Genomic DNA, 288,358 nt, shown 5'->3' with positions numbered 1-288,358 from the left:
AAAATTTAAGAAAATAGATATTGGTTTGGATGTGGTGAAGAGGGAACACTTTTACACTGCTAGTGGGAATGTAACTGGTACAACCACTATGGAAAACCATGTGGAGACTCCTTAAAGAACTAAATGTAGAACTACCATTTGATTTAGCACTCCCACTACTGAGTATCTACCCAGAGGAAAATAAGTCATTATATGAAAAAGACACTTGCACACTCATGTTTATGGTAGCACAATTTGCCACTGAAAAAAATACAGAACCAGTATAAATGCCCATTGACCAACAAATGGATAAAGAAAATGTGGCATATATACACCATTGAATACTACTCAGCCATGAAAAGGAATGAAATAATGGCACTTGCAGCAACCTGGATGGAGTTGGAGAACATTATTCTAAGTGAAGTAACTCAGGAATGGGAAACCAAATATCATGTGTTCTCACTTATAAGTGGAAGCTAAGTTATGAGGACACAAAGGCATAGGAATGATATAATGGACTTTGAGGACTTGAGAGGAAGGGTACAAAGTTGGTGAGGGGTAAAAGACTACACGTTGGGTAAAGTGTACACTGCTTGGGCGACAGGTGCACCAAAATCTTAGAAATTAACACTAAAGAACTTATCCATGTAACAAAATATCACCTGCTCTCCCAAAATGATTGAAAAAAAAAAAAATGGCCTGGCACGGTGGCTCATGCCTGTAATCCCAGCACTTTGGGAGGCCGAGGTGGGCAGATCACCTGAGGTCAGGAGTTCGAGACCAGCCTGGACAGCCTGGTGAAACCCTGTCTCCACTAAAAATACAAAAAAATTAGCCAGGCCTGGTGGCGCATGCTTGTAGTCCCAGCTACTTGGGAGGCTGAGGCAGGAGAATTGCTTGAACCTGGGAGGCGGAGGTTGCGGTAAGCTGAGATTGCGCTATTGCACTCCAGCCTGGGCGACAAGACCGAGACTCTATCTCAAAAAAAAAAAAAAAAAAAAAAAAAGGAAGGAATTAAAAATAATTTTTTTAAAGGATTGATTATACTCTATCAATGAAACATAAATCATTTTCTTTTAAATCTTGCTAAAAAGGTGCAGCAAATATATTAGCACTATGTAATAAAATTTGTAACTGAAAAAGGAAAAGCAGACAGTATAGTATTAAGAATAGATACCAACAGTTATTTGTAATGTGACAAATTGAAGATGTAAGTTTCTATGAGATCATTTCATTTGGAGACAGGAAAGGGCAGATGTGTCAGGCGTTTAATGGGAATTCCTGTGGCAATATTGTTTATGATTATCTCCTCCTGGGAAAAGGACAAGGAAAAGTTACAATTTAGTTTGGAATGTTTTGGATGGGAATGTAGAATGTATTATATAGTGAGCTAGAAAACATTTTGTACTCATCAGGACTTTATACTCATGAAAGTAATTTATTTTCTAAATATTGATGAACTTTGTCATCCTAAGCAAGATAAAACAGTTAGGTATTTGGTTCCATAAATGGGTCTTTATTATGCAAAGGCCACTGCTTCTTAGGTAGGAGACTTGGATAAGTGGGACAAGTGCCTATTTTGGATAGAAAGCAGCAGCCTAGGGTGCGTTATGTAAAATTTGAATTGTAGCTATAGACCCTACTTTAGCTCTCCAGCTCCCTTTCCAGAAAAGGCTTTATGGACAGCCTATGGACAAGCTATGGTCCTGGAGGAGCCATTAACACTGTGTCAGTAGCCAGTCATATGTGCCTTGAAGGGGAGAGACTATTTGGACGGGGAGAACAGTACACTCTGAGGCGAGGCATGAAAAACTAGGGGAATAGGAATGTGGCGCTATTTGCTTCTTATCTACTGTTATCAGTAAATTGGCCTATTTGAAAAAAAATTTAGAGAGCTGAGCACGGTGGCTCATGTCTGTAATCCCAGCACTTTCAGAGGGCAAGGTGGGCGGATCACCTGAAGTCAGGAGTTTGAGACCAGCCTGGCCAACATGGTGAAACACCGTCTCTAAAAATTAGCCAGGCATGGTGACAGGTGCCTGTAATCCCAGCTACTTGGGCGGCTGAGGCAGGAGAATAGTTTGAACCTGGGAGGTGGAGGTTGCAGTGAGCAAGATCGCACCATTGCACTCCAGCCTGGATGACAAGAGTGAAACTCCATCTCAAAAAAAAAAAAAAAAAAAGAAAAGAAAAAAAAATTTAAGCATCTGATCTGTTTTTGTTAAATCACATGGATAAATTAGGCTGCCTTTGGTCTCTTTAATAGTTTTAGACAATAGATTTTGTAATATGGAATGCAGAAGTTCCCCCATTATTAGAGATTTCACTTTCCATGGTTTCAGTTACCTGTGCTTAACTGTGCTCCGGAAATATAAAATGGAAAATTCAGAAATAAACAATTCCTAAGTTTTAAAATATGGGACACTGAATAGCACGATGAAATCTCATGACTTTTCATTTGGGAGATGAATCATCTCTTTGTCCAGTATTTTCACACTGCATATGGTACCTGCTCATTAGTCATGTAGTAGTCTTCTCAGTTATTAGATTGACGGTTGTGGTATTGCAGTGCATGTGTTCAAGTAACCCTTTTACTTAATGATGGTCTTAAAGTGTAAGAGTAATGATGTTGGTAATTCAGATATGCCAAAGAGAAACCATGAAGTACTTCCTTTGAGTGAAAAGTGAAAGTTCTCAATAAGGAAAGAAAAAATTGTATGTCAAGGTTGCTAAGATCTATGGTAAGAACAAATATATCTGTGAAATTGTGAAGAAGGAAAAAGAATTTCATGCTAGTTTTGCTGTTGTATCTCAAACTGCAAAAGTTATAGGTACAGATGGTGATAAGTGCTTAGTTAAAAGGAAAAGGCCTTACATCTGTGGGTAGTAGATATGAACAGAAACATGTTCCAATGATGGTGTTGACCAAAACTAACACTTTTGAGGTAGAAATAGTTTGATAAAGGTTTATTGGGAGCCAAATATGAGGATTGGCATGGGAAAACACACAACAAAGTTGGGAGCATTCTGGATTCTCACAAGTTGGAGGGCTTTTGTAGGAAAGTTTAGGAGAAGGAAGGGGGACTCCTCATACCATAGTTGTGCTTTTTTATTGGAGGATACAATACAGAGTTTGCAATTTTGGATACAGATTGCAACATATGGGCTAAAACATTAATATCTATGTGCAAGACAGTCAGTAAAACTTTGTGATTCAGAAATAAATCAGTGTCCTTTCAGTGTCAGTAGGTTATACATTAATCAGCACATCAACAATTTGAGGAACTTAAGATCAGATTCTTTACTCAGGGACAGGGTGTTGCCATGAATTATAAAACCTTCCCTAGGCCATTATTCTGGAAGCCTGATTGCTTATTTATTTATTTTTGAGACAGAGTCTTGTTCTGTTGCCTAGGCAGGAGTTCAATGTCATGATCTCGGCTCACTGCAACCTCCACCTCCCAGGTTCAAGTGATTCTCCTGCCTCAGTCTCTCAAGTATCTGGGATTACAGGTATCTGCCACCTAATTACGGGCATCTGTCAGGCTAATTTTTGTATTTTTATTAGAGATGGGGTTTCACCATGTTGGCCAGACTGGTCTCGATCTCCTGACCTCAAGTGATCCCCTCACCCTCTGCCTCCCAAAGTTGCTGAGCTTAGAGGCATGAGCCCCCGTGCCCGGTCACCTATTTACTTTTAAAGAAAACTGTCAAATGTGACCTGTAGGTTATCAATGGCAATCAGGTTTAGTACTATCCATGTTTCAGGCATCTTGGAATGGGGGTCTTGGAATGTATCTTCCACAGATAAGGGGAGACTATTGAAATTTTATAACAAATAATTTTCTATTAAGTTCATAGAAGAACTTTGTCTAACCCTGTATAGGTAAATATACTTATTTTCTCTACATGGTCTAAGGCAGGTCGTGTACTTTGATTGTTTTTCTAAATTAAGAATCAAATAGTTGTGACTTCTTCATGTTTGTGTCAATGTCACAGTTAGATTTTTGGTGTATTGGACACTGAGGCTGACCAACAAGGTCAATTTCCACCTTGTTCTGATATATAGTCATTATGGCTTAGGGCTGACCCCAGCTCTAACAGGCATGCCTGAATTGTCTAACTCAGGCTAACCCCACTCCCCTTGGTATAGTGATTGTTTCAAATAAACCAATCTAATCCTAAAATACACCTTGATAAAAGTGAGTTCTCTTTCATATTGAAGAATAGTATCCAAAGCCCATTAATATCATCTTGACAGTTGGCTGGCTTTATCAGTTTCCTAGTCATTATATTATCCTGTTTCAGAGGGTTAACTTTGTAGTGTGGTACAGTCCTCTTTATGACTATACATTTAGAGTATGTGTGTGGATTAAGGTTGTAGAAAACTGACACAGAAATACAAAAAAGGTTCTGGGGAAGAAAGGTTACATAATATGGTTTTAGCTCTGAGAAACTGGTAGCAGTTCTTTTCTTTTGAGAGGGGGAACTAAGGTGGAAGGGAAATTTACTTTTCACTGCACATCTTTCTCTACTTTTAAATTTTTGTGCCTTATGTATGAGTGTTACCTAATAAAGATACGTTTATATATTAATTTTTAATTTTTTTTAATTTTAGAGATAGGATCTCACTATGTTGTCCAGGCTGGACTCCAGGGCTCAAGAGATCCTCCTGTCTCAGTATTCCAAGTAGCTGAGACTACAGGCTCACATCACCACAACTGGCAAGAATAATTTTAAATTGGTACTATCACAATCTTTAAAAAGCTCTCTGGACACTTCTGTAGTTCTCACTTTTTCTAAACTGATGCACTGCATATATGACAACGATGTTACTGAGCCATTGCCCTTGGGTGTTTATTTCAGTTGTCAATTCGCAGTAATTAATTTTTTTTTTGAGAGGGAGTCTTGCACTGTTGTCCAGGCTGAAGTGCAGTGGCCTGATCTCAGCTCACTGCACCTCCACCTCCCAGGTTCAAGTGATTCTCCTGCCTCAGTCTCCCGAGTAGCTGGGATTACAGGTGCCCTCTGCCACGCCCGGCTCATTTTTGTAGTATTAGTAGACATGGGGTTTCACCATGTTTGCTAGGCTGGTCTTGAACTCCTGACCTCAGGTGATCTGCCTACCTGGGCCTGCCAAAGTGCTGAGATAACAGGCGTAAAATTATAGTCATGCTTCTGTTTTGAAAAACTCATCTCTCTCTCTTTCTCTTTCTTCTCTCTCTCTCTCTCTCTGTCTCTTTCAGACAGAGTCTCACTCTGTCACCAGGCTGGAGTGCAGTGGTGCGATCTCGGCTCGCTGCAGCTTCTGCCTCCTTGGTTCAAGCGATTATCCTGCCTCAGACTCGCGAGTAGCTGGGATTACAGTCGTATGCCACCACGTCTGGCTAATTTTTGTATTTTTTTGTAGAGACAGTTTTCACCATGTTGGGTTTCACAGCGTTGGCCAGGCTGGTCTTGAACTCCTGACTTCAAGAGATCCTCCCGCCTCAGCCTCCCATAGTGCTAGGATTACAGGCCTGAGCTACCGTGCCTGGCCATTTTCTAACTTTTTGTTGGCTACTTTTATTTCTTCATTAGAGAATTGCTGCTTGATATAATTTTCTCATTTGCAGTTTTCTTATTGATTCGTATAAACTTTCTGTAAAGTAATAACTCATTTTTTGGTCGTTTTTGCTGCTAAAGTTTTTCTCCAGTTTGTTATTTTCTTTTGTATTTCAGTTTTTTTAAGGTACATACATGTAACATTATTATATTGTCAATATTATGTTATCTATGTGTTTAGCGTGTTTCATCGGATATTTGACAAACGTTCACTTTTCTTACCTTTTCTCCTTTGGTTTTAATTTCTTAAGATTCTAATATTCAATCTATTTAGATTTTATTTGGAACTATAGGGTGAAGTGAACATTTATTTTTTTTCAAAATTTATAAATTGCCAATATTTTAAAAAATACTTTCTTCTTTCTTATGGATTTGTGATTCTTCTTTTATCTAATATTAAGCCATGAAACAGGGCATATTTCTATGCTCTACATTTTATTTCATTAATGGTCTTTTATTCCAATGTTACTACTGTACTTTAAAGATTCTTGTCATTTTATAATATATTTGAATTATTGATAGGGCTTTTTCCTGCCCATTGCTTTCTATTCTCACCTAATCATACTATATAATTTTTAGTATCATATTTTTTTCAAGTTCTAAAATAAAAATCCCTTTGAAATATCAACTGGCGTTATTAAGCCTATAAGGAAAACAGAGAGCATGAGGTTTCCAGTTAACAAAAAATTATTTTTAAGAAACTGGAGGGTGTTTTTTTGAGTCTTCTAAAAAAAATCACCAGGCTTTAAATATATTTTTCCTTTTTACTCCCCAAATGGCACCAGCTGTGTAATTTACTGCCAGCCAGAATGTTGTTTTCATCTTCCACTGGGTGTTTTTTCTTGTACTCAATTTGCAAGCTCTTTTTCTCTATTGCATTTGCCACAACATGACATATATACTGAAGTATATTTTATCACATATTGCATATATATGGAATTGTTATACATGCATTACGTAAACACTGAAACACATTTTATTTCTATTTATTTTTATATTCTTTGGATAATTTTAATGTAAATAAACTTAGCATTTGGGGTATTTTTATTTTTTATTAATTTTTGTTTTTTTACTTTCAGTTCTGGGATACATGTGCAGAACATGCAGGTTTGTTACATAGGTATACGTGTACTATGGTGGTTTGCTGCAGCTATCACCCGTGACCTAGGTTTTAAGCCCCGCATGCATTAGCTATTTATCCTGATGCTCTCCCTCACCTCGCCCCACCCCACCACCACCAATAAGCCCTGGTGTGTGTTGTTCCCCTCCTTGTGTCCATGTGTTCTCATTGATCAACTCTCACTTATAAGTGAGAACATGGGGTATTTGGTTTTCTGTTCCTGTGTTAGTTTGCTAAGAATGATGGCTTCCAGCTTCATCCATGTCCTTGCAAAGGACATGATCTCATTCCTTTTTGTGGCTGCACAGTATTCCATGGTGTATGTGTACCACATTTTCTTTATCCAGTCTATCATTGATGGGCATTTGGGTTGGTTCCATGTCTTAGATATTGTGAATAGTGCTGCAATAACATACCCGTGCATGGATCTTTATAATAGAATGATTTATATTCCTTTGTGTGTATACCAGTAATGGGATTGCTGGCTCAAATGGTATTTCTGGTTCTAGATCCTTGAGGAATTGCCACACTGTCTTCCACAATGGTTGAACTAATCTACATTCCCACCAACAATGTAAAAGCGTTCCTATTTCTCCACAGCCTCACGAGCATCTGTTGTCTCTTGACTTTCTAATAATCTCCATTCTGACTGGCATGAGATGACAGTAGTTTTAATTTGCATTGTGGTTTTAATTTGCATTTATCTAATGATCAGTGATGTTGAGCTTGTTTCTGTACATTTCTTGGCTGCATAAATGTCTTATTTTGAGGTGTCTGTTCATATCCTTTGTCCACCTTTTTTTTTTTTTGAGACAGAGTCTCACTCTGTCACCCAGGCTGGAATGCACTGGCATGATCTTGGCTCACTGCAGTCTCTACCTCCTGGGTTCAAGCAGTTTTCGTGCCTTGGCCTCCTGAGTAGCTGGGATTACAGGTGTGTGTCACCACACCTGGCTAATTTTTGTATTTTTAGTAGAGATGGGGTTTTATCATGTTGGTCAGGCTGATCTTGAACTCCTGACCTCATGTGATCTGCCCAACTGCTCAGCCTCCCAAAGTGTTGGGATTACAGGCATGAGCCACTGCACCTGGCCTCCTTTGCTCACTTATGACATTTTTTTTTCTTGTAAATTTGTTTAAATTCCTTGTAAATTCTGGATATTACATCTTTGTCAGATGGGTAGATTGCAAAAATTTTCTCCCATTCTGTAGGTTGCCTGTCTGTTCTGATGATAGTTTCTTTTGCTGTTCTGAAACTCTTTAGTTTAATCAGATCTCATTTGTCAATTTTAGCTTTCGTTGCAATTGCTTTTGGAGATTTCATCATAAAACCTTTGCCCATGTCTATGTTCTAAATGGTATTGCCTAGGTTTTCTTCTAGGGTTTTTACAGTTTTGGGTTTTACATTTAAGTCTTTAATCCATCTTGACTTAATTTTTGTTTATTATTATACTTTAAGACTTAATTTTTTTTATAAGGTATAAGGAAGGGGTCCAGTTTCAGTTTTCTGCATATGGCTAGCCAGTTTTCCCAGCACCTGTTATTAAATAGGGAATCTTTCCCCTATTGCTTTTTTTTGTCAGTTTTGTCGAAGATCTGATGGTTGTAGATGTGTGGTCTTATTTATGAGGTCTCTATTCTGTTCCATTGGTCTATATGTCTGTTTTGGTACCAGTACTATGCTGTTTTGTCTACTATAGCCTTGTAGCATAGTTTGAAGTCAGGTAGCTTGATGGCTCCAGCTAACCTTGTAGCATAGTTTGAAGTCAAGTAGCTTGATGGCTCCAGCTTTGTTCTTTTTGCTCAGGATTGTTTTGATTCCATATGAATTTTAAAATAGTTTATTCTAAATCTGTGAGGAATGTCAGTGTTAGTTTGATGGGAATAGCATTGAATCTATAAATTACCTAGGGCAGTATGGCCATTTTCACAATATCTATTCTTCCTATCCATAAGGAAGGAATGTTTTTCCATCTGTGTCCTCTCTTATTTCCTTGAGCAGTGGTTTGCAGTTCTCCTTGAAGAGGTCCTTCATGTCCCTTGTTAGCTGTATTCCTAGGTATCTTGTTCTCTTTTGTAATTGTGAATAGGGGTTCATTCATAATTTGGCTCTCTACTTATCTATTGTTGGTGTATAGAAATGCTTGTGATTTTTGCACATTAATTTTGTATCCTGAGACTTTGCTGAAGTTGGTTATCAGCTTAAGGGGTTTTGGGGCTGAGAGGATGGGGTTTTCTAAATATAGGATCATGTCATCTTCAAACAGAGACAATTTGACTTCCTCTCTTCCTATTTAAATATGCTTTATTTTTTTTCTTGCCTGACTGCCCTGGCCAGAACTTCTAATACTATGTTGAATATGAGTGGTGAGGGAGGGCATCCTTGTCTTTGCCAGTTTTCAAAGGGAATGCTTCCAGCTTTTGTCCATTCAGTATGATATTGGTTGTGGGTTTGTCATAAATAGCTCTTACTTTGAGTTATGTTCCATCAATACCTAGTTTATTGAGCGTTTTTAGCATGAAGGGATGTTGAATTTTATCGAAGGCCTTTTCTGCATCTATTAAGATAATCATGTGGTTTTTGTCATTGGTTCGGTTTATGTGATAAATTACTTTTATTGACTTGTGGCTGTTGATCCAGCCTTGCATCCCAGGGATGAAGGCAACTTGATTGTGGTGGATAAGCTTTTTGATGAGCTGCTGGATTCAGTTTGCCAGTATTTTATTTATTTATTTATTTATTTATTTATTTATTTATTTATAGAGACGGAGTCTTGCTCTGTCGCCCAGGCTGGAATACAATGGCATTATCTTGGCTCACTGCAACCTCCCACTCCTGGTTTCAAGCGATTCTCCTGCCTCAGCCTCCCAAGTAGCTGGGACCATAGGCACACGCCACCTCACCTGGCTTTTTTTTTTTTTTTTTTTTTTAAGTAGAGCCGGGGTTTTGCATGTTGGCCAGGCTGGTCTCAAACTCCTGGCCTCAAGTGATCCATCTGCCTCAGGCTCCCAAAGTTCTGGGATTGCAGGCATGAGCCACCATGCCCAGCCTGCCAGTATTTTATTGAGGATTTTTGCATTGATGTTCATCAGGGATATTGGCCTGAAGTTTTCTTTTTTTGTTGTGTCTTTGCTGGGTTTTCATATCAGGATGATGCTGGTCTCATACAATGATTTAGGGAGGAGGGCCAGGCGCAGTGGCTTATGCCTCTAATCCCAGCACTTTGGGAGGCCAAGGCAGGTGAATCACTTGAGGTTAGGAGCTTGAGACCAGCCTGGCCAACATGGTGAAACTCCGTCTCTACTAAAAATACAGAAATTAGCTGGGTGTGGCGGTATGCGCCTGTAATCCCAACTACTTGGGAGGCTGAGGCAGGAGAATCATTTGAACCTGGAAGGCAGAGATTGCAGTGAGCCAAGATTGTGCCATTGCACTGAAGCTTGGGTGACAGTGAGACTGTCAAAAAGAAAAAAAAAAGATTTGCAGAGGAGTCCCTTCCTTTCAGTTATTTGGAATAGTTTCTGAAGGAATGGTATCAACTCCTCTTTGTTCTTCTGGTAGAATTCAACTCGGAATCAGTCTGGTCCTGGGCTTTTTTGGTTGGTATGCTATTTACTATTGCATCAGTTTTAGAACTTGTCATTGGTCTATTCAGTGATTTGATTTCTTCCTGGTTTAGTCTTGGAATTTATCCATTTCTTCTAGATTTTCTAGTTTATTTGCATAGAGGTGTTTATAGTATTCTCTGTTGGTAGTTTGTGTTTCTGTGAGGTCAGTGGTGATATCCCCTTTATCGTTTTTTATTGTGTTGATTTGATTTGTCTCTCTTTTCTTCTTTACTAGTCTAGCTATTTTGTTAATTTTTTCAAAAAACTAGCTCCTGGATTCTTTGATTTTTTTAAAGGGTTTTTCATGTCTCTATCTCTTTCACTTCTGCTCTGATCTTAGTTATTTCTTGTCTTCTGCTAGCTTTTGGATTTGTTTGCTCTTTCTTCTCTAGTTCTTTTAATTGTGATGTTAGGGTGTTGAGATCGTTCTAGCTTTCCAATGTGGATATTTAGTCCTATAAATTTCCCTCTTAACACTGCTTTAGCTGTGTCCCAGAGATTCTGGTATGTTGTCTCTTTGTTATCATTGGTCTCAAAGAACTTCTTGATTCCTGCCTTAATTTCATTATTTACCCAGGAGTTATTCAGGAACAGGTTGTTCAATTTCCATGCAGTTGTGTGGTTTTGAGTGAGTTTCTTAATCTCGAGTTCTAATTTGATTGCACTGCAGTCTGAGAGATTGTTTGTTATTATTTCAGTTATTTTGCATTTGCTGAGGAGTGTTTTACTTCCAATTATGTGCTCGATTTTAGAGTAATTGCAATGTGGCACTGAGAATAATGTATAGTCTGTTGTTTTGGGGTGGAGAGTTCTGTAGATATGTATTAGGCCTGCTTGATCCAGAGTTGAATTCAAGTCCTGAATATCCTTGTTAATTTTCTATCTCATTGATCTGTCTAATATTGACAGTGGAGTGTTAAAATCTCCCATTATTATTGTGTGGGAGTCTAAGTTTCTTTGTTGGTCTCTAAGATCTTTTTTTTTTTTTTTTTTTTTTTTTTTTATGAATCTGGATGTTCCTATATTGGGTGCCTATATATTTAGGATAGCTAGCTCTTCTTGTTGAATTGGTCCCTTTACTATTATGTAATGCCCTTCTTTGTCTTTTTTTAAAAATCTTTTTTGGTTTAAAGTCTGTTTTGTCAGAGACTAGGATTGCAACCCCTGCTCTTTTCAGCTTTCCATTTGCTTGGTAAATTTTCCTCCATCCCTTTACTTTGAGCCTATGTGTATCTTTGCACGTGAGATGGATCTCTTGAATACAGCACACTGACAGGTCTTAACTCTACCCAATTTGCCGGTCTATGTCTTTTAATTGGGGCATTTAGCCCATATACGTTTAAGGTTAATATTGTTACGTGTGAATTTGATCCGGTCATCATGACGCTAGCTAGTTATTTTGCACCCTAGTTGATGCCATTTCTTCAAAATGTCATTGGTCTTTGTATTTCGTGTGTTTTGTAGTGGCTGGTACCAATTTTTCCTTTCCATATTTAGTGCTTCCTTCAGGAGTTCTTGCAAGGCAAGCCTTGTGGTGACTAATTCCCTCAGCATTTGCTTGTCTGGAAAGGACTTTATTTCTCTTTCATTTTTGAAGCTTAGTTTGGCTAGATATGAAATTCTGGGTTGAAAATTCTCTTTTTCAGCTGGGTGCAGTTGCTCATGTCTGTAATCCCAGCACTCTGGGAGGCCAAGGTGGGCGGATCACGAGGTCAGGAGATTAAGACCATCCTGGCTAACACAGTGAAACCCCATCTGTACTAAAAATACAAAAAATTAGCCGGTCATGGTGGTGGGCACCTGTAGTTCCAGCTACATTGGGAGGCTGAGGCAGGAGAATGGCGTGAACCTGGGAGGCGGAGCTTGCAGTGAGCTGAGCTCGCCACTGCACTCCAGCCTGAGCAACAGAGTGACACTCCGTCTCAAAGAAAAACGAAAATTATCTCTTTTTTTTTTTTTAAAGGAATGTTGAATATTGGCCTCCACTCTCTTCTGGCTCGTAGGGTTTCTGCAGAGAGATCCACTGTTAGTCTGATGAGCTTCCCTTTGTAGGTGACCTGGCCCATTTCTCTCTGGCTACGCTTAACTTTTTTTTCCTTCATTTCAACCTTGGAGAATCTGATGATTATGTCTTGGGGTTGATCTTCTTGTGGAGTGTCTTAGTGGGGTTCTCTGTATTTCCTGAATTTGAATGTTGGCCTTGTCTTGCTAAGTTGGGGACGTTCTTATGGATAACATCCTGAAGTGTGTTTTCCAACTTGGTTCTATTCTCTCCATCTCTTTCAGGTACTCCAATCAGTTGTAGGTTTGGTCTTTTTACATAGTCCCACATTTCTCAGAGGTTTTGCTCATTCCTTTTCATCCTTTCTTCTCTAATCTTGTCTGCCTTCCTTATTTCAGCAAGATAATCTTCCATCTCTAATATTCTTTTTTTTTTTCTTGAGACAGTCTTGCTCTGTCACTCGGGCTGGAGTGAAGTGGTGTGATCTTGGCTCACTGCAACCACCACCTCCTAGGTTCAAGCGATTCTCCTGCCTCAGCCTCCCAAGTAGCTGGGATTACAGGCACATGCCACCACGCCCAAGTGATTTTTTGTATTTTTAGTAGAGATGGGGTTTTGCCATGTTGGCCAGGCTGGTCTTGAACTCCTAACCTCAGGTGATCCACCTGCTTCAGGCTCCCAAAGTGCTGGGATTACATCTCTGATATTCTTACTGCCACTTGATTAATTCGGCTATTGGTACTTGTGTATGCTTCACGAAGTTCTCATGCTGCAGTTTTCAGCTTCATTAGGTCATTTATGTTCCTCTCTAAACTGATTGTTCTAGTTAGCAGCTCCTCTAACCTTTTATCAAAGTTCTTAGCTTCTTTGCATTGGATTAGAACATTCTCTTACCTCAGCAAAGTTTGTTATTACCCACTTTCTGAAGCCTACTTCTGTCAATTCATCCATCTCATCCTCCATCCAGTTCTGCACACTTGCTGGAGAGGTGTTGCAATCATTTGGAGAAGAGGCACTCTGGCTTTTTGGGTTTTCTGTGTTTTTTTGTTGATTCTTTCGCATCTTCATGAGTTTGTCTATTTTTGATCTTTGAGGTTGCTGACTCTTGGATGAGGTTTTTGTGGAAACTTTTGTTGTTGTTGATGCTGTTTTGTTGATGCTGTTGTTGTTGCTTTCTTTTTGTTTGTTTTTCTTTCAATAGTCAGGTCCCTCTTCTGTAAGGCTCCTGTGGTTTACTGGGGGTTCACTTCAGGCCCTATTCATGTGGTTCACTCTTGCACCTGGAGATGTCACTCAAGGAGGCTGGAGAACAGTAAATATGGGTGCCTGCTCCTTCCTTTGGGATCTCTGACCTTTAGGGGCACCAACCTGATGCCAATAGGAATGCTCCTATATAGGATGTCTGACAACCCCTATTGGTGGGGGGTGATATGGTATGGCTGCGTCCCCAGGCAAATCTCAACTTGAATTGTATCTCCCAGAATCCCCACATGTTGTGGGAGGGACCCAGGAGGAAGTAATTGAATCATGGTGGCTGTTCTTTCTCGTGCTATTTTTGTGATGGCCATCGATCATGAGATCTGATGGGTTTATCAGGGGTTTCTGCTTTTGCTTCTTCCTAATTTCCTCTTGCCACCACCATGTAAGAAGTGCCTTTTGCCTTCTGCCATGATTCTGAGGCTGCCCCAGCCATGTGGAACTGTAAGTCCAATTCAACCTCTTTTTCTTCCTAGTCTCGGGTATGTCTTTATCAGCAACATGAAAACAGACTAATACAGGAGGTCTCACCCAGTTGGGTGGCATGGCAAGCAGGACCCATTTAACAAGGCACTTTGGCTATCCCCTGGTGGAGGAGCTATGCTGAAGTCAGGGGAAACCTACTTATCTGGGCTGCCTGGATTCCTCAGAACTAGCAGGAGGAAAGACTAAGTCTGCTGGTCCACAGAGACTACTGCCACCCCTCCCCCTAGGGGCTCAGGCCCAGGGAGATTGGGGTTCTACCCCTGAGCCCATGGCTGGAGTTGGAGTTCCTGCAGGGAGGCCCTGCAGTCACAGTGTTGGCTGCCACCTCTCCCCCAAGGAGCTCAGATGGCTTAGACTGCAGGCAGCCACAGGAGTGGTGATGGCCGCCCCTCCCCCTGGGAACTTGGCAGGCTTATGCCAATTCTAGCTGAGTGGGTGTTGAGAATCTGTGTGGCTTCGTGATTGGGGCTCAAGGCCCCAGTGGCATGGGTTCCCGAGTGGGATCTTCTGATCCATGGGTTGTACAGTTCTGTGGAAAAAGCATGGTTTCCAAGGCTAGGTAGCACGCTCACTCAGCACTTCCCTTGGCTGGGGGTGGGTGCCCCCCTGCCCTGTGTGGCTTTCAGGTGGGCTGCCACACCACACTGCTATTCCTTCCTCTCCATGGGTCATGACAGCCACCTAGTCAGTCCTGATTGTTTTTTTTTAATTAAATTTTTATTTAAGGTATTTTCTTTCTTTTAGTTTTTTAAGTTTTGTTTGGTGATCTTTAAGAGAAAACAAGAAGAAAAACATATTTTAGTGCCTCTTCTACTGCAACTAGGATCTCTATAGGCATGGTCATAAGTGCCAACTGGCTTGTGGCTCACTGAGGAAGGAGCCATCTGAGGATAGCTCTATTGAAGGAAATCTCAGTGGCTCATGCTTATAATTCTTGCAGTTTGGGAGGCTGAGGCAGGAGGCAGGAGGATCACTTGAAGCCAAGAGTTCTGCAAAGTGAGGCCCCTGTCTCTACAAAAAGTTAAAAAAAAAAAGGGAAAATCTTAAAATCATGCCCTCATATGATATCTCCAATTCTAACTCAACACATCAATTTCTTTTTGATCTTCCCCCTCTCCATGTAAGTAAATGCTTTCTCCAACTGGGAAGTCTGATTCTTGTAACTTTCAACTTAATTACTTACTGTCTCAATTAATTTACTTATTTTTCTCATTCTATCTATTTCCCAAACTCATGTCTCCTTCACTCACCATCTCTGTGCAATGCCTCCTCACCTTTCAGAGCCAGTGTGCACACCACTGATTAGTCTCCTAATGGCTTCCTCCTCCCTGCTTTGCATTCTCTTCTTGTGCACTGGCAGCTGTTTTATGTCTGCACAGCATCCTATTCACCTCTTCCTTATGCTATACCAACAAGAAAAAGAAAAGAAAGGGAAGGGAAGGGAAGGGAATAGGAATGAAAGTGAATAGGAAGAAAAGGAAACAGGAAGGGAAATGAGGGGAAATAAAGAGAAATGAAGAGAAGAGTTTGTCTTCATTTGATTTTTAGGAAAACAATAGAGTAATTAGGTATATAAAATAAACAGGACTTCTGAAGACTCCAAAGGTTCTAGCAATAAGTGAAACTCCAACACTTTTGGTTTAACCTATGTAAAATTAGGTGACATATACAACTTTATTTTATCATTTGAGAGCCACATTTGGGCAAGGAACATACTTATAGTTCATCTTGGCTAGTGGTTTCTGCTTCAGTTCTAATTTATTGTGGCTTGACTGTTAAGGTAGACAAGGAGAACAATAGATAGGGGTGAGATGGCAGAGAGGCTTTCTTCTCTAATCTGTTTTGGGATGAACTGTTTTGGGAGACACTGCTTCCTGCGTCCCAGAAACTCCAGCTCCAGCTGTGGCTAAAGGGCCCCAGATATGTCCCAGGTTGCTGCTCCAGAGGGCACAAGCTGTAAGTCTTGGTGGCTTCCATGTGGTGTTAAGCCTGTAGGTGCACAGAGGGCAAGAATTGATGCTTGGGAGCCTTCACCTACATTTTAGAGGATGTATGAAAATGCCTGGAAGTCCAGGCAGAAGTTTGCTGCAGGGGTGAAGCCCTCATCGAGAACCTCTACTAGGGATGTGTGGAGGGGAAATGTGGGGTTGGAGCCCCCACATGGAGTCCCCACTGGGGCACTGCCTAGTAGAGCCATGAGAAGAAAGCCACTGCCCTCCAGACCCGAGAATGTTAGATACACTGACAACTTGCATCATGTGCCTGGAAAAGCCATAGGCACTCAACACCAGCCCTTGAGAACAGCCATGGGAGCTGAGCCCTGCAGAGCCACGGGGGCTGAGCTGTCCAAGGTCTTAGGAGCCCACCCATTGCATCAGTGTGGCCTGGATATAAGACATGGAGTCAAAGGAAATAATTTTGGAGCTTTAAGATCTTATGACTGCCCTGCTGAGTTTCAGACTTGCATGGAGCTTGTAGCTCCTTTGTTTTGGCTAGTTTTTGCCTTTTGGAATGGGTATGTTTATCCAATGTCTGTACTCCCATTGTATCTTGGAAGTAACTAACTTATTTTTGATTTTACAGTCTCATAGGCAAAGGGACTTGCTGTGTCTCAGATGAGACTTTGAACTATGGACTGTCGAGTTAATGCTGAAATGAATTAAGACTTGGGGGATTGTTGAGAAGGGTTGATTGTATTTTGCAATGTGAGAAGGACACGAGATTTGGGAGGGGCCCCTCCATTTCAGTTTTTTAGAATAGTTTCAGTAGAATTGGTACCAGCTCTTTGTATGTATGGCAGTATTCCATTGTGAATCCATCTGGTCTGGGCTTTGTTGTTGTTGTTGTTGTTGGTAGGTCTTTTATTACTTACTTAATTTTGGAACTTGATATTGGTCTGTTCAAGGTTTCAATTTCTTCCTCATTCAATCTTGGGAGGTTGTGTGTTTCCAGGAATTTATTCATTTCCTCTAAATTTTCTAGTTTGTGTCCATAGAGGTGTTCATAAGAGTCTCTGAGATCTTTTGTACTTCTGTGGGATTTGTTTTAATGTCACCTTTCTGATTGTGTTTGTTTGGATATTCTCTCTTTTTCTTTTTTAACCTAACTAGTGGTCTACAGACCTTGTTCATACTCTCAAATAACCAACTTTTGGTTTTGTTGATTCTTTGCATGGTTTTTTGGAACTCACTTTTATTCAGTTCTGTTTCGACTTTAGTTATTTCCTTTCTTCTTCTAGCTTTGGGGTTTGTTCTTGTTTTTCTAGTTTTTCTAGGTGTGTTGTTAGGTCATTGATTTAAGATCTTTCTAAGTGTTAGGACTATAAATTTTCCTTAACTGTGCTTTTGTTGTATTCTAGAGATTATGATATGTTGTGCTCTGTTTTCATTTATTTCAAATGATTTTTGGATTTCTGCCTTAGTTTTGTTGTTTATCCAAAGTCATTCAGAAGCCAGTTCTTTAATTTCCAGGTAGTGTGGTTTTGAGAGATCTTCTTGGTAGTGATTTCTGTTTTTATTCTACTGTGGTCCAAGAGTATGACTGGTATAGTTTTGGATTTTAATTACGTGTCTATTGGTCCAATTGGTCAAGTGTCAAATTTAAGTCCAGAACTTCCTCATTAGTTTTCTGCCTCAATGACCTGTCTAAGGCTGTCATTGGGGTGTTGAAGTCCCCCATTATTATTGTGTGGCTGTCTACATCTTTTCACATTTCTAGAAGTACTTGCTTTATGAATCTGGGTGCTCTAATTCTGGGTGCATATATGCTTAGGATAGTTAAGTCTTCTTTTGAATTGAATCCTTTATCATTATGTAATGCCCTTCTTTGTCCTTTTTTAACTTTTGTTGATTTGGTTTAAAGTCTGTTTTATCTGATACAAGAATAGAGACTCCTACTCATTTTTTGTGTTCCATTTGTGTGATAGATCTTTCTCCAATCCTTTACTTTGAGATTGTTGCTGTCCTTACATGTGACATGGTTCTCTTAAGATAGACGGACGGGTCTTGTTTTTTTACAGAACTTGCCACTCTGTGCCTTTTAAGTGGGGTGTTTAGACCATTTACATTCCAGGTTAATATTGATAAGTGTGGTTTTGAACCTACTGTGGAATTGTTAGCTGGTTTCTTTGTAGTCTCTGCCATGTGTTTGCTTTATAGGGTCTGGGGGCTATACTTAAGTGTGTTTTTGTGGTGGCAGGTATCGTTCTTTTGTTTCCATGTTTAGAACTCCCTTAAGGATCTCTTGTAAGATTGATCTAGTAGTAACAAATTTCTTCAGCACTTGCTTATCTGGAAAAAAATTATTTCACCTTCATTCATGAAGCTTGGTTTGGCAAGATATGAAATTCTTGGTTGGAATCTTTTTTCTCTAAGAATGCTGAAAATTGACCCCCAGTCTCTCCTTGCTTGTAAGGTTTCTGCTGAGAAGTCCACTGTTAGTCTTATGGGATTTCTTTTGTATATTATCTGACATTTTTCTCTAGCTGCCTTTAAGATATTTTCTTTAGTGTTGACCTTGGACAGTCTGGCGACTAATGCCTTGATGATGTTCATTTTGTGTAGCATGTTGCAGGTGTTCTCTAGATTTCTTGTATCTGGACATCTACTTCTCTAGCAAGATTAGAGAAATTTTCTCAAACTAGTCCCTCAAAAAATGTTTTCCAGATTGTTCTCTTTTTCTCAGGAATGCCAATATTTATAGGTTTGATTGCTTTACATAATCCCATATTTCTTGAAGACTTTGTTCATTTTTTAAAATTCTTTTTTCTTTATTTCTGTCTGACTAGGCTAGTTTCAAAGACTAGTCTTTGAGCTTCAAGCTCTGAAATTCTTTCTTCTTCTTGGTCTAGCCTATTGACAAAGCTTTCAACTGCATTTTGAAATTCCTTAAGTGAGTTTTTCAATTCCAGAAGCTCTGATTGATTTGTTTTTAAGATGTTCATCTTTTCCTTCATTTTCTGAATTGCTTTAGGAGTTTCTTTGAGTTTATTTTCAATCTTATCTTGGATATCATTGAGCTTTCTTGCAATCCATGCATTGAATTCCTTATCTGTCATTTCTGAGTTTCCATTTTGTTTAGGGACAATTGCTGGAGAGCTAGGGTGATCCTTTGGTGGTGCATTACATTCAGGTTTTTCTTGGTGCCAGAATTCTTGCCCTGTTTTTTTTTTCTTTTAATTTAGAGATGTTGACACCTCTAATAATTTTCATGTGGGTAATATTGATTATTTTTCTTTCTTTCCTTTAATATTCTTGTTTTATCTCCCACTGCACCCCCCCCCCCCAACACACACACACACACACACACACACACACAGTGTGACTACAGAGAATGCTGGGTAAGGTCGTTTGGCTCTGCTTCTATAGCCCTAAGCACTTTTGTCAGCAGGTTTTTTATTGGGCTGTGCAGTTTGACCTACAAGCCAGTAGATGGGGCACTTACGTGTAAGAGCCAGCTGTGGCCAACACTGCTCCAGAGTGGGTGCTCCAATCTCTGGCTTGAGACTAAAATGCTTGTGTGGGAATGCTGCCAGGTCGGTCAAGAAATGGCTGACTGTATGAGTCCAGATTAAAAATGGCACTCCACTTTTGGTCCCACGTCTGGGAAAATGCCTGTAGCTTTTCCCAGTGTCCTTCCATCACAGTGTCTCCAAGCCTCTCCCCAAGTTAGCTCCAGGGCTTGGGAGAAACAAAGTGTTCTCCCTTGGTCTGAGTTGCCCTGCTCCCCAGTGGAAAGTAGTCACAAAGGGAAGCCCTATGCCTTGCTCACATACTGCAGCTTCACTCACTTACTTTTATCAGCCTGATGTCATCACAGTGTCTTTTCTTGCATTCTCCTTCCCAGGATCTGAGGTTTTCTTCATGATTCTGGTGAATTCCAATTTTCCTTCTTGAATTAAAGGTCACCAAGTTAATCTTTATGCACTACCTTGCTATTTCCAAGTGTCTGAGGCATGCTAAAAGCTTTAATCTACCATCTTGGGGAAAAAAAGAAAACTCTTTATTTCTTTGAAATTTCTCTTTACTCCTTTTCTCTATTCTTTCTGGAACTCTTATTTGTATGTTGTTGAATTTTCTATGCTGATTCTTTACTTTTCTTTAACATTTTCTCTTCTATATTCCCTCTTTTTTTTCTTCTATGCTTTGAGAGATTTCCTCAACTTTATATTCCAACTCTGCTACTGAACTTTGAAACTTACTATTTACACCCACCTTAATATTTCAAAAAAGAGGAATATTATTAGGTGGATCAGAACAGGATACATTTCCAGTGGGAATATTTTTCATTGGCTGCAGGTAAGATGTTACAGCTATCTAATTCATCTATTCTATAAACATTGCTCAAATTTGGAAATGCCCACCTTCTGGGAGCACACCAAAGATTAGACCTCTGCTATTAAAAGGTGTATATAGGCTGGGCGTGGTGGCTCATGCCTGTAATCCCAGCACTTTGGGAGGTGGAAGTGGGTGGATCACCTGAGGTCAGGAGTTCAAGACCAGTCTGGCCAACATGGCAAAACCCCATCTCTACTAAAAATACAACAAATTAGCTGGGCTTGGTGATGGGCGCCTTCAATCCCAGCAACAACTTGGGAGGCTGAAGTAGGAGAATCGCTTGAACCCGGGAGGCAGAAGTTGCAGTGAGCTGAGATCACGCCATTGTACTCCAGCCTGGGCAATAAGAGCAAAACTTCATCTAAAAAAAAAAAAAAAAGAAAGGTGTATGCAGATTTCAATGTTCTACGAGAAGTCAACGATACTTCTTATCTTTCTCTCTTTGTGTATAATGTGCTTTCCCCCCTTGGGCTCCTTTAAAGATTTTCCTTAATAATCTTTGGTTTTTGACAATTTGATTATGGCTTCATGTGTTTTTCTTTACGTTTATGCTGCTCAGAGTGTATGAAACCTCTTGAATTTGTGGGTTGATAGTTTTCATCAAATTTAGAAAAAATTTGGCTGTTATTTCTTCAAAATTTTTTTTGCTTCATTGTTTCTTCCCTCTGTCTTCTTTTGTATGTCAGTTACAACATTTTAGGCCATTTGATTTTGTCCTACAAGTCACTGAAGATTTCATAATTATATTCAACATGTTTTCTTTATATGTTTCAATTTGAATAATTCCTACTGCCTCTGCTTTGTTTTCAAGTTCACTGATTCTTCTCTTCTGCAGTGTCTAATCTGCTATTAAACCTATCCAATAAAATTTTCATGTCAGATGTATTTTTCAGCTTCAGGATTGGTTCTTTTGTAAAGTTTCAGTTTTTCTGCTGGTAGAATATATTGCATCTATTCACTCATTAGGCCCTTTAAACATATATATACCCATATATACATATATACATATATACACATATATACACAAATATATATACACACATATATATACACATATATGTGTGTATATGTATATTTCTGAGTCTGTAAAGTCTGTTTATTTTTCCTGCTTATGGATAATATTTTTATACTCTTTCTATATCTAGGAATTTTAAACTTTCATACTGGACATTGGCTGGTACATTGTTGTGAGTACAGATTTTGTTTTCTTCCTTTGAAGAGGACTGTGTTTTGTCCTTGCAGGCAATTAATTTACCTGCCAAATGAGCTTGATAATTTTGAAGCTTTTAAAAAAAAATGCGGTTAGGGCAGGTCTAGTCTAGTCTTTACTTCACTGCTTAAGCAGCTCTTCTTCTTCTCCTTCTCCTTCTCCTCCTTCTCCTTCTCCTCCTTCTCCTTCTTCTTCTTCTCCTTCTTCTTCTTCTTTCTCCTCCTTCTTCTTCTTCTTGTTTTGTTCTCTAAGTTTCTTTTTCTTTTTTTTTAAATTTTACTTTAAGTTCGGGGGTACATGTGCAGAATATGCAGGTTTCTTACATAGGTATACATGTGCCATGGTGGTTTGAAGCAGCCCTTCTTCCAAAGTGTAGACTTTCTGGGGTCTCAATTGAATGCCTAGGCTAACTGAAATGTCCCTACCCTGGCATTTGAACTCCAGCATCTCTCAGGCATGTTGCCTCCAGAACCCCCTTTCTTCACAGCTCTCTAGCTAGTCTCTGCCAGGCCTTACATTGTCTCATCTTTTATTAGTATTTGGCCAAAAATTTGAAGGGTCCCTAATGCGGATTTCTGGAGCTCATTCTCCACACAACTCTCTCTTCTCTAGCACCACAGGGTTCCAACTTCTGAACTTTGATCTTTGCTTTCTTAGAGGCAATGAGACCTCTGTATTCATTGGCCTCCTTCTCTGTCTATGTCTATGTCATAGTCTGGGATATGCTCCCAAGGGAAAGTTTAGTCAATTGTGGGGCTCACTCACCTCATGTGTTTTCCCTTTCTTAGCAATCACCATCCTATGCTCTAGTTGTCTAATGCCTGAAAACAACTATTTCATATATTTTGCCCAGTTTTTTTAGTTTTGTTAGTTTGCTTTTTAATGCCGAGAAGGCTAGTCTGAGACTAGTTACTCTGTCATAGGCAGAAGAGCAAGTTGTTTTATATTTTTAATCCCATCTCCATAAGAAATTAAAAAAAAAATTAGCCAGGTATGGTGGTGTGTACCTGTAGTCCCAGCTACGCAGGAGGCTGAGGTGGGAGGATTGCTTGAGCCTGGGAAGTTGTGATTGCAGTGAGCCATGATTGCATCACTGCACTCCAGCCTGGACAACAGAACGAGATGCTTTCTCAAAAAAATTTTTTTTCTAAGAATTTTCTTTCTTTCTTTCTTTTTTTGAGACAGGGTATCAGCTCTGTCACCTAGGCAGAAAGAAGTACAGTGGCATAATTTCAGCTCACTGCAGCCTCAACCTCCCAGGTTCAAGCGATCCTCCCACCTCAGCCTCCCAAGTAGCTGGAACCACATGCGCATACCACCACACCAACTAATTTTTGTATTTTTTTGTAGAGACATGGTTTCACCATGTTGCCAAGGCTGGTCTCTATCTCCTGGGCTCAAGTGATCCACCCACCTTGGCCTCCCAAAGTGCTAGGATTACAGGCATGAGCCACCATGTCTGGCCTTTTTTCTAAGAATTTAAAAACATTCTTGAATGTTTTATTCCTTCTGCATTTTTTTTTTCCAGGATGGAGTCTCGCTTTGTCACCCAGGCTGGAGTGCAGTGGTGTAATCTGGACTCACTGCAACCTCCTCCTCCTTTGTTCAAGTGATTCTCTGCCTTAGCCTGCCAAGTAGCAGGGGTTACAGGCACATGCTACCACACTCAGCTAATTGTTATACTTTTAGTAGAAACAGGGTTTCGCCATGTTGGCCAGGCTGGTCTTGAACTTCTGACCTCAGGTGATCCGCCCACCTCGGCCTCCATAAGTGCTGGGATTACAGCTGTGAACTACTGCACTGGCCCCTTCTGCATATTTTTTATCTCAAATTCTTTCTATTTCTTTTTTCATTGCTGATTCATATTAGAGACTTCTCAAGTATCAGGCAATCCTTGGCTATCAGCTTCTATTGGATGGTGAGGCAATGTGAGGTTGATCTGAAACTCTTGATATGTATGCAGAACTAGTCACAGGTAAACTTTACTGTAGTGTCGTCTGGCATGGCCTGATACCAGACTCTTCAAGTAATTTTCCTTGAGCTAGGAGAAATCATCTATTCTCCCAGGGAATGGGGGTCAGAGAGCTTATTTTTCGGTAATGAATAATGATCACTTGATCATTCTGTTTCAGTATCTTGTCCTTGAATTAAAATCTCTATAGTTCCATTTCTTCAGAGAGCAGATATTTAGTTGTCTTCCAGGATTGGGGATGGATAGTAGCTTCAGTTTTGGGGCAGGTTTCTGAGGGAGAGGAAGCTGTCAAACTATACAGCATTTAAAAATATCAATTTTCTATTTTAGAATCCATCTGTACTAATTTTGACTTTCAAGAGTAACTGATGCTTCAATTTTCTGAGCATTTCTGGGATTCCGTTGTCTGTTTCTGGATTTCCCTTACACTGTTAGGTTTTAGTATTCTCTGGTTTGTTAAGTCAGTTACCACTCATCCATCTGCTTTTCAGCCAAAATGTTGATTGCTATGATCTTTTTTCAAATTCTCTTTCTCCTTGCGGTTAAAAAAATCTACTTACTGTCGTTTTAGTGTGGTTTTAGGAGAGAGAGGCAATACATTCTATATTTTTAATCTGCTGTGTTTAACTGGATGCCTGTGTTCAGGATTTTAAGTCTACAATTGTCACACAATTAGGGCTAAGTATTTCTGTGGTAGCCTGATCTCAATCCTTAGTTTATCTGCATTGTGGTGAAGTCTTTTTATTTTCATTTTTAAAAAACTGTGCAACAGAGCAATGACATTTTGACTTTCTATTAATCAAATATAATATTGGTTTCTTAAATATGAGAAAAATATTTAAATATTTATATTGGTTTTAAATATAAGAAAAATATTATCGATGCCAAAAAAGCCAAAGAGAGTTCATGGATTCTTTGAAGTTCATCCACAGACCCAAAGGTGCTAAGCATGAAGTGCTTAATTAAATAATGAAATGTACAATGTATATATATGTACATATATATATATAAAATACATTTTATCTCAAAAATCTTTTACTTTTTTTTTTTTTTTTTGAGACGGAGTCTCATTCTGTCACCCAGGCTAGAGTGCAGTGGCATGGTCTTGGCTCACTACAACCTCTGCCTCCCAGGTTCAAGCAATTCTTGTACCTCAGCCTCCAGAGTAGCTGGGATTACAGGTGTGCACCACCACACCCAGCTAATTTTTATATTTTTAGTAGAGATGGGGTTCTGCCATGTTGACCAGGCTGGTCTCCAACTCCTGGCCTCAAGTGATCCGCCCGCCTTGGCTTCTCAAAGTGCTGGGAGTACAGGTGTGAGCCACCATGGCCTGGCCTATCAAGCCCTTTTATAACAGCATCAGTTCATTCATGATGGTGGAGCCCTCATGACCTAAATGCCTCCCCTGCAAAAGGCAGTGGGGATTAAGTTTCTAATACGTGAAGTTTGGAGGACATATTCAGACCATAACACTTAGTAAATTATAAGGAAATATTAATATAATACTTATTTTTCAAACCAATAAAATCCTCCTTCCTTCTTCCCCTATTTACCTTCCTTCTTTCCATACTTGTTTACTAGTAAATATTTTCTTTAGGACTGGATTAGGCACTGTAAGAGATTAAAAACAAGAAATTGAAAATATAGTTCAGTGTTGGTAGAAGATTGATAAAGTCTATTTTAGGATACGATGCTTGTGTTTGTGGTTTATCTTTAGCCTATGTTGATATTTCAGATTAGCTGAATTCCTTTTAAAGGATGAGTTGCTTTGGCATATTGGCTCATTTACTTAGAGATAGATAGCCTAAGAAAACTGCACAGAAATAGTTGCATTTCAGAAGAAATACAGGGGTAATGTGATTAACATACAATCTGGGGTTTATGGTTTTAACCAGATCTAGATCATATCTTCAGTTACCAGACTGTTTATTCTCCTGGAAGCCTGGGAAAACTTGTTTTAGCATCTGCTAGTAGTTTTGGAATTTCATGTTGTTTATCTTTTGGAAACTAATTAAACTAATTTCTTTGAAACAAACAGCACTAAAAAATAATGTTAATGGCGTAGAAATCACAGAGGATTACCTGAAACAAACTTGGGGAGGGTAAGCAGTGTGTAGTTTTTCTACTCACTAGCCCAGAGCTCAGGAAACATTTCACTCTATTGTACCCATCCAGGAAAGCAAAAGTAAGTGTGTGCTTTGGTACTTAATGAAATGAAATGTACTTTTTTACGGTACACATTTCTTCATTAATGGATGTGGTTGGAAAGGGTAGGGGAGGACACTGTTGTTAGTTTGCTGAGGTTTTGTCAAAGGGCAATAAACTACTTGTGACCCAGCAAAAACTGAGATCACATTAGAAATCAAGTATAGACCAGGTTCTCTGAGTCTTAACAATGAATGAAAATGCTATATTTTTGTAATGTCTGCGTTTAAAATTGTATAATCTATTTAAGAACTTCATATGGCAGTAAGCTTATCTTGGGGATTTGTATTAGTCATCTATTCCTGCATAATGCTCTAACCCAAAATCTAAATTTAAGCTACTAACAGCTTACGCAACAATCATTTATTATCTCACAGCTTCTTTGGGTCAGGAGTCCACGTATAGCTTATCTGGGTGCCTCAGTCTCAAGATTTCTCACAGGCTGCAAACAAGGTGTCAGGTGGGACTACAGTCTCATCTGAAGACTTGCCTGGGGGATGATATGCTTCCAAGCTCCCTGTCATGGCTGTTGGCAGGCCTCAGCTTTTCACTGGTTGTTCGCTAAAGACCATGATTTGTTGTCACGTAGGCCTCTCCGCAGGATAGCTTACAACACGGCAGCTAACTTCCTTAGAATGTGTGTGTGTGTGTGTGTGTGTGTGTGTGTCAGACAGAAAGAAAGAGAGAGAGAGGGAAAGAGAGACACACAAAATAGAAGCCATAGTCTATTAAACCTAATCCTGGAAATGACATTTCATCACTGTCAGTACTCTGTTTGTTAGAAGTTGAGTCAGTAGGTCCAGCTCACACTCAACAGCAGAGGATTATACAAGGCTGTGAATACCAGGAAGTGGGGACCATTAGAGACCATCTTTTTTTCCCCATCCCCACTCATCTTAAAGGCAGTCTACCATTAAAGACCATCTTAAAACCTGCTTATCATGATTTTGTGGGACTCAATGTTAAATAACAATGCAGAGCTCTTTGTTCAAAGAATATTAATATTTTCAAGATGATGACAGCAGTGAATTAACCAAGTCTGGGACTGTTCTAAGTGTGGGTCCTGCTGACTCTACAGGTCACGTGACCATGAAGTTGGTCCTGCTGCCTACCATAGGTCTAACTTTCCATCCTGGTCACTCACTTAGTTAAGCAAGGCTGTAAACCACCTGGGGCCAAAAATTTTTTTCTGACTTATGAGGAGGAGATGAAAAAAATCTCTTTCAACAATGATCTTCCAAACTTAAAATAATTTGAATGCTGAAAAGATACAGGTGAAAATGAATACAGCTAGGATTCTGCATATATTTTAGTAAGTGCTATGAAATTTAAAAAAAGACTATCAGTTTGAGGTTAAATGAATTTTGAATTGCAACTTGGGAAAAAGAGGAGCAAAGAGTTGAGATAAAACGTGTAAATATTAGTTTAAGAACTAATAACAAGGGTTGAAATGATTTATCAGTTAGGGCCTGGAATGAAATGGCATACTCAAAGTGTATAATTTGAGAAGAATTTTAAAAAGGAACTATAGTTATCCCCTGGTATCTTTAAGGGATTGGTTCCAGGACCCTGGCAGATACCAAAATCCACAGATGCTCAAGTCCCTTATATAAAATGGCATAGTACTTGCATACAGCCTATGCACATTGTCCTCTATACTTTATTTATTATTATTATTATTATTATTTGAGACAGAGTCTTGCTCTGTTGCCCTGGCTGGAATTCAGTGGCATGATCTCAACTCACTGCAACCTCTGCCTCCCGGGTTCAAGCAATTCTCTTGAGTAGCTGGGACTACAGATGCGCACCACCACACCCAGCTAATTTTTGTATTTTTAGTAGAGATGGGGTTTCACTATGTTGGCCAGGGTGGTCTCGAACTCCTGATCTCAGGTGATCCACCCGCCTTGCCCTCCCAAAATGCTGGGATTACAGGCATGAGCCACTGGGCCCATCCTGTCCCGTATACTTTAAATCATCTCCAGATTACAATAAGTTTTATAATACCCAATACAATGTAAATACCACATAAATAGTTGTTATACTCTATTGTCTAGGGAATATGGACGAGAAAAAGAAGTCTGTTCATACCAGTACATATGCAACCGTCCACTTTTTGGAGTATTTTTGATCCATGTTTGGTTGAATTGTGGATGTAGAATACCTGGATATGGAGGGCTGACTGTATTTACAAAGGTGTGGCTGGGGTACAAGGAACCTACAAAGAATACAGCAATAATCTGGTTCTCATAATAATAGGACTGCTACCATCTCTACAACTGAATGATGTGGTGGGGGTGGGTAGAGGGGCATGAAGAAGCTGGTACTGGAATGTGGACACACAGCAGGCTGTGTGGGCAGGGCTTGCTGACAGGAGCTGTGATCCATGGTGGACAAAGGCAGCTCTTCCTGGAATGTCTTGGAAGGGTAGAATTTAGGAAAATAAATACAGATGGTGCCTGACTTACAATGGCTCAACTGAAGATTTTTTTGGCTTCATGATGGCGCAAAAGCAATACACATTGAGTAGAAATCATACTTTGTTAAATTTTGATATTTTCCTAAGCTAGCAATATACTCACTCTATCATGATATTGGAGGTGGCAGTAAGCTGCTGCTTTCAGTCAGCCGCTTGACCACCACCGTTAACAACTGATATCGTACTCTACTGTGTGCTGTGTTCCATAAATTATGTGAGATATTCAACACTTTATTATAAAATAGGCTTTGTGTTAGATGATTTTGCCCAACTGTAGGCTAATGGAAGTGTTCTGAGTACTTACAGTAGGCTAGACTAAACTATGATGTTGGATAGGTCAGGTGTATTAAGTGCATTTTTGACTTACAATATGTTCAACTTGATGATGGGTTAATGGAGGCATAACCCCATTCTAAGTGTGAGAGCATCTATACCCAGCTCTCACTGTCTTTTTTTCCTTCAAATATCCTGCTAAACACAAGGAAAGGTGGACAAGGTAAGTACCAAGCAAAAGATTTCCAGTAGTGACAGATACCAAGACCGGACTGCAGTGGAACAGTCTAATAGAGAGGACATAAATATCTCATCTGCCTATTTATAATGCTTTCGTATGGGTTTAGACTTAGGTCTAGGTGGAGGGAGTTGCTTAGTAGTTTCTTTTGCAGCTAACATATATTTATAAACAAAATCGCCTTCTAATAAATATAGATTCTATTTTTTGTATTTATTAATTATTTAAAATGTTTTCATCATATTTTTTGGTGATATACATTTCTATGGTTAAGAATTTGAAATGAAAACACTATCTCTTCAATTCCTATGCCTCAGTCCCTGAGTTTCCCAGTCACTGGTATTCATTAGTATTAGTTTTGAATATACCCTTCTTGAGATATTATATACCCAATAAAGCAAATATATTAATAAGTCATTTTCATCTTTAAATGGAATACTATACATATTTTTCTTTACCTTACTTTTTTCACTTAACAATATATCTTTGAGGTTACTTTATGTCAGTACACAGAATCCTTCCTCTCCCTTTCTTCCTTCCTCTCAGTAATTTATTCATTTAGTAGCTATATGCAAGGTATTGTCCTAGGTGATGTGGTAGATCTCATATTTTTTTCAGCTTCATAACATTATATCATATGAATGCACCATAATATATTTACTAGTCCCTATTGGTGAGCATTTAGGTTATTTCTAACCTCTTGATATTACTAATGATACTTCCTTGATTAATCTTGGTCATCCATCATTTTGAAAATAAATGAGTATATCTGGAGGATAAATTCCAAAAGTGAAGTTGCTGGGTCAGAGGGTAAGTATATTTATAATTGTGATAGATACTGTTACATTGCCTTTCATAGAGGTTGTGCCGATCTACATTCCCAGAAGTAATATATCTTGCCTGTCAAAGTGTATCAATTTTTTAATCTTTGCCAATTTGGTAGGTGAAATATTATCTCAGAGTTGTTTTGCTTTTATTTTATTATGAGAGAGAATACTTTTTCAGCAGCATAAGAACCCTTTCTAACTTTTAATAAACCAGCTGGGCATGGTGGCTCATGTCTGTAATCCCAGCACTTTGGAAGGCTGAGGTGGGTGGACTGCTTGAGCCCAGGGATTTGAGACCAGCCTGGCCAACATGGCAAAACCCTGTCTCTGCACAAAAAATACAAAAATTAGCCAAGTGTGGTGGCATGGACCTGTAGTCTTAGCAGCTCAGGAGGCTAAGGTGGGGAAGATCACCTGAGCCCAGAAATGTTGAGGCTCCAGTAAGCCCAGATTGCACCACTGCACTCAAGCCTGGATGACAGAGTGAGACCCGGTCTCAAAACCAAAAAACCAAAAACCAAAAAACACCACAACCCAAAAAACCCAAAAACAACAACAAAAAACCATCTCTTCATAAAATTTTCCTATTTTTCTAAAGGGCTTTTGAGCTTTTTCATATTAACTTATGAAAGATAGGTATAAATACAGAAATATCAGTCACTTTTCAGTGCCATGAGTTGCAATATTTTTCCCAAAGTGTTTCTGTTTATGATGGTTTTAATGTGCAGATATTTTAGCTTTTTTAAGTGGTTGAATTTATAAATCTTTTATTTGTGGTTTCTGGGTTTGTGCCATATTTAGAAAGACTTTCTGAAACACTGATTCATCTTTGTGTTCCTGGAATAAATCATATTTGATTATGGCGTGTTGTTCCTTAATTGTGCTACTGGATTTTCTTTGCTAATATAATGTTTAGCATTGCTTCCTACAAATTGGTATTATTCATCATTTAGCTCTTTCTTCTCTACTTTTTGGAACAAAAGGGATGTTTTTGTTACTAGTCTATGCATGTTATATCTCCTGTTTTTGACAAGTGGTTTCAGTTTCACATCTCAGTGTGTGTCTGTGATGGTTTATTTTATGTGTTAACTTGACTGGGCCATGACGTGTTCAGATATTTGATCAAACATTATTTTGGGTATTATTGTGAGTGTGTTTTTGGATGAGATTAACATTTAAATAGGTAGACTAAGTATAAAGTAGAATGCCCTCCCCAATGTGGGTGGGCCTCATCCAATCAGTTGAAGGCCTTAATAAAACAAAAGGGCTGATTGTTCTTGAGTAAGAGAGAAGTCTTCCTGCCTGACTGCCTTTGGACTTCAACTGAAACATTAGTTTTTCCTCGGTTTTGAGCTTGCCAGTGTTTAGACGGGAACTACACTATTAGCTCTCCTGGTTCTCAAGTCTTTGGACTCAGACTGGAACTAAACCATTCATTCTCCTGAATTCCCAGCTTGCTTGATTCACCCTGCAGATCTTGGGACTTGTCTGCCTCCATAATTGCATGAGCTAATTCCTCCTTATTATACGCCTCTTTGTGTGTGTATATATGTATATGTGTTTGTGTGTGTATATATAATCAGAAACAATAGATTATAAATAATATATTAAAATATATACTATATAAATATATATCACATTAATATATAGGAACATAAAATATGTATATTGTGTGTGTGTGTATATATATAATATATATATAATATATATAATATATATATATTATATATATATATAATATATATAATATATATATTATATATATATATAATATATATAATATATATATTATATATATATATAATATATATATACACATCACCTATTGGTTCTCTTTCTGTGGAGAACCTTGACTAATACCATGTCTTTTACCTAGGAGAAATGTACATTGCTGATTAATTCTGAGATTTTTACCAACAGACCTCCTGTCTCCGTTTTCTTTTGACTTTATTTTTTCTTCTCTGGTTTTGGCCTGTCTTCCAAATATATTGTGGCTTGGATATCAGCTGTCTCTAGTCTCATGAGATGAGCCATGCATTTTTTTCTTTCATGTTATTTTGGTTTATTTCATGTTATCTTGTTTTTAAGTGGTTGTTTTCTGCAAGGAGAAGAGGGAATTTCCTATGGTATTCTTTGTTCTGTAAACCACAAGTTTAGATCTTGTTAAACTGACCATGTCATTTTCTTAGGTTTGTTATTAGTGCTTGACAAAGAGGGAAGAAAATTTGGAACACTGAGTAATTTGGAAGGGAAGAAGAAAAAGGATGAGGATGAAAGGAGATGGCTTGAGGCCAAAGGAGCAAAACAATTGCTGGAAAATTACCAGTGCAATATTTAGAGGAGTTTTAAGTATGACAATATCCACTATGCTATTTGAATTTGTATGAAAATCCTTTCTGAGACACATCCTCTCTCTCAATCCTCAGTAAATTCTTCTGGAAGTATGATTTTTTTTTTTTTTTTTTTTTGAGACAGAATCTTGCTCTGTCGCCCAGGCTGGAGTGCAGTGGCATGATCTTGGCCCACTACAACCTCTGCCTCCCAGGTTCAAGTGATTCTCCTGCCTCAGCCTCCCGAGTAGCTGGGATTACAGGTGCTCACCACCATGCCCAGCTAATTTTTATATTTTTAGTAGAGATGGGGTTTCACCATATTGGCCAGGCTGGTCTTGAACTCCTGACTTCAGGTGATCCACCCGCCTCGGCCTCTCAAAGTGCTGGATTACAGGCGGGAGCCACTGCACCAGGCTGGAAGTATGAAAAATTTAATAAGCAAATTTTCTCTCTTTCTCTCTGAATATGCATTTTGAATTGAGGGAAAGGCTGAATATCATGCCTGGGACTTCTTGGTATAAAACAGAAATAGATTATGCAGAAACAAACTTCAAAGCAGAGCTGCCAATGAAAATACCTCCTCCTAGTAGATATTCAAAAAGATTGAGAAAGGTTAGGAGCTCTCAGAATGTGGAATAGCCATTCTAGCTAATCACATCTAGTTGTAAAGGGTTTGAGAGACTTGAAGATGATAAACCTTTTTTCTAAACTGATAATATCTATTTCTTTTACCATTTATGTATACTTTAGGATAGATGCCTTTGGGGGCATACAATCATAAATAAATCCCCTATATTAGGAGAACTCATAGAAGTAACCCAAGTTTAGAAAAGAACAATGGTTTGATATGTTCACCTCCTTTCTACTCCTATTTAGTCAGCAGACCACTCACAGAAATGTGTCCCTGCATGTTGTCCCTATGTGTGCATGATGTAGGGGAATATCTGTATGTATGTAAAGGCACCATACCTGGTCCTATGTGTCTCTAAAAGCTTTTGTATAGCATGAGAGCATTTAAAAAACAGTATTTGGGGTAGCTGAACAGGGTTTGAACAATCTTTCTCTTTCTACTCCTATCTTCCCATCTTTCAGTCATCAGAAAAGATATTTTTGGAGATGGTTTAATGGTGAAAAAAGTTCACAAATTATTTGGGAAGAAGAAAGATAAATCCTGCACATTCATTATGATCAGTGTAAAAAATGTATTTGAGTGGAAGAATAGACAAACGAAATTTCTTTCAGTACTGGGGCACTAGATGATTTCTTTCTTAAAAATTTCTGTGTATTTTTGATTTAAAGGTTACTTTCAAAATTTGATTTAATATGTATTTTTTTCTTAAAAACAGTGACTATGATGTTTCTTTCTTGAAAAGATGATTTTCTTTCTTAAAAATTTCTGTGTATTTCTAAATTTAAAGGTTACTAACAAAAGTTTATGTATATATATATATAGATGTATACATCTATATATATATATATTTTTTTTTTTTGAGACAGAGTCTTGCTCTATTGCCCAGGCTGGAGTGCAGTGGTGTGATATTGGCTCACTGCAAACTCTACCTCCTGGGTTCAAGCGATTCTCCTGCCTCAGCCTCCTGAGTAGCTGAGATTACAGGTGCGTGCCACCACCACTGGCTAATTTTTGTATTTTTAGTACAGACAGGGTTTCATCATGTTGGCCAGGCTGGTCTTGAACTCCTGACCTTAGGTGATCTGTCCGCCTTGGCTTACCAAAGTGCTGGGATTACAGGAGTGAGCCACCATGCCCAGCCATATTTTTTTTTTCTTAAAAACACTGACTATGATGTACACATGTGTAAACTGTGGAGTGCTGGCTTTCCAGAAACTTGATAGTCTTCTTTATTTGATCTCTACTGTACACTAGATGAGTTTTTATTTTTGTCATGGTTTCACCTTAATATATTTATGTGTGTGAGACATATCTTTGCATACTCCTATATGTTAATTTAATTAACTAGGAAAAATGTTCTAGTTAAATATTTGTAGAAGTTTAAATTCAAATGTACCCTTTTCTTTGTGGAGAAATCTATTTTCTTCTTAATCAAACAATCAAGATTGACAGCCTTTTATATCTGAGAAAATAAACAGCTACTCTATTGGTGAAAAACAGCATCCAATTTATAATATAAAATTATATTACATATCTGTGGTACTCAAATATTTAAAAGAATAAAATTTTAATTATTCAGGATAAATATTAGGTGGGAAGTTAATGTTTGAGCTTATCCAGTGTCTAAGCCAAGATTAGTGGCAAATAACAAATTCACGAAGGCAAGATTTAACAAGGAGAGGAAATTTATTATAAGGATGCACAGATACCTCTCAAAACTCAAGGGCAAGGATATTGTCCAGAACATTCTCAGGTCTCAAAACAAGTATTGGAAAGTCATTAGAACTGCAGAGAGCTGGTTCCTGGGAAGAAGATCCTGTGTCTCTCTGGAGACATCTGAACTCTCTCTCATCTCTGCCTCTCCTCTGTATTTCTGTTTTATTTTTCTCTGTAGACAGGTCTGTCCTAGTTCTTTTGCACATGACAGCCTTAAAGCACTTCATTTTACATCCTTGGCTCAAGTGAACATCTCAGACTGATAAATGTATCAAAATTTCAAATCTAAATTCCTAAAATAAAGGATTTGATGGACCCATACTGAGATGAGTTTCCAACCCTGGGTCAATCACACATGAGCCGTGTGTGAGGTCATATATTACTAATATAGTTGCTAAAGATCTGTATTTGAAGAAGAAAGTGCTCAGAGAGAACCGATCATTCCCTTTTTTTTTTTTTTTTTTCAGACAGAGTCTTGCTCTGTGGCCAAGGCTAGAGGGCAGTGGCACGATCTTGACTCACTGCAACCTCCACCTCCCGGATTCAAATGATTCTCCCACCTCAGCCTCCCCAGTAGCTGGGACTACAGGCACGTGCCACCATACTTTGCTAATTTTTGTATATTTAGTGGAGATGGGGTTTCACCATGTTGGCCAGGCTGGTCTCAAACTTCTGACCTCAAGTGATCCGCCTGCCTCAGCCTCCCAAAGTGCTGGCATTACAGGCATAAGCCACCGCGCCCGACCTGATCACTCCCTCTTATGTGCCTTCCATGTATCTACTAAACATGTCTATCATAGCACCTGTTAACACTTTGTTTCATTTGGTTTTTTCTTTGCATGTGGAGGACAGGGACAGCTTGCTTAGTGTCCTTATCACTAGCAGACATGAAATTAGGCAGTAATAATAATTAACATCTATTTAGCACTTAATTGTGTATCAGGCATTAAAAATTTCTTTTTCTTTTCTAATTTATTTAATTTTCTCAGCAACTCTATACAAGGAACAATGCTAATCTTCTTCTTTAGAAATGATTAGATGAAAAATAGCATTGACAATGAGTCTTAGAAGTAACATATCTGTTATAGTATGAATATTTATCCCCTCCAAAACTCACGTTAAAATTTATCTTCCATGGGGCAGGATTGAGAGGTCAGGCCTATAAGAGGTGACTGAGTTGTGAGTGATTCACGAATTAATGGGTTAATTGATTAATGGGCTATGGAGGTGGGATTGGTGGCTTTATAAGAAGAGGAAGAGAGCTGAGCTGGAACGTCATGTGATGCCTTGCACCACCTTGGGACTCTGCAGGGAGTCCCCACCAGGAAGAAATTCTTCACCAGATGTATTCTCTCAACCTTGGACTTCTCAGCTTCCATAACTGTAAGAAAGAAATTCCTCTTCTCTATAAATCATATGGTGTTTAGAATACTATTTTCAGGCATTCTGTTATAAGCAACAAAAAATGAGCTAAGACAATATCACCGACGGAAAGGCTGTAAAATTTTTGGTCTACCCATAATAATACCATCTGCAGTATTGTTTATTCAAAGACCTTATACTTTTTTTTACCACTTGGTGTCAGAGTTGTACTATTTGAATATATTAGTGCACTTGGGAAATCTTGTGGGAGTTATCTGTGAGCTTTAAGCATTTCACTCTTTGTTTAATTTCTTAGTACATAACTATATTCTGCACGAAGTCACTAAGGAGAGCAAATGTTATTTTAGTCTTCCTCTGATATTTTTAGGTTAAATTGCATTTGCTGCCACATTGGAAGGGAAAACTACCACTGCGAGAAGTGCACACAGAATTTATGAGAGAATTCTTGGAGGCTCAAACAATGTTTTCTCATTTTTGCAGAAGACAGGAATAAGTCTGTCTCTCAGATTAATCCTCTGTGTAAGAACCAATTAAATACTTCTCCCTCTAAATGACATCTAGGAGGATTTACCTCTCACAGGATGACAGCCTGATTTCTGACTGAGGGATCAGAGAACCAGGATAAATACTAGATAAATGGATCAAGTATTTCAAATACAAAAACAGTGCTAAGTGACTGTTAAGATAAGTCACTTATTAATTTATTCAACAAAGATTTATTCATCTTCTGTAATGTTCCGGGCCCTGGTTTGGGAAGATTCCTGTTCCCATGGTATTACCCAACTTTTCTATGCAGCCCACCTTTGGCGTCTGTCTATTGCAGTATTCCTTACATATCCTGAGTTTGACAAACATGAAGAGATAATGACCTGTTATAAAAAGAGAGACTAAGCCTGGATATATTGCAGGAAAAAGAATCATCTTGGTGCCTGGAATATTCAAGGTATTCTCTTTTAAAGAAGTGGTAAAACATACATAAACATAAAATTTGCCACTTTCATTCATCATCAGGGTATTATTAAGAATTTGCCTATTGGGCCCAGGCGTGGTGGCTCATGTCTGCAATCCCAGTGCTTTGGGAGGCCAAGGTGGGTGGATCATGAGGTCAGGAGTTTGAGACCAGCCTGGCCAACATGGTCAAACCCCATCTCTACTAAAAATACAAAAATTAGCTGGGCGCAGTGGCGGATGCCTGTAATCCCAGCTACTCAAAAGGCTGAGGCAGGATAATTGCTTGAACCTGGGAGGCAGAGGTTGCAGTGAGCTGAGATTGCGCCATTGCACTCCAGCCTGGGCAACTAGAGCAAAACTCTGTCTCAAAAAAAAAAAAAAAAAAAAGAATTTGCCTATTGGTATCAAGGTTTTGCAATGACTTTTTAATGAAAATTGGGTTATAAGAATATGATTAGGCCAGGCGCAGTGGCTTACTCCTGTAGCACTTTGGGAGGCTGATGTGGGCAGATCACTTGAGTCCAGGAGTTTGAGAACAGCCTGGGCAACATAGTGAGACCTCATCTCTACAAAAAATACAAAAATTAGCTGGGCATAGTGCACACACCTGTGGTCCCAGCTACTTGGGAGGCTGAGGTAGGAGGATCATTTGAGCTTGGGAGATGTAGGTTGCAGTGATCCATGATTGTGCCACTGCACTCCAGCCTGGGCGACAAAGTGAGACCCTGTCTCAAAACAAAACAAAAAAAGATTAATTAGACATATTAAATATGTACCTAAAAAAGCAACTATGAATAATTAAGGAGTCAGTTAAAAAAAAAAAGAAACTAAACAGAAGTGGGAGATTTCCATAATTACTTTGAAACTGGCAATATCCAGGCTGTATGCTATGCTATTTTTTCTTTTTAAAAATTTTAATTTGGCTGGGTGCAGTGAGTGGCTCATGCCTGTAATACCAGCACTTTGGGAGGCCAAGGCGGGCAGATCACGAAGTCAGGAGATCGAGACCATCCTGGCTAACATGGTGAAAGCCCGTCTCTACTAAAAGTACAAAAATTAGCTGGGCATGGTGGTGCATGCCTGTAATCCCAGCTACTTGGGAGGCTGAGGCAGGAGAATCGCTTGAACCAGGGAGTTGGAGGTTGCAGTGAGCCGAGATTGCACCACAGCACTGCAGCCTGGCAACAGAGCGAGACTCCATCTCAAAAAATAAATTTATTTATTCACTTAAAAATATATTCTCAAGTTTCAAAACTCAAAGACATAAAAGTTTTTTTTTCTTTTTTTTTTGAGATGGGATCTTGCTATCCTGGCCAGGTTGGTCTTGAACTTTTGGCTTCAAATGATCCTCCCACCTCAGCCTCCCCAAATGTTGGGATAACAGGTATGAGCCACCATGCTGAACACTAGAAGGTTTTATATATATACTGAGAAGCTTCTCCTTATCACTGATCCCTGGTCACCCTGTTACCCTTGCTAGAGGCAACCAATAGTGACAGCATTTAAAAAATATTTTCAGAGATATTTTATCTTCTGTATACCAAAACGCATATATTCTCTATCCCCCAACCCTTTTTTATGTCTGAATATTATTTCATTGTATTGTCAGGCAAAATTGTGAAAGATTTTGAAATGGGGAAAAAGAAACAAAAGAAAAAAAGATTACTGGGTGTCTTTTCAACGGAATACTGAATTTTTTTAGTGAACACTTCTAGGTTACCTAATACTGTAGGAGTCTGTATCTTCCACTGTCTTAATGAAGTATTTTAAACACGGTTAAGTTGGAGAAAACGGGAAGTAATGTAAGTGAATTTTGCCTGCTGGAGAGGCAATTGATTTCCCTTTCTCCCCAAGATGTCCATTTTATATCTATTAACAAATTAATTTCATTATTCCTAATGGCCTATGTATCTGTTCTTTATTTTTTTATTTTTATTTTTGAGGAGTCTGACTTTGTTGCCCAGGCTGGAGTGCAGTGGTACAACCTCAGCTCACTGCAACGTCTGCCTTCTGGGCTCAAGTGATTCTCCTGCCTCAGCCTCCCGAGTGGCTGGGATTACAGGTGGCTGCCATCAAGCCCAGCTAATTTTTGTATTTTTAGTAGAGACAGGGTTTCACCATGTTGGCCAGGCTGGTCTTGAACTCCTGGACTCCAGTAATCCCCTGCCTTGGCTTCCTAAAGTGCTGGGATTACAGGTGTGAGCCACCGTGCCCAGCCTATATCTATCTGTTCTTTAGATTGTTCTTTGAACAATTTGTTACAAAGAAAATTTTTCTTTTTCTTCTTTTAAGAAACTCACGGTCTATGTAACATCTTATTGGTTCCCTCATTAATCAATGAGTTACAACGTTGGCATATGTTAATTTTATATTTGTATGACAGCCATAATTTTACCTATAAAAATTATCCCTAATAGTTTTAGGTGGTCATCCACTGAGATGCCTGATGACAAAGCCAGGTAAACTGCCTTGCTGGAAAAGTGGATTTTGTGGGTTACTTAAACCTAGGCTTATGGTTTCTTAGATCCCAGAAAAACCCCTAGTGTCAGTAGAACTTTAACTTGGCTATTTCTCTAGTTTTTTCCCCATTTTTTTCCTTGATTTTGTGTTTTCTTTTGTTCACACATGACAAATAAGTATTCTCTACTGGTGGCAGCAGTGACTGGGGATTTGATTTTATGGTGTGATGTATTTGATGCTTTCTGTAAATGAATGATAGAGATTTATTTTCTATTGAGTGAGAAATGACAGAAAATTTGGCTTGCTAGTCTTTTTTTGTTTGTTTATTTTGAACTCAGTTAAAAATGTTATGTTCAGTGGGAAAGAGAACAGTTCTTCGATATTTGCACTGCTGAGCTTCTGTGTGTGTGTGTGTGTGTGTGTGTGTGAGACAGAGTCTCTCTCTGTTGCCCAGGCTGGAGTGCAATGGCACGATCTCCACTCACTGCAATCTCCACCTCCCAAGTTCAAGCAATTCTCCTTGTCGCCCTCCCAAGTAGCTGGGTTTACAGGTTCCCATCACCATGCTCGGATAATTTTTGTATTATTAGTAGAGATGGGGTTTCACCATGTTGGTCAGGCTGGTCTCAAACTTTTGAGCTCAGTTGATCCACCCACCTCGGCCTGCCAAAGTGCTAGGATTACAGGCATGAGCCACTGTGCCCGACTGTCGAGCTTTTGTGTTTCTATGTTTACTCTTGACCTATGGCTGAAGTTGTAGAACTGAAGCTAAAAGTTTTCTATATATCTGTGCCTATGTGTCTTTGTGTTTATGTGTCTATAATTCAGAAAGACCCTTTCCTCCCATTTTATGAGTATAAAATATTTTCTTAGCTCCAGAAAGTATTAATAAATTAGATTATAATCTCTTAAATTAAAGGGGCTCTGTTCTGATTGGCTTATTGAGTTAAATAAGTGCTTATGTAAACCAAATGTCCCTAAAAATGCCTGTAACAGAAGGACTTTTTTTTGGTCTTTTTTCCCCCCCTTTTTGTGGAGAACAGGGTCTCACTATATTGCCTAGACAGGTCTCGAACTCCTGGACTCAAGCTATCCTCTCGCCTCTGCCTCCCTAAGAGCTGCGATTACAGGCATGAGCCACCGCGCACAGCCAGGACTTTGACTTCTAACATTTTAAATGTGCTAAACTTTAAAAAATTCTTCTTATAGAAACTTAATTTAGGAATATTTTAGGAATCCCCGTTCACATAATTAAAGCAAATGAGATTAGTATGATAACTTTGATGAGAAAATAACAACTATATCTTTTCTGGATTTATCAGTGTATTAAATCATAAAATACAATTATACAATTTATTTTACTGGGGCTTATTTTTTCTAAACTTATACAGGACATACAGATTTTCTAGTCAAGTAAGCTAACATTACTCCTCCATAATGTTTAAGATGATAAAAAACATAAATTTGTGTGAAATAAAATAGAATAATTATTTTGACAAACTTTTATATAAAGAATAATTAAGTTTTTAAAGTCTTCCAGTTTAAACAATTTTTGAGATCTTTGGGTAGCTTACAATCTTGAATTAATATTACATTATGCAAATGTATCAGTAATTATTGGATACGTAAATAATTTCTAAGATGCAATTCTGAGATTTTGATTATTAAATATCATATTTCTATGCTTTTGCTTATTTTTAAATATTCTGTAAATAATCTAAATCTTTGGATCATTTAATGAATGTGCTCATTTTGCCACTCTATGATGTAAAAGCGATGTGTATGTTTGTAGAAAGTTGTGTTATGTGTGTTCGTGAACTTTGCTAGTCTACTAAAATACTCCTTTATATTAAACAGTTTTCAGTTACCTACCTTCATCCAATTTTCTGTGTAAAGTAGAGGTTAACTACTTTGATTAAAAGTTATAACTACAGCTTGGGCAACATAACAAGACCCCATCTCTAAGAAAAAGAAAAAAATTAGCTGGGTGTGGTGCCTGTAGTTTGTTCTAGCTGCTCAGGAGGCTGAGGAGAGAGGATCGCTTGAGCCCAGGAGTTCAAGGCTATGGTGAGCTATGATTGCACTAGTGCACTCCAGCTTAGGTGACAGAGTGAGACCTTGTCTAAAAAAAATTATAATTAATATGGCTCATTGAGACTATACTGTGAACATTGGTGCTAGAGAAATATAATTATTTATGTGCCTTGTTTGTCAAGGAAAAAGAGAGTAGTTTTATCCTAATGGAGGTATTCTCAAACCCTTTGATCTCAGGATCCCTTCACATTTTTAAAACTTTTAAAGACAACTAAAGAGCTTTTGTTTAAGTAGGTTATATTTATCAGCATTTGCCATATTGGAAATGAAAATTAAGAAAGCTTTAAAGTATTTGATCCTTTTGAAAAACAGAGATGATGAACTGATTGCATGCTAACCTAAATAACACATTTAATAAAAACAAATTATATTTTAAAAAATTAGTGAGGAGACTTGCATTGTTTTAAATTTTTGCAAATCTCTTTGAGACCTGGCTAATAGAACACAGCCAGAGTCTCATATCTCCTGCATTCAATCTGTGATATCATATATCATATGGGTTATAAAAAAACTTCATTGTACACTGGTGAGAAGACAAGTGAAAAAGGCAATTCTAAGGTGTCAATTTATTCTAGAATATGAAACATTTAAAATGAATTTGCCTTGGTTTATAATACCTGAGTCTGAAAAGAATATATGCAATGGGCTAAAATTTTGGCATAGTTTGCCTAGTTTTGATGGTCTTGCTTTCTTGGTTTACTGATTAATGCCTTTGTCTACAATAGGTGAGATTAAAAAAAAAGTTCTGTGTATAGCAAAGTGTCTGTGTTTTACCAGAGTAATTTTCTGTGCTTTATATTAACTTATACGTCCTTTTTTTTTTTTTTTTTGAGATGGCATCTTGCTCTGTCACACAGGCTGGAGTACAATGGTGTGATCTCAGCTCACTGCAACCTCTGCCTCCCAGGTTCAAGCGATTCTCATGCCTCAGCCTCCCGAGTAGCTGGGATTACAGGCGCACACCACCACACCCAGCTAATTTCAGTATTTTTAGTAGAGATGGGGTTTCACCACGTTGGCCAGGCTGCTCTTGAACTCCTGACCTCAGGTGATGTGCCTGCCTCAGCCTCCCAAAGTGCTGGGATTACAGGCGGGGGCCACCACGCCTGGCCTTATATGTCCTTATTTAGGAAAAATAAGAACAAAGAGTCTGCATTTATGAAAGAGGAGGCTGCTTACAAGGCAGCCAGGTGAGGAGGATGGATGATATTTCTCAAACCACATCCCTGAAAATTTGGAGATGAGGGTTTTTAAGAATTGTCTGGTGGTCAGGGGGCTAGGGAATGGGTTCTACTGATTGGTTGGGTCAGGGATGAAATCACAGAGGTGTCAAAACTGTCTTCATGTGTTAAGTCAGCTCCTTGGTGGGGGTAACCAGTCCAGGTGGTGTCAGTTGGTCTACCAGAATGCCAAGTCTGAAAAATATCTCAAAGATCAGTCTTAGGTTTCACAATAGGGGTATTACCTATAAGAGCAATTGGAGAAGTTACCAATATTGTAACCACTGGTTATGTGACTCCTCCAGCAGTAAGCAATTATAAAAAGTGAGCTAAGAGACAATTATTGATTACTGTTTATGCATATATTTTAACAGAATTCAGGGTCCTACAGTAATCTTAACTTTGTAGGCTTTTATTAGTTTTATAAATGTGGTTTCAGACCCTAAACAGAGGGGTGAGTTTTGGGAAGGGACTGTTATCATCCTCACTTTAAAGTTAAATTATAAACTAAATTTCTCCCACAGTTAGCTTGGGCTATGCACAGAAATCAGCAAAGGCACTTAGCTTGTGAAGTTAGAAACAAGATGAAATCAGTTATGTCAGTTTTTCTAACTGCTATAATTTTGCCAAGCCAGTTTCAGATTGTTTACGTTTTTCTGGTTAACTCTTTCCCCTTTTGCCCTGCGAATACTTGCCCAGCAGCACTTGCAGCTGCAGTGTTTACCCCGAGATAACTTTGCCATTAAACATCTCACTTTTATTATTATTTTTGCATTGCTCTAGTATATCAACTTTAGAAACAAAAAACATCATCATTCTACTTACAGCATTCTGGTTTTTGTAGTGGCATTTCCATTTACAAAATATAGTAATTCTCCATTGCTGAAAATGTCAAATCCTAGAAAATGTAGCATTCCTATGCACGATGTTAACATCGTTCTTGAACAGTTATTGACCAAAGATTCATTTGATGAATTCAATTTTTCTGAAATAGACAATTCTGATGATTCAGATGATTCTGATGTTAGTTCTGTTTAGAAATAACTCCAAGATCAGTTTTTATATTTTATTTTCACATTAAAAATCAGACAGATTTGCTTCAGCCTCAGAGCATGTTTATATAAAATTAAATGAGCATTGGCAACAAGCTGCCCCCCACTTTTTAAAAAATGGCAAAAGGGTTAAAGGGGGAGATTAGCATTTTTCAAGGGGAAGTGTTTCCTTACAGAGGGGTTTTAACTAAACAAAAGGAGTATAGAACTTTTTTTGGTAGGGGGTAGTAGGGGGTTCCTGAATGGATGAAATTGTCTACTAGTTAAGAAAACATTTACCAATTCCCATAGTGTTTGTGCTCATGGTCATTCTTAGGATAATATACAACATCTAGGTCTAAGATTGGAAAGGGAAATATCATGTATTATTTTGAGTCTTTTGGTTGGGGGTATTAATAAAAATGTGATAAAATCAAGGTAAACTGAACAAAATCTTTACTCCCAAAGCTGATTCTTCCAGACAAGATACGAACAGAAATATTGGGATCCAGCAAAGAGTATACAGGTAGCCAAAGGAAACAGTAACTGAAAAGATTAATATAATTTACAGAAATGATCCTCAGAAGAATAAAGAGTTGATGGATTTGAACTTGTATTACCTTTTATAAAGAAAAAAAGGGAAAAGAAGAGCTAAAATAGGATCCAAGTTTGTTACCTTTGACACTCTAGCTAGAGAGTGTATAGGACTCTTGGGAATCTCTCCAGAGTAGATGGGAAGTCTTGGTGTGTCCCGACATAGATAGGAGAAATTTGGGTAACTGATGGTTTGTAATAGACATTTGTTGTTTTGTGCTGTCATCCTTCTGTTAACAGTGTCCTAACTTTTTTCAGAAAAAGCATCTTTTATCTCACTTCCAGTTCATATAGTTTGTTAGTTTGGATTCCTTTAAGCAGAGCCTGAGATTAGAAGTTGGATGTAGGGATTTAGTTGGGAGATGATATCAAGAAGCAGAAGTGAGGAAGTAGGGAGAGTATGAAACACATGAAACATGGAAAAGCCAATAGCCAATAGAGTGATTTATCAAGTTCATTATCACTGCGGCAAGTGGGGCTCAATTCTGTCAAAGATCCTATAGGAACTCATTAGAATGTTCCTGGATATAACCTCTCTGAAGGTTGGGAGGCTACAGAATTATCTGCTATCTCCATCCCTACTTGGTTGAATATTGCCACTAGGGACATTAAATCCCCTGCACTTTGGGCCTGTGCCCATGTAGAAGTTGAGGAAATTCCCATTGCTTTGGAAAGCCTTGAAGCAGAAAAGTGGAGAAACACAGGGCAGGTGCTTGAGTGTGGTGGGTTCAGTATGCACAGAAAATTCTATCACAGCTGATGCTGAAATCAGAGGTGGCACAAGGGGAAGTGACACAGGGTACCAAAGAGTCTGTTACAGTAGCTTAAGTGGTATTGAGTCCATTTCATGTTCAGGAGCGGGAATATGACTTAACTGGGAAATCAGAATGGTGCATTCCCTGGGGTGTTTGGTTTAAAAATGGGCATGCTACCCTATTTGGACTGATTAGAGTCAGGCCTAAGACTTTTGTTTGTCTACAATAAAAGAGATACTTTCTTATTTTCTGGGGCAGAAGCAATAATGACTAAGTCTGGAGATACAGACTGCCATCTTGCTACCATGTGGATTAGATCTCCGTGAAGAAAGTCAGCACGGAGGAAAGAAGAGTTGAGAAATGGAGGGAGAACAAGTCATATTGACATTATCTGAGTGTTGAATCCAGCAAAGCTTAATTCTCATTTACATAAGCCAAGAATTCCTCCTTCTTCAAACTTATCCTCCCTCACCCTAAGCCAGTTTTTTATAGCTTACAACAGAAAGAAACATGACAGACACAGAATCTCTTTCTAATTGGGTAAGGTCTTGGAGCTTAGATGGTCTCTCTTGGTAGAAGGAAGCCATCTTGCAGAGGGGCAGTTTTGGTACCTGAACTCCTTTGTTAATCAATGAGAGAGACAAGAATCTGCTGAATTATGAAATCTACTTCTGTCCATCTGCAAACATCACGACTTTCCCCTGCAGCTGTAACATCAGATCACTTGATTGTCATTTGCGTTTTTAGTTTCTGGTAACTTTATTGGGAATTGCCTATGCATGTAAAAAGTATTTTTGTTACATTTGCCTAGTGTTTTTAAGTGCTTATAGAAGAAGAGTTTTCTGTTTATCTACTTTGCTGGGACCACTCTTTATTAATTTATGTATTAACTCACTCTATAGCAGATGCCAATGATGGCTGCACTATATTCCCCTGGCTCCATAAATTCACCTACATCAGCAGACAGTTGTTGGCACTTGGTCTGTCGCTGTTTTGCTGCCTGAGGGCTTTCTCTGCCCTGTAGGCACTTGCTCCACTAAAAGCAGGGGCAACTCTACTTTCTCTGTACTGAGGTGGAATGATTTTTGAAGTTTATTTTATCTGATACTAACATAACTACTTCAGCCTTCTTATGGTTACTATTTGCATGGTATATCTTTCCCATCCATTTCCTTTCAACTTGTGCCTTTATATTGAAAGTGCATCTCTTGTAGATAGCATGTTGTTGCGTCTTGCTTTTTTTATTAATTTTACGATCTCTGACTTTCAATAGGAGTATTTAGTTCATTAAAATTTAATGTAGTTACTGATGTGGTTGGATTTAGAGCTATTATTTTATTACTTGTTTTCTGTTTGTTTCTGTTTTTATTCTTTCTTGTCTGCTTTCTTTTTGATTGTTTGATTGATTGATTGATTTATTATTGTTTAGCTAGACCACTTCATGTTATTATTATTATTATTGTTATTATTATTTTTGGTGGCTGCTTCATGTAAAATGTAGAACCCATGCAACTTTTTTTTTTTTAACGGAGTCTGGCTCTGTAGCCCAGAATGGAGTGCAGTGTGGCGCAATCTCGGCTCACTGCAAGCTCCGCCTCCCGGGTTCACGCCATTCTCCTGCCTCAGCCTCCTGAGTAGCTGGGACTACAGGCGCCTGCCACCACGCCCGGCTAATTTTTTTGTATTTTTAGTAGAGACGGGGTTTCACCGTGTTAGCCAGGATGATCTCGATCTCCTGACCTCGTGATCCATCCGCCTCGGCCTCCCAAAGTGCTGGGATTACAGGCGTCCATGCAACTTTATATATCAATTAACCGCCCCCTTTGGCCCTTTACGATATACAGTAGTCTCCCCCGTAACTTGCTGTTTCACTTGCTGCAGTTTCAGTTACCCACAGTCAATTGTAATCCACAAATATTAAATGGAAAATTCCAGAAATAAATAATTCATAAGCTCTAAATTATACACTGTTCTGAGTAGTGTGATGAAAGCCTTGTGCCATCCTACTCCATCCCACCCAGAACATGAATCATCCCTTTGTCCAGTGTATCTATGCTGTATGCTCTACTCACCTGTTATGGTTTTGCTGTGTCCACACCCAAATTTCATTTTGAATTCCCACGTGTTGTGGGAGGGACCCCGTGGGAGGTAATTGAGTCATGGGGGCAGGTCTTTCCTGTGCTGTTCTCGTGATAGTGAATAAGTCTCATGAGATCTGATGGTTTTATAAAGGGGAGCTTCCCTGAATAAGCTCTCTTCTCCTGTCTGCCGCCATGTGAAACATGTCTTTCACCTTCCGCCATGATTGCCAGGCCTCCGCAGCCACGTGGAACTGTAAGTCCATTAAACTTCTTTCCTTTGTAAATTGCCCAGTTTGGGGTATGTCTTTATCAGCAGTGTGAAAAGGGACTAATACATCACTTATTAGTCACCTAGTAGCCATCTTGGTTATCAGATTGACTGTCATGGTATCATAGTGCTTGCTTCAGGTAACCCTTATTTTACTTAGTAATGGCCCCAAAGTGCAAGAGTAGTGATACTCGCAATTTGGATATGCCAAAGAGAAGCTATAAACTGCTTCCTTTAAGTGGAAAGGTGAAAGTTCCCAACTTACTAAGGAGAGAAAAAAAAAATCACATGCTGAGCTTGCTAAGATCTGTGGTAGGAACAAATCTTCTGTCTGTGAAATCGTGAATAAGGAAAAAGAAATTTATGCTAGTTTTGCTGTTGCACCTCACACTGCAGAAGTTATGGCCACAGTGCATGATGAGTGCTTGGTTAGGATGGAAAAGGCATTAAGTCTGTGAGTGAAAGACATGAATAGATATGTGTTTTGCTTGATGGCAATAGGGTTTGATACTATCTTGTTTTAGGCATCCACTGGAGGTCTTAGAACATATCCCCTGAGGATAAGCGGATACTACTGTAGATGTTATATTTTACAACTACATATATTAAAAACTTCACAAGACAATGTCATAATATTTGCTTTAAATAATGATATTTATCTTTTAAAGAGGAAAAAATGGTCTCTCATATTTACCTATATTAACCACTTCAAAAGCTCTTTATTTCTTTCTGAAGATCTCGGTTTCCATTTGGTTTCATTTTTCTTCCAGTCCAAAAAAAAAGGTTCTTTGACATTTCATATAGTGCAGTTCTCCTTATAGTATTCTACTGCATGGAAATGTCTTTATTTTGCCTTTGTACTTGAAAAGACATTTTCATTGGATATAGAATTCTGAGTTGACAGATTTTTTTTTTTCTTTCAGCACTTTAGAGATGTTTCACTGTCTTCTGATCACCATAGTTTCTGAGGAGGAAATCAGTATATATTAGAATAGTTGTCCCCATATAAGCGATATGCCATTTTTCTTTGGCTACTTTCAAGAAGATTTTTTCTTTATTGTTGCTTTTTGGCAGTTTGACTATGATGTGTCTAAGTGTGGTTTTCTTCAAATTTATCCTTCTGGGCAGCTTTTTTTTTTTTTTTCTGAGACAGGGTCTCACTCCATCACCCAGACTGGAGTGTAGGATGCAATCTTGCCTCACTGCAACCTCCGCCTCCCAGGCTCAAGCAATTCTCCTGCTTCAGCCTCCCAAGTAGCTGGGATTACAGGCGCACGCCACTACCGCCCGGCTAATTTTTGTATTTTTAGTAGAGATGGGGTTTCACCATGTTTGCCAGGCTGGTTTCAAACTCCTGACCACAAATGATCCACCTGCCTCGGCCTCCCAAAGTGCTGGGATTACAGGCATGAGCCACTGCGCCCGGCCTTTATGGGCAGCTTGACTCTAAATAATGTCTTTCACCAAATTTCAAAATTTTGGGCCATTAAATTTCAAACATCCCCCTCCCCCCAGCTCCATTCTGTCTGTGTTTTCCTTCTAGGAATCTGATTACGTATGTGTTAGATCTTCTGTCATTGTCCCATAGATCTCCAAGACACTGATAGTTTTAAAAATTGTAAAAAACCTTTGTCCTTCAGACTGGATAATATCTGTTAATCTAAGTTTACAGATTCTTTCTTCTGTCATGTCCAGTTTGCTGTTAAGTCCATCTAGTTAGATTTTTATTTTCAAAATTCCGTCTTTTATTTCAAGAATTTTGATTCTTTTTTAAAGTTTCTATTTTTTGCTGATATTCTTTGCATTTTCACTAATATAAGCATATTTTGTTTCATTTCAGTGAACAGAATTATAAAATCTGCTTTAAAATTCATGTCTGCTAATTTTATCATCTAGATCACTTTGAAATTGATCTTTTTCCTTTTTTTTCTTGAGAGATAGGATCTCACTCTGCCACCCAAGGCTGGAGTACAGTGGTCTGATCATGGCTCCTTGTGGCCTCAACTTCTTGGGCTCAAGTGATCCTCCGTGTGCCTATTATCCGAGTAGCTGGGACAATAAACACATGACACCATACCTGGCTAATTTTAAAATTTTTTGTAGAGATGGGGTCCCACTATGTTACCTAGGCTTGTCTCAAATTCCTGGGCTCAAGTGATCCTCTCATCTTGGCCTCTCAAAGTTCTGGGATTATAGGCATGGGCCATTATGCTCACCTGAATTGATCTTGGCTCATTGTCTTTTCTCTTGAAAATGAACATTTTCCTTGTTCTTAATATGTTGGGCAATTTTGCATTGTGTTGTGGACTCTGTAGAATGTTTTGTAGTTAAGACTCTAGTTTCTACTGTATATCTCCAAAGAGTGTTAATATTTTAAGTGGAAAATTAACTTTGTCAAACTCATACTGTACATGCTTTCTCTTGGCCAGCAGCTGAAATCTCAGCTCATTCTTCTTGTCCTTAGCTGAGGTACTTAGAGTCTCTGCCTCATTCATGTATAGTTCAGGGACTTGGGTAGAGTTCATAAACAGAATTCAGGCCTCTCCCTTTCTGGCTCTCTTTTTTCTCAGTTTCCTTCCACACTTTCCAGGTTCTGTGGTCACTCTGAATTCCATTCTCTAATTCTTCAGGCCAGAAAGACTGCTTTCTATTAGAATTTTAGCCACCCTGTGCAGTGCTGACTTTAGCCTGCCCTCAGGCTAAAATCTGTAACAATGGGAAACTCATCCTCTTCTAGTCCTTCTTCCAAGTTTTAATTCTTACAGAATCTTCTAGCTTTTGTTCACTTTCCAGTGACTTCGGGTCATTTTTTTTTTTGTTTATTTTACTTTATTTATTTTGTCCAGAGATTATAAGTAAATATGAGTTCTTATTTTTGAAAAGATTTGTCCTGATAGGTTCTTACTTGGCCATCTGAGACATATCTCGTATAGTATCTTAGTGGGCTTGAGCCCATTTCCCCACATTGTAACCTGATCATTTTGTTGACTTTTCTTATTCTCAGTCTCTCTTCCTCACATATGCTTCCTAAACTGCCTACATTTAAGAGTTTATCATGGTCCAATTTAATGGTGACATAAATTAAGATATACATTTATTAAATCATTTGTACAGTCAAATACATTATTTAGTTTAATCCTCCCAACAGGTCTAAAAAGTGTGCTTTGTGAGAAGAATTTAAATATTATCTCTATTTTACTGGGTTTCATTGTGATTGTATCTTGCATATGATACTAAGTTTAGTAAGTGGCAGAATCCAACTTTAAAACCAGATGTGTCTGATTCTAAAATCTTATAGTACTGTGTGTTTTGGGCTAGTTACTTTACGTTTTTTATCCTTGTTTTCACATATGTAAAATGGGGATGATATAGCAATGAAATATAGAATTATATGTCAGTTAAATGAGATATTGTGAATACATGATATAGTGCAAGCAAAATAGTGGGTATTTATGTTAGCTTTCATTGTATAACAACCTCGAATTCTCAATGGTTTACAAGAATAAATATTTATTTCTTGTCTCCGGTTCATGTTGTCAACTACTGGTTGGATGCTATGAATCTATGCAGACTGCAGGCTGAGTCTGCTCCATATATCTCTTTATTTTGGAACATGAACTAAAGGAGAGCCTCATGTGCAACATGCCTTTCTTATGGCAGAGGGCACAGGAACTAGAGTACTTTTGGAGTCTTGTAATCTCTCTAAAAGGCTGTGTTCAGAAATGATATACAGCAAATATTCCATTGGTCAAAGCAATTCACGTGTCCAAGCCCCAAATCAGTGGGCTGGGGAGATATATTTTATTCGCAAAGGAGAGAATGAATAATTGCAAACAATAACATAATCTACCACAGATATAATCATGATGTTTTGCTTCTACAATACCACAGTTACTATTTTCCAATAACTGGAGTAGAAGGTGGATCATATAAAGGATATGGCTACTTGAAATGGCAAAAGTACAAAGGAGTATTTTATTACATGCCAAGATAAGAGTTCAGATAAGAGCTGCTATGGGCATTTAGAAAAAGTTAGTGTGAGACACAAGGACTAGGAAAAGTCTCATGAATGAGAGATGGCTTGATCTGGGTCTTGAGAGATGATTCGAATTTAAATAAAAGTCATTTGAAGCAGCTATAGCAAAATGAGCAAAGGTACAGAGTTGGATTAATTTGATCCTGTTACTGGGGTGATTTTGCAGGGAGGATCATTGGAAGCAGGCTGGAGAGACTGAGTATCAGGCAGGAGATAAAAAGGAGACCTTAACAAATTTTAAACAAGATTCAGAATTGAAAAGTTATGTTTTAGGAAGATTGTCCTGGCAATTCTGTAGGAGGGAAGATGGGCGGCAGGGAGTATTTCTCCAGTGTTATACACAACAACCATTCTTCTTTTATGTAAGTTGTACACTGGCTCTGTGAGACGAGCATATCACAAAAATGTGGTGAGCATGACAAATATTTCCTCAATGCATACTTGACTCCCACTGGTAAGAAAACTTAAATTGTCTTACTTGTTTTTCTCAAAATCTCCTGTGTGACTAAATAAAGAGCATGCTTTGGTAGGAGACAATACTTCCCACACAGAAACATAATTAAAGCAACATATCAGATAGGCTGGATGGTCAATAAAACATTGCAAACTGGAGGAAAATATTTTTGCACTATCATTTTTTATTTTGCTTTTGAACTAATCAAGGAAAGACAATTTGAACACAATTTTCTTTTGTGCACTTAAAAGTAGAGAAAAGATTTCTAAAATTTTCCATCTTTGAATTTTTTTAGCAAAATACAATGCCCAGAAGCTTTTGGAAGGCAGTGACAGTGGCTGTGGTAAGAATTTCCATCCATTATTTTATCCCATTATTTCTCTGATTTTTTATTGTTACTGGTTTTGGTTCATTAATGACCTGTGATAAATATTTATTATGCAGTGCTGCTCTATTTTGGATTTGAAAATTAGTAACATAAGTTTGAATGAGATTATTTGATTTTCAGAATTGTATTTATGACTTAGCTAAGTGGAAAAACGCTCAACAGTAATGTATGCGTTTATCAACCCTTAAATCCATCACCTAAAAAATTAAGATTTTTTTTCAGATCTATTGGGCCATCGTTATTTATGTCATGAAGACTATATTGCTTCATAATTAATATGATATTGAAACTAGATATCAAAGGATGAAAAGCACTTAAAAATATATGTAGATTAACATCTGGAATCTTGGAGAGTGAAACTGAGGAAGAGAGAAGGGACTGAATATTTATTTACCTTTTCTTGCATGCCAGACACTGTAAAGTGCTATACTCACTTGTTAGAATAACCATTCAATGCAGTTGTTGCTGTTATTATCCTCATCTCGCATATGAGGAAACTTAGGCTCTCCAAGGTGAAGAAAGCTACTCAAGGCCTCATAGTTAATAGTGGGTAAAGCTGGTGTTCAACCTAGATGGGTTTGACTCTAATATCCAATCCCCTTCCATTACATAATGTTGTCTCTCCACATTGCTTTGTTCTCATATTTCCTAATCCTTTGTCAAAGGGAGCTGGATTCCATGTTGAACCTAGAATTTCTGTTTTAGTTAATGGATGGTCTATTTATTAGTGGTCCATGATTTTCAGAAGTTCAAATTTTAAAAAAATTAGTACTATAAACAAGGAAATTAAATTTATAATTTGGTGCTTAAAATATATACTTATATAAAAACAATTATATTACAATAATAATAAAAACAAAAAATATTCAAATATCACCATAAATCATCTCTTAGTTTTCCATGTTGTCTTTTAGTTTTTGACCATGTGCACACACAATTTGGTAAGAGTTATGTTCCTTAATTAAACATTTTAGTAACTATACACTATTTCACTAGGTAGACATAACATCATTGATTAAGTTATTCCTGTAATGTTTGAAACTTAAGTTGTTTTCAATTTTCTGCTACACTGTAATAAACATTTAAATTCATGTAGTGCTTTTCTTATTTTATATAATTTCTGTGGAATAAATTTCTGGTAGATATTGGGTCAAAGAGCAGCAAAATAAAAAATTAATACAAAATGTTCTACTTACAATTTTTAAGCTTAATGAAATAGAAAGTATTATCATATTGAAATGCTGTTGTGTCAGGGGTTCCCAGTACAACTCTCAGGCTTGATGATTCTCTAGAAGGACTCATGGAACTCAGAAAAGCTATTACAGTCATGATTATGTTTTATTACAGTGAAAGAGTGTAGATTAAAATGAGCAGTGGGAAAAGGTGCATAGCTGAAACCTAGGAGAAACCAGGAACAAGCTTCCCGATGTTGTCTAGCAGTGAAGTTGCAGGGGGGATGCGCTTAATTCGCTCAGTAATGACCTGTGACAATATGTGTGGAGTATTGTGAACCAGAGAAGTTCCCTTGAGGCTTAGTATCCAGGCCTTTTTGGGGGGGTCAGTCACATAGGTATGTAGTGCCCATGTCATTGACCTTAGCTACTCAATCTCCAGCCCCCTAAAGGCTGGAGGCATGCAATGGCTCCAGTACAGAATGGTTCAAGGTATGAGGCATGCAAAAGCATTCTTATCAGACAGGATATTGCAAGGACTCAGAAGTTCTCTCCCAGGACCATGTCAAGAGCCATTCCTTTTTTTGGATTGTGCAGTTTCATCAGCCAAAGCCTGTTGAGCTAACTCCTTATTACACATTGGTGTAGAAATAGTTCAAGATAGATTGAAAAATCATGATGTCACAATGTTTAAAAAGGCTTGGAAGATTAATTAGTTCAAACTTTACTTTTTTATAGCCTGAGTAACTGTGGCTCAGAGCAGCTAAATTATTACCCAATCACACAGCTAGTTAGTGATAGACAAAATGCATGAGGATTAAGTGGAAGGTTTTCAATGACTTTCCACTTAAAGTCATTGTGTAGGTTTACTGTTAAAATCTTTTTTCCTATTAAAATGCTACCTTATTTGTTCTCAGCTTTTTAGAATGTAGAAATACCACCTATAATGCATGCTTAAAATGCAGATACCCGTGGCTCAACTTCAGAGATTCTTATTTGGTAAATTTAGGTGTGATGTAGGAATTTGCAGTTTTTAACAAAGTTACCCATGTGATTTCTGATACTGGTCAGCTGAGGACCACACTTTGAAAAACATTGTTACGCACTGATGACTGATAAATCTTCCTACAACCCAGATTAAATTATGCCATTGTGTTTTTAAAAGAAAAGTCATTGGCTCTTCACTTTCTGCCTAATTAAGTACCACTTTCTTCGGCCCATCATTTCACTAACTTCCACATTCTAGCCCCAAGTACCTTTCCTCTCGCTATTCCCTAAAGCCCCCAGCAGAATTGACTTTGTGCACTTCCCTGAATGGTTTGTGTGTATTTTTACTCTTATAATTTGTTCCTATTGTAACTTTAATGGTTGCTTCTTGTTTTTGTCTGCCTAGCTTTTTTTCCCCACTCCTTTCTTCTCTGGGAATCTGCCTCTGTCTCACTCCATGTGGTTCTGGGCTGAGTGGGTATGTAGGAGATGGAAAGATTCTCTCAGGCTAGTAATATTTGGACTCATGGAACATGCATGGTTTAAATTAGCATTTGGAGGATGAATACGACTTTGAGAGGAGGAAGACATAGTGAGTTGTGGCTGATGGATGGGAAGGAGTATGTGGTGCAAAATGAAGAAATGTACTTTCAGGCCAGTTGTGGTGTAGGTACTTAGAAATTTTGGTCAGATGAGATGGGTCAGGAGAAAGATTGGAGCTTCAGAAATAGAAAGCATTAATGTGAAAAGATGGTGTGTCCTATATTTTCTATTAAAATTTCTGATTTGCAAATGAGAAAGATGAAAACCTGTTATTCAACAGAAGGAATTCTGCAAACTATGATTTTGAGCACTGGAGTGCTCGTCACCTCTGGATCCTGACTTTGCTTGCCACCTCCTTTATAGTCCTGATGATCCTCATTTTCTTTTTCATGGGCAGAGATAAGAGTTTATTGGTGCCTTCTATTATTCTTCCAATGAATTGATACGGTGTAAACTTTATATACTGTTCCCCTAGGGACCTTTTTAAAATGTCATTTAAAAAATCACATTGAATATTGACTGTTTCTTTCTTGTTCTCTTGACTTAACAATTTTCTTGCTGATTTGGGGGAGGATACAAGAAAGTATGGAGAACAAAGAAAGTGAATATTTAAAAAATGTTTTCTTCCACTCAGAATGGGACAATTTTCTCCAATGGCTCAAAGAAGACATTAAACATCTAATACCTGGTTTTCTAATTCCAAATCTCATGCTTCTTCCAAGAGGGGAGAGTGATTAATGGTACTCAATTGGGAGGTTAAAACATGGTATGTTGTTAAAAATAACCAATACTACTATTTTTTTGCCTTTCAATTTTTGCATTATGAGAATATTTGACCATAATAAAACAGAGCTATTTGTGTTTCAAAAAATGGATGTTTTGTGTTGCGAGGTTTGGGATTCTACAGTCTTTGAGTAGGTGATCTATTTGTCTGGCAAATAATGTCTTCTTTTAATTTGGCATTTGGAGTGCCAGGCTGGTGCAAGGATATTCTCATGTCAGACTATCAGACTAAAATTATGCTGTGTGGAGAAAGAGAGCCACCAGGTAGCGCTCAAGTACTATTCATCAATGTTAGAACATGCCTATGCGGTCAGGTTAGTGTATGATGAAGCAACCAATTTTGCTGAAAAAATAAAAGTACTTAATTTTAAGAACTTTTTCTCATATATGGATGAATTCTAATATAGAACCACAAACTCTGTTATTAAAATCCATTGAAACTAAGATAAAATTTTATTGCTTATCTGCTATGAATACATAGTTTTCTCTTGCACACTGCAAAACAAGATAGGAATTCATAATTATCTTATTGACCAGGTGCTTGAAAATGTATATCAGTAAATAGTGCCTAAAAATCTGTCAGAAAAATGGCCAGAACCCCCATGCAAAGAGGAAAAAGTTTGCATACAGGGTTACTGCGCTGTGAGATGCACTTCTCCCTGGGATTTCTCTGGAGGGGCCTCCTCTTCACCCCAGAGGATGTCTGACTTTGCAAATCCCTTCCAAAAATATGGAAAATGATAAACATTCATACCACTTTTCTAAAAAGATTATATTCTTATTACTAAAGTTAATTTTTCTGAGTACTTTAATATAGCATTTGAATATACTGAAGAAAAATGTATAGTTTCTGTGTGTAATTAAAACTTCTTAGATCTATGCTGAATTAATTCTATTACAGAAAATACCTAACATGGTGATTTGAAAGCATAAAATCAAAATATGTTTGTTATTTTAATGTTAGTTTTATGCTTTTATTATGTGAAATTCTAAACATATGCAAAAGAAAAGAGAATAATACAGCTGATCCTTTGACAACGGGGGTTTGAACTGCATGGGTCCACTTATACAGGAATTGTTTCGATTAAACACATATCTCAATGGATGGAAAATGTGCCTATGTGGGGTGACTTTTTGCTTACAGGGGGTCCACAGGGCTGACTGTGGGTCTTGAGTATATGTGGATTTTGGTATACTCAACAGTCCTAGAGCCAATCCCCTGCATATACATGTACTCATCACTCAACTTCAGTAATTACCAATATTCTGCATCACTGTTTCATCTGTACTGTTCAAGCTTATTTTTTCTTAAGTATTTGAAGTACTTTTAAGTAACAAGAGATCATATCATTTTACCTGTAAATATTTAAGTTTGTATTGCCAATAGATGAGAACTTCAAAAAAACAAACCCACATAATCACAATACTGCTATTCCATTACCCAAGCACTTGATATGTAACTTTGTTTTAAAGCTCAATCAGGCAGTATGCCATCCTCAGTGAGAAAATATTTGTCTTGAGAGTTTGAAATAAGAATATGCTGTAGAATGTTGAATAAATATTGTTTTTAAAAAATAGGTGTCCAGGCGTGGTGGTTCATGCCTGTAATCCCAGCACTTTGGGAGGCTAAGGCAGGCAGATCACCTGAGGTCAGGAGTTTGAGACCAGCCTGGACAACATGGTGAAACCTTGTCTCTACTAAAAATATAAAAATTAGCCAGGCATGGTTGCGCACACCTATAGTTCCAGCTACTTGGGAGGCTGAAGCAGGAGAATCGCTTGAACCTGGGAGGCGGAGTTTGCAGTGAGCCAAGATCATGCCACTGCACTTTAGCCTGGGCGACAGAGTGAGACTCTGTCTCAAAAAAAAAAAAAAAAAAGTAAAAGATTTTTAAGATAGAATGTATTATATATATTCTACATTTCATTATTTAATTAAGCCTTCTGTATCTCATGTGTGGATCATTGGACAAATGAAAAGCCAAATACATTTCTTGAGATAGGTGAGGTCTTAAGTTAGATAAGTGCATATTTCCAATGTGCATACTTCTGTTTATAAGTTAGATAAGTGCATAGCCCTAATGTGCATGTTTCTGTTTTATTGCCGTTGTCTGAATAAAAATCATGAATATGGCTACATTAGCTAAACTCTGCCTGCTGTGAGACTTAAGACTTTTTGATGTGCAGCTCTGTTTATTTTGGCTTGCTTTCTTTTTCAGACTTTATGGGATGTAACGTTCCCTATAAAAGTCTGACATCAATAAGGATAGGAACTGACTCATTACATTTTCTGAAGATAATCAGAGTTTTTAGGCTTTTAGTATTCTCCTCCATGCCCATCCATATTGACAGATTGCTTCAGCCAAGGCAGGCGTGACCACAGAGTTCGTTTGCGTCAAATAGCCAAAGCTTAAGATCATGCCGCAGAGTTCAGCTAAGACCAAGAGAGGAATGCAATTGCCTAGCCTGAATGCGAGTGATATTGCATATCCTTTTAGGAATGTAATGTTTAGATTATATCTAGTGGCAGTGAAGAGTAAACAGACAGCTTTTTTCCTGTAAGACCTTGTAATACTTCCATATTATTTACAACATCATTATTTTAACCCAGTGTATTGCTTGTGTGTGACAACTTTGAAGGATTTTTCCTACCAGACTATTAACTTAAAATATAAAAGAATGCATGGAAAAAATTGCTTATTGGATTAAATTGCTAATCCAATAAGGATAAAGATTTTGACTATCCTGTCTGTATGCCTGCTTTTCTTTATAAAGAATTAAAAAGCATAGGACAAGTAACTTTGTTGCATCAAATATCTCTGAATTTTATCTATTAACTAATTTATGAAATACTTAAACCAAACTTCTATTAGGTAGATAGATTGAATTCTTTGTTCAAATTCAGAAATTCCCCAGCACTTTAAACCTTATGAATTATTTATACTTTGATAAGTATTCACCTATTTTTTTTTCTCCATGCAAGTCTTGATATGGAAGTGAGTAGAGCTGGGTTCTCATCTGAAATTATATAAATATAAAATGTACATATATACACATACAGGCCATCTTAAAAAGCAGATTTATTCAACAGAGTTAGTTCCAGTTAGGTTTTGACTAACGAATCTAAATAATACTAATCAAATTTGTATTAGCAGATGGCCTTAATGTGTCTTTTTTTGCCTGTTCAGGCATAAAAAATGTTCTGCTTAACAAAAAGTATTATCAGAGGTATTTTATTTTGTATAAAACATTATAGGCTAATGTAGAGTTGATTGATTTTATCCAATTTCCCTGAAATGTATCTTCGAATCAAAAAACTTCCAACATAACCATCTACTGAAAATTCCAACGGTAGAAAATGGAAAACTTCCACCTCTGTTAAAAGGATCTACTTTTCTCAAAGATGCAGAAACTTCAGAGTGAGATAGTACTGGGTATGCATTCTAGTTCTGACACTGACCTTGGTTAAGCTACTTACTTTCTCAGAAATCCAATTTCCTCATCCATTAAAAGAGCTTAATACTACCTAATAATAATGGCTATACTGTTTTTTTTGTTTGTTTGTTTGTTTTTTGAGACAGGGTTTCACTGTTACCCAGGCTGGAGTGCAGTGGCATGATCTTGGCTCACTGTCATCTCGACCTCCTGGGCTCAGGTAATCCTCCCACCTCAGCCTCCTGAGTAGCTGGGACCACAGGTGTGCACAACCACACCTGGCTAATCTTATTTTATTTTATTTTTTTGAGAGGGAGTCTCGCTGTCTCACCTGGCTGGAGTGCAGTGGTATGATCTTGGCTCACTGCAACCTCTGCCTCCACCCGGCTAATTTTTGTATTTTTTTGTAGAGATGGGGTCTTGCCATATTGCCCAGGCTGGTCTTGAAATAACAATACCTTTTAATAACAAGTAATTTAATTTTTTATTTTAATAGCTATATTTTATTGAACCCTGCTCAAACATTGTGCTACTGCAGAAGACATGTTAGTGACCATTCCACTTTCTTTGGGCCTTTCATGGTGCTCCAGTGAAACCCTAACTGCCAGTATGTGCGTCTCTGTGCCTCAGTGTTTTCCTTCCAGCTCTGAGTAGATATGGACTAAAGTGCTAAGTAATTCATATCCCCAGGAGCAGCCCTCAACTAATGACCTCACCCCTTTGTTGGTGCATAAATATCACAGGTACCTCAACCCTTGGGTGGAATAATTTCTAAGGTGTATTCTTTGCACCACTTTCCCAAAGTTTTCTTACAAAATTAAGCTCCAATTGCCCCTTGTGGTAGCTGCTTTACCCATGTCCTCTTTATTGGTTCTGTTGCTCAATTAGTTCTTCTGCTTCTTTAACATATTCTCTGAAATACCCAAATTTACTAACTTCAAATTTTTGCATTGTGGTCTGCTTCTGGGAAAACTCAAATTAAGACAGCCAGCTACTTTATATTTCACCATATCAGTTTAAAACCATTCTCCCGGCCAGGCACAGTGGGTCATGCCTGCAATCCCAGCACTTTGGGAGGACAAGGAAGGCAGATCACTTAATCCCAGAACTTTGGGAGGCTGAGGAAGGCGGATCACTTGAGTTCAAGACCAGCCTGGGCAACAAGGCCATATCTAATTGCAAGGGACTTTAGGAAATGCCTGCTACCTGGGTAATCAGGTACCTAACAATAATTCTATTATTATAGGAAAAGGGAAGATGGGTTTTTGTAGACACCAGCACTCTCTACCACATCTTTGTAGTAGAGTATGTATTTTTGGCTCCTTGTGAACCTCACTAACTGCAGACAAGGGGACAGAATATGAAACTATCAATCTGTCTGGCATCTTTTATGCAAATCAAGTCACAGAGCTTTTACATACTAATGATAATATCTTGGATTTCATCTCATCTCTTTTTTTTACCCAACCATATACTTACCTAGAAAAATATACCTTCTCCCCTCATAGTTTTATACATTTGTATACAACATCTTGATTTATATATTGATTTATCAGTAATGAATATTTAGATAGAGCCTTGCCTAATCTCTTGTGTATGTCTATTCCACTTTTTACTGAATAACTTCTATTGCTTCATTGGTTGGAAAAAGAGAAGTGAAATGGGAATGAATGAAAGTCATTGCAGGGAGTCTCACACTTCCATACATAAAAACTTCCTAAAAAACAATTTTAGAAAGTAAAATGTTAGAAAGTTGCTGGTGTGCTGATATCTGTTCTCAGGCATGTAAGAAATAGTGTATCATCTCTAAGTATATTTCAAGCAAATACTATACTTATTTATGTATTTATTTTTGTGTTTAGGCAAAGCAGATGGTAATTAATGACTTTCAAAAGTAGGAGGCCTAGGGCCAGGGGCCTCTGTTGCCTGTTCCTTGCCTTAAGGATGGTCCACATTCCTGGGGGTCTGTTACTCCTCTGTACCTACCTGGGAAGATTGTTGTGCAGTCAGTACTATTTTACTCAAGTATCAGGTCTCAATAAGTTTCCAGAGCAGGAATGAGGGAAGAGGTCTTTTGTCATCCAACTATTATACCACTATTTGGTGCACGTGCAACTCGTGGTAAGGCTCCCCATATACTATCTGCTTGAGGCTTATTTGGAAATAAAGAAAGGAGAGGATGTTGGGGTAGGAGGGTAAGTTGTGTTAGGGGCACCATGGGAAAAAGCAGGTTTTTACCCATAGTTTCTGGGTGGGGGTATGGGGAGCTCAAGAGAGGATCAGAGAGGTAGGGCCTAGGTTTGCTACAGTGGACTTGTGATGGTTAATTTTGTCACTTGACTGGGCTGAAGAATGCCCAGATAGCTGGTAAAACATTATTTTTGGGTGTGTCTGTGAGACTGTTTCTGGAAGAGATTAGCATTTGAATTGGTAGACTGAACATAAGAAGGTCGTCCTCACCAATTAGATGATGGGTGGGCATCATTTAATTCGTTGAGGGCCCAAACAGAACAATAAGGCCAAGGAAGGATGAATTTACTCTCTCTCTGTTTGAGCTGGAACATCTGTCCTCTCCTGCTCTTGGTCATTTGCAGTCTTGGTTCCTGGGCCTTCAGACTTCAACTGGGACTTGAGATACCACCCTTTCACTCCACAGTACCCTTCTGCCCCCATTCTTAGGCCTTCAGAGTCAGACTGAATTACAACACTGGCTTTTCTGGTTCTCCACCTTGCAGGTGGCAGACTGTGGAACTTCTTGGCCTCCATAATTGCATGAGTCCTTTTCTATTTTATATATATCCTATTGGTTCCATTTCTTTAGAGAACTCTGACTAATACAGATTTTGGTACCAAAAGTGGTTCCAGAGGAAGAGAATTTTAAGAATAAATTTTCTGGGTAGGTCGAGGACTTCTAGAATTGGCTTTCTAACCTGATTAAAATTGCTAATACTTGATTTCCAGTCGTAAAGAGAACACTTATGGTTCCATGGCATGAACTGTTAATAGAGCTTTGCAAAATATCTGCATTGCTTATTCTTAATCAACCAATTATAAGAAGCAGGGTGATAAGTGACTATATAGTACTTTAAAACATTTTTTTGTAAATTAAAAAATATAGTGACATTAATTGGTTGCTCCTAATGTCTCTGGACAAAGTGGTGAAAGAACAGGGTGAGCTCAGAGATTTGAATTCCCAGCTGATGCACAGCATAAATGACCTAAAAGCTAAGTATGCCCTGAAAGAGAGCCTTATTTCCTGTAGCTGCAGGGCTGGAATTGCTGAAAATCAATGATAGAACGTCATCCTTCCATTGGCTGAATTACAATGCAAGTGGAATTCCCACCTTCACAGGGTGTCTAATGTTGAAGTGAGGGCATTAATTGGGAAAGAATAGGATTCCATAAGTGGAGATGGGCATGTGTGGGAAGATCTTGATGAAGCTGGGGACACTGAGTCTCTAAATTCTGATGAGTCTAGTTTGCCAGTGGAAGAGGTTGCCCCATCCCCGGTGGAAGTAGCTTCTCCACCCATAGTAGTGTCAGCCTTTCCACTGCCATCTGAGGGGATTAACCCTGTCTTGCCTGAGGAAATGGTAATGGCTTCCCTAAAGCAGTTGCCACACAAAACAATGTTGATTCTCCTCAGTACCACTCCCCACCGCCAACCACTCTTTGCTTCTAGATTTATTACCAAGAAGTGAAGTGACCTGCACAAGATATTTCTATGTAAGTTTATTAAACTCAAGCCCTAGAAGGCCCTTGAAGGTGAGGTACAAAGTGTGACCCATGAGGAAGTACACTACACTCCAATAAAACTACTTGACTTTTCTAATTTATATAAGCAGAAATCCAGGGAAAATCTGTGGGAATTGATATTAAAGGTGTGAAATAATGGTGGAAAAAACATAAAGTTGGATCAGGCCAAATTTATTTATATTGGCCCTCTAAGCAGAGATTCTACATTTATGTTGCAGCTTGGTGAGTTAGAAAGATCTCTAACCGTTTGTTTGTTTGTTTGGCTGAAACATGGACCAAAAGGTAACTCACTGTGAGGAAATTGATATGCCTGACCACCCTTGGTTTAATGTAAAGGAAGGGATTCAAAGACTTAGGGAGATGGGAATGTTAGAGTGGATTTGTCATTTGAGACCTATTCACCCACACTAGGAGGTCCAGAAGACATATTTTTCACCAATACTTTGAAAAAATAAATTTGGCAAGGGACCACCAGCATCCTGGAAGAGCTCAGTGAAATCTGGCCTCTTCTCTGTAGGCCAGATTTTACAGAGGAAACCATAGTCGCTCAATTGGAAATGCCAAATGCAATTGGCGTAGTTGGATCCTGGAGTGAGAGGGGCCAAGTGATGGCGCTCAATTGCCAAAGACAAGGTGGATATAGTTAGTGTAATGAACAGAAGAGTCAAAGCAACAATCAAAACCCTCTGACTTGTTTAGACATAGGGTGTCGGCTAGTTAATCATGGTGTTTCTAGAAGTGAAATAGATAGGAAGCTTACTAAATTCTTACTTTATCCATATAAGCAGAAAAGTTCCAGGTCAAGTGAACAAAGTCTAATCATAAAAACAGAGAATCATGACTCCCTAATCAATTCCCAGATGATGGGGTTCAGGACTCACTACCCCAAAATGTAGCTGTAGGAAATCAGAGTATGCCACCCCAAATGTGCCTCTTTGGCATAAGGACTATTTTAAGCTGTCTCTTGAGAAACTGCAGATATAGAAGAAGCCTTGAAAACAGAGTAGAAGTTATCATTTTCTAAGATAAATTTATATCCACAAAGAGAATCTCCATATATAAAAGTGTTTCCTCTGCACCAGAAGGAGAGGCATGACTAAATAAAAACTCTTAATGGAGAAGGCATTGACTTAAATCTGGAAAACAAATCTTAACCTTGTTTACTATACTTGTTGTAACCTTGTTGTAACCAGCCTTTCCCCACACTCTTATTTTTTTGTTTCAGCAAATGATGATATTTACGTCTGAAGTTTAAACTACTTCTTTGAGATCTACTCTGAGGATTTACTCATGCAGCTGGGTTATCTCCCATGTATACAGAAGGTATACATGTTATTAAACTTCTTTTTGTTTTGTTTTTCACTTGTTAATCTGTTTTTTTTGTTGTTGTTGTTATGGAGAGACCCAGCTAACAACTCATGAAAGGTGAGAGAAAATTATTTTTCCTTTCCTGCACAGACTTGAGCCAGTTTACAGATCCAAAACCTTTTGAATGAAAGGCAGGCTGGATCCCTTGAGGAAGGATCCTGGCACACCACTAAAAATTTATAGCCTTAATGTTTCTCTCAGCCTTCCCCAAAGAGACCTATGGCCTTTTACCAGGGTAACTGTGCATTGGGGAAAGGAAATAATCAGACATTTTGGGGATTATTGGTCACTGTCTCTAAATTGACACTGATTACAGGCGATCCAAAACATCTCCGTGGCCCTCCAGTCAGAGTAGAGGCTTTTGGAAGTCAGATGATCAATGGAATTGTAGCTCAGGTCCATCTCACAGTGGGTCCTTCAACTCTTTCTGTGGTTATTTCCCCAGTTCCTAGCCTCTGGCAGAATCCCCACATCCATTCCCTGATCTGTGGAGTAAGGGCCATTATGATGGGAAAGACCATGTGAAAACCATTAGAACTGCCTCTACCTAGGAAAATAGTAAATCAAAGCAATACTGCATTCCTGGAGGGACTGCAGAGATTAGTGCCACCATGGACTTGAAAGATGCAGGGGTGATGATTCCCACCACATCCCCATTCAACACTTGTATTTGGCCTGTGCAGAAGACAGATGGATATTGGAGAATGACAGTAGACTATTGTAAGCTTAACCAGGTAGTGACTTTGATTACATCTGCTGTACCAGATGTGGTTTTATTGCTTAAGCAAATTAACACATCTCCTGGTATCTGGTATGCAGCTATTGATATGGTGAATGACTTTTTCTCCCTACCTGTCTACAAGACCCATTAGAAGAAGTTTGCTTTCAGCTGGCAAGGCCAACAATATACCTTGTATATCAGGGGTATATCAACTCTCCATGTCTATGGCATAATTTAGTTTTTTGGGATCTTGATGACCTTCCATAAGATATCACACTGGTTCATTACATTGATGACAGTATGCTAAATGGACTTAGTGAGTGAGAGATACTAACTACTCCAGATATATTTTTAAGACATTTGCATGTCAGAGGGTGGGAAATAAGTCTGACTAAAATTCAGGGCCTTTTACTTCAGTAAAATTTCTAGGGATCCAGTGGTGTGGGGTATATCAAGATATCCCTTTTAAGTTAAGGATAAGTTATTGCATCTGGCCCCTCCTACAATCAAGAAAGAGGCACAATACTTACTAGGCCTATTTGGACTTTAGAGGCAATATATTCCTCGTTTAGGTGTGTCACTCCAGCTCATTTACTAAATGGCTCTAACAGTTGCTAGTTTTGAGTGGACCTATAACAAGACAAGGCTCTGCAACAGGTCCAGGCTACTGTACAAGCTGTTCTGCTACTTGGGCCATATGATCCAGAAGATCCAATGGTGCTTGAAGTGTCAGTGGCAGATAAGAATGCTTTTTGGAGTCTTTGACAGGCTCCTATAGGTGAATCACAGTACAGGCCTTTAGGATTAGTTACCATCATCTGCAGGTAACTGCTCTTTTTGTGAGGGACAGTTTTTGCTGCTACTGGGCCTAGTAGAAACTGAATGCTTTCCCTTGGTCCACCAAGTTACCATGTGACCTGAGCTACCCATTATAAACTGGGTATTATCTGACACACCAAGCAATAAAGTTGGGCATGCACGGCAGCACTCCATCATAAAATGGAAGCAGGCCTTGGAGGTATAAGAAAGTTACATGAAGAAGTAGCCCAAATACCCATGGTCCCTACCCCTGCTACATTGCGTTCTCTCTGTGCACCTATGGCCACATGAGGAATTCTCTATGATGAATCAGTTGACCAAGAAAGAGAAGACTTGGGTCTGGTTTATAGATGGCTCTGCATGATGTGCAGGCACGGCCTGAAAGTGGAGAGCTGCAGCACTGCAGCCCCTCACTGCATATCCCTGAAGGAGAGTGGTGAAGGGAAATCCTGTCAGTGCAAAACTTTGGGCAATGCTCCTGGTTGTTTAGTTTGCTTGGAAGAAGAAATGGCCAGACCTGAGATTATATACCGATTTATGGGCTATACCCCGTGGTTTGGCTGAATGGTCAGGGAATTGGAAGGAACATGACTGGAAAATTGGCGACAAAAATATTTGGGGAAAAAGTATGTGGATAGACCTCTCTGAATGGGCCAAAAAAAAGTGAAAATATTGGTGTTTCATGTGAATGCTCACCAAAGGGTGATTTCAGTAGAGGATGATTTTGAAATCAAGTGGATAGGATGACCCATTCTGTGTAGATAACAGTCAACCTCTTTCCCCAGCCACCACTGTCATAATCCAATAGGCTCATGAACAGAGTGTTAAGAGTGGCAGGGTTGGAGGATAAGCATGGGCTCAGCAACATGGATTTCTATTCACCAATGCTAACATGCCTAAAGTCACTGTTCAGTGCCCAGTCTGCAAGCAGCAGAGACCAATACTGAGACCATTGATATGGCACCATTCATTGGGATGATCAGCCAGATATCTGGTGGCAGGTTGATTACACTGAACTGCTTCTTTATTCAGCCTACCAATTCAAATGCTAATCTTTGGAATAGATACTCTGAATACAGATTTGCCTTCCCTGCATGAAATGCTTCTGCCAAAACTACTATCCACAGACTTACAGAATGCTTTATCCACTGTCATGGTATTCTATACTGCATTGCTTCTGATTAAGGTACACTTCTCGCAAAAGAAATGTGGCAATGGGCCTGTGGTAGAAGAATTCACTGATCTTACCATGTTCACCACCATCCTGAAGCTGCTGGCTTGATAGGACAATGGAATAGCTTTCTGAAGACCGAGTTACAGCACCAGCTAGAGGGCAAGATTCTCCAGGTTTTTATTATTATTATTATTATTATTAAGTATTTATTGATCATTCTTGGGTGTTTCTCGGAGAGGGGGATATGGCAGGGTCATAGGATAATAGTGGAGAGAAGGTCAGCAGATAAACACATGAACAAAGGTCTCTGGTTTTCCTAGGCAGAGGTCCCTGCGGCCTTCTGCAGTGTTTGTGTCCCTGGGTACTTGAGATTAGGGAGTGGTGATGACTCTTAAAGAGCATGCTGCCTTCAAGCATCTGTTTAACAAAGCACATCTTGCACCACCCTTAATCCATTTAACCCTGAGTTGACACAGCACATGTTTCAGAGAGCAGGGGGCTGGGGGAAAGGCCATAGATCAACAGCATCCCAAGGCAGAAGAATTTCTCCTAGTAGAGAACAAAATGGAGTCTCCTATGCCTACTTCTTTCTACACAGACACAGTAACAATCTGGTCTCTCTTTCTTTTCCCCACATTTCCCCCTTTTCTTTTCAACAAAACCGCCATCGTCCTCATGGCCCGTTCTCGATGGTCGCTGCCTCTTCGGAGCTGTTGGGTACACCTCCCAGACAGGGCGGCCGGGCAGAGGCGCTCCTCACCTCCCAGACGGGGGTGGCCGGGCAGAGGCGCTCCTCACTTCCTCCCAGAGGGGGTGGCGGCCGGGCAGAGGCGCTCCTCACCTCCCAGACTGGGCTGCTGGGCAGAGGCGCTCCTCACTTCCTCCCAGACGGGGTGGCGACTGGGCAGAGGCGCTCCTCACTTCCCAGACGGGGCGGCCAGGTAGAGGCAGGCGCTCATCACTTCCCAGATGGGGCGGCCGGGCAGAGGTGCTTCTCACTTCCTCCCAGACGGGGTGGCGGCCAGGCAGAGGCGCTCCTCACCTCCCAGACGGGGCGGCCAGGCAGAGGTGCTCCTCATCTCCCAGATGGGGTGGCTGGGCAGAGGTGCTCCTCACTTCCTCCCAGACGGGGTGGCAGCAGGGCAGAGGTGCTCCTCACTTCCCAGACGTTGGGCGGCCGGGCAGACGCGCTCCTCACCTCCCAGATGGGGTGGCGGGGCAGAGGCGCTCCTCACTTCCCAGACGGGGCGGCCGGGCAGAGGCGCTCCTCACTTCGCAGACGGGGCGGCCGGGCAGAGGCGCTCCGCACTTCCTCCCAGACGGGGTGGCGGCCGGGCAGAGGCGCTCCTCACCTCCCAGACGGGGCGGGGGGGCAGAGGCGCTCCTCACTTCCCAGACGGGGCGGCTGGGCAGAGGCGCTCCTCACTTCCTATACAGGATGGCGGCCGGGCAGAGGCGCTCCTCACTTCCTATAGGGGATGGCGGCCGGGCAGAGGCGCTCCTCACTTCCCAGACAGGGCGGCCGGGCAGAGGGGCTCCTCACATCCCAGACGATGGGCGTCCAGGCAGAGACACTCCTCACTTCCTAGACAGGGTGGCCGCGGGGCAGAGGCTGTAATCTTAGCACTTTGGGAGGCCAAGGCAGGCGGCTGGGAGGTGGAGGTTGTAGCGAGCCGAGATCAGGCCACTGCACTCCAGCCTGAGCAACATTGAGCATTGAGTGAGCGAGACTCCGTCTGCAATCCCAGCACCTTGGGAGGCCCAGGCGGGCAGATCACTCGGGGCCAGGAGCTGGAGACCAGCCCGGGTCAACACGGCAAAACCCCATCTCAACCAAAAATACAAAAACCAGTCAGGCGTGGCAGCGCGCGCTTGCAATCCCAGGCACTCGGCAGGCTGAGGCAGGAGAATCACAGGAGCCTGAGGCAGGGAGGTTGCAGCGAGCTGAGATCACGGCAGTACAGTCCAGCTTCGGCAACAGAGGGAGACCAAAGAAAGGAGAAGAAAGGAGAGGGAGACCGAAGAAAGAGGAGGGGGAGGGGGAGGGGGAGGGGGAGGGAATTCTCCAGGTTTCTACGCTCTGAATCAGTGTTTAATATGTGGTGCTATTTCTCTGACAGCCATCATTCACAGGTTCAGAAATCAAGGGGTGGAAAAGGCCTGGCACCACTCATTATTATCTCTAGTGACCCACTGGCAAAATTTTTGTGTCCTCTTCCTAGGACTTTGTATTCTGCTGGCCTAGAGGTCATAGTTCCACAGGGTCTACCAGGTGATACAACAAAAATTTCATTGAACTAGAAGTTAAAACTGCCACCTGGCCATTTTGGGCTCCTCATGCTTCTGAGTCAACAGGCAAATAAGAGAGTTATGGTGTTGGCTGGGTAATTGATCTTGGACTATTAAGGTGCAATTGGGTTACTACTCTAAAATGGAGGTAAGGAAGAGTATATCTGGGATACAAGAGGTCCTTTAGAGTATCTCTTAGTATTTCCATGCCCTGTGATTAAGATCAATGGAAGGCTACAACACCACAATCAAGGCAGGCCTACAAATGGCCCAAACTCTCCAGAAATGAAGGTTTGGGTCATCCTGCCATGTTAAGAACTACAACCAGCTGAGGTGCTTGCTGAAAGCAAAAGGAATATAGAAGGGCACTAGAAGAAGACAGTCATAAACATCGGCTACAATAATATGACCAGTTACAGAAATGAGGACTAAAATTGTCATTAATATTTCCTCTGTATTTTGTTATGAATATATTTGTGTGTATATATACATATATTAAGTAAATATCTTATTTCCTCTCTTATTCCCTTATCATGTAACATAATATGTATTTACTTTATAGCAGTGTTTAAACAGTGTTTATTTTACATCATTGTATTTAAGTTATGGGATATCAGGAAAAAAGTAAAGACTAATCAAAGACTTTACCTCCTCTTCTGGGGAGTAAGTTAGTGTATTTTCAGTTGTGCCCAGAATAGTTGTGTCATGTTAGGTAGAATTATGACCTTGTTTTAGTCGTTATCTGGAAATTAAGTATGGTTTAGGGAAATGTGTTTGGGTGTCAGATTAACATGGGATGAACTTGTGAGGACCAATTTTATGTGTCAGCATGACTGGGCTAAGGGATGCCCAGATAGCTCATAAAACATTATTTCTAGGTGTGTCTGTGAGAGTGTTTCCAGAAGATATTAGCATTTGAGTCAGTAGACTAAGGAAGATGACCCTTAACCAATGTGAGTGGGCATCATTCAATCCATTGAGAACTCAAAACAAAAACATGGAGAAAGGGTGAATTCATCATCTCTCTGTTTGAGCTGGGACAAGTCAACTGTCTTCTGCCCTTGGACATCTACCCATTGGCACTCCTGGTTCTTGGGCTTTTGGACTCGGACTGGGATTCACACCATTGCTGCCCCATTCCTCTGGTTCTCAGAACTTTGGACTCAATACTGAATTACACCACCAGCTTTCCTGGTCCTACCCCTCACAGACAGCAGATTGTGGGATGTCTCAGCTTCCATAATTGTGTGAGCCAATTTCTATAATAAATCTTTCTCTCTCTTCCCCTTATCGATTCTGTTTCTCTAAAGAATCCTAACCTGGGACATATGTGACTTTTATCAGGCATGGGATGTAGGGAACTGCTGGAAGTGCTTCTAAATGCACAGGCAGTTCCCACAAACATGGCCAGTGTATGATACTCTACTTGCCATTCTGGTGGATAACAGGTCTTCTCTCCCAATGGCAATAGCTTCACATAGTACCACCTTGTGACAGCTTGAAATAACTTTTAGTTAAGTGAATTATAAACCTCTGATTTGGTCTCTGTGGTTTAAGGGAATTGACACATGATGTATCAAAGCATGAGATTTTTGGAATTTGAATGTATGAAACTTGAGGATTTCATAGATGTATTTATTTCATTTACCTACATAATTTCTGTCCCTGTAATCATGAATATTTGAGAATTAGCTAATCTATTCTTTAGGTATGTGGTGTACTCTTTGTCTAATATTTATCTATCTGCATTTCTGATTTACCTAGGCCCTTTCAAAAAGGGTATTTCTTCCTCACAGACTCCTGCATTAGAGAAGAATATTTATGATTCATTTTCCTAATACTGTTTTATGTTGTCTTAATTATAATTGTGTGTATTCTAATTGTTAGAATATACATGTCTATTCATTATAATTGTGTGCATTTATATCTATTTTATTAACTGATGAAATTGTTGAAGGGATGGACAAACTTATAATTCTTTTTATTCCTAAGAACAAGCTTAGTTTACTGTCGGTACTCAATGAATGTGTATTGCTAATTATATAATTTATAAAGCAGAGTATCTTCTTTATTTGGTTTCTTAAGCACCTTTTCATTCAGATGAAGTGCCTAGAGGTATTTTGGAGAACTATCCAGATTTCCATACAGTTTCTTTTTGCTAAGTCCCATCTAATCTGGATATGCAATAGGAAACTGCATTTCCTGGAATATTCAGTTGTATAACACAAACTCCAAAGAAATTGTCTTGGAAGTTCAGGGATTTAGGGTTTGGAGGGAGTAGCTTGACTTGATGAGTTAATAGAAATTCTTCCAAACTTGTAGACTTCAATGTTCTACTCCTTTCTAAATAATTTATTGGAGGTATAGAATTCTTCCCCTGGCCCCTCCAATGAGATACTGCCTTGCATATTTTGCTACTCTTTGAAGAACAGTTGTTCTCCAATGGTTCATTCTTAACATTTCAAAGAAACTTCAGATGTTTTCCTTAGGTTTATTAATCATGAAAGCACTGTAAAACTTTTCCAGGCAAACTCCATCTGGCCACTTCTTGTTTGGTCCTTCCATGATTCCAATTACTCAACATTTTTGTGTTTCTGTTTCTGTTTGGAAATTGCACATTAGTAAACAGAACTTTTTTTGGTTAGGATTATTCCAAATCAACCGAAATAACAATATACATTGAAACACTTTGTTGCCATTACCTGGCACTAAATAGAATAAATAGAACAACTAACCCGTTAGAATGCCCTTGTGAAACATCACAAGCTTTGGGGACCTCTCAATAATCCCTGCTCAATATTGGAAAGCCATTTAGTGCCACTCTAAAACATTAAGACTTGCAGTTTAGGTTTGAGACACTTGAGTAAGCAAGGCCCTAAGTGGAAACTTGATATATAATACTTTTTGGCCTTTCAAAGATAAAATCACAGAACCATAGAATATTTAGAACAAGATCTTAGATCTAAAAACAGCTGACCCTTGACCTCTGAAGATCTAATCATTCTGACAGGATATTTCATAAAGAGCATAAGTTTAATTGCCTTATCAAGTCTGGGTTAAGAAGTTTAATTTTGAATGACATTAAATACTTTTCTCACTGTAGACAACATGAGTAAGAATGAATAGCCTTCTATATGTTACAGTTACTTTAATTTGCAAGTATTAAACCAATGCACTTTATTTCTACCTTTTCCCTTAAATCATTTTTCCTTTGTAATCTTCTCCTTCTAAAGCTGGGCCTTGAGGGTTGCAGGTCCAGGATAAGAAGATAGGTACTAGACTTTAAGAAGACAGTAGGGTTCAAAGCAAGCCTAGTGGAATTGAGAGGGTTTTTGTTGTTGTTGTTGTTGTTGTTGTTTTTTCCAGTCTCCTTTAGCTTTGATTTTACCCGCCAAAGGGAAAGTCTGGAGAACTTGGGTCACAGAGTTTTCCCATAGTGAAGAGAAGATATCCCTTCCCCTATGGCATCTGATTGAGCCATTTCCCTTTGTGGGCATTGGCCTAAAGAGGAGGAGGTATGTTAAATAGTTGTGTGGGAGGCTATTTCCATTTTGGATCAAAAAGAGATTGATTTTTGGGCTAACCTAGACCAACCTGGGACTTAGCCAGAACAAACTGAATTTGGCTATATAATGTGACTAGGTGGAGTCTGCAAAGTTTAATTTTCCTGGGCCTCTCCTCCATCCCTTGTAGCAAGAACTCAAGAGTTCTTGAAACTTCTGGAAGGGGAACTTGCAAGGCAGCTAAGTTCAGAGCAAGTGGGCCTGCCCTATGTCCTAATTTGAGATTGTTCTAGTTTATCTCTATTGTTTCATTATAATTATAATAGACCTTTTTATCACTCTCACAAGATCTCACTTTGAATGATAAGTTATATTTTAGCCTAGCTAGTGGCCCTGATTAGGTGGGGGTCATCCTGAAGCAGAGGCAGGAGGTGGATTGTTGAGGCAGATGGTTGGTTGTAGGAAATGTCACAGATGTGGGGAGTTCTACAGCACTGCTGAGAACTGAGCTAATGCTCCATTAACCTGGTAACACTACCAGGTTTTTAACAAGCTAGGAACCAGATCAAGGACAATTCCAGAACAGGAGTTTAGTTATGAATGCCAGCAGGGCAAGCAACAACAAAGTGGGCCTGAACATCAAGCTTAGATTGGGGAACTTTAGTGGTTCTCAGTTCACACATAAACCATAGCCCCCTGCCCGTATGCTCAGGTACCATCTTGGGGAGCTGAAATATGTATGGACGTGCATATGTACTGCACACATAGATGTGGTGAAAGGCTGAGAAATCTCTATTTCTTTCCTAGACACGTCAGAACATGGGCCTGTATTCTTATGTGATAACAGTGGATTATTTCAATTATCGAACAGGTCTAAATTTTAAGCAAGATTGAGGAAAGTTAATTCCTCCCCTCTAACCATCTGATGGAGGTTTGTGAAGATCAGAGCAATTTCAGTCAAATAAAGGAGTTCATTTTTCTTTGAATATCTAAGTTTCAGTATGCTGGTAAATTTGTGACCCTACTACATGTTTATAAAAGCAGTCTAGTGTACTGATTAAGAAAATGTGCCATGGAGTTGGTCTGCTTGGTCCCAAATGCCAGTTCTGCCAGTTACAAGCTATATGATCTTGGACTAATTAACTAACTTTCCTAACTTCTTATTTTTCCATGTGTAAAATGAGAAGAACAATGCCCAACTCTATGTATCATAAGAATTAAATGAGATGTATTTGCCGGATACCTATATATCCTCAATGAATATTAGCTGTTGCCATTATTATTCTCCACAATTACGGTTATATATCTTTTTATTTTTGGCTACTTGTAAGTACATATATTTGCATCAATCTTACATCTACTTATAGGATTCAAGCTCCTTTAGGGAATCAGATTTCCTTTATTTTTAACTCACACATGTTAAATTCACCAGGTACTAATGATTATCAATAAATATCCCTTCAACTGTTGACCACAGAAAGCTCAAGTTGTTAATAATAGAATACAAATTATTTTTATTCTTTCTCTAACTTTCAATATAAAATTGATCAGCAAATACTGTATTTTTTGCTTCCAAAATACACTTAGAATTCACTTACTTCTCTTCATTTCCATTGCTACCACTCTATTTTAAGCCACGATAATCTTTCACCTGGATTCCTGCAATACTCTCCTCATTCATATCCTTATTTGCATTCTTGGTCCTCTCCATTGTATATTTGCACAGCGAATGGTGTAAAGATGAAGCAGATCACATCATTCCCTTGCTTAAAATACGTCAAGGGCTATCCTTTATTTTATAATAAAATTCCACTTTTAAAAAGCCATAACCAATAAGGTCCTAAATTAGGAACTAGAAATTCAAATGCACATAGAGGCCAAATAGGCAAAATGAATGAATGAAAAGACGGTTGGTGCAGTGGTGAACATGAGGTCACAGGTCTTGTCTCAAGTGGGTGGATCCAGCTGATTGTTGTCCCATTAAGAATACAGGCCCATTGCTGACAGATATTTTAAATTTTTTCAAAATCCAGACTTTTTATATGATATCTTTTACTTTTCAACTTTTGGCAACTAAATTAAGAAAACACATACATAGCTTTAACCAAGATCCAGGCCTGAGACCTCTCTTCTGCATGGCAAGGTGCTTATGTAGCTTTCCAAACTTCTCTCTCCCATACTCTGCCATTGTCTTTACATTTCTTGAAGGTTCTGTGTTCTGTTCCACATCGATGATTTCTGATGTGCTATTCCTTCTGTCAGGATTACTCTTCCTTTTCCCCTCTATAGTTTGCATGGTCTTCTTCTCCTACAGGTCTCAGTTTAGATGGCATCTCTGTAAACAGGCCATTTCTTCTTATGGGAATCCCTAACTTAGCTCAGGTATCCTGTAACGCAGAAGCTGAAATAAGGATTATGCACTAAGCTTTATTTGGGAAGTATAATTCCAGAATGGTAAAACTAAGAGAAAAGAGAAATGAAGGAGGGAAGGATGGGAAGCAATGCAAGGTGAAGCATGACAACGCTGCCCACGGCTTCACAAGCCATGAAGAAGCACAGCTGGTCACCAGGTACTGACTGTATAAATAAACATTTTCTTCTGTTAGGTATTCTGTGAGGACTGCCAATCTGGAGCTTCTTATTTTAACATCTTTGATTGGAGACTCAAAAAGATTGTTGTATATTCGCTCATCAAACCTACTGAAACCTGGTTTGTAGTAATGAATTCTCAGCATAGGCTATTTTTTTTCTCATCCAAAGCCAGGCCAAGATGGATGTTTTCTTATTTTCCTGTGCCTATAATTTAGTATTTTTGTTCTTTGTTTTTATTACAAGTGTCCTAACTTTATCCAGGGGTTTTAGTTCCAGATCTTAATCTCTATGGGCCTGAGGCTTCGTATCCTATCCTATCCCTATCTGGCTATTAAAATCTATTGGTTTCTGAGACTAATACAGCCCCCATACCTGAGAAACCTCATATTCATGGCTCTGATTTTTCAGTCCCCTCTTTGGTTTTGGTCATTAGGGGTTTCCCGTAGTGTCTTTCATGTCAGCTAAGTTTCTAAAAGAATATTTGTATTATTTTAGCTGGAATTTCTAGGTGTTTTTTGGTGAGGAGATTTTCAGGATTATTAGACCATGGTCCAACATTTTTGGAAACAGAAGTCACACATTGAAATCATGCACTTGTTGGTTTGAGTTTTATCTCTCTCTTCCAAGAAACATTGTGCTCCATAAGAACAGGAACCTTGCCTGTTGAAGTCTTGTGTCTCACAAAGCGCCTGGCACATAATTGGCACTTGTAACACATTGACAGAATGAATCTCAATAATGTCAGTGTGGAATTACAGATGTAACCATTCTGAGTTCCAGAGAGTAGTGACTCTGTTTTACTCAGCTTTTTCTTCTCAGACAATTTAATACAGTTTCAAGAATAGAGCGAATCTTTCCAAAGATATTTGGTGGTTAATTTATTTTTATTTATATTAAAAAGGAATGATAAAAATCACTAGCACCTTTAAATTTAGTTTTTAAAGGAATGTTAAGATGGATATTTACAGTGTTATTTTCCTTTTTTCTTCTTCAACTTTTATTTTAAGTTCAGGGGTACGTGTGCATGATGTGCAGGTTTGTTACATAGGTAAACGTGTGCCATGGTGATTTGTTGCACAGATCATTCCATCACCTAAGTATTAAGCCCAGCATCCATTAGCTATTCTTCCTGGTACTCATCCTCCCCTGACACCCTCACCCTTTGACGGGCCCCAGTGTGTGTTGTTCACTCCTGCCATGTGTCCATATGTTCTCATCATTCAGCTCCCACTTATAAGTGAGAACGTGGTGTTTGGTTTCCTGTTCCTGCATTAGTTTACTGAAGATAATGGCTTCCAACTCCATCCATGTCCCAGCATGGATTTTTATGGCTGCATAGTATTCCATGGTGTATATGTACCATGTTTTCCTTATTCAGTCTATCACTGATGGGCAGTTAGGTTGATTCTGTGTCTTTGCTATTGTGGATAGGGCTGCAATGAACATATGTGTATATGTATCTTTATAATAGTGTGGTTTATATTCCTTTGGATATATACCCAGTAATGGGATTGCTGGTCAAACGGTATTTCTGGTTCTGCGTCTTTGAGGAATTGCCACACTGTCTTCCACAGTGGTTGAACTAATTTACATTCCCACCAACAGTGTAAAAGCATTCCTATTTCTCCAAAGCCTCACCAGCAGCTATTATTTCTTGACTTTTTAATAATCACCATTCTGACTGGTATGAGATGGTATCAAATTGTGATTTTGATTTGCATTTCTCTAATGATCAGTAATGTTGAACTTTTTTTCATATGTTTTTTGGCCACACGTATGTTTTCTTTTGAGAAGTGTCTGTTCATGTCTTTTGCCCACTTTTTAATTTTTTTTTTTCTTGTAAATTTGCTTAAGTTCCTTGTAGACTCTGGATTTTAGGCCTTTGTCAGATGGATAGATTGCAATAAATTTCTCCCATTTTGTAGGTTGTCTGTTCACTCTGATGATAGTTTATGATAGTTTCTTTTCCTGTGTAGAAGCTCTTTAGTTTAATTAGATTCCATTTGTCTATTATTGCTTTTGTTGCAATTTCTTTTAGAGATTTCATCATAAAATATTTGCCCATGCCTATATCCTGAATGGTATTGACTAGATTTTCTTCTAAGGTTTTTATAGTTTTGGGTTTTACATTTAAGTCTTAAATCCATCTTGAGTGAATTTTTGTTTATGGTGTAAGGAAGTGGTCCAGTTTCAATTTTCTGCATATGGCTAGACAGTTCTCCCAGCACCATTTATTAAATAGGGAATCCTTTTTCCATTGCTTATTTTTATCAGGTTTGTTGAAGATCAGATGGCTGTAGGTGTGCAGTCTTATTTCTGAGTTCTCTATTCTGTTCCATTTGTCTATGTGTCTGTTCTTGTACCAGTACCATGCTCTTTTGGTTACTGTGGCCTTGTAGTATAGTTTGAAGTTGGGTAGCATGATGCCTCCAGCTTTGTTCTTTTTGCTTAGGATTGTCTTGGATATTTAGGCTCTTTTTTGGTTTCAAATACATTTTAAAATAGTTTTTTTTCTAATTCTGTGAAGAATGTCAATGGTAGTTTAATGAGAATAGCATTGAATCTATCAATTACTTTGGGCAGTATGGCCATTTTCATGATATTGATTCTTCCTGTCCATGAGCATGGTGTGCTTTTCCATTTGTTTGTGTCTTCTCTGATTTCTTTGAGCAGTGTTTTGTAGTTCTCCTTGAAGAAGGCCTTCACTTCCCTTGTTAGCTATATTTCTAGGTATTTTATTCTTTTTGTAGCAGTTGTGAATGGGAGTTCATTCATGATTTGGCTCTCTGCTTGCCTATTGTTATGTAGGAATGCTAGTAATTTTTGCACATTAATTTTTAAATTAATTTTTAATTTTTATTTTTTTGAGAAAGAGTCTCACTCTGTCACCTAGGATGGAGTGCAGTGGCACGATCTCAGCTCACTGCAACCTCTGCCTCCTGGGTTCAAGTGATTCTCCTGCCTCAGCCCCTCAAATAGCTGGGACTGCAGGTGCACACCATCACACCAGCTAATTTTTGTGTGCTTTTTTTAGAGACAGGGTTTTACCACGTTGGCCAGGCTGGTCTGGAACTCCTGACCTCAGGTGATCCACCTGCCTTGAACTCCCAAAGTGGTGGGATTACAGGTGTGAGCCATCATGCCCAGCCAATTTTTGCACATTAATTTTGTGTCCTGAGTCGTTGCTGAAGTTGCTTATCATCTTAAGAAGCTTTTGGGCTGAGATGATGGGGTTTTCTAGATATAGGATCATGTCATCTGCAAACAGAAATAATTTGACTTCCTCTCCTCCTATTTGAATACCCTGCCATCTTTACTGTTTCACAGGCTTCACTGGTGATACTGAGACAGGAGAATAGGGTCTGGAGGCAGGGAACCTAAGTCCAATTCATGCTGACTTCCTAGAAATGAATCAAAAGGAAAACCCTACCTCTCCACCCCAGGTAACAAAAGGATCAGGGGCTATTCCCTTTGCACTGCATTGCAGATGAAGAATGGCAAGTACCTCTGCTAGGTCTCCTCCTGCAACCGATCAGACTGGTCGCAGGCCTAGTCTTCATTTGCATAGGGGTATAACTTTGTAACTTCACTTCAGCTTCTAATTGTTCTCCTCCTGCAACTAATCAGACTGATCATGGGTGACTACTTCATTTACATAGGGTGTGACCAAGGAAACAATGGGAAACCTCTAGAGGGTATTTAAACCCCAGAAAATTTGTAACCAGCACCCTTGAGCCTCTTACTTGATCCTACTCCCACTCTGTGGAGTGTACTTTCATTTTAATAAATCTGTGCTTTCGTTGCTTCTTTCATTACTTTGTTTGTGCATTTTGTCCAATTCTTTGTTCAAAATACCAAGAACCTGGATGACTCCTCACTGGTAACAATGCCTCAGTGTTATTTTTCAAAATTTTCACTGATCCCTAAGCTATAAATAATTTTTCCTCTGTGTATTTCTTATAGCTCTTCTTGCTTTGCCCATTTTATTATGTATTTGCCTCCTCTTCATTGCCAGACTCTAAGCTCCTGAGCGCCGTTCTTGTCTGATTATTATTATTTTTTAATCTTCCAATGCAGGGTTTCTTCACCTTAGCACTATTGACATTTTGGACTGGATAATTATTTGTTTGGGGCAGCTATCCTGTACATTTTAGGATATTTAGCAGCATCCCTGGCCTCTACCATTGGATGGCAGTCCAACCCTCAGTTATGACAACCAAAGTCATCTCCAGATATTGCCAAATGTCCCTTGGCAGACAAAATGTCTCTCACTTGAAAACCATTGCTTTAGAGGGCCTTGCACAGAGTAAATGCACCACATTCATTTATTACATAAATCCTATAGCAGATTTTGATTGAATTCCACACAGGCAAACATGGAATTCATGTTTTTTCAGGGGAACTGGTTTCATGTTGGACCAGCCATCTTGTTTGCAGGTCTGAACCGGCACTAAGATGAGCTATGCTCCTGTCACCACTCATTGTCAACTCCCCTTTCTCATTCTCATCTACTTATTTATAGTTTGAAAACATCTAGAGTTTATGGTCTTGGTGTGTAGCTTAAGGCTATTACTTCCATAATACATGTATTCATTTTCTGACAAATGGTGTTGGTCAATTTACATTCAAATGCACCTGCTTTACAGATGACGGAATTTTCAAGCACACGCAGACACAGAAGTTCAGAATACTTACTATTTGTTTACATAAATGTGCAAAATTTGGCTTTGGAACTGTAACTTTTTTTTTCTTTCAGCAAGGTTACAACTAATTAAATCAGCAGCTTTTGAAAAAAAATATTCCTGCCTCCTTACTTTACATATCTGACAATGTTTTCAACAGTTTAGAATTATGTATAAAAACCTAAGCAATAAAATAGGCCAGGCGTGGTGGCTCATGCCTATAATCTCAGCACTTTGGGAGGCCGAGGCGGGCAGATCACCTGAGGCCAGAAGTTCAAGACCAGCCTGGCTAACATGGTGAAACCCTGACTCTACTAAATATACAAAAATAAGCCTGGTGTGGTGGTGCACGCCTGTGGTCCCAGATCACCTGAGGCCAGGAGTTCAAGACCAGCCTGGCCAACATGGTGAAACCCTGACTCTACTAAATATACAAAAATGAGCCAGGCATGGTGGTGCACACCTGTGGTCCCAGATCACCTGAGGCCAGGAGTTCAAGACCAGCCTGACCAACATGGTGAAACCCCATCTCTACTAAAAATACAAAAATGAGCTGGGTGTGGTGGTGCACACGTGTGGTCCCAGCTACTCAGGAGGTTGAGGCAGGAGAATAGCTTGAACCTGGGAGGCAGAGGTTGCAATGAGATGAGATCTTGCCGCTGCATTCCAGTCTGGGTGACAGAGTGAGACTCCATCACACATACAATAAATAAGTAAATACAATAAAATATGTTTTGTAAAAAAGATATTTTATGTTAGAAATGAAGCTTATAACAAGGAAACCTTTTCAGGTAATAAAAATATTTTTAGGCAATGAAAATAATTTTAGATAGTGGAAATTGACGGGGGTGAACCCAACAACACCATTGCCTTTCCTTGCTCTGATGGAACATTCTCGCTTTTAGAGCAGTGGCTCCGCATCATCACAGTGGTGGTGCTGGTGGAGGGTGCAGAGTGGTGGTGGGGTGTGTAGATTAAACACCATTATTCCCACTTGACAATTGAGGAAATAGGCTCAGAGGGATTAAATCATTTTTAAAAATTGTCTTGCTAGTTGGGGTCAGAACAAAGTCCCCTTTTTCCCAGGGCTCTTTCTGCCATAAGACATGTTCAGATAGTGATGTCATGTTCTAGCTATTGCTAAGGAAGTGCAAAAAGTGTTTCTCTGTCCTCTATCGCTTAAGGTCAACAACAGCAAAATGACTGAAACTTTTCCTCAGGTAATCCCTAAAGGAGAAAATGTCTCCTCCTTGCATCATGCAGAATTTCCAGGCAGACCCAAACACAATTGATGGCTCAAAGGGAAAATGTCACAGGAGAAAGCTACAGAGGCAAATGCAATGATATAATGTTATGGCAAGTTAAGACATTCTTAAAGATAAAAGAGCAGAAAAACCCACATACAGTATGGAAAGCAAAGCAACTGTAATTCATTTTGAAGAATCACGAGATGACCTTTTTTCTTTTTTTCCATGAGTGAATATTAAGAGGAATTTAGTTAAGGAAATTGAATGCCAGATCCACACCAGACAAAATTCAACTATGTCATTTGCTTAATAATTACATTATCCTGAGGCAGACTCATTGAAATCCTGAGTAGTAACAGGAAAGGCAAGTCATACCAAGCACAAATCTTCAAGCCTGCACCTCAGCAACATGTTGGAAAACCACCCCAATAGGAAATAATTTTAAATTATCTTATTTTCCTATTATAAAAACAAAATATCAATATGAAAACTTTAGAGAACATACAGAAAGATAACCATTGTAATTATTACGTGTAAATATTTCAGATACACACATTTATACACATATATGTATGTGTATATGTATTTCTATAGAAATACATATGCATAATGTGGGGAGGGAATTTCTATATATGTATTTCTATTTTCATATCTGTATCTATATCATCTACATCTATCTTTAAATAGGATAATGCAACAATACATTTAATGTTGTTTTATTACCTGCTGTTTTCATTTAACTTTCAGTGAGTTTTTTCCAATTCATTAACTAAGTTTAATATTTTTCTGCAATATTGTTAATATTTTATTAGAGACGAGGTCTTGCTCTGCCACCCAGGCTGGAGTACAGTGGCACAATCATAGCTCACTGCAACCTTGAACTCCTAGCTAAGCCATCTCCCGCTTCAGCTGAGACTACAGGTGGGAGTCACTGCACTGACTATAAAGCTATTTTTAAGGGCTAAAGATTCAACAAGGAACTTGTAATTATCTTATAAAGGTCAGTTTTGTTTTTTTAAAAAATTACTGCTTTGTAGTTTTCATTGACTTTTTAATTGTCTCACTCTACCTAATGACTCTAATTTCCACATTTATTTTATATTATTTAACCTAAAGCTTTTAAAAGAACGTTCTCCATCATTTCACCATATAGTTGACTTAGCTCATAGTTCTCAAGGTAGGTGACTGAAAGGAAAACTTTGAGGCACAAAGTTTTCAGATATTTTGTCATTTCAAAAACACTTTCTTGTCCCTTCCACCTCTCCCAGGAGGTGATTTATTACTTCATTTTCAGATGAAAGAAGTGAAGAACGCAAATATTAAGGATACAAGGGCCGACTCAGCTGTAAGATGGATACCAAATTCAAGTGTTTCTGAACATTTCTCGCCCTGAATTTTTCATCCTGAATGTTCGACCTTTGTGATGACATTTCCTGTTATTTACGAACTGTTGGCCTACAGCTTTTGCTGTGTGGATGCCTTACTTTCTTGATATTTTTTACCTTTAATTATCAGATAAGGCAAGAAAAATATGCTGCTAGTTTTGTTAAAAGTTTTGTTAAAAAAGCAAGGATGAAGACTCTTTTCCAGTGGTTTTTAAACTAATTGCTTCAGGCTGGCATTTCTAGTTTCTTTACTTTTTTTTTTTCTTAAAATTGTTTTTCTTTTTTAAAAAAATAATCACCTTGAGAATAAACTTTTTTATATTCATTTTTTAAAATCTCAGTTGCTAATAGTGTATATTAATAGTATAAATTCAATCATCTTCTTTTTTTTTTTTTTTTTTGAGATACAGTGTTGCTTTGTCACCCAGACTGGAGTGCAGTGGAGCAATCTCGGCTCACTGCAACCCCCGCCTCCCAGGTTCGAGCAATTCTCTTGCCTCAGCCTCCTGAGTAGCTGGGATTACAGGCGCATGCCACCATGCCCAGCTAATTTTTGTATTTTCAGTAGAGACAAGGTTCCACCATGTTGGCCAGGCTGGTCTCAAACTCCTGACCTCAGGTGATCCTCCCCCCTCAGCCTCTCAAAGTGCTGGGATTGTAGGTATGAACCACTGCCCCTGGCCCTCAATTATCTTCTTAATTATCTTATGACACCAGTGGAATTCCATGTGACTTCTATGAAAAGACTCAGATAGTCATAATATTAATTATATAAATAATAACTAACATTTAGTGAGTGTGTATTTATATGCCAGACAGTAAGCATTAAAGACATTTAATTACAGAAAACTTAAAACCTATATGAAAATAGAAAGAGTGTGCAGTATAATGATTACCTGTTTCCCAGCTTTAACAGCAGTCAAGTGATGGTCAATTCTGTTTCATTATACCCTTACCCACTTCTCTTCCTCTCCCTACACTGGATTTCTTTCTTTTTTTTTTTTTTTTTGAGACTGAGTCTTCCTCTATTGCCCAGGCGGGAGTGATCTCGCCTCCCATGGATTCAAGCAATTCTCTCGCCTCAGCTGCTGAGTAGCTGGGACTACAGGTGTGCACCACCACACCCAGCTAATTTTTGTATTTTTAGTAGAGATGGGGTTTCACCATGTCGGCCATGTTGGCCAGGCTGAGGAGGGTGATCTGCCCACCTCGGCCTCCCAAAGTGCTGGGATTACAGACGTGAGCCACCTGTAATCCCTCCCAGCCAACACTGGATTGTTTTGAAGCAAATTCCAGACATCATATTATCTGTAAATATTTCAGAAGGTAAGGACTCATAGGCATGATATATTTTCAATTACATTTAATTGAAAAAAATTTCAGTGAATTATAACATACACAAATCATAAGTATACAGCTTGATTAATTTTCAAAATTGAACACACTAGTGTCACTAGCGAGAAACTGAACATTACCAATGCCATAGACGCTTTCCTCATGTCCACTTCAAATCATATTCCCATCTCCTAAAGGCAACTACTGTTCTGACTTCCAGCTTTGTCACTTTTTGAACTTGATATTTATGGAATCATACAGTGTACTTTTTGAGTCTGGTTTCTTGCACTTAACATTTTGTTTGAGAGATTTATTTACACTGCTGTATAGTTGTAGATTGTTCATTCTCAATGCTACTGTATGACTATACCACAATTTATTTATCTGTTCAATTGTAGAAAGCATTTAGAGTGTTGCTAGTGTTTGGATATTGTGAATAGTCATTTTTTCCATTTTGGCAGTTTTAAATGAAAGGTTTATATAAAATTACTTTATTCCTGCATCTTCTCTATTGTTTCTTCCTTATATATCCCCCTTTCCCTGCTACTTGACAAGATTTGGCTTTCCTTTCAAAGGTCTTTTTTGTGGTCTTCGTCTAGTGTTAGCCCAGTGACAAACCACCTTGCTGGAGTAAATGCCCACATGGACAGTGGTGCTGTTAGCCTTTTCCTGCTGCACCCATTCAATGTAAATGACGTATTTTTTCCTGTGAACCTGGACTACATTGCCAGTTTGCTGAACTTTATAGTGTTCTTGCACAATCTGAACTTCATCATCCTTTCACATAGGCATGGATCTAACATTGTACTTCAGATCCAGCTCTTTGGAAAGAGGTGAAGACATAATCTTCCTGCAAATGTGGGAAGGTGCATTGAAATGCTTCTTACAGTTCTGTTTCAGTCAGAAGTCCCAAAGGGATTGGACTTCATTTTGGCTGCTTCCGCTTCGGCGATGGCTGCAAAAGGGGAGAACTGAATAGTCTTAAATTCTTTTATTAATCTTATAGAAGAGGGAAAGGTGGCTTAAGAGAGATTAAGTGATTTGCTAAACTCACTCAGGTAATAAATAAGGGAGTCTGGACTTAAACTAGCTTTACCCTACTCCAGAATCAAATATCTTAATGTCTGTATTTTTAAGAAGTCCATTTTTCAGAGTTAAGTATATATATAGTGTGTGTATATATATATAGTGTGTATATATATATAGTGTGTGTATATATATATACGGTGTGTATATATATATATACAGTGTGTGTATATATATACTGTGTAAATATATATATATATATACCGTGTGTGTATATATATATATATACTGTGTGTGTGTGTGTGTGTGTGTATATATATATATATATATATATATAGTGTGTGTATATACAAACCTATATACTTTGTGGAGAAAATGCATTATTCTTTGTGGTTCTATGCCCAATCACTGGCTTTCTGATTCTGTATCTGTTTCTTAAAGAGTAAATGTCCTAACCCCTTTTAAGAAATTGTTAAAAGTCATCCATTACAACTAAGAATTGAGTGTTGAGCAAGAGTAGGTCATGACTCTGGCACAGGAAAGGAAGCAGGAAATAGTCTCAGGAGAAGGTTATCTGATCCTATTGAAAAGTAGGATGCTTGTGATCTGTAAGTGTCTGTAGAATATGGTCCTGAAATAACTTTCAGGATTAGACATGTTCTGGTAGGCTTGTCCTCCAGAGGTTGGCTTACAGGGTGTCAAAGAAACAACGACTTTTAGGCTTAAGTTCTAATAACCCACTTTCAAGCACACAAGTAGAGAAATGAGAATTTTAATGTCTAATACATGCATATAAGTGCTTAATTTATGGCAAAAGCAAAAATATTATCTTATCAGTTTATTTAAAACCTAGTCTTTCTCTTTCCTGAAGCAGCTGGAAAAATAAATAATTTAATATTTTACGAATATTTGTAGGTGTGACAGTGCTTATTGTCAGGACAAGTATCTATTTTATAATGAATATATGTATACATTATTATAACAGTGTTAGTGCTGTTTCTTTTAAGGTTTTATAAAATCTAAATAGAAGAATAGGTAGATTAATTGAAAATGCAAGTATTTTCAAATTGTGAAAGCTGATTATGTCAAGTGTAATATATTATGTTGATGCCAAAGAACTTACTAATGTATGATTTCCCCGACATTGTTTTTTATTTTTTCTTGTTGTTGGTTACAACTTTGAGAACACATAGCTCCAAAACATTTTTAAATTGCTTATCAAATCAAATCATAGACCAAAAGTATATTTTTAGAATGTAATTTTAGAATTTCATTAAGCATTAAACTCATTCATCATAAAACATCATGCATTGCTTGTTTTAGAAACAATACTGAACAGCTCATATCCTTTGCTTAAAAATAGACTTTTTCTTAAAGCAATTATCTTCTTTTCAGTCCAATTTGTTTCTTTTCTGGTATTCAACAGGACTTCAGTTCCAACGAGTTTTTATTTTACTATGCTAATCATGAAATGATCCCATCTTTTTTTCCTATCTGCCTCCAAAGCTGTTGGATTTTAAATGTATTTTTTGGTCAAAAGTATATATATTCAGGGATAGTGAAGTTCATATGCCGTAACCCTCAGTGATTGATAAGAACAGGCTACTGTGACTATTGTATGTAAGAGGCAGCTAAGTAGTTAAGAACACAAATTTTTGGAACCAGATTTACTAGTTCAAATTCTGGTCCTGCTATTTACCAACTAACATGCGACCTTGGCCAACTTATTAACATCTCTGTGCATCAATTTCTTGCCTGTAAAATGTGAGATAATAATAATACCCACCTCATAAAGTTATTGTGAGAATCAATTTGGTTAATATATGTTAAGCCCTTAGAACTCTGTGTCTGGCTAATGGTAAGTTTTGCATAGATATTTTTATTATTATCCTGAGATCTATTACTTTCCTTTGAAATTTTAACAAATTCACTTTTGGGGACCAAGGCGGTCAGATCACTTGAGGTCAGGAGTTCGAGACCAGCCTGGCCAACATGGTGAAACCCCGCCTCTGCTAAAAATACCAAAAATAAAATACAATTAGCCGGGCATGGTGGCACATGCCTGTGGTCCCAGCTACTCAGGAGGCAGAGGCAAGAGAATTGCTTGAACCTGGGAGGCGGAGTTGCAGTGAACTGAGATCATGCCATTGCACTCCAACCTGGGCGACAGAGTGAGTGAAACTGTCTCAAACAATAACAACAACAACAAAAATTTAACAAATTCAAAATAATTAATTCACAATCAAATAATTTCTTTCTACAAGTTTTTTATATGTATCTAATGATGACCAATTCTGTCCAGAGAGCCTGGAAGCATTTTCTGTATGCTCTATAGTTTTCTTTATCTTTTCTTTAATCTTTTATATGTTCATTTGCTCATTCAGTCTTTCTTATTTATTGAACACTTACTATGGTGCTTAGGTAGCCAGAAAAAAACAAACTGAAAAATTCTCTGGTACCAGTGAGCTTATATTCATCATCTCAGAGTCAGGCAATAAATGTTAACAGAGCATGTTTGATTGAAAACTTGCCTCATGCCACCCACCCACTATCCCCAAATTATTAAAGTAAATATTGTTTTGAAGCAAATGTCTATTTTTCTCTTCACTGGTATATTAAAGAACTTAATTAACCTATTAAATAACTTAATAACTTATTTTTGCTTTTAAAAATCACTATGCTTATTTAAGTGAACAAGGTGGGAAAATTTGGTTTTAGAAATGGGTGTAGAGATAATGGGTCAATGCTCTTATTTAATTTATTTGCCTTTCCCCCCACCCCCCAATAGCATTAATCTATCTTCTTATTGAAAAGTTTCCTTTGGGAGGCCAAAGTGGGCGGATCACAAGGTCAGGAGATTGAGACCATCCTGGCTAACACCGTGAAACTAAAAATACAAAAAAAATTAGCCGTGCGAGGTGGCGGGCGCCTGTAGTCCCACCTACTCGGGTGGCTGAGGCAGGAGAATGGCGTGAAGCCGGGAGGCGGAGCCTGCGGTGAGCCGAGATCACGCCTCTGCACTCCACCCTGGGGGACACAGCGAGACTCCATCTCAAAAAAAAAAAAAAGTTTCATCATGACTCATCCTTGAAGTTGGGATATTCGGTTTTACTTGTAAATTTATCAGAGGTTCTCAGAATGCTCACAGGGCTGTGGGAAAGGATGCAGCTGAACAGTAATATATTAACAGTATGTGTTGAAACAGCAGTTCCTTGTTGACTGTATACAAAACACAAATTTCTAATAGTTCTTAGCAGCACCACTTCCTCTGCAGATTATGTCGGAAATGCTTTAGTCTGAATAATCATTCCCAGGGGGAAAAGCCTTCAAAATAAATTTACTTTATTGCCTGTGTGTGTGTGAGTGTGTGTGTTAGAGAGAGACAGAGTCTGATTATTGTAGAATACTGAGTCAGTCATGCACATATGCCTAGTACAATTAAAGAACATAATTTGATGATAGCAACAATATCTAATTATATGAATTATTCTGTATGCTGTGGCTTGTCACCACATTGTTTAAAAATAAACTAATAGCAACAATAGACAGCTAATCCAAAGGTTAAGGAATACAATGGTAAGGGAATAGGTTTTCATAAAACAAAACAAAACTGAAAACTTTAATTATCTGGATAGTTGTGGAAGAAATAAATCTATCATCCTTTTTTGGCCATAAGGGCAAAGTGGGTTTTTCCCCTCAGTTATCTCGACATTTGGCTACCACTCTTCTTTGCCTCATTTTGGTCTGGAGATATCTGTAAAGTGAACTCTTAGTAGGGGTGAAATAATATATCCTCAAAGTTATTTTTAGTGGATTTTAACCTGGAGCTGTTGCATTTGGTGTGTGTGAGGGGAAGCATATATATTTTTCAAACAGTAATTTACCCACATCTCACCCCGACCCCCCATGTTTTTTTGGAGACACGGTCATGTTGCCCAGGCTGGAGTGCAGTGGCACAATCATGGCTCACGGCACCCATGACCTTCTGGCCCCAAGCCATCATCTCACTTCAGCTCCCCAAGAAGCTGGGACTACAGGCATGTGCTACCATGGTCAGCTAATTTTTTTGTAGAGACAGGGTTTTGCTGTGTTGCCCACGCAGGCCTTGAACTCCTGTCGTCGAGTGATCCTTCCACTTCAGCTTCCCAAAGTGCTGGTGTTAGCTGCTGTGCCCAGCCCCTTTGTAATTTTTTAAAAGTTCTGATGATTCTGAATTATCTCATACTTCATTTATATACTTTCTACCTCTATTAGAACCCACTTTTGGGGACTGTGAATAGATTAAGTTTCTAAAAGATCCATTAGCTCGAGAAGAGTCAGTTAATTTCACGTGAGAGCTCTTTCATCTTAATAGAAGTCTCTCTTTTTTTTTAAATCAAGGTTGGCTCAGACTCAGAAAGACTGAGTCTGAACAAATGCAATTTTACATGTGTATGGTAGTAAGTACATTAAAGGGACAGGGTGCATGCTGTCAGTGTGGTGTTTGGAATGAGAAGAACTGAGATGTTTTTGAATGGCTTGAGCAGGAGAGGGTCATTTCTTTAAAAAGAAGGACATACACACACTCCTGATTGAAGTGGCAAACTTTCTCAGAGACATAGGGTTACCCACCACATAAGCTACTTACTGCAAGTATGCAACTCTTAAAATATTACATCCACACCTTTACATATGCCCTTGGTTCATCTTCAGTTTGCATGTCAAAAAGAGGGTATCTTTAATCTGATAAATTGATCTCAGGAAGAAGGTCAACCTTTATAACGGTATTGGTGAGATTTTTATCAGGGCCATATTCTAGTTTGTTAATCAATAATGGTTCTCTCTCTCTCTCTCTCTCTCTCTCTCTCTCTCTGTGTGTGTCTGTGTGTGTGTGTGTGTGTATGTGTGTGGTGTGTGTGTCTCCCTTCCTACTTTACCTGTGGCCAAAAGGACCTCCTTCAGTTTCCCTTAGTATTAATTTCACATATGTAATTAGTAAAACAGTCCCCAAAACTAGTTAATTAAACAATTTTTAAAAAGCTTCAATTTCAGCAGATTCATACCGTTTTATTATGTAGGATGAAGCACATAAAGTATCTTGAGACATTCTTCATGTTGTAGAGACTTGAGGGTTAATGATGAGGCAAGCCTGTCAACAACCAGAGGTATCTCATGTCCTGGATTTCCTGGAGTGTTTACCGTGTGTTACTTTGAATGAATGACCTGAGTGAGGATGCTAAGATTTTCCTTCTTAATGTTACTCCTTTCAAAATCATAATGTTATAGACATTCCTTTATGGTAATATTATTTTAATAACATTCAGGTACATAGCTGGACAAAAGTTTGATATGACTAGGTAAGTGATCTAGCTATAAATGAAACATACCAGTGTCAAAAGCTGTTTGGAAGTGATCTTGTACTCATTTTCACAACCAACAGTTGTGATACACTTTTTTAAAACCTCCATTTATGCAGAAGTGATACACTTTTAAAAAGCATTTTTTATTTCAGAACATTTACCTGAGAGAGCCTAATTGAGAAGAATATTGCATTAGTAAATTGCTCTGCCTAAGACAACTGCTGCTCTGTTTCTCTTCACATTTTAAAACCTAAGTCTCAAATCTCAGTCTGTAGTTAAGAGCTTCAAACAATAATTACCTCTGTGAAATGAGCAGAAGTCCTTAAAAGGGTCTGCCAGTTTTCCCGCAGTCTTTTACAGGGTGAGCAGTGCTGTATCCACTGATAACCCAGCTGCTTAGGAACTGAGTAAAGCCAGCTCCAAACTTCTCAGCTGTTGACAGGCTTGACTTGCTGAGAACACTGGTTAAATATAGCACCCGCGAGCTCAGCTCCTCAACATAGTCATTGCTCTGACAGTGTTGTGAAGGGAGCAGAAGAGGAGAAACCTAATCTCCGAACCCAACAACACCTAGCAACAGTTGAAAAAACTTTTAAACAAAAGTCTGGGTGGGAGATATACAACAACTTCCAATTTCTGCTGATCAGGATTTCAGGGAGAAGAAGCTGCTTTTCCCCCTCTCTACTCTGTTTCCTGCATGACTTCAGCTATTGGCTAGTCCTGGGAAAGAAAGTGGGAAAAGCTTTTTCCTCTGTATTCTTTTGGGCTGGATAGTTTTTGAGAACTTGAATCTGTCTTGGGCTGTGAGACAAGCCACTGGGTTCTTCAAAGGATAAACTACCTACATAGAGGACATACCTTTGGTTAAAGGAGCTGCCGTCAGGTAAGACCAAAATAAATAACTACTTACTCTCTTAAGAAATATCTGTTTCCACAAGAAGAGAGTTCTCTCCCATTCTGTTTTGTCTGTTTCCTTTGATTCTTCCTGTTCTACGATGTGATAACACATTTAGAAATTATGATAACCATTGTGAATTATTTTTAAAAAGTCAGAAACATCATCTCTTCCTCAAAATTATACCGATTACTTTTCAAACACAGATAATTTTATGGTGTTTTAGTAGACATCAAAATATTTCTCCCAAGTTAACGCTCTTCGGCAGGTAACAGAACTATGACAAAGGACAATTTCACATCTCCTTTCACAATTGGGATGGCTAAGCAATGAAAAGGGTATCTCCCCTAGAAGTAAAATAACTTTCATTTACTGAAACTAGCTAAGCAGCTTGTGTGGTAAATGAGAGGAAAGTCCCGCATGGTGTTTGTATTGCTGTACTTTTTAAACCTGCTGTTGTATGTGTCTCCTTTTGCCTAATTCTCTGATTACACTGGTACACCTTGTGCTGGTTCTGACCTCGTTACACTAGAGTCACCCCAAATGCTTCTGACTGGGCATAAAATATGCCTGGTATTAAATCACTACTCTTGAAGTTGTTGAATATAACTACTCAAGATAATGATATTTGTGTACTTTTAAAAAATAAATCAATGCTTGTATTTAGATATAACAGATTCTATTTTTAAAAACTTAATTAGAAAACATTTTCTGTTAAGTTGCATGTGTGTGTGTATGAATGTGTTTACTACAGCGTGAAGGAAATCCTCCTTTCATCTGATGGCATCTTGTCTCCCCTTCCATGAGTTGCCATGCAATTTTATCAGAATTGCTTATAGTAACCAGTTTCATGTTGAATATGACAACTTATGTTTGTACATTGTTGATATAGTTAGTATTGACATCTGGTGGTTTGTAATTGGGGTAGATTTGCATAAAAATATTTTTCCTCTAAATGAATATGATGATTTGAATAATTTTTTAGTCTAAGGAGAATATCAAAGAAGATATAGAAGCACATTTTAATTGGAATTTTTAAAGCCTATTCTATCAATGTAAAGAAACAATTTACCCAAAACCAGTTTTGAACATATTATTTGCTGACAAATAAGAATGTATCAACCTTTTCAGAAAATGATCTTTTTTTAAGAAAAGCTAATTAAAGCCTATATAGCATATGCTCAGGAAAATGAAATAGGGCACTCATTTCAGTATGTATTATGTTTTATAATTATGATTTATGTTTTATAATTATGTTTTATATATTTATAATTATGATTATGTTTTATAATTATGATTACTTGTTTATACAGTATATAAGCAAATCACATATACAAATATGTACAAATAATAGTGCAAAATGCACTCTGGTAAGTTTACTATTAGAGACTGAAACTCCTGGTACTTTAGTAGAAATGAAATATCTTTGTCTCGAAGGAGTTTGAAAAGTCAGAACTAAATGCTTTACATTTTTCTTTTTTTTATCCTAAGAAGGGTTACATTGTTGACTTAAAAATGTATGTGTAAGGCCAAAATCTACCATTGATTCTAGGCATGTAATTTCTTTTGGAGTCAGTGGGACAGTGTGGCGATAACTAAGTGCAGCATTTGGCCCTGTGTGAAAGTCATGTTTGCTGATGAAGTGAATTTTTCAGTATCATTAATTTTCTTCATTGTTGTACATTTATTCTTGAGAATCAACAGCAACTCAGCTCAGGCTAAACCACACGGTTTCCTCCACTATATGAACAATCAGGCTGTCCACGACAACGCAGATCTGTTCTCCTATTCACTCAAGTTCATAGTTCTGTGACATTTTGGAACTGTCCCTTTCCCCTTTACCATAAAAGTTGTTAGATTCCATTGCCGTGTCTTCCACCACACTAATGCCTGTTTTCTTCACCTAGTTTGGATTATAACAATGCTGCTCCCTCCTACCCGTTGTTGCCATCCAAATCATCTTGCCCATGACCACGAGATTGGTTTTACTAAAGCATTGCTATGTTTGTCTATCTACTCTTCAGTTATCTTCTGGGACTTCTAGTTGCTGCCAAACACCTAGGCTGGGTATTTTGAAAAACTTCCATCATCTGGCACCTACTTAACTTTTCCAGTCTCACTACCATGACTCAACAACAAGGTCCCTCTGCTTCAGGTATTGCAGATTATAGGCCATTCTCCAAACACATACTCAGTGAACATTTCAATACCCCAGCTTTGCCCCAGCTTTTATTCTCCCTGCCTGGAAGACATTTACTCTCTGGTCCTGTAGAAACTTTGCCTACTCTTAAGACCCAGATCAGGGTCTTCCACTTTCACAATGATATTCTGGATCATACATTTTAGAAGTGATTCTTTCTAAGTTTAGACAGCTTGGTGCTCTGTTAGAATTAGAGTGCTTTTAAGTAGGGTTTGCCTCTTTATATTCAGAACAATTTTATGACGTCTATTAGGTGCAACGCAGTATCCTAAACATCACTTGGCTTTGGAGCTTCTCAGCTGCAGGCACATTGTGGATGTTCCATTCACATTTGTAGCTGTAGATATCTGATGATAAGTACATGAGAAAGTATGGATAAGTATAGAATCAAGAAAAGCAACTGTAAGTTAATAGTTTTTTACTTCAGAAATTTCTCAAGGAAAATCTTCATGGTTTTACCATGTACAGAAAAATTACAAACACTTTTAACTACACTCATGTACCTGATTGTGGAAATGATGTTGTATCTCTCAGGAATAAAATAGAAAGGGGAAATATGACAGGACTGTGTATGTATATATGCATGCACACATGCACACACACACACACACATACACGCACACACACACAAATCCTGTGTATCTACCTAGACCTCTAAATACTGTAACTTATATACTTTTGTTATCTTTTGGTGCCAGATTCTACTTATAGTTACTTTTGGTACAATTCATTTAAATCATGGCTCTTATTTGTGGATCGTGAATTAGAATCTGGCTTTGAACAAGAAAACATTTAAATACGTTATGATCCTTTTTCTGTTCTTTTTCTCTTGATATTTTGAAAAAGGCGTTTTTCAGTATTTAATTGCTCGTGAAAACTGTAGCCTTACTGGGTGAGATAAAGCAGGAATCATACTTTCAAAGCAATTTGTTCTGTATTCAACAAAAGAAAAACATTCTCTTAGTATTTATGTTTTAAGATGGTCAAAGTGATGAAACTTACTCTTTTAAGCGGATATTCAGTAAGAAACCCTATGGAATTTTCCAATGAAATTTGTGAAATATTTAATATGTTCATTAAGCACCGGTTTCCTTGTGGTTATAATTTTTACTTATTGTTTAGAAGTGAAACTTTGGGGTTTACACAGTCTAAATAATGCTACCTGTGTTTTCCTTTTTTGGCAGGTGAGCATTTTTTCATAAAACATATGCCTTAAGATACAAGATTTTACAGAGTTTGTTTAATTCACATTTTCATTCATTTGTCTAATCTTCCTTCTTTAAACTCGTGAGTTTTAGAAAGGTAGCACTAGGAGAAATGAGGGGGCAAGCTCGTGTTGAGATTTATTTCAACAGAAAGGTTTAAGAGAAAAAAGATTGGTAACAATTTATTAGAAAAATGACATCTAAAAGCCTGCAGTATAAATTTGTTTTTACATTATTTTTAATATATATAGCAATAAATAGAAAGAAGATAAGCTAATAAAAATACATTTTGTTTCTTTAAATCTGAGTTGAAGATATAACCAGAAGATGTTCATGGAAGAAGAGTCAGAAAAGGTTAGTAGCATGACTAAGTCAGTCAGATAGCCTGGATTCAGATTTCAGCTCAAGGTGACCTTAGGCAAATTAATCTCTGTGTCTCAGTTTCTTCATCTGTAAAATGAGGGTAATAATGCTATTTCCTTATGAAGTTTTTTTGAACATTAAATGACTTATAAAATCTATAGTTTATAATTTATTCTTCAATAAATTTGAGCTAGTATGGCTTTATTACACCTTAAATATAGTTATTTGCTTACTTTAATCTTTGTTGCATACAAAATTCTTGGATGCGGATAGTTTGTGATCTCAACTTCACAGATTATAGGAAGGGCAGGAGAATGTATTATTTAAGTCTGGAATCCTGCTTGGGACATACTTTGCTGCTGGGTGCTCTAAGCAGACACAATTTGAACAGCAGCCAATAATTTAGTATGGAATTTATGTTTCAAACTCTCCCTTATCACTCAGCAGTCTGCTGTCTTATAGAACCATTACTAAAAAGCCTAAGAAATCACCCACAGCACAGACTGTTCTATGGTTTCTATATTTGCACTCGGAGATAAAGTGTGTTTATACACAGTGCTTGGGTGTCTGTTTTACAGCCGACTACACTGGGTAATGTACAACAATGAAGACTTCCTTCTCCATGCAAGAACACATTATTAAATTTATCATTCTTTATTTCTTTCCTTAGATGATTTGTTTTGTTTTACTAACCTAGTAACAGATAAAAATGAAAAGACCAAAAAAGGTCATCTTAAGCTAACTTTAATTTTACTAAATGGAAATGAATTCTTGCGATTCATTGCCCTTAATCCTATTCATTCTTCTTAAATATGAAAAGAAAAGTACATTCCAAGACAAACAAAAAGTGTTATCTCATAAGATGTGTGTGTATGTGTATTCTGCTTAATATTCTGTATACTTAACAAAAATATATAAAGCACCCTTATAAGCAGGGAAGTTTCTTAGCAGCTTTAGTGGCAACAAACCTTATGCAGGACATAAATGGTTTAAATCTGTCAATTTTACTTTATTTTTCCCAATTGAAAGGATAAGTCTCTAAAAGATGAGGCAAAACAAATTTTAAAACTGTCATTCTCTAATGAAAACTTTGTGTGGAAAGAAAGAAACAAAGGAAGGTAGGAAGGAAAAGTAAAACAAAGAAAGAAAAGAAGGAAATAACTTTTCCTGGCTTTGCAGAATGAATACATTACAGTGATACCAGGGCAAAAATATAGAAACCTCAGGAAAGTATATTGGATTGTGTTTTTCTTTTTTCTTAAATGGTCAGTCTATGTTTTAGCTAATGAGAGAAGGGAAAAGGCTACAGGCAGAATATAGCTATCTCTGGTAGTAGCTGAGGCAGTTTAATTTCAAAGACCAGGCAGCCCGTTGTGGAAGAATTTAGAATAAGGAAAGTCATACATGAATTGAGCAGTTTTAGCTGGCTGTTAACCAGCTGATTGCAGAACTTGAGAAACTCCCAGCACAGAAGTGAAGGAATACAGCTTAAACCAGCATCCCCCTGCTGCTCTGTCTCTGAGGGCTTTGTTTAAGCCACAGCAACACTGAGACATCAAAGGAAGGTTTGGGTTTTTTCCCATTTTTGAGACGTGGTGTCAACGTGCATAATATTGGGTGATTTATGTGTTTCTGAGGCCTGTGAAAGACAAACTAAAAAGAATTTTTAAAGCTAATGCAGAAATTATCTCGAGTGATCTGATTTTAATTGAGCCCTTAAAGTTTAAGGATTTTTCTGTTTTTATTTGCTTGCCTAAATGCTGTTGCCTACCTCCTTTACCAAAACATTGAGGAGACGATGATTGTTGCTTCACTGACCAAGGACCCTATAAGTCTGCCCTTGAAAATAGTCTTTTTTGATCTTGTAAAAACTGTAATTGCAATCTTCCCAAGTTACTTTAAAGAAATGAATTATCTGCTTCTTATCTTTGTAAGGAAAAGTTGTAAGAAAGGTATGAAATGGACACATCAGAGTTGGCCAAATGCATTCTTTAAAAAATAATTTGTTGAAGATTTCAGGCCAAAAGAAGATCTGACTGAAAACAATAGACTGCTGGCACCACCAAGACAATGGAGTTACTGCCAACTTGCCCTTGTTTATCTAAAAGATTTATGCAAAAATTAGGTTTTCACACATGCACGCGCACACACACACACACACACACACAAGTCATAGATGACACAATAATGGGAATAAATGAACATTCTTTTTCTTTCATATACTTATGTCTTAAGTAACTCATTTTAGGCCTTGCCTCTTTGACCATAGTACCAAGCACAACAGGAAAGGAAGAGGCATTGCTGAGTTAATAATGCTATTTCAGTGTGGCAGCCTAAGTGCACATGAGGAAATGATGCCCTGCGCCTGTATTTGGAGCCCTGTAGTTACTGTGACGACAGCACACACTAATGGAAAACAAAGAGGGTCTGCTCATCAGGGCAAGCCAGGAAGAGTTTTGCCAGCTCAGATTTTTCCTAATTATTCTATAGGTCTTGAAATGTGACACTGGAGGTATTCAAGGCTCTTTGTGTTTCATTAACTGTTTAGTAAGGGACACATGCTCGAAGAGCAGCCTGGTATTTGGATCAGGGAGTGGCCTTACATATAAGCTTAACTTTCACATGCTGTGTTGATAGATATCATCTTCTGGTTTGAATACCACCAAACCAACTGGTTTGGCCATAGCCTGTTGTTCGTTCTGGTCTTTAAGGAAGTCAGCTGCATTGGTCGAGTTCACTTCTCAGGGCCCCTCAACTTTTGATAAGACATCCCCAACTTCTACATTCTGCTCATTCCATAAATAATAATAATAATGGCTACATATAACATATATTATCTATATAATATACAACATATACAGTACATTTACTATATAAAATGATAGGAATAACTAGCATATACTTGAGAATATTACTATGTGCCAGGAATTGTGCCAAGCATTTTACATGGATGATTTTATTTGCTTCTCATAACAACCCTATGAGGTACTATTTTTATCACTATTTTACAGATTAGGAAAATGAGGTTATAAATGTTAAATAACTTACCCAGTAGTAGATTTAAAATCCAAATCCAGGCAATTTAATCTTATCTATTCTATAGTTTCAACCACTTTTTAAAAGTCGGCAGTTGTTTATGGAACACCTCCACCTAGATGACTATGAGATGTTTTAATGAAACGTGTAGAATGTGACACTGCAAGGTAACAGCTGCCCCTATAGTATTAAAAGATTCACAAAGTGCAAAGAATAAAGAGATTTAGGGTCAGAAAGCTAACAGAGGCTCTTTTCCAGGATCCCAAAGTGGAATCAGAAGCTTCAATGGCCAGTAGAGTTGGGCCACCCTGGATGAGCTAGGCCTGGGGCACTGAGATGCAGAAGCAATTCTTCCAGTTATTGATGGGGCAATGTGGTTCTTGGTTTCTACACTGCTGGGTTGATTCCCAAGAAGAGGATGCCGTGGAGCATTTGATTTTGTACCACCTCCTTTGACACTGTTGGGGCTTTTGTCTGCTGTTGCTCGTATTGACAACTCAGAGCCCCACCTTCTATTGTAAACTTTGAATGTGCTGCCAGTCTCTGCCTTGGTCATAAACATTTAGTTTGTGAAGTGGGTTCAAGAGGGAGTTCTATGAAATACTTATCCCCGTTGTTGGTAGCAATACTTCTTCAAGAAACCTTTGGTGGAGTGTGTGTGTGTGTGTGTGTGTGTGTGTTTTGGTCAGGAGGCCGTGAGGAAGGCGGTAGAAGGTGCTCCACTTAAACGCTTGTTATTGGTTCCAAATGACTTTGTTTTGGTAGTGAGTTGCTATTCTGGCAGCATGATGTTCCTTCAAAAAAATAAAATAAAACAGAGAGCTTGCTGTAGTTGAAGAAAAATTACCTGACGCTTTTCAGCCATTTTGCTACTATGGATCAGAGGCATATTTTATTGGATATTTTATTTAATTCTTTTATCTTTATTTGCCTGCATGATGTCCAAATATCTGACTATTTGGAAATAATTGAAACTTTTGAGTTTCTATTTGCATTTCTGGCATTTAACTTTCAGATTGTCTGAAGTAAAAGGAGAGCAATTCTAATACAACTTTGATGGAGCAGATAATGCTTTGCTTTCTCTTATGCCAGTGGCCAGAAAGACTCCACTTTTCCAGGGTATCACATATCCCAGGTAGTGGGATTGAATATCCCAGGAAGGTGAATGTTTTATATTGAATGAAATATAACAGAATAAATCTCTACCTTCTAAGAAATTCTATTCTAATAATTGAAACAGTAACTTGTCACAACTATACTAGCACACCCCAACTCCCCCTCCCCAAATACACTACATTCATTATTGGTTAATAGCACAGGACTTGTACTGCTACTCACCTGACAGGCTAAACATCTTCCTGAAGCAAATATACTGTTTGTTGTGTGATACAGACCTGTTTAATCCAAGTCAATGAAAAAGAAGTAAAGGCAGAGATGTATTACATTTCACGAAGGCTGTCTGTTTTCTTGACATAACATCTCTTGATTTCTTTGCAATAAACTCAGTTTTCCTTTTTTCTTCTCCTGTCTTTATGTAAAAAGGTGTAATAGTGTCAAAGGAGAAAAAGAACTGTAATTTTTTTTTCACCCACCCAGTGAAAGAGTATTAGTGTTCTATTCTTTGGAGACAAAGAGTTTGACTGGTTGGCCTCTAGTAGTATTTTTTTTCCTCATTCAATTATTCTAAATTTCTTTTGGTACACAACAGCGATAATTTCCACATTAGTCTTTAGCTAATTTTTAAGATATTAACAGCTTATCATATTCATTCAAGAATTATCTAAGACTTCTGTAAGATTTCCTAATTCTCTTTGCACATCTGCCCCTAGTCTGATTGTGAGCAGGCACAGGACCTTGAGTACCACGATGTCAATGATTACATGGCTTTGGTCCTGGGGACAGCTATACCTTACAGGAAACCAAAAGGAGTGGAAACCTCTAGACTCTGACCTCACTTGAAACCATCAGATTATCTAGTACTGTGGCTCTCAACACTCTCTGTGTGTCAAACTCACCTGGGGTGCTTTAAAAATGCAGATGCCTGGGCTATGCCCCCACAGGTTCTGATTTAAATTGGCCTGAGAGGGTGCCCAAGTATTGGTCTATTTTGTAAGCTTTTGTGTGATTTTAATTTGCATCCAATATTGAAAACCTGTTATCACAATCATTTTAAAGACAGTACTTTAAAAGTACTTTAAAAGATAGTACTTTAAAATGATGAGTGCCACCTCATCATTTTAAAGAAGATAGTACTAGAATGAGAAGTCACTCAGCTCAAGTTACAAAACCCTCCGCAGGTAGAATTGAGTATGCAACTGTGGTTACTTAACCCTTGGTAGTGGGTACTTTCTACACCTTGCAGTGGCTGTGTTCCTGTCTCAAGAGAACTGACACTCGGGATCGTTGCCTGGCTTACTTTTAAGATCTTGACTTAAGGATTTTTGATTACTTTCTGGGTCCATTTCTATGACCGCACCTCAGTTCTGTACAAGAGTCACATAGATGGAAAAAGAAGTAAAGTAAGGACCAGAACTTAAAGTCCCCTGAGCCCCAGCCTATTGCTTTTTTCTATCACACAATCATAATAAACAATAAAGTAGCTAATATTTAATGAATGCTTTCTGTATGTTAGGCACTAACAGTTTCATAAGGCAGATACACATATACTATATATTTTACAGACAAGGAGGCTGAGGGAATTGTTCATCTCCCCCCAGCCCCCAGCAAGCAGGTGGCAAGTCTGGGATGAGTCCAGGCAATTGGACTCCCCAGCCTGTGCTTGTAAGCTCTTAATCACTTTGCTATTCTGGAGCCCACTCTGAAAATGTAAGGTGTTGAATGGCAGCTGCTCCCTCATTTCAGCATCAGGGGTCTTGTTGCAGCTGGTTATGGTGCCCTTAGTTCCTGCTAACTGGGCTTTCTGTTTGACTAGAGATTGGGTCCTTGCCTTCTCCTCTATTTTCCCAATGACTGGCCCAATTGGAGGCAACCTATTCTCCTCAAGATTTTGCTATGATGCTCTATTTCCCCTAGTGACTTTGTTTCTTATTTCCTGTCTTTCCTTTCTCTTGGGGACCAATATGATATTTTATGCCTTACTTTTGGGCACATGTACTTTACCCCAGACATTCTGAACACAAATTCTACTCTCCTGTTTGGATCCTTGACTTTTCCCCTAGTCTTGTGAGTTTGGCTGGGTTCCCCATTTTTCCTGGGATTCCTCTGTCTGGACTTTTATACCTCCCCCTATCTTCTCTCACAATACCAGCAACAACAGGAAAGGATTAATCACTTTGCTTTCCTATACAGCAGGTGCACTGGAAACAAGCTGATCTGTCCTGTGAAACTGACAGGTCAGTGTGTTAATGTACTCTGAAGAACTTTTAAAATCTACATTTTTAGGTAGCATGTATGGAATTAATTTTCTGATTGATTCTGTAGGTTTGAAATTCTACGGAACAGGCTCCTTTACACCTAGAGAAAAATGTATGTGTGTTGTCTGGTAAAATGAATCTTACTAAGATGAAAATCACCAATAGCAAATACTGTAGCACAGATTTTTTTTTCTGCAATAGAAAGCAAACAAAAAGTGAAGGATTCTTATAATTATTCTGTGACACATATTTACATGTAAATTCAAAAATTCAACCTGATAAATAAATTCTGTTATGACTTGGCATTGTTTTTAGAATCACCTTGAACCAAACAAACACTCAATAACTGTTTGTTAAATTGAATTCATTAAATGTCATGAAATTGAGAAAGTAAATATTAATGATCAGTTTCCATTGATTGAAGTGAACATAATGTTTCCTTGATAAACATGGCAGTAACAGTTGGTGACCATTGATGATTATTTCTCTGCTTCTCAGTTTTCTCTAAACCTTTATGGTCATGTATTGCTTTTCTAACAATATTAATTAAAAATAAACAAATGTTTTAAATGTTCACTAGAGTATCACAGAATAACCAATTCATAACTAAGTGGGAGCTGGACTTAGTAGCTCTAATTAGCATCATGCATACATATTTCCATTAACAGACTAGAATTCTTACTTTAAAATACAGTGGCATAGACATAACTATTGACAAAAGTCTAATTGCAGCTACTAACCCAAAACCACAACCAGGCTGTAGTTCATTAGCTGGAAACGCTCCCATCCTTGGAAATCTATTTTGGAGTTAGGATTGCTCCACTCCTCTACAAGTGGTAAAGCAACAGCTGCCATTTAATTAATGTTTCTGCTGACAGTTCCAGCTGATGAATACCATTGAATTTCCCTATTACCATCAATACTATCTACATTACTCCAAAAGGATATATTGAGTATAATTGCTTGATTTTGTCTTATTTCACCTTATTTCTTTCTCGCATCACTTCTTCCAAATTCCAATGATGACGTTATTTACATCATCATTCACATCTTCCAGGGAATAAAGTCCCAGTGGGACGCATGTGTTCCTGGTGATGTATTGTGATGGAATCTCACCAAAATGAGCACGTGAAATGCTGAGCTCAGAGAAGAGGACAAGGGGGAAAACCAGATGAAAGTGGCCTGTGGTTTTTCAGAAAGTGAAGAATTTTGTCCTTTTGAGAGAAAGATTAGGGAAAAAAACAGAGGTCTTGTTTTTCTACATAGTATTAGCGAAAGATTAAAATCATCCAATTTGAACTATATTTGGGTTATATTATTATTTCAGTTTCTCTTTCCAGACACTTTTTCATGGGAGTTGAATTTCAACAGAGCTCTCACTATTATTGTGTTAGAATTTAGAAGGATTTGGTCTGTGTGAAAGCACATGATTATACAGTGAGCTCCACTCAGTCTGCTCATCTTAAAGAATGTGTCCTGGGGCTCAATCAGGCAAGGCCCATGTTTTGTAGCTAAAAGAGGGGTTGGATTGATGCTGAACTGAGAGAACATAGGATCTAAATGGTGTGGCATCAGATGGTAGAGTGGTTCAAGCTAGCAGCTGGGATCTGAAGGTCTAACATGTGGTTATGGGGTATTCTGGCAGGTGGATAGAGGATGCCTGCATTCTGACACAGGCAGGGAGTCAGTCCACATTTGGGCAAGCTTGTCATCAGGAGCAGGAAGGAGAGCAGGGAGGTGGGAATCAGGAACAGGATAGCTGTGGAGGAGGAGCAGTCCTAGAGACTGTGAGTGAGATGCCAACATTGTCATACAATGTCAAAACAACTAAGATGATGCTAAATCCTAGTGGTGGGCTAGAGTTCTTTATGTCTCTCCCGCTTCATATTTAGTAAGAATAATTTACTCAGTCACCAAATATTTTTTGAGACTCATGTATTTCAGGCACTGAGCTAGGGATTGGGATACAATGGTGAATGTTATATTATCTCTGCTCTCTAACAGGAGTTATGGGTAAAACAATGGCAATTTCAACACCAAGTGACTAGTGGGTAAATGGTTTAGTGAGACCACAGAAGTGGGACCACTCACCTGATTTTGGATGGTCAGTGATTGATCCAGAGACAGTATAAAGTGACTCTCGCTGTGGGAAAGGGAACTGTAGAGGCCGAAAACAAGATAGGGCCTGACAAACAAGGTCTAAGGGAAAGCATCAGACATGAGTGTTATTGAAAAGCTCAAACATCTGATTTGTTACAACAAGTCTACATAGCTGTCCAAATAGTGGGGAATTAGTGAGTTGCATTCTTTCACTTACATGACAATTTTAGTTTTAAAAAATATGTAATGAAGAGGCTCTGCTATATGCATGTATGTTCATCACAGTTAAATCTTCAGTGGCCATAATGAGGCAGCCAAAGAAGCCTCTTGCAGGCTAGAAAATTCCTGACCCTCAAACCACATTGCTGAGTATTTTTTCTAAACAGTGACTACTCTCAATATGTTTAAAAACAGATGATGAATGCTTCCTATAAAAGTATTTGCTTTAGGACTTTTACAAGTTTGTGCACTTTGAAAAAATACTTATATATTCAACCCTCCACTTCAAGTGCCTAACTGCTGCTGAGGCAATAAACCTAAGTCGTAGCCAGAAAATTTTTGAAGCACATGTTGGAGAATTGCCTTACCACATATTAAAATGAATTTTGAGCCAGGAGCAGTGGAGGCTGAAGGGAGAGTATCGATTGAGCCCAGGAGTTCATGTCTAGCCTGGGCAATAGAGTGCAACTCTGTCTCTTAAAAAAAAAAAAGAATTTTGAACCCATATTAATTAAAACACTTTGGCGGTGGTATCAGAATCAGTTCACATCAGATGAGGAGATCAAGGGAAAATAGTAGAAGGTTCAGAGAAGTATATACCTATAAAAATGGTGTACATTTTTAATACTATAGAAACGTAGTATTAAATCAATAGGGTTCAAATAACTGGAAAAATATGAAATTAAATTTCTGTTACAACTTACACTAAAATATGCATTAGATGGACCAGAAATTTAAGTCTAAAAAAATGGAGGTGAAATACTAACAAAAAAAATTAAAAACATATATAGGTGGGGAAGACAAAAAGCCAGTAAAACATAAGACTAAAACATTTGATTCCATAAAAACTGAATGAAAACTTTTACACTGAAGAAAAACCCCTTATAACCATCATGAACAAAGTTAAAATTCAAACAGCACTTTGTGACCAAAATAACCAGGAACAAATGTCCTTAATATAAGACTTTTTTTTTTTTTTTTTTGAGATACAGCTTTACTCTGTGGCCCAGGCTGGAGTGTAGTGGTACGATCTTGGCTCACTGCAACCTCTGCCTCCTGGATTCAAGCAATTCTTGTGCCTCAGCCTCACGAGGAGCTGGGATTACAGGCATGTGCCACCACGCCAGGCTAATTTTTGTATTATTAGTAGAGATTGGGTTTCACCATGTTGACCTGGCTGGTCTTGAACTCCTGACCTCAGGTGATCCACTGGCTTTGGCCTCCCAAAGTGCTGGGATTACAGGCATGAGCCACCACGCCTGGCCAAGACTCTTTTAAATGAAAGTAGAAAAAGAGACACAATAGAAAAATTGACAAATGACATAAATAATTTGGAATAAATATGTGAAAAACTATTTAACCTTACTGATAATTAAAAATTTAATTAAAAGAAGATGTATTATTTCAACAGCTACATTGACAAAGACAAAAAAATTCAATACCCAGTATAGTGAGGGTATGAGGAAGTTGACACTATATGTTGCTGGTGGGAAAACCAACTGCAAAAGTTTCCAGAAAAACAACAATATGTGGCAAAAATCCTTATAATCAGAAGAAATATAAGGATATTTCCATTTTGAGAAATAAAAAAATCTAAACACATGCAGTGCTTTTGAGAGTACATTGTTTTTTCTTCCTCCTATTGTTCTCAAATCTATTGACTTGTAAAAATTTGGCAGACCTAGAGACTCTTATATGAAAAAACAGCCAATATACTTCTTTCTCAGTTGCTTGATAGGATTTCCTAGGAGGGACCTTGTTAGAATAGGGTTGTTAAAACAAGGCTGCATAGTCCTTAAGTGTCAAGTACATCTTGATAGCAACTTATTTCCTTAGTTATGTATTATTAAAACATAACCTGATAGCCAAAGCTGACACATTTATGACTAGATCATGAGGGTGAGGGACCAAGGAGCAAGTGGAAGAAATGGGGCATTGCACCAAACAACTCTTTGCCATGGATCATTACCTAGAATAAAATTGCTCAGGCTCATTAAACTGTTTTGGTCATGAAATACTCTGAAAAAAATTGGTTTACCATAGTATTTGTAGATACTGGTAGATGCTAAAAGATAATTGACTCTAACCTCTTTTTAGGAAAGATGACAAAACTGAGACCCAGAAAGTTTAACTTACTCAAGGTCATACAGCTTATTAATTCAGATGTACGAATTTATAGACAAGCCACAGCGCTGTGGCTTATATCTTCCTAGAATCCAGAACACCACCTGTCTTGCGTTATTTCCCAAGATACCTGTTGTATAAGAGCTCATGATTTCTCTGTATCATCATGCCTCTAGCACCACCAGATGTTGGGCTTTTCAGCAGCTCACTACCCATCAATCCTGCCTGTTACTCCAGGGGATGGAGAGAGGCTGATGCTAACCTAAGCTCCAGTTACAGAGTGGTGTATGGGGTGAACGTGTCCTATGAGGGGTCCAGTGAAGGTGGTAAATAATTCTCAGCTGCTTCTCACTGCACTGACAGCAGGGTCATTTTGTGAATGGGTAGGGAGCAGCAATGTGAGTGAAATCTCACTCAAGATCTTGTGTGCTAACATTTTTCTGCTTTCTCCTGGGGAAGCCCTTTTTTGAAAGAAGCCACTCCTGAAACATTACCCCAAGTAAAGCTAAGAATGAAGCATTTTAAGCCAAGCTGATCATCTAGATTATCTTTTGCTGTTTGATCCTGCAAAGAATGTGCTGAGATGAGTAGTAGTACTGTATCACATAAGTTGTCCTTTTGTTTTCATACATTGGGCGCAAGTGAATGAAATCTCTTTACTTCTCTCATACCCACAGGTAAAGAGGAGTAAGTCCAAGCATCATATTTAATTCTGTTAATTACAATGTAAGTGTAAAATAATAGCAACAACTGCGCTCTAGTTCCAACTTCTGTTTGATGATTGTCAGACCTAGAAATCTAACAAACAGTACATTATTCAATGAATTCTTCACATTGTCCATTTGCAGCCCCCTTTTCTTTAAACAGTCTAGCCAATTATATTCTCATATCCTTGTTTCCTATTATCTCTTGTAGCCTCCTTGACATAATCACACTGTGACTTGTGGGAATTGTTTCCCCCTCTTCGCCTTTTCCTCTGGGTTCAGGCCTGGATGTGTACAAATTTTGTTCCCCTGCATCACACGAGGACGCTTTCCATTAGGCCTTGTACTCAACTTCCCATGCTTTCCTGAGCTTATTCTTTATTATATCTTATTTCCCTTTTATTCAGAATTTTTTTCTTTCTCCTTATTTTTTTAGGTATTTAAAATATTTTAAATTATTAATATTATTTTTGATGGACAAATTATAATTATATACATTTATGGGGTATAATGTGATGTTTTGATATATGTATACAATGTGGCATGATTAAATCAGGCTAATTAATATTCATCACCTATCATTTTTTATAGTGAGACATTTGAAGTTTATTCTCTTATTTTGAAATATATAATGCCTTATTATTGATTGTAGTCATTCTGCTGTGGCATAGATCTCAAAACTTATTCTTCCTGTCTACCTGAAATTCTGTACCCTTTAATCAACAACTCCCCATTCCCTCCCTCTCCCCGACTCCAAGCGTCTGGTAACCATTATTTTGCTCTCTATTTCTATGACTTAAACTTTATTAGATTCCACATATAAATGAGATCATGCAAGAATGCTTTTTCTGTTATTTCTTCTGCTTCAGTCAGTCTTAGAGCATCTTTCAACATTAATATACATGAAAGCTACACAAAATCAAGGCACTTTTATTAATGTTGTAGAAAAAGTTAGTATTCACAGGGATAATTTTTTTAACCAATAATTAACCATCGAACTCAATATGTATTATCAATTTCCAATTAAAACTAATAACCCCAATCATTCTCCAGGAAATATCCACCTTGGAGGAAGGACCTAACATTTCTTCCATATTGTTGTATAACAGAACAGAGTTCCAAGAACAAATTGACATTCAGTGAGATCAAACCAAACACTAGGGAGCAGAAAGATGGTCTGTCATGACTCTAGGTTATAACATTTGTTCTTCTATTTTGGAATTTGGTGTTATAAGGAGGAATAGTGTCTACTATGCTCAGAAACAGGGAGAACATGGTGTGAGTACAAAGGTTGTAAAGGGTGCTCAATATACTAAGAAAAGGCCAGAATCTTCATTATATAAAGTCCTCAGCTAAATTCCAGGTATTTTTCATAAGTGCATTGGAGCAACAGCTTAACTTTAAAAGAAGAGTTATAAATAGGCATGTAAAATATGCATATAGAATAGGTTGAGCAACATTTTACAAAATATTCCTGAAAAGATTCTGCATAATATTGATGTTTAATTACTTTCTTTAACTCAACTTGATTTCTTTATTAATAGTGGTTGACTTGTTTGTTCAGTTTTGTTCATACCAACTGAAGTTTACAACTGATTAAACTGAGGGTATAATCTCTTATGTTTTCTGTGATCTGGACCTGACTACAGAAGCAATTTCCCAGTGTCACCTAAATCCCAGTTAAACTGAATGACAAGTTAGGAATCATGATACCAATAAGACCCAATCTCTAAGCTGTCACCTGAATATGATGATCATCAATGTCACTTTTTTTTTTTTTTTTGAGATGGAGTCTCGCTCTGTTGCCCAGGTTCGAGTGCAGTGGTGTGATCTTGGCTCACTGTAACCTTTGCCTCCCAGGTTTAAGTCATTCTCCTGCCTCTGCCTCCTGAGTAGCTGGGATTATAGGCATCTGCCACCACACCCGGCTAATTTTTGTATTTTTAGTAGAGATGGGATTTTGCCATGTTGGCCAGGCTGGTCTCGAACTCCTAACCTCAAGTGAACCGCCTGCCTCGGCCTTCCAAAGTGCTGGGATTATAGGTGTGAGCTACAGCGCCTGGCCAATGTTACTTTTAATGTAACTATTAAAGCTATTGGCTCTAGAAAGAAAGTAAATGACAGATAATAATAGTTACTTTTATTGAGTGCTTCCTACCATATTAGGAACTGTGCTAAATGCTTTATGTGCACGAGATGACTATTATCATTTTCATTTTATGGATATAATCATACTATTTTTTGAATTCTTCCCTAAGACATGATCTAACCTCTTGTCAACTAAAATTTGGGCTTGTCTAAAATGTCAGCTATGTAAGTTTTTACAAAATGAGGTGAGGCTCATAAAATAATTTTTTTCCTAATAGATTTTCTAATACTTGATAGTTTTGATTTGTATACAAAATTCACTATGAAATTTAAAAATCTACCCACAAAGATATTATCAGAGTAAAAAATGTGAGCCACATTTAGTCTTTTTAACTTTCTAAACCTCAGAAAGATTTTTTATTGTTTTAATAACATCATCATAATATAATAAGATTCTGTGCTGTCCTTTGTAGGGAATGGTGGAACAAGGGATGATGGCTACCCATCATAAATACAACCAGTACTGTGAGCTGATTTCAGGAGAGGAATTGAGCATCCGTTATTTCCTGCCAGATTGCTCTCAGGATTATTGGGAAATAAATATTTCCTTGTGGAAGGCTAACTGCTCTTAGAGCAAATCTTCAATTTTCACCTGTGTCTCTGGAACTACTTCACTGACCAGCCCAGACTATGTGTGATTTATAATTCAGATAAACATTGATTTATAGTTAAGATATGCTTTATTGAAAAATTTTAATTATACTCACTTTAAGTTAGAGATCAATTAAATCTGTATTAGTCCATTCTCTCATTGCTATAAAGACATGCCTGCAACTGAGTAATTTAAAAAGAAAAGAGATTTAATTGGCTCATGGTTCTGCAGGCTGTGCAGGAAGCATGATGCTGGCATATGCTTGGCTCTTGGGGAGGCCTCAGGAAATTTACAATCATGGCGGAAGGTGAAGGGGGAGTAGGCATGTCACATGGCCAGAGCAGGAGCAGGAGAGAAGGGGGTGGCGGGTGCCACACACTTTTAAATGACCAGATCTCATGAGAATTCCATCACTATTGCAAGGACAGTACCAAGGTGATGGTACTAAACCGTGAATGAGAAACCACCCCCATGATCCAATCACCTCCCACCAGGCCCCACCTCCAACACTGGGGATTACAATTTAATATGAGATTCGAGTCGGGACACAGCTCCAGACCGTATCCAAACTTTTGTCTGATATCTTCTTTAAATACCTAATGAGTATAACAGTTTCATGGAAAAAGGAAGCTCTGGGGAACCTAATGTACAGCTCACTCATTGCTGTCATGTCAACTGCAGACCTCCCAAGCAAGCACTGCTGGAAGAAAAAAAGAACTAGCATCTCAGTTCTTTTGGTCCCTCTGTTTGCATACACTGACTGTTCTTCAAGGCTTCGAAGAAGCAAGACCCATTGTTGGGTCTGACATATGGCTACTTACTAGTTACTTCCTCTTTCACTTCCAGTCCTCTGGTAGTAGGAGGTGGTAATACAGACAGCATGGATGTTTAACTGAATCACAGGTATATGATCATAGCATTATTGTTACAGTGAAAAGTTAGAAACAAATATATGTTTAATAATAGGGCACTATTAACCAAGAAAAGGTGGATTTGAATAGCTCTTAATACATCCACTTAATGACAATCTGCAGACAAAATGTGAGAGTAAATGATATTAATAAAATAATATATTCAGTAAAAATAAATGCATTACAGAAAGTATCTTTAAGATTCTATTGCAAAAATAAGAAGACTATATTTCTAACATTAACAGTAACCATTTCCATTTGGAGATATAAATGTGTGATTTTAAATTTCTACAGTAAGCATGAACTACATTTAATAAGGAAAAGAGTTGAAGCTATTTCAAAATAATTTAATGGATCAGTTCACATGGCCAAACAGATAAGAAATACTCCATTTAAACTCAAAATTTAATAAGATATTCTCTGGAGGTCATAGTGCCAAAGTTGTACGTGTGTATGTTTATACCCTTACCTTCGTCCATAAAAAATTTTAAAACCATGATCATGAAGGTGGTTTTCCCAGGGCGAGGCTCATCCATTGCACTCCGGATGTGCTGAGCCCTGTGGTTTCCCCAAATGTGGGAAACTGAGCTGCATAATTTGTGGTAGTGGGGGTCTGTGTTCGTGCTTTCCCCTTAAAAAACAGTTTTCGTGTAGGTTTGGTAGAGATTGTTATACGTTGTCCCAAATAAAACTGTGTCTTTATGTTTTTAAATAAAACATTTCTCAGTTAGCATATGCATGGACATTTTGCTTTCCCATGAGTGAATTTGTTTCATTTTGTTTTTTAAAAATCGAACAGTCACATATTTACAGAAAAGCTGGAAGCACAGACAAAGGCTTTTTTTTTTCTTGAAACACTGGAGAGTAATTTCTGATCTGATGTCTCACGTTTCTTTAGTTGGATCACCTACAAACAAGGATATTCATTCGTATAACTACAACACTAGCATCAAGGTTAGGAACTTAACATTGATGCATCACTATCATCTAATACTCAGAACCCATTCAAGTTTCTCAGTTGTCCCAGAAATGTCTTATATGGTGAAATAATTTATTTCAGAATCACACATTGCACTTAGTTGTGTCTCTTTAGTTTATTTCACTCTGTAACATTTCCTTAGCCCTTCCTCTTTGACTCTTTAAAGTCCTATAATATTATTGTATCATAAATAAGCACTTTGAGGTATCAAAGTAAATGATCCTTCCTCAAGATTGTCCATAAAGTTAAAAAGCAACATACGATCTTCTCAACTTTAGTCAGTTTGAAAGTAGCCAGACCTGGTTTCGTATGCACACTCTGCAACTGAAAAAGTCTTTGCTCTACCATACCCACAGTCTTCCCTCTAGAGTATAGACCTTAATTAGAAAGGTAGAAAAATATTGAAATAGGTGATGAGAAGAGAAAAATAAAAATATGGCTAAGAGAATTTGAGATTTGGAAATGTGCTGTTTCTTTCAATCTTTATGAGGCTTAAGATGGTGTTTTTGAAAGACGTAATATTTAGGACATACTTTATATTATGTCTCTGTGACCAATATATGTGTTGTGGAGATAATTTGATGCTTTTAGTTCTTTAAATATTTCTTCTTAAATAAATCCATTCAGTCCATTAACCATAGTTAATGTTTTCCCACTGGTTTGTACATGTCATAGTTAAAGACCAATGTAGACTAGCAGGGAAATAGAAAAAGAAAAATTAGTACATTCATGAATTATTCTCTGTTCTACTTTAGACAAGTTAATTTTCCTTAAATTATCAGGTTCCATCTTAATCATAGGCCATTTGTGGTTATCAAGAAATAAATGTTTGTATGTTTGACCTTCACAGTCTTACATTTCTCACTAAAAGCCAAATTCAATTAGTCCTTTAACATCTAATCACAAAACATTCAATGTGGGAATCAAAATTTTTAAAAAATGGATAATTCTTAGATTTATCAAATTGTTCTCCCAATGAATATTAACTAAGACTTGAGGAAGACTGTTCTATTAAATTAACATTCAAATGTCGTAATTATATTAAGAGGGTAACTCTTATTTCCAGAATAATCATTTTAGAAATTAAAGAGCACTTATATCATAGCACCCTGGGTGGGTAAATGAAACTTCATACAAAACATGGCCCCCAAAAATAAAGCCCCACCCAAGATTACCTTTCATTTTTTAAGACCAGAGAGTAAAGGATTATACTCCTGTGGTATGACATGCAGCATCTTTGGATTTTCCAGTAATATGAATGAAAAGAAGAAATAGCTTAGATTTTACAAAGACTGTTGTTTCACTGATTTCACTAGTTTAAAGCAAATTGCTTGCAGTACTTTATAATTTGTACATTAAAAATTTAAATTACCTTAGTAATAGAGGCTCCTTAAAAAAAATTATAACTTTACAGATCAAGCTGAAGTACCCTTTGATTATTCCCCTCTCCAATGCCCCATCTTAGTCTTCTCTCTAGAAATAGTCACTGTTAACAATATAATGTATATGCTTCCAGACTTCTCCATAGCGTTGCTCATAGAAGAGATATCTATGTATGTATTTTAGCATAAATGATATATACATTATTTCACCTAACAACATGACTTAGACATTTTTTTCAGTACACACAGGTTCACTTCATTTTAGAAAATTGCAGCATGGTCTTCCATAGAAAGGATGCACAATTATTTCTTTAGCCATTCCTGATTTTGTGAATATTTAGGTTGTTCTGAATTTTTCACTGTTACAAATAATATTATGATGAAGATCATTGTACTTGCTTCCTCAATATCTACTCCAACAGTTAGTTGACTCTGAGGTAGATACTAACAGTAGAATTTTGAGGTGACGGGATATGCAAAATTGTCCGTGAATGCACAATACTTGTATTTAAATTCCCTTCAGCAGTGTATAAATATACTTACTGAATTTAAATTTGAATTTCTTCCATCAAAGTGAGGTTGAGTGCCAGTTTATATAAATCTTGATTATTTTTATTAGTTCTTCTGTGAGTTTACAGTTTATATTATTGGTCTATTTTTCAAATAGATGATTCTTTTCTTTCTTTAAATGATTTGTTGATTCTAATCCTTTATTATTATTTAGGTTGAAATACCTTCTCCTAGTACTTGTTGAAATACCTTCTCCTAGTACTTGTCTTTTCACTTTTATACTCTTGTGGTTGATGTAGTTAAACTCATTATATTTTCTTTCTTTTTTTTTTTTTTTTGAGACAAGGTCTTGCTGTCACCCAGGCTGGAGTGCAGTGGTGTGATCTCCGTTCACTGCAACCTCCACCTCCTGGGTTCAAGAGATCCTTCCACCTTAGCCTCCCGAGTAGCTGGGACTACAGGTGCTTACCACTATGCCTGGCTAATTTTGTTATTTTTAGCAGAGATGGGTTTTGCCATGTGGCCTAGGCTGGTCTTGAACTCCTGGGCTCAAGCAATCTGCCTGCCTCTGCCTTCCAAAGTGCTGAGATTACAGATGTGAGCCACCTCGCCTGGACTCATTATATTTTCTCTTACGGCATTTGCTTTTTTTGTTTTATTTCAGAAGGTCTTCCTGACTCTAAGGCACCACATATTTTCCTACATTTTCTCCTAATAATTTCTTATCATTAAAAAATTTTAAGTCTTAACTACAATTTTGTGAACAGTGTAAGATAAAATCAAACTTTTATTTTTTAAAAAGAGATAGCTAGTTAGTCTCATTGATTTGAAATGCCATACCATTATTTTCCCATTGATTTGAAGTTCCACTTTTATCATATTTCATAAACATATGTGTTCTATAGATACAGGCATACATATATACATACATATTTATCATTTAAATAAACATTGGTTGGTTCTATGATTATTCCTCATTTTACAGACAAGGAAACTGAGGTACAGAAATATCAAATAACTTGCCCAGCAACACATAGTCAAGAAATAGTGGAGCAAAAAATAAAACCTATGGATCTAGATTTAGAGTCTGTGGCCTTAATGACTATACTTCCTATAAATTTTCTGTTTGTGAGTCTGTTTTTTGAACTCTATTCTGTTTCTTCAAACTACTTGTGTATTGTTGCATTAATTTATTAATTTCCTTCCCAATTACATTTTAAAAACAATCGATGGCAATATATAGAAAAGTCGTTGATTTTTTTATTTTGTTTTTGTTTCTTGCTATCTTGCTGAACACTCTTCTTAGTTATAGAAGTTTTTCCTTTATCTTGAGCTTTCTATCATTTTTCTCTGTAAATAATAACAGTTTGCCCCTTATTTTTCAACACTTATACAACTTACTATGGTTTTACTTAATTCCATTGGCTAGGATGTCCAATCTAATGTTGAATAGTAACAGTAGCAGTGGGCATTCTTGTTTTGTTCTTGACCTTACAGACAATATTTCTAATAAATATCATGTTTGCTGTATTTTGGGGTAGATATTCTTCATTATATTAAGGAAGTTTCTTTTTATTCTTAGTTTTTTCCCACATATACAGATGCACACACAAGTGTATCACATATACACACATAATCACAATTGTCTTTGGGCACCTGTTGAAACTGTTTCTCTCCTAAATCATATGACCAAGTTAGCCAATTATATTGGATTATATTGGTTGTTCATTATTAAAAAGCGATATTTTGTATTCCTGGGATAAACCTTACTTGATCATAGTGCATTATTCTTTTAATTGATTGCTGGATTTAAATTTCTAATATTTTATTTAGCAATTTGCATCTATGTGAGATTTGCTATGGTTTTCTTTCCTTATGCAGTCTGGCTTGAAATTTTTAGAAAGCTAATGCACATTCTTAAAAGGCTTTTTTATTTTTTAAAGGGTTGGTCAGAGTTGCCTATGAAATTTTGTGGACCTGATTAAATTAGGGGAGAGGGGAGTATATTTGAATACCATTTCAAGTTTTTTCTGCCTTTGTTGGATTGATTTTATTTTCTTCTACTTTTTTGTGATAGCGTAAAAATTATAAATTGTATTTGTGTTTTTCTACTAAATGCTATTCAATTAGCACTTAAATGAAATATATTTTCTAGTAATATTTAGAATTGGTCAGTGTCTCTCTACATTTATTAAACAAAACCAAAAATTTTTGTATGCTTTAATTTTACTTAAGTATTCCTTCCCATTTCAATTCCCTTCCATATTGACCTAATTTGGAAGTTTATTCTACATTGTTACTTTAAAAATTCCTATCATTGTTGTTTTAAAAAATCAACACTTATCTAGAATTAATAATATAATTTAATGGATTTTTTGTTCATCATTATTTTTCAGAGCTTCCTTATTATTATAATATTCATTTTTATTTTGTTTGGCAAAATTATATCAAAGAATTACTGTGAGTGGTAAAGTTTCTGGTTCCTTCATGTTTCATTTTCATTCTTGAATGATAGTTTGGTTGGATATAAAATTGCAGGTTTAACTTTTTTTTCTTGCTCCTTTGATTTTATTCATTTGTTAACAAGAAAATTGTATCGGAGATTTTGTTTTTTCTTTCCCAAAGATTTTAGTATTTGTTTCCTTTATTCTTTGTTTGGGAAATGTTAATATAATATCTAGGTATAGGTTATTATTTAAATTTATCTTACTCAGAACTTGGTTGGACCTTAAATTGTGACTAAACTAATGTATATGTTACCTTCCTTCCATTCCTGCTAATATCTTAGTAACTCCAATTGGGTGGATGATGGAGCATTTGAGTCTATTTTACATAATTCCTAACTTTTATTTTATACTTTATATCTGTTCATCACTTTTTATTGCATTCTGCAAGAAATTTTTGGATTAATATTACAGTTCAGCAATTTGTTCTTTGTGTCCATTCTCTTATTTGACCTACTTGTCGAGTATTCTATTTAAAAGATCAATATTTTAATAGGTGTACTTTCTAATTGATTATTTTCTGTGGATTTAATATCCTATCACATATCTCTGTGGATATGACTTGTAATTACTCTGAAGTCCTTTTCTGACATTATTAATTCCTGGCTGTAAGTTCTTCATGTTTTGAAAACAAAGAACTCTATTATATTTCTTTTTAATGGTATTGGCCTTACTCCAATGCTAAGTGACTCCTGAGTGTTCATCTTTTAGCTGACACTCCTTATTAGGCTCTTTGTTCTATGTGCTCCGGCAGGCTGCTTAGAGAGAGACCAGATTTGCTGCTGGAACTTGTATTTCCGTCTGTTTTCAAGAGTGTATGGGAGGGGATGAGGATGCCCCTGGCCTCAGAGACTAGCTCCTGGTAGGGGAGGGGCTGTCTTATTCCTATTGGTAGCTCCAGCTATTCAGGGCATCCAGGATGCTGCTTTGTTTCTCTGATTCAAGCTTCCATACCTTTGACTCCCAGCTGGAAGCAATAACTCCTGTTGCTACTCTTTGACTACAAATGTGGCCTAAGTTGGTAGAGGGAAGGTGCACAGTTCAACCTTGCTGTTCCTACTGCTCTCCTGTAACAAACACTGTCTGTTGTCTTAGGCCTCCCTCTTGTCCTTCGTATCCATTCCCAACATTTATTAGCAGCACTCTCCTATTCTTGTTTTGTGCTGGTTTTAAATCCTCCTTCTAATACCACCTGCTTTCTGTCTTCCAATGTCTTCTCAAAGTTTATATGGTCCTCCAAAGCTTGATACTGTTTCCCAGCTATATACATTAAAAAATTCTTTCTAAAATTTTGAGATTTCCAGTGGGAAAAGGAGACTACAATCTATTTCCATTCTACCACCTAGAAATGGAAACCAGCGTGTAATCTTCAAAACCTTGGGAGGATGTTTTGAAAATGAGTTTAGCAGACCAGTTTGCAGGACTGCCATTTATGGTTGTGTATGCTGCTCACTGTATGAAGGCATCCAGTTGAGGAGGTAGCCGAGAGCTGAGAGCAAGCACACTGTTTCTTCCCATCTGTCAGAGAGCAACTGACAGGCAGGAGGGACCTTTTCTTTCTAATTCACACAAGGATGTCCTGTGGGTCAGCAGTCGCCCTAGTCATTTGAGCTTTAAATTACGTTATGTATGATGATGATTCTGCACGTGTATACCTAGGTCAAAATGACCAAATTATTCATTAGAAATACACATAGTTCCTTGTACATCAATTATACTTCAATAAAGCTGGAAAATAAAGTAAAAAAAAGTAAAAGAAATTTTATTGTGCAAGTAGTAAAGTGTGTAAAATGTTCTGTCGGATTTAGAGGATAAATTTTTAAGGTTTCATATTTTACAAATTGGTCAAGATGATATAAAAGCTTCACCTTAGTTGACAAATAACAATAATTCTAAAAGAAGATGCATTCATGAACAGGATAGTTAAAGGAGAAGAGAGTTAAAAGGAGACAGTAACTAGCTGTTAATCATCTTTTCTGATAAACAAAGTGGTATAGTTAACAATCTGTCTTGGAGATCTTAGGGAAAGCCCTAGGTAGAGAGGCAGAGGGATGAACTAAAGCTGTGCTGCCCGATACAGTAACCACATGTGTCTATTCAAATTTAAATTAATCAACATAAAATAAAATAGAAAATGGAAATTAGGTTCTTCAATCATATTGCTGTATTTCAAGTGTTCACTAGTTCCATGTGACTAGGGGCTACTGTACTAGACAGCACAGATACAGACTAGTTCTGTCATCACAGAAAACTCTATTGGAGAGCACCGACCTAGTTGATCTCTTAATCTAGGTCCTCTACATACCAATAGTTTTACCTTTGTAGATAACTACATTAAATGTAATCCCAGATTTTAATTGCCAGGGGGTCTAACAGAAGACAGAATATGGGTCCATACTGGGTGCAGAATAGGCATTCAGGAATCAATAACGTTGACTGGTGATCAATAACGTTGATTGGAATCAATAACGTTGTTGATGAATGGATACATGAATGAAGCTAGCAGTTAATTCCCACTATTTGATAAAACACTGCATTCATTTATCCATTCATTAACTCAAGAAATATTTATCAAATGCCTACCACTTGCTGGGTACTGGTTCAGGCACTTGATCAGGAAAGTGAACAGACCAAGATTATTTCCCTTCTGGAGTTTACATGCTGGAGGATGGGGTAAATATTGTAAATAATAAGCATAATAAATCAGTAAATCATATCACAAGTGTTAAGGTGATAAATGCTATGAAAAATAAAAAGTAAATTAGGGTAAGGGGAATCAGAAGTGCTGAGCGTGAGTAGGGAAATTAAGATTATAATTTTAAATAGGATGGTCAGGGAATGCCTCATGGAGCAGGTAATGTTTGAGCAAAGACTTGAAAGAGGTGAGGAATAAGCCATGTGAATATCTGGGCAAAAAGTAAGCCAGGCAGAGAGAATAACCTGGGTGGGCCTTAAGCCGGGAACATGCTTGGCAGTTCGAGGAACAGCGCGATGGCTGGCGTGGCTGGAGCAGGTGAATGAGGGAGAGAGGAGTTGCAAAAGAGGTCTGAGAGGTAACAGATGGGGACAACAGCAGAGTCTTGTAGACCATTGTAAGAATTTTGACTTTTACTCCTTTTGAGAAGTCTTGTTTAGCAGAGAAGGAACATGATCTGATTTAAGTTTTTGGTTTTATTTTTGTTATAGCACAATTTATATATTTCAAGTGGACAAAAATTAGTGTCATTTTTGGAATCTTAAGATAAATTGTCCTTGAATGGGAGCTTCCTTTCCAGTACTTTGAAGTCTATAAGATGCGCCTGGAAAATTTACTACTGTGGAAAATGAAGACTGCTTAAATCGAATGAGGGGATGGAGAAGAGCTTGTTTTTTTTTTTATTGCTGTGAAACTGTCCTTCAGGCAGCTGAAGGAGTTTCATATTTTCTTTAGACATTATTAGGCACTGAAGCTCTTGCAGGACAACTTTGATGCTATATGAATTCTGCCATTTTGCTAGCATTGATATGGGTCAATGAAATGGGTCCACCACTTCATTGGAGCTAGTAACTCCATTCAGATTAATTTCTGTTACAAATCTTACAAAAGAGGCTGCTTCTGGTTATTTAGGTCCACATTTTATTTTAAGGCTGTATATTTGGTTTTCATAAATTGTTCTTGGAGGCCCAATTGTCAGCCCTGTGCATCTTGTGTCATGTCTTCATCATCTTCTAGACCGCAGTTAACTGTGCCATCTCCTGCTCCTTTCTGGGCTTCTTTGAGTTCTTCCAACGGTTGGAAATTGTAAGGGACTTTTACTCCAGAGCCTGCGGTAGCTGCCATTTTGTGTTGCTCTTGCTCCTTGACTTAAGTTTTGAAAGGTGAAGTTTAGCTCCTGTGTTAAGGAGACATCGTAGTAAGCCAAAGACAGAAGCAAGAAGGCTGGCTAGAGGCTGTTGCATTATCTAGGTTGAAGATGATGGTGGCTAGGTCCAGGGTGGTAGCAATAGTAATAGTGAAAAGTGGTCATATTCTGGATATATTTTCTATGTTGAACTATAAAATTTCTGGATGGGTTGGATGTGGATGTGAGAGAAAAGGAAGAGTCAGAGTTTCAGCCTAGCAACTAAAAGGATGCAGTCAGCATTAATGGGGGTGGGGAAGGCTACAGGAGGACCAGATAGAGGGTAAGACCAGAAGTTGAGTTTTGAACATGTTAAGTTTGAGATGTTTATTAAACGTAGAAGTAGAAGAGTTGAATGAGTTGCTGGATATACAGGTGCAGATTTGGGAGAATAGTATGAAGTTGAAATAGGGTTACTAACAGGTAAGCAAATATATTCTTTGTTAATGAACCAAAGTCTTTGTACATCAGAAGGTAGAATTGGCTGGCTGTGAGTTCAGGTAAAAATAACAGATTGTTCTTAGCATGAGCTAAGAGACCTGTTAACAAATTTTGCTTTGCAAACATTTACAAAATGTTCAGGCATTAAATTCAGTTTTAAGAAGGAAATATTTCCTGCATACTTTGATGTTTAGTGTGCAGAGTTTTTCTGTGATTTTCACAAAGCACTTGAGCATTTTTGTTAATATCAATGCTATGTTAGGACAAATGCTGGTATTATTTTCTCCCAGGCCCGTAATATTTTTAGCAGTTAAACCCAAATCACTGTACTTTAAATAGACTTCATTTACCACTGCAGCATAAATAATCTATTTTTAGTCATTGGAAAGAAAATCTTGATGTTAATTTAAAAGAAGGAAATAATAAAATGTAAGTACTTGAGTATTAGGCCTGAGTCTATAAAAACAAGTTAATCAAAATTGTGCAGCATTATAATCTTAAAAGGATGACGTCAAGGGTCTGATGTCTTGGATTCTTAAGGACAGACATGGAACAGTCCAACATCTGTGCCAGAATGACCTCTGTGAAGCATAATATTTCCTTCTAAATATTTAGACATCATGATAGTTTTCTATGGTTTTAATTCATAAAATATGGATTTTTTAAAAGCCACAGAAGCATAGCAATTTTTTTCAGCTGTCCCCCTACCATCTCTACCTTGCTTTTAACCCCTATTAACTCCTAATGTGAACAATTCATCTAGAACCTTCTTTCAGAAACATGACCATCTACAAACATCTCTGGATAAGGAAATAAAATGACAAGGAAAAAGTTCACTGACTCTGAGCTGGTCATGAAATCTAAAGGTATTAATATGAATAAACTAAGATAAGAAACATCTTAGATAAGCTTGTTGTGGTTTAACTTCATGGCTTTCATAATGCTTTTACTATATTTTTCTCTTGTTAAGACTCTGGTTGTTTTCTAGGTCAAATATATTCTAGTGACCCATGCTGTGCAAAGAACCCTTATTTTATGATACCCAGAAAACTGTTTTGGAAGTCTCAGAGGAATCATGTGAGTTAACATAGGAAACTCATTCAGTCTGTTTATTTTCAGCTGATTTGCTTTCTTAATTGAGTAATCCAAAACTGGATATTTATGTAAAAGAAAATATGTTTTGCTATGTTTATACTTGAGCATAATTAGCTAGTTATTTTTCTTTCTCTTTAGTTTTACCGCCACTACACACAAACACAGTAACCAATTAGGTTATAATAGAACAAGATAATTCAATGGCTTGGTTGTTTATTCTGTATCTTGAATGCTAAATAGAAAAAAAATTTATGTTGAATATATGAAATTTTTTCTTTCCATGAGATTATAAGTTAGGGAAAGGGGGTATGGGGCACAATAGTGGGCTTTACTTTGTGCACTGAGAGCAGCAATTCTGAGATCCACACATACGCCAGAACATGGAACTAAACTCAGACTCTTTGGCCTTTTGCTCACAGATATGTCCTTTCTTGCTAATCTGTTTACTCTCTACCAAGAGCCAAGTGTATCATCTTCACATTTCTTGCATATATTGCGCTCATTTTCCATTCTGTGGCCACTGTGAAGACTTCAGGTATAGATGAAGTTATGTGACTGAAAAATAAACATCTGAGTAGCTACAGTCTTTGACCCCTCTTCCCATTCCCCTACCCCAGACTTTCCCACCCCCACTTAACTGCTCTTGGGCCACTGTGGTTATGAGGGAGGTAGTGGAGAAGTGGAGATGATAGAAAAGTGATTTCTTTGGAATGAGTAAAGGGATGGGGGCAGCTTGTATAGAATGACCCATCTCTGCATCCCCAGAAAGCAATGGCTTAACAGGAGAGTAAACACAGACTGGGCAGTGGGCTTGGCTTTAGTTTGAGAGATAATTTTCTAGAGTTTAGAGAGAGGAAGGAAAGAAATTTGTTGAAGCAGCTACTGTACACAGCTATAGCAATACTTATCAATATGTATAGGTATATGTATATGTGTGTGTATATATATATATACACACACATATATGAGATTTAATTTGTAAGATTTAATAAGATTTAACCTTATTTGCAATTATTTTTGATTATCAGCAAGATTTATATTAATGTGGTACATATCAAGATGGGCAAACTAGTTCTTTAGAGCTGTTATCTGTCCTGTTTGGGTCAGTGTCTCTTCTGTTTAGCCAGTGACCCTGCCATTCCAGCTGTGCAGCCTCTCCCCTGGAATTCTCTGGGCCTCCTCACAATCCAGAAGACAAAGGGGTCAAGCTTTGTGCCTCAGAGGGCCTCCAAGTCATTTCAGCACTATAGCTGGCATCCTCAGAAACTCACTTCAGCACTATAGCTGACATCCATTCTGATTGGTTGTTAAATATTTAAAATCCCACCTCTGATTGTGATCTATCTGGAGTTGGGCCCTAAAGAGATGAGATACTTAGAAAGGGCAAGTCCATGTGGGCTTCATAGTTGGTAGGGGAAGAAAGAGAGGTGGTAAGAAGTGTGGAAATAAAAATGGGGCATGAAAAGGAGACTGAAGGGTGTGGGAAGAGAGGTGAAGACACACTGCTGAAGAAGGGCATTGTGAACAAGTGTGGCCTACATCTGGATGGCCTGGGGCAGCCATGCCTTTGCTTTTCTTGTCTCACTTTTCAAGTGAGGACCTATCCTCGCTTGAAAGTTGTGTAGGCACCTTTGAGAAAATACTTCCTATTGCCCCCTCTGAGCATGCACACCCCATCCTCTCTTCTCCTAAGTGCCTGTGTTGCATGCACACACTTTGCCCTTGTTCAAGCGGTGCTTAGTAAGAATTCTTGAATGTTTGCTTTCTAATGTGTATGTCCAGGCAACTTCATGCAGTGAATCTGGAAATAACCTAATTTATCGCCTTCATTTTGCAAATGAGAGAATAAAATGGGTCTAAAGAAATCAAATAATTGCCGTATATCCCTCAAATCCAGGGATGATTCTCCTGCTAACACTGTAAGTCTCAAACTGCAGATTTCCTGAGGGAAATTATGTTACAAATCAGGACAAACTTCTCAATTGTTTCTGTGCTTTGAGAACAATGGACTTTGTTTTTTACTTTACTTATGAAAACTTAGAAAAATATTCAAAATATTATATTGACTGAAAAAAATCCATATGACCACATTAAAAATATACACGTGAACATAATTTTAGGCAAAGGAAAAATTCTATGCCCAAGCCAATAAATTATCTTCTATGGTGTCATGAGAGGCAGTTAAAGAATAGACTCCGGATCCCAAATTACTTAGGCTCAGATTTTAGCAGAGCAATATTTAACAAGTTACTTAACTTCTCTCTTCCTTGGATTCCTTATTTGTAAAAATGAGAATAATGTACCATTTTATAGAGTGGGTCTGATGATTATGCAAGATGATTTAGCTTAGAGCAATGCCTAGCACATAGTAGGGCTGCTTGTACTGTTATTATCACAGTTTTTGTGGGCTGAGGTTTTTTACAGCCCAGATTCAGAGTAAGAGGAACTTGATTTCCTTCGAATCAGATTTGATAAGTACAAAAGTGAAAGGTCAGATAGAGAGGGAGGTCGTGTGGGTTATTACAGTAAACAATAAATCCTACTTGAGTTATGTACCCAATATGTTAGCTACAGAAAAATTTGAAAGTACTAAACGTTTTGTTACAAATCAGCTTGTTTGAGCCAGTTCTATTTTTATCAGCATGTCTTATCTCTCTTATAAGCAAATCATGTCCAATCAAAGCCAGAAAAAAAACAAAGCTAACAAGTATTCTGACTCAACACATTTTTTTGTAACACTCAGAAAGCTCAGTCTTTTATAGTCTTTTGGCCATATTGTCTTGGTTATCTTCTGAGATGAGATGCACAAAAACCTATAATGAGGACTAGAGCTCACATTGGAATCTCAGAAATAGAGGCTAAATTACCATTTCCAAAAGGGGAACTTTTCACCTCAGTATTAAATCAAGCCTCAGAAGAAAATGAAAGTTATTATTATTAATTCTGACGGTTATTTCACTCTAAGACGGCTGAAATTCCTAGATATCTACTTTGTAAAATAATTTATTGATCCCAGATTCTCAACTATGGAAATGATTCAATATCTAATATTACTCCTATAAAAATTTAGCTTTCTACTTTAGGATGTAATAGATTTTTCCCCAAATAATATTTAGATTCTTTAAAAAATATGTTAATATGCATAAAATGACTGTAAGTCATCAGAAAGATGTATTAAGAGCTGAATACCTTTAGAATGGCAGAAAGGACTTTCTCTTCAGAGTGCTACTAAATTCTAGGGAGAGTATCTTTATCCCTTTTTAGTCTTCATCTATTTACTGAGACTTAGCAAAAATACTTTGAGGGTTTTAGTTAGCTTGATCATGCCTCACACTTCCTGAAGAAGGTTGCAGTTGTGGAGACCGCACTAAATTCCTGAAGGAGTTCCAACCAAAGAATCCTTAGACATGCTCCAACTGACTGGGCTCAGGAGATTTTTTGTTGTCTTTTAGGTGAAGAGCTAATGGCAGAGGGAATTATGAGGCCTCCTAGTCATAGGGTCACCATTAACTTTATTGGCTCTGTTGGAGTCTAAGTGTTTTCCCAAATAAAATGAAAATTAGAGCAGGAGTTAGTAGCATTTCCTTTCTCAAAATAATGTTTGATTTGAATTACTTATAATTATTTAACTCACTCAAAGAGATTAATGTAAATATTTGAGAAACTGCCTCCCAGGAAACAGAGAAATGACTTCAAGATTCTGAAAATTATCTTCTAATTCTCTTGGGAATGCAAAGTGTGTGGGTAACCTAAATATCAAGAGACAGGAAATATATTTGACAATTGGAAAGACTGCTATTGAAATGCATTCCTGTTAAATCAGTGGATCAAAAAGTAACAGAAAATTATGTGTCTAAAAGCGAATGTAGATGTTAATATAAATAACAATGACAGGGTGGATGTTTCAAGAGGATATTAAAAAGGAATAGATTCAGATCTTAGTTGTACCAGGCCTGGTAAAGGCAATGTAAATGGCAAAGTCTTATTTCTTTTGAAAGTTTTGTAATGATCGGATGATAGGGCTGAAGGGACTGAGAAGGAAGGAGGAAACTCTTTTCCAATATCTTCAATAGGATATGCCCTTTTCTAAATTCATTTTTATGTTTCATGTGAAAATTCTTTTAATAGGATGAGTACTCCTTAGTTAGATAATGTGGTTAAAGCAATTACTCCTCTATAGTCCAATCCTGCCAACAATTCATACTAGTAATTAATAACATGCTGAACGAATATTTTTAAAACTGCATTTTAAAGAACTCAACTCATAATTTAAGAAAATATTTCAGTAAGCAGTGGCAGGGAATCATTGCAGACACTCACAGAAAAGAAGCAATAAAAATCGGTCTGTAAATAAAACCAAGCAGGATCAGAGACAGCGTATAGTGTCATTAGATTCTTAGGTCATTAGATTATCTTGGCTGGCTCTTTACTTAGATGAGCCATGTTGCTTGCTTTGGGGCCTCCAGGCAAACCTTATGTGGCAAGAATTGACGTATGAATACATTTTCAGTACACCACTTCGTGTTATTTCACAGGCCTCTGACATTTGGCTGTCACCCAAATAATCTCTAGTAGGTTTCATCAATGCCTTCATTTTTCTTTTGTAATACTTAATAACTTCTTTGGGTAGTTTTTTTTCTTTTGAGTAGTTTTTATTTAAGCATTTTTTCCACATCCAGGAGAAAGGAAATACCTGAATAAGGAGTTAGGCTTTCCTAAAGTCTCAAACAATTTATCTTTGTAGCTCCAAGAAAAAGTAGGAGTAGGAGAGAGTAGACATGATCAGAGCTCATTCCAAGCCAGCGTTTTCACTCTTCCCTTGCTTCCTTTCCTATAAATAAAATTTGGGGTGGGGAAAAGATTTGGAAAAATATTTGTAAAAAATTTTATCCCTATTCCTCCTCTTCCTCTGAGCCGGAGACCACCCAGGGGCTTGACTGATGTTTTCTATTGGAGAAGTCTGAAGGAATCCACTCTTGGGTAGCTTAAGTGTATCTGCTTTAGTAGGCAACATTTCTGAGCCACACAGAAATGGAACCAGTTTTCTTGGTTTGCCTCCAAGTTGACCAACTTTGAAATTAATTAGCTGTGAGGCTTATAGCAAGCCACTTTAACTCTTCTAGACCTTCTATTCTTTTCTAATAAAAAGAAGAAGAAAGAATAGATGTTCTCAAAGGTCATTCTAGATAAAGATTTCTCAATTTCAACATTATTGACATTTTGGACTGAATATTCTTTGTTGTGATGTGCTGTCGGAGGCATTGTAGAATGTTTAACAGCATCCCTGGCCTCTACCCACCTGATGCAGTAGCGTACTTCCTAGTTTTGACATCCCCAAATGTCTCTAGCTATTGCCAGATGTCCCCTGGGGAGACTGAAAGATAAAATACAAGACACCCAGTTAAATTTGTGTGTCAGATAAAGAATGAATCATTTTATTGTATTTAATTGGACATATTTATACTAAAAACTTACTTGTTTTTTTGTCTGAAATTCAGATTTAATTGAGCATTCTGATTATTAGTTTGCTAAATCTGGTAGCCTTATTGGTGGGGAGGGTGAGGTGGTGGCACAAAATTGCTCTCTCCTCCACTCCGTTGAAAACCAATGTTCTAGGCAAAAAGTTTTTTAAAAATATATGGTTTTGTTCTCCTCGGAATTTTCCACATTAGAATAATTAAAGGGATAGGCCAGACTTCCATTAGATCAGATTTTTGGAAATGTTCCTGATTGATTAATTTTGCATTCATAGATATAGCTATTCTAAAAAAGAATATTTTTCAACATTGTTAGGATAGGGATGTCAGACAATGACCATTCCTTTAAGCCACTGCTGATTTCTCTCTGAGAAGGCTAAACATGTGCTTAGGGCATTGATAAAACAGAAACTAGAGAGAGAGAGAGAGAGAGAGACATTGTTTGAAATAATTAGGTATTTTTTTAAAGCATCAGTGTAGTAGACACTATGGAAGAAGTTCTAACTTTGTGGAACTTATTTTGAATTCCATATGAAAGCGGGGTGAAGGATAATCTTTTTAGTGCCTAGGGATTTTGAGTTTCTAACCCTGGCCTGATTTCAGGACATTTTACCCAACATCAGTCATAACAGAAAGAGGGTTTGCCACAGGTAGTTCACTCCTCCTTTCTACCCTAAGCTCTTGAGCAGTTATGTATAAAGAGCAGTTCTGTAAAGAAGTGTGCATGTGGAGAAGTGGATAATCAAATGAAACAGAGCTTTAGGTACATGTCTTTGTGTGTGCCAAACTCAACACACTGCTTTTTCAATTTGAGCCAGACTCATCTGACCAATTTAGGGTCTGGCATTTTTTTATTTCCACTGGTACTTGCTGTCTTCATGATAGCATGGGGCTTGAAGACTCAACATAAGGATGAGGGAGTCATGAGGATGTTCAAACTGGTAAAATATGGCAGTGATAACTGTAAGCCTGCAGTGCTCATAGATAGTAAAGGACGTAAAAAATATTTTATCATTGTTATTGATAAAGGTTTTTTCAGTGCTTTCCATAGGTATGAATTAAATGCTGAAAGAAGGCTGAACAGCATAACATTTTTCCTCTTTTACAAACTTCCATATCATTTAGGAAAATAATACATGCAGATAAGAAAAAGTGACAAAGAAAATATTGGATAAAGAAAGAATATTTTTGGGAATACGGTGGCTCACGCCTGTAATCCCAACACTTTGGGAGACCGAGGCGGGCGGATCACGAGGTCAAGAGATCGAGACCATCCTGGCCAACATGGTGAAACCCTGTCTCTACTAAAAATACAAAAATTAGCTGGGCATGGTGGCACGTGCCTGTAATCCCAGTTACTCAGGATGCTGAGGCAGGAGAATCATTTGAGCCCAGGAGTGGGAGGTTGCAGTGAGCTGAGGTCATGCCACCGCACTGCAGCCTGGCAGCAGAGTGAGATCAGTCTCAAAAAAAAAAAAAAAAAGAAAGAAAAAAGAATACTTTTTTGTATGAGTATACGTAAAATATTTAAAATATTAAATGAAACACACTTTTATTGAAAACTTATTTGTTCTTTATCTGAGATTCCAACTTAACTGAGCATCCTGTATATTTATTGCTAAATGTGACAAATAAATATATCTTGCAATATATGCTAGATGCCAAAAGATTGTTTAAATATTTGGTGTTCTAGGAGTTGAGAGGGGATACTGCTTCTTTCTCAATCTCAGCATTATTGGCATTTTGGGCTGGATAAATCTTTGTTGTTGGGGCGGGGGGCTGTCCTATGCATGGTAAAATGTTTAGTGGAATCTCTGGCTTTTACTCATACATGCCAGTAGTACCCTCAACCCCTTTGTGACAACCAAAAATGTTTCCAGACATTGTCAAATGTTCCCTGGGGAGGAAAATCTCTGATTGAGAACCACTAGCCTCTTAGTGTGGAGGAAGACTTAGGAGAGATATCACTTGAGTACGGCCTAGGAGGATGTGTGAGATTTTGCAAGAAAGAGGTAGTTTTGATGGAGAGCATTTTAGGTGAGGGAAAAGGCATGAATAAAGATGTCAAGGTATAAAAGTTGAGAGTAAGTTTGGGGTAGAGTAAGCAGATGAGTTTAACTATATAGTTATTGTTCATATGGGAAACAGTCGGATTGTAAAGTACTTTAAGAAATAGAACATATTTTGTGACTCTGCCTATGCCCACAGCAGCCTAATAGTATCTTGACCTTAGTAGCTGTTCAGCAATTCACTGGTGATTTGATTTGGAAGGTAAATGTATCAAGATAAGAAAGCCTTGAATGGAAAGTCTAAGAGGTAAAACTTTTTCTGGTGGTCAGTGGAGAGCCCTTGAAGGTTATTTGAGCAAGGGAATGGCATGACCTTGAGGAAGTCAAGCTGTTCTGGGGTTGATTGGGTTCAGTTATCTCAATGATGAGAGAAAGGAGTTGGAATTGAGAATAGTAATAGCAATCACCTTTAAAAAATTTTCCCCCCACAATTTACAAAGCACTTTGCCTGCATTTTCTAATTTGGTTGTCCCAAAAATCCAGCATCAATTTCATCAAAAATTTTTCTTCTTTAGTTATTTTTCTTCCCAACTAGCACTGATGTTTGGACATCGCAATAAAAATGAGCTTTGGATACACTTCATGCCATGAAAAAAAACTCTCACAATTTTATTTTATTTTTTTTGTCCTTCAAATTATGATGTCATCAAAGGGTCTGGGCAACTGATTTACCTTATGGGCAAAGATGGAGTTGAGTGGCACTCTGTCCTTGGCAGGGAGGAGCTTTTAAACCTGGGCTCCTCTCTGTGTCTGGGATCCGGGTTGAAAGCATTTCCTTTTGCTTCTTCAGATGAATAAGTGGCACTGTACAAGCATTAAAAGAGATGTCTGTCATATGAATTTGGCATTGTCCCTCCACCCCCCCAATCTCTTGAAAGTCTGTTTGTGGTGCCACAGGATTAGTCCTTAACCACTCTGTTCTTTCCATCCCCAAAGAGGCCAGACAGCTTTCTTTCTAATGCTCCCACCTCCTAGGTACCCTTTCTATTTACTGTAGAATCGGATCTTATCCTGTGGAGAAGTTACATAATTTTGGGTGTTATGAGGTAATGCATGGCTCTTCTTTTTTTTCCCCTGCTCCTTCAAAACAAACATTTCTTGTTCCTTGGTTCTTCAATGTCTGACTGATGTTAGGACAAAGATGAGAATAAATTAGTTGATCCTACAAAAATGAAATGAGTAATTAGGAGAAAACTCAACTATGGCTAAAATTGGTTTCTGCTAATTAAAAACATTGACAAGCAAAAGATTGTCAATATGTTCTAGATTTAGTCATCAGGAAATCAGGCCTATTGTAGAAATGTTTCTCATCATAAGAAAAGACATGGGACTTCACGGACTCTAATTAAATTTCTTGAATCCATAATTTTGGTTAGCAGTATTCCATTTAGTTATTCTTTGTTATTACTGTTTGTAGTTGGCAGAATAGCCCCCCTGAATATGTCCACACCTTAATCTCTGACTCCTGTGAATGTTACATGGCAAAAGAGACTTTGTAGATGTGACTAGGGTTATGGACCTTAAGATTAGGAGATTATTTTGAATCGTCCAAGTGGGCCCAATCTAATCCCATGCATCTTTAAAAGCAGAGCATTTCATCCAGCTAGAGGGAAGAGAGATGCTGCAAAAGGGAAAGTCAGAGAGATTCCAAGCATGAGAAGGACTCAATGCACTATTGCTGGTGTTGAGATGTAGGGTTCTAGTGTGAGGATCAAGGGGAGAATTTTAGGAAGTAAAGGCCTCTCTGCTGACATCCATAAAAAAGCAGAGACCTCAGTCCTACAGCTGTAAGGACTATAATCCTGCTAACAACCTGAATGATCTTGGAGACAGGTTCTTCGCAGAGCCTCCAGTAAAGAACACATCCCTGAAACACCTTGATTTTATCATTGAGAGACCCTAAGCAGAAGAATCAATTAAGCCATGCTGTATCTGGACTTCTGATCTGCAGAAACTGTGAGATAATAAATGGATGTTGTTCTAAGCCTTGAAATTTATGGTAATTTGTCATGGCAGCAATAGAAAACTAATACAGTGTTCTTTGTCATTGTTTCTGTCTTCATTAGTGTCACCATCATTGTTATGACTTATTATGTATTTGCATCACATGACATGGCCCCAAGTACCAGGCTTTGCCACTAGATTTTAAGCCCTTAAGACAGAGATTTTTTTTTCTCTTTCTCTCTTTCACCCTGGCCAGAGTGCTCTGGCCTGTTCATAGTTCACAGTAACCTTGAACCCCTGGGCTCAATTGATCCACCTGCACCAGCCTACAGAGTAGCTAGGACTAGAGGTGCATAACACCAAGCTAGGCTAACTTTTTAAATTTTTTGTAGAGATGGGGTCTTGCTGTGTTGCCCAGGCTGGTTTCAAACTTCTGGTCTCAAGCAATCCTCCCACCTCAGCCTCCCAAAGTGCTGGGATTACAGGTGTGAGCCACCATTCCCAGCCTTTCTCCCTCTCTTAAAAAATTTTCACCTACATAATCTCTAGCACTTCAAACAGTTGTCTAACACATACTATGTGCACAATAAATATTTACTGAATGACTATATAGGGCTACAAAAGAATTTTCAATATTATCCCTTCCTTAGTGGAGTTTAAAAATCTAGTTGAAGCATCAAAATCTCAATTAACTTCCAAAACAGGACAATATATTTCAGTGCTAAAGGAGAGGTCTAGACAATACATATTGTAGTTTTCTAGGGGCATAGAAGTTGCAGTGGGTACAGGTGGAAATACATTTCATGGAGAAGATAGGCCTTCGGGTAAGATGACTAAAGAAGCAAAGCAAAGCAAAGGGGAGGACAGGAGAAAAAGACAACAGCCTTACAACTCTGCACGGGGTAATCCAAGATGACCAGCTTGGGGTAATCCAAGATGACCAGCTTAGGGTAATCCAAGATGTACTAACCTTGGCTTGAGCCTGATGGTGAGACTGCTGTGTCATCTGCAGTCCCTTGCCTTGCTGGAAATTACAGCGAACACTTTATAGTACAAAACACCTATCAATGGGGACTAAGGTTTCAGTTATCAACGTTCTTGATCATTCCTTTTATTCTTCCATCTGGCTTTTTGTCTCATCAAAATATGACTCCTTCATGTTAAATGGCATTATACCTTACTTTTTAAAAACAAATTTTAATGCAAAAGGAATACATGGTCACTATAGACTACTTGGGAAAAAATAAGTATAAAGAAAATAAATCATACACAATTTCACCACCCAAAATAACTGCTGAGTAGTTTGATGTATTTTTTCACATTTTGTCCTTCTGAATTACTTATATACTATAGTCACAAGATTAGTGTTGTGCACAAGATATAGTTTTATATCTAATTATTATTTTCTGTGTAATTTCCTATAATGTGAATAAACCATAACTTATTTGATAACTCCCTCATTATGGGTCATCTAAGTTGTTTCCAATGTTGTGGAATTTGGAATCCAATAATATAGCAAAGACTTGGAACCAACCCAAATGTCCAACAATGATAGACTGGATTAAGAAAATGTGGCACATATACACCATGGAATACTATGCAGCCATAAAAATTGATGAGTTCATGTCCTTTGTAGGGACATGGATGAAGCCGGAAACCATCATTCTCAGCAAACTATCGCAAGGACAAAAAACCAAACACCGCATGCTCTCACTCATAGTGGGAATTGAACAGTGAGAACACATGGACACAGGAAGGGGAACATCACACACCGGGGACTGTTGAGGGGTCGGGAGAGTGGGGAGGGATAACATTAGGAGATATACCTAATGCTAAATGATGAGTTAATGGGTACAGCACATCAACATGTCACATGTATACATATGTAACAAACCTGCACGTTGTGCACATGTACCCTAAAACTTAAAGTATAATAATAATTAAAAAAAAAAAACTTTGGTAAAAATCCTTGTCAATAAATTCCTGGTGGCATCTCTGATAATAACTTAAGGATAAAGTCGCAGAAGTTGGAATTATTCGATCCAAATATTAAACCTCTTTATACAACTGGTCAAATTATTTAACAGGAAGAAAATGTGGAATTTTTTTTACAGACTACCTCACATTAATTGATATTTCTATTAGTTGTGTATGAGAGTGCTTATCTCACCATACATTTACCAGCATTAATTTTGTCATTTTTGTCATTTCTTTTTTTTTTTTTTTTTTTTTTGAGACAGAGTCTTGCTGTGATGCCCAGGCTGGAGTGCAATGGCTCAATCTCAGCTCACTGCAATCTCCGCTTCCTGGGTTCAAGTGATTCTCCTGCCTCACCCTCCCGAGTAGCTGGGACTGCAGGTGCGCACCAGCACATCTGGCTAATTTTTGTATTTTTAGTAGAGACAGGATTTCACCATATTGGCTAGGCTGGTCTCAAACTCTTGACCTCGAGTGATCAGGGTGATCAGACTGCCTCGGCCTCCCAAAATGCTGGGATAACAGGCTGGAGCCACTGTGCCTGGCCTTTGTAAGTCTTTTTAAATGCTATTTTGTTGTCGTTTTGCCATAAATGTCACTAATTTTTCTAAATGCACTTTGATATATATATGAGCTTAAATATATTTTTATGTTAGAGTAGAAATTTGTTTATCTTCTTTGGGAATCACCTGTTGATACCTTTTGCCTATTTTTCTATATATTAGTGTTTTATATTGATTTATAAATTCTGTTTCTACTATAATTATTGATATTTTGATTATTATATTAAAGATAAATATGTATTAATCATTAATGCAAATTACATATACATATATGTATTATATATAAATATATATTTATATATAATATTTGAAAATAATATTTCTATTTTGTAATTTGCCTTTGAATTTTGTTTATACTGTTTATACAGATCAACATATCAAAGCAGTTCCTCAATCTAAACATCATGGCAAGTCAATGGCTTGCTTTTTGAAATTGTTGTGAAACGTGGTTTCCTCTCACTCCCTGACACCCAACCCTTATCCCTGCCCCAACATGAAATGAGAAGTCCACTAGCATTTGAACTTATATTTCCTCCAAAGTGTAAATTGATTACATTACTTATATAAACTAATTTTTTTGAGATGGAGTTTCGCTCTTGTTGCTCAGGCTGGAGTGCAATGGCACGATCTCGGCTCACTGCAACCTCTGCCTGGCAGGTTCAAGTGATTCTTCTGCCTCAGCTCCCTGAGTAGCTGGGATTACTGGCATGCACCACCATGCCTGGCTAATTTTGCATTTTTAGTAGAGACATGGTTTCTCCGTGTTGTTCAGGCTGGTCTCGAACTCCCAACCTCAGGTAATCTGCCTGCCTCGGCCTCCCAACGTGCTGAGATTACAGGCGTGAGCCACCGTGCCCAGCCACTCTTTTTTTTTTTTTTTTTAAGAGAGATGTTCTTATTCTGTTCCCCAGGCTGGAGTGCAGTGGCATAATTTCACTGCAGCCTGAAACTCCTGGGCTCAAGCAATCCTCTCATCCCAGCCTCCTCAGTAGCTGGGACTACAGGCACATGCCACCTCTTCCAGCTAATTTTTTAATTTTTTAAATAGAGATGTGGTCTTGCTTTATTGCCCAGGTTGGTCTCAAACTTCTGGCCTCAAGTAATCCTCTTGTCTTGGCCTCCCAAAATGTTAATTACAGGTGTGAGACACTTCACTTGGCCTCTGATTATTCTGAAAGAATTTATTGGTATTCTTATTAAACAATCACAGAATACTTGTAGAACATCACTTGAAATCAGTAATTAGTTTAGCCTGGGCATGGTGGCTCATGTCTATAATCCCAGCACTTTGAGAGGCCAAGGTGAGAGGATCCCTTCAGGCCAGGAGTTCAAGACCAGCTTGGGCAACATAGCAAGATCCCTCCACCCCGCCCCCGGCCACTTTCTTGGCCCTGCCATCTCTATCAAAAAATTTTTTTTTAAAAGTAGGCACAGTGGTGTGTGCCTGTAGTTCCACCTACTCAGGAAGCTGAGATGGGAGGATCACTTAAGCCCAGGAGTTTAAAAGCTGCCGTACAGTAAGCCATGATTGCACCACCGCACTCCAGTCTGGGTGACAGAGTGAGACGCTGTCTCTAAAAAAAGAAAATTGTTTAAATAAAATAATCAGATATATCAACATAGTATTCAGAGTTATGTGTATTTTAACCTGAAGTAATTGTTTCTAACTGGTTATCGTATTACTCTGAGTGCAATTGCAGATTCCACTGATTATTTTCAGTGAGTCATAAACACTCATACTTTAAATACTTAGACTTTAAGATAGTTAAGCTGGGAGTAAATGTCTCAGGATTTTTGCCATAGCAGTCAAATAAATATCATTAGTTTTTAAATGCACTTCCTTCAATGTCCTACTCTTGTTCGGGTTTCATCAGTTTTGTGTTTAGCCAGGCTACCTAGACTTTTAAAAAAATACAGATGGGGTCTTGCTGTTTCCCAGGCTGGTCTTGAACTCCTGGGCTCAAGGGATCCTCCTGCCTCAACCCCTGAGTAGCTGGGATTACAGGCGCATGTCCAGCTAAGGCATTTATCTTTTTTTTCTTTTTTAAACTTAAATAGGTTTTTGGGGAACAGGTGGTATTTGCTTACATGAATAAGTTCTTTAGCGGTGATTTCTGAGATTTTGGTGCACCCATCACGCGAGCAGTGTACACTGTACCCAAAATGCAGTCTTTTATCTCTCACTGCCTTCCCATCTTTTCCCGCCAAGTCCCCAAAGTCCATTGTATCATTCGTATGCCTTTGCGTCTTCATAGCTTAGCTTCCACTTATGAGAGAACATACGATGTTTGGTTTTCCATTCCTGAGTTACTTCACTTAGAATAACGGTCTCCAAATCCATCCAGGTTGCTGCAAATGCCATTATTTCATTCCTTTTTATGACCGAGTAGTATTTCATGGTGCATATGTACCACAATTTCTTTATCCGCTTGTTGATTGATGGGCATTTGGGTTGGTTCCATATCTTTTTTGCAATTGCGAATTGTGCTGCTATAAACATGCATGTGCAAGTATCTTTTTCATATAATGCCTTATTTTCCTCTGGGTAGATACCCAGTAGTGGAATTACTGAATCAAGTGGTAGTTCTACTTTTAGTTCTTTAAAGAATCTCCACATTGTTTTCCATAGTAGTTGTACTAGTTTACATTCCTACCATCAGTGTATCCCACCACATCCACGCCAACATCTATTACTTTTTTATTATGGCCATTCTTGCTAGAGTAAGGTGGTATCACACTGTGGTTTTGATTTACATTTCCCTGATCATTAGTGATGTTGAGCATTTTTTTATATGTTTGTTGGCCATTTGTGTATCTTCTTTTGAGAATTGTCTATTCATGCCCTTAGCCCACTTTTTGATGGGACTGTTTGGTGTTTTGTTTATATTCCTTGTAGATTCTGCATATTAGTTCTTTGTTGGATGCATAGATTGCAAAGATTTTCTTCCACTCTGTGGGTTGTGTGTTTACTCAGCTGATTATTTCCTTTGCTGTGCAGAAGCTTTTTAGTTCAATTAAGTCCCATTTATTTATCTTTGTTTTTGTTGCATTTGCTTTTGGGTTCCTGGACATGAAGTCTTTGTAAGGCATTTATCTTTAAAGGGATGTATTTGCTATCTTATTTATACAGTAATAGCACATAAGAATCAATCATGTTTCATTTTAAAAGAATTGAGATCAGAAATGCTGAATACATATCCTTGTAAATAGGAACTCTCACCTATTAGTAGAGGCTGTTCCAGTGATGTATTGAGAAGGCTTCTGAGAATGTATTCAGGCTCAGCAGTCAAAGAATGCCACAGCTAATTAGTGATCTAGGAGGAAGGTATGACAAAATCCATGCTGTGTGTTTACCATCCAGGTTAAAGTAAATTTAATAAATTTGAATGTTCAAATATAAACAGAAATTTCAAACTTATTTAGTGTCTGGCATGCTATCTTTGAAGCAAAATTACAAAGACTTTTTCCTCATCTATGTGGGGGGTATTATTCTATATGTAGGGAACAGCTCCCCTTAAAAATAATGTGATATTACAATTATTTTCATTTTTTTTTAATGCTTGAAAAGTGCCAATGAAGAATCCTGAAGAAATTCCCTTTCTTCTGTATTGGTATCTGGTTTGATTTCTTTGAGAGCTCAATCTTCAAAGAATGGGAAAAGAGGTCTGATTTGTATTTGTGACTACCTCTGGGTGCATTTAGGTTTTTAAATACAGTTTACTTTTAAGATGAAGATTTAATACATGTAGCCTCACCTGGATATTTAGCTAAGGGCACACTGGAAAGGTCTTGAGCCACAGTTAAGAAAATAAAGATCTTTCCAAAGTATCCTTGATCAAAATCCCATACACCTGGAATGCAAAAATAACTTCAGTACCTTTCAGTCCTTAACATTAGCTTTCAAAGTTCACTATTCTTTATTCCCTAGACAACTAGGCTCCATCTATCTTTCTGTCCTATGAATATTTTAAATCATCTCAGCTTGGTAAGGTAAAGCACAGGTCTACAAATCCACGGATGAAGAGCATTGTTCTCCTCTTCTCTTCAAATAGTCAGTGGAATCCCAGGGCTCCCTGCACATTTTCTTTAGGATACCTTGACCTCATCCAAAGGTCTTTTGAGATTTGAAAATGCAATTCTTGGCTCAAGCTAATGTATGGTGAACTAGAGTTTTCATTGAAAATGCTTCCTGCCAATTAAAAACAAAGGAAGAAGATAAATGTATATTGCACCTGATTTCCAGTGTTTCTTGCAGCAGAAAAAAAGAACACTTTAAAGAAATCTAAAATTCTACGTTTCTATGTTTATAACCATTTTCTTTCTTTTTTCCCTACTTGCACTCAAACTTTGTTATAGCTAAAAATATATAAAGGTTTTTAATGCAACAGAAGTTTGTAGAGTTGTTCATACCATCCTTATGCCTTAATCGTTTCTTTTTTGGTTTTGACTAAACGTTTCCTCTGAATAATATGCTACTTTTTTGGAGGCAAATTGTCTCCTCCCTAAGGTTCGGTGACTTCATTTGATATGACACCAATGTTAACCAAGGAAATGAACACTGACTATTTAAAAAACCAAAAACCAAAAAGGGAAGGTGTTTTAAATGATTGGGCAGACTCTTGGCATTAGCTTTTTAGAAGCAACTGGCTCAATTAGCCAGCTCAGGAAATGTGCCACATTGTGTGTAAAAAATCCAACTCCCCAAATTACAGAACTGTTGGAACGTTGTGCACCCAGTTTACATTTGCTGGAGAACGTCATCCTTGGCTCAGATGCAACGAAAGAGTCATCATTTTCCCAGGTGAACTGGGGCAAACTAAGGTTTAGTCTCCTTTTATTGCCAGGGAGAGATTGATGGTTGCGGCTAGAAACTATGCAAAAGTTGGCAGTTGTAGCTTCCTTGAGCTTTCAGGTTTGTCCAAGTGAAAGTCAAGGAGTGTGAACCCAGGTAAATGAAATGTTTACCACTAAAGAAGCTACCATGGATTTGAAACCACTGAGGTGCATAGCGCTTTCACAGGAAGCATGCCATTCTGCAGAGCTACAGTCTTCTCTGTGAATGACTGTGAAATGTAGATTAGCTCATTTAAATTTTAGGCTAAACATGCAAGAGGGAGATTTTACTGAGATGGCTAGTGGTTACATCCACAGCATTCAATTACTATAATAAGAAACAGATATGTCACTCTAGAGAATTTGGGCTTTGCCTTGTTTAGTATAGGAGTTTATAATATTTTATAATGATTGCAGCTGCAAACACTACTCCATAGTAGTTAGCATATTATCTGCCATTAGCTATGAAAAGGAAGATTCAAATGGTGAATGGAACAACTAGAGGATTTGTTTTTAAGAATAAATATATTCTAATAAATATAAATTCTTAAGGAGAATCTAACTATAGCAATAACTTCAGAAAATGAAAATTTTGTGAGTTTTGAAAACTGGGTGATTATAAGTCAAGATCTCTTAAGTTTTCTCTCTGTAAATCTGATTATATATTTTGAAATTAGTTCTCAAAGTAGTCTATGACATGGTGATGCTTTAAATTTTATAACAAATATCCTATAAATACTTAGAAAGTTTCAAATTTGTAAGATTCAGCAAAATAATGATCTTACTATATTGGCGGGATTGGATAGTTTGTTGTTGTTAATAGGTATTAAGCACAACCAGATGTACTGTCCTAAAGGAATAAATGAAGAAGGAAAAATGTGTTCAAAAACAGAGGTGCAAAAATATATATTATTAATTAATGTAGTGGTAACAAGCACAGCCTTATGACTTTGCAGAATGGAATCTACAAATATATAGACTATAGAAATTCAGCAGGTTCATTTATTCAATATTTAGCAGATATTGTGTTGGCTATGATGTGCTAGGATGTAGTAGGTGCTGGGAGTTAAAAAAAAAAATGTAAATGTGGTTCCTGCTTTCAAGAAGCTCACATGCTCAAATAAACATGGTGGCTGCCATAGTTACATGTGAACCAGTGTTCAGGGAGAGTAAGAAAAGAAGCAGCTAAGTTTTCCTAAGGAAATCAGGGAAGGGAAAGTAATGCTTGCATTGAGATTTGAGGAAGAATAAGATTAATAGTGTGGGGAGTAGGAGAGAGACAGAGTTCCAGGGGCCTTGAGAAAGGGTGGTGTGTTTAGGGAACAGAGATCAGTAGAACATAGTTCAGTATAGGGTGCTTTGAGGGGAAGGATGAGAAAAGAGTATAAAGACCTTGAAAAGCTTAGGTCTTGTAAGAGTAAGAAGTTTATTTTGGGGAATAGCTCAAAGAATCTTGGCAAATGATTCAAGAATCTTGAGCAGAGAATTGACACAAAACCACTTTTGTGTTGAAAATATTTTTCTAAGAGCTTTGAAGTGTATGAGTTGGAGGGGCTGCACTTAGGGTAGAGTGGTTATTGCAGAGATGGGAGGAGAGGGGATGGAGGTAGGAGTGGAAGTCAGAATGCATAGCCTACTACAGCTCTATTTCTATCTTGTCTCAGCCTCGAATTTATGCTGGACTGAAAGTCAGTGGAACACCCTTTATACTGGCTCAGTTCTCTTTAATCAGTCACAAGTTCTGAGGTGATATAAGCAACACTTACACAATTACAGGTAAAAATCCCAATAAAACAAACTCATGGGGATTATAAATTATTTTAATCCTCTGAAATTTTACTACCTATCCTAAGGTATTGCTGGGCTAGAACTTATGAATTTTTTTCTCTACAAATACACATATACACAGGAGCAGTATGTGTAAGTTAGTTTAATTTAAAAATGAAGCTTTTAAAGTGTGGATAAATCTGTGCCAGTCACACACTGGAACAGGTCCATTTAAGCTTCATTATTATTAAAGCAATCTAACATATAAAGGGTGTGGCTGAGGAAGTGAGCTAGGTAAGTGTCAAGTGATAGACTGACTGTAAAACAACTTACGATGGTAGGGGACACCTAAAAACTCCTGTGGGGTCCTTTTTTTGATGTTGTAAATCAAAGTACTACTTTATTAAATGAGTTATTTTACACAATATGAACATCAATATAATTACAATTGTAGAAAAAAAAATTATAACAAAGATGGGCTCATTTGTGACTCTTGTATCAATGAGAAGCCCAGCACAAACTCTGTTAAATTGGTTATTTGTGTTTAATAAGAGTAACTGACAGTAGACTATGTACGCACATCAAGTAGGATCAAAACTTACTACAAATCAAATATTGATAGCTGGTTCAACCAGAAATGGAGAGTATGAGAACCAGAGACACTCAAAGAATACTTCTTTTAATTGGCTGAATCTCTTTGAAGTATCACAACCTGTTTAGTATTAACTGAGGGAAATGTATCTGAAAATTAGAGGCAAATAACTGATTTTTTGGTGGGATCAGTGCTGCATTTGAAAGAGAAGAATCAGTATGTTAAATTGGATTGACCATCACAAAATTATATTTGAGTCATTGTGTTTACCATTATTTGCCTTTATTGTTACCTCTTCTATTTATTAAGTACTTTCTACATGCATAGCGCTGGGCTGAGTTGTCACCATTCACGACTTCATTTTGTCTCTACAAAGCTCAAATGGTAGTCAGACATTATTATTATCTCCATATTCAAATAAAGTTGAGGTTTAGAGAGGTTAAATGGCCCTTTTGCTATACAGCTCAGTCTAATATGAGAATGTTAGAACTGAAAGAAAATTTAGAGGTAATCCATTTTATCAAAAACTTAGATGCCTAAGTAGTCAGGCAGATAACATAACACCAGGAGTGCATGCCTTATCCGAGGGGACAGCTGCTATTCAGTGTATGCCTTTTGTTGCTGCATGGGAATGTAGACCCAGTGTTGCCAATCTTATAATTGTTTAAGAGAAATGAGGAATCAGAATTTGAATGTGAAATTTCCCAAATTTAAAAACATGCTGGGCAAATAGGATATGTCCACAGGCTGGTTATGGCCAATGGGTCACCAGTTTGCAACCTCCAATGAAGTACAATTCCATTATTTTACAAATAAGACACAGAAAAGTGAAGTGAGACACCCAGTGACTCACTACAAGTCAGGGATATATCCATTTTTCCCCTTAAAATCATGTTAGATTACCAAAATACTTAAGTTTTTCAGAAAAATGTTTTTAAAAATTGGTAGATTTTTGAAACGCATTTTAAAATTGTTTATTTCCTTGATAATCTATTAAAAATTGATTAATGCTTGTAATGCTAATGCTCTTGGCATAAACATTTAAAAATATGTGCTTTTCTTTCTGCCGACTGTTTTGGCTTGATTATGTTACAAACAGCATTAAATAAATAGTATAATTTGGATAATAAAATTTCTAAAGAAAAAAGAAAATCTATGGATTGACTTTATTTTTGTTTAATAGATGTTCCAGGAGCAGAACGAATTCTAACTACAAATTTTCTAATACTCTTCATTTTTCATCTGATCTAAAAATTGGACAAATAAGTTAGGGAATCATTTCCCCAAACAATTAAGAAACTTTACACTTTCACTCCAAGATTTTTCATTGTGGACCATAAATATAAAGCTATCTTAGGTTCACTTTGAACATTTTCTTCCTTCTTTGTTTCCTCTCTAATAGTAAAAAGATTGCTCTTCTGAGAACTCATTGGTCCTTCATCCTTTGCAGGGGTGTTAAGGAATCAGGGAGGGCTAACTCCACGGACGACACTGACTGGGGATCCTGCATGTGTGTGGACATGGATTTATGAAATAGAGTGGGAAGAAAGAGGAAGTTTTACTCTTCTGTCATACCTTTTTTTTTTGAGACGTCGCTCCTTGTTGCCCAGGCTGGAGTGCAATGGCATGATCTCGGCTCACTGCAACCTCCACTTCCCGGATTCAAACGATTCTCTTGCCTCAGCCTCCCAAGTAGCTGGGATTACAGGCATGTGCCACCACGCCCGGCTAATTTTATATTTTTAGTAGAGATGGGGTTTCTCCATGTTGGTCAGGGTGGTCTTGAACTCCCGAACTCAGGTGATCGCCTGCCTCAGCCTCCCAAACTGCTGGGATCACAGGCATGAGCCACCGCTCCCGGCCTATCATACCCATTTCTTAAGAGAAGTCCATGGAGTCAAAGACCAGCGTGGTAAATTGGTGGGGGCATTTCCCAGTGAGCCCTCACCTGTGGTCTCATGGAGTTATGTAATTCTTGAACACAGGAAGTCAATCTTGCCTGCCATTCCACTTTGTAGATGGGTCTCAGCATTTCCCTCTTACTGGTTGCATGACTTTTAATACTACAAATGTCGTTTAATGTCTTCAATAAGCCCTTCATAGTGAAAATTCTCTTCACCTGCAATTTCTCCTTCACTTCCTGCACAATCACAGGCTTGGCAGTAAACCTAAATGATTTGCCATGAAGGTTGGAGAAAGCAGATGGAATCCAGCATTTCCAGATTCTTAGAATTTTATTGACTTGGAGTTGAGCATTTTAAAAGATCAGCTTGTATCTCAGTGCTTTTTTGCTTTTTATTTTCATTTTGCCACAGTGTATTTTTAAAACTTTTTATTCTGAAATAATGTTAGATTCCCAAAAAGTTGCCCAAAGAGCCTGTGATGGATTTTCAAAATGAAGGTCGTAAAAAAAAATCCAGAAGTTATTTTCCTATCTTATTTATGTCATCTGCTCAATGCAATTATTACATGTTTTTACCAAGTTTAAACTCCTAAAATATTGACTTATATATTAACAAGAAAAGCAAACCATCACAGCAATAATATGTGGTCATGCAAATGCATATTTTTTTTATTGAGGTGAGATAGGATATCCATGGTGATTTGCCTTTAATAGATTCTCAAGAAATATTTGTTGACTGGTTTATTTAGTATAGTAGGAAAGATTTGCTGATTTATCTTCCCTCTTTAATTGAGAATTACTTCTTAACAATGGCCTAATTTGTACTTCAATGTTAGGAAGAACTTACCAAGCACTAGTTCAAGTGTGTGGTCTTTCTAACCTAGAGTTTATTTTGGATAGGGATACCCAGAGACCTTTATCAAATAATATGACACTTGCTCTCCAGGACATTCTCCTCAAAGGCTGGAGTGGTACATAAATATTTCTAGCTTCTTCTTAGTGTCCTATTATAAATTGATCATCTACTTATTTATCTAAATCTTTCCAAACCTGAGCTGTTTGATTCATCTCAAGGAGCGACTATACTCTGTTTTACAGCATTAAGAATAGCTTATTTTTCATTGTCCTACGCCTGCCCTCCTTCATATTTTAAGGACTTCCACGTATGTTTGCACATTGTAACTTTTGTTCTATTCTCAAAGGGACAAAGAACATGTGTTTGCATACTCCAATCATGACCATATTTTCTTACTATCCATTTAACCTTTTTTTTTTGGACGGAGTCTCGCTCTTGTCGCCCAGGCTGGAGTGCAGTGGCGTGATCTCGGCTCACTGCAACCTCCGCCTTCTGGGTTCAAGTGATTCTCCTGCCTCAGCCTCCCGAGTAGCTGGGACTACAGGCGCATGCCACCACACGTGGCTAATTTTTTGTATTTTTAGTAGAGACGGGGTTTCACCGTGTTAGCCAGGATGGTCTCCTTTTCTCAGAACTTTTAGTAGCTTAGATTTCCTTCTCTCAACAAACCCGGGAATTGCTATAATGCAGGACCTCTGTGGTAACATGCTGAAGAGTGAATTCAAAGATCTGGAGACATTTCATTAGAGGTTATCTGAGGAGAGTGTAATATTGGCCTATCACATTGGTCAGCAGCCTGTTTGTAACCCCTGTCTCTGGCAGAGCTTAGTTTTTCCTATTGGAGTCGTTCAAAATCTTTCTAGTTTCTTAACCTTTTAGTCACAGTTTGGCTTTTCTGATTTCTCTGTAATTTCTGGGAAACCCTGTCAATTCCTCATCTTAATAAAGAGTCCATGAGTAGAAGCAACATTCTAGTTGCTTCCACTAGTTGCATTCTAGTAGGGGCCTTATGATTCTGAGAACTTTTGCGATATCAGTCCACATTTTTTACATTCTTTAATTTATCTGAGCCAGAGTGGAGCTGCCTTTGGAGATTTAGTAGAATGTACTGATATCCATTGCATTTTCCCATACGCTGCCTTTTTTTTTTTTAGCCTAATCCAATTACACCAAGATTTATTGCTTGTGCATTATGTGAAAGCCCTATGCTAATTGCTGCAGGGGTTACAAGAGTGAATTTGATAGTTTTTGCCCTCAAGCAGTTTATGATCTTGTGGGATTAAAGACATGGCAGTTACACCAAAGCTATAATATGCAGACAAAAATAAGTATAATTTCTGTTTCCATTTTTATATCTTACTTGGGTTAAATTTATCTTAGGCTTTCTAATCAAAGCCCTGTGAAATAAAGGAGGATAAGAAGAGGAAAAGCAAAATCCCCAGGCTGACTGTACTCATCAGTTGCTGTGAATAAGCTGGCTCCAAAGTATGAGGTCCAGATGTTGGATTTATATCACAGCTCAGTGAATGACAAAAATCATAGTACTATGTCTTTTATTGCTTCACTATTTATATATAACCTATGATGAAGCATTAACCTTCTTTGGGTAATATTTCCTGCCCCAAAAGACCACTAGCAGGCATACAACTATGCACAGCTGGAAGAAGCATAGCCTGAAATTCATGACAGTAAAACAGGTTGTCTTTCAACTGTCACTGTGCCACATAATGGAATGTAACAGAGATAATGCAGGAGTTGTTACAATGCAGCTTGGCTGAGACAGCCGTGATACACAGGGCCTTGTCTTTAAAATCTTTCTTTTAAAATTATTTATTTTCAATAAATTAATTCATGAAATCTTATAACTTACTCCTATGAAAAATGCAACAGTTAATGATTTCCCAACTTAGATTGGAGAAACTAAGGCACAAAGCAAGCAGCTAATTTCTTTGAAATGCCTAGTTACCAGTTAATTGCTTTGGAATGCCCAGTTAGTCTCTTAGCCAATGTTACTAATGACTAATTCTCGGTTCTTGAGGACAGTTCCTCCCCAGCTCAAACATGTTCTCAGCAGATCATGAAGGACCCTGACCAATAAGTACATCTCTCCTTGTTCCATTAGAGATGCCTTAGAAGTCTTCGAGGTCACCATTTGTTTGTATATATCTTTGACATCATCTTTTTGGACTGTACTTGAGGCAGTTACCTCATAGTGAGCAAGGAGAGATTCCCGACTGTATCAACACATCAGCAACTGTTACCGAAATATCACAGACTCAGGCTCTCCCATGAGGCATCTCTGGCCAAGAGGATTGCTGAAATGAGGATTGTGAGGAAGATGAGAAAGCCAATATTCTTATGAACTAAGCTTTATTTCTAATAAAAGAAAGAAAAACAAGAACAAAACATTGACTGCAGTTCAAAATCCAGCTGTTTTCTTTACAGAGGCCACTTGTTTTAAGTTTGTCCATACAAACTCACATATTTTCTCCCTAGCTTATTGTCACATACTTTAAGAAGACAAATTATTTCCTTCTGATTTGTTCCTCCTTTTCCATGCTATTCTATCTGCTTTGAACCACCATAATACTGTGGACTGAGGCATGATCTTTATCGTTATCGGGCACAGCAAATGATGCCAGGTTTATCTGGTATATCTCTGCAAGTTTTGTGTTCATAATATTTTACTTAGGAATGCAGGGAAGTTTTTCCAATCTGATTCCGTCTGCATGGAAAAGTGAGAGCGGGGAGTTGAGGCTGCAGGAGTTATTTGGCCCTTTCTCAGTGGTGTGCTGGAGCCAGCTGGCACTGGCTTTCAGGAACTGATTGTGCTCATCTCTTCTCAACTCTGCGTTCAGTGATGTCATGCTGGTAGCTTGAAATTGACCATGATGGGGGTATTTACACCATGGGAAGTGCAAATGCTACCAATCAAGTCCTTTTTTTTTTATTTTTATTTTTTCTGGAGAGCTGGCTTACCAGCACATCATTTCCCATTGTTTGTCTTGACCTAAACACCGAGGATTTCTGCCAGTGTCCATTAAAATGTCACCACACTTCTGGCATATTGTCAGCACAAATCGGCAACCCAAAACGAGTTAGAAAGAGATGAATTCTCTCCACCTGTCTCATCATCGAAAGATAGCTTTGGGACAGGGCTTTATCTGTCTCATAATCTACATGAGCAACTCTGTAAAGCTCCACTGTATAATTATTGATTTGTGACAGAAGTGTGCTTTCTAAGTAAATGTGGCCTCAAGGTAATCTATGATTCCCTTGTACCTACTTCTAACCAGATTACTCCCACTAGATCTCCTGTTCCTAGAAGGAACTTAGAAGCCATTCTGCTTCCAACTTTGGTACATACAGCGTTACAATGGAAGCTTTTTGCAAAAGTGTCTTTTTTTTTTTTTTTTTTTTTTCTGAGACAGGGTCTCACTCTGTCGCCCAGGCTGGAGTGGCGCAATCTTGGCTCACTGCAACCTCAGCCTCCCAGGCTAAAGTGATCCTCCCACCTTGGCCTCCCAAGTAGCTGGGATTACAGGCACATGCCACTAGCCTGGCTAACTTTTGTATTTTTAGTAGAGACAGGGTTTCACCATATTGTCCAGGATGGTCTTGAACTCCTGAGTTCAAGTGATCTGCCTGCCTCGGCCTCCCAAAGTGCTGGGATTACAGGCATGAGCCACTGTACCCAGCCTTGCAGCAGTGACTTCTGCAACTCTTATGACTTCTGTGATCCTAAGGGCTTCAAGAGCATCAGGGATTCCAGCCCTGCCATTGGTCTTAAAGAGAAAATTAACAAGAAAATCCCATTATCTCAATTCAGTGTTCCAGTTAATCAAGGTTAACTGGAATCTACTGTGCTATGCTCCTTCCCTCTTCTGAGTAATTAAAGCCCTCAAGCAGATTAAATAAGCAGAGATGAGTGTGCCTTTAGTGTGTGAGAAGTTTGAGTGGTTTAAACCCTGGAGGCTGTGCACCTTCCTGAGATTCTCTTCCTTGGTGCCTTTGATAACATCTCAGTAGTATCAATGATGACGGGAAAAGTCACTCAGCAGAAATCAAGAGAGAAGGAAATGTAAGAGTGTCTCTTGGTAGCTGTCAGGACAGCATTTAAGAGCAGAGTTATTCATCCCTCCCACCCTTGCGGAATTCTAGAAATAGCTGAATAAGGGTCTTTGAGGAAAGTCTCTTGGTCCCCGGTCATGGGTGGGAGCAGAGTTTGAGAGGTCAAAATTTTACTGCCAGGTTACTGTATTCCAGGGAACCTGATTTTAAGTTCTCATTGTGTGAAACAGCAGAGGCATAAAAATGTGAAATCTGGGCCGAATCAAACATGATTTAATTGTTAATTAAGTCCCTAACAATAATTTACCCATTCATTTATATTTCAAGACTTTAAAAAGCAAAGAAATCTCCAATGATTTAAAATTGTCTTCTGAAGAAAAGTGAACAAATCTGTAGGGACCTCTGAATTGATATTGTACATATGATATAATTTTGTTCTTTGAAAAAAATCAACAGCCAAAATACAGAGTACTTTTTCGATTTTTTAAAAGACTACATTAAAAATTCACTCTCCATTTTATGAGGCCAGCGTCATCGTGATACCAAAGCCTGGCAGAGACACAACAAAAAAAGAGAATTTTAGACCAATATCCCTAATGAACAGAGATGCAAAAATCCTCAATAAAATACTGGCAAACCGAATCTAGCAGCACATCAAAAAGTTTATCCACTGTGATCAAGTGGGCTTCATCCCTGGGATGCAAGGCTGGTTCAACATACACAGATCAATAAACGTAATCCATCATATAAACAGAGTGAAAGACAAAACCCACATGATTTATCTCAATAGATGCAGAAAGGCCTTCGACAAAATTCAACGCCCTTCATGCTAAAAACTCTCAACAAACTAGGTATTGATGGGACGTATCTCAAAATAATAAGAGCTATTTATGACAAACCCACAGCCAATATCATACTGCATGGGCCAAAGCTGGAAGCATTCCCTTTGAAAACTGACACAAGACAGGGATGCCCTGTCTCACCACTCCTATTCCACATAGTGTTGGAAGTTCTGGCCAGGGCAATCAGGCAGGAGAAAGAAGTAAAGGGTATTGAATTAGGAAAAGAGGAAGTCAGATTGTCCCTGTTTGCAGATGACATGATTGTATATTTAGAAAACCCCATCGTCTCAGCCCCAAATCTTCTTAAGCTGATAAAAGCAACTTCAGCAAAGTCTCAGGATACAAAATCAGTGTGCAAAAATCACAAGCATTCCTATACACCAATAATAGACAAACAGAGCCAAATCATGAGTGAACTCCCATTCACAATTGCTACAAAGAGAATAAAATACCTAGGAAGCCAACTTACAAGGGATGTGAAGGACCTCTTTAAGGAGAACTACAAAACACTGCTCAAGGAAATAAAAGAGGATACAAACAAATGGAAGAACATTCCATGCTCATGGGTAGGAAGAATCAGTATTGTGAAAATGGCCATACTGTCCAAGGTAATTTATAGATCCTATGCCATCCCCATCAAGCTACCACTGACTTTCTTCACAGTATTGGAAAAAACTACTTTAAAGTTCATATGGAACCAAAAAAGAGCCCGCATTGCCAAGACAATCCTAAGCAAAGAGAACAAAGCTGGAGGCATCACGCTACCTGACTTCAATCTATACTGCAAGGCTACAGTAACCAAAACAGCATGGTACTGGTACCAAAACAGAGATATAGACCAATGGAACAGAACAGAGGCCTCAGAAATAATACCACACATCTACAACCATCTGATCTTTGACAAACCTGACAAAAACAAGAAATGGGGAAAGGATTCCCTATTTAATAAATGGTGCTGGGAAAACTGGCTAGCCATATGGAGAAAGCTGAAACTGGATCCCTTCCTTATACCTTATACAAAAATTAATTCAAGTTGGATTAAAGGCTTAAATGTTAGACCTAAAGCCATAAAAACCCTAGAAGAAAACCTAGGCAATACCATTCAGGACATAGGCATGGGCAAGGACTTCATGACTAAAACACCAAAAGCAATGGCAATAAAAACCAAAATTGACAAATGGGATCTAATTAAACTAAAGAGCTTCTGCACAGCAAAAGAGCTTCTGCACAGCAAAACTATCCTCAGAGTGAACAGGCAACCTATAGAATGGGAGAAAATTTTTACAATCTATCCATCTGACAAAGGGCTAATATCCAGAATCTAAAAAGAACTTAAACAAATTTACAAGAAAAAATCAACCCCATCAAAAAGTGGGTGAAGGATATGAACAGACACTTCTCAAAAGAAGACATTTATGCAGCCAAAAGACACATGAAAAAATGCATCACTGGCCATCAGAGAAATGCAAATCAAAACCACAATGAGATACCATCTCACACCAGTTAGAATGGCGATCATTGAAAAGTCAGGAAACAACAGGTGCTGGAGAGGATGTGGAGAAATAGGAACACTTTTACACTGTTGGTGGGACTGCAAACTATTCAACCATTGTGGAAAACAGTGTGGCGATTCCTCAAGGATCTAGAACTAGAAATACCATTTGACCCAGCCATCCTATTACTGGGTATATACCCAAAGGATTATAAATCATGCTGCTATAAAGACACATGCACACGTATGTTTATTGTGGCACTATTCACAATAGCAAAGACTTGGAACCAACCCAAATGTCCATCAGTGATAGACTGGATTAAGAAAATGTGGCACATATATACCGTGGAATACTATGCAGCCATAAAAAAGGATGAGCTCATATCCTTTGTAGGGACATGGATGAAGCTGGAAACCATCATTCGGAGCAAACTATCACAAGGACGGAAAACCAAACACTGCATGTTCTCACTCATAGGTGGGAATTGAACCATAACACATGGACCCAGGGCAGAGAACATCACACACCAGGGCCTGTTGGGAGGTGCGGGGAGGGGGAAGGGATAGCATTAGGAGATATACCTAATGTAAATGACGAGTTAATGGATGCTGCACACCAACATGGCACATGTATACATATGTAACAAACCTGCATGTTGTGCACATGTACCCTAGAACGTAAAGTATAATGAAAAATAAATAAATAAAAATAATAAATTAATAAATAAAAATCTTAAAAAAAATTCACTCTCTTTGAGCCACTGTGGATGAAACCTATATGGCCTTGCATAGTAATGTTTTTGCAGAATTGGCTTTGTGAAAGAAATATCAACTTATTTTTAGAATAAACTAAAATAAAAGTTGACTTGGAAATAACTCATTCACCCAATCAGCTAGCATAGGCAAAAATCTTCCTAATTTCTCCAGCTCTCTCTGTGATTTATCTTTTCAATGGGAACAATTTTGTTACTGTGAGGTCCATGCTGACACAAATCATCTACAACTCCTTCCTTTACCAAGGGCCTGGCCCTTTGAAATCACTCAGTAACAATGAAACAATAAAGTAGATCCTGAAAATAATTTGAAAACAATAAAGTAGATCCTGAAAATCATTTCATAGGTAACATTTACATCAAGTCTGTCTTCAAACTTAGTTTTGAGTAGTAAATTTTAAAGTGACAGAGATTTACTCTAAAATTACCTTTTCAATGATACATTCATATGTAGGGTATGGTATTTATAAATATGCAAGTGACAACTATTTAATAAAAACAGTGGAACTATTTTGGTAAAACTGAAACAGTGTATCAAATACAGGGTATCACTAGTTTACAATCTAAGTGAAATCTATGGAGAAATAGAAAACCTGTAAGTCTTTGGTCCTGGCTGGGACTTTTGTTCAAGCAGAATCCTGCTATTTATAATCCTTAGAAGAGAAACTTTATTTTTAGACAGTTCATGTATGTCACTATCTTTTGCACAGGGTACTATAAGAGATTTTTAAAAACACATTACTCTTATCTTCTGAGGTTTTGATTTGTTTTCTTTCATATTTCTCCTTATCCTCCCACTAGTCTTTGTGTATATTCCCTTGGAGCAGAAGTGTAGAAAGGACAGAGGGGTGTTTAGGTCTGTTACCTCAGTTGGCCCAGGAGTCCAATACTGCAGGCTCCTTCTCTGCCTAGGACAGCTGGGTGTGCCTGGTGTGGGGGAAGTCCTTTGTTCATTGGCTATGCTACACCCTCACTCTGGTTTGTCAGCTGTCTGGCAAATCTTTGTCCTTGGCCACAAGTGTCATTAGATGACAGCATATGAACAACTCAAGGCAAACATACCAGCACTCCTAGAAAAGCAATTCTCAATTTGTGTTCTGTGGATGGTGAGTCATGCTAGTATACTAAGAACAGGGGTGAACAGAAAACAAGGGAAAGAAGGGTAAAGGACACCCTCCCTGGTTCAAATTTGGAAAATACTAACTCTGGGCATTTTTGTTGGCTTAAATGGCAGCTGATGAAAATAAAGTGTCAACAAAATAAGAAGATAGTATTAAATTACTGGGAAAATATTTTTTCTCATGCCTACAAGAGAGACTTTACTATTTATGTATATCTTAAATTTTAGACGTTAAAAATTATAGGAATGTAGCCAAAATTAAAAATAACCTGTGTTTTGTACTTTCTTGACGTGTAACTATAGAACATTCCTTGACCTTCCTCTGCCCTCATGCTCAGTATTTAGTTACCATGGCTACCGCCAAGGCTCACTTTTTCTTTTTTCTGATGTGAATGGATAACAGTGCCGTGTGAAGGACAAACTGAAGGCTGAACATGCAAACTCAGAGTGTAGTCTTATTATAACATGCAACCTCAGAGTGTAGTCTTATTATAACATGCAACTTTCCTGAGTTAATCTGTTGTGTTTTGCAATATACATACTTATTATTTTGCTGCACTTGTCCTCCATTTTGAACTTTTCCTCCTAGGTTCACATCAAACCACAAGACAGCTATGTGTTTTTGTGCTTTTCCCTTGGCCTGCAAAGAGCTTACTTGCCCCTCTTAGGGACCAACAGGAGTACCATCTGCTGGGAAATGCTCAATCTTCAAAGCCTGCACCTCTGTCCTAATCCACAGCCATTTGTCTTTGCATGTTTCTAATTTCTTATGATCTTAGCAGTTATTCAGGATTAGGTCTAGTTAATCCTCAGATATGAGACTGCTACTAATTTGGGATTAGGTCTAGTTAATCCTCAGATATGAGACCACTACTAAAGCATGACTCAAGCTTTCTTTTATTTTTTAAATTTGCTTAAATGTCTGTTTTGTAGACCAGTTTTCACATGAGAAGTCACTGGAGTGTGAGCTGTTATTATATATATTTATGATATCTTTTATACTATATACATATAATATTTGTTATAATTATTTCATTTTGTTATTTTTTTCTGTTTTTGGATATGATTTATAATACACCTAAAACATAAGGAGAGTAGCATAACACTTATAATTTATGAATACATATACATGTTTTGGGATAAGTGATTAATTTTTAATTTATCAACTATCAAACAAATTTGAAAACCACTGTATTAGTCTTTTCTCACACTGCTATAAAGAAATAACTGAGACTGGGTAATTTATAAACAAAAGAGGTTTAATTGATTCACAGTTCTGCATGTCTGGGGAGGCCTCAGGAAACTTACAATCATGGCAGAAGAGGAAGCAGGCACGTCTTACATGGCAGCAGGAGAGAGAAGTGAAGGAGGAAGAGCCCCTTATAAAACCATCAGATCTCATGAGAACTCACTCACTAATGTGAGAACAGCATGGGGGAAAATGCCCCCATGATCCAATCACCTCCCACCAGGTCCCTCTCTCAGCACTTGGGGATTACAATTTAAGATGAGATTTGGGTGGGGGCACAAAGCCAAACCAAATCAACCGCTCTCTTAGACTATGACGTTCTTGAGGAAAGCAACATGTTTTATTTTTGTGTGTGTGTCTTTGCATCCAGCATGGTGCTGGTGTGCTTGTTATGCAGTATCGTGGGACACAAAAAAAGTTTGTGAAATGAAATATAACCCATAGTTTTCATGCTGAGAAAGCCTGGGGTGTAACAGTAAAAGATCAGTATCATATTTCCTTGACTTCATTTCTACCTGAACTATTGTAGAACCTTCTCTTCACTTTCTGCCAGGTTAATTTAAGAGGTGGTCCCCAGGGCATGTTCCTTAGGCCTTCCAAACACTGTTCTGCTCCTGAACTGCCTTTGAAGATTTGTTAATGCCTCTGCTACCTCTTCTGGTTCCAACAGTGACCATTCAGGAGTGCCCCAGATCCGCTTCCTGTCTCCTGCATAGCCAGTTCTTACAGAGCCTTTCCTGGTGTGCTTCTGTTTCTATTTACACCTGCTAGGGGGCCTCAGCTTTGGCTGCATGCCTGTGGAGGCATCCTGAGAAACCCATTCCCTGCTATGCACAACATTCCTTCTCCCCTTGGAAAGTAACATTGACCTTGGATCAAGCTTGTAGATGGAGCACAGCTTCTTCTTGTTGGACAATTCCTCTCCAGGAGGTTTCTTTGACCACCCTACACAACAGAGTTGGCCTCTTGCTTCCACCCATCCCCCTTGCATTTCTGTTTGCCATCCAGGGTTGTCTGGACAGGACCCAAACTCAATTGGTTTCGGAGGATAGATGGATAATAAACAGTGATGCTGGCAGAGTAGTTGTGTATTAAACCCCTGAGAACTAAAAATTCTTCCTCTTTTTTTCTAAATTGAAACATGAAACTCCCTGGGTGTAGCTTTTGTTTTTCCCCTTAGGTACAGAGAAGAATTTCTCTGCAATAACAAAAAAACATAGTGCAAACATGGTAATAAACACATGGCAATTGACTCTTAGTCTCAGTGCTAAAGAGGTAATAGTGAGTAATAAGGATTGTGGTAAACTAGCTAGTAAATGCTCCATCTAAATGGATAAACTGCTACCCAACTCCAGCTAAATGTAGCTATGCAGGACTAAAGGTCAAGTGGTGCCAAATATTCTGACTTTTTCAACAAAATCTAAACAGATTATTTGTGAAATCTGATACAAAAATGTCTCATTAAGCACACACACACTGAAACCATGTCTGCAAAGAAGGTTTGGTCAGTCAGGCATCATTTTGTAATCCACAAGTCTAAACTCTCAAGCAGGGACCCTGCTGGAAAATGAATGATAATGTGACATATAATCCTTTCATGGAAATAATTACAGCTAATATTAATTTTATCCAACCAAGGCAAGTATTTCTAGTTTAACTTTGAGAAGGCAGAGTTGCTGGTTGAAATAGGTAGATATTCTGGGGCTGGGGCTTCTTTGAAATTTTCTGGACTTAACTTAGTCCTACTTTGTCCTAGAGCATTGTTTCTCCATGTTTGGTCTTGGGACTAACAGCATCAGCATCACCTGGAAACTTGTGAGAAATGCAAATTCTCAGGCCCTGCCCCAGTCTCACAAATTCAGAAACTCTGGAGGTGGTGACCAATAATCTGTTAACAAGCTCTCCAGGGGATTCTGAGGTACACTGAAGCTTGAGCACCACTGCCCTAGGCTTTTAGAGGGAGGTTTTCCACTTGCACTATGCTCTTGGAGCCCTGCAGGCTGGTATAGTCTTGGTACTCCTGCCCCTCCACCCTCAACACCGGGTTTTAGGAGCAAAGATATGCCTGATATGTGAACCATGGTTTCAGCTTGGCTTTCCAAGAACAGAATATTGGACTGAGACTCAAACGAGGAGGTTGGCGCTTAGCAAAGAAAGGGGGATTTGAGAATTAAGTATGTTGAGAGGGAAGAGGAGGAAAAAGATAATGTCTGCTGTGTTCTTCTTCCCCTTCCTCTGCCAGGGCTTATTTCACAAAGAAGAGAAAGCTAGCGATATGATTTAAAGAAAGACCTTCCTCACTCTTCCTTCAACCCACCCTCTTTAAAAATGGCTACTTCTATTTTAATTTCAAAGATCCTCTAGTGTTAACAAACAAAGACACTGAGGAATATACAGTAGTCATGCTGCTATGTGATTTAAATTTAACCAACTTGATTTCTCAGCACCATTCTGTGATTCTGGAAGAGTGAGAGTTCAAAAGGATATGGGGGGTCATGTTTGGGCTTAGGGCACATTTCAAGGAAGTGAGGGATAGAGAGGCCTCTTCAAAAGCAGAATATCACTGGGATTTCACTTTAAAATTTTAGGGAAAGCATAGAAGAGGAGCACAGAAGGGAAAATGAGAAATGTGTCTAAAGTAAGGAGGTGAGGAGGGACAGAGAGAGATGCAATCTATAGTTTTGGGGCAGAGTACTCCTGTACCATTCCCTCTTAATGAGAGGTCCTCACCAGCCTCCTCTGAGAGGAACTGTACAGTCATTTCATTGTTGGAAAGACTGAACTCTGGCTGCCTCCAGGCCCCATATGAGTCTTACTTCTTGCTTTTCTTTTTCAAAGTTAGAAAAAGAAGAATAGTGATGAGACTTAAAGGAAAATTTCTTTGCATGCATAGCCTGAAAGTCCTATAGTACTTTATAGTTTATAAAACTGTAACCAGTATTATATTTCAAAGTTCAGACACACGTAAAACTCAGGGGGCACAAGTCTAATAATTGATTTTTTATGACTGAATTCAACTTTGCTCTTTACTTACCTATCCTATACTCCTTCCTTGTAATCCTTGCCAGAGGTAGAGAACTTAATCTATATATTTTCCAGTAAAATTTTATCTGGTGATTATTTTGTTGTTATTACATTCGTGTATAAGTCAATCCTAGACCAAATCAAAATTCCATTATCGTCTTTCCTTTGCCTTCTCCCAAGCTCTCCTCTTCTATATCTTGGGGTATCACACAAACACTGAACATCAGTGTTGGGGAGTGGGAAGGAAGTTTGCTAGCATGGTAGTCTGGTAGAAGTAATGGGGGAAGCACATGCAGTATCTAGTTTAGACTGGTTTCCCTGCTGCCATCAGGACTGGTTACATAATTTGGAGGGTCCCGTGCAAAATGAAAACGTGGGGCTGCTTGTTCAAAAATAAGAATTTCAAGATAGCTGCAGCAGAGCATTAAACTGAGTGCAGGGCCCTGTGTAACTGTAGTGGGTCACATGCCTGTGAAGCCCATCCTGCCTGTATCCTCTGTTGTTGTCTCTCAGCTTGGCCTCTGTTGAAGTAGTGCCCATGGTTCTTTCTTGTAAAATGCCCCTATCTCTACTGCTATCTTGGAATCCCACCATAATTCATACAAAGGCTGCAGAGTCCTTCGAGTGTAGCTGTGCCTTCCATTTCAGCCCCAGTTTGGGTGATCTGCTTGAAGCCGTCTGCCTTGGTGACTCTCCTGTTAGCATGTCAGCTGCCTCTCTAAGCTACCTTCCACTTTTGCTGGACACATGGCCACTTCTGTATCTCCTCTATATATTTAGTGGGCATTCATCGCTATCACCTCCTTTCTACAGTCACATATAGCTAGGACTGTATTTCCTGTCTGCATATCCCATGGCATGGCTAATGTCAGCGGAATCCTACTCTCAATTTTTACCCATGAAACAGAATGTCAGGTTCTTCCACCTTAGATTCCTCAAACTTTGTGGGAGAACCCTTTTATGTTCATGTCCTCTTTCAGTTTATCTGGAAGAGAAGAAGTGGCATTTTTTTCTTCTCTCTTATTTTCAGTCATTTTCTAATTACTGTAAACCAGAGGACAGAATGAGGAGTGGCAGAAACCATTTCTATTTCTCCCAGTTTAAATACACTCATCATTTTTGTCACATAGTCTTGATCAGGGTTGGCAAACTAAGAACTAAGAGTCAACTCCAGCGACACCCATTCATGTATGTATTGTTTGTTGCTGCTTTTGTGCTACAATAATACAGTTGAGTAGATGCAACAGAGACCATATGGTCTGCAAAGCCTAAAATATTTAATGTCTGCCTCTTAAAGAAAACGTTTGCCAACCCCTGTGCTAGATGCTCACAGTTGAAAGTAAAGTAGTTTTGTCCCCGGTGCTACCTATATGAGGATATTGAGAGGTATTTGATGACTCCAATAGTTAATCTACCATTGGTTAATGCTTCTTGCCTTAATATTTCTAGTAAATATTTTCACATACATATGGAGAGTAGAACAGGCATTGTGATTTCACATACATACACTGTAGGTAGTACATCTAATACTTTATTGTCCTCATTTTACAGATGAGGACACTGTGGGTTGGAGAGTTAAGTGACTTGTCCAGCATTACAGAATACGTGTGTGGGGTTAGGGATGCAGCTCCTTTGATTCCTTGGGGTTAATGGCAAACATCTCTAGGAGGATTCAGCATGTTAAGGAAACAAATACTAAGGATGTTGATGTATGAGGTGATGAGACACCTTAAGGCCAGTGTGGAGCTGGGTGTGTGCTGAGGTAGGGTGGCTGGAGGGTAGAGAAGATAGGAGTCTAAGGGCCATTATGTGTTTGAAAAAAATTATTCCAAAAGGTGATGACTCATTTTCTTATATACTTCCTGCCCACGCTGAGTCTGAAACTTCTGCATTGTGGCATGACATTTTAGATAAAATAAATTTCTAGTGCACCTTAATTAGTTCATCACAAAGCTCTTCAACTTTATGGCTCTTGTCAGCCTTTGCATTCACATAGCAACTAAGTTTATGCTGATTGCTTGACAGTATTCAGAGTGATAAACATCTTTAAACATCAAATAAACATCTTTGACAATCATGTGGTTTCAGTTGCATTCACAGGATGTGTTTTAATAGGAATAATTTTTACATTTCTCCTTTATTGGTTTATGTAGTAGCTATGTCTGTTTTCAATTTAGGCTCTATATGCTTTGATCTAATCTAAGACAAGGGATCTCAGGGCCAATTAGAAGAGACAGAAGTTGGGAGGAGTTCAAAAAAGACACAACTTGACTTCATACATTACAACTGATTTTGTTATTTTTTATGTTATGAAAGGCTCTAGGGATTTGAAAGTAAAGGCATTTAAAGGATACCTGAATACAGTTGATGTGTGTACAGGCGATTAGAACACATGAAGTCATAAGCAGCACACAGATGGGGTGATCTGTGCTGTATTTAATTTTTTTTCTTTGTCAGCATAAAGCAATGATATCATCCAAATCACAGCATGTCTTTCACCCCATAGAGGTTAACTTGTCTTATGAACATTGACCATCAATTGGGATTTGCCTCACATTTCTGGAAAATGCAATAAAGTTGAGAATATTTGCTATATAAAGACAAACATTTTTTTATCAGGAAATTTCGTACAGTTGGTTTAATAGAATAATTAATCCACAGACTAGAATTTTTTAAATTCAGTTACTTTAAAAAAACAGTTCTACTCATCCAGTTGTCATAAAATGTTTCTGTTTCTGGAGTCTTAATGACTTTTCCAATCCAAGAAGTTGAAAGTCAAGACTGTGAGGGTAAAGTTACACTTCAGCTCCTTTGAAAACCTCAAGTATTGAGGAGTAGAAAGGCAGTGTGAGGAAGAAGTGGGGAAAGAGAATGTGGTCTTAGAAGAAAGAGTTATTGCACAAATAAAGAAAAAATTTTATTGGAATAGTGGGATTCTTTATCATTTATTATTGTTTGAGACTTCTTGGGGAATGCTATGCCCTGTGACTAAACTTATTTCAGCCCATGACAAGGTGACTATAAATGCATTTGTATTGCAGTAGTCTTGATGTGATGGCTAAAGCTTCCATTTAGACTTCTTGCACATGGAGAATCCAAACAGACCTGTGTTCTAGCTCAGGCTTTCCCGGGTGCTGGCCATATTGTTTGGGCAAATGGCTACAACTCTCTAAGCCTCATTTTCCTTATAAGAAGTATAATTATAGTACTTGCTTTATCAGGCTGTTATCAGTGTGTCAGGAAATTATTGGTGCAAAAGTAATAGTGGTTTCAGACCATGAATTTTAAATCATTAAAACTAAGCTCGAACACGTCTTTATTAATCAAAATAGGAATTATTACAATCAATACATTTTTGCCAATGAGAAATAAGTTTGTTTAATCCTGTGGCATAAAAATCCATGCTTCAGGATTCAATGAACTCTTGGAAAGCATTTTCTGGATCCTGCTGGTTGTGGAAGTGTTTTCCCAGCAAAAAGTTGTCAAGATGCTTGAAGGAGTAGTAGTAGGTTGGCAAGAGGTCAGGTGAATATGGCGGATGAGGCAAAACTTCATAGCCCAATTTGTTCAACTTTTGAAGAGTTGGTTGTGCAATGTGTGGTCCGTCGTTGTTGTGAATAACTGGGCCCTTTCTCTTGACCAAGGCCAGCTGCAGGCATTACAGTTTTCAGTGCATCTCATCGATTTGCTGAGCATATTTCTCAGATGTAATGGTATCGCTGGGATTCAGAAAGCTGTAGTAGCTCAGCCAGGCAGCAAACCACCAAACAGTGACCGTGACCTTTTTTTGGTGCAAGTTTGGCTTTGGGAAGTGCTTTGGAGCTTCTTCTCAGTCCAACCACTGAGCTGGCCTTCACCGGTTGTCGTATAAAATCCACCTTTCATTGCGCATCACAATCAGGTCGAGAAATGGTTCAATGTTATTGTGTAGAATAGAGAAATGGTTCAAAGCTATTGTGTAGAATAAGAGAAGACAGCACTTCAAAATGACAAATTTTTAAATTTTTGCTCAGCTCAGGAGGCACCCACTTATCAAGCTTTTTCACCTTTCCAATTTGCTTCAAATGCTGTACAACATAGAATGGTAGTCGTTGAGTTCTTCAGCAACTTCTCATGTAGTTGTAAAAGAATCAGCTTTGATAATTGCTCTCAATTGGTCATTGTCAACTGATGGCCAGCCACTGTGCTCCTTTTCTTCAAGGCTCTTGTCTCCTTTGCAAAACGTACTGAACTACCACTGCACTGTATGTTTCTTAGCAATTCCTGGAACAAATGTGTTGTTGATGCTGCCAGTTGTCTCCGTTGCTTTACTACCCATTTTGAACTTGAATAAGAAAATCCCTCAAATTTGCTTTTTGTAACATCATTTCCATAGTCCAAAATAAATATAAAATAAATAACAAGTAATAATTGATTAACAAAAAAGCAAGAAATGTACATTAAAATGATGTATAACATAAAACCATTTATTCAAGAATGTATTCCAATATCAAATGGCAAATTTCAACAATGCAAAAACTGCAGTTACTTTTGCATCAGTGTCTATCAGGTGGTTAAGCCACTGCTCAGTGCATCATAAGCTCTTCAGTTAATGTCAGCTATTATTATTGCAAACAAAGGTAATATTTAAGAATAATTCAGCAAATATAGACTGCTGAGATAATGTCTAAGGTACTTGTCTTTCTGGCTACCAATAGGCTTGTTTTGTTAGTGGCAGGAAAATGGCTGATTCTTATTCAGTTCTGAGCCTGATGAAATACAGGAAGAAATTCTAGTCCTGGCTAACTAGGAGTCTGGTAATTTTCCAGATGTTTAGAAACTTTAATTAAACTAAATGGTGACATTCCCTTTTCTTCAGAGGCCAGATGGTACTACTGAAATGTCTGAAAAAAATTATAGTAATCAAGTAGAAAAAGTAAAGGTAAAATTTACCAGAAAACAAAAGAACTTTCATAATCACTTAAATGTGAGGGTCTTACTCTTTTTATTTAATCAATGATTATATATTACATGCTATGTCTGGTAGTGACAGTGACATCAGAATTATAATAATAAAGAATTATAAATATAAAAATATTTTAACATGTACTTGAGGTTCAAGGATGAATCACTGATGTTGAAAATGCCAGAAAAAATTATGTCATTATGTCATCACCACTGTATATAACAGTATATTACTAGATAGTTAAATGCTTTTCTCTTTTATATAATTGAAAGTAGCCTTTTTCTGTGATTGAAGTAAAAAAGAAAAAAGTTAAAAACCCTGTTATAGATACTGGAAGTGAGTATAAATAAGTGAAGTGTAATACCCACGCTGCAAGATCACAGATCCTGAAGTCATGGGATGTGTTTAGGAAATACTCATGAGACATAAGTCCTGGTTCCAACTATTCCATTGATCAGCTGTGTGACTCTGAGCCTCAATTTCCTCAGTTGTAGGAGTAGAGGGGCTAGCATGCTAGTTATTTTAGGAAGATAAAATAGAAACACTATTCTTATGCAAAGTTGTTTGCATTCTAGATGAGTCAACAAGACTAATACCAGGAGCCATTCAAGAACCACGCTAAACAGTATTATTAAGCCCTAAATGGGTGGTACAAACTAGATGTGCTATAGGAGTTTAGCAGAGGAAGAAGTCAGTATGAGCTGAAGTAGGGAAGAGAGATGTTGTGGAGGGACAGTGAGGAGGAGTAGCGAGGAAGGGTGCTGATGTTTCAGGCTCAGTGACAAGGATAGTACAAAAAGTTCCAGCCTCAAGTTGGAGGGATCCGGTTGAATCTTGCGGTAACCACCCAGGACTCAAGTCTCATGAGTATTTCCTAAATATATACCGTGACTTAAGGATCTGGGACCTGTGTCCTGGTTATCCTGTTGCCCTGTGGAGCTGATACATCCCTAGCTTTAGAGTAATTGGGAAAATTCAAACAATTCGCATCTCTTTTACTTTCTATAGTGCCAGCATTTAGGTGCCCAAGTACGTTCCCACTCATCTATCCACCGTCCATCCTCCAAAATTGTGTTGACATCTGTCATCCTCATCTGCTGTCATTTACACTCCTATTTTCTCTGTCATCTTTTTTTTTATTTTTATTTTAGTGTGTTTCAGGAGAGAGTGGAAATAAATGCAAGTTTTAATTCACCATGTTTATCCCAAAGTGCACGTTACTATCATGAAAATTTTATTATTTTAGTGTTAGAAATCTCTCCAAATATTGCTAATTGCTTTTGGCATCTGTTAACAACAAGTGTATCTAAATATTTCTTTCTTTCTAATTATATTTTATCCAGTTACTTTAATTGGAAGCAATGAGTTCTATAAACCTATATTCTAATATGTAAAATGTTATAAATTCAAACCATCAAATGGTGTCTATCAATTGGTATTTCAATGATTTGAAGAAGTCTTATTAAATGTCCTTAAAGAGATTATGTTTGGGGCAATAACAATAATATAAGCAAGTGTGAAAAGCACCAAGTAATTAATATAGAGAACAAGCAAGTGTACAAAATTACCCAGGAAGGAGAAATGGCACATGTTGGAATAGTCAGACGAGGCCTGAAGAGTACAAGGGAAGAATAGGCCATTTTAAGAAAGAAATTCATGAGTGAAGATATAAAAATAAAATATACCAGACATAATTTGTAATCAGTGACTAAACAAACATGATAAATGTATGGGAGGCATTGAAAGGTAAGACTGGAAATACAATTTTAGGGAAAGTGGAGGATCTTGAATAGTAGGGTCATGGCTAGTGGAATGGAAAGTAAAGGACAGCTACAGGACACATTATGATAGAAGAGTCCATCAATTTGGGGATTTTAATTAAAATGTTGGTAAGAAGGGTTACCATCTATTACCATTCAAAGTTTAAAACTCAAATTGTACATTCTTTTAGACTCCATGCTAATTTTAAAAGATTTCTTATTTCATGGCAGTTCCCTGATCTATTCTCTTGTTATTTTTTGTCTTTTTTTTTTCTGGAAATTTTTCTGGGCCTCCTGGTATTGTTCTTGAAGGATATTAAACAGAACGTCATAAAATATTTCACCATAGTTTTAAGCTGGAGTAGAATAATATTTTTCTATTTGCCACAGTATGATATTTTCCTTGGCCTTTTGATGACAACATCACTGCAGTGACTCCAAGAGAATCCTTTTCTCTGAATTCTAACATTTTGTGAAATTACTTACAGACATTTTCAATTTGTCTGAATAGATCTACCCTAATAGGATAAAAAATACTTTAAGTAAAAACCTTAGTTATTTTTTAGGATTTAATAAATGTAGGTAATGAGAAGTAAAACAAATATTTAACATGGCTTGTTGCATAAATAGGATGAAGACAAGAAAGGAAAATTTATAGGCAAACTTGAGAACATTTCTGAGCAATATATGCTATAGAATATGTGATAACCTCATGAGAAATGTTTGAACATTTCATGAGCTGGGATATTTATACGCAGATTTAACCAATAAGATAACGCACACAGGAAGTAATCTGGCATTGATAGGGAATAAACTAGTTGATTTAATTGGTCTTTTGCATTTGAAAATTCACTGATGACATAAAACTAGAACAGATGTTTTCTTTTTGAGTTTTGGGTGCTTTGGGTATTGTCATTTATGTGTAAGAGAAAGAGTCAGGACAGTTCTGTGGTAATGTTCTGGAAGCTCCACTTGTAGCAGGCCTTTTGCCAGGCCACCTTGTAAAATCTCGGCTTTTCTGTAATTATGTGCTTTCCTTTTTTACTATGATAATTTTTCCTCATAATTCTATAAAGTAATTTTAAAATAGAAATTAAATATATAAAATTATTATGGCATCTCATTCTATGCACTAGGTAGGTTCTTGAAAATATATATAGATAAAATAAAACCAGGAACAGACAGGGGTTGGATACCTGAGAAGCATAGCAAAGATGCCAAAACCTAATTTATACAGAAAAGAAGTTTTTGTTGGTGGTGGGATGGGGAGTATTTTGACCAATGTTGAATCATAACAGGAAAACACAAATCTGGAAAGGAGCAAGAGCAAAGGTGAGAGTGCTAGGGAGAAAATTCAAGGTCAAGATTTGTAAGAGCTAAGGAAGTCTGGGAACTAGAATTTCTGTAGACATTTTTTGTTTCCTTTTTTTTCTTTTCTTGTTCAAATGCTCTAGAAATACTTGTTAGTTCAGCATAAATGACTAAAAGGCTTTACATTTGCTGATTCCTGTGATATTTTTCATCTGACAGTATGCTCTGGCATTGCCCAATTAATGGGAGGCTGCAGGGGGTGGGGGGGGGGCGCAGATGAAAAGGAGAGAGGACCATAGATAAAAGAGGGAGGTTCAGAATAACATTTGATCTTTCTTTTCTTCACACTCTAGTTAGCAAATTCCATATAAATTATTGTTGACTACTATGAAAGGAAAAGTAAGTATATTTTATGAACTATGTTAAGATAATTTGCTTATCAAAAAGAAGCATCTGTGCTCCGGTTAACACTGATTTTTTAAAAAGGGTTATAAAACCTGATTTGAATCTTCAGTCTATTTATATATTTTTCTTGGGGAGAACTTTTTTTTAAAGGATATACACTGGGATAATTCGAAGGCATTCTTGGCTTCTTTCAGAAAATGTTATCTACACGCCTTAAATTTGCAGCCATGCAATCAACTATAGGAAGCCTAAGGAGTTGTGGATGCCTTTTCTGTTACCTGCCTGCTACCCTTGTAAGCACAATAGACAGGATTTGGCCAACACTGATGAAGTGTTTACTATTGTTCAGCTCCAGGGCTTTTAACACAATAAGTCTGTAATTGTCCCTGTTCAGACTTTACATCCTGTTTTCATAACTGTACCCTTAATAATTGACCAGATTGCTTCTCAGGAAGACTTTTGAATGATTCATCATCTCAGAAGTTCTGCAGAAGGTTAATTATTTCAGAAAACATATTACAAATGTTATGTGAGTGTTGCAAGGGTGTCTGTGGAGGAAGACATATATATGGATTTCTCAAATTTTGTTATGTGAAGTGAGAAAACATCTTAGCATTTATAGCTTTTTCTCTTTTTTTGAGACGGAGTCTTGCTCTGTCGCCCAGGCTGGAGTGCAGTGGCACAATCTCGGCTCACTACAACCTCTGCCTCCCAGGTTCAAGTGATTCTCCTGTGTCAGTCTCCCTAGTAGCTGAGATTACAGGCGCACGCCACCATGCCCAGCTAATTTTTGTATTTTTAGTAGAGATGGGGTTTTTCCATCTTGGCCAGGCTGGTCTTGATCTCCTGACCTTAGGTGATCCACCCGCCTTGGCCTCCTAAAGTGCTGGGATTATAGGCGTGAGACACCGCGCCTGGCCTCTGACTTTTTCTTGATCCCCTGATTTATCAGGGATAGCCCCTCTTCCAATTAGCATATGTTTAAGAACTTAGAGGAAAGCTGTAAGGAAAGCTGTATAGTGGGTTAGTATTTAGTGTCCAACCTGAGTTCAAATTCTAGTTTTTCTATCCACTAGGAGTAGCTGTGTGATACAGGAAAAGATATTTAATTTCTTTAAACCTTAGTAGCATCATCTATAAACCTGAGAGAAATAGCACTTACTTCACAGGGTTGATGTAAATATTAAACAAGGTGCTGTATGAAAAATGCTTCCTATACTGTGTAACACTTACGAAGCATAAGTGAGAGCTATTAAAAATATGAAGAGTATAAATGTCACTAAATGTGACACATGCAAGTCCATTATTGCTTGGATGTTTTCCCCCTCCAAAATAGAATAAAGCATTTTAAAGTGTACATTATTTATTACAGACTTAGTTATTCTATTGAGAAATTATGTTTATCTTCCTCATAGATGCTAACTCCTTGCTAAAACATTCTTGATTCATTTGTTATTGCTGAGTACTTTTGTATTCCTGAGATAGAACAGGTGCTGATTGCTGACTTCATTGTGAAGATAGAAGACCTCATTTATCTAACCAAGAAAGGACTAAAAATCTTTATATTCATGCCAAAGGAAAAGTAATTAATGTGAAATTTCAATATCAGAAAAGAAAAATATTTCTTAAGACAAAATTAACATCATGGGTCTACCACATGAGATTTTCCATCAGCCAAAGTGAATTAATGTGGAAAGGAATAGGAGACTAAATCTTTCAACCTGAATAATGATATAAAATAATTACATAATTCTAAAATGGGTGGAATTTTTTGTGTAAAAGCCATTAATATAATACTATAATAAACTTTATTTTAAAATATTAATTTCAGACTGAAATTTTTAGAAAGAACTAATATAAAATTGATACTAACAGATTATTTTCTGTATGTTTGCAGATATAATTGTGATTGAGTAAATGCATGTAACATAATACAATCAGATTTAAATACTGTGTAAGATTAAGCACTTCCTGTGCTTTGGGAACTATTGTCTAGGATTTCTATTAACTCATGATTTAATGATTTAAATTAAAGTTGTCAAATCAATATTTGATATGTCATCTCAAAGAGCTTTAAGATCTTATAGAGAAAATTATTTCAGATAAAAGGAATTCACACGTGGTATGAAGTCGTACAGAATCACAATTCAGTTTGGGAAGTCCATGTGTCTTAACTGTGAGCTATAACAGGTCATGAGTTAAATTTGAAACTCTTTATTCATCACTTCTTTTTTTTTTTTTTTGGATTGAGGCTTTAGTCAGCCCATTCTGCCCACAAATAAGCTGCAATAAAATACAGTAGGTTTGTTCCAAAGTGCTCTGGTTTCCATTACAAAGAAACTTCTATTCTTTGTTGACTAGGGAAACCCAAAAGATACTCTAAAATTGGGAACTAATCATTGAGTGAACCAGAAAACAGGGTGCTAGCATCAAGAAATATTCCTTTGGTTTATATTGTTAAAAGCTGGGGTGCTGTAGAAAGTTCACATACACATAAAAGGGTCCATTTGCTTACGAGTTCAATTTTTAAAAAAACAGCATTAATGTAGATTTCAAGATTCATTGGAAGAATTGGATATTCACTACCTGAAAGGAAACATCACACTGTGTTAATTTTTGTGTTACAAACCTAATGTTTTTTAAAAATCTTTCCGTAGTTAATCTTAAGTATGGTTGGGTTCATAAAGGAAATTTACTTTCATATAACAAAGTCCCTATATTTTATCTGGAATGAATGATGAAAATCTTTTTGCTTAGCTGTTCATTTTAAGGGCTATTTATACTGTGAGTTTTTAAATAAGCCCATGAGCTAATCTACTATATTTAAGGGTTTAGGCAAAATTTGAAATACACCCCCCAGGATATTAGCGTTCTCTTCACAGCACTTTGAGACCTAGCCTGTGAGTTCGGTGTGTTTGTTTGTAACATACCTGTTGGTAGAATTCTTTTGCTCAGAGACTGACAGAGAAACTGTAAAGCATTCCTCATGGAATGACTTGAATGTGCTTCTCATGGGACAATTTAATATCTTAGCTGCTGCTTTGTCTTTTTTCCTTATTTTACCTCACAATATTGTTTTAAGTTTTGATTTTGAAATTGATTCATTTTCTCCCAATTCTTTGTGCCCTTATTACTGTAAATGACATTAAAAGACCTGATTTTAAAATAGAGGCTATGGGAAAATAGAATCGCATGTCACTAAAAATGACACCACCCTCCTCTTCCCTTTGCTTTTCCCTTTTCCTCTGTCCATTTTAAGCCCCCACCCTAGGTGGGCTTTTTTTTTTTTTCCCACTGTGACATCCAACTGGTTCCTGGCAGGGTTTCAGGTTTGATTTTTCTGATAAATAAATAAACTTTTTATTTTATCTTAGAACAGTTTTTATTTATTTTTATTTTATTTTAGAACAGTTTTTATTGATTTTAATTTTATTTCAGAACAGTTTTAGTTTCATAACATTATTACAAAGCTAATGCGCATATGCCCTACACCCAGTTTCCTCTATAATTGACATCTCCGTTAGTATAAGTACATTTGTTACAATTAATGAACCAATATTGATATATTATTTTGGGGGCTGTGTAACAGCAATATGACTTAGCACTATTGATATTGACCTTGATCATTTGGCTTGAGGGGTTTGTCAGGTTAAAATCTTACTTTCATTTTTTCTGAAGACCATCAAAGGGGTTTCCTGAAAATTTTAATGACATATTAGTTTGATTTTTCTTTATTGGTGATGTGGTAAAGCTGCTATAAGTTTCTAAGTATTTAGGCAAAAATAATTTTGATGGTGGTAAAGAACATCTTATCTTTTTTTAATGTACGTGTTGTAGGTGGGAATGAGATCTCGAAACCAAGGTGGTGACAGTGCATCTGATGGGCATATCTCCTGTCCCAAGCCCTCCATCATCGGCAATGCTGGTGAAAAAAGTCTCTCAGAAGATGCAAAAAAGAAGAAGAAATCAAGTAGGAAGGAGGATGATGTCATGGCCTCAGGAACTGTCAAACGACACCTAAAAACATCTGGAGAAAGTGAACGAAAGACTAAGAAATCCCTGGAGTTATCCAAAGAAGACCTCATCCAACTACTCAGTATAATGGAAGGGGAGTTGCAGGTAGAGTCAAACTTTCCCAACTATTATTGTGTCTTTGGTTTCTAAGTTATAAAATAAGAGAATGTAAATCTGTTCTCCTCTCTGAATAATGAACTTCATGGGGAAGGAGAATGTTTCCCTTATTTCTAAATCCCTAGTGCCTGGCACAAGTTTGCACTAAATAAATATTTGTTGAATGAATGCTAAATGAAAAAGTGCTGATTTCAACTTCAAACTTCTCTAGAAGCAGAAAATTTCTTCATTATATGATTTTGGTGGTGATTTAATACAGATCCTTTCGGTCAGTAGGTAATCAATTAGGTTATCTAATTTAGACATTGACTGTGACTGAAAAATGTAGAAATGCAGCGATTATTAAAATGGGGAGTTCAGGTCACTTGCTAATTTTGCTTTTTTCTAAGAGGTAGAGTGAAAGAGAGAATGAGATAGAGGCAAATAAGGGTTTGTTGAAACCAGCCTTATTGCCCAGTCTTTTCTCTCTTTTTTTAACTTTCAGCCTCAATATTCTACAACATCATAGGAATTGAGATGCAAACAAATAAGCAGAGCATTGCATTCATTATGAAGAACCTAATAGTTTCCTAAGCATTTTCACATCTACTGTCTCTTATGATCACAATAAAAATGTGGGTATCATCTGTATTTTATAAATGAAGAATCTGAGGCCCAGAAAGATTGAAGGTTTGTCCAGATCTCATCTCAGGCTTCCTGATTCTTCGTCCTGTGCTCTTTCCTCTGCCCACCCCCACCAATCTTATTTAGTTGCCATGAGCCAGGTCCCTCCCTCCCATTAAGTCTTTGTTTCTAGGGACCCAGGAGGCAGGCAGGACGTCAGGATTCTTCTGAGTTTCTGAGCCCTGAACAATTATATTTCTGGAAGTAGAGGAGCAATACTTTTTTTTTTTTTTTTTCTTCTGGAGAAGATGACTTAAAGAGTGGAGCTACTGTTTTCATTTTTGTTTTATTAGTTTCTTGGCTTGCATGAGCCTTTGAAGGAACACTATTAGGTTGGTGCAAAAGTAATTACTTTAACAATTGCATGAAATAAAATCCTTGTTGGCTTATGGGTGCTGTTAGCTTTAGTGAGGTAATTGGCAACCTACTCTAAACTAGGGTGGGTCACTCTGTTCCTGTTATCATCTGTGTGTGCATACAGATAAGGAAATCCCTGGGGTAAAGAAAAACAAACAACATACAAAACTCAAGTTTAAACAAACAAACATGATTGAGCTTACCATTTACAGACTGAGAAAAATCACATTTTCATTTCACAGCAAAAGATAAAATTTTCTAGAGCAGCCACTGTTACTAAAAATAGCTTCACCACTCCCAGAAATGTGGTTAGTGTTTTTGTCTATTAACATTGGTTGTGTACAGAGGCAGAATTACTTTACCTTTTAAGCTGCCCCCAGCGGAAAGCTATTGACCTGAGTGAAAGGTACAATTTTTGCCTTAGAAACCTTCACAAAACAACACATTAGCTCACTTTTCTCCATCCATAAAGGCTCTTGGGAAGCCCATGGCTCTTGCAGACTCTAATTTCTGCATAATGCTGTTACATCATGGTGAACTCTGGAAAGTATTTAAGATTAATGTGGTTTTTATGTTCATAGTGGTGCTAGATAAGGTTTCAGATCCTAGATATGCAAATATAAACTCATACTTCTGAAATATTAAAGAAATTAGTCAGACGGCTCCAAAGAAATGCATTTTGCTTTCCATTAATCTTTATAAATACAATATACCTACATTACACAATAGATATATTCTTGAGCAGCTATCAATAAATAAAAAGTGCAAGACATCATTTATGTGGGAGGCAGTGAAGAGAAGGATAATGAAGGACCTGCTATTTTAAGGAATTCCCTGGTGAATTCATTTGCAAAGCAGATAATCTATTCCATATATATATGCACACACACATTTACAAGTCCATATATATAAACATACGTCCTTGTAAATGCAGATTTAGCTATGTTAGATTTGTTTAAAATGAGAAAGCTCCTATATTTAGAACTATAGATATGTATTCTTGTAGTAGTAGACACTTGTCTTCTAGTAGCATTGTCATATGGGAGGTGTTGTAGCTAAGAGTGGGAGGGAGTTAACATTAGCAAATGTGAGTGGACTGGTAAAAATGTAGAAGTTATCAGCCATCATACTGAATGGGCAAAAGCTGGAAGCATTCCCTTTGAAAACCGGCCAAGACAAGGATGCCCTCTCTCACCACTCCTATTCAAGATAGTATTGGAAATTCTGGCCAGGGCAATCAGGCAAGAGAAAGAAATAAAGGGTATCAAATAGGAAGAGAGGAAGTCAAATTATCTCTGTGTGCAGATAACATGACTGTATATTTAGAAAACCCCATTATCTCAGCCCAAAAACTCCTTAAGCTGATAAGCAACTTCAGCAAAGTCTCAGGATACAAAATCAATGTGCAAAAATCACAAGCATTTTGATACACCAATAATAGATAAACAGAGAGTCAAATCACGAGCAAACTCCCATTCACAATTGCTACAAAGAGAATAAAATACCTAGAAATACAACTTACAAGGGATGTGAAGGACCTCTTCAAGGAGAACTATAAAACACTGCTCAAGGAAGTAAGAGAGGACACAAACAAATGGAAAAACATTCCATGCTCATGAATAGAAAGAATCAATATCGTGAAAATGGCCACACTGCCCAAAGTAATTTATAGATTCAATGCTGTTCCCATCAAGCTACCACTGACTTTCTTCACAGAATTAGAAAAAACTACTTTAAATTCCATATGGAACCAAAAAAGAGCCCACATAGCCAAGACAATCCTAAGCAAAAAGAACAAAGCTGGAGGCATCATGCTACCTGACTTCACACTATACTACAAGCCTACAGGAACCAAAACATCATGGTACTGGTACCAAAACAGATACATAGACCAGTGAAACAGAACAGAGGCCTCAGAAATAGCACCACACATCTACAACTATCTGATCTTTGACAAACCTGACAAAAACAAGCAATGGGGAAAGGATTTCCTTTTTAATAAATGGTGTTGGGAAAACAGATTAGCCATATGCAAAAAACTGAAACTGGACCCCTTCCTTACACCTTATACAAAAATTAACTCAAGATGGATTAAAGATTTAAACATAAGACCTGAAACCATAAAAGCCCTAGAAGAAAACCTAGACAGTACCATTCAGGACATAGGCATGGGCAAAGACTTCATGACTAAAACACCAAAAGCAGTGGCAATAAAAGCCAAAATTGACAAATGGGATCTAATTAAACTAAAGAGCTTCTGCACAGCAAAAGAAACTATCATCAGCATGAACAGGCAACCTACAGAATGGGAGAAAATTTTTACAATCTATCCATCTCACAAAGGGCTAATATCCAGAATCTACAAGGAACTTAAACAAGTTTACAAGAAGAAAACAAACAACCCCATCAAAAAGTGGGCAAAAGATATGAACAGACATTTTTCAAAAGAAGACATTTATGTGGCCAACAAACATGATACATAGCTCATCATCACTGGTCATTTGACAAATGCAAATCAAAACCACAGTGAGATACCATCTCATGCTAGTTAGAATGGCGATCATTAAAATGCCAGGAAACAACAGATCCTGGAGAGGATGTAGAGAAATAGGAAAGCTCTTACACTGTTGGTGGGAGTATAAATTAGTTCAACCAATGTGGAAGACAGTGTGGCAATTCCTCAAGGATCTAGAACCAGAAGTACCATTTGACTCAGCAATCCCATTTCTGGGTATATTCCCAAAGGATTATAAATCATTCTACTATAAAGACACATGCACACATATGTTTATTGCAGCAGTATTCACAATAGCAAAAAATGGAACCAACAAAAATAGCAAACTTGGAACCAACCCAAATGCCATCAATGTTAGACTGGATAAAGAAAATGTGGCACATATGCACCATGGAATACTATGCAGCCATAAAAAAGAATGAGTTCACATCCTTTGCAGGGACATGGATGAACCTGGAAGCCATCATTCTCAGCAAACTAACACAGGAACAGACAACCAAACACCACATGTTCTCACTCGTAAGTGAGAGTTGAACAATGAAAACATATGGGCACAGTGAGGGGAACATCACACACTGGGGCCTGTCAGAGGTTGCAGGGCAAGGGAATGGATAGCATTAGGAGAAATACCTAATGTGGATGAAGGGTTGATGGGTGCAGGAAACCACCATGGCGCATGTATACCTATGTAACAAACCTGCATGTTCTGCAAATATATCCCAGAACTTAAAGTATAATAATAATAAAAAAAAAATCTCAAAAAAAAATGTGGAAGTTATGTGCTAGGTTTGCCAAACTGGAGATAAGAAAAAAAAAATCTTTCTGAATGGCTGGTGCTGAGAGGAGAAGCAGGTCTATGCCTTATGAGATAAGTTACTCTCAGCTTAGACCTATGTGTCATCTGGCTTGATATGTATGGAGCATTTAGTGAGTTGTCTCCCAGATCTCCAAAGACCACCTATTGCTCTCTCTTTATGAGGTGACTGTATATGAGTCAGATGCCTTTACTCTGGAGGTGGTGTACTGAGGTTATAATTGCCTGATGGGTACTTCCTGCCTGCTACATAGACAAAATCAACTCACTGATACTGTGGTATTGCAGTAGAAAAATGGTTTAACACAAGGCTGGCCAAGTGGAAAGATTGGAGTTATTACTCAAGTCAGTCTCCCTGAAAACTCAGGGGCTAAGGTCTTATGGATAATTTGGTGGGTAAGGGGATGGGGAATAGGTGCTGCTGATTGGTTGGGGATGGTATTATAGGGGTGTGGAAAACAGTTCTTGTGAGCTGAGTCCATTTCCGGGTGGGGGCCATAGGACTGGTTGAGTCAGGAGTCATGGGTCCAGGTGGGGTCAGTCAGTTGCCAGAATGCAAAAATCTGAAAAACATCTCAAAATGCCAATCTTAATTCTACAATAGTGGTGTTATCTATAGGAGCAATTGGAGAAGTCACAAATCTTGTGATCTCTGGCCACATGGTTCCTGAGCAGTAAGGCATTGTAGAAACTATGCCTACATTTTAGCAGAATTCAGGCCCCTCCCATAGTCCTAATTTCATGGTTTTTCATTAGTTATAGGTCCCTGAGCAAGGAAGGGGTTAGTTTTAGGAGGGATTATTATCATCCTTGCTTCCAAGTTAAACTATAAACTAAATTCTTCCCATGGTTAGCCTGGCCTATACCCAGGAGTAAGTGAGGTCAGCCTGCTTGTGAGGCTAGAAGCAAGATAGAGTCAGCCATGCTAGAGTCCACTCACTGTCATAATCTTTGCAAAAGAGGTTTCAAGGTTCTATAAAATATTAGAACTCTAAGGCACCTTTAAAGTGTCTTATCTACCTCACCTCCTTTATATTACAAATGTGAAACTCACATACGAGTTTTGTGACTTGCCCAAGGTCGCGCAGCAATGTAGAGTTCTAGATCCAAATTTCCTATCCTTCTGTTGAATGTCCTTCGCGTTATATCACTTACATTCTATGGAGGTTCAAGGGAAGTTGGGCTCCAGGACCTTTCATTTATTCTTGGCCTCCAGAATTTCTTTAAAGTAGACTCACATTGTAAACTCACAGGCTGAAGCTATTTTGTGAAAAGATGAAACTTTTTAGGTAAGAGAAATTTAAGGTTTATTTTTTACACCAGGGAGACAAAATGGGATCTGAGCCTCAAAGTTTGGTACAATCTAGATGATGAGTAAAATGGCAGCAGGCAGGGATGCCACAGGGCCATGTGAGCTGGGCACTGCACAATTCTGGGGGGGCTTCATATTCACTACTCTAAGGATGGTGTCTTCTGGAGTTGTGTAACAGTGCAGGCTTTGGGGGATCACATCTCCTGGTAGAAAGAAATAGGGTGACATACAAAGAAAATAGCTTATAGTTTTGAGAGATAGGATAAGATCAAGTCTGCCCATAGTAGGTATACCTTAAAAGTGACTTGGTGAAAAGGAGGAGATGGAGGTTCCTTCAGGCTTGTCATGCCAATTTTCTCCTTTACAAACTCCTTTTTGATCTCTCTCATTCTCTCCAACTCTATACCCAACATTTTGGACACTGTAGACAATTCTGTGTGTTTTCTGGTACACCAGTGCCCTGCCGCTTTTGGTAACTGTTAAGTGATCTATGGAAAATTGTTGAGCCAATATTATAAACAACATGACCTTTATTGTAGGCCTTGGCTCTTTGCAAAATATGCACATTTGCTGTTTTGTTTGCCAATCTAGGTATCCCATGAACTCCTGAAGTGCACCTTTAATGGATATGTATTAGAAATGGAGGTGCATCTACTAGAGATTTTGCATTTTGGGGAGTCTTGTCTAGAACCAGTAATGTGACCCTTGTCTTGAAGAGGGACATTTTTCAGACTTTTCAAGCCACACCTCTGCAGATGCAGGCCTGTCATCTCAGCACAATGACTGGCCTGCATTGCCTGCGTGAAGTAGCTGGGATGGTTTCCATTATTATACTTCTGTCAGTGACTGCTTCCAATACCAATTGCTTTCTAATAAGTTGGAACATTCTTATTCTCTAGGTGAAAAACCAGTTACATATTTCCCAGTTTAAACTGAAAGTAAGAAAATAGTACCCCGGCCCATCATTTGGGCACCATGATTAATTTCCCCTTGTATTAGTCCCAAAATAGCACTTTTAAAAAGTGAGTAAACTTGGCTATACTAAAAATGACAAAAGTTTGAAAGAAATGGTACTCATATCAAAAAGCCATAACAGAAGATCTGGCAAAAGGATATTCGTGTAGAATGATTCAAGAACAAGGGACAAATTAATTCTTTTTTCTTGATGCAAAAAAATAGCGATTTTATATAATAAATTCCCTTGATATTTTTACTTGGCTACATTTTAGCAAAAAACGACCTAAATTTGGTTTCATTATTTTTCCTTTTGTTGTTATAGTTAGCTCCCTTCTGCCTGTGTATAAGGAGGCACAGAGTAAACTAGATTACACAGCTGGATAGTGCACCACCATTCCATTTGGCATTGGTATTTTCCAGGCTAAGTCAGAGACAAAGTCATTGACACCCTGAGAAATCTCTCTTCATTCTGAATGAGCAGCAGAAAGGTGTTGTATACTTCAAAAATAATTTATAAGGCCGGGCGAGGTGGCTCATGCCTGTAATCCCAGCACTTTGGGAGGCTGAGGTGGGCGGATCACGAGGTCAGGAGATCGAGACCATCCTGGCTAACATGGTGAAACCCCGTCTCTACTAAAAACACAAAAAAATTAGCCAGGCGTGGTGGCAGGTGCCTGTAGTCCCAGCTACTTGGGAGGCTGAGGCAGGATAATGGCATGAACCCGGGAGGCGGAGCTTGCAGTGAGCCAAGATTGTGCCACTGCACTCCAGCCTGCGCAACAGAGCGAGACTCCATCTCAAAAAAAAAAAAAATGTATAAAATAGATAATTCGTGTGTGTATAGTTAGAAGCTTCTTCTATTCCGTAACTTCTTAACTCATAAACACATTCTTTTGGGGTTCCCAGCCATTTTTAAAAATATTGTTCATTAGTTTCTCTTTTCCTCTTCATCACCTACTATAGGTGAGCCTCCTATATGTGCTTCTTTCTTACCAAGAGAGTTCATTCATTCTTTGGGCTTTAATTAATAAATAATTAATTCAAAATGGATTGATCTTACAATATTTAAGAAACATTGCTGAAGCCAGGTGTGGTGGCTCACGCTTGTAATCCCAACACTTTGGGGGGCCGAGGCGGGTGGATCACGAAGTCAGGAGTTTGAGACCAGCCTGACCAACATGGTGAAACCCTGTCTCTACTAAAAATACAAAAATTAGCTGGGTGTGGTGGTGTGTGCCTGTAATCCCAGCTACTCAGGAGGCTGAGGCAGGACAATCGCTTCAACCTGGGAGATGGAGGTTGCAGTGAGCCGAGGTTGCGCCACTACACTCCTGCCTGGATGACAGAACAAGACCGTCTAAAAAAAAAACAAAACAAAACAAAAAAATTGCTATTTGAGAGATTTGAGGAATGCAAAGACACATAATCACAATACTTGTATTTGATGGGCTCCTACTATGTGTCAAGTATGGTTTTAGGTACTAGATATTACAACAATCATGAAGAAAGAGCGCATGACTTGGTAGGATAGATGAATAGATGAGAATATGCAGGAATGAGTATTGTATTGGGTAATTGCAATATAAATTACAGGAGTACAAAGGAGGGAAAGATTATGAAAATATGGGAGCTTCACTAAAAATTTGGACGTTGAAGAATTGGTGGGTTTTGGGCAGATAGAGATGAGCATAGGGGCCAACATGAGCAGAATCAAACAGAGTGGGTGAGAAAGTCTGGGCTATGTTCATCGGTGAATAGTCTGGCTTTAGTGAAGTAGTATTTTGTGGAGGTAAAACGACACCTCCATTTACAGACTACAAATAAGAGGTCCTCCTTTCCCACAAAATAGTCAGAAGGTGTGAGGATTCCAGGGGAGTAGAGCGATGCAGAAGTCAGGGGAGTAAAGATGAAAGAATATCAAAAAGAGAGGTTCAGTTAGTCAAATCAGCAGAAAGGCCCTGTCAGACAGGACTAAAGGGCATTTTTTGGGTTTGTTAATTTTAATTTCATTGGGAACATTTGTCAGAGCAGTTTCAGTGAGGTTAAGCCCATTTTCAGTGGGTTGAGAAGTTGTTAGATATGAGTTCTAAATTTCTTTTCAGAGAATCAATATGTCAGTATGTTCAATTCTTTGCCTTCTACTTTTAAACTTAACTTCCTCATAAAGCAACCTTTTTCGATTATCTGCTCCACCCTGACTCATTCCGATTACCTACTCCACCCCGACTCATTCCGATTGTCTGCTCTGTCATAACCATTTTTTCCACCAACCACTCCCCGCCGTCAGTCCTTTAAATTAGCCAATCAGAATTAGTTTAGCCTGTGCGGTCCAACCCTAGCCAATAGGGGAAGGACACAGCAGCAGGGGCCACGTGCCTCAGGGGTAAGAACCCCCTTCCCCTCCCTTGTCAAGTGTGCACTCACCATTGCTCTATCTGTAAGGGCGCACCTTCTATAGAAGTAACTTGCCTTGCTGAGAATTAAAAAGAAAATTTTATATTCGAGTGCTATTTCTTTTGCAGCACGGAAACTTTATTTATAACAAAGTGAAGGGAAGTTAAGTAAATAATTTAAAAAAACTTTCTTATGTTTTTTTTTTCTTTTTTCTTTTTTGGTAATAATTAGATTTTCCGGGTTTTTTGTTTGTTTGTTGTTGTTGTTGTTTTACATAGCCAGAGAAGCCAATTTTCCCCCTTCTTTAGCTTAGTGGAAATTAATTGTGTGGCACAGAGTAGGCCTTTAGGCCTACATTTGTTGGCTTCCTGATTTGAAATTACATGTTGCTTTTCTCTGCTTTGAAGCTTTAAGTGAAACCTGGGATTATTAAAAAGTAAAAGACCAAAACAGTGTGACTTGAATGCCAAGTCCTATGGGGAAATATGATAGAATCAAAAAGGTTTGGTAGTTGACTTTATTAGTGTTGACTCTGGGCCTCAGTTTACTCCCCATGTGTTCTAATGGGGACATTTCCTACCTTCTGGGGTTGTTGTCGTTACTAAGCTTAGCCAATATAGATGTTATTTGGAAAAGTTTGAATGAGAAAGGCATAGAAAGAAGACAGAAGCTAGAGGGAAACTCAGGTCAACTGAGGGAAAGACACTTTACTGTGTTTACAGGTTAAGAGGTTGCAGGACAAGAAAAAAGCAGAGTCAAGGATGTAGAAAAGAGAAAGAATTTTTGATGACAGCATCTTGGAGGATATAGGAAGTGGTGAATCAAAAGTATGATTTTGGGTTGAACTTGGTTTTGGTCTTGAAAAGGAAAGAGACCCTTCCTCTGTGATGGAAGGAGGAAAGATGAGTGGGGGTAACATTTGCAGCTGAGGGGCGGGCAGTTGAGGTAGATCCCCCTAAAGCCTCAGCTTTCTCATCAAGGAACAAAGTTATGGTCTGCTGAAAGTGAGTAGTGGTCCTGAGGATGATTATGTACATGCTGAATCGTTGCAGAGGGGAATGCTAAAGAAAGGTAATTATGTACAAATACAAGCACTAATGGGTGAAATTTAGGATTCAGCAGGGAGAGACCATGCATTTACAGTGGCAGCAGTCTGTTTAGAAGCCTGCGTGTAAAGGGGGAGACGTATTTTATAGCACTGGATCTAGGGTTGCAGTTTCCAAGTGGGTGCAGTGAAAGGACAGTGGTATAAGAAAGTAGAATGTGTTGGTGAGACGGTGCCCAGCAGGAAGAGATCTTGGGAGAAGTGAGCAGGCCAATGGCAGGACAGGCAAGAGAGGGCTGGAAAAACTGGAATTTGAGCTATTTGCATTTAGGGTTTCTGATATGGCAGTGTTGTTTTGTTTTATTTTGTTTTTGGGGACAATCTTGTTATATTGCTCAGGCCATGGGCAGTGGCAGTGGCACAATCAGCTCACTGCAGCTTCCAACTCCTGGGCTCAAGTGATCCCCCCACCTCAGCCTCTCAAGTGCCTAGGACTATAGATGCATGCTATGTGGCACAGCTTTAACTAATGCAGGGTCTTGGGTGTGGTCCTGGGAGTGGAAGTGAAAGCAATTGGAATTAATGAGGTCAAGAAATGGTGAAGTTAGGACATTGGCTAAATCTCCCATTAAAAGTTGAAACCTCCTAGGATTATGGCAGGATTTGGAGTGGAGTGCAAGTCTGTGTCATCTAACAAATATGAGCATTGGGGACTAGAAGGTCAGTAGATAACTGGATAACTGCTGCCAAACTACTTTTTCTGAAGTGTTTCTCTGATCATTTTATCTGTTGCTTAGGAATTTAGAAGAGGTCCCTACACCTTATCAGATAGAAGTCTAAATTGCTTAGACTGGTCTGAAAAATCTCCCTCTTAGCTATGAGATCTCATCTTTAGAGCTACTTAACATGACCATTCGTATCTAATCAGGCAGTCTCTACATTTTTTCCCCCATACTCACATATAATCTTAAAATACTTGCAAGACATAAATTGGGGCTCTCAAGGAAATTCAGGATATGTGTTTATTTTTGTCCTATCCCATACTTTCCTCCTGTACCAGTCAATATTTCTTTTTCTTTTTCTTTTTTTTTTTTTTTTTTGTGGGACAGAGTCTTGCTTTGTTGCCCAGGCTGGAGCACAGTGACATGCACAGCTCACTGCAGCCTCAATCTCCTGAACTCAAGGGATCCTCTTGCCTCAGCCCCTTATGTAGCTGGGACTGTAGGCATGCACCACCACACTTGGCTAATTTTTTTGAATTTTTTTGAATTTTGAGATGGGGTTTCACTATGTTGCCCAGGCTGGTCTTGAACTCCTGAGTTCAAATAATCCTCCCATCTCAGCCTCTCAAAGTGCTAGGATTATAGGCATGAACAGCTACACTCGGCCCTATTCAATATTTCTTTAGGGGCCACTGAAGGCTTACCTCCTCTGTGAAGCATTTCCTAATGACTTGCTCCCCAATGCTTATCTTTCTCTTGCCATGAAATCCTACATTGATCCTTCATGAAGTGGACCATAGCACTTCATACACCCACATTCCCTAAGTATTTTATGTACTTACACCTTGTTGCCCAAAAAAACTTCCTGAGAGAAGCTGTGTCTTCTGCATCTTTCACGTGCCTCATTATATCTAGAAAAGGTTTAGGCATATCATTGTTAGTCTATTAGTAACTGGTGATTAATCTTGAAATATTCTAATATTTATACACCCTATGAGACAATCATAAGATTAATATTTTTAACATTTGCAAAACACTGAATTATACAGGAAAAGTATAAGTATCATAATATATAATGTTATTGAATTAACAGTAATGGTCATAAATATTTACAGTGATATTCCTACTACAATACTATGATTCTACTTTTCTGTCATTTTTAACAAGAGATGTCATAACTCCATTGGGAATGGTGATAATCAGTTCAGATGGAATTACTTGTGCAACCAAGAACAATAGGCTTATCCTTCAGGGGTACCATTTATCACTTTTTTCTTTAAAGATGGCTTTTCTTTTTCTAAATGAGTTCCATTTGTCACATGGGAAGGCCTCCAGTAGAGTCCCTGTGCTTCTAAGAATGAGGCTTTTAGTTACTCTCTATGGCTTTTTAAACTGATGACTCACCTGCACTTAATATGCTCCATCTTTAGAATCTCAGGCTGAGGTCACCCTGAGCAAGGCTGCCCAGTGAAACCTCACACCATCAAAATGGTCAGCGTGCTGAGAATGGCATGTCTTTGCTAAGTTTAGGAGGCAACAGAGAGACAGGTTGCTTTCTGATTAAAATCAGGACCAGATCTGATTCTTTGTTGAATACGATGCTTCAGAATCTCATGTGTCCAATAGTATTGTTCGTATTTTGGCAAAGAGCTTTGTTGTCCGATTTTCATTGTTTCAGGCAGAATACTTTTAGGATTCCTAATAGAATCAGAAAGTTGGCTTTCCTGCAGTGAGAATAATGTCCTCATTGGTGTTGTAGGGGAGAACTTTAGTTTTGTTGAGAAATGTAAAAAAAGACATATTAATAAAGAAAATCTCTCATAAATCCTTTTATTATTTTACAGGAATCTGGTCATGGGAAAATACCACATAAGGGAAAATACCACATAAGGATAATATGTGAAAGATGGAGATTTCCCCCTAAATGGCTGCAGCCTACATTTTCCTCAGTGAAAATGGTCTCCATTTAGTAAACTAAATTATATATAAATATTACAACTTACCTGTACAAATATTTCCCAATTATTTGGGGATGTGCTCTTTTTACATGGAGAATTTTCAAGTAAAATTAGTTTGTACAGATAACTGGTATGAGAAATGTATGTTAAGTGGAGTAGGACTTGGGGCATGATGAATTTGTGATTCCAGAAGACTTCCAGGAGAGATGTCATGTAGAACACTGCCAAATTTGAAGCTTGGGAGAGATAAGGTCTAGACCTGTGCTGTACAATAGAACTTTATTTGAAGAAGGAAATGTTCTATATATGCCTTTTCCTATAGGGTAGCCATTAGACGCATGTGGTTTGCAAACTAGTGAAATGTAGCTAATAAGGCTGAGGAACTAAATTTTAAATTTTATTTAATGTTAATTAAATTTAAGCCGCCACTTGTGGCTAGTGGCTACTGTATTGACAGAATGGATATAGAAAAACAAACAAGGTACTAATCTGAAGAGACCATGGTTGAAGCAAAGGGATAAGAGAATAGAAGGAAAAATTAACACCAAGGAGATTCTCTTAGAAAATATCTATGGTTAAGGGTGGTAAGAGAGAAAAGAACTGGCCAAAGAAGAAAACAAGACATGGTTAAAGAGAAAGGAAGGCGATCAGAATGAAGACGTGTCATGGATGCAAGGGAGGGAGAGAATTTCAGGAAGACATAGTTCTCAATGCTGCTGCAAAGCTGGAGAATGAAAACTGACAACAGGCTATTTACTGAGCCGTCATTTAGAAGGTGTGTTTTCCAAGGAATGGTGAGGGTTGATACCAGACTACTAGTGTTCAGAAGTGCTTGGGTAAACTTCACTTTTGACAAGTTTGTGGATAGATGGCAGGGCTATATCTAAGGAAATAGTAGGGGTGGGGAAAGGCTTTTTGTTTTGTTCTGCTTATTTTTTTGAAAAAGGACACTTAAACGCTTTGTAGATGTTAAGTACAAACTTCTTTCATAATTTCCAGCCCTATCCTTCCTCTCTTTGTATTCCACAGATGCTTTGATGTAGAAGTATTTTACCTATAAGATTGAGATCTTCTCAACTTCTGTCCACAACAAAAGTACTCTGTTCATTGCCTCACCTTTCTTTACTTCCCCTTTCACTAAAAGTATAGTGTCTCTTTTTCTCAAAGCTACTTCTGTTGACTTGATCCTACTGCCTTCCCATACTAACATATCTCCTACCCTTCACTCCCCCATCCCTGAATCTCCCATGGCCTTTAGCACCAGACTGTTGTGGGGCCTGGAGACTTTCCAAATTAAGGGAGCTAAATTGATCAAAGCTCCTGCGGTTCTTTAGGCATGGAATTATTATCAGAAAGGTCCCCACCCTCTAGGGAATATAGACCTGAAATGTTTGGGTCACCTTTTTCTAACCTTCTCCTGACTATATACATGCTCTTCTTTCCTCCCTCCATTCTATTCAGGTACCTATAGCCTCACTTAGGTAAATTCATCTCCATCTTTTTCTACATTGACTGTTTTTAACAAGACTTGTACTTGTCCATGTTTGTCTTTTAAATAACTATTTTAAATTAACAACTTCTTGAGAATAGACAGCGTCTATAAAGCACTTTGATAGGCGCCTTTTGAAAATTACTTTGTAGTTGCAATTGGCAAATATAAACTGGGTTTTTTTTTTAAAAAAAAAAATAAAGGGCGTATTTCCAGTTCAATTTTTTTCTAAAGTATTGCATGTTAAATGCAAAGGGTTGGCTTTGGCGGAACCTTCAGCATAGCGACCAAGAGTGAGGCTGTTCCAAGGAAACAGGAAACAGGTCACAATGAACACTCTGGATTTGTTTTCTACCTGTCACAGTGCCTAACACCTGCATCACTTTACCTATTTTTTCCACAGATGTGCCAGTATTAGTGGCAGAGCTGTCTCTCAGCCAGGAACCAGATGGGTTCCTGCTCTGAGAACACTGTCATCTTAATGTCCTGATTGCTGGGTGAAATGATAGGATGCCTGGAATTTCCTTTAAAAGGCTCCAACTCCTCCTTTTCAAAAACAGCATAAGAGATAGATGGTGCATTATACTTTTCAGGTTACTTTGATGTATGTTTAAAACTTTTTCATAATACAAAGATTAAAAACAAATAACATATGAAATGACAAAAGAAAAATAATGTCTGTGTTGCCCATGTGACCTTCTTGTGCTGCCTAATATATGCCAGGATTTTCATTCTTTTATTTAATAATCACAGTAACCCTAAAAGGTTAAATGAGGTCTGAACAGAAGCCCAGAGGGTTTAAGTAAACTCCGTTAAGAGCACCACCTTGTAAGGTGTACCATGCTCTTCTGACCCCAAACCCAGTGACCTTTTGTTTCAGCATGAATCTCCAAAATCTGTGGCATCACATTGTTTTCACATTTTGTTTTTAAATAATTCCACTTTGTGCCAAAGACTGAAAGCTAATGATTTTAAATCACAAAAAACAAACAAATGTATATTAATGGCCTATTGTATGGCAGTAAAATAATGTGCTGCTATTGTCCTAGCAGTCCAAGTTGAGGAGCAAACTCACAGGAAAAGAGAATCCGATTCCACAGATAAGAAGAGGAAACATCAATTGTTTGCCAACAGGATTTATTTTTTCCATACAAAACAGCACATTTTAAAATTCACAAAAACTTGGAATATCTTTTCTGGTCTGTAAGTCACAACTTGAACTGATGTTTGGTTTCCCTTCAAAGGTCTGCTTTATCTCCTCAAGTGCATCTTGCCCTTTTTCATGCTTCTCAGTGGGAGTTTAACAACCTGAACAATAGAAATCAATTGTAATAAAGTCAATGGTGACACGGGCCAATACCATTGTCAAACTGGTGATTGAAAAACATTGAAAAATAAAGTAAAATTCTAACTTTGAGGAGCCATTTTCATAGTTTGTTACTAGAGAAGTTTCTCTGAACATGGAGTGTACCAGAAAGCATGAGGAGGAAGTGCAGTGTTCTTGCCTTAGCTGTGAAATCGGTTGCTTCATTGCAACCACCATTTTTCACTGATGGCCCATCTTCTCTTTCTTTGGGAGAATAAGAAGGGGAAGATGCAGTCTGAGTGGTTAAAAAAGAGATAAATTTCACTTTAAGTTAGGTGCATTTTGCTGGCTTACACTATTCATGTAAAACTTTTTAAAAGATAGTTATTAAATGTTTTTAAGAATAAAATGTAGACCAGCATGTCCAGACCATAGTGAATTTAAATTTTCATTGACCAAAATTAGTGAAATGTCACTGTACCACATCACTTACAACTTTTAGCACCTTGACATTGTTTACAAGTGCCTAGTGCAACCTTTAGCCTCTTTTTTATTCTCTTCTCTCTTCTGAACAGTTTCAGGGACACTCTTGAAAGTCACTGGGTTAATACCTATAGATACAGACGGCCCCTTCTTAGGTTCTTCCTTCCTCATTGTCTTCCCTCCTTTCGGCCTCAGTGATCCTCAGGAGACCTCTACTAGTGTAGTGGTGATGGAGGGTTTGTTCTGAAGCTCATGCGACCTGCAGTATCTTTAGGTTTGCAGGTGAGGTTACAAATACAGACAAGGTAGTGGAATATGTTTCTTTGCAAAACTAACTGGCCCAGCTGGGATTTAAAACGACCTCATAATTACTATGTCAACCTATCATAGACCAGCTTCAAAACAATCAAGGGCTCAAAGTGGCTGATATCATATGGTTGCCAACAGAGAAATATTTTTTCCAAACTCTGTATTTAAGAGAGAAAGCAGGGTACTGATGAAAATTGTTGGAATTCTTTCACTGTGGTAGTGCATAATCAAGAGGACATCACTTTGATGAAATAAGAACACTGTACCTTGAATCTTTTCCGTTAACATGTAATCCTATCTGTGGATATAGTCTTGTGCTTCAACAATGTATATATTTGTATTGGCAGGAAAGGACGTCTATGGACCTTTCCAAACAGCAGCCATTAATCTCTAGAATACTTACTCTGATGTTAAACATTTCTTCATCAAGAGCCTGAAAATAAACATGAAACAATGTGCACAAATTTTAGCAGCCTCTGGGCTGTCCCTTTGCCCTTCAAAAAATAGAAATAATGAAAGTACATTTGCAAGTCTATGGTTTTATGAGGATCAGCTCATTTATGAGGAAAATCAGCTATAAACCAAGATTTTGCATGTTCCTCAGCAGATGAAGGAAATCGTCTCACAGGCTCAAAACACGTATTTGCACCAATGAAAGTGAGTGATCCTTGAAGAGTGGAAGGAAAGGGATCTTAACATTACTGATTTTGAACTTTAAATGGTTCTGCCCTGAGATGGGATGTTATAATTCCTGCCAACTTGGAATTATATATATATATATATATATATATATATATATATATATATATATATGTGTGTGTGTGTGTGTGTGTGTGTGTGCGTGTGTGTGTGTGTCTTATGTGTGTATATGTTATGTAAAAAAACTGTATATATATATACACATATATATTTAATTAGCAAACTTTTTTAACCTGAAAACAATGTGTAAGATGAGTTGTGTTCTGAAGTAATCAAACTATGCATGCCTTTTTTTTCTTTAATGGAATGTAAATTCCTGGCTTTGAGTTTAGAAAGGATAAGCATGTGAGTGCTGATAAGATCAATGTTGCATACAGAGTGTGAGCCATATATGTAATCTTTGCAATATCTAACATGACTTTTTTTTTTTTTTAGAATTTTTTATATTTATTAAATAGGTACTTTATGTTGGGTACTGAATAAGTTTTTTATTTTTATTTTTTTATTTTCTTTATCAAACTACTTTTTTTTATTATACTTTAAGTTTTAGGGTACATGTGCACAACATGCAGGTTAGTTACTTATGTATACATGTGCCACATTGGTGTTCTGCACCCATCAACTCGTCATTTAACATTGGGTATATCTCCTAATGCTATCCCTCCCCCCTCCCCCCACCCCACAACAGGCCCTGGTGTGTGATGTTCCCCTTCCTGTGTCCATGTGTTTTCATTGTTCACTTCCCACCTATGAGTGAGAACATAACATGACTTATTTATAGATGGTTTGATATAACGTATCAGCCTGAAGTGCCCGGTATACTGACTACAAAATACCTGAGCAAAGACCATCTTTGAAAAGAATCTTACAAATCCTGCCTGGGAGACACTAATAGGGTCACTGAAGAGTTGAGCATGGGAAGCTTTGAACACTGCACTTTCTCTCTCCAGAACTAATTGTTTAAGAGACATAGGCTTCCCTTTGTAGCCTGTGAGACAGGACACAGGTGGTTGTTAAGATCCCATTCCCTCTTGAGTATCACTGCCTCATTGCAATTATCTTCACAGATACCACACTGTTGTCTACCTACAGCAGAGAGGAGATCAACAGGCTGGCCATTTTATTTATTATCTACCATCACGTGATAGTGGATTCAACTAACAAGGGTATAATTGACAGGCAATTACGGAATGCCAGGCAATGGAGAGAATGTAAAAGAGTAAGCCACAGAATCCCTGACCTCACATAGCTGGAAAGACATGATCTCCACTGCCACTGCTTTACTTCAGGCATCCTCACCACCGCTCACATGGTTTATTGCAACAGACTCTTAACTGGTATGCCCTTCCTGCAGTCCTGTCCCCCTTTGGCCAATTCCCCAGATCACAGCAAGAGTTAGCTTTTTAAAATACAAAATTGATCAAGTCTGTCTTCTGCTTGGGCTTTCATGGGCTGATCCCTGCTCACCACTGCTCACCACTTCAGCCTTATCTTTCACTACATCTCCTCAATTTATGGTCCTGTCATACTGACCTGTCTGCAGTGCCCTGAATATTCCCGTCTTAAAAAATGTTGGGAGCCTCTTCTTATTGGAGAGTATTCTTTTTCATTATGTGTTATGCAAATGATTTTAAAGAAAGGACACTAAGATTGTATGTGTTCCAGGTTGGCTGATGCATATAGTGCATTTATTCTCTTCATTGATTTTTGTCCTACTTTATTTTTTTATGTTGTTTCCACATCCAAGTCAAGGTCATTAGGTAGAGAAAGCAACTCTCCATACAAACACCTACTGTTAAGCTAGTGCTTAAAAGCTTATTCCATTATTTGTCGTAAAATAACTTGCTCCCATATTTCATCAAGGACTCAGGGGAGAGAACTTCCATTCTGTCCAGGTGTTCGGAAACTTTTATTTTTTGATAAAGTGTCACTACAATATCTTTTCCAAGGTACAGTCTTATTGTAATCACATGCTCAGGAATCATGTTGTAATTATAAAATAAGACAAGTGTATGGATGGAACGATGCTCTAATTAGTCGTAAACCTGTGTTCAAAAATTAGGCAAAACACCAAAATAGAATTCTAGGGGTAAAGTTTATATATTTAAACATTTTCAGCCTGGTGTGGTGGCTCACACCTGTAATGCCAGCACTTTGGGAAGTCGAGGAGGATGGATCACTTGAGGTCAGAAGTTTGAGACCAGCCTGGCTGCATGGTGAAACCCTGTCTCTACTAAAAATACAAAATTAGCCAGGCATGGTGGCAGGTGCCTGTAATCCCAGTTACTCAGGAGGCTGAGGCAGGATAATGGCTTGAACCCAGGAGGTGGAGGTTGCAGTGAGCCAAGATCGTGCCACTGCACTCCCACCTGGGTGAGAGAGTGAGACTCCATCTCAAAAAAAAGAAAAAAAAATTATTTAAAACTATTTTAGTTTAAATTTTGAATGGTTAATTCACACTTATGGTTTAAAAGTTCCAGAAGGGTATAATATGTGGAAGTATATACTATATTTTTTGTTTTTTACACAAATGAGAGCATATTATATATATATATGTTGTACTGAAATCAGCCTTTTTCTGATATCAAATATGGCTTGGAAATTTTTCCCTATTAGTACACATAGAGATTTTACATTCATTTCAATGACTTTAGAGTGTATGATATTTGGGTACATAGTGCAGTCTCCTGTTGCAGGACATTTAAGTTGTACCCAGTTTTTCGCTATCACAATCAATGCTCCATTAATATATTATACATATATATTACCACACATGTAAGAGTATTTCTCTTCATTAAATTCCCAGAATTGAAATTGCTGAGTCAAATGGTATATAAATTTGCGATAGATTTTGCAAAGTTGCCTTCATAGGCCTGGTTTCTCACATTCCTGCCAACACAGTACATTATCAGTTGTTTTACCAATTCAATGCTGTAATTCCTTTGCCAATCCAATAGATGAAATGGGTATTTTCCAGTAGTTTTAATTTACATTTCTCTTATAAGTAAGGTTGAACATCTTTTCAAATGTTGTTAGAGACATTTACATTGCCTTTTCTGTGACTAGTCTGTTCTTATCTTTGCCTGTTTTTCCATTGAATTGTTGGTCTTTTATTGATTAATGAGAGCTTTCTATATAACAAAGAAATTCTCTTTGATACAAGCTGTAAATCAAATATTTTTTCCTATCTCATTATTTTTATTTTGACTTCACTTTTGGCACTTTTTGTTATGCAGAATTTATTATTACCATTATTAGTCAGACATCAGTGTTTTGTTTTATGGCTTCTGATGTGGATTAAAATTAGAGAGGCCTTCCCACTCTTAGATTATACAAAATTTCTTTCAAATTTTCTTCTAGTACTTTTTTCCCCCAGCTTTTCTTATTTAAATATTTAACCCATCTGAAATTCATCCTAAAGTGAGCTACTTTACTTTTTTGTGGATGGCTGTTCATAGCAGTCAGGGTCTAGTCAGGAAAACAGAAAGTGCGCTAAATATTTCAAACAGAAAGGAGTTAATAGGGATTTGGTCACACAGATGTTAGAAGCCTAAAAGAGTAAAAAGAGAATGCTGAAGTAACCAGAGATGGTAACTGCAAGAAGCAGCTATCACCTCTAGGGCTGAGGAAACAAAGGGAAGACATAAGATGACTAGTGCATAGGACTACAGAGGAGGAATCCCTCTGCAGAGGGCTTACTGCCCAGCCTCTGCTAGTACCTCTAAGGGAGCTTGATGAGGCTAGTTGTGGCAGGCCTGAAGAACCAAGAGCTGCAGCTAACTGCTACTACTGGAGCAACATTGTCAGAAACAGGACAAAGTAGAAAGGAAATCTTTCTCCCCATCTCACCTTTTAACATTCCTCTACTGACTCCAATTAGCAGAACCCAACAGAAAGCAGCTAGTACAGGAGCCTGGGAAATGTAATTTGCAGAATCTCAGGCTTAGTATCACAGAGTAGAATAGATATAAATGGTTTTATAACTGAGAGGTAATGAGTAAACAACCATTAATTGAACAAGCTATTTTACCCTATGATATGAAATGTCACTTTTATCCTATAATATTTGAATCTACTTCTGGGTTTTCTAGGTTACTCCAAAGATTTATCCACCTATTCCGTGCTCTAGTGTTCCATGCTCTGGTACCATATTGTTTTAATTACTGTTGTAGCATAATATGTTTTTATATATGGAAAGGCCATTCCTTTCTCATTATGCTTTTTCTAAATTTTCCCAAATATTCTTTTTTACTTTTTAAAAACTTGGCTTTTTACTTAAAAGATCTTTCAAGGAATTTTAAAAATAAGAGTCAATTTTAGGAAAATGATATTTGTTTTCTTTTGGATATTTTTTCATTATTTATGATGATCTGAATCTTCCTATATTAGGTACTTAATAAATATATGTGAATAACTTTATTAACATTTAGAAATGTCATTATGTCTTTTAAAAAAATTCCATCTCTATGTACTTAAAAACAGTTTTAGTTTTATTATATTGACAGTGATTGGGTTAAACAGAGAAAGTGGAGGAATCCTTTCCTTCGTCAGCAGTTCTTTATTTACTTCCCTGTTTCTGAGTCAATGTGAACCTCTAGAAAGAAAGAGGGACCAAACTAGGTAGCTTTGTGTAATCCAGACAAGAGATAATGGTGACTTGGATTAGGGCAGTGTATTAGTCTGTTTTCATGCTGCTGATAAAGACATACCTGAGACTGGACAATTTACAGAAGAAAGAAGTTTAATTGAACTCATAGTTCCACGTGGCTGGAGAGGCCTCATGATCACGGCGGAAAGCAAGGAGGAACAAGTCACATCTTACATGGATGGCACCAGGCAAAGAGAGAGCTTGTGCAGAGAATCTCGTGTTTTTAAAACCATCAGTCTCGTGAGACCCATTCACTATCATGAGAACAGCATGGAAAAGACCTGCCCCCATGATTCAACCATCTTTCACTGGGTCCCTCCCACAACACATGGGAATTATGGGAGCTACAATACGAAATTTGGGTGGGGGCACAGAGCAAAACCATATCAGGCAATAACAGTGCTGGTGGGGGGAAAGTGCTAAGATTTTGTATAAATTGTGTAGAAGAGCTCGTTGTATTTGATGGCAGATTGAATGTGGGATATGTGAGAAAGAGATTTGCTAAGCCTGACTCCAGGGTTGTTTGCCTGAGCAAATGGGAAATGGGTTGTCATTTACTGAGATGGAGAAGACTACAGGTGGAGAGTAGACAAGAGGAAACCAGAAATATAGTTTTGCACAGGAAGTTTCAGATGCTTAGACAAGTGGAAACCAGAAATATAGTCCTGCACAGGAAGTTTCAGATTGGAATCTGAGACTTTGGCATTTGAATATGAGTCTAGAGTTCAGGGAAGAGGTCTGGGATGGAGTTATCAATTTGGAAGTCACATGTATATAGATGCTATTTAAAGTCCTTGAAATCCAGTAAAATCATGAAGAAAGCAAATTTAGATAGAAAAGATAAGAGGTCCAAGGACAAAGCCCTGGGTAATTCCAGCACTGAAAGACTGGGAGGATGAGGAGGACTCAGCAATGAAGAATGAGAATGAACAGTTTGAGAGGAAAGAGGAAAATCAGCAAGTAGGGCGTCTTGGAGTAAAAGTGGAAAATTTTTCAAGGCAGAGAGAAAGATCCAAAGTGTCAGATGCTGCTGATGGATCAAGAAAAGTGAGGAGTGAGAGTTGACCATTGAATTCAGCAATAGACAGATCATGATTTGCCTTCATAAAAGAGTTTCAGTGGAGTACTGGAAGCAGAAGCCTGGTAGGAGTGGGCTCAAAGAAATCCCAGTCACTTGGGAGGAGAGAATATTGGAGACAGTATGTATAGGCAATTCTTTCAATGAGTTGTATTGTATAGGAAAGGAAAGAAATGAAGTGGGATCTCCAGGGGAAGTAGAGTCAAGGGAGGATCTTATTCAGATGGAAGAAATAACAGTATGTTTGTATGCTAATGAGAATGAGCTAATATGAAGGGAAACATTAACAACAGGTAAAAGGCTGGAGCAATGTCCTAGCTAGTCAAAAGAGGATGGGATGTAGTGAATAAAGTAAGAAGTTTGTGTTAATTAGAAGCACAATCAGTTTACTTCTAGTAATAGGGGAGAAGGTCATATATACCAGCAAAGATGCAGTAGGTGTATGAAAGTGATAAGAGATTGTGGAAATTCTTCCCAAATTGTTTCAATTTTCTTGGTGAGTCAGGGAGCAATGGGGTAGATGTGTGATTTGATAAGGCAGGAGAAGTTATGAAATAGTATATGAGAGTGGACCAAAGGAATATAGTGTGATTTCTTGATAGAATTAACAGCCCAGTTAAAGTTAGTGACCATGAATTTGAAATGAGATCAGTTGGCATGAGTTTTTCTCTGGGGAGAGAGATTTAACCAAGGCTGTAATTTGACCAAGAGAGTACAATCATGTGAGAGAATGGGCATGACATTAAGGGTGTATGCAATTGAAATTTAAGCTGAATGAGAAGGAAAATGAGTGCATGGAAGGAGGAGGGTGAAGGCCAATCAGAAGATGACAAAAATCAATGGATTTTAATGTGCTGCCATCAAAGCACTGTTGAATTTTGAGCTCTAGAGGGAATAAGCTGGAAATATAGAAGATGATGTTGGAGAGTTGAAATTATAGATAGTTGTAATTTTTTATAATAATGGCAAAAACTAGGGTATGACCATACAAGTGAGGGTTGAGGTAGTGTGAAGGACAGAATCATGAGAGGAGAGAAGTTCAGGGAACTGGGAAGTCAGAACATCAGAAATATCGTCTAAGAGGATAAGGAAATCACGAGAAAATTGGCAAAAGTAGTATTAGAGAGAATAACAGCAATCCACAGGCAAAAATCTTCAAAGAAGGAAGGAAAATGAATGACCCAGGGGTATTGAATGGCCCATGACTATTGATATAGTTTGGATGTGTGTGCCTGCCCAAATCTTATGTTGAAATGTAATCCCCAGTGTTGGACATAGGGCGTGGTGAAAGGTGATTGGATCATGGAGATGGATTTCTCATGAATGGTTTAGCACCACTCCCCTTGGTACTGTCCTCATGATAGTGAGTTCTTGTGAGATCTGGTCATTTAAAAATGTGGGGTACCTCTCGCCTTGCTCTCTTGCTCCTGCTTTTGCCATGTGATATGCCTGCTCCCTCTTTGCCTTCTGCCGTGATTGGAAGCCTCCTGAGGCCTCCCCCGAAGCAGATGCCACCATGCTTCCTGTACAGCCTGTGGAACCCTGAGCCAATTAAACCTCTTTTCTTATAAATTACCCAGTCTCAGGTATTTCTTTACATTAATAGAAATGCAAGAATGGACTAGTACAGCTATTAACAGAAAGGATATAATTAATACTATCTGATGACATGAGAATAAAAATTAGTATATTTTAGGAAGCAGGGAGAGAGAATTATTTGGAAGCAGTGATGATGAGCAAGAAGGAAAATCTACCCCACATCCAGGCCCACTGGTACAAGGAGAGTGGGATAGAAACTATCTGCTTCTGAGTTGTTGGGCAAGTAATGTCCTCAGGAGAGAGCCAGTGTTCCTTTAGAGAAGTAGTTCTCAAACTTGACCGCAGATGCACAGACCATATCCCAGACTAATTAAATAACCACCTCTGGAGGTAGGAGCCATGGACCTGTATTTTGTTTGTTTGTTTTAAGCTTTGGATGATTCTGAAGTGCAGCCAAATTTGAGAATAACTACCTTAGAGCAAGGAGGTGAAGGGAACATTCTCAGAAGAGTTTGTGAACTGAGGAGAGTTTACTTGTGGTTGAATGTGAGTTTCAGAGAGCACAGTGGAAGAGTCTCAGGAGATGGGGATAGGTGAGATATAGGATTAGATGGCAAAATAGATAGACCGCTAGGCAGACTAGTAAAGAAGAAAAGAGAGAAGAATCAAATAGACACAATAAAAATGATAAAGGGGAGATCACCACTTATCCCACAGAAATACAAACTACCATCAGAGAATACTATAAATGCTTCTATGCAAATAAACTAGAAAATCTAGAAGAAATTGATAAATTCCTGGACACATACACCCTCCTAATACTAAACCAGGAAGAAATTGAATCCCTGAATAGACCAATAGCAAGTTCTGAAATTGAGGCAGTAATTAATAGCCTACCAACAAAAAAAAGCCCAGAAACAGATGGGATTCACAACTGAATTCTACCAGATGTACAAAGAAGAGCTGGTACCATTCCTTCTGAAACCATTCCAATCAATAGAAAAAGAGGGACTCCTTCATAACTCATTTTATGAGGCCATCATCATTCTGATAACAAAACCTGGCAGAGACACAACAGAAAAAGAACATTTCAGGCCAATATCCCTGATGACAATTGATGCAAAAATACTCAATAAAATACTGGCAAACTGAATCCAGTAGCACATCAAAATGCTTATCCACCACAATCAAGTCGGCTTCATCCCTGGGATGCAAGGCTGGTTCAACATATCCAAATCAATAAACGTAATCCATCACATAAACAGAACCAGTAACAAACACCACATGATTATCTCAATAGATGCAGAAAAGGCCTTCAATAAATTTCAACAGCCCTTCATGCTAAAAACTCTCAATAAACTAGGTATTGGTGGAACATATCTCAAAATAATAAGAGCTGTTTATGACAAACCCATAGCCAATATCATACTGAATGGGCAAAAGCTGGAAGCATTCCCTTTGAAAACCGGCACAAGACAAGGATGCCCTCTCTCACCACTGCTATTCAACATAGTATTGGAAGTTCTAGCCAGGGCAATCAGGCAAGAGAAAGAAATAAAGAGTATTCAAATAGGAAGAGAGGAAGCAAATTATCTCTGCAGATGACATGATTGTATATTTAGAAAACCCCTTCATTTCCGCCCAAAACTCCTTAAGCTGATAAGCAGCTTCGGTAAAGACTAAGGATACAAAATCAATGTGCAAAAATCACAAGCATTCCTATACACCAACAATAGACAGAGAGCTAAATAATGAGCAAAATCCCATTCACAATTGCTACAAAGAGAACAAAATACCTAGGAATACATCTTACAAGAAATGTGAAGGACCTCTTCCAGGAGACCTACAAACCACTGCTCAAGGAAATAAGAGAGGACACAAACAAATGGAAAAACATTCCATGCTCGTGGATAGGAAGAATCAATATCATGAAAATGGCCATACTACCAAAGTAATTTATAGATTCAATGCTATTCCCATCAAACTACCATTGACTTTCTTCACAGACTTAAAAAAAACTATTTTAAATTCCATGTGGAACCAAAAAAGAGCCCGTATAGCCAAGAAAATCCTAAGCAAAAAGAACAAAGCTGGAGGCATCACGCTATCTGACTTCAAACTATACTATAAGCCTATAGGAACCAAAACAGCATGGTACTGGTACCAAAAAAGATATATAGACAATGGAACAGAACAGAGGTCTCAGAAATAACACCACACATCTACAACCACCTGATCTTTGACAAACCTGATAAAAACAAGCAATGGGGAAAGGATTTCCTATTTAATAAATGGTGTTGGGAAAACGGGCTAGCCATATGCAGAAAACTGAAACTGGACCCCTTCCTTACACCTTATACAAAAATTAACTCAAGATGGGTTAAAGATTTAAACATAAGACCTAAAACCATAAAAACCCTAGAATAAAACCTAAGCAATACCATTCAGGACATAGGCATGGGCAAAGACTTCATGACTAAAACACCAAAAGCAATGGCAACAAAGCCAAAATTGACAAGTGGGATCTAATTAAACTAAAGAGCTTATGCACAGCAAAAGAAACTATCCTCAGAGTGAACAGGCAACCTACAGAATGGGAGAAAATTTTTGCAATCTATCCATCTCACAAAGGGCTAATATCCAGAATCTATCCAAGGAACTTAAACAAATGTGTAAGAAAAAACAAACAACCCCATCAAAAAGTGGGCAAAGGATATGAACTTTTCAAAAGAAGACATTTATGCAGCAAACACATGAAAAAAAGCTCATCATCACTGGTCATTAGAGGAATGTAAATCAAAACCACAATGAGATACCATCTCACGCCAATTAGAATGGTGATCATTAAAAAGTCAGGAAACAACAGATGCTGGAGAGGATGTGGAGAAACAGGAACGCTCTTACACTGTTGGTGGGAGTGTAAATTAGTTCAACCATTTTGGGAGACAGTGTGGCGATTCCTCAAGAATCTAGAACTAGAAATACCATTTGACCCAGCCATCCCATTACTGGGTGTATACCCAAAGGATTATAAATCATTCTACTATAAAGACATATGCACACATATGTTTATTGCAGCACTATTCACAATAGCAAAAAATGGAACCAAAAAAATAGCAAACTTGGAACCAACCCAAATGCCCATCAAAGTTAGACTGGAAAAAGAAAGTGTGGCACATATACACCATGGAATACTATGCAGCCATAAAAAAGAATGGATTCATGTCCTTTACAGGGACATGGATGAAGCTGGAAACTATCACTCTCAGCAAACTAACACAGGAACAGAAAACCAAACACCACATGTTCTCACTCATAAGTGGGAGTTGAACAATGAGAACATATGGGCACAGGGAGGGGAACATCACACACCGGGGCCTGTCGGTGGGTGGGGGGCAAGCGGAGGATAGCATTAGGCAAAATACCTAATGTAGATGATGGGTTGATGGGTGCAGGAAACCACCACGGCACATGTATACCTATGTAACAAACCTGCACATTCTGCACATGGATCTCAGAACTTAAAGTATAATAAAAAAGAAAAGATGATGGCAGAACCAAATACAGATTTGAGTTTGGAGGGTGAGAGAGATGAATTTCCTCTGTGTTTTACTGGTAGTTCTGAAAGTACCAAGTGCCTCCACTTTAGCAGCTGCAAAATCAGAGTTACATAATTGTTTTCTTCGTTTGTGGCTTTGGTGAATCCTTAGGAGGCGTGGCTAGGAAAAGCAACGCCCAGACACCTCAGGAAGAGATGCTTCAAATGGTTTTGCTGTGATTAAGTCATCTTGAGATGTAAGTCTTGAGAACTCATCCCCCTGAATGTGACACTATCTCCAAAACAGCTACTAAGACTTCAGCTGGAACTGATGTGCCTGTATTGCTGCAGCTCCATGGTATCTTGCTAAGCTGGCTGTCCGGATTAAGCATGTGAAGAGTGGCTGTAGAAAAAAGGCTTCAGACTGCGTGCTTACTGGCCTTGGAGGTCATGAAGAAATGTGAAAGAAGACTCTAGGGATATTCCCATAATATTATTTAACAAGACTGGCCACTGTTGAACATGAAGTGAGTTCAGCGCTGAGAAATCTGGCGATGCTGGTTAACTGATCTCATCCACCTGCCTCTTCTATTTAGTCATCTTCACCATGCTTTCATCTGACCACTTGCTTGGAGATGATGAAGCACGATTATGACAGCTCAGAGAAGGTTCCTGACCACAAAAACTCAGTAGAGGTCAATGCATATCATTGTCTGAAACAATAATTTTTGGCAGCTTGGTAACTACAAATAAGCAGTAGAAGTTTGAAACAAGCTAGGGAGAACTTGAACCATTTTATTGACTCTATCATAATCCAGAAAGTTCTTTCCCTGAAACTTTCCAGCTATTAATATAAATCTTGGCCAGTGGTTCTTGGTCATTTATTTGGAAAAAGTAGATACATTGGAAACATTATACAAGCTAGTAAGGCAAAGATTTCCCAATGCCACAATCAATGTTATGCTGCCAGATAAAGCTCAGGGTTAGCCTATCATGAAAAAAAAAATCCTAAGGGGCTACAAGTAATGGTACCATGATACGTAACATGCTTAACCAGAGTGCTCCTCACTTTGAGTGAAGATTGGTTATTGGAAGTAGTTAATCAGCTTATAACAAAATTAAGTTTTTCCAACATCTTCCCTCAAGATTATCAAACTTACCAACCAGTTCCTGGTTGACTTCACAATCTGCATATGGAAAGAAGGCATGATATAAATAATACTATATATATACTTATCTGAAAATTAAGGAAAATATTGCATTACATGATAAAGGAGTAAGAGAAAAATACATTGCATCAGATATTTTAAGTTCAGTAAACACATTCCTATTGCTAATTGACAAGTGATGTATTTGAATACACAGTCAAATATCAGTGAAACATCAATTACCAGTTTTTAGGGCATTGATTTTACGGTCATAAGCTGCTATTGACAAGCTGCTATTGATATGTATGCCAGCACTCTTTCAGGTGCACCCAATAGCATTCAAATGCTTCTTAAAATATTAATTTTGCCAAAAATTGCTCATTTCATGTTTTAAAAATTAATTAGCATATGAATTAATTCCTATGTGAGATTACTGCAATGTATTTACTAGTTATTTAGCACAATGGAGAGATCTCTGGTCTGAGAATCAGGAGACTGGGATTCTAATGTGCAATCAAGAACCAATTAGTTGTATTCCTTCGGCAAATTATTGACTTCCTTGAACTTCTGTCTCTTTAGTTGTAAATTAAGAAATTAGGTTGGGCGTGGTGGCCCATTCTTGTAATCCCAGTACTTTGGGAGGCCGAGGTGGGCAGATTGCTTGAGGCCAGGAGTTCCAGACCAGCCTGAAAACATGGCAAAACCTTGTCTCTCAAAAAAAAAAAAAAAAAAAATAGCTGGGCATGGTGGTGCTCACTTGTAGTCCCAGCTACTCGGGAGGCTGAGGTGGGGGGATCAATTGAGCCTTGGAGGTTGAGGCTGCAGTGAGCCATGATTGTGCCACTGAACTCCAGCCTGGGCAACAGAACAAGACTCTGTCTCAAAAAAAAAAAAAAAGCAATTAAATTTTTTTTTTTATTCTAAATTATTCTGATTCTATAAATCAAATGGTCCGCTAAGGCTTGGAGCCAGTTAGATGGTCAAAAAACAGGAATTAAGATTAATCATTCCTGAAGAATTCCCAATGCTATTTCATGCTCTAGAACTTTCCTTTCACACTTCCTTCCAAAAGGTGGCTTGATGAACAATTAGCTGTAGGAGTAACCTTCCAAAATCTCTCTCCTACTAGATTATAAAGTCATTCAAACATAGGATTATGTCCTACTCGTATGAGATTCACCACAGCAACTAGCCACATACTTTGCACATAGCTGCTAAAGGAATAAGTTAGCAGATGGAATGAAGGATGGAAGAAGAGGGGGAGGAAGAGAGATAGATAACTAACTGTTCCATTTAGGATGTGCAGGTGCTAAAGGAAAGAGAAGAAGTAGCTAGGTCTGTCAACTTCCATCTAAAGAGGGGAGCAGGACAAATCAGAGATGTCTGGTAAAGGTTTGATTTAATTACTACAGACATAAATCACAGTGGAAATTGTTATTTCAAACAAAGTTAACAAAGTGGAATTCTAGTCTAACACAATTATTTGATCTTTTCCTTGGAATTTTTTTTGTATTAGAGTTTGATCTAAATTTTAGGTTATAGATTCAGGTAAAAAAAATTGAGAACACTGAAAAAGACTCAATTGAGAGATGGACATAAAAATAGAAGAGGCTTGATTAATTTATTGAAAATGAAATACAAGACATAACAGTTATGGTGAAATGAGTATTAGTGGCAATGAAATTTAATTCTCCTTGACCTTTCCATTCTATTGTTGAATAAAAAAATAAGGTGGTACATATTTGAGAGGTTCTATATGGATATATGTATATGGAGAATTTATAAAGCATAATATTAAGATTGCCACCTCTGAAGTTAGGTTGCCTGATTTCGCATTCTGACACCACTTATTAGTTAATGTGACTGAGCAAATGACTGAACTTTTCTGCACCTGCCTCAGAGCCCTCATTTACAAAATGGTGATAATAATAGTGTCTATCTGATAAGGTTATGTAAGGTTTAAATGAGATAATGTTTAAAAAGCACTTTGTCCATTACTTGTCTAAGTGCTTCATAATGTTGTTGGGTGGGAGAGATAATGCATGTGTTACTACTACATTTGTATATCTATAGAGAAAACAATTCTGAAATGATCCACTTCAAATTATTAATAGAATTAGCCTTGGTGAGTGGAATGTGGGAGGATGTAGCATATACGTTTCATTTTCTTTAACCACTTCTCTAATGTTGATTTTTTTATAACAAACATTTTTGCGTCATAATTTTGTCTTTAAATTTTGATAGTAGGTCTAAAGAGATAATTTACCACTGTAAATTCATTCAGAGAGAGCACAATTCAAACTCATTTATGCAGAAGTAAGGTAGTAGAAGAGACCATAAATAACAATTCCTTTTTTAGGGGGACAATATTTATATGCATATTCAAACCTATGGTCTCCATTAATCCTTTAGGTTACATAGGATTTTGCTATTTCCACCAGAGTTGAGAAAGTTGAGAGACTTCCCAGATCTTACCTTATTACTCACCTAGTGAAGAGCAGGGACAGAAATGACTCAAGTGCCCTGATTCCACAGAGCCCCTGCACTGCCTTATGACATCTACAGTGTCCATTCCCCACAGAGCTCCAATTTTAAAGAGACAAAGAACAGTGCATTTACATAATCTTGAAACCCAGCAGAATGGAGAGTAACAAGTCTTTTGGGGAACTGGCTAATTTGTTTTAGATCTATATGAAAACATAGGTGAAGCCTCTCAAAATATATGGTCACCATTCAGGTAATTTCTTATCTCCTGAAAGGTTTAAATATATTTTATGTTTTAGGCTTTTGTGGCTGATAAACTGAAGCCTTTCACCTTGTGGCTAATTTAACATGGTTAGCTTTGGTTGAGATCTCATTTTTCTGCCTGCAGATTCACAAGATCCCCCAAAGTCTATTCAGTAATTGTGATGCATTCCTGTAGCATTTAAGACTAAGCCCTAAAAGCTTTGCTTTGTATACTTGATCTGTAGCGACCTTTAGAGTTTGCTGCCCATTGAACCGAAGGTCTTCCTTGTGAAATCATAGAATAGTGCCCCAGTTCACTTTCTGTTACTTGATATCACTGAACAAAAATACCATTATCAGTGCCTGAGAAAGAAAGAGATATGGTACCCTGTCTCTTTAACAGTTTAAGAATAGCAAGCACAGTGGAGTTAATTCTTTTGGGGGCTGTGCCTTGAGAATTTTCTGGCCCAGAATCAAACTACAGATAATTAATTATGTCAGTGAAAAGCTCTGATGGCCTGTTCTCTTCAGAAAAAAGTGACATCATCCATAGAATTCTCTGGCAATAAAGCAGAACAAAGCTGTGAGTGCAGGAAATAGCAGACAGATGTCCGTGAGTGCATATTTTATCTACTTCAAAGTACATTGCAAGAAGTCATGCTCTAGGGCTGTCTCCCAGCAGCAGTGGCTTGGCAAGGGGTCTTGGAGAGTCAGAGAAGTTTACAGGATTGGGTTCACTGCCTCACGTGCCCTGGCCTGAAGATTGAAGTGCAGCATCTTTAAGGAAATTACTAAAAAAACATGACAATGCTCAAAAAATGTTGGCAAGACCATGAGAAGCCAATCAAGTTATGTAGTGTGGGGAAATTGGACCAGATGGCTATGGACGGCACCACTTGTGGATGATTGTTAGTACAGGAAACATTACCCAGTGAGTTTTGTTCCAGGGCTTTCCTTTGCTCTGTGCTTACATCATATTTTCACTGAAAATTGTTATTAACACCTACAGCAACATATAATGGAAAGAACAAATATTTTGGAGTTAGATAACTCTGTTTTTTACTAATGATGGGATCTTGGTCAAGCTATTTACTTTATCTGAGCCTTATTTTCTCATTTATAGAATTGGAATTAAGAAGCAGTAAATTAAATAATGCTCCTGAAAGGAATTTTGTCCACACTAGAGTAAAATGTAAGAATTGGTTGTTTTTACATTCAACTCTGTCCTTTCCTGCAAAATATATTACATATCTAAATCTACAAATCCGAAGTCAGACTTATTTTAGCTAGAACAAATGTCTACATACACAAGCAATTTTAGGTATAATAGAAAGATCATTGTTTCATAATTTCAGGTGCCAGAGGACCAGAAATTCTACTGTTAGAAATTTAGTCGTTTGAGCTGAAATACCTAGCACTTTCTTTTAAAAAAATTGTAGGCCAGGCACGGTGACTCACGCCTGTAATCCCAGCACTTTGGGAGGCCAAGGTGGGCAGATAACGAGGTCAGGAGTTCAAGACCAGCCTGACCAACATGGTGAAACTTCATCTCTACTAAAAATACAAAAATTAGTCAGGCGTGGTGGCACGCGCCTGTAATCCCAGCTACTCAGGAGGCTGAAGCAGGAGAATCGCTTGAACCCGGGAGGCAGAGATTGCAGTGAGCCGAGATCAAGCTACTGCACTCTACTTTGGGCGACAGAGCAAGGCTCTGTCTCAAAAAAAAAAAAAAAAAAAAAATTGTGTCTAATTATCAAAGTAAAACCAGTCTGATATAGATTTAAAACATGCATTCTCAGTGTCATCACTACTGTTCTCAAGAGGGTGAAATTTGGTTCTGTGGGTGGCAGTAAAGAAATTTTAGATGTGACAATGGTTTATGGCACTCAAAAGGATCACAGAACATAAATATATGTCCAGTATATATCTATGGTATTAAAGTTTCAAAAGAGGGCAATATAAGAAAAGATACCTAAAAAGTCTCCTTAGGAAGACAAAAGCAAGTTTGAAAAACAATGATTTAGGAAAATTTAAAACTTATGAAAAAAGTTTTTCATAATCATCCATAATTCTACCAACATAAAAGAATGATTGTGGCTATTTTGGTGGGTATTTTTCTTCACATGTATTTTTTCCATAATTGCAAGCACAGTATATATGCAACTTTAAATATTTATAATAAGCATTTCCCACATCATTCAGCCACCCTTGGGATATATTTTTTAATCCTTGTATAATGTTTTATTCTGTGGGTGTACTGTATTTTACACAAATATTTCCTTATTATTGAATATTTATTTTTCCCATTTTTTACTATTAAATATAACATCATATTTCTGCAACAATCTTTGTCCCTCTTTTTAAACTACTCAATTAAAAGGTATAAATGTTTTTGAAGACTTGCATGTTTCTGTTGTCAAGTTACTTTTTAGAGTCATATGTCTTCCCAACAAAATTATGAGAATGCCTATTTATCAAACTCTCACTTGTAATAACTATTATAGTTCGAAAATTTGTCCTGATTTAAGAGGTGAGTAATGGTATCTCATTATTGTTTCAATTTATAATTCGTTAGTTGTTAGTTGAGTTGAACTGTTTCTTAATGAACATTTTATATCTCTTTAGTGAACTGTCTATTTATACCTTTCAGGCATTTTTCTTTTGAGCTTTAGGGTTCTTCTCACTGATATATGTAAACTCTTTATAATTAAGTATAGTTACCCCATGTCTTTCATAGTTGTTACACATATTTCCTATCTTTTTTTTTTTGCCTTTTAATTGGCTATGATTGTTTTTTACAATTAGAATCTCTATTTTTTCTTTGTTATTTCAGAGAAAGTCTTTCCTGTATTCAGAAGTCAGATAACTACCCATGTATATTCATTCATTCGTTCATCCAGCAAATATTTATGAAGTATCTGCTATTTGCCAGATACTATCTTTAGGTATTGGGGATAAAGCATAAACAAATCTTGTTGAACAAACAACAAAAAATCTCTGTCCTTAAGGAGTTACATTCTAGAGGAGGAGACAGACAAGAAACAAAGTCAGTCAAACAGATATGTTAAAAGATAGCAACCCTATGGAGACAAATAAAGACAAGAAAAGCCCTAGGATATTTCAGGGATGAGGATTTTAGTTTTAAATAGGAGATCAGGAAAGTTTCCACCAAAAAGCTAACATTTAAATAAAGACCTGAAGAAGATGGGAGAGCACACCATGGGGGAAGAGCATTCTAGGCAAAGGGGCAGAGGCCTGAGGGGAAAGCGTGCCTGGAGAGTTTAAGGCACAGCAAGGAGGCCAGTGCAGATAAAGCCAAGGAGAGAGGAGGTGGTGGTTATGAGAAGGAGCAATGAAATCTGCAACAGCTTCTCCAACACTTGGGTCCTGTTGCTGGGTTTGACTTCCCATCCCAGATTCTTCTTCCCTAAGAGTGAGCTTCCTCAGAGTCTCTGTTGTTTCTCCCAATAAGTCTGCCTTGGTTTGACCATTGCAATCTATCTAATACCTTTGAATAAGTCTGAAATTCAATGACAGACCTCTCTCTCTCTCTCTCTTTTTCTGTCTCCATTAGGCATCTTTAGCTTCTGTGTAAAGCAGTAATGCAAACGAAACAGTTGCCTATTTCTATATGCAAAAGGCATCTGAATATCAGGAACTTCCAGTCAATATTCCTTGTAATATGTATTTCTATATTTTTAAAAACTGAGTAATAAACTACATTTATACCTAGTAATAAAAAAAAACAACTTGGGTTCTAGTCATGGCTTGGTTGTGAATCAACTGTATATCCTTGGTAGGGGGTAGGCAATAATAACAACTTACTTTTATGAAATGCATAACATTTAATTCATTTTCAAGGGTAATATTTTAAGTTATTCACCTTATTTCAGCCTAGATTTCTGATTCATAAATGAAAGCATTAAGTTTGATGATCTCTAAAGCATTTTTTCAGGTATTATGTATAGATAAAGAAATAGAATTCAATTCCTGAATCAGGATCTTTGAAATGAGGGTCATACGTTTTATTCCATATATTATCAGCTCTATATTTTAGATTTTGGTGGCGGCAAAACCTATGTTGGTACCCTTATTTTGGTACCAATTTCAGTATTAATAAGCATAGACAGGGACACGCTGCAATAATAAATTAATCCACAAATACCAGTGGCCAAATTCTTTCTCATTACTGTATTTGTCCAACTTGATTTGATGGGAGCAGAGGGTGTTTGTGTTCCATGTAGTCACTCAGGGACCCAGGCTGATGGAGTTTTCACCATCAAGTGAAAATGCCATCAGTTTTCACTTCGTGTCCATTAGTTGTTTGGACAGGAAGAGAAAAGTAGAAGAGTTGTGCATCAGTTCACTCATCATTTCTCATAGCCTATTGACCACAGCTAGTCACATAACCCCCTCCAGTCACAAGGAGGCTGAGAGATGGGGGATGCTAACATTTATTTGTAATCCCCAAATCAATACTTGTGGTGCTTTCATGGCCATTCCCAGACATGCACAGAGAGGCCAAAAATTTGTGTTGCCTACGTGCATGTTCCCAACAGAGGCTGAACAGGCTTTTCTCTGCCCTCTTGTTTCAGCTCTCCTACTGTAGACAAGTATCTTTTTTGCTATCTATTTACTGCCACATGTTTCACATTTTTGTGGCTTGTGTTGGTGATTTTGCTGTTTAAAATGGCCCCAGGCAGAGTGCTGAAGTGCTGTCTATTGTTCCTAAGTGTAGGACATACTTTAAGGAGAAAACATGTGTGTTAGGTAAGTTTCCTTCAGACATGAGTCCTTCAGACATAGTGTCATTGATCATGAGTTCAATGTTAATTAACAGTTTTTATAAAATAAGATGCCTTTAAGCAGAAAAACATACAAAATAAGGTAATGTATTGATTGGTTGATGAAAATACTGTGAAGAAAGACTCACAGGAATCGAACTCTGTGTTTCCCTGGGGAGCAATGATTCAGTATTCACTAATTTCATGTTTGTGGCAACTTTATAGAACATAACTACTACTGTGAATAATGAGGATCAACTGTCGTTCATTTCTATTTCTTCTTCATGTTCAATAAGGAACCTGAACCATGGAGAGATTTGACAGAAATTTTGTGAACATAAATGAAACTAATAAGTCAATATCTTTTGGAATCTAAACTTTCTCTAGTGAAGGGCAAAAAGGTAGCTTTTTAAAAAGCAGTTCTGTCCTCAAAGGAGAAAATGTACATGCTTTGAAAAGAAGAAGCACAATAAATTGTTGATGGATAAGTAGGATCCACACATACACACCATTTAACAAATGTTTACTGAGCACCCACTTGTGTCAGTCATTGTGCTAGGAGCTAGGGACACAAAAGAGAACAAGAGGCTCCTGCCTTCAGTGCTGTCAGTCTTGTGGGAGGGAGAAAGGCGCAATTGTAATTACAAAGTGGTGACTATTGTGAATAGGGAAGTATCAGGCACCAGAAATGGCAGTTCTACAAATTTTATGCTCACTCTCAAATCGCAGAGCATCACGTATCTCCTAAACAATAGCACTTAGGTAACAGTACATATGAGATGTTCATGTTCAAAAAATTTTTGAATGTGTCCCATCTCTGGTCCAATATACTGAAAGGGCAAGATAATTTTACAAGCAAATGCAGTTGACTATTTGGCATTTTAAACAGGCCTTGTAAGGCCAAATATTGCCCATGAAAAGCAGTTAACAAATCACAAATCATACATAAGTAGACCCTTTTTTCAAGGGTCTAGTTTCTTTTTTTATAAAAAGGACATTCCAAGTAGGAACTCAATGGGAATGTTGTTAAAGACGCAATTTTTAAAAAACTTAACATTTCTAATTTTTGTGCTTCTTTTTATTTTCCTTTCCTAAATCAGAGAGCTTGACTTTGGTTGCATCCTTCATATGTGGGCAATATTTATCTTCAGCATGAGTACTAGCAAAATGTGCTATGTAGCATTGTTTCTTACTGATGCTGGGTTTAAAAAAAAAACTAAGAAAAGTTTAGAAAAAATAGTAAGACATTTCTGCCATAATATAATCTTTTGACAGTGGTGATGAGGGAACTGCAGACTCTACACAGTGTAGTCCAAATTTTTGAATTAGGGAGGGAGCTGCCTCTTTAAATCCCATCAACAAGTAGTGCAAGAGGCCTGGAGGGTGGCACAAGCTGACACAGAGTTGCTAGTGGTCCGCTAGGTTCATGGCACAGGAATCACAGATGTGTTTATGAATGGTTTGGGTAGTCACCGAATATTGGAAACAACAGAGATGAGAAAAAAATGCCTTAGCCTTTGACTTATTGGTTCAGTTTATGGAAAGGCTTTTGGTTATGTTGCCCAGTGGATCAGGCAATTCGCTCTTATCAGAAAAAAAAAAAAAAAAGGAGGAAATTGCCTTTCATTGGGCCTCACTGTATGTCAGGCACTATATTAGTCACTTCACAAATATTTCATTCTCATGCAGGTTGGGGAGCTGAAATTCAGAGCTAACTGGCCCAAGGTCACATAGCTGTAGTAAACAGAAGAGCTATAATTTGTCTGACTCCCAAGGGGTGGGGAGTAACCAACATTTACCAGGCACTTTGTATACATTAGCCCATAAAAAATCTGTGAGGTAGCTATTGCTATGCCCATTTTGCAGATAAAGAGTTCAGACAGGCACACTAACAGTAGTACCGATGCACGTTTCTAACACAAGATTCCCTAGGGCATGCTCTTTCTACCACATTGCATCTCTTGAGTAGGAGTAAAAATAAGCAAAACACTAGCTCTGAGTCTATATCAGAAACTTGCTTTAAAAGAAAAACAAAAAGCAAATGGATTCAGTAAGGACACAACAATATTAATCTTCAGTACATCAGAAAATTGATACTTATAAGGACCACCCTGAGTTTTCAAAAAGACATTATGTACCTTATATATTTTTTAAGTGGAGGGAGACTTTATAATACATTTGAGGATGTACCTGTGCCCAAACCCTTAAAATTAAAAACTCTAATATTTAGCATACTAATTCTGATTTTTTTGTAAAAGTAAATATACAGTGTGACATTCCTCAAAAGTTCAGAATGGCTGAGATTTTCTTGCATTTTTGTTCAAAAAATTCAACAGTAGTTTTGCTAACTTGGTCAAATGTGTAAGTGTAGAATTCACTTAGGTCAGAGGCTAAAATGAATAGATCAGAAAACACAGTAAACCCAAAGAAATTCAATGTTATGTGATTCAAATAAACCTCGTATAAATTCTGGCTAGACAATGTAGTTTTATTTTGTTTGATCAAGATAGTTTCTCTTTTGAAAATGCTTTACCCATATCTCCAGCCCTCACCAGTCTGAGGATAAAAATAAGATCAAAGACTTTATAAAGCTATCTTTTCCCTCTCTTGCCCCTGCGCCCTCCGGCTCGGTGAGAATGCCAAGCTCCTTTAGGTTATCTCATAAGCCTTGGAAGACGCCAGAAAATGACCCACGCATGTTCCACACACTCCTGTGGGATAATATTGGCATTTGCCATTTGCCCTTTTTCCTTCTCCAGCCTGCTGTGGGTCTGATGGCTGCCCCTGTAAGTGCACAGCGAACACAGTTGTGTGTGCCCCAAATACTCTCTCTTCTGTTTATGCCAGTTGTTGTCTACTTGGAGGCTGCTCAGGCTGATGTCTACACTGAGATCATGATGTAAGCTATAGACAGGGCTACTCTTCCCCACCTTCCCCGCTTACTGCTGAAGCTGTGATGCTTTGAATTCTAATTTACCAATTCCTCTAGTACTTACTTGGGTCTTTCACGGCAATCCCTCACCCCAGGACTCAGGCAAGGGCCGATGGGGGTGGGCTACATGGGAGACTGAGTGACAGACACTGTGCTGCACTCAGACTCACCCTTCCCCTCTGACCCTGCTCTATTGTCCTTCAACCAAAACTGTGCCCTTCCTCCCTGGGGATGATTTTTTTCCCAGGAAGAGCCTCATGCAAATAGCTGTGTGGCAAGGCCACCCGCCAGTCAGTCCTCCGGATGGAATTACATAGCTCGAGGATTTCCCCTCGAGCTGCAAAAATAACTTCTAGAAATAACTGAAAAGGAGGCAATCACAGGAAATTAAGAAAGAGGTGAAGAAAATTTAACTTAATAAACAGAGTTGTACCAGAGATGCTTGATTTGTCCTGGGTCTCATCTAGCTGGTTTGTGTTGAGGGGATTACATTTACTAAGGTGGATAAACAACCACTGTGAGAAAATGTCATCTAGTTGTACCTTAGCAATGACTTCTCCCATGTTCTAAAAAATTCAGCTTCTCACTGGCCCAGCACGGTAACTCGCGCCTGTGATTCCAGCACCCTGGGAGGTGGAGGCGGGTAGATCACCTGAGGTCAGGAGTTCGAGACCAGCCTGGCCAACAATGGTGAAACCCTGTCTCTACTAAAAATACAAAAATTAGTCTGGTGTGGTGGCACGCGCCTGTAGTCCCAGCTACTCAGGAGGCTGAGGCAGGAGAATTGCTTGAACCTGGGAGGTGGAGATTGCAGTGAGCTGAGATGGCGCCACTGTACTCCAGCCTGGGCGACAGAGCAAGACTCTGTCTCAAAAAAAAAAAAGAATTCAGCTTCTCACCTGGTTCACAGAAAGCTGGACCCTATCTGCTGATTATGCATACAGGTGGGCAGTTTAAGGGCTCTGCCTAAGGTCTTTATTAGCATAGAACTGAGAGCTTGCAGTCTTTTGGAATTTAAGAAATTATACACTGTAGGATGATAGCACTGCATGGGGGAACCTGTGACCTTATCTAATTTTTAATCCAGGACACTGCAGCTGTCACACTATTAATATCCCAATGTGTGTAAAATAGAAAAAAGAAGAAAACCACATAATAAAAATGCATTCAAATCCATGGATGACAATGACATTCAGATGACTAATCACAGGAAAATATGACTACACTTTTATAATTTATTACATGGAATTTTAGTTTTTTGTTTTGTTTTGTTTTGAGATGGGGGTCTCAGTCTGTTGCCCCAGCTGGAGTGCAGTGATGTGATCTACCTCCTGGACTCAAGTGATCCTCCCTTCTCAGCCTCCCAGGTAGCTGGGAATACAGGCACAGGCCACCACACCTGGCTAATTTTTGCATTTTTTATAGAGACAGGGTTTTGCCATGTTGCCCATGCTGGTCTTGAACCCCTGGGCTCAAGAAATCCACCAGCCTCAGCTTCCTACAGTGCTGGGATTATAGGCCTGAGCCACTGCACCCAGCTTGAAATTTTAGTTTTTTTCAAAAAAACATAATCTCTAGATAGAAAATTGGGGAAGATTTTAATTTTCTTTTCTTAGTTGATTTTTTTAGGCAGGTGAACGTATACTTAAATTTTTAAAAATTGTTGGCCAGGCGTGGTGGCTCATGCCTGTAACCCTACCACTTTGGGAGGCTGAGATGGGAGGATTGCATGAGGCCAGGAGCTCAAGACCAGGTTAGACAACATGGCAAGGCTCCATCTCAAATAAATAAATAAATAAATAAATAAATAAATAAATAAATAAAAATAAAATTGTGGTAAAATGTATGTAATATAAAATTGACCATTTTAACCATCTTTAAGTGTACAGTTCAATGGCATTAAGTATATTCACCTTGTTGTGCAATTATCACCACCATCCATTTCCAGAATTATTTTCATCTTCTAAACTAGAAACTACTAATTAAAAAATAGCATCCCTTTCCCCTTTGCTCTCTGCTCTGGCAATCACCCAGTGTTCCACTTTCTCTCTCTATGATTTGAGTACTCTTAAGTACCTATAAGTGGAATCATACAGCATTTGTCCTTTTGTAACTGACTTGTTATACTTAGCATAACATCTTCAAGGTTCACCAATCTTACGGCACATGTCAAAATTTCCTTCCTTTTTAAGGCTGAATAATATTCCATTGTATGTATGTACCATATTTAGTTTGTCCATTTATCAGTCAATGGACACTTGGGTTCTTATTTTTGACTATTGTGAATAATATTACTATGAACATGAGTGTTCAAATATTGTTTGAATCTCTGCTTTCAATTCTTTTGGGATCATATGGTAATCTATTTTTAATTTTTGAGGAACTGACATACTATTTTCCATAGCAGCTGCACCATTTTACTTTTCTACCACTAGTGCACCAGGGTTTCAATTTTTCTGTACCCTCACCAACTCTTTCCTTCCTTCCTTCTTTCTTTCTTTCTTTCCTTTCTTGATAGCCATCCTATCGGGTGTAAAGTAGTATCTCATTATAGTTTTGATTTGTGTTTCCCTAATGACTTGTGATATTGAGTATATTTTCACGTGCTTTTTGGCCACTTGTATATCTTCTTTGGAGAAATGTCTATTTGAGTCCTTTGCCCATTAAATTTTTTTTTCTTTTTTGCCATAAGGGTTCTTCAATATTCTAGATATGGATATTAATTCTTTTTTTTTTGTTTGAGACAGAGTTTCGCTCTTGTTGCCCAGGCTGGAGTGCAATGGCACGATCTCAGCTCATCGCAACCTCCACCTCCCAAGTTCAAGCAATTCTCCTGCCTCAGCCTCTCTAGTAGCTGGGATTACAGGCATGCACCATCACGTCCAGCTAATTTTGTATTTTTAGTAGAGACAGGGTTTCTCCATGTTGGTCAGGCTGGTCTCAAACTCCCGACCTCACCTCAGGTGATCCACCCACCTTGGCCTCCCCAAGTGCCGGGATTACAGGCATGAGCCACTGCACCCAGCCTCTGGATATTAATTCTTATTGCACATACGATATGAAGATATTTTCTCCCATTTTATGGGTTGCTTTCCACACTGTTGATTGTGTTCTCTGATGCAAGGAAGTTTTTAAATTGAACATAGTCCAGTGTATATGTTTTTCTTTTGTTGCCTGTGCTTTGGTATCATATCCAAGAAATAAGTGCTATATCCAATATCATGGAACTTTTCTCCTGTGCTATTTCTAAGAGTTTTATAGTTTTAGCTCTTACATTTTTATTAATTTTGAGTTACTTTTTGTATATGCTGCAAGGAAGGGTTCCAACTTAATTCTTCTGCATGTGGATACCCTGTTTTCCCAACATTTGTTGAAAACACTCTCCTTTCCCCATTGAATGATCTTGTACTCTTGTAGAAAATCATTTGTCTATATATGCAAAAATTTATTTGTGGGCTCTCTATTCCATTCCATTGATCATATGTCTGTCTTTATGACAGTACCACACTGTTTTGATTAGTGTAAGTTTGTAGTAAGTTTTGAAATCAGGAATTGTGAGACCTCCAACTTTGTTATTTTTCAAGATTATTTCAGCTATTCATGGTCCCTTGAGATTCCATATGAATTTATGGATTTTTTTCTATTTCTGCAAAGTCATAATTGGGATTTCGAGGATTTTACATTTTAAAACTCAAGCTATCATGGTGGTGGCAAAGAAAGTTTTAACATAAGAAATTGTGTCTGTTTCTGATATTTTAATAACAGATTTCTTTTGGTAGATATTCAGTCAGAAGTGCTACTCTTTTATGAACAAGGTCTATATAGGCTTTTAGGCTACTATTGACCATGTGGTTGTGGAGAATAATTTCTCCAAAGAGAACAACAGTCACATTTTTAGCCCCAGTGGCCCTTTAACCTAACCATGTCTGAATGTTCTTGTACATAGTTGTATTATAAATCTTGTTAACTTTGATTTCTAAAATTCAGTGGAAAAAATGGGTTTAATTTCTATAGTAACAGCTAATAACATTATTCATTACATAGCTTTTTTTCTTTCAATCTGTTTATAATATTAGTATTTATCTAACTTGGGTAAATAGTATAATTCAATTTGTATGAGATTTAAAGATAGTCCATTTCCTGTTGCAACATTCTGGTGGAATGTACTACTTTTCCTTATTCAGTTTACATATTTACTTTTTGGAATCAACTTAAAAAGAAGAAAGTGGGCTGGGAATAGTGGCTCATGCCTGTAATCCCAGCACTTTGGGGGGCTGAGGTGGGCAGATTGCTTGAGGTCAGGAGTTTGAGATCAGCCTGGCCAACATGGTGAAACCCTGTCTCTACTAAAAATACAAAAATTAGCCCAGGGTGGTGGCAGGCGCCTGTAATCCCAGCTACTCGGGAGGCTGAGGCAGGAGAATCGCTTGAACCTGGGAGGTGGAGGTTGCAGTGAGCTGAGATCATGCCGCTGCATTCCAGCCTGGGTGACAAGAGCAAAACTCTGTCTCAAAAAAAAAAAAAAAAGAAGAAGAGACTCCCAAATTACAGACAAATATATCAGATGAAAGAGTAAAGAGGTTGACAAAATGTAATTGTTTAGATCTTTTGAACAAGGCTAAGTAGTTAAGGTTGTTCTGAGATTTTCAGTGCCAGTTTATGCCTCTCTGACTTTCACATCACTTAATTTTTCTTTTCTTTATTTCAGCAAATATTTACAGAGTGCCTACCATGCATCAGGCACTCTTTTAGGTGCTGTAGACACAGTCTCCCAAGGCAGTCACAGTCCTCACAGCAGCTCACAGCCTCAGGAGGAAATAGACAAGTAAATTAATAAATTACCATATGTAAGTAGATACAGAATGGTTGAGTGGAAAAGCAGAATGGGAAAGCAATCACAGAATGGGCATGTTACTGATCTTCCAGGGCTGTCTTTTCTAGGGCTCCTTGACTCACTGCAGCAATGGGGTTATATTTAAGAAGTTAAATAATACAAAGAAGCGATAGTGCTTGGGAACAGTGTCATTCTTCCATAAGCACAGAAATGGATTTGTCCTTTCCTCAAAATGGATCCATCATTTAAAGTCAACAGCTTTTGGCAGGAATGCCTTGTTTAAAGTGTGCGGCGTCATTAGGTAAGGTCAGGCTTCTCAGACTTCCCACTGGCTATGCTTCCTCTCAGCCAAGTGAGTGGATCATCATGCTGGGGTCATGGTTACATCATCTAAGAGTCTGTCCCAAGCTGCCTGGCTGAAGCAAATGCTTTTTTATGTCTTTTGTTTTGTTCTGAACACTCAGGTGAATATTTAAATTGTATGAATATTCTGAGTTTTAAACTACTTATCACCCACCCCAAGTCTTTCAGTAATCTTAGTGCTAAAAGAAGATGCACCATGTTTATCTCCAAGCTCCAAGGCTCGTGGGCATTCATCCCCATTTTAGAAGTGTGGAAGTAGCTATGTCATAGGAGCATAAGAACTAAGTATTCTTTCTTACTCATTATGTTTTTTTTCTTTCAAAGATAGAAAAGCCACACAAGTTTAAAATACAGTTAAATTGTCATCAGACATAATAATTAGTAATGGCATTGTACCTTTAAAAAAAGCTAAGTTTTGGAAACATGATCAATGAAATTCAGTTCCTGAGCATAATAAGCCCATTTATGGCTGCCTTGCTAGACACAGGAATATTATGGAATATCCAGTCTCTTTCTGACTGGTGTTTGTCATAGGGTGACCAACTTGTCCTGGTTTGCCTGGGACTGTCCTGGTTTGCAAAAGTCCAGCTTCACAGGACTCAGTTTCCCTTAGTCTCACAAAATCTGGGACATTTGGTCACCCTCATTTGCCCGAAACTGGCAAACACTTCCAGCAGTCTTCAGGGATCCTCCTCATTTAGGCTGCTGGCTGGAAATGACCATGATTCTTTGGTGCAGAAAGGTCAGGGACTAATAACACAGGGAGAATAGTAAGAAACCTCTGAGGCAACCAAGTCCCTGGGAATCAAACAACCCTGCCAAGAATCTTGAGCTAACACAGCAAGAGTTTTAAGTATTTTTGATGCTGAATTTGTCATCTGTCCTAGAGCAGTGATTTCCAAGTGCAGCTGTGCTTTAGAATCACCTACAGAGATATTTCAAAACACGGTTCCTGGCCTGCCCCAACAGACTGGCTGACTTAGAATTTCTGTGCCTTTAACACAGCAGATGAATGATGTTTCCAGCACGCAAATCTGACCATCACTGTCCTGCTGCTCAAAAATTCCAAAGTCTCTTGCTCTTCTGTGACAAAATCCAAACTCATTGTATGGCTTAGAAAGTTTTTCATGAGTTTATTACTCCAGTCTCATATTGCACCATCCCATGCATTTAAATCTGTTTGGCCTTTGTATAGTCTTGCCTGGGCCTAGAGTACTCTCACCTTACGTCTTCTTTCTGTGGCTCAAGTATTCATTATGAGATTTCAGGTCCTTAATCCAGGAAGCCTCTTCTGTTAGCTCAGATCCAAGTTAAGTGTTCTTCTAGATGACGTCCTTAGCCCCAAGTATTTCCTCCACCTAAGGCTTACTATGTCATATTGTAAACACCTCTCAATTGTTTGTTTATATCTCTCCAGACTTGAATTCCCGAGGATGCAGTTATTTCTCCAATACTGAATACAATGCATTGCACAAAGTAAATGTCTGCAAATATTTATTGAAGGAGTGATTGGATTTGGCCCTCTTTTGAACCTGTGCTACTCCTGCTTTCCCAGCAAAGCACAGACTCACTCCATTGACTTTATATGATGAATCGCACACTCACCTGTGGGCCCTAGGCCTCGCAGAGCAGCTGTTTGCTGCCCCCACATGTTTTGAATCAGCTTCTTATCCAGCCAGCTGAGAAGCCCCTTATTCCACCTGGTGCAGTTTCAGTTGTGGGGTATTTATGGAACATCCTTGTTCTTGGCCTCCCTACGCCTCCACTGGCACAAAGAACTATGTCTGATGGAAGAGAATGGTGTGACAGCTGTGTCTGTTTCTCTACTCTAATCTCATATTTGTTCTCTATCATCAGGAGTAAATAAGTTGAACATAGAGTTGTCTTCAAAGCATTCTTCTCTGGGTCATTTTACATGTATTTAAATATAGTGGTCTATTTTGCAGCTTCCCCACATCCTAGGATTTTAACAACTTGTTTTGGGTAAATTTCTATGTGAAAATATTAATGCTCAAGAACAGAAGCTTTCTTACATTTTGAACTTTATTCTTTTATAGAAAAATTAGCAAGTTTCTCAAAAATGGAGATGTAAAGTTGTTTTATCCCCAAAATATAGGATCTTTTTTAACATAAATTGAATCATTCATTTGAAATAGTAAAATAAATTTGTGATCACATAGTCGTCTTCATTAATATATTGATTAAATAGATACCACAATATTATTGATTTGCTATTTTATTATTATCTCTATGATTCTTTTGAGACAGAGTCTCCCTCTGTCGCCGAGGTTGGAGTGCAGTTGCGCAATCTCGGCTCACTGTGACTCATTGTGACCTCTGCCTCCTGGGTTCAAGCGATTCTCTTGCCTCAGCCTCCCAAGTAGCTGGGACTACAGGCGCACGCCACAACGCCTGGCTAATTTTTGTATTTTTGGTAGAGATAGGGTTTCACTATGTTGGCCAGGCTGGTCTTGAACTCCTGACTTCAGGTGATCCACCTGCCTCGGCCTCCCAAAGTGCTGGGATTACAGATGTGAGCCACCACACCCAGCCTCTTTCCATGATTATTACTATACAATTAAAGAGCCTTTAGTAAGTTTACAGTGAATAGTGTGGTTGTAAATAAATGCACTGTATTATATCACCATAGCCTCTTTTTCTTCAGTAATTAGTATCTAGGATAATTAAACTAAGATGAAATATATAGTATATGTAGCATATCACAATTAATACAGTTCAAGCAAAAGTGTATTTCGGGGGAGGAAAGGAATAGGTGTTTGATATCAGTTGGAACACAAGAAGCTGTCTTCTGAGAGAATTAGGAAGTTTGGGGTCAAGATGATCAATACCAATAATATTTGCGTATTTTTAAACTGAATAGCTTAAGTGATTAAACTGAAATAGATACCTGCTTACAGTTTCAAAAGTACTTTATTTGCATTATCTTGTTAGAGCCTAACACAGTCCCTATAATGTATATGGGTTGTGTCCCCACTTTACAGGCAAGGAAACAGTCAGGGAGATTAAATAACTTTTGGAGAGACTGCTCTGATTTTGAAATTCCTTTTTGAAAAAAATATTCCTAAGAGTAGACTGTGAAATATCTAGACAGTTTTAACAATATCGGTTTTACATGTTATATTTGGTTAGGGAAAAATATATCTTATAAAATTCCTTTTCTACCCATGCAGCAAAAAGTTATTTAAACATGGAGACCTAACAGAAACCATAGTAAATCATTGCTATTGTCTCAGCACCTACTTTATGCCAAGTTTTATGTTAGGCATCTTATATATTTACATCTGATTTTAAACTAACAACAAGTGTATAAGAAAGTTATTATGATCCAACTTCATAAATGATAAATTAGGTCAAAGCAATGTTAGCAGCTTGCACAAATCACACAGCTTAGCTGAGACTGGAAACTATTTCTGAGTCTCTTCAAAGCTGGACACATTCTACTATATCATGACATAAATTTTATTCCTATATTTTAATTAAAATTTGTATTTGCTTGATAACTTTAAGATTTATTTTTTTTATGCTCAAGCCATGTAAACTTGTGCAAACCAGCAGTACAACTGATGCTCTCAAGATTACTTGATACAGTTTACATTTGAGAGCCACTTTCTGATTACCTTTATCCATAACTAAGGACAAACAGTTTTTCAGAATGTCATTTGTGGAAAGACCATATGGAAATAGTTCTGCTGTGATTCCTTCAGCTGTCTAGTTAGAATGTGACTAAATCATAATAAATATTAGGTGGGAAAACCTATAATCCTTATACTACCCTGCTTTCAGTACACTTACCCAGCTCAGTGGCTGTTTTACCTCTGGCTTTACTGGTGTGTTTGAAATAATTCTGAAAGAAATCAAGACAATGCCAAAAAGAGGGCATAGAATAATCCTTGAGCAATTTTTGTTTTACACCCTTCTTTGTGTTAAATCCTAGAGATACTGTGCATAGGATTGTCTGTAGTCAGAATGAAAGTGGCTTTCTCAGCATTGGGTGCATAAAAAAGACAGAACTTTCTATGAAATTATTTGCCTTTGTTTTATTTATGGGGAATAAGGAATGATGAAGTATTTCTTTTTTCTTTATGAAGGTACTACTTTGTTTCTCTTTGTAAAACTAGTTACATATTTACTGTAGAAAATTTAGAAAATACATACCTGTACAAACAAAAAAAAGAGGTTAAAAACAGTCCTTAGGCCGGGTGCAGTGGCTCACGCCTGTAATCCCAGCACTTTGGGAGGCCGAGGCAGGCAGATCACCTGAGGTCAGGAGTTCGAGACCAGCCTGGCCAACATGGCGAAACCCTGTCTCTACTAAAAATACAAAAATTAGCCAGGCGAGGCGGCATGTGCCTGTAGTCCCAGATACTCAGGAGGCTGAGGCAGGAGAATCACTTGAACCCGGGAGGTGGAGGTTGCAGTGAGCCAAGATCACGGCACTGCACTCCAGCCTGGTTGACAGACTGAGACTCTGTCTCAAAAACAAAAACAAAAACAAAAAACAGAAAAACAAAACAAACAAACAAAAAAACCAGCCCTTAATATTACTACCCTGTCTTCTAAGCCCTTTTCTTTTAGTCTTTCAGAAATTTTGTAATCAGTATCTCAATTTATAGTACAAACAACAGTACATTCTTTTTAATTTTTTATATTAAATTTTTTTATTTATTTATTTTTTCAAAGGACAGTACATTCTATGTCTGCTCTATAAGACTTCATATTTCACATGTTAGAAAAATGAGCTTTATAAAATGGCCTTTACTTCATCTGATTTAAAGATGAGAAAGAGACAGTAGTTTGTTATCAAGAACTTCCAGCTTGCCAACCTTCTATCATCGCCATTTTTTCACTTTAAATGTGATTCTAAATTTTCCTTTCCTGTCATTACATAAGTCACTAAATTCACAGTATGGTGTTTCTTCTTTAAAGACGAGTTTGTCTCTTTCAGATTTGGTCAAAGCAAAAAACTGACCTCGGGTGTGAGGATGACTTAAAGGAGAAAGGTGATGACACCTTTTTAAGATCGGAAAAAGGAAATGCACTTCCACCAAAGTAAGAAAGTTTACTTTGGATGATGCCAAGGATTTGTATTCAATTTAGTTGCTATGTCTCGTAATCTATTAGTGTGGCACAGTACTCTCAACCTTGGAATCACCTGGGAGCCTTAAAAAGTGTTGATGTGTAGGTCCTTCTCCAAAAGATTAGAATGTAATTGGTCAGGAATGGCCTGGGCCTTGGGATTTTTTAGAGTTCCTCAAGTGACTTCAGCACAGTCAGCATTGTGAATCATTATTTTAGAATATGCTTTATATATTCACCTATGTCAGATGAACATAGGAGCACTTTCTGCCTGAAGACCAATAGCAGTCTACATAACTTGAGGCTCCTTCAGTACAGATTGGGAGTTATGCCTTGTGCAGTGGTGCCTGGCAGAGAGGATGAATGGGCTAAAATACAGCCTGCTCTTCACTCATCAGGTAAGCTGCTCTCTGACTCAGGGCTGTGTCTCCTGGATAAAGTGGGCACCTTTTTCTGATGAGCACAGTGTACAGGCTAACTTGACCCTGCGTCTGTGCTTATCTTCTTTCAACCTGCATGGAGACACATTGCCTTTCCGTTAAACTACTTCCTGACTTCAACATTCTCACCAACATTCTAAACCACTGGGTTCTTCAAAATTCATATTTTCCATTTTTGTCTTGAAGTGAGCATATGTATATGTGGCAGAGACATTTCAAATCTGCAAATTCCAGTTCATTGATATCTCAGTAATGAATTATTCTGTAGCCATATGGAATTAGATTAATTTGGAGACCGAAAAAGCAACAAAAGTGAGAAACCTCAAGAAAGACAAACTTTATAATGGTTGTATCGTGAATACTCATAGTTGACTAGTTAGCTCTCTTCTTTAGAATATCATAATAATGAACCAGGTTTATAATTTCAGTCCCACAGTTAGCATCAATATAGGAGAAAACTCTATTCCATTGTCATAGGCTGAAACTTTGTTCCCAACCAGCTTTTTCTTTAGTATAAGTTGGAATGAAGTCAGGGCACTTCTTACCCATCACCATTACTGGAAAAATAGCTCCAAGTGTGTCCCCATATGGAAATACATTCAGCAAATGTCAGCTCCATCATAACTAGAAAGATCATCGCTACTAACCAGTGCAAAACATAAACAGGTGTATTTGCATTATGTGATGGGAACCACAGACAGTATGATATAAAGCCTACAATCGTGGTTTTCTTGAAAGCTTCAGCAATACGTTGTGCTAAGAAACAAACAAACAAAACTCTGACCTACCAAGCTGACTTGTCTAACTGACAGTCTGGATGTTAAAGGGGTGAAATTTCACCTTTATTGTGAATACATTAGATACATTAGATTTGAAAAGGACAGCCAAGCATCGTGTGAGTTCTCAACCATGTGTTTCTGTGGAAAATGAATCACCTAATGAGAAACAGGAAATCACCAATAAAGGCTGTTTGTTAATTACACATGAAGTTATAACTAGAATGGAGGCAGCAGGGTTTTATTTTAAACCAGATTTGAATACTACATTGAGAACATCAATAGAAAACTAGAAGATTTTAGACTGTCATTGACCTCATGTGCACTGAAACAGGTTAAGTATGCCAGGACCAGCCCTGCTTGCCTCCCTCCCCCACCCCATCCCAAATTATTGCTACTTAGATAAAGCAATTTTTATGTAGTTAATATTAGCACAAATCCTTTTTTCTGCTTGCCTGCTTCCTAGCAACCTGAAGCAGAGTATCTGCTTGCCAATCTGCTTTTGGTTAAACAAAAAAAAAAATTAGAGCAGAATACCCAGTGAATTTGCCAATAGCCCTGACAAGATGGGGATGTATTCAATAAGCTCTCTGTTGATTTTTTGAGCCCAGTATGCGATTTACATTGTCAGTCGTCTGATCTTGCTGCACTTTCTATTACAGGCTAGAGAAGATGTGATCCACATGCTGAAGACAGAGAAAACCAAGCCTGAGGTTCTGGAGGCTCATTACGGGTCTGCGGAGCCAGAGAAAGTGCTGCGGGTCCTGCACCGAGATGCCATTCTTGCCCAGGAGGAATCCATAGGAGAAGATGTCTATGAGAAACCGATTTCAGAGGTAAAAATATGACACCAACAAGTCCCCTGGTTGGGAACCTCAGGGAGATATCTTCACATTCTTCCATTTACATGCTTTAACATTTTCTTTCAAAGGCAAAATTTTGATGATACACTAATATACAATTAAAGTGTAATTAAATAAGTCAAGGGTTATAGTGGATAAGCTTCAATGTTAAGAATTGTAGAAGCTTTTCTTTAAACATACCAAAGCCTGAAATATATTTTTCCATGTGGTTCTGATAGTTACATGCTCTTGCAGTATATTATTCTTTTACTTACCTAAGAAATGATATGTGTAAAAATAAGTACTTACCAGTTTTAACATTGAGCTGTCAGGATTCTTACAAAATTGGTAACCTAAAATTAAATTGATCTTATCACTGATATGGTTATAAAGACACTTTTTTGAATTTTATAAACTCTTTCATAATGAAAATGATCTAATGTGAGTGGCTAAAATACAGTGATAGAGGCAAAATCCTAATGAAATGCTTAGGGCAATTATTTGAGATGAAAGGAATTCTACTAGGGCTATGACTATTATTATCAATTACTCATAGTACCACATTTAAAAAATACTTTCACATTGTAGTAGAAGTTCGAGCCAGATTACGATGCCAGTTTTTCACATTGACCCTTCAGACTTTATATAAAAAAAATTACAGATGTGAAATTAGTGTCATGAATGAAAAAAGAGAACAGAAATTAAAAGTCTGAAATAACTTACTATACATTTAACATGTAATTTATGTCAAGCCTTTGGAGCAGCGCAGTTTGATAACTCTGAGAGATAGGATCTGCTTTAGACAGCATTCACAACAGATTGATAGTCCCATAGTTTTCAAATTACTGCAGCAAGAATAGACTGGAGCTCTATTCTCATCTTTTCCTGAAGAGTTAAGAGATGATTATAAGATAGGATGCAGTCAACAGGCTGGATCTACTTTCACGTCTGAGACTTACCACTGCTAGCTGTGTATGGCTATAGGCAGATTATGTAAGCTCTTTAAGCCTCAGTTTCCTCATCTGTGGGGTATGAGGAACCACAGTGTCCACCTCATAGAACTGCTGTGAGGATTTAATAAAGCAATGCCTATAAAACTCTTAACATAGTCTCTGGCATATTCTAAGTACTCAGCAAGTATTAGTCATTAGTATTTGCTGGGATTCAAAAATGATAACTGCTCATACCCTTAATTGGTTTGAAACTTGGAGAGATTTGAGGAGTAAAAGACACAGAGGTCAAAAACATGTATTTGTTTAATATGATAATAGTAATAACTTGGGTTAGAGAACTCAGCTTGGATAAATGGTCTCATTTGGGCTTCTGAAGTATTTTCTTCCAAGGCTAGAGCTTGGGATGACACTCCCCACCCTCACCACCAAGGGAGAGGTGGGTCTGCAGAGCATACACACTTACCCAGGATTACTGCCTCCAATCCACTGGCTTCTATGGGCTGAACACAGAGAGGGGAGTTTCTGACCTACCTTTAGAAAGTAGGCCTGACCTAAATATTCCTAACTCAGGGACAGAGGATCAGAACAGAAAACACTCACCCTGTGAGTTGTCCTTCTGGAACTGGCAAAGCTGGGCATATTTCATGGTTCCTTTCTCCTCTTAACAATCTGAAGAGTCATTTCCCTTTTGGGGAGAAGTGAGTGAGAAGGCAGAGAGAGAGGGCAGAAAATACTTTTCCTGATACTGCCAAAATGAAGTCCATTTTGTGAGAGAAATAGAATGATAGAAGGAGAAAAGATTGCCTTCCACCACTTCCACATTTTGGGTCTGTTAACCCTTTTAAATTAACAGTCAAGTTCTTGTTATCTAGGAGCAGAATCCTGCTTCCAAATTCACAAGGCAGGAACCGTGATACATCAGTGTTCCATTAGCCTCCTGGGATCACGAGCAGGTAGTCTAGCTCTTGTTTCCTAGAAGCAATGTTATACCTTAAGCCAAAAATCACTGATCATTCTTATTTCCATACCATATTAGGACCAGCGAGGGTATCCAGTAGAACTCACCAGCGGTTAAACAATGAACCCAATACAGTGGACCTATTTCCCTTGCCAAATATCTGGGGAAGAATTAAATGGCAAATATTAAATCTCTCTGCCCTTCTTTGTAAATTAAAGTCTGGAATATCAAAGTTCATAATTCTTAAGTAAAATTCCAAAAACATTGAAGGTTTTCATTTCTTTCCTTCCTAATTTTGTATTCTGCTTAGCCTAAGCCAGTGGGATCTCAATTGATTGTCTGGGTAGAGTTTGTTTTTGTTTTCTCCTTTAGTAAAAAAATCTGGACTCACTGGCATTTTCAAAGTTGTATTAATATATCCGGAAGTCCCTAGAGTCTACTTTTTTCTGAAGGATCTAAAGAATTATTAGGACACATGCAATTATCACAGTACAACTTCACACTCATAAATTTAAAAAATACAAGAGAGTCTCTAGCACTAAGATACATTTTTCTCAAGCAAAATTATATTCCTTGACCTTAGGACTCAGTATAAAGAAGGTCCATGTTACTCCTACCAGAGACTGAAGCAGAGATTTTGGGCATGTCTGAGGGAAGGAAGGTAGATAGAGAAAATCTTCAGCTATAGCAGGGTTCTGGTAATTCTGCTCTTACCAGAGCCTGTTGTCATCAGCAGCTTAATAATTATGGGAAATGGCAAGCTCGAGGTTGGGTGGAGCCTGTCTGCAGGTATTGTCTTTGCCCTCAGTGAGTGGCATTCAAAACTTTCCTGTCTTTTTGTAAAGTCTAGGGATTTGCAGTGGTGACCTCTTCAGTGCCTAGGTCTCATTTTAGGTACTCAATTTTCCCACCTGAGTATTTAAGACCTCTTTGATCTTTTTCTTTTTTCAGGCCCTGTTCCCAGGCCTAGGAAGCCCATCGCTTTAGAGGGTCAGCCTTCTGAAGCCTGTGTAATTTGAGGCCCAGAAGGGATCAGACCTTACTCTTCCTCAGAACTTAGCCTCCCCTCATGTTTGAACTTTCAATCCTTGAGTAACTTGTCTGACTCAAGGCAACAAAAATCTTTTCTTCTGCCACAACTTTTTCTGTTGTGAGAGAGGAAGGCTCAGCTGAGTTGTTGCTTCAGCATTTTAGTCATTTTCTTCAAGTGCTCCCAGACATTTGTTTTTCTAATATTGCCTTCCATATTCTTCATTATGTGGACTCCCTCAATGAGAGATGTGAAATCAAGGAATTCCGAGTCTGCCAAGAGTATTCTTTGTTAAACCTAAATCTTATCTATTTTCATGTTCTTGAGTTGGATAATCTTCATTAAAGGGCCTTTTTCCATTAACCACACCCACATTTGGACTTATCTGATGCTGTCCTGCCTAAATCTCCTTGTCTTTGTCTCATCTTTCCTTCAAACACTACATCCCAACATTTCTTGAGTATGTTCACTCAGGGCCCGTGTAATATTGGCAATTTCACTGGGCGCGGTGGCTCATGCCTGTAATCCCAGCACTTTGGGAGGCCGAGGCGGGCAGATCACTTGAGGTCAGGAGTTTAAGACCAGCCTGACCAACATAATGAAACCCCATCTCTACTAAAAATACAAAACTTAGCCAGGTGTGGTGGCGGGTGCCTGTAATCCCAGCTACTCCGGAGGCTGAGGCACGAGAATTGCTTGAACCTGGGAGGCCTCAGCAGTTGCAGTGAGCCGAGATGGCACCACTGCACTCTGGCTTAGGCAACAGAGCAAGACTCTTTCTCAAAAATAAATAAGGGCTGGGCGCGGTGGCTCATGCCTGTAATCCCAGCACTTTGGTGGATCACGAGGTCAGGAGATCGAGACCATCCCGGCTAACACGGTGAAACCCCATCTCTACTAAAAATACAAAAAATTAGCTGGGAGTGGTGGTGTACGCCTGTGGTCCCAGCTACTTGGGAGGCTGAGGCAGGAGAATGGTGTGAACCTGGGAGGCAGAGGTTGCAGTGAGCCGAGATCGTGCCACTGCACTCCAGCCTGGGCGACAGAGCGAGACTCTGTCTCAAAAAATAAATAAATAAATAAATAAATAAATAAATAAATAAAAATAAATGTTGGCAATTCCGTCTACAACAACTGAGACACTGAAATTCACCAAATAATGCTTCAGATGTCTTACCCTGATCTTCCCAGATTTCGATTCTTAAATCTGGTCATATTTTATATAACCACTTTGAATAGATGTTGCAGTCTTCAAGGGGAAGGGCCCCCAGTTGAGCTCATGAAAGACTCTCAGACCATTTACAGTGTCCTCCTCAATCCCTTCCTGGATCCTAATGCCTTCTTTGTGAGGAAAGTCACACTGCTCTGTCCTCTGGGCTCTCCTGTCTCTATCTTCTCTGGACACGCATTCTGATTCAACAATGTCTGAAATACCTTCCATTTTAATATCCCTATTTTTAAGAGTACTTAGATCCATTTCTCCTTTGTGTAAATCTAGTTTGGTCTTTAAGACCTCATATTTGCTTTTAAGTAGACTTCTCTTTTCCGCAATTCCTTAATACTTCTCCAGTTAGCCCTTTGCAGGTAACAGAGCTAAAAACACTTCTTGAATCATGCCTTTTTTATCTAAAACATACTGAAATTTCTCCTCAAGTTATTGTACTTCTCCACTAACTTTATTCATTAGAATAAGACTTCCAGGTACACTCTTTCCTTAGTAAATTTTTGGCATTTGGTGTTATGATTATCTCATTCAATTTTCCTTCCACTTCGTCCAAGTAGAATCTATATTTCCAAAGCAATAGGTACCCATTCTACTTTCACTGGTCATTTAATAAAACCCATTCCTCTACACTAAGCCACAGCTTGGATCCTGAAAACCAAAAGCCATGTACATATAGTATCTATGATTAATGAATCTACAGAATCTATAATTATGGGATATAGTCTTCAGAGCCTCTGGACAAGCCACATAGAGCCAAGAAAACAGGCTACCTCTGTTCTCTCTTAGGAGACTGATGTAGTTCCAAACAAAATAACAAGAAACAGCATCTGGTACAGCTGATCTTTTGCTACCTTTGTTATTCTTACATCCAAAACTTAAAATTGACACCTAAAACCTCACACACTAATGTGTGTTATAGCAGAAGAATTTACAGCCTCTACATTCTAAAGTCTGGATCTGCAGCTCTGCCTAAGAAACACACTACATACATCAATGCCTCAGTAACTTATGCATTAAGAGATGAAAAGACTGCTTTCCAGATAATGTAATTACTGTTGTGGTCAAGCTGTGCTAGTGTTGGTGAGGTGAACATTACCCACAAAGACTTCAGCCACCTACTCCAGTGGCTTAGTCCAGAACTGTAGCTATTGCAAACAACCAGTCTCAAAAGCCTACAAGGATAGAGGTAAAAAGGTTAAGGCCTACCCTCTGTCTAGGCGGCCCCAGAACACTTGATACTTCCATGTGCTGTTTTTTTCTCCAGATGTCCATGTAATGACTATCTCTTTACATTTCCCAGTCAAACATCCGATTAGTAATGCTGCCACCTTCCTCTCCAGAATTCCTTACACGGATTGAGAGATACTGCAGAAGAGTTTGAGCCCTGAGATCACAATGTATCACTGTATGACAGGCAGAGTAAAAAATAAGAAATGAAAGGGCTGGGCTGCACACATCCAGTTCCCTATTCCAAACACAACTTTCAAATAAGTCACCTCTCCTTCCTTTTGGAGGAGTTGGGTAGGGCCTGAAGAAACAGGGAAAATACTGATCTTCAAATAGTTTCCAAAAGATGGAGAGTCCTATTTTATGATAAAGCAGGAAGACTGAAAAAGGGGGGAAAGTTGCTTTTTCTACATTTTTGATGATGATGATGTTTCAGCAATGCTTGACACGTTCTCTAAAATATGTTGAAAATCACACTTGTAGAAATTTGGAAAGTTTTTGGGGAGAATATTTTGTAATAGGGAATGGAGCTATTACAATGGGAAAACCTCATGTATAGACTGTCCCTGTAAGACTACAAAAATTGACCAGCCGCGGTGGCTCATGCCTGTAATCCCAGCACTTTGGGAGGCAGAGGTGGGTGACCTGAGGTCAGGAGTTCAAGACCAGCCCGGCCAACATGGTGAAGCCCCGTCTCTACTAAAAATACAAAAACTAGCTGGGTGTGGTGGCAGGAGCCTGTAATCTCAGCTACTCGGGAGGCTGAGGCAGGAGAATTGCTTGAACCCAGGAGGTGGAGGTTGCAGTGAGCCGAGATCATGCCATTGCACTCCAGCCTGTGCAACAAGAGCAAAACTTCATCTCAAAAAAAAAAAAAAGACTACAAAAAATTATTAGAAGATGTAAAAATACAATTAGCAATTCCTGATGATCACAGATATTATCAGCCACCCATTAACGTGGGCTTCTCCACCACTCTGTATCTGGTCACCTACTCCTAAACAAGGGAAGTGGAGATCTGGGAAGAAGATAATGTGAGCAGCTGTCTTTTATTTTGGGCCCCAGGAATGATTCACTCACAATGAACATATCATACAATTATAGAGAGAGCTTCAAATCCTCCTTATAACTGAAGAGCAAACAGAAACTAAAGGGGAATAGCTCTGATGCTGAGACTCTGTGGAGTTACCCCGTGGGGTTTCAGAAAGTTGGTTGTGAGATTGAGAACTGATTTTAAATATGTCTATTTCAACTAGAACAGTGGTTCTCAATTGGGGTGGTGGTGGATTTTTCCCTCCAGGGAACATTTGGCAATGTCAGGATGGTTTGATTGTCACACAGGAGGTGGTGCTTACTGGCATCTAGTGGACAGAGGCCAGGGATGCTGCTAAACATCCTCCAGCTCACAGCACCCCGAAATAAAGATGTATCTGGCCTCAGCAGTACCAAAGTTGCGGAACACTGAATTAGAATTCAAAGGGGAAAATAGGATAGTCAGTAGGATAGGGAAATATCAAGATTGTAAGATTTGGTCCAATTTAACAAACACTTACTGAACATCAACTTTGTACCAGGGCCTGTGCTCAACACCAGGGACTAAAAAGGTGATCAAGGCATGATCTCTTTAAAATCATATAACCTGGCCAGGCCAGGTGCGGTGGCTCATGCCTGTAATCCCAGCACTTTGGGAGGCCAAGGTGGGCGGATCACCTGAGGTCAGGAGTTTGAGACCAGCCTGGCCAACATGGTAAAAACTCATCTCTACTAAAAATACAAAAATTAGCTGGACGTGGTGACTTGTGCCCTGTAATTCCAGCTACTTGGGAGGCTGATGCAGGAGAATCGCTTGAACCCAGGAGGTGGAGGTTGCAGTGAGCTGAGAGGTCGTGGTCGTTCCACTGCGCTCCAGCCTGGGCAACAGAGTGAGACTTGGTCTCAAAAAAAAAAAAATCTTATAACCTGACCAGAGAAAGAGGCACAAAGACCTGGCAATAATATTTACAGATTTTTTATTCTTTTGTTTTGTTTTGTTTTGGTTTTGGTTTTTGAGATGGAGTCTTGCTTTGTTGCCCAGGCTGGAGTGCAGTGGTGTGATCTCAGCTTACTACAACCTCTGCCTCCCGGGTTCAAGCGATTTTTCTGCCTTGGCCTCCCAAGTAGCTGGGATTACAGGCGTCTGCCAACACGCCTGGCTAATTTTTGTATTTTTAGTAGAGACAGGGTTTCACCATGTTGGTCAGGCTGGTCTCGAACTCCTAACCTCAAGCAATCCACCCGCCTTCGCCTCCCAAAGTGCTGAGATTATGGACATGAGCCTTTGCGCCCGGCCTCTGTAATAACATTTGGTAAGAACTCTTTTAGAGATATGTACTGTCTATAAGTTCTGAAATCCTCCCTATATTTAGTCCTCTTGAAAAAAAGAGGACTTTGGATCCTACATATACTTTTCCTAGAAATGCATATAGCTGCAAGCTTTAAAAACAGATTGTGATGAAAATTACTTTCCAGGGGAGAAGTCTGGTGCATGTACATGCTGAGATCTTAATTTTTCTATTAGGAAGGGTGTTATCCTCTTTCTGAGTATAGAGCTTTGTGATATCTCATTAAAACCGTGAAAGAGTTGTTTTCCTGCAAGTTTAGGAACCCAAATGACCAATAAACAAATGAAAAAGTGTTTGAACTTTATCAGGTAAGTGAGCATTAAAATCACATTGAGCGAACACTACACACCCACCAAAATGGTTAAAAGGTTTTTTTTTGTTTTTTTTGTTTTTTTTGTTTTTGAGATGGAGTCTCCCTCTGTTGCCCAGGCTGGAGTGCAGTGGTGAGATCTTGGCTCACTGCAACTTCTGCCTCTAGGGATCAAGCGACTCTCCTGCCTCAGCCTCCCGAGTAGCTGGGATTACAGGCATGTGCCACCACACCCAGCTAATTTTTGTATTTTTAGTAGAGACAGGGTTTCACCATGTTGGTCAGGCTGGTCTCGAACTCCTGACCTCATGATCTGCCTGCCTCAGCCTCCCCATGTGCTGGGATTACAGGCATGAGCCACCATGCCCAGCTAAAAGTTTTAAAAATACTAAATGTTGACAAGGATGTAGAACAATCAAAACTCCTAAACACTGGTTGTAGGAGCGTAAATTGGTACAGCTTCTTTGGAAAATTGCTTAGCATATCTAATAAAGCTACATATACACATATCCTATGACCCATATTTCACTCATAGGTATACACCTGACACATATGCTATATGTTTACTAAAGGACATGTATTAGAGTATTCAGAACAGCATTATTTGTAATAGACCCAAGCTGGAAACTACCCAAATGGTCATCAACAGTAGAATGGATAACATTGTGGTATATCCCACCCCCCCAAAAAAGGAAAAAAGTTTAGGAACCATATATATGTTTACAAAAAAGCCAGAAAGCCAGAAGTTACTGCAGCATTATTATGATTGGTTTATACAGCCAATCGGCATAAAGGAACTGATACAATGGGGGAAATGGTGGTGAATACCAGACTCACTGTTCTCGCTTTCAGGTAATAAGTCACTAGACCCATGTCTATTTAGGGTCGTATGCAAATGCAAGAAAATATTAAGCTCCTTCCCATGTTTGCTTATTCAGCTGGACAGACTTGAGGAAAAACAGAAAGAAACCTACCGGCGCATGCTAGAACAGCTGTTGCTGGCCGAGAAGTGTCATAGGCGCACCGTATACGAGTTAGAGAACGAGAAGCATAAACACACTGACTACATGAACAAGAGCGACGACTTCACCAACCTGCTGGAGCAGGAGCGGGAGAGGTAATGTGCACACACACCACCAGTCACATCTGGATGCCCATAACCCTTTCATGTCTGCCCCTCCCTTCAGGGATCAGTCTTTCAAGCAGGGGCACCGTGGACAGGTGCCCAGGGTCTAAAGCCAATTTTTGAATGGGTGGTAACCATAGAGAATGATACAGAATTTTACCTGAGATTATTACATGAATGTTTTGGGGGTTGCGTATAGGTAGGGCGTCACATTCCCAACAAGGATGTTAAAAGCCATGAAACTGTAAAGCTGGAAAGAAACTCAAGGACTTTATTTTTTTATTTTTTAAATCTTTTTTTTTAATTTTTTATTTATTTTTTATTATACTTTAAGTTCTAGGGTACATGTGCACAATGTGCAGGTTTGTTACAGATGTATACATGTGCCATGTTGGTGTGCTACACCCGTTAACTCGTCATTTACATTAGGTATATCTCCTAATACTATCCCTCCCCCCTCCCCCCACCCCACGACAGGCCCCGGTGTGTGATATTCCCCACCCTGTGTAAGTTTAATAATTTGCCTTCCTGAAAAGCAGATTTCCACTCCAAAGAGAAAAGCTAGATTGCTTCAAATAGAAAGCAATTTGTAGAAAGACTTTTCAAATGTAGGTGCTTCATTGATAAGTTTATGATCAATGAAGCACTTACATTTAAATGTAAACTACATTTAAATATAAACTTTATATTTAAACTTGATCAACGAAGCACCTACATTTAAATGTAAACTACATTTAAATATAAACTTGATCAATGAAGCACCTACATTTGAAAAGTCTTTCTACAAATTGCTTTCTATTTGAAGTAATCTAGTTTTTCTCTTTGGGCTGGAAATCTGCTTTTCAGGAAGGCAAATTATTAAACTTAACAATTATAAATGAATCCTATTCATTTTTAATACCAGTGTAGAAAATATTAGTATTTGGCTGTGTATAAATCACTTAATGACTAGAACTACCTGCTGAACTTTCTAAGGGCTGCATAACTTTTAAAACTTGGGGTAAAAAAACAAACCAAACCAACTGAAGACTGACACATTGAGCCTTGATGTTTATTCTTGTAGGTATTTATTTAGTCTTCTAAGACCAGGGATTGCCACAATTGAAGCAGGGACCCCAAATTAAAAAATTTTATAATACATTCTTCTTTACCATCCATTTTTTTTTCCAGTATCTTTTAAATTATTATCTCCCTTCTCTTCCCTAGGTTGAATGCTTATGTCTGTGAATTCCACAGACTTTGAAACCAGTGATATTGAATCCCCATGCTTTGAGTTACCAAGCATGTCTGCTTTTGTGTTTAGAGCTTGCAAATTGAGAACCACTAGCGAACAGCTTTACCTAGCCCGGCTTTATTATCTATTTAGTTACAAAAAAGAGATCTAGTTTTCCCAGATTAGTGTATATACGAGAAGAAGCTATCACAATTACACAGTAAATAAAAGCATAAAATAGAACAGGCTTGGCTTAAACATTTTTTAAAAAAATTATTGGTAATGTTTATTTATTATTGGATTTGGTACATCCCTTGCGGAAGGAGAAATGGAAAAGTGAACAATGGCTAAACTGTTGTGTACTATATCCCAGACTTATGGTTTCTCATGTTTGTCTTAAGTTCCTGTTAAGCTAAGGTTAACTAGCTTCATGTTTGAACACATAGACTAACTGATTCGACATCCTGGAGTAACCAGTGAAAATAAATCCCACCTCCTCAATCTCTGAGAACTTTCCAACCTCAAGCTGCAGATACTGCAAACAAGGTTCTAAGGAGAGTATAAATTACATATACAGTCATGTGTCACTTAATGAAGGGGATGCATTCTGAGAAATCCATCATTAGGTGATTTCATCATTATGTGAACATCATAGAGTATGCTTACACAAACTTAGATGTATAGCCAACTGCACACCTAGGCTATATGGCACATCCTGTTACTCTTAGGCTACAAACCTGTACAGCATGTTACTCTACTGAATTCTGCAGGCAACTATAACACAATCGTAAGTATTTGTGTATCTAAACATATCAAATGTAAAGTAAAAATATGGTATTATAATCTTATGGGATACAATGGGGAAAATGGCCGTGAATACCAGACTCACTGTTCTCCCTTTAAGGTAGTAAGTCACTAGACCCATGTCAACAAATTATTTAGAGTCCTATGCAAATGAAATGAAATATGAAGTGTATAATGAATATTAATGGTAATGAATATAAAAGTACTCTGTGGTGGCCGCGTGTGGCTCGCACCTGTAATCCCAGCACTTTGGGAGGCCGAGGCAGACAGATCACCTGGGGTCAGGAGTTTGAGAGCAGCCTGGCCAACATGGTGAAACCTGTCTCTACTAAAAATACAAAAATTAGCCAGGCATGTTGGTGTTCACCTGTAATCCCAGCTACTCAGCCTGATGCAGGAGAATTGCTTGAACCTGGGAGGCAGAGGTTGCAGTGAGCCAAGATGGCGTCATTGTACTCCAGCCTGGGCAACAAGAGCGAAACTCTGTCTCAAAAAAAAAAAAAAAGTACTCTCTGAACTATCATGCTCTCTTGTGCTGCCTCAGGCACACCACCATCATATATGCAGTCCCTTGTTGACAGAAGTGTCGTTATGTGGCACAAGACTATCTACAACAATCATCTGGTTAGGTGTCCTGTGGTGGAAATGTGGTCAGGTAAAAAAGTTGCAACTTGATATTGACTTTTTAGAATATCGAAAATCAAATAATTCTGAGAGCACCTGTGTGAATTATTTTTCATTACCTTGTAAATTATTTGATTTAGAACCAGATATCTGTCTTTTCTTTAGCTTCCCACCTAAGCTAAATGCCTGAGGTAGTATAAGTTCACTTACGGAGTCGTTGGTTTAATAAAAGTGTGTAGACGGAGTGACCATACTTATTCAGGCTGTTTATTTTTCTTTGTTTTTTGTTTTCCTAATTTTTATATTCTGTGAGAGTAATTGAAATAATCAGATAGAGAGCATGATAGTTCACAGAGTATTTTTATATTCAGGATCCACTAAGCCTATGCAGGATGTGTTTATTTACTACCTTCATGTTGGTCAACTCTAGACTAAGAATTTTAATCCCCTCTCTCATAGAAGTTGTTTAATTTTATTAAAACAATTACAACAGCCTCTCCTGAGCAAAATGCTATGTAGAAAATTTTAAAAGTAAAAAAAAAAAAAATCTTTAAAAAAATTACCCTAACATGCTTTTGATACTTTCATCAGCACCACTGGGATATGTCACCAAACTTTCACGTTTTAGATAAGAATTCACTAAGAGACCTTTGACTCTCACTAATTTTCACACCACTTTATGTTTTAAAATAATTTTTTATGGAATCAGTTATACTTTAGTGCTTAAATCTTTTTTTTTTTTTTTTCTGTCAACGTTTTATCTCAGCTCAACACTCTGACTGACCACCAGTGCACACGCCGTGGGCACTCTCTGACAGACACTTTATTCTAAATTAAACATCCCTAGTAGGACCTGATTGATAAGTTGGCGTCTCTGAATTTCTCTGCGATCTCAGGCGTCCGCCGTGACTTGCTTGCCGAGTTCCCGGGGCAGCGAAGTTTTTGGGATTTTTCAAAGGTCAAGCCTGGGATTCCTGCTACCCTTTGGAAACTGCCCTGCTAAATCTGCTTTGGGTTAAATCCTCTTTTTGAAGTAAGCGGTCATAATTAGATCTACTTATGAGAGCTGGCAGGAGGCTGACCCCGAGGCTTTCTTTCCCGCGGGCCAAGTTGCCGGGGAGCCCCTCCCCAGCGGGGACCACGGACCACGGACCTTGGCCGGGTCGCTGCATCCCTGGGGCTCTGCCAGAGAGCCTCTCCAGGAGGCTCCCGCCGAGGAGCAACGCGGCCGCAGCACCTGCAGGGGAAGCTGGACTGCTGCTAATAAGGAAACGGCATTTTTGAGAACAAGTGGGAGTCCTCGTGTCCTATAGACTGTTCCAAGTCCTTTATTTGCTTTTTGTTTTGCACTCCCTTCCCCTTTTCCCGAAAAGTCTCCGTGAGCAAAAAGCACAGCCAAGAACTTTGCTTCGGGAACGCTTCCCTTTGTTTCTACTGTGAACATGAGTAAGGGAAGAAAGTGAAGTTTGAGATAAGCTTGAGTGGTTTTCTTCTTATAATCACTCACTCAGCTTCTCCCGCCGGTGGTGAGACTCTGCAGGCTGTCTCCATTCCAGGCGGCTTATTGATTTGGAGGTGGAGGGGTGAGGTTGGGGGCGGGGCAGAGCAGGGACTCTCCGGGCACCAGAAGCATTTCAGCTCCATTCTCCACATTTGTCCTACTCTGTAAGGGTTTCTCACCTCTTCCAGAAAAATGGTTAAAGATAACAAAAAGGAACCCAGGCTCACAGGATCAGTAGTAGCTGTTGATAAGCCATCCAGATTCAGATGTTTGATGTTGTTTGAATCTGAGGCTCTGAATATTGCAAAAGATTTTGAGATCAGCCCTTTCAAATCCCTCATTCTACAGGTGAAGACATTGAGGCCTAGAACAATTATGTAACTCAACCAAGATCACACAGTGCAGGCCACTACTCTAGCACTTTTGGGCAAGTGAATACTTTGTGCAAATAGTTTACGTTTCATTTTTGTGTGTAGGTTCCCCACCCCTACCCTCTTAGATCCAAACTATGACACAAAATTTTGAAAGGCAGAATGACTGTTATCATGAAGATATAAGCACAGAGATATTAGGACCAACAGTGTCTCTAGAATGTCAAGGTAGAAGCTTTGGCACAGTGGTCTCTCGGAAGGAGCAGCCTGGGACTTGTTTTGAAGTTGAATCTGAATAGCATACACAGTGTTTTACTTAGCTTGCATTCTGCTTGGGGTAGTTATCATGGAAGGTTAATGAGGTTTATGGGGGCACTTAATAAAGCCCTCCTCCAAATTAACTCCCTCGTTTTGCCACTGACCTAGACCCTATAAGTGTAAAAACTATATAAATTATTTTTCACTTTTCAGGAATTGCTTAATTCATCTTGTATAAAAATTCCACAAATTAAGTACCTAAGGTGGGCAATATATTGTTCTGGGCTTCCTTTATTCTAAGTCAACAAACTGTGATCATAATTTGTTACCATCATTTACTGCATATTTGTTTTACAAATAGTTATAGTCCCAAATTAAAAAGAGAAAACACCATTTTAAAATGTTTTGGCTTAATTAGCACTGTTAATAATAAAGACAAAAATATTTTTTATTGTATTAATTCCGGCTGGGTAAAGAAATCCCCCTTGTCTAAATGCTATATTTGGTTTGGTCCATACATATTTCAAGTCAACTTGACTTTTAAAGGCATAATTCTGAGCACATGAGATCACCTTCAGAGTCTGTACTTTACTCTCTGCTTGAACTGCAAGACGTGATTTTAATCTTAAGCTCCACTAGGGCTGCTCCAAGAATGTCAAAATAGAGAGAACACAGTTACATCAAAAAGTGGTCTGGGACTTACAGAAATATTTGAGGGAAGTGTGTGTGTGTGTGTGTGTGTGTGTGTGTGTATAACTGATGTGGAGGAGTGCTGTCTAGATCTATCACTGTAGATAGAGATTTTAAAACTTTTGGATTTTATAGGCTCAGCTGGGACTACATAAATAATTACATCATCATATAATATTGCAGCAAGCCTTCCAAGTGTAAGTTAAGTTTTTTAAAGTACAAATCAGCATCTCAAGAGAAATCCCTTAACCTGTGAAGCAGAGACTGTAAGAGCAGGGGTTTGAATGGAAGGGAAGCTTTCAAGCCCCATGTTGGTATTCTTCCTTTAAGTCAGTGTGAACAGGGGGTTGGTCATATATCTGGTGGATAATGGGACAGTCTGCACGATTATACTTTCCTATGTGGGGGAATGACCAGTCAGAATCAACTGTTTCTGAAAACTTGCTCTAGTGGACTGGGATCTTTGGAATTATTCTTGATCCACTTTATAGAAAAAGATTCATATCTGGTTCCCTGGAACATTATTCTTAAGTTTTTTAGGTTTAGTGGCCATATCTCAAAAGCATGTTAGCAAAATGGACTTTTCTCACTGGTAGCTCAGAGAATCTAAATAAAGCACTCTGTAGAAAAAGGTTGCTGATGCTTTGTAAATACTCAAGTCTTAACAAGCAGAAAGTAATCCATATGTGGAACATAAGAGCAGAAAACAACTGAGCCTTCTTCTTTGTGATTAGCACTCTGCTAGAAGCTGTTCAAAAGCAGTTAACTTTTATTGATCCCTGATAAGCTAGACACATGTACCATCTTGTTTAATCCTTACAAAACTATAAGATATGTAATTATTAGCCCTTTTAGCAGATGAGGAAGCAGAGAAGTTAAATTCCTTCCCCCAAGGACACTTGCCAATAATTAATTGGCAGAATCAGGGTTTGAACTGAGTTTTATTCAGTAAGAAAAAAATAGCTTTTCCCACTCCTAACTTCTTACCTTCTGATAAATGTGAACACCTTATTTCTTCAATGCACAGAGGGAGAAAGGTGACTTGGAAAGTTGACCAGTGGCTTGAACTGCATACCTATTCTGTTGCCTGTTTAGGATTCAAATTCACAGACGTTCACTTGGTCATAAGACATACCGCCTAATATCAGTATCCCACTGATGAAGGAAATTGCTGGGAATAGACAATTTTCAAGAAAGAAGAAGAATTAGAATTCAGAGGCCCAATGACCCAGCTGGAGTATGTTGTATAGTTTCTGAGATAATGCAGACTCAAACTCCACCTTCCATTTCCTCTTACCCTTAAAATATGCAAATCCCACTTTCCACTGGAAAAATGTGATTAAAGTAAAGGAGGCTGAGGTGATGAGGTGTTACCCCTAGCTGGGGTGTCTGTTTTGGGTGATAAGGTGGGTGGGAGGTGGTATAAAGAAAGTGAGGATACATCTTACTTGAAGGGACCAGGCAAAGTAACTTAAAAAGGTAGCTTCCCAGGGTTGAAAAGTTTGGGGTTAGAAGAGTCACTTCTTTTAAAAGACATAGGATAGTAACATACCTACTATCAGTGCTGTGGAACTAGGAGCATGTTGCTTATCTACCAGGCACCCCCCTGGATTAAATATGAAGGAGCCCATTAAAAATGCCCTTGAGGTTCATTTCACCAGATTCCACCTATACAAAAATGCTGGGTCTTGGATGGATGTGAGCTTTTTCCCAAGCTTCATAGCACTCTCATTCTCAAAGTTAATGAGCTAACAGCCTCTGATTAAAGACTCTATTTAAAGTCTTAGTATTATAATGTTAACAAGGATGCCTAGGAAAATGGGTTATCTGACTCACAGAAATTTCTAATTAATCAAGGGTTATGCCATGAATTAATTTACTTTTACTGCTATAGAAGATATTTCTCAAACAAACTTCCTTTCTTTAAAAAAATTTAAAATATACCACAAAATCCAGTTAAGTCATATTTGATGATTCAGGATCTTGTAGTGCTACTACCTGGATGCCTCTTTACCTTATAAACTCAGAGCCTATTAGATTATATTTAAATCTAAATGTCAGTTCTGATCACGTTTTACTATAGATAAAAATGGTAAGGATGTTTTCTAGATTTTAGGGCTTAACTTGGCTTAACTGAAAATTTTAGTTAATTAGATTCAATATATTTAGGCTTTTATAACCATCACCACCACCACAGCAATAGAACTTGGACCAGAAAGAACCCTAATGACATTGTGAAGTGGCATTGCTGTCTGGGGTAAATACCCGGAGTTCCTCATCTTGCGCCAAGAGGTTTAAGGACACGGACACGTGTGGGTGGGTTAAGGAGTAGAAAGTTTAATAGGCAGAAGAAAGGCGAGAGCAGAGCAGCTGTCTCTCTCTTTGTGGGAGAGAGGTGTCCAAAAATGAAAAGATGGCTGACCGCAGCAGATTTTATAGGCAGGCTTGAGGAGGCAGTGTCTGATTTACATAGAGCTCACAGATTGGTTTGACCAGATGTGACGTTTACATAGCGCACGGAAAAGGCTGGTCGCCCCGCCTAATCTTATTATGCAAATGGTTTTCCACTTGGCCGGCACCAGCTTGTCTGCTCCTTACTGTACATGCAGCTGGCAAGAAGAAGATGGCCCTGCCATTTTGAACAGGCCTAGTCCCAGGTAGTATATTCCCGTGGGCCCATCTGCTGGCATTCACCTGTGAGAGCTTCCAGCTTGCTTGTTTATGTCTGCAGCTCGATTTTACGGGCTGCTCTTTGTTAGAAAAAAAGATTTGGGGGTTGTTTTTCATTAAAAGGAAAACCTTACCAAGGACTTCCATACTCTGACTATCTGCCTAAGTAATTTCTTTTTAACTCCTATATCAATTGTACAAAAGGATGAGATAATAATCAAAGAAAACTGATTATAGGAAAAAAATGTTGAAAGGGAGGGCTTGAGCGAAAATGGGCAAGAAATACACTTTACTGTAAGTGATTTCAACAAGCTATGTAAGAATGCCTTAGTCCCGGTGCTTGATATCCCTTATTTTAGAAGAGTCCTAAGAAAAGCAACAGTAGAGGACAGTATTTGACATTTAAATATGAGAATAGTGAGAACCCAGTAAGGGTAGATGTTCATGTTGGCAGAGTTTCTCTAGATCTGAACCAGTCATTGAGAGAGTTTATCTTTTTAAAAACATTTTTAAAATTTTTTATGTTTTAGAGTTGGTGTCTTGCTTTGTTTGTTGCTCAGGCTGCAGTGCAGTGGTGTGATCAAAGCTCACTGCAACCTCCAGAGAGCTGATCTATTTCAAAAAGTTTTCAGGGTATTACCAGATAGTCCCTGAAACTCTGAAGTTCCTAATTTGCGGAAAAGGCCTCATACTGAGAGAAATGGAGGCAGCTCCTTTCACATTGCTGTCATTCTTTTTGTCATGTGGCCCTGTAAATGCTGGTCACAACCAGTTAGAGAAGTTGACAACTGTCCTGGACAAAGGTCACAGAGGTCTCCAATGCAAGTGCCTCCAGAGCCAGCTGACCCAGCTCTTCAGCATACATGGCATGAGTGGTTGAAACTGCTAGACTGAAGAGGCCATTCTCTGACCACCAAGGAAAAGTAAAGTTTAGCTCAGGCTAATTGACCCCATTTTAGTTTGTAGGCCCAGTGTTGTCAATTCTTATGTTTCAGAAAATGATAGAACTCTGATTTTGGTAAGATATTCCAGTTTTTCAATGTTGACTCAAATTGATAAAATAATGTGTGGCGAACAAAGCCATCTCCTGGCCACTTTGTCTTTAAAGTGGCTAGTTTGCAACCTTTGATATCCTAGACATTAGAGAGACTGAGGTGGATGAGGTGGCCTGGCATGTGCTGTTTGATGGTGGTCAGCTAATCCATTGAGACCCTTATGAGACATACAAAACAGAAAGAAGAAAGGACAACAGTAACCTAGAAAACCACCAAAAACCAAACAACAAACAAACAAAAAACCACACCAGAACATAGAAATTCTCAGAGTAAAGAAAGCTACTTCATAGCTGGGGTTGCAATGGATGCCTCCTTCTGAAGGGATGACAAGCACTGGGCCATAAGCATTGCTGTTGGGTTACTGGAACTGCAGGTGTATGTTAAACAATGATGAACAATATTCCAGTTCTCTTTGGGCCTATCTGGCTGTGGAGACAGCTTTCTGTATTTATTCACTTTTTGGCATATTCTTTCTAAGAACTCCCATCATCTTAAGTAATCTGGGTGGCTCTGTTCTTACAACCTCAGTGACCAAGGGTTACAATAATAAAATTGTTATAGCTTTCACATTATCATTTGCCTATGCTCAATTATAAAAAATGTATTATAGCGCGATAGTAATTGGATCTTTTAACCTAGTATTTTCTATTTCCTTGTGGCCTGTCCCCATTTGAGTAGTCACCCAAGAGCAACCACTGCCTCAAGAGAAATTTGTCACAACTAAAGGGGAGAACAGAAATCAATATCTGGTGTATAGGATCAGAAGCAAGGATCCAGGTATAGCATTAGAAAGAATATGTAATCAAGTGGATCCAATTTTTGTTTATCACCCCTCTTCTTTCCCATTTAGATAAGATGTTTCTCTGAGAGGATAGAAACAAGGAAGCAAGAGAAGTTTATGCTGTAGGAGGGGGTAGTCCAAAATAAGAGGCTCTATTCAGAGCTTTTTTGTGGGGAGTGGATAGGGGACAAAGATGGAGAGTAATATAAAATCCAAAGAGAGTTGGTGTGGAGAATTCTAGACTGAAGGGATTACCAGGTGGAGTCCAAGAGTATCTTAGTTTGCTTGGTCTGCCATAACAAAACACTATAGACTCTGTAGCTTAAGCAATGGAAATGTATTTTCTCACAGTTCCAGAGGCTGAAAGTCCAGGATGCCAGAATTGTTGGGTTCTGGTGAGACCTCTTCTGTTGGCTTGTAGATGGCTGGCTTCTCCCTGTGTGCTCACGTGGGCTTTTTCCAGTTCATGTGTATGTAGAGATAGCTCACTCTCTTCCAACTCTTATAAGACTACCAATCCTATCAGATTAGAACTCCAACCTTATGACCTTATTTGACCTGAATTACCTCCTTAAAGTCCTGTCTCTAAATAAGGTCACATTGAGGATTAGGGCTTCAGCATATGAATTTTGAGGGGCGCAATTTAGTCTTTGTCAAAGGGAGTGGCAAAACTTGTGGTTCTCCCTCTAAGAATTCAGGAGAAAAAGAGTAAAAATGGTGACCAGTATGTTTAGTCAGAGAAAGCTTGATACAGCCTCAGTTTCCTGCCACTCTAAAAGAATATCTAGATTTTTCCCTATGCCTTTGAAAGGCCGTGGAAATAGCTGAGGTAGGGCTGGTCAAGAGCATGAAACTGTGACTGACTTGGATCAGCAACTTGGACAGATTGGCAACTGAGATCCGAGACCACAGTGTGCATCTCAGAGGATGCCTGTGTGGAAGAATGTTGAGCAGATGACCTCTCACCCACCTTCCTAATGGTCCCAGAGGTTAGTCGCAACTCCAGAAATGAGGACTTGAAGCCCTAGAATGAATTCAGGAGATCCTGACTTGACCGAAGTCTGAATTTACTAAAGGAAACTAGGCTTGGGTGAGCATATCCATAATTAACTAAGATGAAGTTTCTGTCACCTGTGGAATGGGACCCCAAATAGAAATTATAAAAGATACAGAAAAATGAAGATTGTTGTATTTCTTGCACACGTGAGTGTGAGGCCTGCAATTAGTACCACTTCATGGGTAAAATAATCTGTATGTGTGCTGAGGAGAAATAATGCAGTATTGAGACATTTCAGATTACATATGATATGCTTCCAAATATCTTGTGACCTTCAGAGGATCATCTGAACTAAGTTTTACCTCTTCAACTGCAGTCAATTTCTTCTCTAGGTTACTGTAGCTACATGGTGTGAGACCCTCATAAAATCTGTAACCTAGAGACAGTTATTTTCTTAGTCTTCTGCATTTCATTTAGAGACAGATAACTCTGAGTTCAGTTACTAAGTCTATCACTTGTGGTCTATGACTTTGGATAGGTTATTTAACCTGTCTGATTTTTGGTTTCCTCTTAAATAGAATGGAGATAACCAAGTACCTATAGCATTTTATGTTCATGAGATAATGAATATATAGCCCCATTCACAAGGCATAGCATGTAATACCTAAAGGGATCATTTCTTTTACTCATCTGTGTATTAAACTCTTGGAGGAAAACAATACAAGTTTCACTAAATCATGATTTACAGTTTATCAAACTAAGACATTTTGAGAACAATGCAACGTGTAGGAAAAGTGAGCTCTTCTACTGTTTGAGGGTAGTTGTTATTGTACTTAATTATACGTAGACTCAGGAAAACTGAAAACCTGCTGCAAACAATTAGAGACTTCAATAAAGTAAAATAGCAAAGTACAAAATTACATGGAATCAGTAAGCAAAAATCAGTAGTTTTCATATTTCCAAATGACAAAATAATATAAACTATATTACATACAAACTATATTAAATATAAAATATCTAGGCATAAATTTAAGAATGTGAAAGATCTACATAAAGAAGTATCTTAAATGCTACCTAGAGACATGAAAAAGACTGAGACCAATGGAAAGGATCATATTCTAAGACTGGAGGACTCAACATCATAAAGATGTCAAAAGCCTGGCACAGTGGCTCACTCCAGTAATTCCAGCACTTTGGGAGTCTGAGGCAGGCAGATCACTTGATCCCAGGAGTTCAAGACCAGCCTTGGCAACATAGTGAAACCTCATCTTAAAAAAAAAAAAAATTAGCCAGGTGTTATAGCATGTGCCTGTAGTCCCAGCTACTTGGGAGGCTGAAGTAGGAGGATCACTTGAGCCTGGGAGGCAGAGGTTGCAGTGAACTGAGATTGTGCCACTGCACTCCAGCCTGGGTAACAGAGTGAGACCCTGTCTCAAAAAATCCAAAAAAACAAAACAAAACAAAAACCCTCAAGTCTCCCAATATTAATTCACAAATTTAATGTAATCCTAATATCAAATTTTTAATGTAGTTCTAAAAATACCTTTTTTTAAGTATGGGAACTAAATTAAGGGATTCTAAAGTTCATATGAAAAATACATAAGCAGACGGGCAGGCACGGTGGCTCATGCCTGTAATCCCAGCATTTTGGGAAGCCGGGATGGATGGATCACTTGAGGTCAGGAGTTCGAGATCAGCCTCGCCAATATGGCAAAACGCCGTCTTTACAAGAAAAAAAAAAAAAAAAATTCCTGAGCATTGTGGTGTGCATCTATAATCCCAGCTACTAGGGAGGCTGAGGTAGGAGAATTGCTTGAACCCAGGAGGCAGAGGTTGCAGTGAGCCTAGATCATGCCACTGCATTGCAACCTGGACGACAAAGTGAGACTCCACCTCAAAAAAAACAAAAACAAAAACCCATAAGCAAAAATAGTCAAATTTTGAAACCAAAAACAAGTAGAAACAAAAAGTTTTCTAGCAGAAACAAAAACTCTTTTTAAAGCTACAGTTCATAAAATAACATGGTATTGGTACATGAACAGACAGACCAATAGAGCTGATGGAATTTCTGGAGATAGATTATATAGATATAAAAACGTAATATATTTTAAAGATGGCATTCCAAATCAGTTGGCAAAAGTTGGGTCCCTTAGTAATGACCATTATCATAGTCATCTTTTTGTATGGCTCCTATACTTTATTTGTAAACATTGGGAACAACTGACTGTATTTTAGTGAGAGTATTTCCCTCTGGCCTGATCTAGTGTCTACCATTTCAGGAGAACCATCCATATAACAGTTGTGGTTTGCGTCAGAAGAAAATTTAGCATTTACATTTTAAGTTTCCAAAGGACAGATAAATTCTACGTAATAAAAAATTATATTTGAGGAATAAAATAAAACTATGAAATACATAGCTGGAAAAACATGACTTACTTTCTATTCTAAAAAGCAATATTATGATTTTTAGCCATATAAAATTTTATGAGAAATAAAATATGTGGTAACTAGAAGCATCCTTTGGGAGAGGAAGTGCTGGAGTTATTTTGCCGGGGTCATAAGTTTATTGCTGTATTTCTATAAATTTGTATATTTAAAAAATAAAAGGAAGTGACAGGACACACTTTATATTGTTTATTTATTTATTTATTTATTTTAGACAGAGTCTTGCTCTGTTGCCCAGGCTGGAGTGCAGTGGTGTGCTCTCGGCTCCCTGCAACCTCTGCCTCCCAGGTTCAAGCGATTCTCCTGCCTCAGTCTCCTGAGTACCTGGAACTACAGGCGCCCACCACCGTGCCTGGCTAAATGGTGTATTTTTAGTAGAGACTGGGTTTCGCCCTGTTGGCCAGGCTGGTCTCAAACTTCCGACCTCAAGTGATCCCCCTGCCTTGGCCTCCCAAAGTGCTGGGATTACAGGTGTGAGCCACTGTGCCTGGCCTCCCCACACTTTATATCTTGAAAGGATTAAACACAGCTTAAATTTACTTATTAGAATAATCTGTAGAATATTAATTTTCTTTTCCCAACAGCTGCATAAAACAAATTGCTTTAAATGAGAAAAAAAAGTGAATGTGAAGAGCTGTGCCTAATAGTCTACCAAACTGAAGGATTTAAAAGCATGTATTTTTTTTACTGAAGTTGTTGTGTTATTTAGCAGAGTCCAGATACAAATTCACTTATTTTGAAAGTCTAGCACAGATTTACCCTATAATTTCTAGATGAAAGTAGATTGTGATTCAGTTTATGTATATAGATGAAAATTCATGCCTGTTTTTCAGAGAGATAAATAAGCATTAATTAAACAAGAGAGTCCTCAGGAACCAGAGTAGATGAGACATTTTAAGAAACACAGAATGAAAATCATCAGGAAATAATGTCCAGTTAGAATGAGACTTCAACAGACAAATTTTCCATCAGTAGTTACAGCCTCAGAGTCTACCCAAGTGACAAACATTTAGACAGTGAACAACTAGTGCTTTGTAGTAACAGATTTTAAAAATGCTTTCTGACCTATCAATACACTGAAACTATCACTTGTAATCCAGGCAACTGTAATGATCAACTGTAGATCAATTCTAACTTTAACAGATGTTCTTTATGTCAGAAATGCAAAATCGAAGTCTCCTATGGATTTTTTTTCATGAACTGAAGCATCAGTGAGATGTATAAATTCCAGAGAAAATAAATTAATCCAGGTTATAGAAGCAACTGTATTAAAAGTGAACATTTCCAACAACTGAGGGGAATTTTTGTTCCCTGCATTCCAAACTAGTTGGATTGAGTTTTTAATTGATCTAATCGTTTATTTCAGCCTCATGGGCAAAATCGGGTATGGAAAAGTGATAAGTGAGATTATTCTTCTGGAATAAAAAACTCTGGGAATTCTGCTTTAAATTGGCAGACATTTGTCATCACAATAAATAACAAGTAAATTTTTTTTTGCATAAACTTATACACCAAGAAAAAGCTAAGAAAGGAAAGTGCTGGAAAAATGTGTTGTCGTCGTATCACTACAGTGAATAACTACATTGTTTTCGTATTTTTACTTTTTTTCTAGAGTGGAAAAAGGTAGTCGGATTAGCATTACAAATCTTGGACTCCAGAGAGGAGGTTGAAACTTGGGAAGGTGGTGTTTTCAATGTTTGTAGGTTGCTCCTCTCTGGCTCTTTGACTGTGTGTGCACTCTTTTTCCAAGAATGCTTGTGTTTGGAAAGTGCTTCATGGTGGTGAAAAGTTTGAGCAGAAAAGATTAATCAAAGTTTGAGTCTTTCATGTTCACTGCGTAACATATTCAGCTCTTGGATGTGAACTCTTAGCCAAGAAACTATTCAAATATTATTCAGGGGCTGAATGTGAGCTTTAACTGCAAACAAGAGGTCAACTTTACTTAGTCTTAACTCATTCCTCTTAAGTTCAGAAATGCTGTGCCTTAAGGATTTTAAAAAATATTTTCTGCATAGCTCCTAGTATCATATAAGAGGTCACTGAGAGTTCCTTTTATTTGTTGTATTCTTAAATGCTTACGGATGCACATTCATTTGACCTGAAGCATGAAAGAAACACGAAATGGTGGACTATGACTGCACCACATCCAGCGTGCTCTCAGAGGGGAGGAATGCTCTAGACTACCTAGTCTTTGTCATTTAGTACAATGTGACTAAATAACACACAACAACTTCTGTAAAAAACCTGTATTCAAATCAGGAAAGTGTTCTTATCTACACTACCATTCCTTCCTCTAGTACTTTCTGATTTACTCAGCTTTCCAGTGCTCTCAGATTTTTCTCACTTCTCCTGGAATCTGTAACATACTGTAAGTTTTGGATTATGTTATTCCCAAGGAAGAAGGCATAATTGTGGGAAGAACTATTATCCAGACTTGATACACCATTCCCAAGCTTCCAAGGTGGAATCTTGGAAGAATGCACCTCTGCCCCAACTAAGGAAGGCAAGTGCAGTGCTTCTAGTGTATCCTATGATGTTCTTCTTCCTGCCCTGCCATGCATCCACTTCTTGAATTTCTGGAGCACACCCTGCTCTGCTACAGAAAAAAAAAAGTTTCGTGAGATGAAAGCATATTGCATTGGCAAGCCCAGTGATTGCCCACATACACTGAGAAACTTCCAACTTGCCATATGCTAAACTAGATCTTTTTCATAATTCAGGAATCATGTCCTCTTTACATCTCTTTTCCTTATCAATTTGAAAAAGAAGCAACTGAAGGAAGACTTGTTTTAAAGAGTCACTTGGTCAGGTCATGATGCTTAATGGCAACCAGATGCTTAAAGGATAATAGGAGCCTGGATACTCTGTCTGTAGGATCCAGTGCTTTAAAAAGTTATAATTGTTTTTAGAAGATTCCCACTCATAGTGGACTTAGGACTCGACCTAGGGACCTATAATCACAATAATACTTTCCACATGCACTATATTACATTGGAGTATACATTTTAGTTAATATGTGCTAAGCAGTTGAAGAAAGAAAGGTTGTATATGATTCATAGAAAAAAAATTAGGCACCAGTGTCTAAGATAATGCCTGGTCCTTGGTGGGCAACCAATTAAGTGTTTGTTGAATGAGTGAATACAAGATACTTCCTGAAAACAGAAAGACACAGAAAGAACCCTGCCCTTCAGAAGCTAATAGTGGGACGTTTCTTGTTACTGTGACTCTAAGAAGGGTTATAGCATCACTTAAACATCTCTGGGTTCCAAGAGGCTTCTAATAAACAATGCTATTTAGCCAAGGGGGTGTTAATTAATTATAATAAATATAGCCTTTTTGAGTGAGTCTTAATAGTGGAGTTTTAAATTTAACTTTGAATGTAGTCGTTTAAGTGGTATTAAACAGAGGGAAAAAAAACCTGTCTGTGATTGACATTTGTGGTATTTTTAAAAAAGGTTTTTTAAAGGTAATAAAACATTTCCCCTTGCTATTATCATTTGTCTCTAAATATTGATTTAATATGGCTTGAACATAAGCAATGCCTCCCCAGGACTATAATTCAAGTTTGAATCACTAGAAGCAAACCGTGTACAAGATGCAGCTTGACTATATAATCAGTCCTGACCCCTTGATTCCCTTTTTTTTCACATGGGTTTATGTTGCCTGTCAAAATTAGACCACAAGTTTATATTTTCACAAACTGCCTACCATCATCAAAATTAAACTGTGCAGAAACATATTATATATTGTGGGCCCACTATGCATCAGATTCTGTGGCCTTGACTTACATTATTTTATTTAATTCTCATAACAGCCCTGTAAGTTAAAACCCATATCCCTATTATACAGCTGAGTTAACTGAAGCCACAGAGTTATAAAATATACCCTTTGGTTACCTTCCAAGTAGTTGCCAAGCCCAGATTAAGTCTGTCAATCAATTGCCAAGACACCTCTTCCCCCAGCACTAGTGCAGCCTTGCCAGGCAGTGGCAATAGTTTCTTGTTTTCTTCTTCAATGTCAGTTTCCTCATCCATATTAAAAAATAGCTAAAAAGCAAAACAACAACAAAAAACAAAACAATAACTAATTGGTTAGTATCTGTAATTTTACCTTAACAATGAACATTGCTTTATGTAACTTTTACAGAAAGCTACATTATTTGATTATAACTCTGTAATGAAAACACACTTATTTAGTACTACAACCTTGAAACATGAAGTAATTATTATATTCAGTTCAGGCGGTTGAGAAGTTAGACATATTCTTAGAGCAAAGGGCATGACTGAACATTAGGGATGTAAGAAAGCAATGGTCTTGACCATATTTTTTTTCATATTCTTTTCTATGCCATAACATAATGGCTTATACTTACGTAGTATAAAAGATATCTGAAGACTTAAAAATGCTCTGCAAACATTTAATTCTATTAACCTTAAAGTTAATTTGACTAATTTATCTGGTATCGTGCTTTTATTCTGTAATTGAAATGAAATTTCATAACATAAATGACATATATTTCTATGCATATGGCTTAGAAAAAATTATACTGGAATGTTTAATTTACCTAATGTCTTTTTGACTAGATTTATCACTCATACACTCTCTCAGGAAGAAGGAAAAAAGGAATGAAGGGAAGGAGGGAGGGAGGAAGGAAGGGAGGAGGAAACAATGGGAAAAAAAGAAAAGAAAAAACAGAGAAGAGGGACAACTAATTTGAAGATGATAGAAGCTTTTGAAAACATTTTGTATAAATGATGATACAGACACTTCTATAACTTTAGCTGAATGTATTCACCTACTTTTGTTTGTGCAGACAGCAATTTTTGCCATTTAAAAACACTTAGGGAAAAAAATTCAAGTAAAAATATTTTGTAAAGATGAAATGATTTTTAAAATGAAAGGTACTTGGCATTCTGTAGCCATACTGCAGTGTTTTCATTTAGATACCATGTACCTTAACTGGCATTTTAGTTGAAACATGAATTTTCTCCTGTTGGCTGAATCATAGATTAGGCTCTAGTGGGATCCCTATTTAAATTCCAGTATGTGCTGAATAGAACTGTATAGAGTTTAGCTAGTTTGAAAAATCGGGAGTGAGGCCCATTTGACATTTTATGCATAACTTTTCTTTATTTCATTCTTCCTCCCCAAATGTATGCCTCTCCCAATGCATTTCCCTTAGTGTGGAGCGTAATTCCCGTTCACTTGCTTTGCTTCTTAAGAGCTGCCTTCCCTTCCAGTCTTGGGCAGCTCCACCCCTTCTCACAGACCAAAGTAAATCTGCACAATAATGAGCCATATAAGGGAGGAATGACATCATCAGTTAGTGGTCCCAAGCTGTTTTGCACAACATTCACCTTTCATTGTTCTGATGACAGGGCTGGAATGTGACGGTTAATTCCCTGTGGAGTAGGGGGCTGAGCAAGGCCTGCTGCTGTTGAACAAACTTCAGTACCCCCTTATAAAAAAACAAAAACAAAAACAAAGCTACTATGCTTCCTAGTATTAAGGTAAGGAAGTCAAGATCTGTTTTGGTTTAAGCAATGTTAGTTACTCTTGTCCATGCGCATTTCATTTGTTAATAGGCTTACTTGTCAGTAAACTCATTTCTAAGTGTTACTGCAAAGAGCATCCTGGAAGCTGGGTTTGGACATTTGTAGAGCCCTGACTAATCTGACAAGGGCTGTAAGTACTCGACAACCTTTCAGTTTTCAGCTACAGGTTTTACTGAGTGTGGATGGTGACAAGCCTTGAAAATTACCAGCTTATTGTGACTTTCCTTGATGCCTCAGAATCCTTGACTGAAACTGGCCAAGATGCACCTTGTTATGGTATGAAGAGTGCTCCTGGTTTTCTATGGTGGGGGAAGAAATTTCATCCTACAGAAACCTTGGGGAGTTTGTACCAGAACTGAAAAATCTGTTGTCTTACTACCAGCAGTCCTACTAATGTGTTCTGAAGGCTTTTAACAGGCAGCCTTTCTATATATTGTAAATGTATCTTCTAATGTATGATTTCTTGATGAGCAAGCAACTAATTTCAAGTAAAATATTCTTCTCAAAGGTTTGTTGTTATTGTTGTTGTCATGTGGATTTTCTGCAGCTCTCTCTTTGCATGTGTGGAAAAGGCTTGTAAAAGTTGGCAATGAATTAGAATGCATAGCGATCCAAAGAAAGCCGTGTTTGTTCTGAAACACTCAGTGTGGCAGTGATAACAAGAATAATAAAGTAAATAGGAGGTTTGATTTCAAAGTGGGAATGAAAGTAAAGTTTGGATTATGTTAAACAATTGTGTAAAAAGTTGAACTTTAGTAATTTTTCAAAATGCCAAAAAACATTGTCTAAATTCAGCAGAGTGTATAAAAAAAAAAAGCTTGATTTAGTGCTCAGTAGGGCTGAAAGATCTGTGAGTCTTTCACAAAAGAACTTCATTTGGCCAAAACCAAATTTTTATAATGTGATTTTAGATTCACATGACCCGTTTTATAGAAATTTGAAATGGGGGCAGATGGTATGGTTTTCATTTGTGTAGATTTAATTTGTGTAACATTGGTTGTTAATACTGTTTTGTCTCTGTGTTTAAAGTGATGAATATCTTGAGTTCAACTATGATGAAAATCTTGGGTTCACTACATTGATCTTCCTGGATTCTTAATTCCATGTGACTGGATGAACTTCTGTTTACTTGTAAAATTAAGTATCCTTTCCACAACAGAAGGATGCTCACATTTGTTTTTTTTCTAGATTAACAATAGTCAAGATCAATACAAAATTAAGTCTGAGGTTTTGGAGTTTTGTTTATTGTTTCAACATTTTATTTTTTGAATTAGTTTTAAAGTTGTTCCAAAACTGGGTGAGATAATTATTAAATAAATGTTAACATAATAATTCAAAATATTTAGCAAAATTTTACATAAGCTTATATTTAAAACTTTTTAAAAGACCTTTAAATGTCATGGCAATAAATCCAACTGCCATTTTAAAAAGGGAGAGGTTTACTTTTCTGAGTAAGTAAATGAAAACACATCAATAAGTGATGTATATACTTAAATTAATTTGCTACCTAAGTTATGTCTAAGTTATTTTAAACAAATTTTATTTGTGAAAATGGATTTACCCAAGAGACAAATTAGATTAGTAGTATCTTAATTAAGAGCTTTACAATAAAATACTTTTATGTTGTGAGCTCCCATACTGTATAAGCTTAAAACCATGACTTTTGCCCAGCACTGTATAAATGTGTGTGTGGAGTAAAATGAGGTGTATGGTACCTTTATGGATTGTCTCCAACCTCTTTGACTAGTCTCAGAAAACCTCATTCATGCTGCCAGCTCCTCCTGTTATGTTCTGTGTGACCACAAGTTCATCCCACGGGGGAAAGGCTCCTCACACTGTGGGAGGTGTATGTGGGAGGAGACCCTCACACATGGGAGACCCTCATACTGTGAATTCAGGGACTGAAAAACCTACCTGCTTCTAATATCCTCCCTGGCCTCTGGCTTCCCCCAGGGAATCCCTCCATTTAACTTATTTTCTGAGGGAGAGAATTTCCTGTGGCAATATGCATTTCCTAAATATAGCATCCCACAATTATGTGTGATAAACCTGGGCAACACATTCCTTAAGAATGGGATATGGAAGGCCTCTTTGAGTTGGGGAGAGAAGGTGAAGGGGCCACCTGGAAGGGAGAGCCCAAGGTCACACATTTAAGTCACGAACTTGTACGGTTCATGGCTTTTCCTGTTCCTAGTGAAAATTATTAGGTAAATTCATTCACCTGGCTGATTATACACATTCTCAAAAAGAAAGAATAGTACCTGCTTTTTCTTGTTTTAAAATATTTCATCTGACCAATCTGAGCGGGTGTTTGAAAAGCACTTTGAACAACATAGAAAATAGGAAAACACAATAAAAGGCATATTGTTGTCCTCTTTGGGGAGAGGACATAAGAACAGAAACCTTAAGGTTGAGAAAGAAGAGCCCATGAGACTACTGTGGACTGCTGTCTTGGTTCGTTCAGGCTGCTATAACAAAGTACCATAGGCTGGGTGGCTGATAACAAAATTTTTTTTTCTCACAGTTCTGGAGGCTGAGAGTTCGAGATCAGGGTGCCAGCACAGTCAAGTTCTGGTGAGGGTCCTCTTCCTGGTTGCAGACTTCTGTCTTTTCCTTATATCCTCATGTGTGAGAGCTGTCTGGGATCCCTTTTCTAAAGGTAGTAATCCCATTCATGAGGGCTCCACCCTTCTAACCTAATCACCAATCAAAGGCCACAACTCCTAATACCAGCACATTGGGTGTTAGGGTTTTAATATACAAATTTTGGAATGTGAGAGGATATAAACCTTCAACTCACTGCAGTCATACAGGTTGTAGCTTACAAGGGTGCCTGACCAGTGAAGGAATGGGAGCTGAAATAGAGTCGCAGCATGGCACTGATTCCATAGAGAGGAAGGAGATCTTTCCAGTTCTGACAAATGTGCCACATGGGTTATACCCCTGACAACAGGAGAAGGGTATTGGGAAGGCTAACAACTGCAAAAGCCCTGAACAACTACTTCCTCCATCCATGTCCCCATCCTTGGGTGTCCCCGAGTAGCCTATATTTAAAGGATAAATGGCATTTAACATAGCCTTGCAATATATATATTTTTATTCCTATCCCCTAATACACTGACAATGGGGAGGAGACATTCTGCCCATCTTTGCTGAATTATTGAGTTAATTAATGAATCATGGTTATATTCTATATTAGTCAGGGAGCTTCATACTAGAGTGTGGGATCAGAGAGTTCCCTCTCAGTGAATCTCAAATATGGGCCTCCTGGATGGTCAGCAAATTATCAGAAAATAGCAGCCATTTCTGTGGCTCATAAGAGCAAACAACTAACAATTCCCTAGACTTTAATTTTTATTATGACTAAGTGGTATTTACTAGTTACGTATTGAGCAATTTATTTTACAACATATATAGCATTTATAAATTTAAATTAGCATGTTCCAGATTTTCTTGAAGACTAAATCAGTATTTTACAATACAGTCTAGCTGCCACCCAGTTTGCAAATACCTACAAGTTTCTGCTTACCTGGTAGTAAGAAATGTAATCATCTCCAAGACGTATAATTTGTTATTAGTCATGAACTTTTCATGGTTTTCAGTTCTTGCCATCTATGGGTTTTAAAGGTAAATTACTATGGATTAAACTTCACAATCAGTTTAATTTGTTGTGGGTTGTTGGGCTAACCCACAGAGAGTCCATAATGCAGATCCTTAGTTTATAATTTTCGACAACTAGTTCCAAGGCCTATAATCAATATTCCTATTCTAGAGCAGAATTATATATAACCCCCTCAAAATCTGATGAAAAATAAAACTTCATTTGTGATAATTTGCCTGAGCTTTGTATGTTTGCCATTTAAATTACTTGAATTATACTAGCAAAGTAAATGTAATTAAATTACTGGATTTTTTAAAAATTTATAGGATATATAATAGTTTTATAGCTTAAAATCATAAATATAACTACAGGATCTTCTCTTATGAAGAAAAAGCAGTTCACAAAAGCTGCTAGCAACAGGTCTACAGATTTTTTCTCTTCTCTTTCAATTTTTTTATCAGCAAGTTCTTTTTTAGAGTGGGACTATGTGAAATAGGCCTTCCTGCACTGGGCTAGGGTCAAAAATTTGAGATCACAGCCTCCAAAACGTTGCTGGTCTTTTAAGACAGGAGGAGAAAAAAAGTGTATCAGGGCTTTTGTAAGCTCATGTTCACTACTAAGAAATACAAAACAAAAACAAAGCTCAAAAGTTTTTGTCCTGTTGGGAAGGATTCACCATTTCTCTCTTTATAAAAAATGATTCTCTGGCACTCAGAAATCAGAGCTGGAACTAGGGTGAGGCAAGTGAGGCTCTCACCTTGGGTGCAAAATTTAAGGTGATGCCAAAAAACTCGTAATCAAGATATACTATATTTTAATGAACTATTTAAAAAGTATCAAAATTAATGCAAAAAATCCACGATGAAGAAAATATCAAAATTTCAAGTGAAGACAGGCTCTGACTCTGCAGTTGTACAACCCAACCCTCATCCACTTCTCTCTCATCCCAGCCCTGCACAGTATAGTAGGGCCATTAGATTAATTCGGGATAACTATAATAATAATCACCATATTGAGGAACTGAGGTAATTTATTCAGAAGTAACATTCTATAATTGGATCATTGGTAACACAAAGGATATGCTTGAGGTCACGGATACCTCATGTACCCTGATGTGATTACTACACATTGTATGACTGTATCAAAATATCCCATATACCCCATAAGTGTATATACCTACTATGTACCCACAAAAATTAAAGATTAGAAATTTAAAAAGTTAAAAAGTAATGCCCTTTCTGAGTTATTTGGCAAAACCATGCCCTATTATGTTAACAAGATGCTTAGCTCTATACTGTACTCTAGTTGGGAAAAAACACATTGTGACTAAAGACTTCAAACTACATGCAAGCTTGACTCTTTTGAGGTTCATTCATCTTTAATTACTATCATGCCCTTATGAGTTTTAACCTTCCCTCTGTCTTGGAAGACAGAGAGGCATACACAAGGGGAGAGTTGAAGAAAAGCAAGAATAGTGTTCTGAGAAGGAAATTAACATGGTCTGGCTAAGAAACAAGCTTAGGATTACTTTTTGGTGACATTTGTGTTGCAAAACGGGGTCTGATGGATTAAGATGGGGACAAGTGACAAAATCTTAAGGAGTCAAAGAGACAATTGATGCTCTGGAGCTAATGCTGATAAATTTGGAAATGAGGTTGAAAAGTGGGAGTGTCAAGAATGTTGGGCAAAAGGAGCCCTAAAATCTTACACCACTTTATTCCAAGGAAGAGAGGTAAGAATGAATATAGGCAGATGTCCCCTTAAATATTTAGGAGCACAGATTGACAAGTGTTCCAAGGATGGTGGTTATCACAAGAATGGATAATCAGGATAAGCTTTAAAAAAATTCTCACTTCCTATTTCCTTCTCCCAAACAGTTTGTCCTTAGACCATAAGAAGAAAGATAAATTCACAAGTATCCGTGGAATAGGACATAGTGAGAATACTTTCTCTGGCATAAGTTTGACTAACTATCAAATGGATTCCAATAAGGAAGAAAAGTAAAAGTCTAACAAACTAAATTATATAAACATGGAAGGGAATAAGAGAATCACCCACAGTCACAGACAGATGTGAAAGTTCCATGGCACTGTGAGGAAAGTAAAAATACAACCAAAGGCCAAGGGAGCTGAGACTGGAGGTGAGAGCGGGGAGCTAAATATTACAAAGGAGATTTTTTTTAAAAACATTATTAGCTGGGCATGGTGGCTCACCCCTGTAATCCCAGTACTTTGGGAGGCTGAGGTGGGTGGCTCACTTGAGGCCAGGAGTTTGAGACCAGCCTGGCAAACACGTGAAATCCCATCTCTACTAAAAATACAAAAATTAGCCAGGCGTGGTGGCGCATGCCTGTAATCCCAGCTACTCAGGAGGCTGAGGCAGGACAATTGCTTAAACCCGGGAGGCCGAAGTTGCAGTGAGATCATGTCACTGCACTCCAACCTGGGTGACAGAGTGAGACTCCATCTCAAAAGAAAGAAAGAAACAAACAAAAACATTATTACAGAAAATTTCAAACATTTACAAAAGTAAAGATAATAGTATAATGAACACCCATGTACCCATCAATAATCTTCAACAATTAATTGACTTATGACCAGTCTGGTTTCATCTATTTTTCACTCCCATGAATTATTTTGATATAAATTTCAGATACATAATTTCATTCACAAATATTTCAATATGTACTTCTAAAAAATAAGGACTCTTAAAAATAAAGGACTCTTGCCATAATCCATTATCTAACCTAAAACTTAATAATTATTTCTCAACAATATAATTTTTCCAATTATCTCATTTAAAAAAGTAGTTTGAATAAGAATCCAAAAGGTTACAATTGGTTGATGGGTCTTCTAAATTTTAAAAAAATCCATAGCTTCCTCTTTCTGCTCCCATTTTATCTTGCAATTTATTGATTGAAGAAACTAGTTTGTTTATCCTATGTAGTTGCCCACATTTTGGATTTTTCTGATTGCATCGTCATGAGGTCATTTAGCAGTTTCTTGCTCCTATCTTTCTTTTAAACTAGTAATTAGTAGTTATAGGAGCTTGATTTGATTCAGGTTCAGGGTTTTTTTGTTAAAAGAATCTTTCATGGGTGGAGGTTTGTATATAATGTCTGGCTGTCTCTTTTTGAGAAACACTGATGAGCATTACCTACATCCATTATTTCAAAATGGTGGTATTCTATAGTTAACCTCTTTATTTATCAATAGTAGCATGTTTTCATTTATTAATTTATAAAGAATAAGGAAAAACAAAGTTTTAAATTAAGAAGAAACATGTTAATATATATCTCTTAATGTTTGTATAGGAAAAACAAACTAGTTTCTTATATATATATATGAGGGAGATCTGGAGAGTGTTTCGAAAGGCTCTGTGAATTGACCTGTCTTTTTATTTTATATTTATATATATGCATATATACTTATATATGTTCATATACATATATTCACACACAAAAAAAGCTTAAAATACTGATCCTGCCCTACCTGTTTCCTTTGTTCACTTTCCTGTTTCTCCTTCCTTTTACAAGCAGAGTGACATGATCTGATTTACCCTCTTTTAGGATCATTCCAGCTTCTGGGAAAAGAACAGACTGTGGGTGGACAAGAGTGGAAGTTGGGAGTCAGATTAGGTTGCTCTTGCAATAATCCAGATAAGAGATGATGGTGGCTTGGGCCAGGGGGATAGCAGTGGAGGAAGTGAGACATAACTGGATTCTGGATATATTTTGAAAGCAGAATTGGCAAGATTTGCTGATGAATTGAATGCAAGGATGTTACTCAAGATGGCTCTAAATTTCAGTCCTAAGCATCTGGAAGAAGCGGGTGTAGGTGACTGACTTGAGGAACATATGGTTGGAACAGATTTATGGGGAAGATTGGGAGCTCAGAAGAGATAAAGAATGAACAGCTCAGTGGGCTCATAGCTAATTGAATGACAATGTCCACGCTACTGAATGGATTCATGTCAGCAGGAGGGAGATCTGGAGAGTGCTTTGAAAGGCTCTGTGCATTGACCTGTCTATTTAATTAATAATTGGGGTCATCTTGCCATTGACACAATGCTAGGTATAAGCTGTTATTCTGGGTGACAAAATAGAATCCAAGGGGCATCTTGACAATTCTAAGATAAACTGAATCAAGCAAGATGAAGTTAACCTAAACATAGTCTGGCAAACCTGAGCTGTCCAGGCAATATCCATTTGAGCAATAGCATTGTTAGGAAAGCACAGTGTTTGTGCAAACAGATCTGATTCAAAATCCCAACCTGCCTCTTCTTAGTCATGTTCTCTTAAGTTAAATAATAATTTACCTTATTTATGAAATGGTACAGTACTGCCTTGCTCAAAGGGAATGAAAATTAAATGAAATAATAAAGCTCTCACACTACCTAGGAGACCTTTCCTTTTATTTCATATGTTGTCAAAATTAGGTATTAGCAAATATTGGAGTTGGGGTGGGCTTTATTTAAACTTTATTTTATTTTAATAGCTTTTGGGGAACAGATGGTTTTTTATTCAGGGATAAGTTCTTTAGGGATAGCTCTTTAGTGGTGATTTCTGAGATTTTGGTGCACCCATCATCCGAGCAGTGTACGCTGAACCCAATGTATAGTCTTTTATCTTTTACCCCTCTACCCCACTTCCCCGAGTCCCCAAAGTCCATTGTATCATTCTTATGCCTTTGCGTCCTCATAGCTTAGATCTCACTTACAAGTGAGAACATATGATATTTGGTTTTCTATTCCTGAATTACTTCACTAAGAATAATGGTCTCCAACTCCATCCAGGTTGCTGTGAATGCCATTATTTTGTTCCTTTTTATGGCTGAGTAGTATTTCATGATGTGTTTGTGTGTGTGTATATGTGTGTATCTATCTATCTATCTATCTATCTATCTATCTATCTATCTATATCTCACCTTTTCTTTATCCACTCGTTGGTTGATGGGCATTCAGGCTGGTTTCATATTTTTGCAGTTGCAAGTTACACTGCTAAAATATGCATGTGCAAGTGTCTTTTTCATATAGTGACTTCTTTTCCCCTGGGTAGATACCCAATAATGGAATTGCTGGATCAAATGATGGTTCCACTTTTAGTTCTTTAAGGAAGCTTCATAATGTTTTCCATAGTAGTTGTACTAGTTTACATTCTCACCAGCAGTGTAAAAAAGTGTTTACACATGATGTGATCCCTTTTCACCACATCCATGCCAACATCTATTATTTTTTTATTTTTTAATTATGGTAATTCTTGCAGGAGCAAGATGGTATCTCATTGTGGTTTTGATTTTGCATTTTCCTGATAAGTAGTGGTGTTGAGCATTTTTTCTAAATGTTTGTTGGCTGTTTGTATATCTTCTTTTGAGAACTGTCTATTCATGTCCTTTGCCCACTTTTTGATAGGATTATTTTTTTTTTCTTGCTGATTTAAATTCCTTATAAATTCTGGATGTTAGTCCTTTGTCAGATGCATAGTTTGCAAATATTTTCTCCCACTCTGTGGGCTGTCTGTTTACTCTGCTGTTTTGTTTTGTTTTGTTTTTTGAGACAGAGTCTCACTCTGTCGCCCAGGCTGGAGTGCAGTGGCACTGTCTCGGCTTACTGCAGGCTCTGCCTCCCAGATTCAAGCAATTCTCCTGCCTCAGACTCCCAAGTAGCTGGGGCTACAGGTGTGCGCCACCACACCCAGATAATTTTTATATTTTTAGTAGAGATAGGGCTTCACCATATTGCCCAGGCTGGTCTCGAACTCCTGACCTCAGTTGATCCACCTGCCTTGGGCTCGGCCTCCCAAAGTACTGGGATTATAGGCATGCACCACCGTGCCCAGTCTGATTATTTCTTTTGCTGTACAGAAGCTTTTTAGTTTAGTTAGGTTCCATCTATTTATTTTTGTTTTTGTTGCATTTGCTTTTGGGTTCTTGATTATAAACTCTTTGCCTAAGCCAATGTCTAGAAGAGTTTTTGCAATGTTATCTTCTAGAGATTTTATGGTTTCAGGTCTTACATTGAAGTCTTTGATCCATCTTGAGTTGATTTTTGTATAAGGTGAGATGATGATCCAGTTTCATTCTTCTACATGCAGCTTGCCAATTATCCCAGCACCGTCTGTTGAATAGGGTATCCTTTCCCCACTTTATGTTTTTGTTTGCCTTGTCGAAGATCAGTTGGCTGTAAGTACTTGGCTTTATTTCTGGGTTCTCTATTCTGTTCCATTGGTCTACATGCTTATTTTTATACCAGTACCATGCTGTTTTGGTGAATATGGCCTTCTAGCATAGTTTGAAATCAGGTAATTGATGCCTCCAGATTTGTTTTTTTCACTTAGTGTTGCTTTGGCTATGTGGGCTCTTTTTGGGTTCCATACAAATTTTAGGATTGTTTTTTCTAGTTCTGTGAAGAATGATGATGGTATTTTGATGCATTGAATCTGTAGAGTGCCTTTGGCAGTATGGTTATTTTCACAATATTGATTCTACCCATCCCTGAGCATGGGGTGTGCTTCCATTTGTTTGTATCGTCTGTGATTTCTTTCAGCAGTGTTTTGTAGTTTTCCTTGTAGAGATCTTTTACCTCCTTGGTTAGGTATATTTCTTTCCTTTTTTTTTTTTTTTTTTTTTGGTTAGGTGTATTTCTAAGTGCTTTATTTTATTTTTATTTTTTTGCAGCTGTTGTAAAAGGGATTGAGTTCTTGATTTGATTCTCAGTTTGGTCATTGTTGGTGTATAGCAGTGCTACTGATTTGTGTATAGTGATTTTGTATCCTGAGACTTTACTGAATTCATTAATCAGATCTAGAAGCTTTCTGGATGAGTCTTTAGGATTTTCTAGGTATAGGATCATATCATTGGCAAACATTGACAGTTTGACTTCCTGTATTAGTCCATTTTCACACTGCTACAAAGACATTACCTAAGACTGAGTGATTTATAAATAAAAGAGGTTTACTTTACTCACAGTTCTGCAGGCCTGGGGAGGCCCCAGGAAACTTAGAGTCATGGTGAAAGGCAAAGGAGAAGTTAAGTACCTTCTTCACAAGGCAGCAGGAAAGAGAGTGCAGAGGAAACTGCCACTTTTAAAACCATCAGGCCTCATGAAAACTCCCTCACTATTATGAGAACAGCGTGGGGGGAACCACACCTATTCAATCACCTACCAACAGGTCCCTCTCTTGACATATGGGGATTATAATTTGAGATGAGATTTGGGTGGGAACACAGAGCCAAACCATGTCACTTCCTTTCTACCAGTTTGCATGCCCCTTATTTCTTTGTCTTGACTGATTGCTCTGGCAGGGTGCGATTTTAAGAGCCTCTTGAAATAATATTAGGACTAGAGATTGTCTAGGACCTGAAACATTACCTCCCCAGAAAAAGTTTTCTTGTCAGCTCCTCTAACACCACCTGAAATGTCAGCTCCCTTCTCTTTACCTTCCGCACCTGTGCTTCCACCTCTTTCTGCCTTAAGATTAATAACCAATTTTATGTTTTCTGTCATATTTTAAGTCACTTGCTAGTAATATTTGTTTACAATCTTTCTTCCTTTATCTGACATCTTGGAACACTTTCCAGGGTTTTAAATTTTTTTTTCTGGTTTTTAATTGAGATATAATTTACATACAGTAAAATTCACCAATTTTAATTACATAATTTGATGAATCTTGACAAATGTATGCACCATCAACAATCATAGAACATTTGGGAATATAAAGTTGAGCTATTAAATTCTAAATTCACATTTGGAGCTCAGAATGGAACTACTATGCCACTCATTTACCTGGGTTTTTATTCCAATTGCCATTATTTAATTAAATGTAAAAAAAAATCACATTAATAAAGAGCTTTCTAAATGGCAAAAAATAAAAATAAAAAAGGAAAAACTTCTGGGCCCACACTTTTAAAGTCTTCTAGTTGGAAATAATTAAATTTCTGAACATGCCGATAAGTGATCAATTTGCAAGTTAAAAAGTATAATTTTGGCTGGCCATAGTGGCTCATGCTTGTAATCCCAGCACTTTGGGAGGCCGAGGTGGGTGGATCATCTGAGGTCAGGAGTTTTAGACCAGCCTGGCCGAGATGGTAAAACCCCGTCTCTACTGAAAATACAAAAATTAGCCAGGCATGGTAGCACATGCCTGTAGTCCCAGCTACTCAGGAGGCTGAGGTGGGAGAATCACTTTAACCCGGGAGGCTGAGGTTACAGTGAGCCAAGATGGCACCACTGCACTTCAGCCTGAGTGACAGAGTGAGACTGTCTCAAAAAAAAGTATAATTTTATTCAGTATGAAATAAGAAATTAAGAATACATTTAAGAATAGTTATTAAGACAGGCAATAACAATTTAGAATCTCTATTAATTCATTTACTTGTCTTTCTTTGTTCTCTAAAGAGGACTAAATGCTTGCAGAAAATTTAAAATTTGCCAAGAAAAAGTTTGATTTTAGGATACTTAGGGCTCTACCTGTGACTGCTGATGGGAATCAGGGTACTAATTTATTTTTTTAGTCTTAGTCTTCTGGTTTGTTTCCTTTTCATGCATATTAATATGTTTAGAATCAAGGCATAGTTGAAGAATGGGAAGGTGAGCAGAAAAGAGAATGGAGAGGAGGTGGTAAGACTAGTTGGCACAAGCAACACAAATCTCTTATTCTGCTTCTTAAATAGCATAATTACATGGAAATGGTGCGCAGTAATGTAGAGCAAATTAATTGTTTGAAGTGCAAAATGAAATTGTAACTATTAGCAAATTGTTGAAAAAAAAGAGATGTAATATGCCATAGGCATTATGTTTTGTGAATAGATACATGCTATATTTCTGAATGCTGAATGCTTGTTTAATGTAAAATGAAGATTTCTAAATATGAGGGAAGAGAAAAAAACATCTGCAAGTGGAATGCTGAATTGACTGGGGAGGTGGATAAAGTGAGACACAAGCCTGTTCCTGCCTTCCCAAAACCCTCTTCCTTGGGTGCTCCTGTGTTGCTCCATGGCTCCCTCTTTATCTGTATCTGTTTCTCCTCTTCTCTCTATGCACAGGCCTTCCATAGGTCCTTCTTATTCTTTTTATCTTTCATTTTTGGACATTTCCCAAAGTTTTTTCTCCATCCTATCCTTTTTCTCCCTTTAGATATGTTCTACTTTGGAGATCACATTCATTTCTATGTCTAAGGAAATATCACCTCCATTATGGAAATAAAAATCTAACAATTACCAGGCTTTTTAGCACTGTGAAAATTTCTAGGTAGGGTGGGTTGGCTGACAGACAAAATGGCCCCATGTTTCCCTCTGATTTTCTTTCCTCCTAGGAGTTCCGTAACCTTAATTATCACTGTTCTTCCCAATAGACCCAAGGGTGTACTGCTCTAACATTAGATTTTTGATCCAACTGTGGATGAAAATCCCTTTCCTTTAAAAAAAAAAAAACTACAACAGGCTGGGCACAACGACTCACAGTTGTAATCCCAACACTTTGGGAGGCCAAGATGGGAAGATTGCTTGAGGTCAGGAGTTTGAGACCAGCCTGAACAACATAGTAAGATCCCATCTTGAAGAAGAAGGAGAGGGAGAATGAGGAAGTAGAAGAGGAAGAGGAGGAGAAGGAGGAGGAGGAAGAAGAAGAACTAAGACAAACCAGTGACACAAAAACCTATGAGAGAAAAAAAGCCTTAATTCAGCCTGTTCTAATAGTCCCATAGCTGTTTTATAGGTTATATAGAGGTTGTTCAGCCTCCAGTGCTACAGGTAGACAGATAGTAAGGGATATCTTGCTCAGCCCATATAGAGAAGGCTCCCTCCCTCATTTGAGGTTTCTCAGTTGAGAGACATATTTCTTTTCTAATAGGCTGACAATTAAAATGGACACATTCTTCAAGGGAGGCCATTGCTCATTAGACAGAGACACTCAACTAATAGCCACTATTAATATAAAATTGTTGGCCTAATAACAACTGCAATATCTGTTTAACAAAAATGTATACTCACTCAGCATCGTGGAGAACTTTAGTTAATACATCTCTATTTAGGTAATTTCCAGATCTATACTTGTTTTCTTTTTTCTTTTTTTTGAGATAGGGTCTTGTTCTTTTGCCGGGGATGGAGTGCAGTGATGTGATCTCGGCTCACTGCAACCTCTGCCTCCCGGGCTCAGGTGATCCTCCCACCTCAGCCTCCTGAGTAGCTGGGATTACAGGCACATGCCACCACACACAGCTAATTTTTGTTTTTTTGCTTTGTTTTGTTTTGTTTTTTTGTAGAGATGAGGTCTTGCCATGTTGCCCAGGCTGGTCTCTAACTCCTGGACTCAAGCGATTTGCCTGCCTTGGCCTCCCAAAGTTCTGGGATTACAGGCTTGAGCCACCGCTCCCAGCCTACAGATTTATGTTTCTAATTCAAGTTTATGTCTTCATTCTTTCTCTTGTTTATCCATTCAGTCAATATTTCTTTAGCACATCCTATGTGTCAGGCATTACGCTAGGGGGCAAACAAGACAAACATGGCAGCTACCCTCATGGAATCTGCATTAACAGAAGTAGGCAGACATTTAAAAAATTATAAGTTGGGACAGCCATTGCAGTAATTGAGCTCCATAGAGACAACACCGGGGCAAATGAGAGCCGGACGGGCACTGGGCGACTCTGCCTTGCTGAAGAAAAATAACTAAACATGGGCAAAGGAGATCCTAAGAAGCTGAGAGGCAAAATGTCATGATACGCATTCTTTGTGCAAACTTGTCTGGAGGAGGAGCATAAGAAGAAGCACCCAGATGCTTCAGTCAGCTTCTCAGAGTTTTTTTTTTTTTTTTTTTTTTAAAGACAGAGTCTCGCTTTGTCGCCCAGGCTGGAGTGCAGTGGCACAATCTCAGCTCACTGCAAGCTCCGCCCCCTGGGTTCACACCATTATCCTGCCTCAGCCTCCCCAGTAGCTGGGACTACAGGCGCCTGCCGCTACGCCTGGCTAATTTTTTGTATTTTTAGTAGAGACAGAGTTTCACCGTGTTAGCCAGGATGGTCTCGATCTCCTGACCTTGTGATCCGCCAGCCTCGGCCTCCCAAAGTGCTGGGATTACAGGCGTGAGCCACCGGGCCCGGCCTCAGAGTTTTCTAAGAAGTGCTTGGAGAGGTGGAAGACCATGTCTGCTAAAGAGAGAGGAAAATTTGAAGATATGGCAAAGGCAGACAAGGCCCGTTAAGAAAGAGAAATGAAATCTATATCCCTCCTAAAGGGGAGACAAAAATGAAGTTCAAGGACTCCAATGCACCCAAGAGCTCTCCTTCGGCCTTTTTCATGTTCTGCTCTGAGTATCGCCCAAAAATCAAAGGAGAACATCCTGGCCTGCCCATTGGTGATGCTGGAAGAAACTGGGAGAGATGTGAAATAACACGCTGCAGATGACAAGCAGCCTTATGAAAAGAAGGCTGCGAAGCTAAAGGAAAAATATGAAAAGGATATTGCTGCATATCAAGCTAAAGGAAAGCCTGATGCAGCAAAAAAGGGAATCGTCAAGGCTGAAAAAAGCAAGAAAAAGAAGGAAAAGGAGGAAGATGAAGAGGATGAAGAGGAGGAAGAAGGTGAAGAAGATGATGATGATGAATAAGTTGGTTCTAGCACAGTTTTTTTTTTCATGTCTATAAAGCATTTAACCCCCTGTACACAACTCACTCTTTTTAAAGAAAAAAATTGAAATGTAAAGCTGTGTAAGATTTGTTTTTAAACTGTACAGTGTCTTCTTTTTGTAGAGTTAACACTCTACAGAGTGTGTCTTTAGATAGTCTTGTCCTGGTAGTATTTTCAGTAGCCACTAACCTTGCCTGGACAGTATGGAGGTTGTAAATTGGCATGGATTTAAAGCAGGTTCTTGTTGGTGCACAGCACAAATTAATTATATATGGGAATGGTAGTTTTTTCTTTTTCAGTTGTCTCCGATGCAGCTTATATGAAATAGTTGTTGTTCTGTTAACTGAATACCACTCTGTAATGGCAAAGAAAAAAGTTGCAGCTGTTTTGTTGACATTCTCAATGCTTCTAAGTAAATATAACTTTTTTATTAGAAAAAAACATATGTTGATTAAGTGTTATAAAAGAAAACTGGGCCAGGCATGATGGCTCACACCTGTAATCCCAGCATTTTGGGAGACTGAGGCAGGAGGATCACTTGACCCCAGCAGTTCAAGACCAGCCTCGGTGACATCAGGGCGACTCTGTCTCTACAAAAAATAAAAATCTTAGCCAGCCATGGTGTTATGTGCCTGTACTCCCAGCCATTTGGGAGGCTGAGGTCAAAGGATAGTTTGAGCACAAAACGTTGAGGCTGCGGTGAACTATAATCATGCCACAGCACTTCAACCTGGGTGACAGAACAAGATCTTGTTCTGTCCCTAAAAAAAAAAAAAAAAAAAAGACTGTAGGATATTGATATTACAGGAGTCTATAAGAAGTTCTGACTTAATTGGGTTTGAAGAAGTGACATTGAAGTGAAACTTGGAGGATGAAAAACTAGCCAGGAACATTCAGGTGAGTGTGATGTGTGACAGAATGAAAATAAAAGGAGCAGGGAGGAAACACTAAGCAGAGGACACAGCATTTGCAAGGAATGTTAGATGATGGGAGAGATTGACTGGATATGAACTTATCAAGGAGGTCAGGTATTGAATCCCATCGTTCCCATCCCCAGCGTCTTGCCTGTAAGAAGTTTGATTGCAGGTCTATTTGTGCAGAAGGCTATTGGCAGGCCTTCCAAAATGAGCTGAGCAACTTTACCTTGATCCTGGATCTGACCCTCAGCTGTACCAACAGGGAAACTGGGTTTTGGGAGCACACAGAGAATGAGCCTGGTATTGCTGTAGAGCCACTTTAACTATGAGATGGGCATGGTTTAAGATGTGGTGAAAGAGAATAGGAGGGAGAGTAAGCTAATGGGGTTAGAAAAACATAAATAATCACAGCTAGGAGAACGTGAAAAATGTGGTTTCCTGGAAGCCAAATTCCTGCCGAGATCACACTCTAGCTCATGGAATTTCCCACTGATTGGAATGCCTTCTGCTTTTCTCTGGCTGAAACATTAGTGCCCCAAGTTTTACTATCAAAGACAGGATAATGACAACAATATTTATTGATTAAACATAGAAAGCACTGACAGTCTTTCCAGATGAAGCCAATAGCATATACTATAGTTCTTATCTTTTTGTGCTTTATTACATTCATGTATTGAGTCTATGTATCTGTCACTTTACTTCTACTATTTCAATTAATCTTCAGAACAATTCTATATGGTTGGTATTAGTGTTCCATTATTGGAACGCTAAGCTTGTGCGATTTACTTATATCCTGCTTCTCAAGGTCATCGCCAAGTTCTGATTTTTCACACAAAAATTTGCAACCTCCGGCATAAATGGGTTAATATCCCTCCCTCTTTCCTCTACTGGTGAAAAAATTGAGAATCAGAGAGTTTCAGTGATTGGCCAGAGATTACACAGTTAGAAAGTGACAGAGTCAGAATTCAGATTTGATTGTCTGACTCCAAAACCTATGTTGTAGTCACTCCAACCCACTGCCTCTAACAGTATAGAGGCATAGCATTCTTAAAAATATATTTTTAGAAGCTTTAACATGTTAAGCTTAGACTTGGAAGCAGTAACATTTTCAATAAATTAATCTCTAACAGTCCAGTTAAGGGCAAGGAATTTGAAAATGGTATTTTATGTTGAAAATATCCTGAAAAGTTTCCCCTAATCTATAGTTCTATGACATTATTTCAGTTGTTTCAACTTTTAATAAAAAGAGAACATGGTCAATAAAATGCTGTTTTCTACATGTAAGGACCACATTTAGTGATGCTGTTACAGTATTACTCAGGCAAATCAGTAGGACCTGAAGATCATATTTTCCTCCTATTTTAGGAATAAAGTCATAATGATTTTTGGAGGGTATGCATTAGTTTAGAGATGCTGAGACACAATCATGCTTTATAAAAGTAAATTCTATGAAAAAATCTTAATGACATGATCAGAGCCATTTCTGTAATACTTACACTGTATTTAATTATTAATAGCTTCTATTGTGCTTTACTAATGTATGTTCAAATATTTCTTGTACACCAGCTTTCAGTCAGTGACAAGTAAAAAAAACACAGAAATATTTCTTGCACAATGCGAGACTATTCTATTTACTTGGCTAACAGCTAATCTAGTCATAAATATGAAATGAATCAGAATAGTAAAGGAGCAAAACACACTGAAAGAATAAAATCTATTATACTTAAATAAGTACATGTCATTGGTTGTTTATAACTTGCTTCCCTTATAAACCTGTTAATTACTAAAATGCATTCTTACACTAACATGGCAACTATGATTATAATTTTAATTGTTTTATGGGTAAATAAAAAAAACTATTAAAATTAGTACAAGTTAACTGACCAACCCAAGAGTGGTAAATAGCTACTTCAGCATATTTATATTCCTACTTTTTACAGATATGCATAAACGCCTTAGAGAAAATGTATTTCACACAAGTGAAACAATAATTCCTGTGGCTGCCACATTTTTGTATTGATATACAGATTTCCTTGCTATCTAGTTCTTGATTAAAAAAATATTCTTTAAATAAAAAAATCCTGTGCCAGTTCTGATGTGAACTAAAATCAATTTATGTAAATCAGCTTTTGTATCAGAAAGCCAGTCCTACTTTGTCCGTTCCAGGTGACAGTTACGTAGTTTACGTCAAGAGTTTAAAATAAGAAAACCCAAAGCTGCTTCTTTTCTGAACCTTTACCATCATTTAAAGTAAATTTATCTCCTGAAATCATATGATGCAGAGGTGGAGAGCAATAATTCTGAAGGCTTCCTGGCTAAGTTTGAAATCCAGCCCTGCCACTTACTGACTCTGGGATCTGTAGCAGGCTACATAATTCCCCTGTATCTCATGTTTTTTCATGGTGATGATAGTAGCAATACATATCTCATAGGGTTACTCTGAGAATAAAGTAAATACTAACACCAAGGATACAGAAGACATTGTGTAAATAGTCATTATTATTGCACAACCTAAGTTTTATTTAATGGCTACTGTATTAAAGTATAATACACATGCAGAAAGTTACTCAGAAGCGTTCAGCTTACTGAAATTTCATAAGGTAAGCTAAACAATCCTGTATAGCAAGCATGCAAATTACAAAAGAGAAACTAGTTACACTCAAAGCCCTCCTCATGCCCCCTTCTAGCCACTACCCTTAAGGGTAACTAATATTTTGACTTCCCATTTGTTTCATTAATGGCTATTTTTTAGACGTTGAAATTATAGCAATTGATAAGGGATTTATTGTAGTAGCATTTTGTTTTTTATTTAATATCAATGCTTAAATCTGTTTGCTGATTACTCTTTTAACATATAGGTATATTTTATTTTCTAGGTTAAAAAAGCTCCTTGAACAAGAAAAGGCTTATCAAGCCCGCAAAGAAAAGGAAAATGCTAAACGACTCAATAAACTAAGAGATGAGCTTGTTAAACTCAAGTCCTTTGCACTCATGCTGGTGGATGAAAGACAAATGCACATTGAACAACTTGGCCTGCAAAGCCAGAAAGTACAGGATCTTACTCAGAAGCTGAGGGAAGAAGAAGAAAAGCTCAAAGCCATTACTTCCAAATCCAAAGAAGACAGACAGAAATTGCTCAAGTTAGAAGTGGACTTTGAACACAAGGCTTCGAGGTTTTCTCAAGAGCATGAAGAGATGAACGCTAAACTGGCTAATCAAGAGTCTCACAATAGGCAACTTAGACTCAAGCTAGTTGGCTTAACCCAAAGAATCGAGGAGCTAGAAGAGACCAACAAAAATCTGCAGAAGGCAGAAGAAGAACTTCAGGAATTAAGAGATAAAATTGCCAAAGGAGAATGTGGAAACTCTAGCCTCATGGCAGAAGTGGAAAATCTTCGAAAGCGTGTGCTTGAAATGGAAGGTAAAGATGAGGAGATCACTAAAACTGAATCCCAGTGTAGGGAATTGAGGAAGAAGCTGCAAGAGGAAGAACACCATAGTAAGGAGCTCAAACTTGAAGTTGAGAAGCTACAGAAGAGAATGTCTGAACTAGAGAAATTGGAAGAAGCATTTAGCAAGAGTAAATCTGAGTGCACCCAGCTACATTTAAATCTGGAGAAAGAAAAGAACTTAACCAAAGACCTGCTAAATGAATTGGAGGTGGTCAAGAGTCGAGTTAAAGAATTGGAATGTTCTGAAAGTAGATTGGAAAAGGCTGAATTAAGCCTAAAAGATGATCTTACAAAGTTGAAGTCATTTACCGTGATGCTGGTTGATGAAAGGAAAAATATGATGGAAAAAATAAAGCAAGAAGAGAGAAAAGTGGATGGACTCAATAAAAATTTTAAGGTGGAACAAGGAAAAGTTATGGATGTAACTGAAAAACTAATTGAAGAAAGTAAGAAACTTTTAAAACTAAAATCTGAAATGGAGGAAAAAGTATACAACTTGACAAGAGAAAGAGATGAGTTGATAGGCAAATTGAAAAGTGAAGAAGAAAAATCCTCTGAATTAAGCTGCAGTGTTGACTTACTGAAGAAGAGACTTGATGGTATAGAGGAAGTGGAAAGAGAAATAACAAGAGGAAGGTCACGAAAAGGGTCTGAGCTCACCTGCCCGGAAGATAATAAGATTAAGGAACTAACACTTGAAATTGAGAGACTGAAGAAACGTCTCCAACAATTGGAAGTGGTCGAAGGGGATTTGATGAAGACAGAAGATGAGTATGATCAGCTGGAACAGAAATTTAGAACTGAGCAGGATAAGGCTAACTTCCTCTCTCAACAACTAGAGGAGATCAAGCACCAAATTGCCAAGAATAAAGCAATAGAGAAGGGTGAGGTTGTGAGCCAGGAAGCTGAACTGAGACACAGATTTCGGTTGGAAGAAGCTAAAAGTCGAGACTTAAAAGCCGAAGTACAAGCTCTTAAAGAGAAGATTCACGAATTAATGAACAAAGAAGATCAGCTTTCTCAGCTCCAGGTAGATTATTCTGTACTTCAACAAAGATTTATGGAAGAAGAAAATAAGAACAAAAACATGGGGCAGGAGGTCCTCAATCTGACCAAAGAGTTGGAGCTGTCCAAGCGCTACAGCAGAGCTCTTAGGCCCAGTGTGAATGGAAGAAGAATGGTGGATATTCCTGTGACGTCAACTGGAGTCCAAACTGATGCAGTCAGCAGTGAAGCAACAGAGGAAGAAACGCCAGCTGTATTCATACGGAAATCCTTCCAGGAAGAAAATCATATTATGAGTAATCTTCGGCAGGTGGGATTGAAGAAACCCATGGAAAGATCCTCTGTTCTAGACAGGTATCCTCCAGCAGCAAATGAGCTCACTATGAGAAAGTCTTGGATTCCATGGATGAGAAAGAGGGAAAATGGCCCCTCAATCACTCAGGAGAAAGGGCCCCGAACAAATTCCAGTCCAGGGCACCCAGGAGAGGTAGTCCTTTCACCAAAGCAGGGCCAGCCCCTGCATATTCGAGTGACACCAGACCACGAGAACAGCACTGCGACTTTGGAGATAACAAGCCCGACATCTGAAGAATTTTTTTCTAGTACCACCGTCATTCCTACCTTAGGGAATCAGAAACCAAGAATAACCATTATTCCATCACCAAATGTTATGCCTCAAAAACAAAAAAGTAGAGATACTACTCTTGGCCCAGAACGAGCCATGTCCCCAGTCACAATTACTACATTTTCCAGAGAGAAGACTCCAGAAAGTGGAAGAGGCGCATTTGCAGACAGGCCCACATCCCCTATTCAGATAATGACAGTGTCTACATCAGCAGCACCAGCTGAGATTGCAGTTTCTCCCGAATCCCAGGAAATGCCCATGGGACGGACAATCCTCAAAGTCACCCCAGAAAAACAGACTGTTCCAACTCCAGTACGGAAATACAACTCCAATGCCAATATCATAACCACAGAGGACAATAAAATTCACATTCACTTAGGGTCTCAGTTTAAACGGTCCCCTGGGACTTCGGGTGAAGGAGTCAGTCCAGTTATTACTGTCCGACCAGTAAACGTGACAGCCGAAAAGGAGGTTTCCACCGGCACTGTCCTTCGCTCTCCCAGGAACCACATCTCCTCACGGCCTGGTGGAAGCAAAGTGACGAGCACTATCACCATAACACCGGTCACAACGTCATCTGCTCGAGGAACCCAGTCAGTGGTGAGTAGAAGAGGCTCCAAAGGGCAGGCCTGTGGAGGGAGGGAGACGTGAGTAGTGAGACTACCCCAGCACCCACAGTAAAACCCAGCCACATGCTTCTCATGCTGCCTGAATCCACCAACAGATGCTTCCCAGAGGACCATCCACACTGAGAACTGAATGTAAAAAGTGACCTAATAGTTTAATAAATTAGGCCAACTTTGAGGGAAAACTTCATCTATTCATGTAAATTATTGAGAGTGCCATAAAATACTTGCAAAGGTAGCCTCTTCGAAATAGTAGCATATAGTAATCGGAAGGCTTAAAATTTGATTTTAATGTTTAAAATACTTTTTTCAATGGAGACGGGGGAAATGGTCTATATGGAGGAAGAATTAAAATTGTTCCTAGGTTATGTTTCTATAAACTAAAATATTCAATATGTGGTTATGAATGGCCACAGTCATATTTTATCCCAAAATAAGATGAGATTTTAATATCAAAAACTTTTTCAAAAGTAAAAGAGAAGTGAGTTTACATGTATAAAAACTGTATTTTATTTAATCATATCTTGCAGAGAGCACGTGCTTCATAAATATTTATTTAATAAATAGCTGGGGCTGGGTGCGGTGGCTCATGCCAGTAATCCCAGCACTTTGGGAGGCTGAGGCAGGTGGATTACCTGGATTACCTGAGGTCAGGAGTTCAAGACCAGCCTGGCCAATATGGTGAAACCCTGTCTGTACTAAAAATACAAAAATTAGCTGAGCGTGGTGGCGGATACCTGTAATCCCAGCTACTCGGGAGGCTGAGGCAGGAGAATCGCTTGAGCCCAGGAGGCAGAGGTTGTGGTGAGCTGAGATTGTGCCATTGCACTCCAGCCTGGGTGACAGAGCAAGACTCCGTCTCAAACAAACAAGCAAACAAACAAAGAAACTACCTGGAAGGCTAAATGAATGATTATTGAAAAGCATGTGCAAAGCACAAAAGCCAGAACTTAAAAATAAATTCTACCAGCCTGGCCAACAGGGCAAAACATCATCTCTACTAAAAATACAAAAAAAAAAAAAAAAAAAAAAAAAAAAAAAAGTAGCTGGGTGTGGTGGTGCACACCTGTAATCCCAGCTACTCTGGAGGCTGAGGCACAGGAATCACTTGAACCCAGGAGATGGAGGTTGCAGTGAGCCAGGATCATGCCACTGCACTCCAGCCTGGGTGACAGAGTGAGACCCTGTCTCAAAAAAGTAAATAAATAAATTATAAATTATATTTTTCAAAATACTTCCAGTGATTGTCTTCATTTATTGGTGGCAAATTGGCAAATGTAATTATAGAAGAGCTTGTACTGTTTAGATGTTAACTTAAGCCAATAGACTAGAAATCGTGATTTCTAGACCTTGAACAAGTTCTACAGAATAAATTGAAATCTCTTAAGAAAGACAGGAAGCTCATAATTTAAATATAGAAACTGTGGCTTATTTTCCTATATTCTTAATACGATTTTCTTTAATTTTCTATGCACAAACATAGACTTGAGGCAGGCTCCAAAGTGTGAATTACTCATTGCTTTGCCAGTAAAGCTTTTACTTATTGGCTCCTCATGAGCCAAATAGTATTCAGAATTATTCACTGTCCTCAGGTGGTCCAATACTTCTTTTTAGGTAACATAGAGCATAGCTTGGTTGTGTAGGGTTTTGCTTCTTTCTGCTGCATTTTATAAAAAGATATTGGAGGTATAAATCATTGTAACTTAGAGCATATTTTCTGCCATAACATTTTCTTAGCATTTTTAAGGGTCAGATCAAAGTAGCCCTACCCTCTGTATTGACATTTTTGACTACTGATTAAACCTCACACACTAGTAGCATTTCAAAGCAACTGTCTAAGATTTCTAAGTTCTGAATGGTCCACCTATTTTAAGTATATCAGATCTCATAAAATCAAGGACAACAAAAGGTTTGGAATACTCGTCTTAGAATTTAAACAGTGAGGGTAGTTCATTTGTACATGTATTCATTCAACATTTGTTGAGTGTCAGCTACACTTTAGGCATGGGCTAGGTGCTGGGAAGCCAAGAGGACTGTAGAAGTTCTTGACTCAGTGGAATAGACAGGTTTGGAACCTACTTAGTGGTTCTATGATAGAGGTATGTACAAAGGAGCCAATGGAGAAGGCTTCACAGAAGTGGAGTTTTCACAGTTAAAGAGGGATTTTCAAGAAGGAAAAGAGAAGGATTTTGTAGACAGAACAGCATGTGCAAAGGCATGACAGTGTGAAGGAGCCCGGCATGCTTGGGGAATGGTGAGCAGTCCCATTGTGCTGCTAACAGTTGCGCATGGGGCAAAAAATGCAAGGGCAGAAAATAAGGAAGCAAACTGGGGTTGGATATTGAAAGGAGGCACACACATGTCTTATTATGAAATTGATATTTATAGATTAGATAAAGGGAGCCACTGAAAGGGTGATGGTCATGAGAAAAACATATTGTTTATGTTTTAGAAAGATGTGTGTGGAAAACAGTTTAAAGGATAACTTGGAGGGACAGGGATGCTGTTGCAATTCTCTATCTTAATGATGGAGCAGGTTTGAACTATGGTAGTGAAAATGAGGACAGAGATATAGTGAAGACAGAATCAAAACGATTTCATGACAAACTGAGTAGAGAGGGTGACTCTTGGGTTTCTGATTTGGCTGTCTGGGAGAATAAGATGAGAAACTTTAGGGGGACTAGCTGTTTAGGAGAGAGGATAATTAATGTTTGGGGCATGTTATATTTAAGATGTCTGGGGAACATCAGAAATGTCCAGTGAGTAGTTGGGAATGAGGATCTGCATTTCTAGAGGGCACTGAAGCCTAGGGATCCCAGGGTTTGAACACATGGGGTAATAACTAAAGCAATTCTCAGGGTGAATGTTAAACATTAAAAGGAGGCTGAGAATGGAACATGGTGACACATTTAGAAGGCAGGCAGAGTAGAGAACAAGAAGCCAGCAAGAGATTGAAAAGGGGTCATCAGATATGAGAGGTGAGTTGATGAGACTGTCCTAAGAAATCACAGCAAGACAGTATTAGGAGCACTTTAAAAAGGAGGATGTGGTCAGCAGCGACAATAACATGCGAAGATTCTGAGGTCTTTAGGAGGTGAAAAGAGAGTGGCTTCATCTGAAATGGGAGAAAGGAGGCAGTGTAGAGGTAATTTAGGGAGCAGTAGGAGTAAAGTTGCCTGAGTTTTTGCCTGGTGGTCTATATTTATTTCCTCTGTGAAACTGGAGTTAAGGCCATCTTCAGTAAGGGCAGAGGAGGTAAGTTAGTGCTCCAGAAGAGAAGGAAGTTTCAAGCAAAGCTGTTTTAAGTGAAGGGAAGGGGAGATAATCAGAGTGGATTAGATGCAAACTCCAAGTTTCTCACAATTATTTTATCTGGGGAAGGGTCTTCTGTGGGTGTTCCTGTGTGGCAAGAGTCCCACTAATGTTCAGATTGATGGCATATCCAGAGGAAACTCACCAACATCTCCCTTGTATCTATGTATTTTCTCTCTTACAGTCAGGACAAGACGGGTCATCCCAGCGGCCTACACCCACCCGCATTCCTATGTCAAAAGGTATGAAAGCAGGAAAGCCAGTAGTGGCAGCCCCAGGAGCAGGAAATCTGACCAAATTCGAGCCTCGAGCTGAGACTCAGTCTATGAAAATAGAGCTGAAGAAATCTGCAGCCAGCAGCACCACCTCTCTCGGAGGGGGGAAGGGCTGAGGGCAGTGGCTAAGGGGGTATGTTGTGCAGATGCTACTGCTGCCGTGAAAGTGAACCTTCATCTGTTTGTGCCAGTTCTTTACATGTACTAATTTAAGTTTTAAATATTGTGTTTATAAAATAACCAACTAATAACCATTTGTCTTTCCTATTTTGTGCATTTGTTTTGATGCTGGGGAACAAAATTAGCAAAACTATTGCTTGCTGCCTAGAAGCCAGGGCGTGGTTTCTAGTTCCAGCTTTGCTTCTAGCAAGTAGACCCATCAATAGACCCATCTGAGCCTATTTCCTCATCAGTTAGATGTGGGGACTCAATCACATGCTCTTCAAGGCCGGCTCCCATATTTCCTGATTGCAAGCCAAATTTAATGTACCTTGTTCCACAATAATTTTTTATTAAAAAAATCCTATTACAAAATAAGACATACTTTAACTATTGTCATTTGCCTCTTTCACATCATGAATTTGCTTTATGTGCTGGAAAAAACATCACATAGCTATCACAGGGCCTGGACCTCTAAAATTTTGCAAAAACAAAAGGTTCTAAGATGATTTCAGGAAATAATATGAATGTGTAATAAAATGGAAATGAAATATGGAATCCTAAGAACAGAGTTTTACTTATTTGTTTGTGTCTGTGTGTACTGTAGAAGTGTTAGCCCCTCCATAAGATTCCCAGAATTTCTTAGGCAATAATTTTAAAATTATTAATGTCAGACTCGTGCTCTATTCAAGTGTGCAATTGATTTAAATTGTGGAATAGTTTGAAAAGAGCTGCCAAATGGCCTTTTACAGCTCAACAGAGATTGTGATGGATAGAAAATAGCAGAAAGTAAATTCTGATACATTAATACCAAGGGAAAAAATGACATCATGCATATCTTAATTGAATTCAAATATTTTTCTCAAGTATAGACTTGCAAATGTAAAACCAGTTCATGATTTGGGTGTGTATGTGTGTGTGTGGTGTGGAGAAGTGGATTATTTCTGTCAGTTTTACTCTTGTTTGAATCAGTTTCTTTCATTTTTAGGCATGTTTTAATAAGCATGAAGCAGAGTGTGAATGCAAAATGCCAGGTGTATTTATGAGATTAACCATGTTAAGGTGGGCTTTGTGTTTCATAGCCATGTAACCACAAACGAGTTCAAGGCTAGTAACTCACAGCTTAGCACACAAGATCTCATGTAGGCTGCACCTTTGCTGACATTTTTGAGCCAACTGAGTGAACTTTACAAAAATACAACAGCAAAAAGTCACAGATTTTTAGTTTTCCATTTTTGAATTGTGAGTGTTCCAAAATTATGTGGATAGCACCTGTTCTTGATATTTGGGAAAAAGCATACTTCTTTATAAAAAAAGATGTATGATTAGATTTTTATCTCATGATTCAACATGTTTCATGATAACGAAGCTCTTCTCTGAGTTCTTTTCCACACCAGATTTTCTATCGCTTGCAGAACTTGGGCTTGAATTGTATATAGTGGTGGTAGATGTAGATGCCTCATAGTATTCACATTCATTTTAATCAGATCGCTGTTGCCTACTGCTCATCAGTTCTCAGCATTGTATTACAAAATGTTGAGTAGCCAGGCATGGTAGCTCACGCCTGTAATCCCACCACTTTGGGAGGCTGAGGTGGGTGGATCACTTGAGGCCAGGAGTTCGAGACCAGCCTGGCCAACATGGTGAAACCCCATCTCTACTAAAAATACAAAAATTAGCTGAGTGTGGGGGTGGGTGCCTATAATCTCAGCTACTCAGGAGGCTGAGGCAGGAGAATCACTTGATCCTGGGAGGCAGAGGTTGCAGTGAGCCAAGATCATGCCACTGCACTCCAGCCTGGGCGACAGAGCGAGACTCTGTTTAAAAAAAGGAAAAAAGAAAAAAAGAAAATTGAGGAGCCATGGTAAAGACCTGCCATAGTAATGGGATTTCAAGGTCAAAGGAGAGGGAGAGACTGAGAAAGAACACTTTATGATTTTGGATAAATTTGAACAAGAGAGATTGCCATTTGGAATACTGACATTTTTTTTACGAGATTTTTCCTCTTTCGTAAAGTGAACATTCAACCCTTTCAAAAATGAAGACATTCACTGTTTTTACTAATGTGTACCTGACATTTGTGAAGTATTTAGTGTTACTGTACCATAACATATTGTATTTGAGCAAATGAGGGTGTCAGAAGAACCAAACACCGCATTCCTTTTGACTCCACCTGCCATTTTTCAGTGATTTTTATCATAATCTTATTGCAGCTTGCTGCTGTTTTTGCTTTTACCTTCTCACATCATGCTTATGTGTTTCTTCCAGGAAGTCCATACCATCTACAGGAGAGTGCTCTGAAGGCTTAACAGTGCATGTACAGGATGTTTATACATCTAGATATTGGAATAGAGCCACCCACAAAATACAACTGCTAAAAAAACTTGGCAGAACAACACAGATTTGCTTTTCAGAATGATAAAGAACAACTACCATGACAGTTTTTCTTTGTAATTTTAGAGCCCACTCTATATTTATTGGATAGCTTTGCTTTAAGCCACACATTAGAAATAAAATCCACTGGGGATAGGAGGTGGAGAACTAAATGTACCACAAATCCAACTTCCATTTGTGAAGACAGTACTTTTAAGATGCAATTTAATGTGCTTTTGTAGGGGTGAATGGGATGAAAACTTTGCAATATTTTCTCTGTCCCGAAATGTACTGCGTAGTAAAATAAAAGGGGTCTCACTATGGCTGATGTGTACAGCTGCTGCTCAGGACCCACCCTGAAATCTTGGGACAGTGGGTGACTTTGGGGTGGGAAGGGTGGGCCATTTCCACAGACTTCAGTGTGTTGGCGCCCTCTAGGGTGAGCAGGACACGATCTACACAACTACAGAGGAGACCCTGGTCTTCACTGCCTGAGAATAATTTTAATGTGCTGACTATTTCAGCACACTATGGTGGTGTCCAGCTTACATGCATGATTCCAGAAATGTTTCGATATGGGACACAGCCCCAAGAGTGTTTATCATTTTTTTACATGTGAGCTATATATCTAGGTCATCTGCTTAAAAGTTATTCAGTTTCTACTGGTGTTTTAATTGTATTTCCAGTGAGGATGGGTGGCAATCGAGCTCTCTCTAGAGATTTTAGGGTATTCGTTAAGGGTGTACCCAGAGCTCTTACTCGAATGTCTTCAAGAAAGAAGTGAAAAATAGCTTTCATGTGTAGTGTGGGAAGAGTATAATTTCAGAGACATGAAAACAAGTCTAAGAATATCAAATGTAAAAATATTTAAATTTCTCATTCCCCAGATTCAGAATACTGAGGAAAGGGTGAGACTTTCCTTGTTGGGAAAAACACAGGGTTATAGATATGAAGAGCACATTTATATTGGAGGCTGGAGGGCAGAGAGAGAGAACGAGTAATGAAGAGATGGGCATAGAGAGGATTTCCCAGCAAACAGGAAAATATGATTCCAAAATTTCCCCAACCTAGATAATGTTTCCTTTCTGTCTCTTTAGGGTCTCATCGTTGGTTATTTCTTTGTTCTCTGGTCTTTCCACTTCTCGTTTTCACTTGCTATCCCCTGACCTCTCTCATTTTAGCAAAATTCCTCCTTCATCTATCTGCAGTCCTGTGTAGCTACTGCCCAGTCTCCTTCCATGCCCAGGTGAGCTATTGAGAGAACACTCAACATTTCCTGCCTCCAGTCTCACACTTCCCATTTATCATTAGTCACTTTTTATTTTTAATAAAGAAATTCATATACTTAGTTCAAATATCAGCCAGAGTAAAAGACAATGAAAACAGATGTTCCTTACCACTTCCCTGAGCCCTCAGTTTTTTCCCCCGGAGAAAATCACTTCCAACTCTTAGCTCTTTCTTCTGGCATTTATCTCCATATTTCTAACTAAAGTGCTTATAGTGTGAGTTTTTATTTCTAGATTTTAGATCTCCTTTGTCTTCGCATTATTGTTTCGATGGTTGAAGTTTTAACCTTCTCACTTATCCCTTCTCTTTCCTTTTTCTCATTTTCCCAATATGATTACATCCTCAACTTTTTGATAAATCAGCAGCCAACATTTATATATTTATGTGTTTTGCAGTGCAAATTTAAATATGGTTATCTGGCCAGGCCTGTAATTACAGCTCACGCCTGTAATCCCAGCACTCTGGGAGGCTGAGGCAGGTGAATGACTACAGCTCAGGAGTTTGAGACCAGCCTGGATGACATGGCAAAACCTAGACTGCAGCCTCAAAAATACAAAAAATTAGCTGGGCATGGTGGTGCGTTCCTTTAATCCCAGCTACTCGGGAAGCTGAGGTGGGAGGATTGCTTGAGCCTGAGAGGCAGAGGTCGCAGTGAGAGATAGTGCCACTGCACTCCAACCTGGGTGACAAAGTAAGACCCTGTCTCAAAATAAATAAATAAAAATAAATAAATAATAAATATTACTATCAGCTGAGCCAAGTAGTATACTATGATTATGCTCTCTTCCTCTTACCACATTTCCTCCTTCAAAAGAATAATTGTTTTAATTTTTCATCTGCTTGGTTTTCCATGCATCTATATATATTTTTTTCCAAATGCTCCATTAGACTTGCCAAACACCTATCAGTAATTTTTCCAAACACTTAAACACACCAGTTTCATATTTTTCCCTGGAAGCCTTCCTAGTTCAGCCCTCTGCTTCCATATTCAGTCTGGACTGGTTGTTTTCTAGGCCTGCTGCACAGCTGTTGCCCTTTTGCCTATGTTGATTTCTCTGTTTCCCTGATTGGTTATATTTGACTTCTTTTATCTATTGATCTATCTATTGATCTGCCTATCATCTATCTGTCTTATCTATCTATCTATCATCTATCTATCTGTCTATCATCTATCAATCCTCTCTCTCTCTCTTTCTCTCTCTCTCTCTCTTTCTCTTTACATCTTCTAATAGTTTTTAAAGGAAAAAGTCCTCCAGTAACCTTTCTGGGGCAGGCTATCCAAATTCTAGGAACAGGTCAGGGGAGGTAAGATGAGAATCTCACAGCTCAAGGTATAAAGTTTTTACTCCCCTGCAATCAGTCTGCTGCCCATTCTTGTGTGTGGGTCTAGAACTTCTTAGGTCAGTTTTTCCAGAAAACAAACCTCTGGTCTCTAGTAAGGGTAAGGGCAGAGTTAGGCTGTGCTCTTTTCCCTCAATGACCAAGATATCTAATCTGCTTTCCTGCTTCTTTCACCTCTTTGCTCTGCTTCAATTTCCCTTGTTGGCTCCTTATTTTATGTATACACAATAAGGATTGATGTTTCCCACATCTCTATTAAAAGCCATGTTCCTGCTCTACAAGCTGGCTCTGGTTATTTCATCTACACCCAGATGCTGATGACTCCCAAACTTCTATCACCAACTGTGTATCCATCTTTATAGTGTGTATTTCCAAATCAGCTTGTCTAAAAACCATTTTTAATACTGCCCCATCTTCTTCCAAAGCTTCTCCTTCTCTTATTATTCTCCATCTCAACAGGGATATCCTAACCCATTCAGTCTCCCAAGCTAGAAACCTGGTAGCCATCTATGCTTCTCCTTCTGCCCTCATTCAGCAAGTCCTGCTTATTCTCTCATTCTAACCCACTAACATCTTTAGCAGCTGACTCCTCCTCTCCATTTCCCCTACCATGGCCTAAATTGAGGGTTTTAACTACTTTTCATCTGGGTTACTCTGATACCCTCCTAATTGGTCTTGTAATCTCCAGCCTCAAAACTCTAGGATTCATTTTTCATTCTTGCAGTTTTCCAAAGTGCAAGTTGATCATATCATGCATCGTATCATATCATATCATATCATCTCTATTTGAAAACCCCCCAAAAGTTCCTTATTACTCACAGAATACAATGCTATGTATTTGAGGCACTCTGTGACTGGGCTCTACTTCTCCATTCTTCTGAGCATCTTTCCCTTCCCTTGGCGGGACCCCCACACTCCAGGCTTAAATAATTGCTTGACTGTCAGGCCATGCCACCCTTCCTTGACTTGCTCAATGTGTTCCTTCTCCTTGAATTGCCCTTTCTCCTATTTTTCTTTTGGCGGATGTGTCCTTCTCTGATCAAAGCCTATTTTATGAACATTGCCTCTTCTAGGAAGATAAACTATTATTTCAGAATCTATCCTGGGGTTTAAAGGCCTGTCCACTGCCGTACACAGCTTGGCACTCACTATAGATAAACAAAACTAGCAGCTGAGAAATGGCAGAAAGTTGGGCAAGAAAGAGCTGTTTCTGATTCCTCTCTTTGCAACACAAACCAGTGAGAATGACGTGGAAGGAACTAACAAGTCCTGTGTGAGAACACACAGGTAATGAGATGGCAGAATTACAGGAAGTCCAGGTACTGTCATTTTTGGGTGGTGAAAGTTACTTCTATTTCCCTCCAAAGGCACAACAGCAGGTGATGGATGCAAAACAGCCAGGAGTCCTGGACTGGGGAGTTCTCACCTCAGAAGCCACCATGCCTGTGAAGAAAGGGGCCTGAGAGCTTTCTGTGGAATATAAACACACAGTACATGCATGAGTTACTAATGGCCCTTTCCTCACCCTTTCTGACTCCCCCAGCAGAACACAAAGGCACTTCAAGAACGAGAAAGTTTCAGGGGTTTGTCTCATGCTCTTCAAGTTCATGAAGGACCCTCAAAATAGGACAGAGAGGCTCTCATTTTAAAGGACCAAACACTACCAAACAGCGGGATTTAGATTTAGGATAGATATCAGGGTGAATATCCAGAGAAGAAGGGCTACTGAAAAATGGACTTGATACCTGAGAGAACTGAAAACCATGAGACTGGAGCCATACTCTTTTCTACCATCAAAAGGTTGTGTAACCATTGGCATATCACCCTACCTTGGCCTATGATTTAGCACTGAGCTATACCTTTTTATGATTCTGGCATTCTCTCTTAGAGTCATAATATAACATGCTTCACTATTGTTTAGCAAGCACCTTACAAGATCCTGCTACAATGCTTTTCCTAAGATCTAATGATTAATTACTTATCTGGTAAAAGTACTTTTGGCCTCTCTACTTCTGCTAATGCTACATATATGCAAAATCACAGAGCTGGTTAGAACTGAAGTAGACCTTAGCGATCAAGAGGATAATTATCTATTACTAAAGAAGACAAACAGCAACAAACCCTTTAAAAAAAAATCCCTGAGGCGTACAGATGTCTAAGCATCTTATTAATCATAAGGCCAGGACCAAAAATCAGTTCTTCAGTTTCTCCCAGTACATTATTCATTATTTCATATGATGAAACTACTACAAGTGAGTAACGTGTACATTCATACATAGACTGAAACACTCATACTCATTGGGTCAAAATAATACTGCTAAATGATTTTGAGCTACTAAGACATCTATATAGAAACTATGTGAAACAGTTCTTACAACAATATTTTGATGAATATTGTTGTCCTCATTTAAAAAGCGCAGTGACCTCAGTTTTCACACATAATGTTATTTTGCATGCTATTCTGTGACTAGCCATAGACTTAAAACAACCTAGGTATTTACCATCTGTGTTTAAAAGAGTAGAACCTCAGCATGCTTTGCTCAAATACTTACCTATTTTTCCATTACTTAGTTTTTATTTATAGTTAATGTTATATATGGGAACTAATTCAAATTTGCTTGTATCTGTAAAACAGCAGTCTATGCTGGAGATAAGAATTAGCTTGCCAAAAAAGAATTTACCAGTTATAACTGTGATTATTGGTGAGTTCTGCATCCTGGGGAGGTAAGGGGATAATTTGGGCTGATGGTAGAGTGGGAAATCTGCTGGAAGGAAGCAAATAAATTATTAGGTGGTTGAGAGCTCCCAAGAGAGTTTGTATCATCTGGTTCAAAAGTTTCCTAGAGCAAATGACAGAACCTATTAGCAGAAGTATTTTTAATTAGCTGAGCTGAATCCAAAAGAGGAATAAAAGTCCAAATCAAGAGAGGAAGTTTCTTGAACTTCCTATTTAAAACAGATGTTTTAACAGAACTGTGATTAATTTCCGAATGTGATAATAACAGGATTGAACCCTGAAGCAGTTTATGAAAATGAGAAACTTAAAAGTAAATCCTATCTAAGTACTTCTAAAAGGTAAATAGAATGTAGGACATTTTTGCAGTGGACAAGTTGTTCTGAGGCCAGTAGGTTCAAAGCTGATGTTTGGTAGTTGGTCGGGGGAGGGGAAGAATAGAACAACTCTAAGCTGGTACGTCTAGGCAGAGCCCCTGGTGGGTAGGGAGCCATAGAACATGGGAAGCAGGCTATATATAGGCAAATTGATGCAAAATCCAAGAGGACATGTTTTTGTTCTGTAGCTTGGTGTACAGCTTCCTGTGGATAAAGCAGTCCTCCTCTGCTGATGTAACGTCTTGTTATAAGTTGAATTTCTGGTATGTTTTGTCTTTAGTATGTGAACTTAGAGGCTAGCTATTAAAGTGTTGTGGCCTTATTTGCTAGAGAAGAATGTTTTTTTTAAATGTAGAGCTCAAGTGTTCCTTTGCAGTGTTTGGCAGAGTATAAACATGAATTACTTGGAAAGGAGGTATTGGCTTTTTAGGGAGTATATCTTTCTCACTCTACAGCCAAGGAGACCTCCTGGGAGGAAACAGAATTCTAATTTGTTGTGAGGTTGCCTCACTCTGCACTCAGGAGACATTCTCCCCCAAATTTCTCCCCAAATCCTATCTCATGCACACAGCTTTGGATCTCAAGTCATATGACTGGCTAGTAGTTTTGGGATACCACCCAAGGAGGATGAATATTTAGTAAGGTCAGAAGTCAAGTTTAATTAGGAATTGACAATATGTTAAACTTCCTTTCCAGGAAGTTATCCAACAGCTAGTGTACTAAAAGACTTAATAAAAACTACATCATTTCACAATAATGTCATAATAACAAATAATGTATTTAATGTGTTACCTGAAGTTTTTTTAAGGAAAATAACATCAAGGTAACACTGGAGAGAAACATACAGGGGAAATCGTCTCTAAGTACACTTTGATATGCCACTAATGTCAAAAATATATAAAAACTCAGTGTCTCGTATGTATATGTTCATTGAAATTTAGGGTTTTTTAAACTTCCAATTAGAAAAAAAGGAAAAATTAGAAGTTTAAAAATTTTTTAAACTTCCAATTAGAAAAAAAGGTTTATTAACATAATAAACATCTTCATATCAGAGGGTCTCAAATTTAAGTGCTTTGCTATTTTGAGTTTGCTGACAGAGGTGGTAATCACCTATGGTCTTTGGTTCCAATCTGCTTATTAAGTGCTCTCCAAATCACTATTGTCAGAAGAGTGGTATCTGTAAGAACAAAAATTATGATAGTTGTGTAAAATTATGATCTGTAAGAAGAAAAGTTATGAAAAATTATACCTGATTTTACTGAGGTTATTTTAGAGGCCCCAAATGACCTATAGTTGACTCTTGTTCTGGGATGAAATGAAGACAGTAGGAGATGGAATAAAATTTGCTCACTGAATCTGTAACTTCAGTAAGATTTATAACATTATTTTATTGTACTATATATAAAAAGACAGGAACAGACTTGGGAATTCAAGTCTCTCTTTTTTTTTTTTACACAAATAATGGCATTAATCCCCAAAGCACTAATTTTTAAAAATTTATTTTAATTTTTTTTTTGCTGGCAACATGGACTCCATGTGCCTCAGACAGTTGTACTGTATAATGAGTTACTTCAAAATGTAATGGCTTAAAGCAATATATTTTTTTTGAGACTGAGTCTCGCTCTGTCGCCTAGGCTGGAGTGCAGTGGTGCTATCTCGGCACACTGCAACTTCCGCCTCCTGGATTCAAGCTATTCTCCTGCCTCAGCCTCCAGAGTAACTGGGATTACAGGTGCACGCCACCACGCCCAGCTAATTTCTTGTATTTTTAGTAGAGATGGGGTTTCACCATGTTGGCCAGACTGGTCTTGAACTCCTGACCTCAAGTGATCCACCCCCCTCATCATCCCAAAGTGCTGGGATTACAGGTGTGAGCCACCAAGCCTGGCTTTAAAGCAATATTTTAAAAATTTATCACAATTTTGTGCATTGGCTGGGTGATTCTTACTGAGTAAGTTCAGCAGAGACTTGGGGAAAACATAGCTAATAAGCAACTATAGATTTAGTAAATCTGTTTAATAAGTTTCAATTAATAGAGCCAATATCATATAGATTTTATCTCACTATCTCTAGAAATGAAATGAAGTATGTCTCCATATAAAACAACATAATTTGGGCTTAATTGTATTCTTTTAAATAAAGTTTATGTACATAAATATTAAATACCACCTTTTATTAAAGTACGATTTATATAAGATAAACTCTTATTTAGCATTATCAAGTATTTCTGAGACATTTGATTTAATAACACATCTGATTAATAGCATTAGCATACACAGCATGCATGGATTATGAGTTTGCTAATTTAAATACAGTAATTAAATGTTACGGGCCAACCAAGACATTGTTTCTTCTGTGTACGGACCCTTATTACTATGATGGAGATTTTGAAATGCTAGGATTACAACAAGGCAACTCTAAGTTGTGCAAAATGCTAGGATTAAGACAAGACAACTCTAAATTGCCTTAATCCTAGCATTTTGTAAATTTCCACTGCTGCACACTGAAGGAGAAAGAAGGTATTGTAGTAATACAAAATGTTAACCCTGAAAGGAATTTTTGAGATGCTCTCTAATACCCTTATTTTGTACTGTGGAAACAAAGGCAGAAGATTTCTGAATTACATCCACAATAAGAACAATTCTGATTTCACTCTTTATTTATGCTTTCTTAAGGGAAGGAAATTGGAGATACTTTAATTTTACCAGGGAGATTTGAGACTTGGGTCTTTTTACTATTTGGAATCTACTGCAGAATTTTTTTTAAAGTAGTGAGAAACATCATTTTAATTTTGGATGCTAATTTTTAACTACCTAATATTTAATTAGTACTTAAAATTGTTTGCCTGAAGATTTTGATATATTTTTAGGCATTTAAAGAAGTTGAAGCTGGAACATTTTTTCAATGAAAAAAATGAGATGTTTATAAGGGCTTCTGGTATAGTACAATATAGTATGTATGTCTTAAGAGCTTCAGAAAACCTTCATAGCTGAATATTCTTAGATATATAAGACATTCTATAGTTCATCTTACTTGGCTTTCTTATCTACCTCAAATTCAAGCCAAAAGGCTGAGGGAAAAAATGGAAATAGCTCCACCTATTGGTCATCATGAGGTAAAGTTAACGACACCAAATTAAGAAAACATTTTCTTTTTGGCAGATAATCATGCACTGTGTGTAATTACTATGAACCTATAAGTCTATGGCATAATACAATTTAATTAATGTTTACTTATATACTAACTACATAAGTAAAGATAAAACTTAAATACTAGGTATTTGGGATGAATGTGAAAATAATAGGTAGAAATTTCTTCATGTTATTGATAAACCCTGACATAAGTTTCTGCACTCACAACATATACCATATGTTGACAAGGAGGTACTAATGATAAATTTTTTGGGTGAAGAAACTATTTGAAGTTTGAATATTTTCTTTCCCCTGCTGTGTATAATCTCAGTGATGTTCGGAATCTTACTCATTTTGATCATGCATGTAGTTCCATGCCTACCTAGCACAGTATACAGCCTCAATAAATAGTTCTTCAATGACTGAAATGAAGTGAGTCATACTGATACATGTTCATTAAGGCATAAAGTTTACTATAAAAGAAAAAACCAGCCAAATAAATATAAATATTAATTATCTATAATGTGCTGGACTGTTGTAATTACTATCTCAATCTAGTTTAAATTTATTTTTATAAGAATAAATTTATATTTTAAAACATATAGGGAGGCCGAGGCAGGCGGATCACGAGGTCAGGAGATCGAGACCATCCTGGCTAACACGGTGAAACCCGTCTCTACTAAAAGTACAAAAAATTAGCCGGGCGTGGTGGCAGGCGCCTGTAGTCCCAGGTACTGGGGAGGCTGAGACAGGAGAATGGCGTGAACCCGGGAGGCGGAGCTTGCGGTGAGCCGAGATCGCGTCACTCCACTCCAGCCTGGGTGACAGAGCGAGACTCCATCTAAAAATAAAAATAAAAATAAAAATAATAATAATAATAAAACATATAGAGTTATGTAAAAAGAAGCAGTCAGAGATAAAAGTGAGTCACCTGTATTTATGGACTTCCTAGAAATAATGTCTCCTTATTAAACTCTAATCCACACACACACAAAGAAATTGAAGAGGTGTAAATATTGTTCAGAACAGAAAATGTGGCTGGAAGATTAGAGTTACTTCTAGGAAATAGTCTGGTTTCTCATTAAGGGGTTTGTATATAGTAATTACTATCTTTGTTTTCAGTTCTTACCTTGGTTAAAACTGATCTACTATTGTCAGAACGTTAGACGTAGTTTCTAAAGGGCTTTAAGAAATTTCAAGGTAAAGTACATACACCAGTATAAAGACGTTGCCCAAGAATAGTAATGCAAGAAAGTCTATTAGCCTCATGTACCTGTTTTTGTTTGTTTTGTTATTTAACATCTATGATCTTTTAGTGAAATGATGTAGCTTGATTCTCAGTTTCAGTTTAATTGAAAATGCCATGTCTTTTTTCTCTTTATAGAAAGCATCATCATTCACCAGTTACGAATGAACTCCAGATGAAATGGTAAACCAAGCACATGCTGGATGTGTGTATGACCTCTGAATCCCTATTGAATGGACAGCCCTCAATCATGACTAAGGTCCTCCGTGCTACTGATCACTACTGGAAATATTTTACTACTTCCAGTGATTTTTTTCTTTAAGGATATAATGTAAAGGCTGAAAATGGCTTTGCTGATAATATGAAAATATGTAGCAAGAGCAATTCAATCTATGTGCCAAAAGAAATTTCTTTTTGCAAAGCTTTCAGGTCTATGGGCACATGCTGTATAACTTATTTTTTATAATACATTTTGTAATGTGATTTTTTTTCCTAAAGTGTTTCCCTTTTTCATAGTCTCTGGCACATATATCTACGGAATACGCTGTCAGTTCTTCAAAGTACTGGTATTGTTGCATTCAAAATGGTAATCTATAATTATTTTCTTTTTATCAATTTGTTAATTCTGAAAAAAAGAAAGTACAACTATATTTCCTGAGGTAAATTCAAGAGGTAAAACTTAGAAGCAGGAGATTCTGGAAGAGGTTTTACCATTGCTTGTACAATGCTATGGTTCTGATCATGGTTCAATACTAACAAATAATGCTCTGACTTAAAAGCTTAATTTTAAATACTAAAAATCAGTTTCTAAAGTTGCTCTTTCTGGTGTTCTGGGCCAAAAACCTTGGATGAAATGATTTTTATATAGAACAAATTCATAAAAGGAGATGTACCAGTTTAACCAGTAAGGGTAATAAGAACAGCTTCGACTGACAGTTCAATTACACTTCTGATTGCATTATTTACTTGTATGTATAAGACTTATAATAAGGACTGTGAAATAAAGATAGTTCTCACAATCTAATCCAATCAAAACTTGAATATAAAAACAGACCTAAAATGTCAGGATCTTTTTAAAAAAATAAGGCTGGGCATGGTGGGTCGTGCCTGTAATCCCAGCACTTTGGGAGGCCAAGGCGGGAGAATCACTTAAGCCCAGGAGTTCAGGATCAGCCTGGGCAACACAGTCAGAGTCTTTAAAAAAAAAAAAAAAAAAAAAAGTTAGCTGGGCCTGGTTGCACCTGCCTGTAGTCCTAGCTACCTGGGAGTCTGAGGTGGGAGGATCACTTGAGCCCAGGAAATGGAGGCTGCAGTGAGCCATGATTGTGTCACTGCACTCCAGCCTGGGTGACAGAGTGAGACTCTGTCTCAAAACAAAGACAAACCCACACACACACATACAAACCCCCAAAACCCAGAAAGAAAAAGTAGTACAAGAAATCTCAGATTGATAGCTTTTTCCCCCTTGATTTTGAAAGATTTTCATAACTACAGGTAGGTTAGAGAATATATTCTTTGAAGATAAAAAGCACAACATGCATTACTCAAATCTCAACGTCAGAGCTACTGTTGAATTTAGGTTTATGTGAAAATGTGCATCTCAAGTCTACTTGAAACCCTGGTAATACACTTTTTTTTTTAAAGACTGTTAATATGGACATGTTTTCAGTAAGGTCTTTAAAGATAACTTTAAAGATAAATTAAGAGTTGACATCAGTTTCTGAATGTGGAAATCATTTATCATGTAACTTTACTGAAATTAAAGAGAGAATGCTTCTGAGTGTCACAAGGATAACTAAAAGCCACACAAGGAGGACTGCTGGCCCATTTCTCTAGTCCACAGGTTGTGCTCAGCTTTAGAAGCCCACACACGGGCATCCAAACTGAGTCTCTGGAATAGAAAAATGAATGCTGGACTTCCTCCCCTATGTAACCTTGGAAGGTTTTAAGTTACACCTTGGGGAATTGGCAAATCATTTTCAACATGTATTATAAATTATATGACATTAACATTATTTTTAATTTTTTAAAGTAAAAGAAATGTTACAGTAGGCTTGCCATAGCTTGAATGATTGTGAAAACATCACATAACCTTCCAGAATTTTGGTTACTAAGAAAACTAGAGTGTGTATGTGTGAAGATTTTTTAGAATTGTTACTGGGTTTTGTTTTCTGAAAATGTTGACTGTAATGACATTTTCAATTAGAAAAGTGTTTTAGTTAGTACTGTTATATTTTTTGACTCACAGTTAAGTATCCTATTTGCCAATGTTTGTACCTTTGATGGCAAAATTATTTGATAGATTAGTATTTGAAGAAAATAACTTTCTCAACTTGTGGGAATTTTATTATACTAATAGTGAAAATGTTAGAGGATAAGATTTTAAATACTTCTTGATTTAAATTAAAATACTATAAGA

At 38.0% G+C, this 288,358-nt stretch overlaps 1 protein-coding gene, 1 long non-coding RNA gene, 2 other non-coding genes and 2 pseudogenes across 8 annotated transcripts; 4 read left to right on the top strand and 2 right to left on the bottom strand.

Moving 5' to 3' along the window:
• The first annotated feature begins 47,024 nt into the window (after window positions 1-47,024).
• On the top strand, window positions 47,025-286,209 carry FILIP1 (filamin A interacting protein 1). Of its 5 annotated transcripts, XM_054493105.2 has the most exons (8): window positions 47,025-47,101; window positions 51,902-51,949; window positions 167,624-167,905; window positions 219,507-219,680; window positions 228,709-228,887; window positions 266,873-269,678; window positions 273,201-273,258; window positions 286,078-286,209. In XM_054493105.2, the coding sequence occupies exons 1-8, from the start codon at window positions 47,069-47,071 to the stop codon at window positions 286,116-286,118; spliced, it is 3,621 nt and encodes a 1,206-aa protein (XP_054349080.2). In that variant the 5' UTR covers window positions 47,025-47,068; the 3' UTR covers window positions 286,119-286,209. The 5 variants fall into 5 exon arrangements, with proteins under 5 accessions (XP_054349080.2, XP_054349078.2, XP_054349079.2 ...); XM_054493103.2 differs by lacking the exon at window positions 286,078-286,209 and having other exon boundaries at window positions 273,201-274,008; XM_054493104.2 differs by lacking the exons at window positions 47,025-47,101; window positions 51,902-51,949; window positions 286,078-286,209 and adding an exon at window positions 90,659-91,033 and having other exon boundaries at window positions 273,201-273,960.
• Window positions 110,499-110,655, top strand: LOC129039825 (U1 spliceosomal RNA). Its single transcript, XR_008503512.1, has one exon. It is a non-coding gene; the product is annotated as a U1 spliceosomal RNA (small nuclear RNA).
• LOC129038227 (ubiquitin-conjugating enzyme E2 variant 1-like) lies at window positions 118,708-119,216 on the bottom strand (annotated as a pseudogene).
• On the bottom strand, window positions 125,449-199,402 carry LOC129039384 (uncharacterized). Its single transcript, XR_008503317.1, has 9 exons — window positions 199,367-199,402; window positions 196,904-196,930; window positions 179,539-179,607; window positions 167,405-167,481; window positions 131,274-131,364; window positions 129,339-129,483; window positions 129,032-129,163; window positions 126,113-126,187; window positions 125,449-125,644 (listed from the first exon to the last, which is right to left on the bottom strand). It is a non-coding gene; the product is annotated as an uncharacterized LOC129039384 (long non-coding RNA).
• Window positions 183,546-183,753, top strand: LOC129039643 (small nucleolar RNA U3). Its single transcript, XR_008503376.1, has one exon. It is a non-coding gene; the product is annotated as a small nucleolar RNA U3 (small nucleolar RNA).
• On the top strand, window positions 262,129-263,104 carry LOC129039383 (high mobility group protein B1-like; annotated as a pseudogene).
• Window positions 286,210-288,358: the final 2,149 nt, after the last annotated feature.

This window comes from Pongo pygmaeus, chromosome 5 (genome assembly GCF_028885625.2).
Source record: "Pongo pygmaeus isolate AG05252 chromosome 5, NHGRI_mPonPyg2-v2.0_pri, whole genome shotgun sequence".
NCBI classification, from domain to species: domain Eukaryota; kingdom Metazoa; phylum Chordata; class Mammalia; order Primates; family Hominidae; genus Pongo; species Pongo pygmaeus.
Note: the sequence above shows the minus strand (reverse complement) of the source record. Positions and strands in the feature narration are given on the sequence as shown.

Excerpts from the sequence above, each read along its gene's own strand:
- FILIP1 (XM_054493103.2), top strand. The coding sequence starts at position 47,069 with ATGATTGCCAGGCCTCCGCAGCCACGTGGAACT. Across the intron at positions 51,950-167,623 it reads AGGCAGTGACAGTGGCTGTG|GTGGGAATGAGATCTCGAAA; the intron begins GTAAGAATTTCC and ends TACGTGTTGTAG. Across the intron at positions 167,906-219,506 it reads TAATGGAAGGGGAGTTGCAG|GCTAGAGAAGATGTGATCCA; the intron begins GTAGAGTCAAAC and ends TTTCTATTACAG.